A 288,358-nucleotide genomic window follows, 5' to 3' on the forward strand; every position below is an offset into this window, starting at 1 on the left:
CAATAAAATGTAATTCAAGTCTGAATCCATAAATGACAGGTGAGATAAGGCTAATGAAAGCTGTCCTTCATCAGCCTAAAAAATCAGATCTGAGCCAGGACCACAAATATGCAAATAATGGAAAAAGATGTCCCCAAAGTCTTTTGGCAGATAAGGATGACAGTTTGGCTTGACTGCTTCGTGCGTGATTACAATAAGCACTGTGGTGCTGTATTCACGAGCACGTCTGCAGAACTGAGAAGTTTTACAAGGCCAAGCACAAGTGACATCCATTTGAAAATTCATACCCAAATGTTCCCTATTTCCAGTTCCAGACTCATGATTAGTTAATAACCCGTTCTAAAGTTTGCTGCTCAGGCAGGGGAAGGAAGCCAGACCCTGTGACTACTGTGATCAATCATATCCTGGGAAACGAATGGTTTGACATAGACTGATCTTGTAACCCTAAACTAGAGCTGAATTTGTCCAGAGCCCTGATGCCCTGAGTCGGAGATGAAGAGTGTGACAGCCTCCCTCCCTTCACCCCAAATACTGACACTGTGCAGGCTGCAGGGAGTGGAAACGCCTCCTGAAATCAAATGGAAAGGCAGCTAGGGCAACAGATGATGGAGATTTGCTGTTAAACAAGATGTGGGCACCTGCTATGCTCTCTGGCTGATGACTGTGCTGAAGGAAAATGTATCCTGAGCTGCCGGAGGCTGAACTTACAACTCCCCAGGAACGCCTCAGACAGCAAGAAGGTTTGCAATATGGCTTGCAGTACAGAAGCAGATCTTAAAAGCAAAAAAACACTGCCCTACCTTTAATGAGAGGATTTGCAGTTGCAGGTTTGGCTGTATTATCATAGCATGCAGCTGCTTTGACCTAATTTTATATATATGTTTGTATATGTGTAAAATCTGTAACATATAATTTCTTGCAGATCTGGTTCAGCCTTTAAACAAAGAGGGGAAGTATAAAAGGAGCTTTCCTTTTCTTCCTGTCTCTCATGCAAGAGCTGCCCCAGGGCTGTGAACTGCTCACATCTACGCTGCTGGGAGCATCTGAAAAGGAGCAGGCAGCATGAACATCAGTGTGGGCATGGACCACGCTGGTCTCTGCACTGGTTTGCAGAGTTACCTCACCTTCAGGGTTGCTGCTGCAGGGACAGTTTGTACTGTGAGCAGGGGGTGACTACAGGACCTCAGATATTACTTCCTGAGAGAGGCGCAAAAATTGCGTGAAGACCAGAACTCTCTTTGCTCTACCAACAGTTTCGCTTCATCTGTGAAGATACTGAAAATAATTTCTTCTACACTACATAGTCTGGTAAATTTCCACTCTATAGAATTACAGTGGCCATCATGGATGTTCACAAATAGGTGCCCATTTAACTTTACAGAGGGGTTCCTTCTTTTCACTTTCTTTTCTCTTTTAATCCCCCCTCTTTCTTACTGCAGCCAAGACACCTGATGGTTAGTCAGGTTGCTTTGCCACTTTATGATGGAGGTCCCTCTGATGCAGTCATCACTTGAAACTTTGACTTGCACTGTAGAACTGTAACTTTTTTCCTTCCTTTTTTTTTTAAACAAAAAAGCTCAAACAAAAACAAGTAAACAAACAAAAACACTGGTACTTGTGACAGTGAAGCCAAGTTACAGGCAGACCTTCAGTCCCATGTTTGGTCTCAGGCCCCATCCCAGGCTCAGCAAAGCACCAGGGCAATACAAATAATGGGAAGTGAAACTCTTCAGAGGTCCAGAGAAGCAGGATTTGGTGCCAGTTAGGAGCCAAATATTCCTGCAAGACTGGTCAGAACATGGGAGAGAGACCTTTAGGCTGCTTTCTTCTTTAGAAACAGTGTTCACCATCACTTGAATCTTCAAGTGAAAAACAATATACATTCTTTTTTGTTTTGAGACATATTCTCACTTGTACAACAATGTTAATTGCAGTAAAAAAAAAAGGTGAAAACATACAAAACATCTGAAATACCAATGGAAAAGGTGTTCAGTGATGGAAACGGAAAATGTTCCAGTTGACCTAGGTCAAAATTGTTCTGAGTTCCAGGTTGTGGAAATTTGTGAGGTTTTAATTTTTGGATTGGGAAACTCTACTCGTCGCTAAAGGTTTAAGAGACTGGAGGAACTACTCCCTGTCCTGCTGTCCTAGCATCCCATTCATCTAAGAGCAGAGGTGGCTCTGGAACCAGGTGGTGTGACACGTCCAGAGCCTTCTCCTGTAGCGAACAGGATGGAGAAGCAGTGCATCTTACCTGCAAGCATTCCCCTTGTTTCTGTGGTGATCTGTTCCATAACGACGCCAGCCTGCAGCCAGGGAAGACAGTGTGTGTTGCCCTTACCTGTTTCCACTGCACCTCAGAGCAGAATCTAAGTCATATGAAGCCTCCTTGCATTTTGATACATATACAACTATATTTGGTAGGAAGGAGGCCCATAACTACCTTTTACAAGACAGAAGAGAACCTGATGAAAATTCAGATTTTTTCTTTCCTGTTTACCACAGGTGGCAAGATTTGTGCTCTGTGGGAACGATGCAAACCACAGCGGCTCCGAAGTATGGTAGATTAACTTCATGTGGGAAGTGTATTTTGACTGCACCCAGTTCGACTCTGGCAAAACAAGAGGCTGTTTGTTTAACAAGACTAAAACCATGTCTGTTTCCCTGCCCAAAAATGTCTCTCACAGCTTATCTTGTGACCGAGGTCAGCCTCAGATAACTGAGTCCTTGTCTGTGCCCCGCTACGGTGTGAGTGAGCAGGCGGGGAGGAAGGTTTGCATGTACTCCCTAGATTCTCACCAGGCTCTCTGTGGTCCGTGCAAAGCAAAAAGTGTGTTATGTGTCCCCCAAACCCCATGGCAAAATTCTGCACTGCTCTTATTTGCCTAAGGCCCCACTTCATTTCAAACATCACTTGCACTGACTTCAACAAAAAAAACACACATGGGGAGCTTCTAGCTCTCAGTTTTTAACAGTGCTGCAGTACCACAGGGGTATTATAAGCACAGTAACAAAAAAGGCACCAGCAAAATACATGGGCTGCTTTAGCTGACCACTTTCAAGAAGTTTCACCTTTGAATTTTTACATGGGCTTTTTTTCAGTTAGACTGAATAGCAAATAACTTCTGGATACAGTTAGCACAGAAGTAGAAACATGATTTCCTTTTGAATCCCAGACATCTAAGCAGAGTATGTATGTGGACAGAGCTCTCCTGATAAAATTCCTCCACTGAGCTATGGGAATAATGGCAATTGTGCAACTCTGCAGCCACTATAACCTGAATGGACATTATCTTTTTTTCTTGTTGCAATAGCAATAGCGGTGTAGAATAAATAGATGTATGGAACTTGTCTCCTGTTTAAAGAAATCACATCTTAGGTCACTGTAGCATACTTTGCCTAACCGCATAAAAGTTCACAAACTTAGAGCAGGATTGTAAGTAAGCTAGAGAAGTACTGTGTTTGGAAGCCTGCAGATAGCTTGAAAGACTACTGAAGTTTTGGATCTCCATACATTTCTTATCCTTAGTATCATACATAGTCATCTAGTTTAATGTCAGCCATGTGTTTCCTATACCTTTGAGACAGTCACCAAAGATGTTGTGTGGTATGCTTTAGTTGACTGTACATTTTTATTGAAATCTGGAGGTAACTGTGGGGAGAAGACATCTTGAAGCTGGATCAATACACAGGAGGAGTGTCTTCCAGTAATAGGAACTGAGACTTCTAAGCCAGCCGTGGCTTGGCATGTAGCACAAAGGGTGGTGGCAGGAGAAGACTTTGCTTCAATTATTATCCCTTTCTAGTCACAGCTGGATATAAAATAATTGCAACAGAGATGCTCTGGCATACCTTAAACTCCTCTCCTCATTCACTTCTGCATGTAGCTAAATGGCATCTGCATCTTGCTCACTACGAAGGAAATATGACTGCAACCTACCGCTGGCATAAATTGGCATGGCTCTCTTGGCTTTTGCAGAGGTACTGGGAGGATGCAGTCCTTGGGACACAGACAGGCTGATTTTCCAGTTGAATGTGATGGAACTGCAGCTTGAATTAGTGATTTCATGTTGTGTGAAACACAGGTACAGTGCTGTGCTGTGCTCAGTACTCGATATCAAAAGAGTGTATGACAGTTCCTATTAATAGTTTAAATGCTAAACTTCTGCTAACTAGCACAACATGTTCATGCAATATGTTTGCCATACCACATAAGTTAGTTTGGTCCAGCTTCTGATATCCTCATCTCTTTTATGATACAATGCTCACTTGGACAAGGGTGGAAATTATTCTGAGGAGATGGGGTTTATTGAAAAGGGGCCAAAGCTATTCCTGGGATTTAAAGGGAGATCTAGAGCTCAGGTCACTCCCTTTCATTTTGGAAAAGAAGCAAGTGTTGATTTTCATGCAACCATTTCTACTCGCTCTTTCAATCAACATTTATTTTGCGCAGCAACTGTTGAACAAGCCACTTTTAACTCTGCACAAGACGGAAATTGCTCTGAGATTGTTGGAAGACCTCTGCTCCAGAATTTGCTTCAAAAAAAGGCTACTGAAAATGACACGAAGGCCTCAAGGTTTGGCACCTCATTTCTCAATGCACTGGAAATGATCAGCAGTGAATATTTTGATGGATGAAATGGAGTGTTTCAAGCCCCCTTCATTACTATTCACAGCGAGTCTGGAAAGATAAGTACACAGTGGCTTGCTGTCCAGAAGGGCACATGCCCTTATTTCTCTTGTAAATTTACCCAGGGAGCATTTCACAGGACACCAGCCTAAATTATATTGCTTCTGACAGTGATGTCAGAATGAGCAAATGCTGAGGTCATCTACAAGAAATGCTGCCAGCATGGTACAGTAGTCTTTGGCTTGTAGACCTATGCTTTGCCTGTCTTAAAAAAAAACTAAAGAGAGCAGAATAACTGCCTTTCAGCTGCACGATCTGATTTCACGAGCCTTTGCCTCTGGCTACAAACAGGCAGGGCTCCCTGGACACCTGCCTGGGTCCGGGGCTGCCTCCTCCAGGTGCTGCCAAAGGAGCCAGCTGCCTGTGGGGACAAGTGGCAGGGACGAGGACAGCCCCCAGCCCCCGGCAAGGCTGTCTGCAGCCCTGCTGCCTGTGCTGCCTCTCCCTCCTGATCGCTGTTGATGTCTTATATCTGCAGGAATTGGACCCACGGTGACCTGCTTTGCTATTTTCTATATTTCTCATGCAATTTCCCCTGAATTTCAAAGAAACACCTTCTCTGTAAGCAGCCACCAATAAATGTGAAGTTTGCCATCCAGGCCAGACCTCGGTGACTTTAAAATCTCCTCTCCACAGCACCATACTCCATAAGATACAGCTGGTGGCAGGTGGCCTATGAGCACCGCATGTCCAGACATAGCTGGGAAACCTGGTAATGCAATATTCAAAGCCTAGTAAAGCAAAAGCTTGGTGGAGATGTATGGTCATGGAGACAGAGCTGGCTGCAAGCTGACTGGTTCCCATCAAGCGATGGCTGCGTTAAACGGCAGGGTGCCTCGGCAGAGAGGGGCGTGATTTCTCTGAAGCAAGACAGGAGAAGAGCCGGGGTGCAGCAGGAGCTGCAGCGGTGTACTCTCCCGTTCAGCTTCAGTGACTGCACAGCAATGGCAGCAAGGCACCGTGCGAGAACAGAGGGAGGGTTTTAATCCTGTCTTCCCCCCACCTCTGCCTGGTTTCATCCGCCACCAGTGTCACTTCTGACTTAAGCACAGCCACGCAGTACTCAATGTTGGGACGGAGACGCTGACATGACGACGAAACGTCAAATTGTTGCCCTGCTGCCTGCCCACCCGGCTATATTTCCTTGCTTCTTTCCCCCACCAGTCAGGGTGAGGGTGGGTGGAAGTGCAGCCCCCTTGGCTGGGGAGGACATTATGCAGGACAGCTGTACAGCAAGGGCATCTTTTCTGCACAGCTGGCCTACTTGGGAAGAATGGGTGTATATCCTGATTTTGGGTGGGGTTTTTTTCATTATCCCAGAAAGGAGAGAAATTTTCATCATAACTGCAAAGCTCAACTCTCTACTGATGAAGGGAGAGAGAAGGATCGGTCGTTCTTGTGGAATCTGGATGGTAAACACTGCTGGCAGCCGCTGACTGCAGTGAAAACTCTCAGCATCTCCTATTGACCTGCCGTGCATGTCTCAGATTGCATTCCCTGAAACCTGCAGCATGGAAATTTCAACTGCCAACTCCAGTGAACCCAGTTACGTGTTTCAAATATTTCCCTAGAGTTGTTTTTTATACTGGAGAGATCTTGCCCACTTCCTGTAGTTCTTTGCTTTCCAGCCTCTCCAGCATTTCCTTGCTGCTTCAATAGTACCAGAGCTAAATTAATCCTTATTTCACCTATTGCAAAGCTTGTCCCTGAGCACTTCTGTGCCTCTCCCTGTTTCTGCTGCACAGTCCTGGGTCGCAGCAGGGTGCTGCTATTTTGCTGTAGGGGTAAGTTAAAGGCTTTGCCCTCCCTGGTGAGCCTAGCACCGCCTGCTGCGAGATCGAGATCTACTTAGGGATGCTCTGAAGGCAGAACTCCTCACGTATGGCATTTACAAGTAATAAAAAAAGGGCCTTTAGGGAAAATAATTGCTAAAATTCATAGAAGAAACAAGAGAGGATATGTTTCTAAGTTTCTGCGTAGTGCTGTCAATCAGAGGTGTGAGAGCAACCTAGGTCTAGGGACCAAAGGCTGCTCTGGCTTGGTGAGATTAGGAATATACAGCAGCAAAAGAGGAGCAGCACTTGGCTCAGGACACACTGTCTGCAAGACTCTGCAGTTGAGAAAGGGTTTTGCTACCTGCTCGAAGTGATGTGACCACTCTGATAAAAAGACACAAACTAAGCCACTTGTGTATATCTACAAGGGAGTGCTCACTATGTAGTGCTGGGACTTGCTTTTCTGGAGCTGTAAAATGCTGTGCCACTGGTTGTCCCACTGGTGTCCACTGTCAGAAGCCACCCACTGCCTCCATCCTCAGTCAAACTAACCGGCACAGGTATGGTAATACTCTGCTTTATATGGGGATATTTTTTTCTGCCTCTGACAAGACAACGGCACTACAGTATTGGATATTCTCTCTAAATTTAGTACAAGGACCCGGAGTACTAGTGCATTACAGCTCTTTGAACTAAGACAAGTCATGTAATAGAGGATTCAAGCCAAACTGAAGCTGCTGTTGAAATAGAAGAATTGAGTGTAATAAATATCCCCATATACTGGAGAAGTCAAAGCAACTGTCTTCTGTTCTCCATATTAGAGATAAATGCAGAAAGCCCCAGAGAAATACATCTTGTCCATGCATATCTAATGTGCTGTTGAACAGTTTTGTACCCTGTTTTGAATTCATTAATGCATAAGTGTGAGACCAGAGAGTGATAAATGCTATTTTTTTTCCTATTGATAAGATACACCCCATGTCTCCTTGCTTCTCACAACATGGTGGGTCACATGTGACCTTCAGCTGAGGTCAGGCTATGTGTTTGGTACCTGCTGTTAAAACAGATAGCAAGTAACAGCATCTGTTCTGATAAATTTACAGTGTTAATAAACAAGGTCAGTAAAGGATTTGGAATGAGAGTGTAATTTTATGGCCCGCTATCTGAGGCGGAGAGGAATTAAGTTACTTGCCCAAGGTCACATCAGAAGCCAGCTGGAAGGTAAGGCAGCTTTCGGAGGTACACAGAGGTACACAGATCCTCTGGGCAGCACCCAAAGAGGGTAACCGGCCTGTTTTGCCACACCTGCAGTCCCTACTGCATTTTGTGACTGTATGTGTGGAGACTATCCATCAAACACATCATTTTATAAGTACTGTGAACAATATAGGGTTGGTTGGTTGTGTGTTGCCTTTTTTTTGCATTTGCATTCTGAACTGTAGTGTGTGCAAGCAAAACTCTTGGTTTTGCTTTTAAAGCCCAGAAACCAGTAGCAGTGTAAAGTCAGATTTTGTTTCTGTAGGTAACTGTGATGAGTTAGGGCATATTGCTGAAGCTCAAGATCTCCTTCCAGTCTTGATGTTCGCTTTTACCAGCCCACAGCCAGGGCCTTACAGGTTGGTAAAGGACTGCTCTGTAGGGTTGCTGGGTCTCCTGAACCTGCAGAGTGTGCGTGGCACCTCACAAGCCATCCATTCCTTGCTGACACATTTGCCACCTTCTGAGTGTGTAGCACTCTGTGTTCAGTTTCCTGGGCACAAATGACAGAGAGAAAAGACTAAGTATGCTGCTTTCTATCAAAAAGGGTCAAAATTTATGCTAGAAATCACAGAAACAGGTATGGAAACAGAGAGCTTCCTCAGGATTGCACTTACCAAGAAGGGCCTTCCCCACCACCCCGTCTACCTGTGACTCGCAGCCGAGGAAATCCAGGCTGCTGGCAAACCCAGGGGACAGGCAGGGGTGGCACGACGTCGCTTGTACTGCATTGCCTCCAGAATAGCTCCCTTCACTCACAAGAGAATTTCCCATTCCTGTTTTCCTTCCCTGGCTGTTTGGATGCTGGGACAGCCGTTTCTGCTTCATGTCTTTAGCTTTGCTAAGCATTGCTTATATTTCTTATTTCTTCATGGCCTCTTCTGTCTCTGATGATAGAGATCTCATTTGTACACTTGATAATTTCTTTTATAAACGCTGCAAGTTTAATTCTTATACAAGCTTCATATAAAGATGTAATGTGAAATAAATGATGGTGAGTTTGGGTAGCCCTGTGTGCATGGTGCTCATCTTACAGGGAGGCTTCTTCTGGGGCCCTGCCCCAGCACACTGGTTGTACATGGTAACAAACTTTTCACGGAAACATTTCTGTTCAGCGTGGAAGACCACCTCTGAAGCATCTCTAAAGCTGCAAACTAAAGCTGCAAAACTGCAAACTCTACCTGTGAGGCTAATATCCCTCTCCCTCCTCATCAAGCCTGCAGACCTGCTGCCACAAATGACTTTGTGTAGCAACAGTGCAGCAAAGCTTGGACCGATGACGGCACAGCTTGGTAATCTTTTCCAAAATGGCATAAACTCAAAGCCAACACTGCCATGTAGCCCCTAAGGGCCTTGGTCTTCTGGGGAGTGTAGTGGGTTGCTAGGACAATTGCTTTCCCTCTCGCTCTTCTTCATGACTTCTGCGCAAGATTAACTGCTTTATGCTGGATGTTCAATAGGTGATGCTGATAGCAATCTTTCTCGCTCATGTTATGCTACTGGTCAATGTAATTGCGTACAAAAGCAACAGAATCAATAACTTCTCTCCCCTCCACCATGTGTTGCTTAAAGAAAAGTGATAAATGATCAGACTCCATCTGGTGTGGACGTTGCTTCTGATTTTGGTTCAGGATCACCATGTCTGTAAGACCAATACAAATATTTTAGGTGATAAGTGCAAAAAAATGGACCACTTCAAAGCCCTTGTTGCCGTTCATCTTGGCTCTGTAGAGGATTATGTGACATGTGAGCAAGTTCTTTTGGATCCCTGATGAAGGTATCTTTTACAAAAGTGTCTACATCTCAGGTCCTATTTCAGTGTTGACATGTACTGATTTTCTTCACTCTCATTGCTTCATGTTTATTACTTTGTGATACCTGATTTTTTGCAGCAATGTATGTCAGGAAATATTTTACTTAGTGATATTAGTAATATTCATTTATAATTATATTCTAGAAACAGTAGGCATTTGAGACATCTAGCAGGGGACACCTCTGATCTAGAAAAGCTGCCAGGATAAGGCAAGAAAGTCACAGAATCACAGAATAATAGGGGTTGGAAGGGACCTCTGGAGATCATGACACCAGGCAAATGATGCCCTCACTTAGCAGATCATATACGTAGTGTTTGAGGTGGCACATTTCATGAACGCGTTCAGCCATATAGAAATACCTGTGTGTGCTGAAGGACATATACTTATTGGCACAGGCACTGCAGCTAACACTACAAAAATGTGCATTTTGAAGGGTCTTACAATTCACAATCAAGATCTTACTAAAAACTAATGCATTTCAGTCTGGATTTAGTAAATAAAGCACCAGTCTGGGAGAAGTTGAGTAATGCTCTACCCATAAAAATAGGTCTATTTTGGTGAATTATACATTAAACATCACAGTTTATGCGATAAATATTAAAATATCGATCCTCTTGGCCCCAAAAAGATCATGAAAGAAAGACATTGCTGTCTGGTCCTGTAGATCGGCGTGGACAAAGGTGCCACATCAGAGAAAATATATGTGTCAGAAACATATGTATTACATATATTAATAATAATTGATAGAGTTTTTATATTCAGTCTGTGTGATAGGTACTTACTTAATTAACTGTTTGTTTTGTTTCTGATATGCCTTATTTGAGAAATGTGTTTAGACGCGTAAAAGTACCTGTGTAAGCTGGATCACATGCACACATCTGTATAAACAAACACACAGAGCTGGATAGATTGATACAGTATGACAGAATGACCACAATGGTAAACTATTACAGAAATATTCAATGCACAATATGAAATGAAGTAAAAATGTAAATGAGACATTTCAGGAAAATAATGAATGCCTTCTATTTCGGCCTTTGCAAGCTGAATGTTGCCTTGCTCTGGGTCTGTTTTTCCCAAAGGTTAGCAAAGTGCTAATTACAAAGTGTGAGGAGCAATCAATTTCCTAACAGAATTTATTTTAGAACCATTTTTAGTCTGAGCCTCCTACCCACTGTCTCCACAATTTACCCTCTTCAGTATTGTTCCTTCATGCTATTTTGGAAACAGTTTTTTAAGAACGAGAAAAGCTTCAGCAAAAGGAACCTATTCAGAGAAAGGGTATTTCTGAAGTACTAAACCAGTGTAATATTTCTGTTCAAAGAAACACACAACCAAATCAATCAATGGTGGTTGAAAAGCATAGCAAAAATACCCTAAAAAATCAAAAAGTTTTAAAAGAAACTTTCAGGGATTGAGCCCGTCCTTATTCAGTTAGGCAGCAGATTTTGGCGACTGAAATAGGAGCATGAACAGGCCCAGTAAACCAAATAATGATGGTGAAGGAAGGAAATATTTATGTCTACTGATGGTAGGTGACATATTTTTAGCCTGTAATGACACGTTTTCTAGCCTGAAAAAGCTGTCCCACAAAATCTATAAGTTTAAAAAGTGATGACATTTCGCAAGAAAACTAATAAACCTTTTAAAAAGATTTTTGTAATAGGTCATAGAATATAAAGTGAGGTTAACGAATCAGGGGCCAGCCTGGTCTCATGAAGGATGTTACCTATGTCAGATGTCACCTGGGCATCAGGGCTGTGATGCTCTGCAGCACCCAGAGGGGCAGGTTGCATTCTCCAGGGACAGCCAGCACACACTCAGTAAGAGGAAGGAAGAAACTGCAGGTCTTGAATCCTAATCCTAATTAAAATACTGAACACTGTAACTCTGTTACCTATTATTGCTAACAATGATTACTAGAGGCAGTAGATGTGGCAATTCACATGTGATGTGGAAAACGATCAGTACGAGACAGAAAAACTGCCAGAGCACACATACAGTAACACAACAGGGAAAAGGGATGTATGTGCAAATCAGATCATGCTATCCCACGATTTATAAGAAAAAATGTGGAAATGACTGAAGATACGGAGCAAGACACTTTTAAGATACAAATGAATTAATTATTGAAGACACCTGCTTAAAGAAGACAGGATAATATCAAAAAGCTTTCAATTATTTACACTTTATTGCACTGAATCTATAAGCGATGTGTCATGCTTTGTCACATACCGGGGCTGCGTAGAGAGAGCAACCACTGGAATAACACTACCAGCAATTTGTCACCCATCAAATTTGCGGCCATATAGACCCACTTCCTCATTTACAAGTGAGATTTCACACAGGAATGACTTACTGAAAAGTCACCTGCTGGGAAAATAGCTTCATAATCACTGGTCTGAGTGTGCATAGGCATAGCAGGCAGCTAAAAGGGTGTTATTCAGAAATATCCGTTATTATTAAAAGAAAACAAGGTTTATGCAATCTTTGTCATTGTGAAACATGGTACTATTTGCCTGGATTTTTATTTTAAGTAGTATTCTGATAGTTTGTTAGGCATACTTCATTCTATTGAGCTGGGCTATGATTTCTTGGACTGTGACAAAATGTCTGATTTTTTTCCACAGATAGATAGCTCTCGCACGTGCTCTCTCTCTCTCCCCCCTCCCCATGCTTTGAGGTAAACCCTACATAACTGCAGCATGCCAGCGATGTTTGCACAGAGAAGGGCCCATGTAATTTGTGTTAAGGAGACTACACCCACTTTAATAATTCGTATTTTTACTGATATGCATATGTTTAGAGTAGACCAGAGAGAATATTAAATTCATTTTATAGAAATCAGAGCCCAGATGTGAAGCTTCAGTTCTTGCCTGGAGTCACGGTGTGTCCGCTGGCTATTTGCTTCTAGTGAGGTGATGCTTGCCTGGGGGAAATCCTGCCTGAAAGTCAGCATCTGCGGGTATTCCTGCTCCTGTCCTTCGCTCCTTACCAGGTCTCAGGCCCCAGCGCTTTCATCCACTGAAAGTATTTTGGGGATCGTATGGCTTCACTTCACCGCCCTCATGGAGGCAGGGCACCCTAAATGTGCCCCTTGCACCTTAGTATACCTTTCTTCAGGAGCCCCAGATGTGAGTGCTGGTTCTTCCCTCGATAAAACAAAAATTGAAGCTTCTACTCTAAAGTCTAGCAACAAAAGAGTACTAGTAAAATAAAATCTAAATCCCAACTCTATCTTAAATTTAAAATGTGTTTAGCAGTCTATTAATTAATACCTGACAATCCACGGGGCGGGGGGTGGATGCTATGGCTGTCTGAGACGCTACGTGCTGTTGCTCTTTTATGAGTCCATCAGCAAGCTGCTCCCCGGACCAACAAGGTTCCTGTTGTGGGAGCTAAAAGGCTGTGATTATCCATGTAGGTGGGTAAAGCCATGATTTCTGAGAGGTAACCAGCACGGTATAGAGCACAATCCTGACACATGAATGATGCTGATGACAGACTGAGCAACAACTTCCTTTGCACCAGCACGTTGCACCTTCTAACTTGAAAATATTGCGAATTCAGGATGAATACTTTACAAAAATATCGAGGGTCTATGTGGAGCTCTCTTTTAGAGCAAGTGGCCAGTGCTGCCATATCAGAATCACAAAATTTGACATCCACTTGCGTACTTCCCTTGAGTCATAAAAACCCCAGCTAAAACTATTTTCAAAAGCCCCAAGATATTTTATTCTGTACTAAATGTGCACTTCCTTCAAGCAAAGGATCCCTTTCTTCCATGTGGCAGAGAACAGGTATTCAGCCCGCTGGGCTCACCACCTTTTGCGAGCAGCTCTTGGTGTGCCTGCAGCGAGGCAAGCCCATGCTGCTGTCAGATGTTTCCCTATTTCCCCTAATAGGTGACAGTGGAAGCCCCTGAGCGCTGGCTGTGATGTGTGGGTATCCTTTCCTCATTGTTGTCCCAGTTTTCTTCTCTTTCATGTTTTTCACTGTCCTTTCCTCAGGAACAAGTGGATTTCTTTCATAAGCACTGATTTTAGGGAATCTGTTGTAGGTGTATAAGCCCCGACTTACAGAAGCATTGATAAGCCATCCCCAAAGATCGAGGGACGTTAGTCTTTTAGAAAGGAAGTTACTATCTAAATTTAGCTGAAGTCAACAGGAGAAATAATCTAAAGAACTTGCTTAAGTGGTGCAAAGTCATTTTCTGAACTGTGTGAAATCTTACTGACACGTCTGGGGGAAAAGAATCTACAGAGATGAGACTCTAAATGTGAAACGTTCATCCTGAATATTACATTTCGTTCAGAAAACTGCAAACACAGGAAGATGAGGGTTTCAAGTGAAAGCACCTTTCTTTCTGCCCTGAAAATATTTCTGTTGGACTCATAAGCTTGATGGGTGCATGTATCTAGTGAATGTTTGCATATGTGTGCGTGCACACCCCCCCCACAGATACACACACTCGCTCAAAGAATTACCCAGCAGCCTTTCATTTATGGCAGGTAATATCAGACTGGATACAGAGCAACTGTGACATGCTCACTTCTGGCATGTGGGCCCAGGCAGCTGACAAGCTGACGTCACATCCACATTCTGCTGAAATGAGGAATGAAGGAAGTGATTTTTTATGTCTTGATGAATTGCTTTTTGATGGGGAGGCTTTTCTCCAGCGAGGCTGTAACACCTACCATGAGTGCATGCCTGAAAAATACTATCAAATGTTTCATGTCTTGCTGCTGGTGCTCAGGTCTTCCATAAACGCAAACACTGTGATTATATCTCATTTGAATAGCACCTGCACATCAATCAGGGCTGCTGGTTTTGCCAGGCAACAACAAAGGTCAAGCAGCAACACACAGGAATTGCACAATTATCATAGGAATCTTCATGAGCTCTTGCTGAAGATAATGAAATACCGCGATCTTTTCCTATCACTTGTACCATATTATTTGGAGACATGCTGAGACTTTGAAAAGTTGTAAGCATGTCCAATGCCAATGCATGTGTGAGAAAGCCTAGCTCTGCCTTTAAGAACAGCAGCCTCCTGCACCTCTGGCATGTAAATGTTTCAAACAGTGCTTTCCAAGCTCCCTCTATTCTACTCCAAAGCCCCCAGCCTCTGAGATTGAAGTAATTCACCAGTTAGGGTTCATTCACTAGAGTAATATATAAATACCTTTTCTAAACCAAATCTTTAAAAACAATTGTAGGTGGCATTTTTTCTTCATCTGTGGATTGTAATTCCCCATGCCCTTGTAATTTTGACTCCCCTGAGCACTGCCCGGTTGAGAATTTTGTTTTTTAGCAGTCATATCAAATGCATGTTCAACAATGATTCAAAAATACAGCAGAAAGATAGATGCGAATGGTTTTATCTGTGATTCTTACAAGTCTTAGAGGACTGTGTACATTCCCACACTCCTCTTCACTTCTGTAAAGGCAGTTTGTTGTCGTTGTCTTGTCCGGTGAACTCTGGGAGGAAAGTCTATCCCTGGAAGTGTTCAAGGCCAGGCTGGATGGGGCTTTGAGCAACCTGGTCTAGTGGGAGGTGTCCCTGCTGTGGAATAAATACTAAATTGGCTAAAAATACAAAAGTACAGCATTGTTCACATATTAAGGAAAAGTATAAAATCAAGAGGCTTCTGAGGTAGAAAATAGCCGCAGCTGGCATGAAGGATACAACACCTGTGGTTCCCTGATAAGCTACATGAGGTATGGGACGGGATGCAATTATTCCACGGCTCTACCTTATGATGTATAGCAGATACGGGAATGGGATGATACCATGAAACAGATAAGCTGCCAGTTAGCTGCCCGCTCGATACTTGGAGCCAACGTTTTGTCAAATTTTGATGAAATGCTGTCTGTTGTGCGAACTTTGCTCATTATAATCTCATTATGATACCAAAACACACCTCCATCCCGAAGGCTACCCACCTCCAAGGTGCGACCACTCCTTCTTGAGTCTGCGCCCTGAATTTCTTGTAAACTATACCTTTAATTGTGAAGCGAGAGAATTTTACACAAATCATAATAAAAGTATGTATGACTGAAGTCACTCAAACTCCACCTTGAAGATAACAAATAGTATAAAAATAGCCCAAGAGAGGGGGGATACCCTGGGAAGACACCATAGCAAAGAATTCCATCACTGACTTCCAGGATCAGTCGACGGGCTGAGCCTTTCGTCCCCCCCATAGAGACGTCTTTGGGTAAGACTTCGATTATACCGAGTGCTTCCTCGGGAAACTTAGAAATTTCTCTAGAGGCTCTCTTTTCTACACTTATAGCCAGTTTATAACTGTGTTGCACGTTTTGTATAGTTTCATTTGCACGTGCTTTGCAGACAGTGTATTTATCACCAGCAATCCTAAGAACCTATATATCTGTTGTTTAAATAAACTGCACTGTTTAAGTAGCTAGTCGTTTCGGTTTCTCACTGAACACGACCAAAAGCTCGAAAGTGGCCGTGCTAGTTCATGAGCACGACTAGACTGAAGGTGCAGTCCACTATTAGCGTATCCAAATCGTAACAGTCTAATACATATTAAACGCGATTGGACTGATAGTGCTGAATTGGGCATCACTCAGAATTTAAACCCAGCCGCACCTAGCCTCCCACCTTGGTGAGGAGTGTTAGAACGCAAGGGGGTTTATCTTCTGCCAAAACCGCTTTGCCCTTTTCACGCAACACCTGCCCATGGCAGGGGGGTTGGAACTAGATGATCTGTAAGGTACCTTCCAACTCTAACCATTCTATGATTCTAAAGTAGTTAACAACAGCAGGGAACATCCTCATCAGCAAATACAGCTTGCATGAAAATAACTCTTAATCCTGCTAAATATCTTCCTTTCTGTCAGATTTTTCCTACTGTGCTTTCCAGTGGGCACTGAATGATGATAGCACACCACGTACTGGGTAGCATGGCCAGTACACCACAGGGAGTAATGACCTCCCTCTTCATGGCTGCGGGGGTATACTCTGCAGGGGGTTTATCCACCTGTTCAAGAGAGATGTGAGGAACTTGGTGAGGGTCCAGCAAAGACCCTCTGAGACTTCAGGTCCTAAGGCACACGGAGAGGCTGAGGGAGCTCTGCTCACTTGGTCTGCAAGAAGGAGTCTAAAGTACAGTCTAAATGTTGCCTGCAGTTGTGCAAGGGGTGGCTGCCAAAGTGGTGGGGCTGAGAGCATCTGGCTAGAAGCAGATGGTGAGAAGAGGCTGCAGCGTGGCAGGCTAAGAGCTCAGAGCAGGCACCCTACTTACCAAGATGTGGCGCAGCGCTGGCACAGGTGGCCCACAGAGGTGTCTCCATCCTTCAAGGCCTGGCTAGGCAAAGAGCCCCAGCAACCTGTCAAAGAGCTGGAGAAAGTCTTGCCTCAAGTGGGAGGTTAGAGGAAAGATTTCCAGGGTGCCAGCCCAGCCAGTTCTTCTGTGGTTCTCTGATATTTGAACCTATGAGCCATGCCACTGTGCTTCAGACCTTAAATGCAGAAAATATTTCTCTTCATTGTTTACAAGTTAAATTCACACATGTTTTCTGGTTTTGTTGATCTACAGTCCTCAGTGCAGGAGGCGTACAGCAAACTGATCTTTCTCCCCAGGACTTTGTGCGTTCAAATAGATGTCCCTAACAGAGAGGCTTCCTGGGGCAGATGTTTGCTGTTCACACAAGGCTCACCCTCTCTCTGATCTGCCAGCTCATAGTTGTGGAGCTGGATTTTAACACTCTGAATGCAGCTGAAGACAAATCACAGATACAGGGTAGGTGTGCAATTTTTGCTTCAGAGCAGTAACATATCTGCAGCAGCTAGATGTCTTAGCAGCAGAATTACAGGGTTTACTTCTGATTTTTCAATCTGAGAGTTCATGCTGCTGTGAGACAAGGGCAATGGGCTTGAGTTTCTCAAGGAAGATTGAATCTTTTGTGTGTATTAGGGAAGAAGGTTTCCCCAAGACAGCAAGGAAAGAGGATAACGTGAAATAGTGGAGAAGCATGTAGTAGGCTTTCTGTGTCTCTTTGACTTCACAAAAACACGTTTGCTCAAGTTTTCTGAGGTGCAGAAATTAATCGACAGTGAAAGTGATGAACCAAGATCACATCCACCCACAGATGGAAATAACTCAAATACAAGCACAGAAAGAGTATCTATTTATATCTGTCTATTTATCTATCAATCATCTAAAAATGATGCTTTCATAGCAACATCAGAACTGCCTCTGAAATCAGTCCATCTAACGCCTGCACCTTGACTGCTAAGAATCACTCTCACTTCAATCAATCAGCTTTTACAACTGCCACTGGCATGAACCACTTAATGAAGACAAGCCAGGTGGTTATCCGCATGTGAAGCTCTCCATCCAGGCGTTTGTTCATTTACTTTCGTAATTTTTACGTCTTTTTTTGTCATGGGAAAGTCCTCTGTGAAGACATGTTAGCTAAGTTTACAACGAGAGAAGAAAAGTGAAAGTAATCCCCAATGGGCCATATTTCAGGTCCCGCTGTCAAAAGGGATTCATTCAATTACATTGAATATATGGAATACAAGAAGAGGGGTCAGGGTCAGTGACAGGAACAAAGTGACAGGAGCTAGTCTCTTATTAGCATAGCAGTGGTGAGAGAGAGGAGAAAAACCTATGGCAAAGACATAGGAAGCAAAAAGCACCCCTTCAGACAAGTATTTGGGACTGACCTACCTTTAAGATTTTCACTGTGTAACCTTCTAAAGTCACTTAAGAGTCTCCCATCCTATTTAGTTTCTATTTTTGGTGCTGCTTTTCAGTTACTTCCTAAACCGACGTGGTTGTTTGCTGCCCTTCTTGTTTTCCACTGTTTCCAGTCTACCTCCTCTTTACATGTTGTTTTTTTTTTTCTTGATATTTGTTAATAAACATGAATGTTTCAAATTAGATCCAAGTAACCAAGGACTTTCATCCTCTAGTAGGAATAAATTAAAATCCAGTACTTTTTCTCTAGGACTTAACCTTAAAACCTACAAGTACCTCACAATGGAAAGCAATGATAATCCACCATGATTAAAATCTATGCCTATTTTCATGCATAACACATTATGTATTTAAGCACCTATCATCGCAAATTTTAGCCAATTCCTCAGGCAAATCCAGAAGAAAGAAAAAAATTCCTTTTCCCATACTTTATCCTTGATAATATAATCAGCCATTTCTCTTGCCTTTTTCATCCTTGTGATGAAAACATGTGTCCATCCAGCTCTGACATAAAATGTTAGAAAATTCTAGACTTTTGCTTAGAACTCACACCTTTCTCAGAAAAATTGTCCCATCACCTTTTGCAAGCTAACACATGTGGATTCACAACATCAGGCTTTTGCTACAAGACATACTAAAATATCCCGTTGCAAAGTAAGAAGTATCCCAGATGTGACGATAATGGCACCTCAGCTTTGACCTTGCTTTTACTCTAAGTTATTCTTTACCCATCAGACAATTTTCTCTCCAGCTTTTGATGACACTTCTTGCCCACAGCTACCTTCAGAGCAGGAGTTGGCACACTCTTTGCACGGATGTGATTGAAGTGAGTCACCTGCAATTTCTGCATACTGTGTGCTTTTAAGATGGAATTTAAATATGTGCAAAAAATACTGTCTCGGTTGAGGGGTATGGAAAAAACTCCCTGTCTTTTTAAGCAGATGGCTATTTTAGCTCTGACTGCTGTCACTAAAAGTGTCCAGCAAATGCGTCTCTAAAAATACAGAGATTATTTTTCAGCTATAAATAGATGCTTTGAGAAATTAATACAAACCTCAGAGAGATTTTAGTGGTTGCAGGCACATGTAATGGCTTGCCCTGTGGTAGATGTAAGCCACCTTGCACTTAGAGCAAGAGGTAAGAATGTGCATCTGGGGTGATGGATGACCACTGACGAGCCACATGTTCAGCCCTTTGCTCAGTATTGTTTGTCTGGGTATCTGGCCTGGGTCTTTTAAGTAAAATACAGCTATGAGCTTCTAGTCAAAGATGGCATGAAGGCAGGGTCAAACTGAGGCCTGTCATGTCAGCCCAGCTGGTGAGCTGGTGAAGGTTAACTCCACCAGGACAAGAGGGTTCAGGCCCGGAGTCCACCCACCCTTGCAAAAAGGACAGGAAAGTCTGCGGGATGCACAAGGGCAGGGCTCATCCCCTGCTCCGTGATGTCTCCTTTACAACAGAGGTCAAATAAGTCACAACCTGAACTGTATTTGTCATCTCTGCTGGGGTTTAGAAACATGCACAAATTTTCATAAGCATGCATCTGACAAGGTAATGAACAGTGTTATCTCTTGAGCATGACACAGTCCCCAGATACTGACAGCTTAGTATTTGTTCATTTCCTTTTTATTTCTCTAGCAACAACAACCACAGCAAAACTGCCAAGATGCTAATAATGTTCCTCATTACCTAAACTGAAATAAACAAAATTCAAAAAATGCCCAGTGGAAGTGGTCTGCTATTTTTACATAAAATGAAGACGTGCCAGAAACTCCTGAAAGTACATGAGGGACTTTGCTAAAACTTGTTGATTTATACGGCAACCACTGAAATTGGAGAGTCTTTTAAATACCTCCAATCGATACCGTGCTTGGCTTGCTGAAGCCCACAAAGGATGCTGGGTCTGGAAATCAGGAGCCGCTGACTCCCCTGTCTGTTGCTAAATTGCTGGCTCATGTCTTTCTATCAATGTCGGTAGTATTTTTAGAAATGCTCCGTGTTACTCTTTTCACTTACCCATTCAAATATATTTGTTTTTGCTTGACCTATTGGCTAAACTGTAGTTACTGTTTTCACCTTTTACAGCAAAAGCAACCCACTTCTGGAGATACTGCAGCATTCCTCTTGATGTCTCCTGACTGTAAACTAAGGGCAGGCTACCATAAAAACAACATTTGCTGTCCTTGCTTCTGTTTATCACTGTTTCTTAATCCTTAACTTTTACTAGGCCAATTAGCTTTCTGTGTCTTGTCTGGTGCATTTTGTTGAGAGAGGATGTTTTGTGTTTATAAAGATTTTAATTAAAGGTTGACTGGAGTATCAGGGTTTAATAGCCTCTGGAACTCAATTTACTATATGCTGATCTGTCTGACCTGGCTAATCATGCTGTGGGCTAATTAGCGCCATGATGGGCACGGTGCTGGCAGGGGCATGGTGGGAGAGACAGGAGCTGTGCCCCTGCACAGGGAACCCGTTTTGCCGGGCGATGCTGGGAGGAGCACAGCTCTCTCACACAGCCTTGCTCCGGGTAGAAACTAGCCTTGTGAAAGATCAGCTGACAGCGAGCCTCACAGTTTAACCTGATGCCTCTGGAAGATAAGAGTTTTCTTGCCCGATCCAGCTGGGAGGTTTTTTTCAGCAGAGCCTCCCTTTTTTCGTTAAATTCTGAGGGATTGTCGAAACTGAAACTTTTCATGGGGAAGGGGCAGTTTCCCTTAGTTTCTGGAGTGAAGACACTACCGCTATGTCCACTTGGAAATGAGATCGTGACGCTGTACTAGATCTGTGAAAGCATAAAAAAACAGGAGCAGTCCAGAGAGCAAATTGAATTACTAAGAAAGAGGATAGGAAGAATATACTTGTGATGCTGTGTAAATCCCTGGTGTGCCCACGTGCTGGATGGTCTGTGCAATTGTATTTCTGAGTCTCAAAGGGACTATGGCAGAAGTCAAAAAAGCCCAGCCATGGGCAGGGGATCACCAGAGGCAAGACACAGCCTCTGCCCAAGGAATGAGAGGTTTTTACCTTGGAGAGGAGCTGTCAGGGTGGATGTGAGAGGGCTCCGTAGACACCCGAGAATCCTGGGTGCATGGGGAGAGGAACCACAGCGCATGATGCCTTTTCCATCATGTGCTGTGCCACAGGAAGGAGCATGGATGTTCGCGCGACCTGTGGCTGAGCCAGCGAACTCCCGGGCAGGGTGTATGGTTAGGTGCTAAAACCCCACAGTGATGTGAAAGGCACTGAGCTTCTCAAAGCAAAAGCCACCGGGAGCTGCTAATTACAAACCCAGCTGCCATGGCTGAGGAAGTCCTGGGCTGCTGGCTGTTGCTGGGGCAGTGTTCAGGGGCAGCTTCACGACACACTTGCTCTGCCCTGCCCCGAGCACTGGCTTTTGGCAGCTGCCAGTGGTGGGACACAAGGTGAGGTGAAGATTTGGTCTAACCTGGTGCAGCAATAATTTTTTGAAATTCCTTACCGTCTTTGTTTTGATGCTTCCTCAGCAGAAACACAAGTTTTCCAGAGAGAAAGTTTTTGTTTCAAAGAACAAGGCAGTTTCAAAGGACAAAAATAAGTAATAGCTGATATCTGAATAAAATGTTTAGAAATTATTCTTTGCACGTTTTTGCTCAGTATCAAGGAGATTCTTTGTAAACCAGCTGAGCAGGGCTGCATGAGATTCTCAATCAGGCATGTTGGAGGTTTCTCAATTCCTAACGGCTTATGTTTTAAAAGTCTATAAAAAACTTTTTGAACACTTCTTAGTAAGAAAGATTTCTGCATAAAGGACTGTAGTTTGCTTCAATGGGAAATGGAAACAAACAATTCTCCCTTTAAAGAGTTCTGCTTCTTCAATGCACGTAGCTTTTTCTACAAACACAGTACCAGGTACTGCCACTAGCTGAACAGCCCCTCAGACATACAAATATAAAACATACCAAGCATTACACCAGCAATTGTGTAAACTGGAAAGTGCAAGGTTTATTTTCTTCTCAAAAATTTGAACTTACAGGATACCTGGTCAAGAATTTTGCACTGAAAGTGCAAGGTTTATTTTCTTCTCAAAAATTTGAACTTACAGGATACCTGGTCAAGAATTTTGCACTGATTGATTTCAAAAAGGGAAAAGATACAAATCTGCCAAAATGGGAAATCCTGTATTCCGTGTAGAATCAAAACTTTTTCTCAAACCCAGCGTGCACAGAGGAAGTAATTCTCAAACTGCTGTTACACTGGGGTGAACAGAGTTTACTATAAAGAATATTAATGAAGCTATCAAGGGTGCAGTCTCATAAACCCACGTTAGGCTGCCTTCGTGGTAATGCGCACAGCCCAGGATCTGACATGAAGTGCAGTTCGGGAAGCCTGTTGGAAGCAGCTGTGGATACCTACAGACTATAACTTGCTAGATACAGCTAAAGCATCTCTCAAACTGATAAGAGAGAAGACAAAGACAGGATCACATATCCTCATAGCCTCATCAACATGTTGCCTACTGGCTTTGAACAAGGAGGCTGCTACAGAGTTATTTTCCTTTAGGAAAAATCCTGAGGGAGAGTGAGCAGGGTAAACAGCACCTGCCTCACTAAGGGAACGGGCAAGGCAATCCCTGTGGAGTACAGCCTGCAATTAAAGGCCTCTGGGACTGGTGAAGGGGAACAGAAATTGCACTATAAGCTGCCTCCTGTCATCCCTCTATAGAGAGTGTCCTGCTTTCACAGATTACAAGAAACAGGGCCACCTGTCTCTTAATTGCTGAGGGATACTGCATGGCTTTTAACTGCAGGGATGCGAACAGTTGAGGCTGTCGTTTCTCGCTCACGTGGGGTAGGCTCTGGTGGGATTCCGTCCCACGCTGACTGTAGCACAGGGCACTTGAGCAGGCCCAGAGATGGACTTGGAGCCCAACTAACAAACCCCCCGGGATTTACTGCCATGAGGTTGTCTGTGGAAGGGTCTTCCGCAAACGCCACGCAGGTTTGAATGTGCAGATCAGTGACGAAAATCTTGGTGGTGGATGGCAGGATTCACCGCTACTGCGAGGGCTGGTGGCCAGCTGTCCAGAAAACCACAAAGCTATGGTTTGGTCATTGAGATTTATGGTTTTGCGTGATGCACTTCTGAACCAAAGACACACAGCTGCCAATTGCAAAAGGAAGGTGAAATGCCCTCCTTCCTAATGGAGGTGGAATTTTCTTCTGATAACATTTTGCAACAAATAATGTTGCATGAACAGAGGTTTTCTGGACAACTCTTTGGTGCATTTACCTGCTCTATCAGGAGCTGTGCAGAACATTTTGTTACTCCAGTTAATTACAGAGTCCCAATATTGTTTCACATTTACATGCAAGCAGTCTTTGCCCTGAAGAGCTGATGGGTTTATATATGGATATTGCAAACTTTCAGCTTACCTATTGAAGTAGGGCACTCAGCTGTTAATGTTTCCCAGGTATGTTGTGTGATATAAAACATACCAAGCACTAAACCAGCAATTGTTTAAAATGGAGAATACAAGGTTTATATTCTTCTCAAAAAGTTGAACTTTTACAGGATACCTGGTCAAGAATTTTACACTGATTTATTTCAAAATCAAAATCTGCCAATATGGTAAATCCTGCATTCCCTGTAGAATCATAACTTTTTCTCAAACCCAGCACGCACAGAGGAAGTAGTCCGTAATTTTGGTACCTGCTGTAGTCTCCTGGTTATCTACAACGCCCATTTTTGCTTTTATTCTAAGTCTGAGTTTCCCCCTTTTTTTGTTTGTTAAACCTTATCTTTTTCTCGCGTAGCTCTTGTTTTGAAACTCTTTCCTCTTTATCTTGTGCTTTTTTTTTTTTCTCAGCACTGGATAATTTATAGTTTCTTATCCCAGGCATTGACTATATTTTCTTTTTTATGTATTTTCGTGGCATGTGTTATGTTAGGTTTTTCAGAAGCTCTGTGTTAAGCTCTCACCTTCCCAGAAGTCCCTGTTGGGAAGACTCCTGTCAGAAACACTCCAGCTACTAGAAGGAACGTGGCTTTGTCCAACAGACGGCCTGGTGGACAGGCAACAGTGACAAGTTGTGCTTAAGGGTTTGCATACTGGAGCCTTCATCACTCTGCACATCACTAAGAGGTGTGGGGAAAAGGAGGAAAAACAGGACAATGAATAAGGACAGTGATAGGGAGCAGATGGAGGCCTGATGAAGCAGAGCTTGTAGGTGATAATGACTGGTATCACTAGACCATGAATGAGGAAAGATGTCAGAAATGAGGGAGCATCTGGAGATGGTCTGATATCTTTGTAACAGCAGCTGGGTGTCTGGAGTGATGCTAGTGCTGCCGGTGGGCAAACAGGACCCAAGGGGCCATGGCAGCAGCTGCTGACTGGTGGCCTCAGAGGAGGAGGAAAGTGGTTGAGCTTTGCAATGCCCTTGGCTTGAGGTCTCAGCAGGGAGGGTGCTCATTCCCAGACTTCTCACTGCCTTCGGATCCCTTTCCTAGGCTTGCTGGTTTGCTCTTTGTCTTGGTGGCATTTTTTTCACTTGTGTTCATTTGTCTGTGCTGGCTTCCAGTGGGCTGGTTGCCACACCTCTTCTTGTGGTACATCAGAGGTTATCAGCTTTCCCCAAGGACGTGCAGCTCTCTTCAGGCTGGTTCCTGGCACTGCCAACCGCAGGGACTGGGGACTGTGGAAGAACTGTGCTGTGTCTGGCCCCTCTCATAGCCCTCCCTGGGCACCTGCCCTGGCCTCTCTTGGAGAGACATAGGTCACTTGGACCTCTAAGTCAGACCTGCTGCAGCTGCTGTCATGGTTTTGTAACAAGGCCATAGGACTTAACTAAATTATTCGTACCTCAAGAGCTTAACTCTTGACATGTCTTTAGAGAAAGACAGGGACTTTTGATTTAAAACATTGAGGTGAGAGCATTGGCCTAGAAAATTGCTCTATTGGTTAATTACATTTGCTGATTTTCAAAAAGGAGCTCTTTTTTTACTATTAATTCAGCTGGCTTCTGCTTCTAGACATTTGATCTTGCTAAGTCTCTGCCTGCTGAACAGCTCTTTGCTAGTAGTAATCACCTCCACATGCCGCTACTCCTGGACAGGAAGCAAGTCACCTCTTAACCTTTCCTTGGCTAAATTGACTAGACTGTAAATAGCTTTTCCTGGACCGTTCTCCTTATTTTCCTCTGAGCCGTTTTCAGTGCTGCAATGTGTCCATCATGGAGGCTCCGGGCAGAGGGGTGGGATGCCATAGCGGCTGTACAAATCACAGAATCACAGAATCTTCATGGTTGGAAAGGACCCTTAAGATCGTCGAGTCCAACCAAACAACGCACAATCTCTGCCACTACAGCATGCCCTGAAGCGCCACATCTACACGTTTCTTAAATACCTCTAGGGATGGTGACTCAACCACCTCCCTGGGCAGGCTGTTCCAGGGCCTGACCACTCTTTCAGTAAAGTAATTCTTCCTAATATCTAATCTAAACCTCCCCTGCCGCAACTTCAGACCATTTCCTCTGGTCCTGTCATTATTCACTTGGGAGAAGAGGCCAACGCCCACCTCCCTACAGCCTCCTTTCAGGTAGTTGTAGAGGGCAAGGAGGTCTCCCCTCAGCCTCCTCTTCTCCAAGCTAAACATGCCCAGCTCCCTCAGCCTCTCCTCGTATGACCTGGTCTCCAGACCCCTCACCAGCCTGGTAGCTCTCCTCTGGACACACTCCAGCACTCTTGGCCACCTGGGCACACTGCTGGCTCATGTTAAGCTGGCCGTCCACCAGCACCCCCAGGTCCTTTTCTGCCAGGCAGCTTTCCAGCCACTCTGCCCCAAGCCTGTAGCACTGCTTGGGGTTGTTGTGACCGAAATGCAGGACCCGGCACTTGGTCTTATTAAACGTCATACAGCTGGCCTTGGCCCATCGATCCAGCCTGTCCGGGTCCCTCTGTAGAGCCTTCCCACCCTCAAGCAGATCAACACTCCCACCTAGTTTGGTGTCATCTGCAAACTTACTGAGGGTGCACTCACTCCCCTCATCCAGATCATCAATAAAGATATTGAACAAAACTGGCCCCAAAACTGAGCCCTGAGGGACACCACTGGTGACCGTCCGCCAAGAAGATTTCACCCCATTAATCACAACTCTCTGGGCATGGCCATCCAGCCAGTTTTTAACCCAGGGAAGAGTACGCTTGTCTATGCCATGATTCGCCAGCTTCTCCAGGAGAATGCTGTGGGGGACAGTGTCAAAGGCCTTACCAAAGTCCGGATAGACAACGTGCACAGCCTTCCCTGCATCCAGAAGGCGGGTCACATGGTCATAGAAAGAGATCAGGTTGGTTAAGCAGGACCTCCCCTTCCTAAACCCATGCCGAAATGCCACATACAGCTGCAGGGTAACACATCCCTACTTCTTCTGGTCGTGGTCCTGTGCTTATTACTTTTTTTTTTTTTGGCATGCTGACAGGGCAGGGTCAGTGGATTAACCTGGTTGACTCTGAACCTTTTTGAATCCTGGCTTTCCAAACTATGATTGCATTTGTGTGTCCTGTAGCCTTCATTCCTACATGCATGTATATATATAGACATAATGCAACATACTAATATGAAGTTGTCTTGCCATTGGGATACAGACCTGATAGTAGTCTTGACCCAATCTATTCACCATTCCACCAGTTCTGCCTCATCTTCCAACTTTTCCAGACGTATGTTTGTCATCACCTAGAGGAAAATATATCAAATAGCACTGGACTGTGAACAGACTCCTTTGGCCCACCAGAAGTGCCTCCATTTATCATCTGTCTGTGTAACTTTGAGATCTAGTAGCAGGCAGACATCTGAATATGGGTCTGCCAGGCTGATACACGAAGGTATCTTCTGGCCAAGTTTACACTGGTGGGTAGAATTTATCCAGTGTCTGACTCAAAACTGGACTGAAAATTCTGCTGAAGTAATGCTTGGTAGTGGTCCAGGATCTGTGTACTTCATAATTCATTCCATTCTTCAGACCATGGCCAGTCCCCTGTGGCTGATTAACAGTAATTTTCCAGGAGTTAAACTACATAGTATGTTATGAAGGCATGCCTAAATAAAAAAAAAAAAAAAGAAAAAAAAAGAAAAACCCAAACCAAAAATGGAGAAACAAAAACCCCCAAAGGAGGCCTTCCTGGATTTGGTAGCAGCAGAGTGAGAGCTGTGGTGGCTCTAAGGAAGAGAGGAACATAGAAATGCAAGCTTGCTAGGCTTGCGTTTCTGTGCAGGACAGAGACACAAATTAGGTCAGCTGTTGCCAGCTGTGTGGGGGTGACTGGGTTGATTGGTTTGCTTTTAAACCTACTGATCTGAGCTCCTTGCCCAGCTCCTGAGACCTCTGCCACCCAGGTAGCTGGGGCCGGGAGGGCCAGTTAGTTTTGTCCCCTGTGCCCTCCAGCATGCCCTCCATGTGGGCGTGAAGTGCCTGGCTTCAGGAATGCTTCTCCCTCTGGGAGAGGGTATAGAGGATGACCTGCAACTTTGGCTGAAAGTAAAAAACCTGCTTCGAGGCAAGAAGGGCAGCTGGCACACTGGAGAATTTCAAGGTAGAGAGGGGCTGGGAAAGATGAACAGGTAGCAATAGGGATGGGGAGGATGAGCCAGGGTGCTTGAGCCTGTGTGATGGAGCAGGAGGGCATGGGGCTGAGGGAGCAGACTGGGGTTGGTGAAAGAGGTTGTTTTGAGCCAGAGGCTGTGCTGAAGGAGTGGAAAACATCCACTCCCATATCATGAAATAATCCCACACCTCTGAATACGTAATGCTTTTATTTGTGCAAATGCCCCAAGAAACACCTGACAGAAAAAAGTCATTCACTGTGGGAAAAGAGGGAGTCCAGGCAGCACCCACTTCAGCCAAATGTCCTCCATCACTTCAGCGGGGAGAAACAAAGGAAAAACTAGACCTGGGTACTGAGAAGTGAGCATTTGGACAAAGGGGAAGTGTAATGGGTTTGTGCCATCAAATGACTTATACCTTCTCAGCTTTATTGCCGTGAAGATAATAAAATAGAAACAGGTCACTGTGGTTTAAAGGTGAATGATCGCTGGGAGGTTATATATACTGTGTTTTTCTTAATGTATTTACTGAGAATGTCACTGATTGTAGGTATTTTACACATATCAGTGCTTTTTTGTGAGGTCTTATTTTATGTGACAGCTCAATTATCTATACAGTCAATGCAAACAGCTAGGGCTTTTTTCTCTGTAGATATTTAGATTCAAACCTCTGCTCATCAAACTGGGACCTGCTGGACGTTAGTCCATGTGATCTCTTCACCTCTGCTTCTTCTCAATGAGCTGTGGATTCACTGCTTAAATACAGCGATTTTTGTCTACTCTTTTTTTTTTTTTTTATACCTATCCTGCAATCTGAGTTCTTCCACAGTGATAAGAACTCATGTTGCTGCAAAAATGAAGCTCAAACAATCTGATATTATTGTTCATTTATCACTTGTGGAACTGAATTTTCAAATAAAGCCTTCTTTGTTGTCCTCCATTCAATGGTGAAAAAGCAAACCTGAAGAAATAATAATAATTAAAAAAAAAAAAAACAACCCCAAAACCAACACACAAACCCACACAACAAAGCTCAGCTATTTACTGTGGAGTGTTTCCTAAAGACAGCAAAAAAATACAAATGTCTCATTAAAAAGGTATTCCGTATCTCAGAGGCAGCCTAAACAACTGTATGATGTGGCAGTTTCTATAGTGACTACTTGCTTTCCTTTGAAAGCTCGCTAGGCAGCCAGACAAAACCAGAGCGAATGACCGAGGTGGTGTGTATTTATTTCCCCCCGCCCCCCGTCCAAAAAATACACTGAATACACAGATTTTCTACCCTTGAATTGGAAAAGCCCCTCCCTGTGAAAGAGCCTTTGTGTCACGATAGAAAGGAGAGGGGGAGGCTTCAGAAAGAGCTCGGCAGTGGTGTGGAGAGCAGAAAATCAGTCATCAAGCTGAACCTGCTTCTGGCTTGTGGTCTGGCGTTTGGCTGGCTCCAGAGGGACCCTCGGTGGGACCACTGCCCACCTGGCCTCGAGGGCATCGCAGCCCTCTCAGCCTCTCTGTCGTTGGAGGCAAACCCCCAAGCAGAATAGCGTAAAGAACATTAAAAGAAGCACAGTGTTACACTTGGCCTCCTGAAAAGCTCTGGGCTGGGCTGGTGGGGTGACACGGAGCAGTTACAAATCTTGGGAGAGAGATAACATGCTGGTAGTTTCACGGAAAAAGAAAATAAAAGCTGCTTTTTCTTTTTTTTTTTTTTTGTCATTCAAGCCCTTTGTTCTCTTCTCTTCCAACAGCTTTGCCCTACTTTTTTTTTGGTAGGGATTTAACTGCAACACTTTTTTGCTTTGTGATATGAGCACTTTATGGCAGAGCACTGAGTGAAATCACCTGCTTGGTTCCTTGCCCTAAGTTTTCAGCTGATTTTTATGAATGCCTTGTTGAGCATTAATTCCTAGAGAAAGGATAATCAGAGATGGGCTCAGCAGAAGTTTAATTTTTTTTTTCCCTTACGGCTGCTCCTACTGTATTAGTCGTGCCCCCCTTGACGTTGTCAGTCAGCGCTTCAAGAGCTGCCAGACAATCCCCTGTGGCTGACTGACAAGAAGTGGGTATAAACACTTTAGTTACGGGGAAAAAAACCCAAACCACTCAGTGCCCAAAGAAATATGACTCACCTGACAGCACAGGCTGCAGTAACATTGAGTTTAACCTCACCTCTAAAGCAATACTGTTCCAAATATGTCCTGGCTAGTTCTGACTAAATAATTCAGTGGTGGATGATTGATTTGATTTGTTTCAGCTCTCCTTCTGCTTACAGAATGGTGTGAGAAAATCCTGATTTCCTACCCTTGAGTTTCTAAATAAAATTTCCCCCTTCTTCCTGAACCCTGGATTTATGGCAAACCTTCTGCTGTGAGAATTCAGCGCTTAAGATGGGAGGCACACTGACTAGAGCATCAATCACATGGCATTGCTCTGTTGTGTTTTGGATTTCATGCCTTTTCTGGATGGATATAGCTTGTGATCAAAAAGCTCGGGAGACACTTCTATTTGGAGAGAGGTGTTTTGGGTATCAAACCTGTGAATTTAAATTTGCACTCTGGAGGTACTATAGGACTAAAACGAAATTGCCCCAATAATCATGGGAAATGAGCACAAAAGGAGTGAGTGTATTTCAAGGAATAGCTAGAGAAAAACATGTGTATACCTTTGCTAGTGACACTTTAAAATATAAGTTGGCACACTGACTGTGAACTGTTCTTGTGGTAATTAGTTTTATTGTTGCTGAATGATGTTCTGGTGCTAAAACCAAGTACAATTATGCTGTGTCTTTGGAAGGACAATCCTGGTTTTGATGTATTAATATTCTAATATAGAGTAAGACAAAAGCTTTGAAAATGAAAAAGGGATACTGCAGGGTGGCTTTTTGTCAAGAGAAACATCATCAAAGTTGTCGCTGCTCTTAACATACAACACACTTGTTTTAATTTTTTTTTAAAAAGTGTGCTATTAAAGTAGATCTTAACTGCCTTTAAGTTGAGGAGATTGAGTTGTGGATGAGATTATGATCTCAGTAACTCATCTTCAGTCTGATGTGGTATTTTGCCTCTGCATCTGTGACAAATCGAGCTGTTATAGACACGCTTCATAAAGAAGCATCATAAATTAACATGGTGTCCACACACAAACACTGAAGAAAGGGTGACAAGCTGGTAAAAATGGTGCTTGCAGCAGTGCTCCAGAAATTAGAAAAACGGATTTTAGTGTTTGACTCTGCCACAGACTTTCTCTGAGACCTTGAACAGACCCTTAAAGCGGTCTGTGGTGCATGGTCTGAGCTGCAATACTCACTCATGCATAGGGCAGTGTCCAAAGTTAGGCTGGCATAAGGTGCTTTATACTGGAATGGTTTATTGCCTCCTCAGAGGAAATATATTTTATGGGTAGGAACAATAGTGCTCATGTCCGGGATTCTCAGCATTTCTCAGAGTTGACCTCATTTTCTTCTGTGGGATGAGAATCAAGGTAAAGTAAGCTGGTTTTAAAAACCTAGCCCTACAATGTCATTCCAACGTTACTGCTAGCAAACCGGTTTGTTTGCAACAGCAACAGAAAATGCCATCCACACCATTTCAGTGACTTCTATATCGTCATTGTAAAGGTGTTCAAAGAATATAAATAAACAATTTCATACCAAAGTTTGTTGGTTTACTACCTGCCAGGGTTTGTTTACAGATTGTAAATGGGTGCGCCAAAGAAGAAGTCAGCCATGTGATTTATTGAAACGTTTATCACCTCAGCTGATTTCACTTGAGCACAGATGCATTTGTGAGATTTACACGCGGGCTGGAGAGGAGCTTGGAGAGACCTCGCAATTTTTTTCAAGATGCACAGGGAGGGTTTTGTGTGAAACAGCACGTTCGTTTCAGAAATCACCTTCCTGATACGTATCCAGTCTTCTCAGGGGACAAGAGCAGCAGCAGACCTTGCTGCAGCGACTCGTTTGACTGCTCCGTAACCCCCTGCTCTCTGCTCCATGGGACTGAGCTGCCGCTTCAGCATTTTCTGGGCCTGCCAGCGGGTGGGTTTCCCGGCTTGTTTCCTTCCCTGGTCTCAGCCCAAGTCCCTTTCTCACAGCATAGTGCTCTGTCACCCACCAGTGCCCAGGCAAGTAGTGGCCTGGGCTAGTTTTTCTCTTGCTCCGGCCACGCTAATGACAAATGCATCTACACACTTCCAACATGTAGGGGAGGAGCACTGGCAACTTTAAACCTTCGTATCTCCCTAGGTCTAGTCTCCGCTTTATTCCACCCAAGGTATGGGATGGAATATGGGGGCGCAATGCCTTGCCCATTGCGTTTTCACATCTTTCATGCTCCTTTTTGCAAGTACTAGCACTCACTTTCAACGAAAGCTCACTTCTGTCTGTGTTGCAGAACTGAGCTTTGAACCCCTAGCTAGGTTTTGTCATCAGCTGAAATCAGAAGAGATGAAAATGATAACAGGATTTTTCAACTTACAAAATGCACCTTTGCAGGTTGCCCTCTGCAAATACGTCCCTTCGCATGGGGTAATAAGGTTGCAGTGACCTTACAGGCAGGTCAGATGGGATGCAAAACAGGCAGCGCTTTGCTTCAGGCAAGAGCAGGAGAAGGTTGTATACACGGTCTTGACTGATGTATATCTGGCGGGGGAGGAAGGAGGGCTCATTAAAAGAGCCCTTTCCTGTGCCACAGGTGAGCACTGGGGCCCCTCTGAGGTAATTGCTGTGCCATGGTGTATGTCACGAGGAGGAGCCTGGAGCCTGAGGGTCATCAAATGATAAACTTGATAAGAGACAGGAGGCACGCTCACTGCTATGAAAGCTCCTACCTCAGCAAAATCTTAGGTGTTGCAGAGAATAACCTGAATCATAATCTGAGACGTGCGTGGTGGTGGGTGCAGAGGAAAGATGGAACCAAAGGTGGCAGCTAGCCCATCAGTGGGAGTGTAGGAAGTAGCATACGGGACAAGCCTGCAGGTGCAGGTACGGATACCCAAAGATGTCATGTCCCAGAGCATCTTTCCTGAAGTATCTTAAGAAACTCTGATATAAATTGTATTAAAAAAATACCCAGTATTACAAGAAACTCTGCTTGCAATGACATTTGCATCATGTCAGTGGTTAAAACGTCCTGTCCAGAAAACCAGATAATTTTTAGCACCAGAAAACTCTTCTTTTCCAAACAAGAAAGCAGAAGTATTTGTCTTGGATTAGATGGGAAGATTCAGTAGCTGGAAATAGCCTGGTATCAAAAGAGGGAGTTCCCAAGTTGTTAATGAGACATCATTTGTGTCAGCTGATAATATTTCCAAAAATTGTTTACATGCTGAATTATCAAGGAAGTTTTATATCTAACTTTGGCTCTCTGTAGATACTTTTACTTTCTTAACAATGAAACAATATTGTTCTGTGCTGTAGGAGACACTAGAAACCCAATTGAACGTGCTCTGAGGTAACCTGCTGCCCCTGACCCTGCTGGGGCAGGGGGTGGGACTGGAGGATCGCCAGCCAGTACCCACGATTTTGTGATTCTTCTGTTTTCTAATGCTAAAACTGCCATTGATTCTACCCCCACCCCCCAGAAATAAACATATTTGATAGTTGCATCTGTCATCTGGTTTTAGTGAGGAATTACCAATTACATAGAAAATTTAAACATGGATAAATAGGATTTTAAACTTCAAAATATAGGGACTAGAAAGAAAACCAAGGCTGAAAATGGTAGGTTAAAGCAAAAAGACCTGAAGAGAGATTATTCATTCCTTGAAAAATACTTCAGAATATTCTAACAGTAAGTCAAGGGAAACTGAGGCAGCCAGGATGGGCGCAGGTGGTTAAAGATGAGGCCAGAGTCTTTTTAAAAAAAGGGAATGTTCCCATGTAAACAGAGGGCATCCCACTGAGCCCCAGTGCAGTGCTGCAAGCCATCTGCTTTGTTTGGCTCCATCCTGAGCTTTGAGATACTGATTCAGCTGTCTGGTTCATTATTTTCCATCGGCTTGTCAGACTGGCTGCTTCCAAGTATGGGGGAAAACCCTGATGGCAGGTCACGACTGGAGGTCCGGGCTAGGTTGACATACTGGTCACTGAAGTGTCAAAGCTGCTGTTGGATGCAGGGGTCCTTCCTCCAGTAAAGGCATTGGTGGGATGGCTGGGGGAAGGGAGAGCGAATCCCACCAGGCCATCATTTAGCGTAAGTTAATTGTGCTGCTGCTCTGCTGCTGCTAATGCTCAATTAGCACTTGTTGGGACTGTACTATGCCAGACCTTAGCCCAGGTGATAAAGGCAACCAAGAGTTAAATCAAGCATTGCTTTTAATTCAGTGTTCTCAGTTGTCGAAAGAAATGTACCATTCTTCACGGGTAGGTGCTGATTACAAGACTTGCAAAGGAATAAATGGAGTAAGATGTCTATCCAATTACCCAGATCATTAGAGAGGCAAATGCTCATGGAGCAACTTCTGAAGCCACTGGGACCAAAGGAACGAGAGTTAAATATGTAACTCTTCTTGCCAATGGCACCGGTAGAGTGTGAGATCTGTCATTTTCCTTGAGTTACAAATAAAAGACAAGTGACTTTGATAGTCTTGATTAAAATCCTACCCTGAAGAAAAAAGTAGGGTTCAGACACTTGAATTGGTGATTTCTCCCTGACCAATCTCTCTGTAAGGCCACCAGTTCTTTTATCATTTCTCAGTTATCCAGGATACTTCTGCTGCGGTGGCCATGTGAGAAATGTCTTTGCATGAATCCTCTGTACGATGAAGAGCTGCAAAACTGTAGTAGCTGTAGTAACTGTAGGGGAAATTCATCTCCACTTGTGAGAAATAGATCCATGCCCTGGAATATATGCTGCACAGGGTGAAATTTCCGTGACCAGCTGTCCATGGCAAAACAGCCAGCAACAAGTCTAATGCAGCAACGTGTCTTGCAATGAGATTTTGCTGTGACCAGATGTCCACAGTAATGATTTTATAATGAAAAATATGCAGGAAGAGGACAAAAATCAAAATGGCACTCCATTGTTTTTGATGTCTGAAGGATGTTTGCAAGAAAAAAACCCACACTTTGTGGGAATTAAATTAGGAAACACTGACATGCATCATTAAAATTGAACACTCAACCCTAATAAAAAAGGGAACGCCAAAGAAAATCGGGCAAGTGATTGATGCAGGCTTGGCACACCTCAGTTCTGTTAAGGCAGCGAGATGACTGGTAAGCCTGAAATGGTCTGTCAGTGCTATCTGAATTAACTTCCCAACTCTTCTCTTGCTCCTGCAGCTCTGCCGAGAGCAGTAGCCCACAGTGTGGATGCTGCTGCCATGGGAAGAACCAACGCTGCCGGGCGCTGTGGGGACCCAGCTTGAGACCATTCCTCCTGCATGGCAAGATGTCCTGCTTCCCTCTGAAGAGGACAGTGGGAAGTTGAGGGGGCGGAGGGGGAGGCAGTGAAAACCTTCTTCCATTCCAATAGCGAGATTTATTGATTCTTGAGAATATTGCATTTTACAGTGATCTGCCTTTTCCAGTTAATGCAACTTGAATCTGAACCTGGAAAATTTATGATGACTTTTTAGATCAATACAAGCCTGCTCAGAAGCACATCATTTATGCAGTGACCAATAAAGAGAGAGAAGACAAGGTTAGGCATTTCAGCTGCAGAGCAAGGAACAATAAATATGCTTTTGAGATGAAGCCTAATTATGCTACGAGGTGATCCAGCTGTTTGAGACTCCAAGAAGAGATCACAAAATATGCCACAGCCTACAAATAACCTTGTTTAACTGCAAACAAAAATTTTGAGCAAGGACAGCATTGAAATAACACCCTTTAAAAAAAAAATTTAAAAAGGCATCTCATCTCTTTCATGCACAGTTTTCTAAGGAAAGACAAGCTGAGTTCTGAGGATGAATTGTCCACATACACATGCAGTTTGCACATTTCAGAAATCTTGTCTGCTACTGAAATCTCAATTCTTCTTTGCCAACGGGCCAGTCTAGGTGACTTGTCTAGGTCTCTACCAGACTTGCCTTCATCCTTGAGGCTGCATCTCAGGATCTGAGAGGAAACAATACATGTCCCTTTAATGCAAGTTATATCATAATTATATCATAATTGTCTATTATGTTTTGGGGTGGGTTGTTTCTTCTTTTTTTTTTGAGGTAGAGAGGGTTAGTTCAGTCCATTGCCTGAGACAGCCTACTGAGGCAAATGAGAACTCACATGAAGAGCTAGAAGGGTCCTGAGGGCTCCATACATTTTTTAGTTCAATTATTTTTTTTCAACAGGGTGCCATATTACAGCCATAAAAATAAATGCACTGCAATGGGAAATACTGCAGTATAGGAATCGTGATTACATATGGTAACCCTCTGTGGTACCTCATACCAGATGGAGTTGCCTGAACAATGGTGTGTTATCAAGAAATGGTTGAGCAGTGTTCTCTTTTAATTTTCTTTTTTTTCCCCCCTCTTCCTTTCATAGCCATAAGGATGGGTATCCAAATTTCGAGTATCTCTTATTAAGGGTGTAGTATCAAGTGACACCCCCTCCCTACTCTTCCCTCCCACACCCCAGCTTAGCTTTGATGAACTGGTGTTTCTCTGAGCCTCCCAAAAACTCTGGTAAGCATGAATCGTATGTTTTACGCATGTTTTACTAGAATGCAAATTTAACTTTCATTTGCATGGACCACACATTAAATGACACCATTAACTTCTTCACTGTGGTTCTTGATTTTTTGATTATTTTTTTTTTTCTAGAAACGTGTTCCAAACATACTTTCACGGAATCTCAAAGCCCTCCAACTCCAAACCTTCACGTTTGGCAAAGATGTTGTTGTTGATTTGATCGGTGCCAAAGTCATCAGAACTTGCATGAGTTGTCAATACTTGGCACATAGCTAGAAGGAGAGCCTAAGCACTAGCTCAGTGGCCAGGTAAATAAAAGAAGGCATGTGCCGCTGAACCCATTGCCCATTTTTCGTGTTTCAGCCCTTTGCCACTCTGAAGATTGTGTTCATTTAGGGGAAGCCGCTATGAAGTTCACATTCTGCTGCCTGTGACGGTGGCAACTGCATATGGCCTTGCCACTACACACTTCCAGAGCATTACCAGTGGGGTTCAGGGGCAGCAGACAGAAAATTGGCTTAACCTGTGGTTGCCCTCCGTAAGGCATCCATTTCGTAAACTGAGTGCATCCTTTAGGTTGCTGGGAGAAAATGCAGATGTAAGATCCTGAGTGGCTGGGGTTTAATGAATTGCTGAAATAAAAGCAAAATGGCTTTTTGCCTCTGTTTTGTAACATGTGATATCCCAGTGCTGCAGTCAGGTCCTTGCTGCCAAACACTGCTGAGTTCTGGAACTCACCCAGTCCCCGTTCAGATTCTGAAACGCTTCGTGCAAGCACCTAGGATCCACTGAAGAGGACTCTGAGTCGTATGGGCAGTAAAGATTTGAAGAAAAGGACAGAAATGCTTTTAAAGGACTGAAAAGTCAATGAAGAAATGCATTAGGGAAGCTTCAAGATGTCCGTTCCCAACAGGCCTTTGTTTTTATTTCAGTGAGTGTTTGAAATATGCTTAGCCTTCCAAAGGAAAGTGAGGGTCCTCCAGAATAAACTTCTAATCTCAGGCAGTTTGTGGTTTTCCATCTCTGCTTTCCCGATACAGCTGCAGTGGATTGCAAAGCATTTCACAGATGCCAAGGCCCTATGATTCAACCCTTTCGCCTGACAGTCTGCAGACAAATGCGTTCATTTTCAATAAAGGTCATAAGTTAAAGGGAAGCAGGAGAGCTATAAAATGAAAACGTATGCTATCTGAAACACTGTGACAGAAACAATATAGAGCAGATATTGGTAATGCAATGTAAACATTGGATGCAAGCCCAGTAACAAAGCTAGAAAAGCAGCATTTCAGCTAGCAAGACCCTGAAAGAAGAACTGGAACTATGGGAAAGAGTTTTAAGCTTGTCAGCCTCTGTTTTGCCCCAATGGTTTGAAATTGGAACAACAGGGGTTCTTGTTTAGAAAGGACATCTTTCATCTCCATGCTGCTAGGGACAGAGAAAGGCATCGCACACTTCTTATGTTTTTCCATGGCCGCTTTGAACAGTGAGGCAAATCAGAAGGGAAGGTGTTGCAAGGACCTTTGTGAAAGTAAGGGTGAAATGACGTGGGATAATAGGCAGTGAGCTGGAAATTGGCTTGCAGGCCACTCTCTGCAGAGCCAGACCTGCTTTCATTTGTTGCTGCTTTGTGCTGGAGGGGAATTTCCCCAGGGAAACGTCGTGTGTGTGTGTGTGTGTGTGTGTGTGTGTGTGTGTGTGTGTCTGCCTGATTGGAGATCCTGGCTAGTGGTCCCAGTTTTGATTGGGGATGCTCACTTGCAAACTGTAGAGTTTATTTAATGTTTGATCTGGAGGTTATTTGCTGCTTATTAAAGGTTAGACATCATGATGCTAGTATTTGGACTCAGTTGCAAAAGTTTAGTGTAGAATTATTAATTGTCCTTGGTTTATAAAAAAATGTAGGTAAATTTTCAATTTTATCTCTCCAAATTAATGGTAATTGTGTCTGCTGTGTTTCAGTTGGGATTAGTAACACTTTGTGCTTTCATCCAAAATAAATCTGAAATAGCTTCACTCTCTCAGTGCATAAATGATTGCCCAATTTCAGTAGTATCACTTATTGCTCATATTTTGGAAGAAAACAGAGCCTCCCCCTCTTCTTATTTTTGCACATTCCTGCCTCTGAATTTGAGTTGGTGAGTGGTAAAAGTCAAAATGCCAGCAAGATTCAAATTGATATTTGAATTCATGTGTACATATGCTGAACCTTCCATTATTTCTGCTTTCAGAATTAGCATTTCTGTGTGTTTACAAAGGCCAACTAGGAAGTATCTAACAACGAATGTATGAATTTGAATGAATGAATATCCACTTGCATGCAAGAATACATGCTTGTATGTTTCACATACAGTTTTAGAGGCAGGACTTTAAAAGCTAGTACTGAAAATAGAACCTTAAAGTAGGCAGAAGTGGCAGGAGGCTGGAGACAACTTGATGTGATGACTATAAAGAACTGCAGAGCTGTCATGAAACAACATCTGTGTTACCAAAGCTGGCTTGCATAAGGGTGAGGGATAGTAAAATTACCATGAGTGGTTCAGTGGGTAACGAATGTCAAGTTTTTAATGCTGTGTCAGTTATGGAATATACTATTACATGCCTGAAGGGGGGTGGTATGAACAGTGATTAAATCCTACGACTCTTTAAGCAAATTCAGTATTAGAGACGCAACATGCCAAATCTGTCACTGAGTGTTATACTAATCTCACATTGACTTTTGTGGTAGTTCCCCCTTCGGGGTGATGGCAAATGGCCAAGGGCTCTGAGACAGATGGCAGTGTCCCAAAAAATATTAGAAATAGAGAAATAAGAAAATTTTGTTAACAAGCAACTTTAGGCATGTCAAGATTCAAATCCTGACGCTGTCTTTTAAGGGGTCTTTGGGAGGGATACTCTAGGAAGTGCTTCATCTTCAGTTTTAAGACTCCCCAGCAATGGAAAGTAGGCAAACCTGAAAGTCTCCAAAAATCCTGGCAGATGACACCAAATACATTGATGGAAAAAGACCCCAGAATATCGAAAGTTAAGTACAATGATTTTGAAATGAGAGGGGTAGAGCATCCAAGAAAACTTTAGAGGGGAGGCAATAGGACTCATCTTCTTGTCTCTGCATCCAGGCAATGTGCGAGAGCTGCTTGGACAGTGTCTTCTCTGGCGTCCTAGTGTACGAATGCCCTTACCTTGGAAAAGGCTGCAGCAACAGGCTGAAGGTCCTCCCTTTTCATTAATTTGTTTTTTCCAACTTGTTGGAAAAACATTTACCTGTTGATTTTGTTTCATGCGAGTAGGGCCTCCATTGCCCTGATTAGCTGATTTTGTAGAGCTCAGGTGCTCCTCTCACGCGGCGTGCCAGAGAGGAGGATATCGTTTCATTACAGATCCACCATGACTTGCAGTTTCCTGTTCTCTTGCATTGCTCCTGAGGGCTGTGTTGCTGATTATTTAAATGCCTTCTTATTAGCAAACGTCCTCATGTGTTGAGCCAGCAGACATCAGCTTTATTAAACAACATTTCCTCTACAAATTTTGGCAATTAGAAAGTCATTAGAAAGCACAGACTGCAAAAAGTAAGTTAAAAAGCTCATTTAGCAAAATGGGAATATTAAAATAACCATTAAAAAATGAGGATAAGAGATTTGAACAATTTTGAAAGTCCCTGATTTGTCACAGATGTTTTTGTGCTCACGTTCTCCCTACAGTAAGCACACACAGTAATAGATAGTGGTTGGAAATGACAGTGTAGACAGTATCTAAGGCTGTTAATGCATCTTGGAAGTGTCGCGTTAGGACAGAGAAAAGGGGGAAGAGAGGAAAGCAGCACTGAGAGGGTATGAAAGATGGATTGAACAAAGTAAAAATCAAACATAGCAAGAGAGAAGAAAGCAGCAGAGATGGGGAAGGTGGCATTTACAAAACCCACACCCGAGGCTTCTCTGCAGGCAGAGGCCATCGAGGAGGCTGCTGGAGGAGGACATCCCCACGGTCTGTCACAGAGGTCACCTATGTATTTATATGCAAGCAAAGGACTCTGCTGCTCTCCTGTTTTTAAGCGATGAGCAAGGGGACAACTCCAAACGCTCACCCAAAATCCACATGGGCCTGTGTAGGTATTACATACCCTGTAGTCTTTTGGATCTTTGTTGTTTTTTTTTTTCCCACCCTGGCTTTTAAAGGAGTGTTTCTGGGGCGTGGAGAAATACTTCAGGGAAAGAATAGTGTCAGTTACAGGACATCCTTTACTGCTCATAGCTGAGAAAAACCGGACGCAGTGTTTGTGACCTTGTGTTTTGTGGGACCGTTGTGAAGCCGAAAGGGTTCTGTGGAGTGTAGATCAACAGTCAAAAGTATAGATGGGGCCATTTCTGAAATGTAATAATAAACATACGGTGCCTGAATTATTCAACTCTCTGTTTTGCCTTCAAAACTCATAGCAAAGCATCATGTTTGCTTACAAAAACCCTCAAGCTACAAGAGAGCTGTGATATCATGTGCTCTTGAAGTCAATTCACTTTTCGCTGCTGATTAGTCCATGCAATGGGAAGCAAACCTGGGCTACCGAGTTTGGTATTGGCAGGGCTGGGAGACCCTAAGATGCCTATGACCCTTCCTGCTCATTTGTGTTTCTGAGCTTTGAGGACACTTCTCTGCTTGGAAGAGAATAGCCTTTATAAATCTCATCAGGGGTGATTAAGACGTGGGTGGGAGACATGGAGCTGGCTTCTCAGGGTAGGAAAAGCCCTTTCCTCTGGAAGCCAGCAGCCCAAGGAGACATAGATTCAGATCTTCTAGGATGAGATCTTTGAGCCCAGGTCTGCAGATTGCAAACAGGAGCTGTAGCCCTAAGAGTGAAAATGACATCATCTGTTACATTTTTAGCCTCTGTTTTATTTTAAGCACTTACTTCCAAATGTAATTTTAAGAGGGGTTAGTCAATATGTTTGTTTCCTTCTGATACAAAGATGAATAAGCAACTCATGCATGAAATATATCAAGACTTGTTAATTTTCCATTAATTCTGCAAAAAGGAAATTTTCCCTATAGACAAGATGTTTACTATAATAATAATTAATAAATAATGTGCTGAAACCTGAATTTGGATTTCTATTGCTGCCTTTCTCTCATGGATGTCCAGGTATATACTTGTAATATACTTTTAAAAGACTGTTCATCCTACACAACTCTAAAATGTAGATGCATGTATGTAGAGAAATGTGTTTGTGTTTATATTTGTGCATGCATGCAGAGATAGCACACGTATGTGTAGGTATATATATTAAACTCTCTGCATAGCATATACCTTATACATATTTTTAAAGAACCACGGTGCAAGTGTACAGTCTATATTTTTAAGGTTACTGAAATGCACCCATCATGATGGGGCGGAAGGAGGACCATTAACAAACCATTGGCCAGGAAACAGCCATTTCAGCCAAATGCATCAAGGCAAATTCTCACTCCCTTGTGAAATCCAGTGCTATCTTGAACATGCAGGTAATGAGGAGGCAGGTGGTGAGTGAAACTGTGTGCACAGCTAATCTACATGAACACACACTCAGGTTATCCCTCCGTTATCTCCTCCTCATGCATCTATTTGTTTCGAGCAATTGTTTAATTGTATTATTGGTGGAAAAACATTGGCCTTGAATACTGCATAGTTTATGCTTTTATAGGAAGAGCCAGGATTGAGCCAAAGGACATTTTCATCTGCTTGACGTAGTCACTGTTGTTTACTTTCAGATTTCTGCAGCACCCAGCACCAAACCGGTCATCCTGGATTTGGACTAGAGGGTAATATTGTAACACAAATGAATAATGATAATAATGATAAATATTCCTGAGTGTAGATGAAGCAAAACTGAATAATTCAACAACAACAACAAAAAAGAAAGATTTTCCAAGGAAAACACATACTTCTAGACTTCTAGCCAGGTGGAGTAAGTAAGGGATTGTGACCTCTGTGTGAGTGTGTCTTTGCTCCATATAGCACAATGTGCTTGTTTCTTACATTAGGCAACTGTATCTTCTTTATCCTGTCAGGCTTCCTTGAAGATTGAGGAATTAAGAGGTTTATGATTTTGGTGTGGCTATGAAAGCAGGGTGAATTTCACTGGTAACGCTTTGCAGTGTTTTGGGAGATGGATTCTCTACTATATCTGAGCTTTCCCAGAACGTTGGGTGGGCAGCATCCCCACACGCATACCCACTAGATTGGGATCCAGCCTCGTGTCCCCAAAAAATGCAGGAAAGCACTGCCTGGAGGTGTTACTTACACTTCCAAACTCCTGGTGGCACCCCAAGGTGTGCATCCAGGCAGCCCACAATACACCATGCATCAGGCATCACTTAATAGTCATGCCTGATACTCTGTTGTTGCCACTGGTGGAGCTTCAGGAGGGATTGTGTGGGGGAAGAAAGGCTGTTGTCCAGTCCAGCTGCACCTATGGGATGAACACAAGAGCCATGGGCAGGGGGCTGCGTGGCCACTGTGGTCTCCTGTGCTCCCAGGGATGTGCAGGGCTAGTGTGCGTGGGTCTGTGGTAACACGTATGGTAACATACCTTTCCCTCCTCCTCCTGTAGAACAAAGGGCACACCTGACTTCAGGCACATAGCTGCTCAGAGGGTGGGGAAAAAGGGATATCCTTGGAAGGCTGCAGAATAAAATCTGTCAGATACAGAAGATCAATGTGCAGTGGGAGAAAAAATTGTGTATAGGACTGCTATTTTTCTTATCTTCAGAACCACCCTGCAACTACTGTAAGTTAGCATACTACATACAAGACCCAGGCAAATAAGGTCCCTTCTGATATCTTTTTTTTTTTTTTGTAAATGAGATGGTTTCTGTGCTATAGAAGCCGCTTTGAAGTTAATCAATCTGTATATAAAAGGCTGCCACAAGTTTCATTTTAATATGTTATCCTATTCTATATTTACAGTAGCTTCACATACAGCAAGGCAGGATGCTGATCTCATTTCTACAAGTGCGAATTCAGAATAACTCCACTGGCTTTGATGTCAAGACATGGCAATGAGAATCTGACAGCGTAGTGTGCTCATTTATGTACCAGCTGTCACCTGTTAATTGTTGGTTGTGTGCTCCTAAAATATTGCTTAACCTTGAGAGCAGCATCCTAGTCAATCCTATGGCCTTGGGCCCGGGTTTTGCACATGTGTGGTGTCATGTATGTGCAGTGGTACCTCCGACAGGACCTCTGTGCCTCCACAGAGCCACCCTGTGAGCTTCTCAGCGAGAGATGGTTCTGGGTATCAGGTGAGGCTGAGCTGCTCTACCCACACCGGGCTCATTGGCCTGCCTGCTCTGTGCGATGCAGCTACCATCAGAGCAAAAGCTAGGCACTTGCTGTAGGGCAACCTTCAGACTGTTGGTTTTGGTGCTTGCTGGTTTTTTTTGGGGGGTATGTGTGGAGGTGAGATGGCACTGAGTAGAAAAGGCTCCTTACCATTTAACATAGCAGCCAGCTAAATGCACGTTATCGTGCCCGATGGTTCCAAAGACCTGTCTTGTCTCAAGTCCCTAAATTCTGAAGAACAGGGATCAGTCAGCTCTTCAGAAATCTCTTAAGTCACTTCAGAGCCTCAGGACCCCCTTTCTAAAAATCCTGGCAGATGGGTTTTCTCTGCCCCATATCCTAAACTTTGCTGAACCACTTCTGGCGGCTCAGTGTAGTCTCAGAATAGCATCACAAAGTGGAAACCCTGCACTGTTTCTTATTTCATGAATAAGAATTTGACAAGCAGTGTAAACATTAGGATCAAATCCAGCCCCATCATGATTCCTCCTGAATTTTCTGACCCGATTGTTAGTAAACTTTGTCTGTGTGTGCTATTAAATAATGCCTGCTCAAGGGATGGGATTAATAAATTGGTATAAATCAGTGCAATGCCTTTTGAAAGAAGTTCCCAGTTTCACACTGATGTGATTGGCTCTTGATAATAAGACAGTGGCAATGTTTTTTCTGACAGAAGAAAGATGGCTCTGTAATTCTTCTCCTGATGTTTCATTCTGGTGCTTCCAAATGCCCGCCAACCTCCTCCCGCATCCGCTGAAAAGCAAGTTTTTGTACATAAATTAATAAATAAAAGATCTGGCTAATATTGTGGAACCCAAACATTTCATTAAAGTATATGTGTCTGTGCTTTGAATGAACACACCACTTCTTTGCAGGTTTTTTTTTCTTTTGTCAGTTGTAGTATTAAAAAAAGTCTTAATTTTTTATCCCCATGCACAAATATGAAAAGTAAACACCATTTATCAGTAAAAGACAACATGATTTTCTATTTTTACAGCCCAAGGGTATCTCTTATGTATAGGAAGATCTCTGTATGCATCTAACTTTTTTTATTGTTGCATTCCCAACATTGCCAGCTGAGGCAGGAATGTGAACCCCAATGAAATGAAGATGTCAGGGTTTTGGCAAATCAAGTGGAAGACTGCTACATTGGTACTTACTGAGGAATCATCCTTTGAAGAGTCTGTGTTAATGGGCTACTTTTGAATGAAGGAAAGCAAAATCTGTAAGGTAATGATTAAAGAAATAAGGGAAAAGCAGAATAATAAGGTCTCATCGCGCTTCAAAGTTACCATTAAAAATGAACAAGTAGGGAGCCTTCACCACAGCTGTGAGCTATTTGTTGTATGAATTGGAAAGCAGCATATACACCAACTCCAGTACACATATGCAAGAGCGTGCTAAATGACATGCAGAAATGCAGGTAAAATGACAATGCAAAGACCATGATTCTATCTTAAAAGGTAGGGGAAAAAAAGGACCTCTAAATGCAGGAGTATGGAAGTGTTCCTTTCTACAACTTCGGATCATAAACTCATGACTGCAAGGTATAAAAATCAAAATTACGAGGAGTGACATGCCACAACCATAAGAAATCCCATCATCAGCCCCCTGGGATATCATTAAACTGATTGAGGAAAAGATCAAAATCATCTGGATAGTCATTTTCAGAGTTATACTGATGACATCCACCCAAGACCTCCAGCGTCATCTAGGTTGCAAATTAAAGGGGAGCTGTCAAAAGGCATCTTATGAAATCTTAGACCATTGTTTTGTGTTAAAAGCCTATACTTACACAAAGTAAACTTCATGTCACTTTATTTTTTTCTAATGTTGAATGCTGTTGTACACACATATCAAATGTGCATACAGCCTTAAACCATATTTTAGCTCAGCCGTCACCAGCTTATCCCATTATTTTTTGTTTCAGAGGAAGAGAAATATAATGGGTTTAAGTGAAGGCAAAATGATACCCGTGGCATATGCCTCTTGTTTGGTAAATGCAGTCTTGGCAAAAGAAGGAATGGAATATTTCTTCTATATTTATATTGCTACTGTAATATAAATTCTAAATTCTATTCTATAAATAAATTAGCAATGAAAGGAAGGCTAAAGAGAATCTCAATCTTCTGTTGGATGCACAGGGAAATGTAGTCACAAAGGATGAGGAAAAGGCTGAGGTACTTAATGCCTTTGTTGCCTCAGTCTTTAATAGTAAGACCAGTTGTTCTCAGGGTACCCAGCCCCTTGAGCTGGAAGACAGGTACAGGGAGCAGAATGAAGCCCCCATAATCCAAGGGGAAATGGTTAGCAACCTGCTATACCACTTAGACACACACAAGTCTGTGGGGCCTGATGGGATCCACCCAAGAGTACTGAGGGAGCTGGTGGAAGTGTTCACCAAGACACTTTCCATCATTTATCAGCAGTCCTGGCTAACTGGGGAGGTCCCAGTTGACTGGAGATTAGCAAATGTGATGCCCATCTACAAGAAGGGCTGGAAAGAGGATCCAGAGAACCACAGGCCTGTCAGTCTGACCTCTGCGCCAGGGAAGATTATGGAGTAGAACATCTTGAGTGCCAGCACATGCATGCACAGGATAATCAGGTGATCGGGCCCAGTTAGCATGGGTTTATGAAAGGCAGGTCCTGCTTGACTTGGAACCTCATCCCATTCTATGACAAGGTGACCCACATAGTGGACCAAGGAAAGGTTGTGTATGTTTTCTACCTGGATGTTAGGAAAGCCTTTGACACTGTTTCCCACAGCATTCTCCTGGAGAAATTGGCTGCTCATGGCTTGGGTGGCTGTACCCTTCACTAAAAAACTGGCTAGGTGTCCAGGCCCAAAGAGCGGTCCTGAATGGAGTAAAATCTGGTTGGCAGATGGTCCCAAATGGCATTCCCCAGGGCTTGGTACTGGGGCCATTTCTCTTTAGTATCTTTATCAATGATCTGGATGAGCGGATTGAGTGCACCCTCAGTAAGTTGGCAGAGGATGCAAAGCTGGGTGGGAGTGCTGATCTGCTTGAGGATAGGAAGGCTCTACAGAGGGATCTGGACAGGTTGGATCAATGGGCCAGCCTGTATGAGGTTCGGCATGTGCCAATGGTATGAGGTTCAACAAGGCCAAGTGACGGGTCCTGCACTTGGGTCACAACAACACCATGCAGTGCTACAGGCTTGGGGAAGAGTGGCTGGAAAGATGCCAGTGGAAAAGGACCTCGGGGTTTTGTTGACACCCAGCTGAATTTGATCCAGCAGTGTGCCCAGGTGGCCAAGAAGGCCAACAGCATCCTGGCTTGGATCAGAATAGCGTGGCCAGCAGTACTGGAGAAGTGATCGTCCTTTTATACTTGGCACTGGTGAGGTCCCACCTCGAATACTGTCTTCAGTTTTGGGCCCCTCACTACAAGAGACACTTTGAAGTTCTGGAGTGAGTACAGAGAAAGGCAACAAAGCTGGTGAGGGGTCTAGAGCACAAGTATTATGAGGAGCAGCTGAGGGAGTGGAGTTGTTTAGCCTGGAGAAAAGGAAGCTGAGGCGAGACCTTATCGCACTCTACAACTACCTGAAAGATGGTTGTAGCGAGATGAGTGTCAGTCTAGTCTCCCAAGTAACAAGTGATAAGAGGAAAAGGGTTGTCAGGCATTGGGACAGGCTGCCCAGGGAAATGGTTGAGTTGGGGTTGTTTAAAAGACATGTAGATGTGACACTTAGGACATGGTTTAGCGGTGGACTTGTCAGTGTAAGCTTTACACTTGGACTTGATGATCTTAAAGGTCTTTTCCAACCTAAACAACTCTATGATTCTATCTATTTTCCAGTTTCAGGTGCCAGCAGTGAGAGGCAGACTATTCTGGTATAGCTATTCTGGATATCATGTGTCCTGATTACCAAATACTGTGCTTGGGCAAGTGATTATAAAGGTATAATTGGGTATCATATTGGAAAATAGAAGTGAACAAACTTGCATTTAAAACAATATAGAAAGCATTCTGGTAATTTATCTCATAAAAACCATTTCAGTTAATGTCCCTTTGCAATGTCCCTGCCAAGCCATTTTCATCTGTAGCAAAATCATTCCATTGATCACCATGGCATTGGTTTTATTTTCACTAATGGGCATGGGGATAGCTCTGGTCCTCATCTATGGTTGTGCTTACCCAAGTCTGCAAGAACTGATTCTGAAACTTGAAGCTGAAGTTGATTCTTGGCCAAAAGTTGATTCATCAAAGTGGTTGCTGTGCTTTAATCAGGAAAAAATAAGACCCAGTAACTGAAACAAGCCAGGATGAGAGATCAGAGTTAAAGATATTGTTAATTCTTTTCTGGGGATGAAAGTGGCCATGACTATACCAAAAAAGAGGCTGTATGGCTCTTACTTTATGTCTGTTCTCGTTCTCTTGTTCATGTTGGCAGAATTTGGCCCTTGGTTATCCATTAAAATCAAGAGTCTGCAGGAGCACTACTAGAGGGAGACATTTGGCCCCAAACAGATAGGATATTTCCTATCCCTAAGTGAAGGGATTTGGGGTTTTATGTACTTATTTATTTTGGGGGTGCATTGATTTGAGACTTTTTTAGCCTACTGGAGGGTTGCATGTAAGCCACGACTTTGGCTGGAATATTCTTCATTGCTGTTTAGCAGCATATGAAGACATGCAATGTCAAAGCTGTGCGGTGCCTCCTTAGGTATGGAGTGAGGTTCACGTCCCATCTTGGGGCTGTTCCATGTGAGTTAGTCCAAGAGTGATGATATTGTTGTATTCATTGTACAGGCTGTGTGCTTCGTCAAGCAGATGTTACAATGATTCTTTCTGCGCTAGCTGCAATCGTCTAAATAAAGCCATTCAGACTAACAGCATGTGTGAGCTGTGAAGATGCATAATACCGGGTTTCAGGGAATAACATAACAGTGTTGGGCTGGAATTTCTAATGCAACTGGGGACTGTTGAAAATTAGAGAGTAAACTGTTTTCAGTGAAGTAGTGGAATAAATCATAAGAATTTTTCCAGCTATAGAGTAAACAAGGAACAAACTTTACTATCTGTGAATGTTCTTTGTCAAAATCCATATAGTTCAAATTAGCAGATGAGCCTCTTTTTGTGGTGACCCTGATGTCAGGATGGCCTTGATTTTTCTCATGTGTTGAAATAAACAGACAATATTCCTGTCTGCTAGTGACTATGAGGGAGCCATAAGCTCCTTGAATAAGCCTTCTCAAAAAGCCCTTTGGCTAAGTTCTGCTTTAGAAAACTACACTGGAGTAAAAAAATTTGCAAGAAAAAAAAAAGAATTTTAAAGTTTATTTTAATTTGGTAATCTTTAGTCTTTCCTCAAAATTTCAGCTATTTTGTTGGCTTTGACAATTTCTGCATTGCTCTGAATGTGCTATTTCTGTTCTCAATACACACTGGTGACCCTACCCTTAAAGTCACCCTTACCTCAATTTTGTCAGCTTGACACTCTGCTATGTTCAGGAGTAGCCTTAGGGCTACTTGTCTAATCTCAGATCCTTTCAACACTCTGGTGGAGGTGATAAAATTTACCACTGTTGTAGCACTTCTCAGAGTTTTTTACCAATGATGAATTAAACTAACAGCACTGAAAATGATGACATTTGAAAAATCCAAAAGGGCTGAAGAAAATGTCTCTTGCAGGAGAAAATCTGTATGTCACGTTAAAGTCTTTTTTCATGCAAAGTATAGGATATTAGGAATTTAATTATCATCTAGGATTCACCTAAATGCTTCACCTTAACAGCTCACTCCTCAGGGGTGGATATGCGATCTTTGCATGGAGATGGATTTTATGTTGGTCCCTGCATGATAAACATAGTGCAGGAAAAGGGGCTGGGAGACAATGCTAATCTGTAGTTCATCAACTATTTATATTTTTCAAGACTACCAAAGCAGTGATTCACTCTATTGTGCCTCAGAAAAAAGCTGAAGCTTGCCTTCTTGTTTCACCTTTCAGGCCATAAATGGATGCTGACGGTAATTAGCAGACGATGGGTGGCTTCTGAGAATGCCTAGTGGGGAGGCTTGTTTTTTCCAAAGCACAGTTTCTATCTTGAGAAGAGAAGGAGGGAGCTGAGTTGTGCTGCATCACTCTCCTTGCAATCTGTTCTGGCACAACTCCCCGTGCTGTGCGAGGGAGTGCAGCCATCCTCCAGCATTGCCTTCCGATACAAGTTATGTCTAATGAAGACTGAGGACTGAAAGAGCTACAGCAGAAATGGAGGAAAATATTGACAAGTTTTTAGGAAGCAAAGGATGAAAATATTGTCATAGATAGCCCCTTGTTTTGTACAAGACTGATGCTGGAATGCAATGCTAACCTGTTTTCATAGCAAGGTATGCGTGAGAAGTCTCAAGGTCTCCCATTTTGCTGGTCCAGACAAAAGGCAAGAAAAGCAAACAGCACAAAGGAAATCTTAAGGGCTGTTGTTTGTGACAAGCAACCTTCCATGCCTGCATCAAAGAGACTGCTCTCCGTCTAGCTTAGCTAATTGTAATCTTTGCTTTATCATCACTGCTGAGCCTCCTGTTGGATGGGGTCCTAGAGCTAAAAGCCTGAAACTTCCAGAGAAGGAGCATATTTGGCAGCAGTTGTTGATGGTATAGCACCTTTCAGGGCAACTTGCTTCTGAGCAAGCAAACTGGAAATTTCTTCAGAGCTGGTGGTACAAACTGGGCTTGCCTTCCACAGCCACTCTGGTTTTAAACCAGCTTGTGAGCCCATCACACCACCAAGGAGTGGCACAGTGGGAAAGTCTTCGCTTGTCTTCTTTTTTTTCCACTCCATTCCCCAATTATGCTTTATGGAAAACTTCATGGATGGCACTTTCACTTGGGCTGACAAAAGCAAATTAACACTTAAAGCAGCTCTCCAGTGTTACATACTGTGCTGAACATTTTGATAACAAAAAGGAGAAGCCACATTGAGCTGGAAGCAGGCTACGCTTCTAAGCTACCAGGGAAGCAAGAGGCAGCATAGCTATTCAGGGCAGGGCCAAAGCTGGGAAAAGGAGAGCTGTGATAGCTCCACTTATCTTGTGCAGCTCTGCTCTTGGAAACACAGTTCGCAAGCCTCTGGTGACGGTGTTACTATAGAGACGATGCCCTGTACCACTTGCCCTTTCACTGCAGTCAGCAACTTGCATGAGTAAAGTCTGCCAAAAGATTTCTGCTAAGGGTTTTCTCTAAGACGGAAGGTTTACATGACATGTAAATATATATTCAGACGCTCTCCTTACTAATTGGTACACAGAAAATTTGCAGGTTCCTGATTTCCCCAAGCAGAATGTCAGCTCTGCTTGAATTTTTTTTTTTCACAAGATTGATTTAAATGAGAAGTTAAGACTTTACTCCCCCAACCTCTGTATGGGCTAACAACTCTGCCTTCAGTACTTATCTATTTTTACTGCAGACTGATTACTGATCACAGCTATGTTTACATTTTTTTTGTAAAATGTAAAGCTGTGACACAGCTATGTCACTTTTTTTTTACCAGGTAATTATTTTACTAAGTGCTACATTGAGTACAATACAAGCAAACCAACAGACCATATGGTCACAGGTGAGAAATCAAACGGCATCTCTGTCCCCAGCTGGTCCCTCTGCTGTAATCCACCTGACTAAGGCATGTGCAAGAGCAAGCCACTGTTAGACAATCACCTAAAGTGGTCTGATGCTCAGCCAGACAACCGAAATTACCATTGCATGTTACAAATTTCTTTCTGTGTTACAGTGAATTGCAGAGACTTGTGGAAATTGAGCTATGTTTCCACCTGGGTTTTGAAGGGTGTGGGACTGGCACGATCACACTGTCTGTCTGTCAGCTTCCCTTCTTCCTCCTCCCTGTGGCTTCTGGACTTATGGACAGGTTTCCACGAAGTTTGAGAGAGTGGGTGATGTGGCAAATACAATTAAGTTCTGGCACATATTATGAGCATTAGTAGCAGGGAAGAGAGAGACAAATTAGCACCCCTGCTTCAGAGAAAGGCAGTAAAATGTGATTATTATACGCAGTACGGCAGTAATCTGTGGCTGGCCTGTGGCTCTATTCTGCTCAGCTGTATGTGTAATGCTTGGGTAGACCCAGTAGGCACACTCAGGTGGCAGAAAACATAGTGAGGCAAAGCTCATCTCATTGTGGCTGGAGTGAAATAAAACAGACAAAAGATGCCAACAGGGATGAAATCATCCTTCTTAGAATATTTAACATATTGTAGAGGAAAGTGCCTGCTCCTGCAGTCCTGTGAATGTGAGACTCTGCTTTAATTTAACAGTTTCTGTCTTACATGATTTTTTTTGTGAAAAGCTTAGAAGCAAGACCTATGAGTTTCAAAAGGCAAATTAAAGCAAACACGCAAACAAACCAAATGAACTTTAAAAGTTTATCTTTTAAAGTCTCATCATTTGTAAAAAAAACCCCTCTTGATCTGGGGAAGAGAACAGAATGTATTCCTAATGCAGTAAGTGCACTTGTTTCAACTTCATAAGACAAAATCTTTATCTAATGCGCTGTTGAATACAGTAACACATCTGCAATCGGACTGTTTGCCCATTTACTTCCTTGAGCTGAAACCTGCTATTATGTGTGTTGCTCTACAAGTAGAATAGTTGACATCCAAGGACCTGGTAGTATGAGAAGGAAAATTTAAAGCAAATAGTGAGGTTGTTTCTCAGACAATGTGTTTCTTCTCAAAAAAAAAAAAAAAATCAGTTATAATGAGTTGGTGGGAAAGCAAGCACAAAATCCGTGCATAATGCTTTTGGTTACCAAATGCTGTATATAGATGTAATAATGAACTAAAAGGTAAGCAATTTTGACTCTAAAGATAGCAACAATATTTTACTATATATAAGCTTCATTTAACTTCATGTTAGGAAAGTTTTTTTACCAGGTAATTATTTTACTAAGTGCTACGTTGAGTATAATACAAGCAAACCAACAGACCATATGGTCACAGGTGAGAAATCAAATGGCATCTCTGTCCCCAGCTGGTCCCTCTGCTGTAATCCACCTGACTAAGGCATGTGCAAGAGCAAGCCACTGTTAGACAATCACCTAAAGTGGTCTGATGCTCAGCCAGACAACCAAATGTGGCCTGCTTGTATGTGGCCTGCTTTTAAGTTCCAAATGCTAAAAACATTTCCAGCTTTCATAGCATGTCATCTGAAGATGAAGGTGCTGAAAAGTGTATGTCTCTTTTATAGATTTTATGTATGTTTAGAAATAAAAAGCCATAAAAGCAAAACGCATGAAAGTTTGGAAGCCGTGAAAAGAAGTTTACTTTTAACATTCTTATTTAAGTGTGAGTTCTTATTGATATCTTGAAGACATTTGAGTCAGGCTTCCAAAACACTGCAGGTGCACAGAGCCCATAGACACAACCTGTTCCCTTGTTGTTCACTCATGCTTCGTTCACAGCCATAGTCCTGCAGAGGTTTGTCAGTGACTGCCCATACTCAGGTTAGTGCCCTTGGGGCCTCACTGACCGTGCAGACAGTTAAGCACACAGATGATATGTTAGAAGACCAGGGCCTCAGCCAGCAATTAAGTACTTTCATATTTTATTATATTATGGGTTAAACATCAGGGAGGGTCTTTACCAAATGGAGCACAACTGCAAAGATGCTCTGATGCTTGCATTGAGTATGCAACCAAGAAAATGTTGGGACTCAGGAAGGTTCAAAAATGTCTCTGAACTTCAGTTGCATTGAATCGTGTAACAAGTGGGAAATTATGTTTCTCTACACTTTATTTGTGAATTTTCTTAGAACGATGGATTCATCTAGGTTGGAAAATACCTTCAAGATCATTGAGTCCAACTGTAAACCTATCACTGCCAAGTCCACCATTAAACCATGTCTCTCAGCACCACCTTTTCTTTTAAATACCTCCAGGGATGGTGACTCAACCACTTCCCTGGGCAGCCTGTTCCAATGCTTGACAGCCCTTTCAGTAAAGAAATTTTTCCTAAATTCCAATCTAAGCTTCCCCTGCCTGAATTTGAGGACACGTCATCTTATCCTGTCACTCATTAGTTAGGGGAAGAGACTGAATCGCACCTCGCTACAACCATCTTTCAGGTAGTTGTAGAGAGTGATAAGGTCTCCTCTCACCCTCCTTTTCTCCAGGCTAAACAACCCCACTTCCCTCAGCTGCTCCTCATAAGACTTGTGCTCTAGAGCCCTCACCAGCTTTGTTGCACTTCTCTGGACACACTCCAGCACCTCAATGTCTTTCTTGTAGTGAGGGGCCCAAAACTGAACACAACGTTCGAGGTGGGGCCTCACCAGTGCCAAGTACAGGGGGAAAATCACTTCCCTAGTCCTGCTGGCCACATTATTTCTGATCCAAGCCAGGATGCTGTTGGCCTTCTTGGCCACCTGGGCACACTGCTGGATCATATTCAGCCACCTGTCTGTCAACACCCCCAAGTGCTTTTCCACCGAGTAGCTCTCCAGACACTCTTCCCCAAGCCTGTAGTGCTGCATGGGGTTGTTGTGACCCAAGTACAGGACCTGGCACTTGGCCTTGTTGAACCTCGTGCCTTTGGCCTCGGCCCATCGATCTAGCCTGTCCAGATCCCTCTGTAGAGTATTCCTACCTTCTGCCTTTGGGCCCGGCCATCTAACCAGTTTTTTACCCAGTGAAGAGCATCCCGTCCAAGCCATGGGCAGTCAGTTTCTCCAGGAGAATGCTGTGGAAAACACATTCAAGAAAAAAAATCTTGATTTACTATACATTCCTCTGTGGATATGTGACATACCTATTATTGATCAGTTACTTAGTCTGTGTTCATTTAAAACTGAATAACAGATTTACAAGACTCCAAGGACAAAAAAGATCAGAGAGTATAATGCAGGGAGACAACTGTGTTGGCAGTGGGATATTTTAGATGCGTGGTATTTTCTGCTTTCAGTGTTGATAACTGAAATATATGTTGGCATATGTACAGACAGGATTTTTAATTTTTTTTATAGGTGTCTCCAGTAAGATTTCTTCACCTACAGGAAGCCAGTGGGGAAACTCCACTTAAAAATTAAATTGTGTTTTAAATACAGAAAGGAGTCTCTATCTTCAGGAACATATCTTTCAAAATCTCTGCTCTCATGCCCCTGGGGTTTGGCACAAGCCTGACTTGCATCAGTTTATAGCAATAGTTTCAGAAAACATGGTCATTTTTACACTGACTTGAAAGCACAGTAAATCCCCTTGGTGCACACATGTCTACGGTTGTCCACACACATACCCGCATTTGCAGACATTCACCATTTTCCTCATCCTGTACGCGAGGCTTGGAGCATGGGAGCAGGTGTCAAGCTGATGTTGCAGCCAAGTGCCACCTCCTCACAAAGCTGCTGGCTCCAGCCTCACTGAGGATTGTGTGCACAGACGCATGGGACAACAGGCTGATCAGCAAGGTTGGCCCCATCTGGAACTGGGGTCCCAGGGCTGGACCGAGCTGGGGACGCTGTGCCTGGAACACAAAACCTTACATAAAGCAGGCGAAATATTCCCAGGAAATACCACAACATTGCTTGGGTGTTTGTGACTGTGCCCGAATACAGCCCTATTAGCCTGAGACTGGGTATGAATTAAACTTTGTATGTACAGTCTGAAATTATTAAAGTTGTGTTGTGACCTTGCAATATGTAACTGTATGAGGACTAGCCAGCAGGATTATCAGGATAGGAACAATGAAGAAAAATCATGCAATGAGGATGAAAGACCTTCCCATAAACTCTTGGGAATTTGTTCAAAGATTACTTGGCGAACAGCTGATCCAAAGGGCTTGGCTTGAAATAGGTGGTGAACTACAGGGTAAGGAGCAGAAAACCACTAAGACAAAAGGTTGCTATGTAAAAAGTGACTAATTTGCAAGAGTTGTTTGGAAGCTTTTTCAGGAGTTAGACAACTTGTCTAGAGGCTTTCCTCTTCTTTTATTTCCTGCTCTGTTCCTATCATCAGGTTGATCAATACATTGTTTTAAGGAATCTAGCATATTCACTGTCAGCCACAGACTCACAAAGGGAATAACGTCAATACTGGACCCAGTCAGGCCTCCTGGGTAAGGATGAGCACTGCTCTCATTTAGCACTTAGCATAAAAATGGGAAAAGAACATGATGGGTTTTCTGAAGGGATAACACCGTAGAGAGCAGAAGCAGCTGAGTTTCAGCTATTTACCTAATCATGAACTCTGTTAATTTATAAAATATCTCCATTCCAATTTTAGTTAGAGATACTTTTAGATAAAATAAACCTAGTTTGTAACTGGTACATAGAATTTTGTGTTAATCCATTTACTGAATTTGCATTCTGAAGCGTAGAAAAAGTAGTACAAAATGATGTTCCAGGGGCAACGCTCAAGGCAAAACTGCTTATAGGCCCTTGACTCATTAAGAACAGCAAACCAATTTTCCTTCAAACACCTTATTGGAGAGTACTTGTAAGCATCCAAATAATGGCATTATTAATGATTTTGTACTGTGACTCACTGGTTCAGTGTATGGCTCTTGAGAGAGCTGAGAGCTTAGTAAAGTCCCATCAAACTTTTTCATTAAGAAAGTAAAAATCCATGGCACAATCTCTTTCTCTTCTGGAACTGGGCTAACTTTGCTTTTCATGCTCCAAGACAAGGATTTTTAGCAATCCAGCATAATTTGCGTACTGCTCACTACATATTCACTGTAGGCATCTATATCAGAGACCATAGCTAGAAGGCTTGTGTTTCTCACCTTCCAGTATAGTCAATGTGGTGGAGGGCAGGGCAGCTCTTGCAGACTTCAGTTCAACTCCCTGACCTCCCCAACTGCAAATGAGACTCAAGTAACCTTTTTTGCTATTCTGGTTGTCCCACGCACCGTACTGATGACAGAGTGGTAGTGCAGATCCCACCTTGAAAACATGAAGAACTAAACTGCAGTGCTGGTATATCTGAAGGAAAGAATTTTTATTGAAGAGATATAAATGCAGTAATGAATTATTCAGACACTGTTTGCGCATATGAGGTACCTTCCATTATTTCATTATATTTTAGTTTCGTTACCAGTTAAACTTATTTGATAGAAAACAAACCTTTTATAGAATGACCCGCTTTACAAAATGGCTGTGACCTGTGTGTGTTGCTAGCAAACCAGGTGATATTTGGTGAGAAGAAACCCAAATCAATATTATAGGATGGGGTTATGGGTCAGCATCTACCAATATGACACAGAGGCAGAGGAAAAAAGGCAAAGTAAATGAGCTTTCTTTCATCTAAAGCATACATCAATGCTTCTTCCCTCAGGGCATCCTGGCGGTCAATGAATATTTCAAAAAGCAAAATCAAGAGGTCTATCTCCAGTCATTTCATTAGCTACTTTTTTATTTGAACAGTTGAGTTTAGACAAAACTCAGCTATGAGACCACTGTTCAGGTAACGAAGTGTTCATTCACTTGAGCTGGATTTCCCCTACACACCAGCAGTGTATATTCAGTATTTTCTAAGAACCAATGAGTTGTCATCAGCTGAGCACCCAAAACTGCTTTAGCCTTCATTCAAAATTAGTAACTCAGTCACTTTCCATATAAAATACAAAATTTTAACATTACGATCTTAAGTTACCACAGCAACATTTTAGGCATGTAATCTAGTGTCCTGAATGAAAAGGTTCAGCATCTTCAGTCCCCGCTGCAACAAGCGGAGGGAAAGGGACGCTCCCGCAGACTGCTGCTCACAGCACCAGTTGGGCTCCTGCTCTGAACAGCACCTCGTCCTCTCCTGATGATACAGGGAGCAGTCAGAGATTTCCTTCCTGATCTAAAAGCCCAAGTTCAGTGTCTTTCTTAGAGAGCATGACTGTTCCAAATATTCACAGTGCAGTTTTCAAACTTAACTTGTAACGGCTGTTGTTGGGAAATCCTGATGTGATCGTTACCCAAGGCACATGTATGCAGCACAAGTACTAACGCGCAAGGACAGACTGTTATGTTATTAAGGCTGCAATGAAGACAAGAGATGTAGTTATTGCTGTCTGGGCTAAAGAAATGCTACAAATTTTAACCTGCTAGTATTCTGAAGCTGTAAAACAACCTGCCCTCAACTCTTGTCCCATTAAAACAACTGAGATTTTTGTGGTGACTTCATTATGCCCTAGATTAGACCCAGTGAGAGCTAAGGCCTGGTAAGGTGAACAAACAAATTTGAAAATCAAGGCAACTTCTGATTAAACTGGACATCAGAAGCTGAAGTGTCCATATTGAGGACATCCCATTTTCTGGAAATGTAGGCTTTTAGAACAGGTTAAGTCAATTGAATGCAAAAGTCTTACATCTTTCAAAAAAAGAAGACTAGAAGCTATTTGGGTCAATTTATACGTTGTTACAGCCTTTGTGAAATGTTAAGCACACAATTAAATCATGTGGCCCATGCAAACACTATTTCTCAGGCTTACCCTAAGCCTACCCAAGGATGCCGCCTTTTTCTGGCACTTCCTCCAAACCTGAAACACCTGCAGTCAGTCTCAAATTATAATAACACCCACAGCTCCATTTTGGGGCTCTGTCTGGGCACTAAGGGCCTATTGTTATGCCTTGGGCCATGTGTTTATCCCCATCAGCCATTAAACCAGCAGCAATATTGACCCCTGGTCATTATTACTTAAGTCAATATCAGTCTAGTTACTAAGCAGATGAGCTCTTCCCAGAGTGATTAGGATGTGATAACTGCATAGCTGCAAGGAAATCAGATCATTGCCTACCACTATCCATGATATCTGTAAAAATAATTCTTCCAGGTGGTTCAAAGCAGTTGGCCGTGTGCCTAACAACTCACCTAGGCATTCTGGGATTGCATAATAAAATACTACTTGTCATGTCTTATGGCTTAATTATTGTTATCAGCTTCCAGAATTTCAGTAAACTGGGTGTACTGCATAATAAGGTGATACTAAGCGAGAGGTATTGTATCACAAGTACAAAGTGAGCTATACTACTATATTGTACTGGATATACTATCACTCCAACACAGTAAACTTCTCAGTCTCTTATATTTTGCCTAGGGAAAAAAACCAAAACAGTTTACAGTAGACTTCGGTGTGCCTGGATCTTAAATTCTCTGAGATCTTAAAATCTCTGAGATAATACTAACAATTCCCTTTGTTAGGATTATCACAGCATGCCTAAAATGTATCTGGAGAGTAGATGAGGAGACCCCTCAGGCTAGGAGACAGCAAAAGGGAAAGCAAAAGGAGAATGATGCTCTCATGTTATGAAATCTCACCTTCACTCATTTGCATTGTGACAACATCTCCCTGCTTTTTGAATCAATGTTATCAAGAGCATAAATGCCTAAGGTAAAACAAACAAGCAAGCAAGCAAACGAACAACTGCGTATCATTAGCAGAAAATTCCTTAAAAGTAAAATATACATGTAGGAAATCGAGCAGAAGAAAACAAACGTAAACAAAAATCCGGAGAAAACCTCTGGCTTTGCTGTTCTCTAAGAACTTAACTACCTTTTCTTGTAGGTATTTCAAACACCTTTCCAAAACCACGCAAATGCGCGGTTTATAAATAAGAAAATGGGAGAATAATGAAGGTCAAATACATGATGTAATGTAAATACATCTATGTGACAAATGTTAAATACACTGTTGCCCTTGGCAGGTGGGCTTCTCATTCTTTCAGAATTACCTAAGCTTACTATTGTCACTAAAATAAGTTTTTATTAATTTTTACTGCCATTAGCAGTAGAGAACAAATTTGGCTCTTGGAAGATGAGCTGGATTTTATTCTGGTTTATTTATCATCAAAAGAACTGTTAATTAAATTCTCAGTGCAAAGTATCACTGTAGATGCATCAACCCAAAATAACCCAACTTGGCTTTCAGTGTTTATTAGATTCTGGTGTATGTTTTCCTGCTCATGCTCAGGAAAAAAATAGCAAAACAAAACAAAACCCTAAAAAAAGCTTTTTAATGGAAATTTGTCTAGAAGCCACTGGAAAACAATTCTCATGGAATGAAAATTTCAGTGGCTACCGCTGGTCAGACAGCAAGGCAACACCAAGTTGGAGATAGGTCAGATGCCCCTGTTTAGTCCTTGTGCACTGGCTGCTGGTGCAATAGCAGATGGAGAGGCCAAGCCACCAGTAGCACAATGCAGAGATAGGGGGAGGCTGGGGTCTGCAAGCAATCTTGAGAAATTTCTCCCCAAAGACACAGAGTTCAGGGACATCACAGTGCACACAGTCTGGAAAGCGCTTACTCATGAGAGCATCCCATTAGCTTTTGGACTTGGAGCCAGAGCATGTTGGCACCGGTTGAAAAGACGTTGAAGAGCAGCACGCTGTATAGCAATCCTGCGATGTGCTGCTGTGACCCTCCTTCAGACAAGCAATCCTGTTGATTACAGCAGGGGTTTCAGTGTGGACTGTGTGTGCATGGGAATCTGCAGGTGCCCTCTCAGGTGCCGTAGAAGGCAACTCAGAAAATCCAGTCTGTCGTCAATGGGTTTAAATTCTCACTGTGGTAATCTGCACCTCCACAGGACAACCCATACATTTAATAAAGGCTGAAATTGGATTAAAATCATAAGGAGTTGTTTGCACACTCCTGGAGGTGCTTGGTGAGTGCAGACAGTATCAGTCACATTTCCTAAGTGTCCAGGGGAGAAAATGAGAGCTGCTTCAGGGATCCTGAGAGTCAGGAGACACCAGAGGTGCTGACTGCATGGCTGGTGCTCTGGTCCATGGCGAAAGCAGACAACTGTTGCTGCAAGAAGCTGTTCTCCTTGTCTGAGGGGACGAAGTGACTCTTTTGGCCAATGTCCACCTTGACTTACCCTTTGTGCAATGCCTTGGATTTTGCAGGGTTGAGGCTGAAGAGGAATTTTTCCAGAATCAACCTTCTCCCCTTTTTTCTCCAAAGGATGAATGCCCATTCCACATCTGGGACACTGATTCTGCCAATCAGGTTTAATGTTTGTTTTGACTCCTGCTACGTCCATCCAAATCCCTTCCTACAGATGCCCGTCCTTTATTTATGTAATTATTTTCCAAATTCAATTGACAACACCATGGCCCTCTTGCTAGTCACCTCTTTGCTCTTACTCTACTTTCCCCCAGTGCCCACAGCGTGAGAGCAGGTACTAACAGGTATTATCACAGAAAGTTGCACAGTATCTGGGGCATCTTTCTCAGCTAAAATAGACATAAGTCTTTCGTGATTTCTTGTTGTTCTTCGTCAGAAACTTTTCTTCTTAAAAATATTGCACAGTCCTTGATGCTTACCCCTTTTCTATATCTCTTCCATCTAGCCCACACTAGCAGGGCATGGGCTTTGCCAGTCAGCAATGCCCTTCAGAACCAGACTGGCATGCTAGCCACCTAACTTGGCTTTCTGAAAAGGCAATGGCAAAAAAGTTTATCACCAACCCTGATCATGCTTGGAGCACAAACCCAAAACCTAGACTTCAGAGAATATTTCTGAGGGAGAAAATAACTCTTTTTCCATTTTATTATAACTTCACCAATGTCCTTTGCACTTTGTCTCACAGTCTTTTCTTCTATTCATGACTCTTCTCAATACTTTGCACCATAAGGTTGATTTAGCAGTTTTCTGCTAGATATAGTTTTACTGGTCCTTCTACCATGGTCTTAATTTAGTTTCCTATAAAAGTGGCCATGGACAGCTGATTTATACTGCCCACTGAGTTTGTTAATATCAAATGAGATTGAGACACTAATTGAACCCAAGGAAAATGCTGTGGTCAAACTGGAAGCCTGAACCTACAGCTTTCAGATGTTGGAAAATTAAAAGGTAGTCAGAGACTCCTCTGGAGAAAAGCAAAACTTTTCATTGAATGCATCATCAACAGTGATTTTAATGCTGTTAAAAACAGAATGCGTGAATGCAGGAATATAACAATGAAAAATGTTATGGCCTGTGGGTCATAAGGAATTGTTTGGGTCCTTTTTCTCAATGACAACAAAAGCTACTGTGACAGAACTTACCTGGTGCGAATCCTCCAAAGAAAAAATGTGGTGCTTCTGGTATGGATGTCCAGATAAATAATACTGTTCCCTCAATTTATTAGTTAACTTATTTCCTATTACAGAGTTGACACATTATGGTTTGCAGAACCGTGATTTTCTCAGCGAAACATGAAAAAACAGCTCTGACGATGTGTTGGTAAAATCCAGAGGCTTTGTATTACCCTGAAATGCAGATTACATTCTGTCTGTGCAATATAATTCCATGACTTTGCTTGGAAAGGATATATTTGTTCATGTCATTTCACAAAACCGAGTGCAACTGCAGCATACTGTGTGTTATCCCAGAAATAGCAGCATTTCAGTGCCGGAAAAAAAATTATTCCTGTATGGAAAAAGTTGTAGTTGCAGAAATACAGGGAGGAGAAAAGGCTTCACATGTATCATGTACATGATATATACAAATACATACTATTGTGCCACATAATGACAATGTAATAGTTGCTAGCTCAAAAGTTTGTATGCAAGGTGACTGTAGTAAAATACGTCAGATCTGGCTGATACAAATCTTGTCTTCCTTGAGTTTTGAAGACTAAACTATGACCTTTCAAATTTGGAATTCAAAAAGTTGTTGGAACCAGCATGAAGAGAAGTTGGAAAACAACCAAAGAAGTTCAAGCTATCTTGAGTGAAACTGAATGGAATATTTGGAAAAGAACATTAAAAATAATGCTTCTTTTCTGCATTTTGAAACTTACTGAGTTGTGGATCTATATTTTTGCACTGGAAATCATACTTGTCAGCAACAGCTCTAACATTGTTGCCCTACTGCTTTTGTACATAATGAAGAACAAAACTTCTCTGTATTTCAGAAACGTGATAACAGCACTCTAGCATTACCCAAAGAAGTTATCATGCAACATCTGGCAAACAGGATACCTGACAAAAATCAGGACAATTCTTAGAGAGAAATCGTCTGTCCCATGGCATGGTTCCAGCTGCACAAGGACTCTTGGGGCACTGCCATGGCAGGACCAGCAGAGACTCCCATGGGCGCAAGACTGGCAGTGACCCTCTGTATATCAGAATGCACAGTGGTGGTGGTCTCTGCCCACTCTCAAAACAGGGGCCCTTTAGCAAAATGCTCAGCTTGCTGCCCTCGCTGGGCAGCCCTGCTGCACACTCTCCACTCAGGCCATTCACTAAATCCTGCAGTGTGACGCTTAGTCAGCACATCCCGACCTACTGCAAAATACTGATGACTAGGAATGACTTATTAAATCAAAGAGCAGATAAAGTAGGAAGAAAAGATCAGAGGAAAAACATCCTTAAATCATCTTTACGTTGCATCAGCCTATTGGAGTACACAGAACAGACAGATAAATAGTAGACAGAAACAAAAGGGAAGATCAAAAAAAAAAAAAAAAGCCAAAATGATGCTGCAAAATTGTACCAATAGTAATGTTTCTACTAAGCCACAATAGAAAATGCAAGAAGCTGGAAAGGAAGCAGATGGTCAGTCTTGTAGGTGGTCTGAATGAACAACTCCGGAATTTGTTTTGAGAGACATGTAAAATGAAGTTAACCATTCCTGCTGTTTATTCTGGAAGAGTATCAAGTTCTATGCAAAAAGTATGAGTTTTTATTGTAGTTGAAATGGTTAAAGAACTGGATTGTTGTAGGTACTTCAGTAGAATGACTAAAACCTGTTTAGGCGATATCAGAATCACAAATTACTTTCTTAGGAAGAGGCCACATTTCATTGTAACTTACTACACATATCTAGGTGAAATCCAGAGTTGCTGAAAGGGAACTAGAATGAAAGGCCCCATCAAGACCCTTGCAGGAATGTAGTTTGCATGCAAAAAAATCCTGGGTAAGGGTGCAAAATGATGTACTACCTTGGTTGCAGCTATGAAATACGTGAAATTGCCATGGCCTTGAAGAGCTGGGATGTTCCCAGTGCAGGACCGTGGTCTGCTGGACCTCTGCAGTAGGCAGATCCAGCAGTTCCCCAGCTTCCACGTTCAGAAGCCTGTCAGTGCATTCTATGAAATGATGCTTGGCTGGATTTCTTGATTCCTATTCTCTGTGCAGTAGCAGTATGCCATTTATATTATAGTGTGCTCAAGTGAACATGAGAATGAACCCTTGTAAAACAATAATAATCAATTTTCTACAGAACTAGCAGAGCTAGGCAACCTCTGCAAAGGATTTTAAGGCATGTCTTAAAACTAGATGAGAATACCATGTAAAATATCTACTTGCTGTTGGGTTCCCAGAGGCAGCTTTAGATGATTCATCCTGGGTGGAAAACAAAAAAGAAACCCAACCATGTTTTTTACCACCCAAATAGCTGGGATGGAGCAGCGTGTGACCGACAGCCCATCAATATTTTTCTCTACTGTGCTTGCAGCGAGTAACAAGACTAACAAGTGGCATACCAGAGAGCTGTTGGTCTTCCAGCTGGGCCATGGACAGGTTGTGCTGCCAGGCCAGACAGGTTTCAGGCAACCTGTGCCCGGGTGGTAGGGCAGCCAACACCACCTTGCAGGAACTCTCAGCTTCCAGATGCCCCCCCCAAATTAAGCAGGTGATACTGTACACATAGTCATTCAAAACCCATGGCTTAATTCACACCCCTCTTAAGTAAAGAGGGAGCTCTAAAACTGTCTTGAAAAGGGAGCCTGCGTTGAGCCTCTGGACTGCAGGGCTCCTCAGGCTGGTGCGATAAGAGATAAACTGTATCTTGTCCCTAGAAGCCAAATGTAATTCTGCCACTTGCTGTCCTTCAACAAGAATTAAAAACCTGCAGAACCCACCTCCTGAAACCCAAACTATATCTATCCCATATCGACAGACCATTCCTCTCTCTCTTGTTCAGAAGGTTCAAAACTGCTCAACGGAAGCTCAAAACTGCTGCCTGATGCCGACTGACATTGTCTTACCATTATTTTTGCTGCTGGTGGTGATTTAATTATACATCCAATTTTGCGGTACAATGGGTACCATTGCTTTCCAAGTATTTATTATCATTTATTGCTAAATTTTAAGCATGATCCTAATTAGCAAACAGGATCTAATGACTTAAAACTGATGTATTTCCTGTCCAACAGTGGAGAAGAAATCATTTTTTTTCGTGCAGAACCATATGGGTTTTTGTTGCAACTTTCAGGATAAGTTTATTCAAAACTGTTAATTTCTATTTCGTCTTTTTTAATGCCTTTTTTTTCTAATTCATTCTCACTGAAGTTAAATAACATATTTTTCCTTTTTTTCACTTCTAACTTCTTTTTCCACTGAATAAAAAGAGGGAAATTACTCTAATATAAAAATATTTAATTTTTTCCATTGGGAACTAAAGCAAGATGTTACTTGGTGTTATTTTTCTCTCACTTCAAGAGAGAAAGTTGAAAGTGAGAGAAAATGTTATTTTTAAAAGCAATAGTGTTGCTTTCCTCACTTTTTTTATTTTAATATTTCACTCCCCCTTTTCTATGGGGAAAGTGGGAGGAGTGGGAAACAGATGAAATACCAACTGAAATGGACATTTCACCACAAGCAAATAAAAATTTTCTTTCTTTTGCAGTTTAAAAAGTAATAATTAAAATTGAAGTAATGTAATTTAAAATACTTGAAATGAATATCGGTCGAGTAATTTTTATTTCTCATGTAGTTAAACATAAAGCTTGCCATCTTAAAAAGTAAAGTAAGTATTTCCCCTCTTGAAGAGTCTCTCCTGAAGGCCAAGTCCCTGGTTGCTCACTCAGGTGCCCATGGCCTTTGCCTTATCGCTGCTGAAGGAGAAGCTCCTCCAGCTTGAGGATGTTGGGGATGAGGTTGCCACCCTACCTAAAAAAAAATGGGGGAAGGCAAGGGGAGTTGCCTTTATGAACCACACGGTCAGGTTCTTGCAGGGACGTGCAGGGCTCCTGACTCATTACATCATGGCCTGTGGCTGCAGGATGGCACTTCTGCTCTGCTGGGGTCAGGGCAATGTGCCGACTGTCCCTCTGTGCCTGCGCCGCTGTTGTGTGCTCTGCTGAATTGCCCTAAAGGAGCAACGCATGGAGGAGACTCTGGGAGGTCAAGGCTGGACCATGTAGGGGTGGTGGAGCTGCTGACTGCAAGAAATGGGGAGTGTGGGGTCACACATGTGGGAGTGGGCATATTGAGAGTGACGGTAAGTCACGGAATGCATCAGGCAAGGTACAAAATGTTATGGGTATTATTTCTTGTAATATTGGTCGCATGTTCTTGACTTCATCATACATCAGGAAACACTTTTTCAGTGTGAGGGTGATGGAGCACTGGCACAGGTTTCCCAGAGAGGTGGTGAGTCTCCCTCCATGGAGATATGCAAACCTGACTCAACACAACTCTGAGCAACCTACTGTAAGTGGTTCTGCCTGAGCAGGGGGATTAGGCAAGATGACGTCCAGAGGTCCTTTCCAACCTAAGCCATTCTGTGATTCTTTCACTGCTGGTGTAGGCTGGCAAAGCTTCATCACTAAAATATGTTAAGCCTTACTGCCTCTCCTTATGAAAACATACCTGCTTTAGGAACCCACTTCATGATGCATTGTGCACTCCTCAGATTGACTTTTCTCTAGTGAAGAGAGTCGTCTGAACCACTTCACTTTCAGGAAAGTTCTTAAATTGGTCTGAAGTAATGCACATGGACGTTTATTTCTTTTATGCTAGGGATGACATTTGTCCTAGGACAAACGGCCAGTGTAAGGGTTTGTGCACCATAGAATCATAGAATGGTTTGCGTTGGAAGGGACCTTACAGATCATCTAGTTCCAACCCCCCTGCCATGGGCAGGGACACCTCCCACTAGACCAGGCTGATCAAAGACCCACCCCACCTAGTCTCGGTGCATCATTGAAACCTCATTTAAAACTTGAAGACAGCACTTGAACGAAACCTCAATATTAGTGGGTAACAAATGGCACACATAACCAAGAAGTATGTTCTAGTTTTAGACTTCAAGTCCCTTATTTAAAACTGCCTGTTTACTTTTAAAAATACCAGATCCACAAGAAAAATACAGCTCTACATGTAATATCTGACTATGTTCTACTGGGGGACACCGGTTTGGTATTGAACATACAAAACCAAACCAAAGCAAAGTGAATAAAAGCCAGACAGCAGTGGGTATCAATCATCCTCTTTAAAACAGCAAGACATATTCCACAGTCCACATGAGTTTTGCTGTTTCTTCTGCTGAAGTGGTGTATCGATGTGATGTGGCTGCAGCTGGGAAGCTGGTATCACTTTCAAACAGTGAGGGTCACATGACACTGAGTCAGCTTTAGGCAGCACATCTCCACATTTCACCCAGCAGTGGATCTGTTGATATGCTCCATATTGCAGAATATAAATGGGTTTCCAGATAGGGAAGGATGATGACAAACAAAAGTACCCGAGTGAAGTACCGACAGGGCAAGTCACAGCGTGAACACTGGCCACGGAGCTGGGAACCTGCAGCTTCCTCAAATACACATCCAGGAGGTTAAAGCCTCTTTTCTTGTCTAACTGCCATGAAGCAGCATATGCTTGTGAAAAGATGAGGGCAGAGGTCTGCATCCCTTGAAGAGTTTAGTGCAAGACCATTCTCTTCCAAAGGCAGCCTCTTGTCCTTAGGGTTTTAGTGTGTGACACATCTCCCATCACAAGATAGTTTGACTGCAACAGTTCACCTTTTATCATACCATGTTCTTGCTGCGCATTATTTTACAGCGCAATATACAATAGAGGACTACCTCATCAGAGTACTTCAAACATATCTGTATTACATACCTCTATGTAAGCATTTTCTTCTTTGATACAATACATTCTTTTCACCTCTTACTTTTCAAATTAAGGGGCATTTTTCCAGTTACGCATGTCTTCATTTTTTCATAAAATAAGAAAGTGCTAAAAAGCACATATAATGCATTTTGTGTACTTGTGTGCATTTCTCAGAGTAATGCATTTAACTTGCTGTGCTTGTGAGGCAAGTAGTTGTTTACCTTTATGTCCGGGAACCACTACCAGTCTATTCTGCAACCAGTCAGCAAGTCCCCTTGGCAAGCCCCTTCCATGCTCCAGAGACCAGCTGCTCTTGTCATTGACTGAAATATAGGCTTATCCCAAAGCTACATATTTCAGTGAGAGAAGCCAGAAGCTGGCTGTCTCCAGTGGGCACCATGTGGGAAGTCTTGAGCGTACCTATAATACATTATTAGGGTGGGGGTCATATAGGACACGGCCACAGCAGAGTGGACATTATTTCTAGGTAGGCATCTATACTACCCTATAGAAACTGCCAGGATCAGTGAGGAAACACCAAAGTCACAGCTGGGCTCAGATAAACAGGGGTACCCAAAGAGCCACACTTTGTACCTATGAATACCCTGCAAGCTTTAGAAAAACTGCTGCTATTTTGTCTACATCTATGCCAATGCATTTGTTCTGTCAGCAGCGTCAGCTGTAGTGAAGAATGAGCACCGTTGCTCTTCACCACTGTGTCATCTCAGCTACCTGACATGGCTGTAAAAATGCTTGTCCGCATTCTACAACCTTCAGACTAACGGCAGCTCAGAAAAATAGTCTGCTTTGGATGCAACATCCAAATGCATCACGGCGTATTAGCCAAGGCTCTCAATGCAGAGGAACTATTCATATTAAAAACATTAGGTGCTATAGGCAGACATAACATTAGGGAGGAGCACCTACAACAATGGTGTTTCAACCCTTGTGGGTGCCTCTAGGCAAGTAAGACAAGTAACTGAGCAGTAACAACCTGAAATGCATGTTAATTAGAATGAGCCCAGTGTGCCCTGGAACAAAGTACATATTCTAAGAAAACAGGACTGATGTATCAGTTCATCCAGGCAACTCTGTGTTTCTGAGCAGCAGGCAGGGAATTTGAGCAGTCAGTACTGGAAGGACCTGCACACAGGGGAAGTATCTTCTCAGTTAGGGACCAGAGGTTATCTTAAAAACCAGGCTATAAACATTTATACCCTTACCTAGGTCACAGTGAGATTTCTCCCACATCACTTTAGCCATATAAACAAGAGGCTTAGCATAACCAGTGCCTTGCTTCTGTCAGTAAAGTGAGAGGAATATCTCAGAGGGGCTGATTTATCTGACTGCTCTATCCCATTTTAGGAGAGGGCAAAACACTTTTAGGAAGTGATTTGAGTTTATCTCTTGAGTGGGTCTCAGTATGGGTGAGCAGATGCCTAACTTTTATGCGGAGGGAACGAAGCCTTTGTTTTGGTAATTGGAGATGTTTTCCGATACCATTGCTCCCTAGAGTTGCTTGAGTCTGGTCAAAATTAGTTACCCAAAGCCCTTTGAACTTCTGGCGCCTTAAGAGTATGGGTTTCGGCATCTTGTCCAAAACTAGTGCTTTTAAGTCATATATCCACGGGCCTTGAATATGTGCGGAAAGGCTATGTTTGAACTATATTATTAAGCAAAATGTTTTAAAATTAAAAAAGGTAGCAAGACTATTTAGATAGCTGTTTTGTTGTGTGTGTGGTGGTGGTGGGAATTATGACTCAAATTTTGCTGCAGTGCTACAGTGCGATGCAGGAGACAGGACCCTCGGCCTCGGACAGTGGAACCACTTTGCCATCCCTCGACGTCCAGATGAGCTTCCTCAGGTCTCCCAGGGCCGCACCACTTGCGGCTCCCCACCCGCGTCCTTCACGGCTGGACCCCCGGGAAGCTCCCCGGGAGGCCCAGACCCCGGGAGCAAGGGATGCGGGATGGCGGCGGGGCGCGGGATGCGCGCCGCACGGGGGCTACCCCCGCCGGGGCCGGTAGCCGGTCCCGGGGCGCATCCCTCGGCCTCCCCTCGGGCCGTTGTTCGCCCCCCGCGTCCTTCCTGCTTCCGGGGGCCGCCGCGGGGAGGATTTGCCGCAGATGACATCAGCTGTGGATGCTGGAAACGCGGCGGCGGCGGCGCGGGGATGCGCCGGCTCCCCCCCTTCCTCCTCCTCCTCCTCCTCCTCCTCCTCCTCCTCCTCCTTCTCGCCAGGTCCCTGCCCTGCACCGTCTCCGTATAAAAGGGCCGCCGCCTCCCCGCCCGCCCTCACTCCCCTGCCGCCTGCGGAGCCGCCGCCGAGCCGCCCTTCTCCCCTCAGCGCCCCAGGGCCGCGGGGAGGCGGCGACGATGGCCACCGTGGTGGTGGAAGTGGACCCGGAACCCTCCTGCAGCATCCCCAACCCTACCTCTCCCAGCCTCTCCCACCGCTTCCTGGACAGCAAGTTTTACCTGCTGGTGGTCATCGGGGAGCTGGTGACCGACGAGCACCTGCGGCGGGCCATCGCCAACATCGAGCGAGGTGAGGCGGCGGGGAGCGGGGACGCCGCAGGCAGCGCCGCGGCGCGCCCCCCCCGCCGGCGGCTTCCGACTCCTCGGACGCGGACGGGGCTCACCCCACCCCACACACGCCCCCCAACCCCACGCAGGGCACGGCCACACGAGCCGCCAAGCCGCGGTCCCCGGTTCTTTATTCCACGACGGTCCCGCCGCACCCACTCCCCCCCGCACCCCCTCCCCACCCCTTTTTGTTTTTCATCCTCCCCCGGTGGGGTGCGGGCGGGCCGGGCCCCGAGAGCCAGCCCAGCAGCGACCCCCCCCCCCCCCCCCCCCCATCGGAGGGGACAGGGACGGGGACAGGGACGGGGACTGGACGGGAGCCCGGTGCCCGCGGCGCCGCCGCCGAGCCCCGTCTGCCCGGCGACACCGGCGGGTGGGCGTGGCGCGGTCCGCACTGCGGTCCCTATGGCAGCCCGCAGCGGACAAAGGGCGGCCGCGGCGCCGGCGGCAAAGGCGGCTGGGGATGGGGATGAGGATGGGCATGAGCACGGGCATGGGCATGGGGCTGCGGGGCGGCTGCTGCCCGCAAACCCCCGTCCTTGCCGCCGCCCAACCGAACCGGCGGCGTTCGGGGCGTTTTCCTCCTCGGCGGCAAAGGCTGCCCGAGCGGGAGTGCAGCCCTGCCTTTGTGTCTAACTTTGGGCGGTGAGACTTTTCTCTCGGCTGGAGAAATTTTCGGGACCCAAGCTTCCCATGTGCATATATATGTATATTTCAATGAAGAAAAACCTTATGGGTAACAAGGCTAATACCTGAGCGCTCAGCCTCATTTATCGTCCGGCTACAGGCTGCTTTGACTCGCTGTTTGTTTGTCCTTTTTCTTACGATGGCGATGGGAGAAGGTACCACAAGTGAAATGACAGTTTTGTAAGTTCTCATTGTGTCTTTTCATACAATAGATTGCAGCGTGCGCGCAGAGCAGGAGAAAAAAAGCCCCGTTGCAGTAATAGTGGTATGAAGCACAAAGAAAATTATTGCTGGACCCTATTTGAGTTTGTTAAACTCAATTGATACCTGATTTTGTAACATATATTTTTGTTCTGGGCCAGTGAAAGCAGAGATTTCAGCAACCTGCCATTGTTAGAGCAGAGGATGAGACCCTGGAATGGGGAATTGGTAGCAGCCTTGTCATGTAGGTGTGGTTCAGCAGTCCAGCTAGGACTTCATTTGTCTCTATTGTTGCTTTCTCAAGCATTGTTGCTTTAGTTGGCTATTTCTCTTGATTCTTTTTCACAACTGTTTGTGGTAAAGGGCTGCCTCATCACAGCTAACCAGCTTCACCATGACCTGTTCATCTTTATTGCTACCATTGTCTCCTAGGGAGAACTACTGAGGCAGATGCTTTGTCATTCAGAGCCTCTTCAGCATTGCGCTTCCCTAATTCTATCTAATTTTTGTCTGTGTCACAAGTGAATTGGCTGGATTTTAATTAAATTATTAAAAATTATAGAGCAAATAGATAAAACTTCTGCCCTCAAGACAGCTGATGTCATCCTTCCTTTGAAGAAATGCTCTTCAGTCTCTTCTTGAAGCTTCTATTGTACAGTTGCTGCTGCATAGCTCTGTTGCTGCTACCTCCTGCCACTAAGCATAACACCCACTTGCAGTTTTAGATGTTCAGAGGGAAAGCTTTGACCTTTTTATTCATCATTTTGGATTAGAAGTCACCTCACTGCTCCTGGCGTCAGGGTCAGACTGAGGTTTTGCCTGGTAGAAAAAAACCTTGATCAAATTTTGAGGTGCATTGTTCTGGATGGGTACACTGGGAATCTGAAGCTCTACCTGCGTGAGGCAAATATGGGCTCCACTGATCTTTTTCTCTGTGGAAAGTGTGCTGTAGTCTGGAGAAACCCACTTCTTTCAACATTTATTCTAAACAGAGCCTTAAATGCGTTTTGGGTTCTTGGTAACTCTGCCTCACTATCTTCTCTGGTACATCTCCTGAGTACCACCACTGAAAACTGTGGATTCATGCGCCAAACTGCAGAGCAACGTGTCAAAGAAAACATCTGCTGATAACACATCAGTGGCGTGATGCTACGCAACCTGGTGGAATGCAGAGTCATTTCTTAATATATCATGAAGAGGGAATGGCGTGATGAGATACGTTTTCAGTAATCACATTTGGGATGTGACTTTGCTAAAGGGGGCAATCCTCCAACCCACCGTCCACTAAAAAAGAAGGGGGGAGTGAAGGAAAAGCTTAAAGATCTTTTTCGTCTGGTAGATGCTACTGGGTGTGTCCTGCCTGCTGTCTGATTAGTCCTGTGTCTAGTGGCATTGCACTCCTAAGACTGCAGAAAGAAAGAAATAGCTCCAGTTCAGCCATGCTTCCCGCAGTTATGTCCATGCTGTTAATGATCTACATCATTGGATTGACCTTGGATTTTAGTTCCAGGTTTACCTCCGTTCTACACAAACCTGTTTTGGTTATATAACGTATATAATACATTATGCTACTTTATAATGTACATGCATAATTTTTGCATCCAGATTGCTGAATCATGCAGCTGTAGATTTGAGATATTGTATCCAAATCCTAGCTTCAGCCTCTAGAACTAACTAGAACTAATGTGTGCATGGGATGTCCAGGCTTTTTTTTTTTTTTGCTATTTATTTTGAGTCCTACATTTTGGGCATTGCCTGGCTCAGCAATCTTGACTACGCCTAATCAGAATCCTATCCCTACAGCAAATTTGGATTCATGGCAAAAGCAGCTAGGGATGGTGGACAGGCCTTATCATTAGCATTGCTGAATCATAGTCCATACCGCTTAACTGGCCTCCAGGAAGCTTTGTAGTCTCCCCACACAAGCTTGCTGTCAGAGGCCAGCGGGCTGTTTATCTTCTAGCTTCTTGAAGTCCTGCTCTCATTCATTCAATGTACTTCAGCTTTGTGATCGATGTTGGTTTACTAGTCATAGTTTTCATATGTGCTGTACATGCGTGGTATTATATCATCTTTATTTTCTTGCTCTTAAATATTCCAACACCTGGAAAACATTAAAGCCTGCTGAGCTGTATTTGTCTGCCAAAACTACGCCCCAAAAATGCACCATATGGCCAAGAGATTTTTGAGAAATGAAAATAAGGAGACTTGCAGAAGAGCCTCACTGCTTATGCCTCTGAACAATGATGCATCAGTCAGGAAGTGGAGGTGGCTGGTTACAGCTCAGTTATTTTTCTCTTGAGTGGTTATGAAACACACAGGCACTACTGTATTTCCAAATTTATTTGGAGTTTCAAATGGCAGCTACTTAATAGCTGGTAGCATAATAGTAGTAAGCATGCTCCTACCTAGACTGGGATGCTGACAAGGAAAAGCCCTGGATGAATTCTCCCTGAAGAGGCTTCAGGCTCTTGAAATGCAGATGTTCATATTTGCATGGAGAACGTACTCAGAGCTGCAATGGGAGACCAGCATTGCAGATCTGGTTTCTCTGCTCTTCCCCCTCTTTCTCCTCCTCATCCTTCAGCCCTACAACATGGCTTCTGCCAGCGCGAGTCCTGAAGCTTCTGCTGCCTTGAAAGAGAATACAGCATGGGAGCTAGCATTGACGGTAACGTTCACAGCCTGAAGCCCTGACAGAGTTACCAGCAGGAGTGTTGGTGCTAGTCTCACAGTGAGGGGTTGGCCACACACCTCTTCAAGCACCTTCGTGCCAAGCCCCAAAGTGATTTAACTCAACAATTTCATGCAAAGGCATGGTCAGGCATGTGGGGAGGAGCCACCAGACACTTCCTCACCTGCAGTCCCTTCTGTGTTTGCCAGCTAATTTGTGTAAGACTAATGATGTTCCTTTAGGAAAAAAAAAAAAAATCACTGTAATGTTAGTGTTCAAAATTGCAGCAGTGCCTGGACTTACCTGTAGTGCAACTGCCTGCTCAGTATTTTTTAAAACTAGAAGATTTTTCAGAACAATTCCAAAACAAGAAAACTGTAGAAAAATTATGAGCATGTTCTCCTGATTTTTTTCATTTAGTCATCGAAATCTTATGGAAGGAAACTATAAATTTGGCTGCAGTGATTTCCACCCACTCTCCCCCTCCCCTCCCAACCCAGTCAAATTTCAATCCTTAAAAATATTTTTTGGCATAATACATTATTTTTTTTAAATCGTATCTGTGCCATATTGTATCTCACTTTCTAAGTAGCTGGGGCGGGGGGAGGGAATGGTAGGGAATAGAGATGTCCTGTTTAGTTTTTGAAAGAAAAAAGATCAAGCATAACATTTTTAAATCTCAAAACTAGAATTTTGATACTTCATAAATAAAAGATCACTTAAATTTTAATTTTAAATATGAGATGCTTCAAAGCTTTTGAATGAAGAAGTCAGCAATTTAATACTTGGTATTTAAATATTAATTTGCAACATGCTAGGTGATGCTGTCTTTTTTTCTCAGAGGTACAAGTGCAATGGTCCTGCAATGTGATTAAAGTTTTCTCCAAGTGATTCACTTTCAGTTTTGTAAATCCGTGTATCGCTATTTTAAAGTCAATTCAGGGACATCAGTAGCTTCTCATAATGTGGCTACTAGGATGTGAGACCAGCAGTCCTAAAGCTGTGGCCTTGAAGAATGGTTACCATTTGGAAAGGCAGACTTCCTCTTGCTTGTGACTGATTCCTTTCCAGAATGCTTGTTCTGAGCGCTCCTCACTTTCCAAAAAATAGCTGTATGCCTTGAAAGGAAGAGAGGCTGGGTTTGGAATTTAGAAATGTGTAAATAGCATGAATACAAATGGAGAAATACTCAGTTAAAACTTCCAGTGCTCATGTACCAAGCTAGATGTGTTTTTTATTTTGAATTTTAGGAATCCGATCATGGGACACAAACTTGGTTGAATGCAACTTGGACCAAGAACTGAAACTTTTTGTGTCTCGCCATTCAGCTCGATTCTCTCCTGAAGTTCGAGGTGAGTTTGGAAATGTTTGACAAGGGGGTTATTTGTTTGGTTTTTTTTTTTTTTAAGAGCCCACTTTTATTAGTGATTCTTTACAATGAATAATTTTTTCCTTTATTTTAAAATATGACTTGAAAATTAAATGTTTTAACTTTCTCACAACTTAACTGTAAAATAATCAGCCTTTTAGGTACTGTGTATATCACCGTGATTACTTTGGTAGTAGATGTTCGTTTTAGTGTCACATTAAAGTTAAATAAAACTCACTTTTTGACTGAACATTTTGGTTATGTAGCACTAGTAGTCCCAAAGACTGAAGCTTATTGTAGTAGGTAGAGCACACACGAAAAAAATTACCTGGAAGTTTAGCTCTACAGTTTGATAGAGCCATAAATAGTGTCACAGTTGTTGCTCAAGCACGGCTCAAGTCCTGTGTTTCTTCTTGGTATGAAAAGCTGAGCGGTGGAGGGCCTACCTTGACTCACAGGAAATTTCTTTGGCTTGTATGAGGAAATTAGAAATTTACAGGACTCATAAGACTAAATCTCTTCTGCTGCCTTTTCTTCAAGCCTGTCCTTCCTTTAGAGGATTCATACAATAAAGCAGAACAGAACAAAAAAAATCCAATTTTGTCAAGTGTATAATTTGATGTTGTTCTTGTTGCATGGGAATCAAGGGTTTGGTAAGTTTTCTAACATCTCATTAACACAAATGCTGAGTGAGCATGGGTGAGATTAATCATGGTTTTCAGGTAAAAATATATAACCTCTAAGGAGCAGAGGTTGCTTTCATTATTGAAATTGTCATAGCCACGTACACATTGACTAGTACAACCTAGTACTGATGACTGTTATAAATTCCAGCTTCAGGAACATCTCTTTAGTATGGTGAAAAAGGGCTATGAAATGTTGTATCACGCTTTTACATCACATTCCTAGGGTCATTTGCTACACATTGTTGACAAAGAGATCTTGATATCTTGCAAGCATGACGGCATTGACCTGACTGTTTTGAGTAATGTACCAAAATGTCTTGTGCAACTAATTCTTCCTCTTACAGCAAAATCTGCTATAATCTGCTATAGCCTATGCGGCATTTCCCCATATCTATAGAGAGTAAAACATTGCTGGAGTTAAGAAAAAAACCCAAACCTCTATGATTCTTCCCCTGGTTTGAATACCAACAGAACCATACAACAATACTCATTGTGAAGATTTAGAGTCAAGGCATGTAGACTCAAGGCAAGTAAACTCAGGCCTAGAATACGTCTTTCATTTCAGTCTAAATGTCATGAAGCCTATTCAGCTTTTCAGTGATACTAGTTGCTTTGCTTTACAGAGAGGGTATTCTGATAAGTGAAATGAGCAGAGTTTATCTTTAAGAAATACAAGTTGCAATGCATCCCATTATTAACATGTGTGTGGTATGTGTTTTACTTTAAAATTTCAGGGAGCAAAAAGATTCTGTGCTGCTTCTTTAGCAAAAATATTCCAGAGAGTCTAATATCTTTTGCTGTCTTCTTTAGATGATATATCCTTATACCATTGCATGAATTAAAATACAGCAAATACTCTACTTTCATATGATTAATAAAATAAGATTGTGTACCCCTTTCTTCAACAGAAAGATCAGAATCCTCAAGGAATTTTTCTCTAGGAATTGTATTTTTTGGTTGATTTTTTTTTTTCTTGTTTGTCTAGACTTGCCTGTTTATTCTGTCATTGTGTTGAATTACAGCTTAATTGCATGTGACTGGAATTCATCAACCTCTCTATGACAAGCAGTAATGAATGTGTTTTTCACCACTGCTCAATCTTTAAACAATGAACTGCCAAAATCTATGTTGAAAGAGCATTAAGGAAGCCTGAAACTTGAATAAAGGGAACATCCAGGAATAAAGCTAGCCCTCTTGACCAATTTCTTGTCTAAAGTTTTGTGGGGTAGCCCACTGGCACCTGCCAAATCCCACTGCACAGATCAGAGGATCATTTATGTAGTTTCTCTCTGGAGTTCTCTGATGCTGAATCTGCATGAGACTCCTTTGTATCCTCTCTGCTGTTTGGTAGGGAGAAGGGATTTTTTTATTGTCATTTGTTAATAAAATTTCAGAATGTTTGATTTCTGTTAGAACACCCAAATGTTGAATTTTGAATGTTTAGCTGGTGAAATGGTCAATATTCATACTAAAGAGATGATTGTAAGTATGTATTCCCTTATATTCCCAAAATCAGGAATCCTGTGGAATTTGTGTAACTAGGTGACCTTTTGTCCAAGGAAAGTATTCATCCAAGGTGACGGGGTAGTCTGTGAGATGTAATTAAACAGCCTTTTTTTCAATCCTTTGAGACTGAACCCTTTGTGAGACTCGCACACAGAGACAGTTTACTCTCGAGGAAGGGTAGAGTCATCTACTGTGTCTGCACAGCTCCTAGCGTAGTCAGGTCTGATTGCGGACTGAAGCCTGTTTGATTACAATGTTTAATTATGGTAATTGCAGCTCTGGCTCAGTAAATGCCTGTGTGCTTCTCAAAGCAGCTCGAGGATGCACACAGCAGCAATATGAAGGGTAGGACTCTTTCTCCAAAAGGAAGCTTGGAGGAAAAGGGGCCAACCCTGTCCCCATGCCATATGCCTGCAATCTCGAAGGAGAGACATGCGAGAGAATACGTCTGTCAAAGCATTCCTGTGTTTTCACTTGAGGAATTTGAGGTCTAATCCTTCTCCCTGTGTAGTAAATAGCAATGTACATGTTGATACTGCAGGGAGCATGGCTGGATCCCAACGCTCTTTTTGTGCCTTTTTTTTTTTTTCCAAGGGGATGGGTTGTCACAGTGGTATCTGTGCATCCTGTATTGAGCTGCTGGGCAACTTATGGATGATTTATCATTCCTGAAAAATAGGAATCAGAATGGAAATGCCACAGATCTTTTCTGACACCTTCTAAACCAGCTGAGTTAGCAGACTCCTTAATAATACCAAATCTTGCAGAGATGTTGTTGTCAGGTGTTGGTGAAAAATGAGTAACAAAGCTTATTAACTGGTTGCCAAGACAACAGGCAACACGACTTAAAATGGGTACTCCAGTGCTTGCTTCTGTTTTCTCTGTCATGTACTAATAACTTCCATCTTATGTTAACATCACAAGGAGAAAAAATTAAAACAATGGATTGTAACACGTAAGTGCTGAAAAAGGAGCTGTGTATCTGGTAGTGAGGCAGAGCAAGAGGAGAGTCTTGGGAAGGGTTCTGTTGAAATTGCAGCTGTACCTACCAATCTTTTCTTAATTAAAAAAAAAAAAAACAAACAAACCAAACCCCCAAAACAACAAAAAAAATCCCCAAAAAACAACACTTCCATCTGCATAAAGAAGCTTCACAGGAGACCAAGTAAATGGGGTTTAGGGTGGGGGTGTTGGAGGGCAAAGCCATTGAGGGCCCTTCTGCAAGACTTCCACAGCTGCTGTTTTGTCCCTCAGCTTCCACCTGGGGACACTTGACTCTTCCATTGGTGCGTATTCAAGCCCTTGTCTAGACAAAATCTGTTTTATTTAAATGGCTGTTCAGCAGCTAGTCGCCGCTAACCTTCTAAGAAACACCGCTCTAGCAATGCACTGTGGCTACTTTGTACTTTGTCCTGTTATTATGAAGAATGTGTATCTGTGGAAGATGAGTTTCCTGTCTGAACAGTACTGGGACGTCTCCTGTTGCCTGTAAATCAGCAGCTGGTGGCTTAAGTGAGTCATTCCTTTCCTGTGCCCAAGACTTTCTTTTTCTCTAGCCTGCCTGCAGCTGGGGGAGGGGGACTTCGGCAAAGTGCAAGACATGTTTGGTGTCCCCTCAGCAGCCACCTGTTTCAGCAGCAGCAGCAGTGTGCTTGCCTCCTTCAGGCTTCCTAACAAAGGTCATTGGTCTCTGAAACTGTCATTACCCCAAAAAGCCTTAACAGCTTTCATTCTGAAAGTTACAGTTTCAAAAGTTACTGTTTAAGACTGTTAGTAGCCTGTGGAGAATTTTTTGGATCTGGAAATTTTGGTCATCAATGGCCACAGCTCCATACTTTGCCAAAGTGGTGTATAGTCCCATTGCCTTTGTCAAAGCAGATCTAAACCCAGTTAATATCACACCTAGTAGCTTGCAGTGTGAGCTCATGGAGTTGCTGACAAAATCCTAAAGGGCATGGGTTTAATACTGTCTTACCAAAAATTGTATTTCATCAAAATTTGACAAAGAAGAGGACATAGGTACTTGAGCAAAACTTATCCCTTAAAATGAAAGAAAGAGAAAAGAGCCGAGAACTTAAGACCAGATTTCTCAGCTTGTGTCAGAGTACCATCACAAAGTGCCTAGGAATTGATTTCGCTTAAAATCTCAAGTAGTCTGGTATGCATATTTAGGGACATCCTGTAAATATGATTCTGCGGCTATTAAAGACTGCTAGCTGGAATAGCTATGGAGTGGAGTCATTTTAGCTCACTATGTATTTGGAGAGGTTAATTTTAGCTGGCTGCGAGACTTGTTTTGTTTCTCAAAGCATTTTGTGTCTTGGAAGAAAGAAAATGGAGGCAGAATAGGATTTAGGGAATTGAGCTGACTCACGCTGCTGCGGCAGTGAATGGTGTCCCCGCAGGGCGTTGCTGTCAGTGGTCCAGGGCTGCAGCAGTGGGGCTGCCCGGCAGCGTGAGCATGGAGACCCCCGGTGCCCTCGGGGGGGCAATCGGCTTCAGGGCACGCATATATCTCTTCTCTACTCATGACCTTTTTTCTTTTGGGGGGGGATGCCAGGATTTTGGAGGCTCAGGAGAGGATCTCAGTGTAACAGCCTATATGTTCAGATACATGAATTGTCAAAGCCTTCCTTTCTTCCTACTAATCAAATTTCCAGAGATGGGTTAATAAGTGACTTTATATTTTCTTTTTTTTTTTTTTAGTGAATAAATTATTGCACTTATGTGACAATCATTCTGGCACTGACTTCCATTTCTGCTTTTTTAGGAATGATTTCAAAGAAAATTAGCATGAATTTACATTGCTGCCAACACACCATACTAAGCTGTTAGCATGAATCAGCAAAATGACTGGAGGTTATTTTTAAATGCCTTGTATCGCAAGTACATACAATATGTTCAGTGGTCTTACAGTAGCCCATATTTTATGGTAACGGTTTTTTGACCTGTGTGAGGCAGCTACCAGAGGCATGGGATTAAGTTAGTAGTGAATAATGACAGAATTTTAACGGTGTTATGAAATTTGAATCCCCGTTCCTCTTATTAAAATGATAATTCAGCATACCTAATGGTATATTCACGAGGGTTATTTTGTTAATGATTATTTAACAAAAACTTACGGAATTCTAATTCTTAATTTGTCCCTTACAAGACTGCTCAATCTTTCTTTCCTAACATTTTGTCTGTGGGATGTCTGAAACTGAATACTTAAACAATATTTTATTTTTGACCCTTGCCCAGCATCGTTTACAGATGACCTACCTCTCATCTCTCCTATCATAAATTTATAACAAATGTGTAACCAGAACATCATTGCCAGTAGGTAGGGAAAATACACATTTTAGTCAGCAACAGTCACAAACAGAAAGCTGGATAGTTCTGTAACAGAGGCCCATGCTTTTGCATGAACCCACCTGACTGTCCCACCAAAAACACATGATGGTTACTTTTGGCCTGTACTTATTAGTGGCAATCTATTCCTAGAGTCGAAAAGAAAAGCCAGTGCTCCTGGCAACCTGCGTTTGCATGCTGTCTGTGCATGCAGCATAGACTCATAAATGTTAAAGACATGACTGTTCTGGTTCTTGGCTTTTCTATTGGTTGGAATTAGTCTGTTTATGATCCAAAACTAGTTTTGATTCAAAACTAGTTGCTGATACAAGACAAAGTTAAGTTTAAAAAAATTGTATTAACGTAATAACTAATTCAGAAACAAACTTGTGTGGATTTCAGTATTATTTTAATGTTGCAACTTGAAGTATTTTGGTACGTGAAAGGTTATCTATAGTGATGAGACAAGTCACTGTCCTGTGTCCCTCTGTCTCCATCTCCTGCATAGCTGTATGTGGGAGATTCTGCCCATCAGAACTCTGGGAAGCTGAGGGTTTTATTTAAAACAAACACCAAAAAACCCACAAAACCAAAAACCAACCCAAACCAAAAAATTTCTTCCAATGAGATGAGCCATATTCTTGGCCTGTGTAATCTCTGAGTGAGATGAATGAGCTATGTAGACTTTCACCTGGATGTCAACTCCCCCCTGCCAAAGGCAGCCTTTGGAAGCTGTCCCAGTTTTATGGCAGTTACGTAGCTCTTCTGGAGAAAAGACTGATCCCAGATTTACCTCCCATATCCTGAATCTGAAATAAGCTTTTCTAGGTCTTGTAAGCTCTTTATGGTGGATTGAGTTCTTTCCCCCACCCCCAAGAGACTAGAAAGAACAAAAGCAAGAAAACCCATGGGTCAAGATAAAGATAAAGATGACTTGATAGGTGAAGGAAAGAGGAAAAAACTAACAAGTAAAGCAAAGGAAATCGCTCAGCCTCCTCTTTGGCAGACAGAGTGGGGCAAAAGAAAGCCTTGATGCTGTGCAAGCACTGCTCGGCAATAGCCAAAACATTGGTTCTAGACACAAATCCAAAATATAGCACCTTACTGGCAGCTGTGAGAACATTAAGTCTATCCTACTCAGAGCCAGTAAACTCTTCTAGAATTGGTTGTTGCTTAATATTCATATGTGTATCCATTAATAAGAGCATGACTCCAGTCTTGGATGAGTCCTTTCAAAAGACGACCAGGAAAGGACTGGTTTCCTGGATCACTGTATGTGATGGGACAGACAAGAGAGACTAGAAAAATATTAGAACAGGGAAGAGGGAAGCTTTGTTTTCATCGTTTTGTGTTCATGTTGTGTTTTTCTGCTGGCACTATTGTTGAACTTCTGGGAAATAAATACAGGATGAAGTCTGACGGACCCCTAAGACGAGAGCCCAACTAGAGGAGCTCTAGAGGGCTTGGAAACACCCAAGACACATCCTGGCATGGGTATTATAGCCATCCAGCATGCTTTCTTAATCTCAGGTTGCGTCCCAAAGTTTTCTTGGTCTTCCAGAACCTGCATAGAATTTAGACAAACTGAAAAAAATGAATAAAAAATTATTTCCTATGTGACCAGTACTTCAAATTGATGTAGAAGGCAATGCCTTCAAGAATATCTCCGGATAGGATTTAATGCTTGTCGCAAGCTAATAATTTAATGGCATTACTCATAATCGTTTGTCTAGTACTATTGAATTTTTCTAACTTACCATTACTAGCTGCAAAGCTCAGATTCTAAAAGTTCATTGGACTTGGAAGATTTAAATATTTTTCAATACTAATTAGGTTTTTGCACATTTAACACTTCCTAGCAACTTCATAAATTTTAATCTTGCTGTCCAGTTTTTCAGCAATTGTATTACAGAATGCTATTCTTTTTACATTTCAATGCACTATATATAAAAAAGCTTGAAATCGTCCTTTATTTTTAATTGTGTCCTACTATGTGAATTGCTATATCAAATGAAAAACATACCACCTTTCAACATAACACATGGAAGTCACCGAACCCAAATCCATATGGAAATGGTTTATTACTTAAGTGACTCCTTAAAAGTAGGGATGGGCTTCATTGATCATAGCACTGTCTCAACTGCATAAATACTTTGGCTACACCAATTGTATTCCTGTAGATTCCCTAGTGGGAATAGTTGCTGTACACCTAACAACCCTCTATACCTATTAAAGCCTGTAATTACAACAAGAAATACAATTTGTCTCCAGCTTTGGTGGGATAATGTCATTGTACATCAAGTAGGGGATTATCATGTGGAAGGAGAGCTTGCTGACATTCTGATTTTGTGTTGGAACAGGAGGATCTGATAGTATTAATCTATTAGGAGGAGATATTGCGGGGGAGGAAACACATTTACTGGGATATGCAAATGGGTGTGGGTCTTCCACAACTATTTATAGACAGTAATCGTAAGAAAGAGGTGATGCAAAGCATTCAGATTTCCTTAAGCAGTATAGAATCATTATTCAGTCCATTGAACAGTATAATACAATCATGCACTAGAGCCGTGCTTACCTAAAAAGGTATAGTTTTGACTTCTGGATTGTTTCATGGCCTGTGTGCTCCCATTGTAATTGAATTGGTTTAAACTGAAAGCAAATTCTGGGCCAAGGATTCAGTTTCTTGCAGAGAATCTTGAAGAAACTTAGAGATTTACTTTGTTTTACATGTATCTACGTTTTTGTTTTGTTGGGTTTTTTTTCAGTTTCGCACAGCATGTTATGCATTTGCTTCCCTAACTTTCAGTCCATTCCTAAGTTGAGTCTTTTTCCCTGCTGATGTTGGAGACAGCTGGGCATCTGTGAAGTTACCTGTGTCCTCCCGTGCTTTTCAGGCCTTCCTAGAGCGCTCTGAGAATCGAATGAGTTTTTGACACGGTGCCTGTTGCTTTCCATGGGGATAGTAGTTACTGTGGTATGTTCAGCCCAGGGCAATGTTCCGGTCCTGGCATGGTAACACTTCCTCTCTTCTTGTTTTTAACTTGTAGTCACAAGAAAAGCAGGGATGACTTTAAAAGAAGGGGCCACTCTAAAAGCTTTCTTCTGCTATTGGAAGTGAAAGCGTGGTGGTGCAAGGCAGCCCTGCATAGAGCTACCCTCACAGCTCCAGATGAGGTGGTACCTCTACCCAGGACAGTGCAGCCCCAGACTTCAGTCCCTGGGAGCAGGATAATCTCGTCAGTGGTGGGCCTTTCAGAAGACCATTAGCAGGGTCTCATCACATCGGTATTTAGCTTTGCCACAGCTCTACTACCATGTTTCAGAGACAGCTTTGGTGTCCCTGCAAGGGCAGTTTTTCCATGGACAAAGCACAGATCAAAGGCTTTATTCCATGACACTGATGTCCAAAACTACTTTTCCCATTTTCCTGATGTATTCTTTTATGTCTTTAGCTGATTTTAAACATTGTATCCTGTTCCCTTCTGCTTTCCTAAAATGAGTGAAATGCTGAGTTTTGATATTAGCAGATGTTTTCAAGACTACGGAGAAGCTTGTGTTCATCCTAGACAACACTTACTTTTCTTCCTTTCCCTGTGCTGTTCCTGCTGCAGTCTTCCCGTATGTCACAGTAAGTCACAGTAATTTAGTGGTAAAATGTGAATGGCATCTTGTCAGTACTGGCGCTTCCAGGCTTGCTGCCTTTCTTGGAGCCACACCACAGCTAACAACAAAGGAATGTTTACTGTTTTAAGAGATGAGTTTAGAAAAAGCTGTGGTCAGGGATGTCTCGCTCACAAATGATGTTTTTTCATTTTTCCTCCTTCTACTTCTGGCTTCTCTCTGATATTAAATATGTTGGAGGCTACTTCTGACACTTCCAACTTTTTTGCTGTTTTTTCTTTTGAGCAGATTGCTGCCTCTTTGTCAGTGATTGTTACCTTAATCTAGGCAATGATGGAATGAGATTTAGACCAAAGTCCTTGCTGAACCGCAGCAAACATTACTCCCTGTACTATTCCATGCCTGTGACTTGCAAAGATGGGACATTCTCAGAGAATATTACGTCAATGTTAGGCCAACTGGTTTTCATTAGATAGTCTAGGTAACCTAGTTGTTGGCTAGGTGTGGACTGAAAACAATAAAAAAATCTCATCAATAATCACTGGCAGGGGAGGAGGGGGAGAAGAGAAGATGTTTTCAAACCAGCAGAGTTCGTTCTCAAACCAGCAGAGATGTAGCTTACATGGCTCTGCCTCGCCATAGTGCTATGACAACAGTTACTGCTTTGTAAATGGAATTAACAGGACAGATATTCTCCACCAAGATGACTATTTGCGATCAAATCACAAATTGGCTGCATGAAGCTTGGAATCACGGTTGCTATAGCTGACAGCACAATAACAAACAGATTCACCACTGAGTTTGAAGCTTTTTCAGATTTTAGTGTCAAAAGTTTAGACTCTGAATATTCTCACCAAATATTTAAAGAACTCTTGAGAACCATTTTTGAGATCCTGTGAAATAAGAGGAAGCATAGGAAAGTACAAGCAATCTCAGACTTGCAGCTCTATTCATATTTTTTCATTATCTCTGGTGTCTTTTAAATTGTTACTGTTTTCAAACATTATCCTTTTCTGTTACAAATAAGTCATAACAGTATACTTCAGGTTCAAAACTCATTCCCACCAAAGTTTCTGTATAAAATTCAGCATCATGTCATGCAGTTACAACTACTTGCTTTTTAAAAACTGAAACGAGCAATTAAGAAAATCTAAAAAATCAAAGAAACTGACAGCCCACATCATGTTTTCTCACCCTTTCCCTTTTTTGGAAATCGCCTACCATGGAACCACGCTCCCTCATGCTTTTTTGCCAGTAGATGGCATTCTCAATGCCCATACTCACTGCAGTGCACATGCTGAAGTCAGTATGAATACTTCTGTACTGTTTTTAGGTCATAGTACTTAATGTGAGACATATGTTTCTATTTTGCTCTGAGTTTAAATTTATTTTGCTTGGAGTTTAAATTTCAGACAATTCAGCTCTGTTGACTGTGAAGGACGAATACCTCAATGTGAAATGAACTTGGCAAACTTCAGATCTCTTATAGACAACGGAGGAAAAGCAGAATGTAGCTCATGCAGGGCAAGAGCTCTCTCAGTTTGAAGACAAGAGATAGTCATCATTTATGAAAATGCTTAACATTACATTAACTCTGCAGAGCCAGTAGGGAGAAAAGCAATACCATTATACATACAGCTATATTTGTGTATAAATTAACAAGTGTTGCAGATATAGCTGAGGAAATCAGCCTTACAGATCATGTGTTCTCTGTGTTTTCAGGATGTCTCTAGCAGACCTGAGCTTTTACTGTTTTGAAGCTGCAATATAACCACACCAAGACATACAGTAGTGCCTCTTCTCCTATGCTGAATTTAGAGCACAGCATGAAATAAAGGACTTGAGATCTAAGCAAGTAGACTCTGACTCACTTGTCAAGTTTAGTATATCTCTGTTTTTTCCCCTGTCTCCATTTGTGCTATGACTGTTTGTTAGGAATACAGGAATACAGTAGCATGTAGTTTGACAAAGCGTTTCAGTATTGTCATCTAAAAATACTTGTTCATACAAGTTAAATCCCAGAGTGGCCTTTTGCCTTTCTTAGGGATGGAAAAAAAAATCATGGCTTTCTAAGTGACTGTGGAATAGACATGATAGACCCTAAATCAAGAGAACTGAAGCTTATTTCTTAACTTTGCCCCTCAAATGCATAAAGACTGACTGGCTGTCACACTCAGACACTGTGGACAATCCTTGGTCTGGATTATTCAGTTGCAGGGATGTAATGACATTTAATTCTTTTTGTCTTGCTTCAGCTTCTCGTCGAGGACTGCTCTGCCAAGTGTGCCAGTAGGGACTCTAACGTCAGTGATTTATGCAGTGTGGTCTTCATTAGAATTCAAAATGAGGCCACCAACTCTCTTCAAATAAGCCACCAGCCAGATGTTAGAAGGTAATCACTAGAGGGATCACTCAACTTGATTTGAAAATAACACTAAAGATGGAAAGCTGAGATTAGCCATTCGCCAATTTGTGTAACTCCTTCAGGTTTCTGAGTTGTTTTAAAAAAGACACGTGTGGGCCGTTTTATGAAACTGAATACCTGAATACATCTGCATGGGCAAAGCCTTTTGATATATGCAAATGCTAGTAAATGGGCATTCAAATACTTTGCAGTTATTTAATTGTGGACAAAGCATCAGGGCTCTGGATGCTCTCTGGGAGCGGCTGTCTTTTACTACTTATTAAAAAAACACAACCCAAACAACAACAACAAAAAGAACCAAAAAACAAAAAAGCCCAAAAATATACCCAGCATTTTATCTTAAATTGTGATTGCAAGATCACTTTGACAAATTCTGCTTTTAGCAAGTGTAAATTATGTGTAGTTTTAAACAGAAGGGTCCCTCCAGATCTACCCCATTATGCGTTAGGGCAGCCCCGGAATGCTGTTGGAGAATTGCGATTTGTAGGCCGCATCTATAGGCAGTTGGAGGGAAGGGGTTGTGGAGAGCTGGTCTATAGTTCATAACAGGGTTCCACATAAAATGAAACGCAGCACTGCTGGGTTGCCGTGGCACCACTTAAAACAAAGCCCAGCAATTCTCTCATATGGTTTCCTTGCAAGTCTGGGCAGTGCTGGAGTTGGCAATAAATCAGCTGACTTCCATTAGAAATAAACCTCTGTAGGAAGCAGAGTGTCTGTGCAAAGTGTAACCCAAGCTGGTAAAATATTGTCTGCCATCTCTAACAAAGCTCCATGTCAAGTGGGAGTGAAATGCTTTTAAGCGCTGCCGCGTGTCTGTGGAAATGTGCGCTTTATGATTACTAAAACATTCTCGCCAGTCCTAAATCCAGGAGTGCTTACAGGGTAAAAGCTAAAATGCCATGGGGAGATGAAGTAAATGACATTTTGATTACCCCCCCGAGTTTGGCTTAGTGACTGACACAACCTACAAATCATGGGGGAAGAGAAGTGGCAAGGAGTCTTCTTTTGCCTTTTGTCACCTCTGCTGTGCCATCCCCGCCTCTGCAGGGCTGCTTATCTCAAGGCTGAGGGTTAATTAGAAGACTTTGAGGCTGAAGTTGTGGAAGGGAATTTAAATGGCATCTGTATGGATTACAATCTGGATCTGGTGGAGTTCATTAGCATGCAGGCAGAGTTCGTGCGTCTCTCTGCCTCTTTTCCCAGAGCTCACGACTTCCAGGCATTTCCACACTCCCGCAGATCTGTTGTGCCTTGTGGGCTTGGCCCGCATTTTCATATTAGCACAGTTTAATTAGGCAAGGAGAGATTGCTGTGTCTCCAGAATGATCTACGGATACGACAGATCAATATTTATTACAAAGATTCTTTCAAATAAATGTCTGCTCTGTTAGACAGGTTTGCACATTCAGAGGCCCTGGAGCCATTTAAGAAACAATTAAATCCTCTCTGGTGTGAAGCAGAATATTAAAAAGGATTAGCACTGACAGACCGTGTATTCTCTCTGGTTTCAACTGCATTCCTATGCCTGGCTATGCTCATGAGATACGCAGGTTCAGGGACCACTGCCCATCCCTTGCAGCAGTGTAGAGTGCAAGAGAGGATGTAAAATGAGTCAAGGCATTGGCTAAAAATGATCAAGCCCAAACAAAAATATGTAGCTGTAGGGAAATATACAACTGGGAAGAATTTTCGGTAGCTTAATTCCATAAAATTTATCCTGGTTATCCAAAGTTGATGCAAAAGGCAAGTATTGAAGCGGTCCAGTCTCCTAAATACTCATGTGAGTAGGCAGGCTTACAGTGGCCATCCAGTAAATGCCACATGAGGAGAGCTTGCAAGATCAGGTCATCGTTGATCTTTTTTTTTGCTGACTTTTCTTTTCTTTTTTTTTTTTTTTTTAATCAGTTTTAGCATTCTGTGCAAGGGAAGCAGTTTTCCCTTTAGGGAGTGTGTTGGAACAACATGCCAAATCTGCTCATTTGTGAGGATTCACAAAGGGCCTGAAACAGAAGCCATAAATCAAAACTTAAAAAACCAAGGTGAAAGACTTTGTGATGTCAACTGATAAGATGAAATTAGTAATTTGTACAGAAAAAAAACCCATTTCCCTTTCTAAGTTTTGTGCAATTTGGTTTTGTTTACATGGTTGAGTTTGCTACTCATTTGAAGATGCATATTCCTCATATATGACTTTATTTAATATATGCTTATAAAACTATATAGTATAAATAATCCTATTTTAAAATTTGCGTTTTTCAGGTTAATGTCTTATGAACTATACAGTAATGCAACTTTGTAGAAGTGTAGCCATATCAAAAAATCGGTAAGGACCACAATTATCAAGTTAAAAACTATGCTCAAACTGGCAAATACAGCTGATTTGACTAGTTCAGCATAAACGAATCTCCCTTTTCTTTGCTGGGGTCTTCAAATATAAACTGAATTTGTAGCAAGAAAGATCTCGTATCTGAAATTGCTCCTTTTGGAAACCAGTCAGAATTTTGGTCTTGATCCCAGTGAAGGGAGGATCAACCCCAATATTATTTATTATTCCTGTTCTCCTTAGGTAAGTACTTTTTTTCTAAGAAAGAAAATTTGTGCATTTGCACCACTTGAAACTATCACCAGGTATAGGTTGGTTGATTAATATACAGTAAGAGTTCTTCTTCTTTTAGTGTAACTCCCTTAGAAAATTAATTGTGCCAGACGGAAATATATCACAGTTCATATGGAAGAACGAAAAATAATGCAGCTCTGCCTATCATGCAAGACAGTGGAAATTTCCAATGGAAATCTAATGGTTTTCTTTACATTTGTTTGTCAAGAGAAAATATTAAAACTCACAAGATTTCTCTTCCCAAAAAAATAGAAAATAAATTGAACACTAAGCTATTTTAATCTTTGGGGGAAAAAATGCAACTATATTTGTATCTTGTTCCTTAAGCATCCTCCTGCTTCTTTTTTTTTTCCAAATGATGATGATCCTCAAAGTGTACTTGAGTTGTATTCGTTTAATACTGGGTGGGTTAAATGTCTCACCAATGCCGACACTTTGTCATTCTAATGAAGTACAATTCATGAGTGTCTGTAATTACGCAGCCTGTGTGCAATCAGCAAGATTTCTAAAGGGAGTGTATCGCATCTAAAATAACGTTTTCCTCATTGCATAGTCTAATTTCACCTGACATTTTGCGAGACAGGGCACAAGCTTTCTGCAGGAAGCAGCAGAGTATCTCTGGTTTACTTTAAACAAAAGAAGGTGGAAAATTAAGTTATTATAAATCTGTTTCTAATTATGTTAATGAAATATTACATCATGTAGATCGACCTGCTGTAGATCTTAGATATTTCTTTTATTGTTTTAGTAATTTGCTGTATTTATTATGCATGAAAAATGCTTTTGATAACCCATGTTGATCATACTTGCTAATGAACCAATGCCTACAATTATTTCACTTAAGGATATATCTTCAGAACATCCAATGTTAGAGGGTTGATAGTGAGCACAACAGTAGCTGAAGACAACGATTTATCTAATCAGGGTTATTTTGCCTCCTATAGGAGGATGGATGCTGCCACTGGAAAATGCTGGAGCATTTAACCTGTGGCTATGTTTTTAGGGAAAAAAATCATTTCGGCCATCCTGTTTCAGACACACTGGTAATGCAAAATGTTTTCTCCGTTATAAAGGCAGTAGGTATTTACTACCTTGTTCATATCGATTTATTATGAAGCAGCATGCCACTTTGTACTGTGAATCTTAATAATGCCTGGAGGCATTCACATGAAAATTTCTCATTTAATTTTCAGTGGATTACTTTTCTCATTTAAACAACAATAATAACATAAAGTTAAGCACAGAGCTCCAATAGCTTGCAAGAGTCCTTTACCAATATTCTCACCCTAATATTCTAATATTCTCAATATTCTCACCCTAATTTTGAAAGATTAATCTTTTAAAATACAGCTTCAGATTTCAACAATCAATTTTTTTATTCTGGGGGGTGGGGGGAGGTTGGCCTTATATGGAAACCTGAATATTTGTTACTAGTTCTCTTAGTTCCAAAGCAGCGCCTGTGTCGCCAAAGAATACAGGCCATTTTTTAAGGCAAAACTTCTGTCAACCTAGTTGATTGAAAGAAAATGCGTAATAAACACAACTTGCACTAGGTCAGTGGTTTCCATTTTCAAAAAAGGGGCCCAGTACAACACTTACATCTATGTGGTTGGAAACCAGACACATAAAAGACGTACTTTGTCATTGAGATGGATATTGCTAATGGAACTGCCTGTGAGAGCGTTGTCTGCCAGGTGATGAATAGATCAGCACTAGCACAGCCTCTCAGAGGCTGCAGACACTGTCCTCTACGAGGAGGAGTGATGTGTTAGTGACAGCAGCTCTCGGGGGAGGAACGATAAGGGCTGAGGAATACATCAAGGGGAAGATCAGTTGTAAACAGACAGACTGGATGGCTTTTACTTACCTTCTAGGAAATCTCTGGATGTCCCCCATGGCTATAAAAAAATTAAATAGCAGAAATTTACTGTCTTTGTATCGTTCACTAATACATGGGATGAAAGAATGTCTTTCAATTCCTTTAGATTTACTTATGTGCAGTTTTACAATATTTTCATGTCAAAACACCACCAAGACTTCCTTTTTCTTTTTTTCACGGCTGCTGCTAGCAGAAGCCCTGAAGAGAGACAGAGGGATTTTTTACTTCCTTTTCTGCCCTTTAGCACGTTCTTTGCAGCAACCTCCCCCCGCAGTCACCTCCCTGTGGGTCTGTGGTCTGCTCAGACCTCTTGTGGTACCTGGTCATGTATCTTCTGACAGGCTCAAGCACCTAATGAGAATGGCCAAACACCTAAGATGGGGTTGGCCAGAGACCCCTCAGTTTTCACAACTGCGAGCTGCTTTCTTGCCCCCTCAGTGACAACAGATCACAGAAGCCAAAGTGGACACAGGCATTAAAATGAGACCCAAGTTTGCCCACTACTGATGTTCTGATTGAACATCGTTCAAGTAAGGCTGCAAGAAAAAAGGTCCAGAATCACTGTGGATGTTATAGAAAAGGCTGAGATTTGTTTCTTGTGCCAGTTTGGGTTTTTTTTTGAGTTAACTTTTGAAGAAAAGACCACACCAAAATGCTAGACTTAGTACATCCATCCATCCATCCTGCTAATGCTGACTGAGAAGAGGAGGAGAAGCAGGTGATGAGGGAGACTTGATGTAACTTTCTTTCCCTGGGTATTAGTCAGAGACTCAGTGAGCAGGCTTTATTCCTTACTAGGGAAAATGTTTTGTTGGTTATATTAAACTGCAATATAACTAGTATTGTCTTCATTTTACTGTTACTTGAAAAAGCTATTAAAAAAAATATGTAGAATCTAGACCTTTAAAAAGCCTGTTATTTCCCTTTTATCACCCCAAGGGAAATCTTGCTATTTCCAAAGTAATATAATTTTTTTCCCTGGAGGCAATATTTATTAATAGCCTATACTGAAATTCAGACATGGAAATTGCTTTTGTGTTCCCATGAAAAAAAAAATCAGTGCAGTACATACTCCATGTTACACGTGCTCTTCAAACATCATTTTCAGGTTAATCAGTACTAAAGGAGAATTCTTATAAAGATTAAACCTTTGAAATTTTGCTAGGTGAGAAGCTCTTCACTAGTCAGACAACCTGTTCAGACTAGTCATCAATGTAATGATAATAACTGAGGGCAAGGAGAATTTACTACTGTGTTTCGTTATAGTTGGGGTTTCTTTGTTATCCCACTCCTCTGCTAACAGCTTCCTTCTACTGTACTAACCTGATAATTGGGGATAAATTGCAGCAAATCTTAACACATTCACATGCTTCAGAACTTTAAATGGTCGGTTTAATTACGAAGAAATCTGCATTTGTTAACAAAGTAATACAATGCAGAAACAGGGAATAAGTCCCCTAGTGGGAGACGTACATGCTATTACAAATCTTGCACAGGAATGCTTACTCCGCATAAATTGTTAGCAGTTTATATGTGTATGTATAATTTTCATAAACAATGTTAAAGCCAAAGTTGACATAAGTTGCTTTGAAAAATTATTTTAATATTAATTTTTCTTTCCCTTCCTCTTTAATGAAACATAAGAGATGGGAAGCCAAACCTTCCCTTTGTGCCTCATTTAAACAGATTTCCATTCTAAATTTCTGTAGAAAGAAGGCTGAGAAAATTGTCATTAATATCAGAGGAACTCGGTATACTCCATGTATTATCAAATACGATTAGTCAGTGCTGCTAGAAACCATTATATCTACAGTTAAGTCTGCTGATGCCACATCAGTTATATGGCCCATATGGTTATATGGACCACAGTGTAATGAATGATAATGTTCCATATGGTAATGTGGACCACAGAAATGAAGGCATACAGCAGAGTTGATTCCTCCCACGGATCATCCAGGTGTGCCTTAGTTCGGGATGCAGGAGTTGGGCTCCCCGCGGGCCTATGGTGTGCGCTTCTCCTCTTGGAAACCCTTGGTACTCCCAGGCTGTCAGATCCTTCTCCTGGCAGCCGCCAGCCCAGCTCCTCTTCCATGGAGAAGGATCCCCACTCTGCAGTGCTCTCCGTCTGTGTTACCCTTTCTCAACACTTCCTTGGACTCTCGTATGTTTCTTATGTTACTCCACTTCCTTTGTGGGTTTCCCATCTGGTTAGACTCTAAGCCCGTCAGCATAGGAAATATATAATTTTCATAAAAGAAAAGACCACCAGATTATTATAAAGTCCAGAACTAGATGATTCACAGGAAAATTTTAAGCTGAGGGAGGTAATTTCAAATGAGAGTTTGTTTTTTTTCTGTATTTGTAGAAGAAACAAAAACAATTTGGGCACTAGAAATGTAACTAAAACACAATGTGAACTTTCACTACTCATTTAAAAAAAGTACAATAGACTTCAATCTTCTCATGCTTTTTTCTAAGGGAAGCAAATTGCAATAGCCAAATAATAAACCATACAAAACCAGTAGCTTGTGAAAAACAACCCTGACAATGTTTGGGGTTTTTTTTTGTATTTATACTCTCGGGCCATTCCTCTGATGAGGTTACAACCTAGCTTTGACAGGTATACTACAAAGGATCTTATACTGTCAGATGAATTCTGAGTAGAAATATACCCAGATCCTAGGAGTAAATGCAAGAAAACGTTTTTTTTTGGCAGGAAATTACATTATGGCTGTGTCTCATGCTGTCATCTTCCTTTACTAGACCACTTCACATATATTGTCATGGATCCAGACGTTGTCTTACACTTGTTCCAACTCCACACAGAAAGTAAAGATGGCCGCGCACGATAGGACTGTGTGCAAGTGTTACTAAAACTGTTTGATGTATTATTACACAGTGCAAGGAAATCAAGCCTTGTTTAAAGAGAACACTCAATGAATTGTTAAATCTTTCCTTGACTAGGAAAGTGCTGAAGTGTAAGCTTTAGTTTTAAGCCTTAAGCTGTAATGTTCAAAACCACAAAGGTATGCAAGATCTGTTTTCCACACATCAAGTCCCTAAGCTTTAAAGGGCAGAATTTTAATGTTTTTTTCCATTTCTGCCAAGTGACCAACCTGAAGTTAATGGCCATACTACTGTCAGTGCTAACTTTATTAATTTACTACTGTAGTATCACTGCGCTGAACTAGTGAAATTAGAGAGTAGTTAATTCTGTATCTTCAGCTGAAGAGATCAATGTGGATTTGGTGCTCTGCAAGTAGGGAGTGTGAGATGAGAATCCCTGAGAACCAAATGCCGGTGCTAGTTTGAATGGGTGATTAAAAACTCTCTTTTATAGGAACAGAAAGGGAAACTCGTACATCCCGCCTGGGTGGAGGCAACCCCTGGTGTCAATACAGGCTGGGTGTGAATGGATTGAGAGCAGCCCTGATGAGAAGCACTGGTGGATGAAAAGCTGGACATGAGCCAGTGAAATGGGCTCGTATTTCTGAAGCCCCTTGCAGTGTTGGTACTTTGGGCTTTGTAGCCCCGCTTTAGTACATCAGAGAACAGATACTGACCATAAATACAATGAGACCGAATGATGTATTTTCATTGTCCAAAAGCTCATGAAGAGTACAGAAACAGTGAGAAGTATTTTGAACTGTCTCCAGTTTTAGGAGTTGTGTGAGGTCTTTTCTTAAGTACCTTTTTTGGAAAGCTGATCAGCAGTGAACATAACTTTCTCACAGCAATGGTAGTAGCAAAAATACATAATGTAAGAAAATAGAAGAATGAAAACTGAGGTTTTGTTTCCTTAAAAATTACTAACATTCCCAGTGATTTCATCCCATTTGTTTTCTTCTCCCTGAGAAGAATACTTATGAGTATACATACTTACGTATATATTCAAAATACAAGACATGATTTCTATGAGAAATCTAAATCTTGGTTGTTTAACTTTAGAAATAATAAGTTTGTGTCAGTGTTTAATCTCATAAGCCAAATATATGCTAATGAGTGAAAGCATGTTCGCATTTCAACCAATTATTTGGAAAATGGTACCTTCAGGCTGTTCCCAGTCTAGAAATATAACAGCTATGGTATGATTCAAGGACTTGAATCATTGTATGCTCCGTTGCAAAGTGCAAGTATATAAACTAAAAGGAAAACTTAAACCATCAGGAAGATATTGGATCTCTTTTTGTTACCTCAACCCCTTGCAAAATATGTTAAATATTCCTGTTCCTCTAAATCACATTTCACCAATTAGTAACAGCCAGACAGAAGAGAGCCTCTTCTCACTTTGTTAAGGTCAGCTGGAAAAAGAAAACAAGAAATGGGAGAACACACAAAAATTTTAAATGGAAAGATGTCTTGAATTCTTTAACTCAAGCTTTTTCCTTCTGATGTTTCCCCCATGCCCTAGGGCAAAGGCAGGTGTTCTTTGCTGGTTATTAGGGCAAGAAAAAGCCACTTGAAAGTCAAATTTAGGAGCTCTTGACTCTGCAGTCAGTGTTCGTTGACCCTTTGATAGGGCAAATAAGGAAAAAAGACTGTTAATACCCATTTATGGTATTTTTCTTTTTTCACTGAATCAAACAACTTGTCCTCCTCTCCCAGACATCACTATCTCCATCTGGGCCTCATGTCTCTTACTTGAACTGATACTGTATATGAGATGCTTGAGGCTTCTGCCAAGCCATCTCTCTTCCCTCCCTGGAGCAACTGATTATCCTTATGTTTCTGGTATGCTGCCGCTACGGCAGCACATTAAAATATTACAAGCAATTTATTAAATATTAGAACTGAAGCAGTTGATTTTAAAATAGCTCCGTGTAGGAATTGTTGCCTTTTTTCCCTATTGACACTGAAGGCATCTGAGAACTAGACTAATTGCTAGTTGCTAGTAGCACTTGAGACGGCGCTGCAAAAAGTTGAGAGATGTCAGAAGACGACAGTATTTACCCTTAGGGATGAGGGTAGAAGTCTGACCAGGCAGTTTGTTTATATTTAGCCAACCCCTTTCTCTGCTCTTGTGGAATATTTATTATGCATTTATTTTTGTGTCAGTTGATAAGCTGTGCGCTGTACAACAGGAGATCACAAAAGACAGGCATGAATAAAATCAGACATGCTGGGAGGTAAGAGAGGGAAGTTAAATAACTTTTACTTTCATCTTTCACTTGTCCTTAAGTTGTCACTGGACAAGTATCTGATATGATAGGACTTGTCTTCAACAGCAGAGAACATAGACCGCAAGGGACTGTTTCTTTGTGGACCAAAGAAGGGTGGCAATCTGGGTGGTGATTCGCAGGTACACTTAGAGAAATAAGCACCTGTGAGAGTTAAAAGCTAATGATTTAAAATAGTTATCACCCTCCCAAATATATTTCTTAAAAATACATTTTAAACATTAGCGTAAGACACAATAAAAAGCTAATGCATGGGATGAATAGATATGAAAGCAAGATACTGTCTTCTGAAAATTTTAGAGCAACTTTATTATCACAACTGCTATACTACTGTATGGTTGGGTCTACTTCTGAACTTGTTACTCAGGTGACTGATTCAGTGGACTTACAGATTTGGCTGGATCCTGTCCTTCAAAGATTTAAACACTTGCTTATATATTAGCATAATCATTTTACAGAAGTTTAAAAAGTAGCACTTTGAAGTGTGGAGTTTTTTAAACTTTCCCTTTGTCTTCTGATTTGTCTCTTTGGTCTTATTTTGCTGAGAAAATCTTGAATGAGACAATAAAAAGGGACACACATATCTGCAGATGCTTGGACCTAAATTAGTTAAATTAGACCACTGTCTTTAGTTTAATTTGGGTTTAAGCATTGTGCTGAAATACTGATTTTTCTTTGTACGATTTACAACAGCTCTTAATCCATCTGGTAGATGAACCAAAGAGTTTATGCTGGGACCACTGCTGCACGTGTATGTTGCAAAACTCAGTACACAGGAGCTGTTTAGTTACTAAAGACGTTCTCAAGTAGAATTTCCTGGGCCTATTGCTGAGTGCATGTTAAACGCAGGATAATTGTGAATTCACTGTTGCTATACCAATTTACATTAGGCGGAATCTGAGCCGGAGGGTAATTTCCATGTAACTTGCAGATGGGATATAGCACTATATGAGAGGATGAATAATTTATGTCTGAGTTCACAATATTAGACCAAGAACCAACTCACAATTAACTTATTCTTGGAGCCATGGGAAAATCCACATTGTGGTGTGTGGTGAATGTATTAATTCATTGAAAATCTGTCAACATTAAGTTTCCTTGGGATTGCTAATTAGCAAGTTAGAATATTTTTTGGCAATGTGAAAAGTCCTTATTTTTATCTTGTAAAACATATTTTCTAGACTGTTGTTTTTAATTTATATCTCTAGTGAGTTTGTCCAATTCTCACTGAAATCAGTGGAAAAAATTTTGTTGTCTGAAGGCCAGTTGGATCAGCCCTTATTCTGTGTTACTCAGGATGTTTCTTCTGTTTCCAGCATCTGTGATAGATGGTGCATGAGAAACACTCACAATGGAGTTATCTCTGTACAGAAGAACAATATCCTATGTTCCATAGTACTTCTGTTATTTTTATTACAAATAATGCACAACAGCCACAAGTGGGACAAAGACCCTAGTGCACAGCAAGTTATAAAACACAAGTATTTCCAAAACGGTCATTAGACAACTTTACAAACACAAATGCAGACAGTAAGTGGGCATTGCCTTATTTGAAGTGCAGCCGTGGAGTAAAAGGCGTGGTGACTTTATTAACAGCACCCAGAAAATTGTCACAAAAACTAGCAAATATATTAGCCAGGGAAATACTAAGCAGGCGGAAAACAAACTACTTCTGGGTTGGAATTCAGCTGTGACACACAAACCATTCTGCAAGATGCCAAGAGGTGCTTTCTGGACAGGACCTTGGTTTTGTGTTGAGCTGAGTCACCACAACTGCAAGTGCATTCTGACACCTACAAAGAGATGAGATGAGTCCTTGCTGGATCTGGATCTCCTTTGAACATTTCCCATCACGGACTGGAAGGCAGAAGAGTAAATTTGATTCTGCCACTGTTTTGCAAAGATGATTTCTTTAGGCCTACCTCAACTCTGAAGAAGAAAAAAGAGGGCAAGAGAGTCACGGGGAGGACTAATGCCTAGCGATTCACACTGAGGATGCATTGAGGAACCCAGAGGCCCATTAAGAAACAAAGTACTGTTGCTATTAGTGTCCCAGCCATCAGTTTAAGAGGTCTGATGTCATAGCCGCAGGCTCAGTGCGGCTGTTTCAAATCCTAGTGCTCCCCCACTGCCCCGCTCCCCAAGGAGTAGGGGGTTTTGACAGAAATGTTCTTCAGTATCGGAGGCAATGATGTACGTTATTTGGAGGTATAGCAGGGGGCAGATGACTGCTGTTTGGAAGCAGGGGGGAACAAATGGGATTAAATGACACTCGAGGCTGTTACAAGGAGCAGGACTGAATGCTGTTCCTTACAGCAGGAGTGGCCCGAGTGGTTAGTTGTGGTAAAGATGGGAGAGTGCCCTTCATTCTGCTCCCCACAGAAGATCTGCCCTCTGCCAGGCAATCTAGCGCAGCAGGAAGACCTTGCAGATGGTGCCATGACACAATTAATCATATAAAATGGGGTTGTGTTTGACCATTGCTATAGACAACATCCATAGAGTTTGCACAGGGATGTTGCAACTTCTCCCTGACTTTGCTGCCTTTTATTATTTCCCCCTAGAATCTCAATTTATAACACTGCCTGCAGTTACTCTGTTATATCTGACAGTAGTCTCCAAAGTAAGTTTTCAAATTCTGGATCAGTGCAAGTGAGAAATGACCTAAAGGGCATGGGAATAGGGCTGAGATAGGTATCCATCTGTGAACTGCAAATCAAACTTCCAGCTAGGAAATGCAGACTTCTATAGCACGTGAAACATTTGGTAGAGCAGTATAAGATACTTGGGGAAGAAAAGAGGAAGAGTTATTAAGCCTGAATGTCTTCTCTATTGCACTGTTTTTGCAATCCTATTTTAATGCGTTTAAGCTGGGCAACAGAGGTGATTACCTATTGAAAACTAGGTTAACACCAGCTGTAGAAAAAGTTTCCTTTTTAAATTACGGGTTTTGACATATAAATGCTGTTGATCTCACCTGAAATGGTATTCAGCATTAGGGACTGTGCAATCTTACCAAGTTTTCCGTGTTTCAGTACTTCAGCAGCTGAGTCAGATTAATAAAAGGCATTTGTTTTCTACGCAGAACCTCAATTTATGTTGTAGTTCATTGCTTCCATTGATTCTGTTTGAAATGCAAATAATGGCAGAAACCGTAGGCCGACAGCTGCAGCTGTGAAACATGGCACTCACTCCAAATGTAAATGCGGCACACAGGGACTACCCCCCCTCCCCTGTGGCCTGCAGGGGTTTTGTCAGGAATAAAGCAGGCAAGCGCTCCCAGGAGCTAGGGAAGTGAGCTGGAAGGAGGGCTGAAAGGAAACCAAAAGTAGAAATTTGACCTCTGTCACTGAAAATAAAGATTGCAAAGCCGGTCAAAGTTTTAGCTAAGCATATTTTAATGAAAGCGCCCTTTCAATAAAGTTTACGTTGTGCTAAAATGTCTTTTTTTATTTTTCCTTAAATGAAGGATTTTTCAGACATAAGCAAAATGTGTCAAATCTGATCTTCCTCTTGCTGCCCCCAAAATTTCCAAATTGAACATGTTGTAAAAATTCAGTTCCTTTTAAAAAATATTACCAGAAAAGCATTGTTTTCCATACAATGTATGATTGGCGTTATCAGGGACAGGCGTACAAAGGCTTCCTTTCCCCCAGTCTATTCAAGGCGCAGTGTGAAGGAGGAAGGTCTGCACAGCTGAAGCATGGGCACTTATTCAGGTCATAAGTAGCCGTGACAGCTGTGACCTGGCGTCCTGATACTGCCAATGTCCACTCCCCTGGGGGGGTTCTGCAGCCACAAGATGTCCTGGACTTCTACATTGCCTCAACGCACTTAATAGACGCTGGGCTCCTGGGCAGCATGAGCTGCTCTTGTGTTACTTGTTTGTACTACATGTTTGTGTCAGTTCACATAGTTCTCATAAGAGTTTTTGCTCCTGAAAATTACAGTTGAGACAGAAAGGATACAATGGACAAGTGGAGAAAAGGACGAGTGAAGGAAGGGTGAAGGTTTTGTAATTAATTAGCACAAACGTATTCAACAGCTTGCGATGCTGGTGATGCAAAAGAAATGAAATTCCACGTTGTAAAATGTGGAATTTTATGTGAGACCACCTCAGCCTTGTTGGTAAGAGAGCCAAACCTTCACTGGGGATCTGTTTTTTTTATGGCTTTCCTATTTCCTTCCAAGTCACCGGAAGCTGCACTGGATTTGGCCAGTGAAGACAGATCCTTGCAGGCTGCCAGACTGCACCTGAATGGTGACAATTCCTCTGAACTTGGGTTTACAAACAGGAAAGAGGCAAACATTGGAATTAAGTTGTTCAGAGCCAGAATTAAGATCTTTCATGATTCAGAAAGGCCTATAATTTACTGCTGTACATACTGTGAAGACATACTACAATCCATAATTGAAATGAACCTATTGTTTAATATATTATCTGATGCTAAGATGGGCAATGGATATTTTTCTTGGAGATAAAAGTGATAGTAAGGAGGGTGCTACAGGAACAGTGAGCACATACGTGGATATAGGATGGCATATGTAGTAAGCCTGACAATGGTGGGGTGAAAAGGGCTCAGGTATTTGGGTTCGATAGGGAAAAAGTGGGCTGATAACCATCAGAGAAAAGAGAATGAAGCACCATCTCATAGGTATGTTAATATATAGGAATTTTAATATATAGAAGTCAAGGGGGCTTTAAAGAAATTCTGATACCGGATGGGCCAGACTGTGTCAGTGTAATTAAAACTTCAAGTCAGACCTACTAATTGATTTTATGCTCGTGAATATATCCTTCCCCCAAACATAGTTTGCATACACAATTCATGTAGCTTGGAAACTGACGGGTGCTCTGAAGACATAAATGAGCCCTTAATTTTTTTAAGAACTGTCTGGTCTGACTTAGTTGAATGTTATAAAGTGGTTTTGAGAGTTTCATGCATTAAATGACATATTACAATGCCAGCTGAATTCTCAGTACCCCTAAGCAGATCATGTAAGCAATTTATAGCATTCAAAGGAGAGTGGCATGGGACATTTTATAAATATATTGAAATAACAGCAAACATGCTGAGGCTTGATGATACATCTATAAAATATAAGTCCACATGCTTTGACCTGAGGGAACAGCAGAGATGTGTTTACAGTTGCATATCAAGATCTAATATTCACTAACAGCAAATAGATTAAATCTATATTCAATGAGAACTGTACGAAAGAACTTGTGTTTTTGTTTTACAGCAACCAAGCCAAGGACAGTTTGTAAATAAATGTGCCAATTTTCTTGGGATTCTTTGATTTATTATTTTTTTTCATTCTTTGGCATATGAAAGAAAATATTTCCCTCAATTATAACTCTTATTATGAGGGTTTTATCAACAAACATATGAAATATTAGTGTCAGGGTCTAATATTCATACCAGACAATATCTATTGGACTCTAGCCCATGATTCGTTGTCCTCTAAATTCAAAACAAAAGCGCATGTAGTGTCTCACAATATTTGGAGAAAACAGGACAAAGAAGACCTGTTGGAAATCCAGGAATCTTGCTGAGACCTTCAAGCTGGGAAGTAAGGGATGCTAAGGAGGGGGCCAGTGACATTGTTTTGAAATCTAAATCTGATTTATTCCTACCCTGTTAATGGTTACTCAAAGCACTGGAAAGCATGGCTCTGACCCACCAGGTTTTCTCTGGAAAAGGTGGAGAAGGAGATTTACGCACCTCAGCAAGTGTTTCTGATCTCAGCCGAGGCCAGTGCCCATCATTGCAGAGGATGAGTCCTAAAACTGGGATGCAATCTCCCCATGGATTCCCAGTGTGAACTGTCCTGAGGTACTGACAATACCCTCTGGTGTCTGAGTGATATCTGCACTCCTCAAGGGTTTGTTTCTAAAAGCCCCACACGTGCAGATCTGGGTCTTCTGGTTCTCTCCTTCAAGTGGGTGTATACAAGCAGCTTTAGGATAAGTGCTGAATGTTCTCAGCAGTGCAGCCCCTGGTGAGGGCGGGTGTGCTGCATATATAAACGTACACATTTCTTCTTTTTATCTTTCTTAGCTATGTGCAAACAATAAATAACCTCTGTATGTAAAGATACAATCGGTTAGCCCATGCCTACCAGCAGCCATATCCAGTTTTTTTCTTAAGCATTCATAAAAAATGAATGAAATTTTGCCCGATGACCTATTAAAAATTGAGTAGCAGTGGATGGGATTTAGCCCACACTGCTAGGCTTGCGTGGGGAAAGCCACTGTAACCAACAGCTCTTCTTATAATCACTGGGTATTTCTTTTTTCCAGGTACTTAAAAATCAGCTATTTCAGTGTCGTGCTGCGCTAGTACTGTTTCAAAGGAGGAAGGTACATGGTTCTCAGGATTGGGTGAGGTTTTCACCAGTCTAAGCAGGACTGTGTAGTAACGAGGAGTGTGGGATATGGAGCACATCCTGTGGCACTGTGTGGGCTTCACGTTGAATAAATGAGTCATTTTATGTATAAGCTGAAAATTGAAAAAAACCCAACTGTGCACTGACTGTTCTTTGTGGAGGAGGTGTCCAGAAATTACCTTTAAGTTAAGAAATGCAGGCAATGTATAATGCTTTTTTTCTTAGAACACAGTGAAATCTCACCCTTTGTGCAGAGGTGATGCTGCCTTGCGTCCTGCCACGTGTGCAGACCTGGTGTGTACTGCTCAGCATAAGACAGACATGGCTTGAGGCACATTCAGTCTGAATTTGTACAGCGCTTGACTGTCCTAATGCTACTTCTGGATTTTACTTTCTTCATTTACCCTGTAGACATGGGTTCTTACACAACACACAATATTACACCATCCTATCTGAATCTGGGAAGTGTTTTTCTCTTGATCTTTCCAGTGGTCTTCTTCAAGGTATATTGTAATGGGCCTCCTTTTGTGCATGCCTGTCTTAAAGCTTATGAATATCCTAAGGGGGTCTTGGGAAATGGTACAAAATTCCCACTTTTGCCATTCTAGATTATGCAGAATTTTTGGGGGGAAACCCTACAGGAATTTTTGAGACTAGCTAGATCAAAATGAAGATGTTGATTGTTGATAAATGATTTATACTTACGAAATTTCAACAAAACTGTCCTTGCTCTATCTACTGAATTTACCACACTCCCTCATTCTCATCTGTCTGAGACTTGAGATTTTTTTTCCCAATTATCTGGATCTTCTGCATACCACCTTCTTTTAAAAAACTTTCAAGACCTGTTTTTTTTTCTGCCTCTCATGTTCCCCAGTTGTTTTGTCTGGGGAAACTCAGCATGAAGACAATTTCAACAGTATGACCCTTGGGGCTGCAAGAAAGAGTCTCCAGACTTGAGGACTCCTGGAGCATGCTTCCAGGAACAATGAGTGCAAAGAGATAAAGGCAAAGCCTGGAGCCTGCTCAGGATAGGGGCCAGAGACCTGGCAGGACCATCTTTGTACATGAGAAAGTGGGCTGGCTCTCTTTAAAATTCTGAAATGTTCTAGATCCCCTGATTTAAAAGGAACCTTTACATCTCTAGGATACTCCCAGTATTGCTCAAGAGCTACCACTTTAGATAAATTACCAGTGTCAATTGTTAAGAAATCCCCAGATGAATTATGGATGCAACACATCTTTTAAAACATATGAAATAGAAGCACCATACATTTCTTTCTTCAGTATTTCCATTTTAATTGCGGCTCTCATTTATCTATGTCCATATCAATACATCAGCTCTATTAATAATCTGCCAGCGCACCTCTAGATTTCAGTTTTGACACATCTGTAAGTGCATATTCTCTAATTATCTTTAAAGTCTCATGTCGGCAATCCATCGCTGAAGGCTAGTTTGTGTCAATTGCCAAAAGTAATTAGAAAGATGAAATTTGTTTAAAAAGTTGGTGATCACTATTCTCCCTGCCTGTACCCTAAAGCATCACAACTGGGTGCAAGCCAGAGGAATAAATTTTAATATCAAGCCTAGTGTGAACAAGTTTCTTTCTTAAATTTGATTTTTCTAAATTTCTTGATTTCAGATACCAAAACAAGGGTTGGCAATGGTAATATTTTTTTCACAGCATGATGAGATCTGTAGGATGAAACCAGCTTCAATTATTCGGTTGGTGCCTGCAAACAATTGCTTGGTTATTTCTGGATTTTCTGTTCAAATCTGGTTAAGTTGGTATGACTCCAGTGATTTAATTGTATGCACTAAGTCAACCTAGTCAAAAATATCTATGTATATTTAAGAATAGCATGGATAGCTTTTATATAGACAAGACAATGCTGATTGATGAAAGGAGACATCTCATATGGTTTTCAGTGTACCAGTTTCTCTTTTACAGATGCCTTTATTTTCTCTGACTGCTGTCTTGAAGAGTAGTTAAAAACAGCCCTGCAGCACTTTTACTTTTGGAAAGCACTAGGTGAAGCTGATCATATGGTAACTCAAGAAGATGAGCCTGTGTGAAGTATGCACCAAAAAGCATCACAATGTATTCATTCCTAACTGAGTACCTTTGCATTTGAACCCATGATTCTTCAAAAAAAAGTTTTTTTAAGGATTTGCGTAGTTAAAAATTGATTAAAAATTCTCTATTTTTTAGTTACCAGTATTCAAGCTGAAAATAAAAACATATGTTGTTCTCAGTGGGGGAGAAAGTGTCAGGAGAATAGATTCATAGCAGCTTACAGATTAATCTCCTCAGCAGAGACTGGTCTGTGCATGTGTTGTGGAAGCAGCTTTCCAGTTACAGGGCACCAGGTGGTCACCTATGGTTGATTTAAGAAGCAAACACTGCCACAAATGCTATTAGTAGTGTGTAATGAGATTAACTCCCCATAGTACTTGCAATATCCTTGAGGTTTTTTCCTAAAGCAGCACAGGGCTGATCACCACCTCTTAAACAATGAGGAGTTTAATCTTTCATTGTTGCATGCACATAACCCTCATCGGCATTAATAGGAGTTAAGCATGCACACAAATGGAAGAATAGTCCTTAAAGTTTAAGTAATCATGGTATACTAAAGGTTTCCAACAATTTCACAAAGGACCAGGACAAAATTCTATGACTATTCCCACTGGGTGACATTAAGTATTTTCAGAGATTTGTATTTTTGAGGCATAGAGGGTGATTAGAGATTCCAAAATAACAATGAAGATTTAGGAAAAGGTAAGAAGGCTTAGCTGCAAGCGACAGAATCTGAAGCAGAGCTCATATTTAATTTAATCTTTTTCCTTTCTGTGACAGGGTGAGCTTTGGCTTTCTTTCGTTTTAGGGTAACTCTTTGTCATGTGTATTGAGCAATGTGGTGGACTTCCTGGGAGTTTGGTGGATGTTTATGTAGCTAGAGACGACACGGTTCTCCGCAGCAGTTCTTGCATATGCTGGAGGAAACTATCTCACTAGGTGCAAAGTCTGTGCCCTCCTGTGAAAGCTTGCCACGGCTGTGTAAGCAGAAAAGATCCTCCCATTATGTGTCAGCAAGAGTAGTCCTCTGCTCCTGCTCCTCAGCTCAGGGGCTGCCTGAACCATTTCTGGGGGCATCTGCTTCTTCCTAGGAAGAAGACTGGGAGTACAAAAGGGTATCAGAGATGGTAACTCAAATGCTTGAAGATTAAAATAGGTGTTTCCAGCACTAGGTCTGTTACTCACTTATTTTTCCATACAGAAGTTAGTGCAGGGAGAGTGTAGAGAGCAAGTAAAGACAAAAAATAATCCAAGCTAGACTCTTGACTGGCCTCTGGAGTCTGCCCACTCTGTCATTTAGAGGGCCAGCTTTTGCTGTCACACTTGCTGGTTCATTGATTCTGAATTCCAAGCCCTTTGACTTCTGTTGGTGGGTATTTTTTTCTTGTATCAGCAGATACGAGCTATCACTAACTGCTGTTCATACATTGCTTTTTGATACTACAGTTTCCACCATGGATTAGGGTAATTGCTTTGTTAAATTTTGAGTTTAGTTATTAAAAGACAATGACTTTTCAAGATAATATATGGGTTTGTATTTCCTGAAGATGCTTTACGTTTTTTCCTTCCCTCCCTGTTTTTGATGTTCTAATTACAGGATGGCATTGACTTTTTCAGTCTTGTAATGTAGTACAATTGGTTGTACTTAAGCACATCCCCAGAAAATTTAAGTCCAAAGACTGCAGGCACCACTTTATGGTTTGTTTTAATTCCAGAAATGAAAGCCAAAAAGAATGTTCCCTTTGTGCTGAAATATCTAGCTGGCAGGTGTGCCTTCTCATTTTCTTCTTTGTAAAACCTGGAATTAAGTAATAGCACTTGCCTGTATGGTACGCAGAGGCAATTGATTTCATATTACATTTGCAATTTGTATAAAACCATCATGGTGGAGAATTGAATACATCCGGTAAAGAATCGGAGGATTAAGGTGTCTTGAGGCTTTCAAGTGAGCCTCTCTCTTGGCAGAGCAAGATCTCTGCCTTCAGGTAGAACAGCTCTTTCGGACCAGGAGACTGGTTGCTGCTAGAATAGGACAGTGAATTCACGTCCAGAAATTGATTAACAACAATCGTGATGGCTTTTTTCACTGAGTAGATGTAAAGCTTTGGGCAAGTTGTCCCATGGAGCTGGGAAGCTGGATGGTTGCCAGGGGAAAAGATTAAACCTGGTTCTCATTAAGGGCTTACAAACAGAGCATCTCGTTAAGTTTTGCAGTGGTTGTGGAGGCTCAGGGATATTCCACAGCTGGTAAATTAGTTTATAGTAATAATACGTTTAGCAGAATGACAAGTTTCTAAAGCACACAAAAGTAAACCCAAGTATTAAAAAATGTAACTTTTCCACTGTAATACAGCTATTATTATTGTGTGATTTGTTCAGGAAACAGCAGTAAAGCTGTGATGTTACTTGCGAAAGAAGAACGTCACATTTCTTCCAAAAGCACCACTAAGTAAATTATGTTTAAGGAGGTATTTTGGGAAGAAACCTGGGATTTTTATTGTACATAATAAAAGTTACAGTGCAATTATCAAGGGTTGGTTGTAAACTGTGGGGTTTTTCCCCAGAAGAATTATTGATTGCCAGGCTGTAGAAAGATTCAACTGTAAATAATTTTATACTGCAAAGTTAAGCATCTGATCTGGAGTGCAAGGCTCCCTGCAACAGCCGTTAGTGCTTGCAAACAGATCTGTCATTCATTATTCATGGGCAATCAAATCATTCTCTGATTTGAACTAGGACAAAGGATAGAATTTAGATATAAACTGAGAAATTTTAATAAATACATGTCAAAGAGAATATACCTGAGGGAAAGAATGGATTCCCCATGTGTCCATACCCCTACAGGTTTTATTGACTTGTCTGACTTTTGACAGAGGTGGCAGATGAACTTAGAACTAAGTTGCATATGCAGTAATGACCCCAAGACCAGAAACATCCCCAGAGGATTTTAATTGGAGCTTTGGATTTGCCTTCAGCTGCCATAGTGCTGAAAACCCATTAGTAAGTAGGCTGGGGCAATTTGGAAACGTTAACAGAGGCCTTCTGAAATGATCAAAATTCAGGAACATCTCCCTGAAGGGAGGGAGTAAAACACTAAAAATGCGTTCAGGTGAAGTTGTCTGAGAAGAGAAAAGGCAGACTTCGGAAATTATTTTTTTCTGAAAGATTCATTTCAGTACTTATCCCTTTGCTGCACATTTTGCACGTACATCAGCTTTTCCCTGATGCTGCTGTGCTCCGTTTTCCATATGAAGGTGGGAGTTGCGGTGAATCTGCAGAGTGCTACAGAGAAAAGGAAAAAACCTCTGAGCTAATTTCCCTGCCCTGGCAGTCGCGATGTGAGGGCAGAATGGTACAGCCAGGCAGCGCAGCACAGGGAGGTGAAATGGAAGGATGTAAAAAGGAGGTTTTCGCAATGGCAACACTTGAAAGGAAATAAAGTACATTTAATTGAGGTTTTTTATAAAAAAAAAAAAAAAAAAAACAAAACCAAAAAAAACCAAAAAACCAAAAAAACCCCAAGCAACAACAGGAAGTATCTTGTCTACTTTCTTAAATTTCATTAAGGAGAAATATAGTGCTGATGCTCCTGATCTTGTTTTCAACAGCGGTTATTTACAATCAAGAACCTTTTCCATTCCTCATTGATCTCAGTGGCAATTTTCCTGTGGAGTGCACTTGGATTTGAGATAGACACAATGTTATTTAATGCAGATTGGCACAACCATATTTTGTTATAAGAAGTCATTAAAACAAATCTGATGTTTGTTTTCCATAAAAAGCAGCCCTTGGAAAAAGTCCCAAGCACTTTTCCTTTGATGCACAAATTTGCTCAGCATCTTTAACAGCCTGGTAAATGGTTTTGTTTGTAACGTGAATACACTGGGGACTTGGTATAACAAAAGAACTCTTAAGCTTCTAACCAGTCCTGTGAATTATGATACATGGTGCAGTGCAGTCTGAGGTAATGAGCCACAGAGGTATTGAGGGAAGTAGTATTTTTTTCCAAATAAGAATTTATTTGGCTATTTGACAGTTAACACCAAGTTGGGATGTGGAAGAGAGATTCCTCTCCTGAATAACTGAGCAAAGTTAAAATATCAAATTGTGGGGACTATTGCAAATAAATTATACTGGGAAATGGTCTGCTCTTCTCAGGATTATGTTAGTTTCTGGGTCCAAGATGTTTTCCAGTGGTAAAAGAAGAAATTTCCTTCTTTTTAGACAGAGAAAGTTGTTTCTGGAAGAGGTCTGATGTTGCGCAGCTCTCTTTCTCTTCCCTGATTAGTAATACTCCCAAATGCAGGCTCAGACGAGGACTTCACTGACCTTCAGGACTGATGAGTCAGCTCTGCATCACTGCAGTGTCCCATCGCCGTGTGTGTTGGCTGCCAGTTTCTCTGCAGTGCTGGGGCACTGTGCTGTGCAGCTGAAAACTAAAGATCCGGATCCACAGATCCATTCTGCAGTGTACCAAAGAGCTGCCCTTGCCATTTTCTGTGCGTTTAAGATTTAAGGGTAGGAGAGAGATTAATGTGAGACAATGTAAGGATTACAGCCTAAAAATATAGGGCTGACCATAGTATACATGCCATTAATTTACTAACTTGCTGTTAACAGCTTTTTAAAATCATTACTTGTAGTGGAGACGTGTAACTCAAGAGAATTGCTTACACAGAATCTCACATTTGTGTACCTGCCTGCCTCCAGTTCACAAAATACAAGTACTAAGAGTAAAAAGATTAAATTGCTTTGCTTTTCCCTAGATAGTTACGGACAAATTTCTCATTAATTTCAGTGGGTGCTGGTTTCTGTTTTCTGTTGCCATTTGTAGCTAGAGTTTCAAGATCTGCAATGATAACATTTGTTAAATCATATAGATATCTTAATGGGCAGGCAATTGCTTTGTGGAAGAATTTCAGCTCTGGGAAGTAGTTAAACGTGACTTGGGGGTCCATCTAAAAAAATAATCCATTATGCATAGCTTTTAAAGTATTCAGTATTTTCTGATGCACAACATAGCGACGTACCTTGCAGAACTAAAAGGATTGTGTAGCTGCAGCACTCTGGTTGGCTTCTAAAGATTCAGGTTTCTGTTTCTGTATGACCTTGGAAATTGTTTCCTTATCTCTATTTTATGGGGTTAAAATTCTTTCACACCTATCAAGTGTGTTCTAAAGATAAAATTCATTGTGAAAGGAGTTGCTCAGAGATCAGTGTCTCTAGAGCTTTAATCTACAAAACTAATTTGTGGTAATACTCCTAAACAAGATTAAAATACGCATTTCAGGAAGCCACTCTGAATTGTGAATATTTTGGAGGAAAATCTTAAGTTTTGTTCATACGGAGTATTAATAAGTGATACGTATTGCCTTGAAAATAATGGAAAAACCTATACAATTTATATAAAAAGGCTTGAAGTGCAAAACAATTGAGGGATAAGACATAAAGGTACATACGAAATTCCCATGTTGATGAATGCAGCAGTCTTCTAGATGTCTCTGAACCCTCTTGTTTCAAGGTTGGAAGGGTGATTCCTGAGGGAGGTGGTGACTTCAGGTAAATGAATTGTTGGTGAAAGGCCATGCCAGACACTTGTGACGGGATGGAGTTTTTGCTTCTCAAAGCCACACTGACCACAGCCATGATATTGAACAAGGCAGTTCTCATGACTAGGAACACCGCATGGCCCTCTCGTAAACAGCCATCACTCTTCCCTCCCTTTCTGCCCAGATATTAAACCGCTTTGCTCAATAAACACTCCCTTTTTTCCCCTTCCTATAATTACAGGAGATCATTTCTTGGAGCAAGGTCATAAAGCTGCACTCACCTGTCTGCAAAGCGCAATTCCAGCTGTGCCAGTTCAGATTTATGTCCTTTGCTTGCCATCCTCTGACTGCAATTACAGTGCTGCAAAATAGTGGTGGACAAGGCTTCTGGGATTTGAGCTTTATCCACCATGTGGTTTGTAAATGACATAGGTCTACGAAAGAATAGAAATGGCAGAGGTCAGAGATAGACACGCCTGACTACAGCAACAATTAGGCATCAAGTGAGAAAGCAAAGACTGCTGCCACGGACCCGCTATCTCTACAAAAACTACTTAGGATGTTGGGTAGTTCCCCCAGAAATACAAAATCCTAGGTATTGGGAATAATTGATTATTGTAGGATGGATAAGGAATGTTTGATTTCCTAATCAAAGAAGTATTCCAATAATTAAAGACAGTCACTCACTTCAAGAAGAGGTTTGTCTTTTTCCTGTCAGTAGTGAATTTTAATGCTCGATAGCAATAACTTGCAGCTGAACTCATTGAACAGATTGGTGCTGCTCACTGACTACTGGATATATTTTTTCTTAAGCAAAGTCAAGGGTGAACCCATTTATCAGAAGCATTGTATTCCACTACTGTTGCAAGCTTAGTATATAAACAGGAGGTGTATTCTTGTTCTATTTGACTGATTTTTTTGAGGTCTTCAGCAATCTTGGTTTTAAATTTGACTCCTGCCCAGAATCTCAGTGAAATCAATAATGAAATCCCTAAGGTACTTGGTTCAGGTTCAGGTTTTGTGGCACATCCCCTCTTTGGCAGATAAACCTGGTTTAGTAGGAATTAAAAGTATAATATATAAACTATTATTGTTATTGTGCTCTAGACCGATTTGCTTCAACTTTTTTTTCAGAGTATCTTTTGTAGTACTACTTTGTTCAGAAGAGATTTTTAATGCTTTAGCAGCCCTTTACAGCGCCCTGAAATTGTGAAACCTCAAGAATTATATGAAAAATACTGTTTCTGAAGGTGGGGAATGATACTTGAGGGTAATAATTTGCCCCTGGCAGTAACAGATGGGAGTGAAAGGCCAGCAGTTTGCTTCCACTTGATATATGGCTGTATTTTGACAGCAAATTAGATGTCATGCAAAGTTGGTAAATAGTGCAAGAAATCAATATTTAGTGTGAAAAGTCGATACAATTAGTCTGTTGATCAACAGGGTGTGTGAAAACACGATTTAATGCCCTGAATTTAGTTCAGGAGATTTCAGTGGGAATGGGTCGCAGAGCAGTGAAGTCCCCTGCCATCGCCTGTCGTTCTTGCAGCAGCTCCTACCACAGCTCAGTTCATCAGTCCGCAAGTATTAAAGATTAAAGTTTGAGGCAGAAGATATGAATCCTGTTATGAATATTAGTGCAAACAGGTCGGCTTGCTTTCCCTCTCTGCTGTTCAAGAGTCCTGAGCAAGGATTGGTGGACTGGGTTGGTGTACAGTAACTGGAGGCTGAATCTTGCAGTTACTGTTCAGGCTGCATCATCATCTTCTGTCTAGCCTTCCACTTTCAGGGCTCTATTGTTACCTGGATGTATAAACCCAAATGAGATCTGGCGGGTAAGAAGAACTAAAATGAAATTATGTGCAACTAGCCTTATTTCATTAAACGTGAGCTTAAAAATCCTAAAATACAACATGCTGCAGGACATTGCCTCTCAGGACTTGTAGTTAATAAATTGGTGCAAGTCAAATGTGAGTAGGAAAAATGTTTAACTATCACCAGGTTGCAGCTGAACCATATGAAAATTGAACATGAATTCCACTCATGCAAGGAAAGGGAGAAGATAAAACAGGGATTTATGCTTCCTGCAGAGTCACTACACAGTTCAGTATTCTAGCAGATCACATTCAAGAACGATTAACCTAACTTTATGGAGGCAACACATAATTCTCTGTAAAATGCACGTAACATTAGATATGAATCTGAACTAACCATTGTGTTCAGAGCAAGCAGGTTTAAATAACTGCAAGGAGAACAGCCACACTTTGCAGTCAGTGTCACTCTTCCGAATCTTTATCACCATCAGAGGGCTCAGCAGTATTAGTAGAGCTGACTTTTTGTTCACAGCTGTCACGCCAACTCAGCATCCTGGCAGGTATGGATTTTATTTTCATCTAGAAATGTGCAAAGTACTCTGATATTCGTACATATATAAGAGTTCTTGCTGGAAAAAATGACTATACCTTCCTTGCACCCAGCTTAAAGGTAAGAAATCGTTGGGCTGAATTGAGCCCTAGAGGCAGTGAATCTATCTTCTCTGACATAAATGGAGTTATGCCTGTATTATGCACTCCCCACCATGTCACCCAGTTACAAGGCTAACTGATTAACATCTGCAGTCCCTGGCATCACCTGCAGGGCTTTCAGACTGTGCCTGGAAGGAGCTTTCTGAAGTTCTGCTCTGGTAGTCCAGTGCCTGGGCATTATATTTCTCCATCAAGTTTGCAAAAAATTTTCTTCTTACTTGCAGATACAGAACTCCAGATTTTTACAACATCAGAATTTGCTTTGTCAACTCGATAAAACCCACTACTTTGCTCAAATGCTGTACACTCACCTACTTGTTCAGCTGGCAGTTCAGGTCAACAGGAAACTTAACGTGGTCTCGTGGCTCTGTCTCAATGGAAAAGGTGAAGCGGCTGGAGTGCTCCATATAATTTACAAGATTTCTTCAGATACTTGATAATCTGCTGTAAAAGGCGATCTTGATCCTTTCTCCTTTATCTGGAATCATTGTTGCAATGTAGGGCCTTCAGGTTGACAGTGGGGAGGTTTGGGGGCTGGCCACAATTACAGTATTATTTGACAATTTATGCCCATTGATCTTTGTGTTGAAAAGAAGGAGAAATAGATTTATTCAGTTAATAAAAGAAATAGCAACCATCAGATGACCAGTCATCCAGAACCCTGAATACACTGTTGATAACATAGAACAACCATGCTGAGCACAAGGTTAACACGTCTTTCTTGGAGGACAAATTCGAAGTCCCCACTAGAAAAAGGTGAAACAACGCGCAGTTTGAAGTGATTTAAAATGCATGGGTTATTGCATTACTGTTGGCTAGGTTAAAAGCTCCCTTTTTTCCAAAGGAATTTATTGCTTTAAATGCATCTTGTCCAAGGGGTATGATAACCTTTTGATAACCTTCATCAAACATGGTAAATCTCAAACACATGTAGTTGGGATGATTCTTGAACATCAGTTATTGCTTTCCAGCATAGTGACTGACAAACCCCAATACTGTCTTTCAGAGTCTTAGCAGCTCAAAGACCGTGCCCCACCTGACCTCTTGTTCAGTGGTAATTTGTTGTGCTCCTCATGCTATTTATTACTTCTGGTTTTGCTAAAGGCATATTTTCTTCTACCAAATCAATTAAATGTAAAAGAGTGTGATTTGCCCATGCCTTGACCTTTAGTGCTTGGATGCATAGAAACTGAGTGTAAAATCCCTCCTCTCTTCCCCCACCTCACCTCCGAGCCCCCTATATACTCACATGTGTGAAATCCTTAGCTGGTAATATTTCTCAGTCATCCAGCTCTTGCTTACCATGGATGTAAAGGCAGCGAGGACTAAAGCTTTTAAGATGTTACTATGTGTGGATATCAATAAACAGGGTATTGTCCTGAGTAGGAATTAAAATACACCAAGCCTCCCCTCCCATCTATACCCAGAAATGTTGACGCAAAAGGTTGCACATTGCTGCTTCTCCAACGCAGCATTGCCCTATCGGGAAGACGTCTTTTCACTGGTGATTGTATTTCTACATTAAAGACGTCTTCTCAGTGCTGAAGAAAGAACTCTGGGAATGGATGTTTTATTTTGGAGGATTTTTCTTCCCCCAATGTCCAGAAATTCCTCCACAAGGCAGAGGCAGCTGGGGGGTGGGGGGCAGCTGGGCATTGGACTTGCTTGCAAGTGCAGAGCACTGAACATTTCCAGCTGCAGAGAGTTCACCGCCTAGTCACGGCTTGTGGGAAGTTTCATTAGCCAGCCTTGCAAGCCGTGCCATCTGCTAATGCCACCCAGCATGGCGACTGGCCTAACACAGCAGTCATGTCTTCTGACAGAGAAACAATACTTTAAAGTTCTCTACAGTAAAAAAGATGTTTAAAGTTGCCAAAGGGCTGTGTTTGCCAAAGGGCCAGTTTTGGTGTCACGCTCATCCCCTTCAGGGAGAAGGTATTCCCCTTCACCCTTTCTGCCAAGAATCATCACAGGAAAGATTTACCTGCTTCCTCTGTGTTTACTTTGTGTGAGAATGGCATTAACATTTTGTGTTTGCACAAAACTAACATAATCCCCATTAAAAGTGAGACCCATGATCATGCTGCTTGATTGGCCTGAAAAGATCAACTGTGTAAGTTAGAAATCTGTTCAGTCACTTCCCTAGGAAATGACACCATCCCCACCATCTCAATAATCCTACTATAAATGTCATTGATATTTGGCTGAGTAGGGGAGAAATAGGATCCTATGGCCATAGAAACTGGGATGATGCGTGTGGAAATCACCCTTCAAGCAATGTCACATGCTATTTATTTCTCTCTGTTCTGGTTCTGAACCAAACAGCTGCCAAGAGTCTCTATTCATATCTGTTTATAAATTGAAGCTTTACCTAATAAAATCAAGCATGAGCAGATACTTGGATTTCTTCCAAACACAATTAATATTTATTTCTGAAAGTCTTTAGATAGGGCTTTGATTTGCTTTCCAGAAACTATAAACAGGTAAAATCTATCCACTCAACCACTTCTGTGCAACCTGGAAGGTCCTTCCTTTCTTCCCCTGACACGTCACAGAAACGTTCTGTCAAATGTGTAGAGAAGGGCTGCAGAAATCCAGGAGAGTTAATTTAAAGCAACCTCAGATCTTCTACATGAGTCTCAGATTCTCCCACTCCCTCTGTAGTTTTAGCAAGTCGCAGTCTCTTGCCAGTTTGTGAAATGCTGTTGCTGCTTTCTGCTCCCACACTGTGGTAGTTCGTTTCTGTTTGACAAAACTGTTCCTGTGGGAGACTTTCCTTCATTCCCACTGAGCATCTCAGGGTGTCAGCCTGGGGAGTAAGCCCATGTTGCTCTTACAAAATTGTAAATAGTTTTAAAAAAGACAAATTATTTTATTTCTCAAGGAATGACATGTGAACGTGTTAGTGATATTGGCAAGCAGCCACAAACTTCCCAAGTTTTACATGGGATGGGAGCCCTCGTAGTGACTCAGTGGTGGGTCCCCACCCCGTACGACAAGCAGTAGCACATGTTGATGCTGAGGAGTCGAAGAGGGAGGCAGTCACGCATGCAGCTCTGAACTTGCGTCTCTGCAGACCTCTACGCTTGCCTCTGGAAATCAGTCTCAAGCTGCATGAAACCATGCAACCACTGGAGCTGGGTGTCTGTCCCGCGGGAGCACAGGGTGTAAGTGACCGGCATTGGTGCTGGTCAGCAGGAGCTGTGACTCCCCAGCTCAAACCCCTCCCAGCTGCGCAGACACACGACTCCGAGCAGCTCTAGTGAAGTCCAAAGGGAGCGCTTTGAGTCAGGTGGACGCTGTGCTTCTTTGTCTAACTTTGCATGTGGCTAATTGCATTTCTTTTCTACCTGTGCTTAATGTGTTAATGTCCAACTTATATATGGGGCTTACTCTGGCCTGAAGCAGAGTTTGTGCTCTGTGTCTCCAACTATTAAGCGAGAAATTTCTGTGGCAGCTTAAGGGTGATGATTTCTTTTGTTTCCTTACAAACAGTAAAGACTATATTCAATAAAGTCTGCCTAATCTCTTTATTTGAGGGAAATCTGCAGTCTGAATAAAGTACCAGATCACAGAGCACATTCTGTGGTAACAGAGCGATCTGGATGAATATAGTAGCCTTGTATATGCATTCCTGTTAGGGAAGGAAGAGAGCTATAACAATGAATTGAATTACAAAGGGTAATGCCAGAACTGGATGCTGCAGAGGGAGACCTCCTCCCCTTTTGTAATACACAGTCAGTCTCCTTCTTTCAAGGAAGGGTAGCAAAAAGAATATACGTTAAGGAAACTAGGTTTCTTCAAACGAATTAGATTATTATCCACAAGTCTCTAGGCACTGTCACGCACAAGACAGTAAAAGGCAACTGCATCTCACAGTTTTACCTGAGAACATTTTATTTTTTTTCCTTCTCCTTCGCTTTCTATCACATGATTGTAAACTTATGCTTAGAAATGCAGAGCTTCTCCAGCACAGCAGCAGAAGGCACAGCACATTGCGAGCTTGGTGGGCGAGGAGGAGGAGGAGGAGGAGGAAGAAGAGGGTATCACTGGCTTGCTGGGGGGGGGAACCCAGCCTGCCCCGAGCTGGGGGTGTGGGAAAGGCTGGCTGCTCGCCCTCGCAGGCCGCCCCACGCCGCCGGGGGCTCTCAGGAATGCAGAGCTCCTTTCAGTGGGGCCATTCTCCGCCTCATTATTTTACGCCACTTTACAGGGGAGTTTTTTCTCAGTTGGCAAATAGGTGACTTGTTCTCTGTTGCTCGTACTTCCTTTTAAGCACAATTAATTATTTTAATTGGTTAATATTGCGCCGAGCCGTTTGCTCGGAAGAGACAGCTCTTCTGGGTTTTTTTGACTAATTACCAGTCTGGATTTCTGAATGACAATACAGCTGCTAATTAATCTCACTGCAGTTCTCACAGAAAGAGACCCTGATAAGAACTTGCCAATTAACATAAGAAAAAAAAATAATAGAAATGTCAAGAGTCCTGTTGTGTTTTTCTGGCATCCACTCCCAGTCAGATGAATATCACTATTAAATACAGAGACAGACTAACTACTAACTATGAAAGCCAGCAGGCTGCGAGGCTGCTCCAAACTTGCCCAGACGTTACTCATTCAGGAGCTAGCTGTTATTTGTACGCCCGTTCGCTCTTGTTGCCTAACATTGCTTGCTACGGTTTTTGTAAGCAGGAGGAAGATGAAGCAGGGCAGCGCGGCAAGTGTCCGACCATCCCCGTAGGGAATTTGTCCCAGTGTCCCAATGTTAATCAGTATTAGCAGAAAGGCTGGAAGGGGAGTTATGGTAGGGTGGGTCCCAGCTGTCACCTGGTTCATCTGGTACGGCCGGGGACCTGGGGTCTGCGTGCGGCACTGCCTGGCTCGAGGGTGCTCCCATGGTGGGTGACAGGGAGCACACCAGTCCCACGTGGGACAGTGCTGGTGGTGGCGGGCAGCAGGGACACCCCTGTGCTCCTTTGCTTGTCTCACAAATTGTGCTCGTTAGCCGTGGTGGGCAGTGGCAGCATACAGTCCAAGTATTCACTGCTTCTTGCTGGAGAAGTTCTCAGACCATGCTGACTTTTCTGCTGCTGTGGCTAAGCCACTAATAGTTCCTGGAAAAGCTCATTTAAAACCACCTGGGCATGTTACAGGCCTGTGACAGTCCTGTGGGGACTGTGTAATCTCAGCTGTGTCTGTGATGTAGATACGTTCACGAAAATACAGGGCCAGATTCTCAGCTCCAGTCCCTGTTGCGCCCCAACTCTGTGAGACCAGGGTGAGCTGCAGGGGCTCCTCCAGCCAGGGGGAAGGGACAGGACCTGGCGCTGTTGCCAGTTTGTTTTCATTACCTTGAATTTTCTGGAGCGGTGTTTCTTGCCCACAGGACCACATGTTTCTGAAGAGATGGGCAGCATGGCAGTTGCTGTGGCTGGTGTGTGCTGCTCTGGGTGACCAGAGAGCTGTTGCACAGTGGGACGCGCAACAAGCTCATGGAAAGTGGTGGTTTAAAGCATGCTGTTTGAATTTAATTTCTCCTCTGTTTTTTTTTTTTCTCTCTGTGCTTGCAGGTCAGAAGATTCTTCACCACAGAAGTGACATCTTAGAAACAGTAGTCCTGATCAATCCCTCAGATGAAGCAGTTAGTACTGAGGTAAGCCAAAAATACTTCACTGGAGGTGTCACAAAAGCTCCATTAAGTGGACAGGATGGGAGAAGTGAAGCAGCATAGTTGAGATGAATCTTGAATATCAGTTACTGCTTTCCAGCTTAGTGACTAACAAACCCCAATACTGTCTTTCAGCATCTTAGCACCCTAAGAGCAGATCCGAACTGTGGATGAAAGGACAGGTTAGGAGCAAATATCATGAAAAATATCAGCCATCCCTTGATTTTCTCCCTGGTTTCCCAGACTCCTGACAAAACATCAGAGGCATATGACAGAAACACATCTCTGATCTCAGCACTTCTTTTCTCATAATGCGCCAAATTCCCTTCTTGGTGAAGTGGAGGCAGCTGTGGTGAAACTGCATCTGCTTTTCTTCTGCTCCTCCATTGTTTGGTAGCTCTGGATGTCTATTTTATACATTTTTAAAAAAAGTGTCTGAAGGTGCCCTGAGACAAATTTAGGTCTTTGAGAAGAATTCCTTCAAAAAGCATGTGACATGATCAATGGGCTCTGGACAGTTGGCCAGAAGAGGACTACCAATTCCTCATGAACTCGCTAGAGTCAAAGAACTGAGCATGTAGCTCAAAGATAAAATTGACAAATTTAGCTACTGAGACTGAAGGTTGGAAAAATAGAGATAATTGCATTGCTAGCCTGTGCTGGGAAGCATTGAGAGTATCATTTCTGCTGGGAAATGAAGTGACTCTACTTTTGGTACCTAGTGAAAAATGTATTTTATTACCACCTTAAGTCATATTAAATGCACACAGGAGGAAGGACTCTGAAACAAATTAAATTTCTGAAGTTGTAAAAGTTTAAATAAGTAAGTCACCTTAGTTAATGGCAGGTCTTTCACTAAAAAACTATGGGTTAAAACAATGGGTAGCAGCTCTTAATAGACTCAGACATTCAGAGTAAAAAGTTATAATGTGTGTGTGTGGAGGGGAGGGAGAGCAAAAGGAACTGCTGAAAGTAGGGAAATGCCGTTTCTGTCACCGTTTCTCATCGTACCTGTGATAGATGACCACATGGAAGAACACGGTCTGAGGCCCATTAATGACTTCTGAACCCTGGCTTTACTCCTTTGGCTCTGGAAAATGTTTGGCTAGGTTACTGTTAATTCCCTCTCACTAGACTGAGGGAGGCAATCTTTTCTTCGCTTTCATCTTGCCAGACTGGTCACAGCCAGAAGTTAACAAGCTGAGGTTTACCTTGGCTGACCAAGCAAGACTCTGACTGGACGCAAGCCAGAAAAAGACGATAAAAAGAGGCAGCAGAATTAAATCAGAGGTTGGAATAGAGATGCTCTGTTCATTATGGCAAATAGAAAAATTAGTTTCATATATGAAGAGATTTCCAGATTCTGTCTGGGGGGACAGTGATATGGCATGGAGCTCTGACTTCACTAGAAGCGGAATTTGAATCTATCCATTCAGGAAAAACAAAGGAAAATGATATTAAAAGAAATATCTGCTAATCTGGCTGGTAGTAGTTGTACTGGTGGTAGTCTGAGCATGGCTCTTCCCCAAGCTCCTGTCGTGTTCTGTCAAATGCCAAAGTACCTCCCAGAAGAGAGAGACCCAAAGGGAGACAGTCTGTAGTTTCCCAAAGAAAACAAGTTTCTGAAACCCCCATCAATGATTACTTCCTTCTTAAGGAAGGAAGTTGCTCTGTTGCTCTGATGCTCTTCAACTGTACCAAAAGTCTGGGAAAATGCTGATCTGTCAATGCTCCTGTCCCTGTTCACACTCCGTCTTTACCACTGTTTTGACTGAGGCTACGTCTTGCTCTTCACTTCATTCAAACCATTCGGGACTTCAGCCAAGGGTAAAGCTGAACAGAATTATCACCTTGCAGTATTTCTTCTGAAATGGAGTGGTCTTGAAATCCGGAGACTGGCAGTCCTTCAGGAAGCCTTGATTATACACAGACACAGAATTTATGTGTCTCTCAAAGGTCTTTCACATGTATTCATACATTACGCTCTGTAATCTGCAAGTGTTTACCTTCCTCCTTGCCATAGTTTGATAGCTCTGCAGAACCTATTTCATAATCAATTAATAAAATAGGTTGAGGGGGAATTATATGACAGTCACATATCAGTGATTCACAAGTTGGGAAATAATTTTGCTGTTGGAAAACTGGGTGAGTTTACACATAAGTTGGCAGACTGCCCAGCACTGCTGCCAGCCACCAGAGAAAACACAGAAGAAGCAGCCAGTTCTTTTATGGTTCTAATACAGCTAAAACAGACAAGTTCTGAGCGACATACATCAGACAGCGGCTGCACTTATCTATATTTTTGTCTGAAATAGGAATAGGTGCACTCGATCCAGAAAAGATATTGCTGAATTTATAATTATTTAGTGCAATTAGTGACAGACCAGCATTAGCCCTGCATTTAGTTAAAGGAACTTTCTGCAGCTCAGCACCAGGGTCACTTATTTAATAAAATAATAATGAAAATATGGTAGAATTGGGACCTTTTTTCAGATACGTACTCATCAGTGCTTCTTTTCTACTTGCACTGAAAACACAAGTTGTTCAGCAGAGATTCAGGCCGAGCCTTCCTGGCTCAGCCTCCCTGGTGTGAGCAGGAGTTACTTAGAACAACTGATGGCTTAAAAATCAATATAAAAAATGGAAGGAATAGCTTGCTAGGAAAGCTGAGGTGATTATGTCATCTCCATGGAGATGGAGCTTGGATGCAATATCATGTGGAATTTTTCCAGATGGACTCCGCTCATTTAGTTTAATATGTGGATAGCCTTGTTCTGAAATCACTATTCTGGTTTAACTTAATTCCTCCTTAAACAGAGGAATTAGTGCATTTGAAATTCATACCTTACCTTAGGCTGAATTGATTTTTTTTTGGTGTTGGACAAGACTTCTGAAGTGTTAGTGAAAAATTTACAGAACCTTACAAAGATTTTATTTAGTTTTGTTCTTAAATTTCAGTTGAATCTAACCAACAGACGTATACTGAATATGTGGATTTCTTTTAGCATGCAAGCAAATCTCCCCCGCGGGGGAAACAGCAATTATTAGTAGCTGTAGTCAGGGTCAAGTAAAGTAGAATGAGCTTCTACTTTAAAGTAGTTAAGAGTTATTTCAAAATGCAGAAGAAGGTTATTTCTCAGTAGCAAGCTCATTTGTGCTATCAGGCATCCACTTAATTTACTACTATACATTGAAGAAAGTCTTGGGCTTGCACATGTTAAGAACTTACAGTGTCCATAGTTAGTGACATCATAAGATTTAAATGGTGAGTGTGACTCTGAGCACTTGAAGTTCAAGTTTATGATTAAGGTGAAGAAGAATCGTCTCCTAGCTTTCTAGATGATCCAGGTTATAATGGAAAGACAATCTAAATATGACACTTTTATGTGCGATTTGTGGCCATTACTTTTCAGTGACGTTTTCACAACTTAAGTGGGAAGTAATGCTGTGCAGCCTTCCAAAAACCGAGTCTGACACACGCAGTTGTCCCTCATTAGCACCTGGGACACAGTTTGCTAAGACTGTCTTGATACAGTGCTACTAAAATTCACCAAGAGTTATGCAATGAATAAACTTGTTCATTGAAAATATTATTTTTTCATTCAAATTTTACTCTGCTCTGCTCTTTGGTCTTTTTTCCATGTCATTAGTTTGGTTTGTTCATCAGACCTCCTCTCTAATTGCTTCTTTTCCCTCCTTTTTTCCCTTTTGCACCTTTCTTATTGTCTTTTGTAAACCACACTATAACTTGATAATGTTTCGACAGTCCTGGGAGACCCTGGTGCAAAATATGTTTTACGTTAGGAGAGATAAACTGCACGTTTTCAGCAGAATATTGAAACACATGGTAGGTCCCATTACTGATGTGTTCCTCTCCTTCACTCTAGGTCCGCTTGATGATCACAGACGCTGCAAGACACAAGCTCCTTGTACTAACTGGGCAGTGCTTTGAAAACACAGGAGAACTCATTCTTCAGTCAGGATCCTTTTCCTTCCAGAACTTCATTGAGATCTTCACGGATCAAGAGGTGTGTTCGGAAAAGTGTCTTCCATGCTTTGTTTATGGGCTGGCAGAGCTTTCTAGAAGACTAAAAATGGCCCTCTGTGTTGTTGGAGTTAGCATCAGCAGCCTGATGCTTATGCTCTTTACTCTTCATTATAGGCTTTCTTTCAAAACATTTATTTAATTTACTTTCGACTTGATGTAAATTGCTTAACAAAAGAATTAAATTTTAGTTTGGAGAATTAAATTGTAACTTCCAGGAACAGAAAATCAAGGAACCTTTTGACCATGTAAGAAGATACCGCTGTGTGTAAAACATACAGGTTGTTTATCTAAGGTGCACATAGAAAGCAGTCAAATTGATCTTGACACCAGGTTCTTGCCTGGTAGTAGCTAAATAATAGGTGACATTAAATAAGGCAGAAGCTGTCTGTTGGAATAGCTGTAGTTTTTTGCACTGCCTACTTGCTTGGCTTCTTTATAGTAATTTTTAAAATTTGGCCAGTGAAATCTATACATCTTGTGATTTCTATGTGCCAAAATGATAAGTATGAAATATACCAGTATTTAATGCCATTTGTTTCATGACTTGTTATTTTGCTGTCTTGCTTAATGTACTGTGTCTGAAAGCTCCCATAGGGCAGGAACCCATAGTAAACAGGCTGTCACACTTAATTTGGCTGCTGTGTAAAGTATATATTTAAGTAAACTATATGGCTGCATCCCTAGGAACTTAGTTTCCAAAATTAGTTAGGAGCATGTCAGTGGAGTGAGATTTGACAGTTCAGCGCTGAAAAAGCAAAGTTTGCATGAGCTCCAGCATGACCTTATTGTATTCATTTGATCTCATTCTCGAAGCCTCTTTGTTCAGTGTGTGGTTGTAGGGTTGGGCAGAGAGCTGTGTTCCTGCTCTCTGAAACATGCGTGATGCCTAAAACTCACCGACAGTTCGCAGAGTTACTTTTCTATGAAATTGCAAACCTGAGCTCCTTGCATCTTGGGCTAATTAGTGACACATAATTACTTTCTGACTACAGGCAAAACTAGGGGCAAATCCTACTGTTAGTGTTAGGAAGTGAAATTGTTGGCTGGAAAGCGGAGGGATGGTGGTTGGACATGAGTTACAGCCGCCAAGGGATTGCCGCAGTGGTGGGCCTGTAGAGCATACTCCCGTGGCCTATGAGTAGGGCTCACTTGGCTCATCCCCGCAGCTGGCAGCAAGCTCACCAGACAGCCAGCGTGACTCTTTGAAAGTGTTGGCTTCCAGCCTATTGTTTCTGAAGCCTTGGGCTTTCACTGCTTCTACAAGATTTCACAAAAGCAAAGAAAAATCACATTTGCCGTACTGCAGTCTGTGTATGCGATGTGTTTTAAGGGGTCCCGTTACCGGGAAATTTTTAGGTGGTCTACAAATTGTAAAAAAGGTTAGAAAAAAAAACTAGGAAAAAAGGTTAGAAAAAGTACCTAGAAAATAAGTGGTTAGCGGTTTTCTAAGTGTTGATCAGAAGAAAGAATTCCTGTGCTGTCCTGACCTTGTACCTTGGCAGTGTTAGGTTTAGGTTGAACTCAATGATCTCAAGAGTCTTTTCCAGCCTAAACGATTCTGTGATTCTATAACTATGTAAGGTTTGATGAGTACTGTGTAGAGTCGGTGTTTCTGCCCTCTGCCCATTTTTCTTCACTGCACCAAACCTGAACTGGTCATGGGGTGTGCTTACAAATAAGTAAATGCCCTTTGGGGGATACTCTTGGGAAGTCTAACTCAGAAATCCACCTGTAGCCTGCGGAACTCCCTGCAGGCAATGCCTAAAAGTGGTGTTTTCAACCTCTGCTGTGCCAGAAGACTGAAGATGTCCCATCCCACTGCCTCTGCAAGCACAGTTAGCAGAGGAAAACCTCTCTTTTTGCCTTTGTGGTCCAGGGTAGGAAACAATCTTGTGTTTTCTCTGAGCAGCCAACTTGCTGTTTGCCTCCACCAGCTGTGACATGTTTAAAACTTGAGGATTCCTCAACAGATATCTCTCAGTGCTTGAAAAGATGATCAGGTTCACAAATACGTTTGTTTGCTCCCAGAGTGACTTTGGATCCAGAGAAGAGAAGGAGCAGTTACATCTCTGTGTTATGAAATAGCGTAAGCAGTGGAACTGCTGATATCCTTGGGGTCACCATTTGAAATGCAAATCCATTGAGGCCTTTTCTGGGGCTTTCCTGAACTTGCTATTCCTAACAGATATAATCTATGTCTGGAATAATTTTTCTCCAGCTTTTCAATGGCCTGCGATACCAGTGGCTTAACGCTGCCTGCATTATGCATGCCAACTTTTAGTAGCATAGAAAGTCAGAATTTAGGAGTATGAAGCAGAAATCCAAATATGGTATAACATAAATTGGAGAGGACTAACCCCAAAACTTGGCCCAGTATATATTCTTTAGCCCAGTGTATTGCTGTCTGATTTTTTTATCTAGCCAGAAAATTGGCCCTACATGAGAAACAGTCTGTACTCATTATCTCCTTATGTGTGCTACAGGCTTGGATTTATTCATGCAGAGGAAGTGATCTTTTACTACTTTTGTCTCTCCCTAATAATATGTTTTCAACCCTGACCAGAGAGACAGCATAAGGAGTATCCTTGAGATCCTAAATCCATTTCGGAGCTGTAGTCTGTGTAGTCTTTCTTATTTCTGCAATATGCAACAGAAATGGTTCTCCTATTTGCTTTATCTTTTATCCTTTTCAGCCTTCCCTCCTTTTATTTTGTTTGGCTTTGTTTTTAATTTGCTCCTTTTCAGACAAAGCTATGTCTGACATATGGGTGAGATTTATTTATGCTCATGTCACGTGGTTTAGATACCAAGTAAGACTGACAAAGGAACATAGAAAATATTTATTTTCTGCTTTATTTAGGTATTGGTTAGATTATTTTTGTTTGGATAACAGCCACTGCATCTTTGTTGAGTTTTATTTTTGGTAAATGCTGAAAATAAATTATGTAACACAAAGGAAGTGAGACATACACACACAGAGGCCCAAAGAGATCTACTGCAGTCAAACATCATTAATTTTTTATATATTCATTTCTTCTGCTGATTCAGCTTGTGGTCCAGGACTTTCAAATTATTCAGCTGTAGCATAATCTATATCATCTTTATGAAAACTGTTCTTATAGCTCAAACTGACAATTGAATTGAATCTCTGCAAAGAAGACTGTTGTATTTTGCCTGTTGCTGTGTTGGCATATTTTGCACTGACATTTTATGTCTGAATTATTTCTTTAAAGAATAAGTTTACATAATTTGGTGGTCTCTTTGTTAAGAGCAAGTAGAACAGAAATGGGTTATGTTTAATCTAATTACCAGTAAAAACAAAAAAAAAAAGCTCAAATGAAAGTATCTGTGGAACTGGGGGCAGGTATAAAATATGTCATACTCTTTAATGTTTGTTTGTCTACTAATCTGGGACCATCAAATATTGTTTTTTTAGTTCAGGCTGGAACAGAACAAGTTTTTCATATTGTGGCACAGAACAACTTTTTTTCCGTGCCTTTATTTTAGCAGATGGTTTTGGTACTAGCATGTTATCAAATACTGTCAAAATTAATGGAGTTATTCTAAATTTCAACTTTTGTGGTTCATGAGTTTAAAATCAAAATAATGACAAGAGCATTTTTAACCCCAGCACTTCTTTTCTGGCTTTTTCTTTAGCCCTGTACCTCACAGTCTCAGAAATATGAAACTTGTATCTGTTTGCATTTCTGAAGCAATAACTCATTTCTTTGTGTTCTGAAAAACTCTCCTGCAGTCAGTCAGGCTAATCTGCAAGTGGTGCTGGCTTTTTGGGAGCCAGCCTGCAGAAAGAACTGCAGTAACGATGGTACGGTGGAAAATGACATGACAGAAGGGGTGAGGAAGGTGGCTGCCCTTGGGAAGATGCTGACCTCCTCTGGGTTGCAGTTACTCTCTGCCTGTGAAGAGGATGTGCTTTGTCCCTTAGATATTTGGCTGTCTCTTCTGGATGGACTGGGGCAGCAGGGACACTCATGAGCCAATGGTAGATACAGTGGTGGCTCTGGTGGCATTAGCCTCGTAGTTCTCATACCCTCTCAATAAAAAAGCTTGTACCATCCTCCTGTAAAAGGTGGAGGTGGGAAGGGGGAATCTTGCGGTACTGTCATCCTTTGGGCAATAGGGACCAGGAATAAGGTCAAAAAAGGAATCCTTCTTTGTATTTTAAAAAAATGCAGTAGTAAACTAATCGTGTTTCCAGGTTCCTTTAGCTTCTAGGATGGGTACTCACCAGTGCAGAAGTGAATGAAAAGGGTTTTATCTATCTTATCAGGAAATATCATGTTCTGACATTAATTGTCATTAAAAAATTAATTTACATTCATCTTCTTGTGTTTTTGTTTTACAACCCTAGATTGGTGAATTACTGAGCACCACACACCCTGCCAACAAAGCCAGTCTAACTCTTTTCTGCCCTGAGGAAGGAGACTGGAAAAATTCCAACCTTGACAGACACAACCTTCAAGACTTCATTAACATTAAACTCAATTCAGCTTCCATACTGCCTGAAATGGAAGGACTGTCTGAATTCACAGAGTATCTGTCAGAATCAGTAGAAGTGCCATCACCTTTTGACATTTTGGAACCTCCAGCTTCAGGAGGCTTCTTGAAACTCTCCAAACCCTGCTGTTACATTTTCCCAGGGGGAAGAGGGGACTCCGCATTGTTTGCAGTGAATGGATTCAACATGCTTATCAACGGAGGATCTGAAAGAAAATCTTGCTTTTGGAAACTTATCCGGCACTTGGACAGGGTAGATTCCATTCTGCTCACTCACATTGGAGATGACAACCTGCCAGGAATCAATAGCATGCTTCAGCGAAAAATAGCTGAACTAGAAGAGGAACAGTCCCAAGGGTCTACTACTAACAGTGACTGGATGAAAAATCTGATCTCACCTGATTTGGGAGTTGTATTCCTTAATGTACCCGAGAACCTGAAGAACCTGGATCCTAGCTTTAGGGTGAAAAGGAGTGTAGAAGAAGCTTGTTTTACTCTCCAGTATTTAAATAAACTGTCTATGAAACCAGAACCTCTTTTCAGAAATGTGGGAAATACCATTGACCCCATCATTTTATTTCAGAAAATGGGAGTTGGCAAGCTTGAGATGTATGTGCTTAATCCTGTCAAAAATAGCAAAGAGATGCAGTATTTTATGCAGCAGTGGAGTGGTACTAACAAAGATAAAGCTGAATTCCTGCTACCAAATGGCCAAGAACTAGACATTCCATTATCCTACTTCACCTCTGTCTCATCCCTGATTGTGTGGCATCCAGCTAATCCTGCAGAAAAAATAATCCGAGTTCTGTTTCCTGGAAACAGCACTCAATACAACATTCTAGAAGGACTAGAAAAACTCAAGCACTTAGACTTCCTTAAACAACCAGTGGTTACACAAAAAGACCTAACTGGCAATGTTGCTAGTCCGGCTGTGAAACAAGCAAAGTTGAAACAACGAACAGACAGCAAGGAGAGTCTCAAGCCTGCTGCAAAGACACCACCAAGCAAACCTGTCAGAAAAGAATCTAAAGAAGAAACACCAGAGCCCACAAAGCCTAGTCCAGCATTGGAAAAGCCTCAGAAGCTGGAAAGCAAAGAAAAAGTTCCAGTTAAAAAAGAGAAACCAGTAAAAGTAGAGACCAAACCTATAGTGGCAGAAAAAGACATAACAAGTAAAGAAGAGCAAATAGTAAAATGTGAAACTCCTGAAAAACAAGGTACAGATACAAAACTAAAGGCATCAAAGGAGAAGTCAGTGAAAAAGGAAGTCAAAGCAAAACCTGAAGAAAAGAAAGAGGAAAAAGAAAAACCAAAGAAAGAGGTTTCTAAAAAAGAGGAGAAAACACCCATCAAAAAAGAGGAAAAACCCAAAAAAGAAGAGATCAAGAAAGAAGTTAAAAAAGAGGTGAAAAAGGAAGAGAAGAAGGAAACAAAGAAGGAAGTGAAGAAAGAAGCTTCACCAAAGGAAGCTAAAAAAGAAGCTAAACAAGAAGAGAAGAAGGAAATTAAGAAGGAAGAAAAAGAAACCAAAAAGGACATAAAAAAGGTTCCTAAAGAAACAAAGAAGACAGCTACTCCTTCGTCTGATGCCAAAAAGCCAGCAGCAAAGCCTAAATCACAAAAGAAGGAGGAACCTGCTAAAAAAGAAGCAGTACCTGCTGGAAAGCCAAAGGAAAAAGGAAAAATTAAGACTGTGAAGAAGGAGATCAAAGTCAGTGAAGCCCAAGCTGCCCTTGCAGCAGTTGGAGTTGCTGCCACAACTGTTGCAGCAGTAGCAGCTGCGGAAATTACAGCCAGTGGAAAGGAACTTGAAGCGGAGAGATCCCTTATGTCTTCACCAGAGGATTTAACAAAGGATTTTGAGGAATTAAAAGCTGAAGAAGTTGAAACAATAAAAGAAACAAAACCTCAAGTTGCACTTATAGAAGATGAACTGAAATTCACTGGCACAGTACAAAAAGAGGCCTTTGAAGTACAAAAAGAAAAATTAGATAATGAAGGACCTGCCGAGTCCTCTGATGAAGGTATAACTACCACAGAGGCTGAGGGTGAGTGTGAACAGACACCTGAAGAATTGGAACCTGTGGAAAAGCACAGGGTTGATGACAATGAAAAGTTTGAAGATGAGGGAACTGGCTTGGAAGAATCATCTGAAGCAGGAGATTATGAAGAAAAGGCAGAGACAGAAGAAGCTGAAGAAAGAGGTGAAGATGAAGAAGCAAAGACACCCCTGGACACCACAAAAACATATATAGAGGAAGGAAGAAAAATTGAAGAGAGCTCAGAAGAAATAATGGCTGAAGCAGATACTAACATTAAAGATGAAAAATATATTGAAAAGGCAGATTATGAGGCATCAGATGAACGGGCTGAGGAAGACAGGGAAGAAGCAATAGAAAAGGCAGAAACTGAAGAGACTGAAGAGGAGGAAGACAAAGCAGAGGACATCAGAGATGAAGAGGAAACTGAAAAGATAGAAGCTGAAGAAGATTATGTGATGGCTGTGGTAGACAAAGCTGCAGAAGCTGGTGAAGTTGAAGACAAATATGGCCTACTCATAATTACACCAACAAAACGCTCAGCACCTCAGTCTCCAGCAGTTGAACCAGCCTCTTCTATCCATGATGAGACATTACCTGGTGGTTCAGAAAGTGAAGCCACTGTTTCTGATGAAGAAAACAGAGAAGACCAACCTGAGGAATTCACTGCTACTTCGGGTTACACACAGTCTACCATCGAAATATCCAGTGAACCAACCCCGATGGATGAAATGTCGACACCTCGGGATGTCATGAGTGATGAAACTAACAACGAGGAAAGTGAGTCACCCTCTCAGGAGTATGTGAACATTACCAAGTATGAGACATCACCGTACTCTCAAGAGTTTGGCAGACCTAAACTTTCTCCACTTCCAGATGCTTTTAATGGATTATCTGAAGGATCCAAAACAGAGGCCACAGAAGGTAAAGACTATAATGCCTCAGCTTCCACCATCTCACCACCTTCTTCATTAGAGGAAGACAAATTCTGCAAATCTGCATTCCAAGATGTATACCGGCAAAAAGAAAGTGAAATCCAAGGCACCACTAAATTAGAAATCAAAGAACCCCATCAAGAAGATGTTGGTGGAAAACGTAGCCCAGCCAAGAGTCCAGCTGACAGTTTGTCCCCTCCATCACCTGTTGCCAAAACACCACTGAGTGAACGTAGTGTGAACTTTTCACTCACTCCCAATGAGATCAAGGTCTCATCTGAGCCTGTCCCCATTGCTACATTGCCTGATGTGCGTCAAGAAGTTGCTGAAGAGCACTGTGCAAGCCCTGAAGATAAAACGTTAGAAGTAGCATCTCCCTCACAGTCTGCTGCTGGTAGTGCTGGCCATACACCTTATTATCAGTCTCCCACTGATGAAAAGTCCAGTCAGCTTCCCTCTGAAACTAGTGAGAAGTCAACAGAAGCTCCTGTTAGCTTTGAATTCAGTGAAGTCAAAGATGAATCTGCAAAACCCAGAATAAGCCCTATGGATGAGCCTGTGCCAGATTCAGAATCTCCTATTGAAAAGGTTCTCTCACCTTTACGGAGTCCACCACTGATAGGTTCAGAGGCCGCTTATGATGCGTTTTTGAGTGCTGATTTAAAGTCTCCCACCAGAGATTACAGGAGTCCTCCTGGGGGGAAACCTGAAAAAGAAAAATCACCTCTTCAGATGAGCCCAGCTTCTGAAGCTAGCTCTGTGGGCCTTTTCCAAGAAAAACAAGATGATAAAAGCATGGAGTTTATGGTAATTAAGGAAGGATTCAGCCTAGAAAGGAAAATGGAAGATACAGAACCCAGCAGCTCCCAGTCTTCACTGATCTTGGATGAGAGGAAGTTAGCAAGTGATCTCTCACCTACTCAAATAGATATCAGTCAATTTGGTTCTTTAAAAGAAGATACAAAAATGTCTATTTCTGAAGGCACTGTTTCTGACAAGTCTGCAACACCTGTTGATGAAGTTATAGCAGAAGACACCTATTCCCATATAGAAGGAGTAGCTTCTGTATCTACGGCATCTGTCGCTACTAGTTCATTTCCAGAACCAACTACTGATGATGTATCTCCTTCTTTGCATGCTGAGGTTGGATCTCCTCACTCTACCGAAGTTGATGATTCCCTTTCAGTGTCAGTAGTACAAACACCAACAACTTTTCAGGAAACCGAAATGTCTCCATCTAAGGAAGAGTGCCCAAGGCCCATGTCAATTTCTCCACCAGATTTCTCACCTAAAACTGCAAAATCAAGAATGTTGGTGCATGATCATAGATCTCCTGAGCAGTCAACTATGTCAGTAGAATTTGGTCAAGAGTCCCCTGAGCAGTCTTTAGCAATGGACTTTAGTAGGCAGTCTCCAGAATATCCTACTGTAGGCACTAGTATACACCATATATCTGAAAATGGACCAACAGAAGTAGATTATAGCCCTTCAGATATACAGGAGCCTACTTTTGCACGGAAGATTTCCCCTGTGGAGCAGTCGTCTTACTCTCAGGAGAAAGATACTTCAGAAATTATTTCAGTTTCTCAAATTGAAGCATCATCATCAACTTCATCAGCTCATACACCTTCCCAGGTAACTTCACCACTGCCAGAGGAAACTTTTTCAGGTGCTGTTCCACCCAGAGATATGTCACTACATTCTTCTTTTACCTCAGAAAAGGTGCAGAGCCTAGGAGAAAAGCTGTCACCGAAGTCTGACCTATCTCCATTAACTCCAAGGGAATCTTCTCCTTTGTACTCTCCTAGTTTTCCAGATTCACCTTCTGCAATCACAGAAGCAGTGCCAGCTAGTCACACTCCTTCATTGTCACTGCAAATGTCCTCTGTCAAAGCATTTGGTTACCAGGAACCCCTAACAAAGCACAGTCCAGAACCTTTACTCAGTCCAGAAAAAGAAGATTCAGAGAAAAGCAGCAGGTCACCAGAAGAACTTAGTTATTCTTATGAGGCCACAGAGAAAACAACTAGGTCACCAGAGGATATTAGCTACTCCTATGAGGCAGTTGGAAAATCTACTAGATCACCTCAGACTACGGATTATTCCTATGAGACAACTGGGAAAACTACTAGGTCACCTGAGGCCACAGAGTATTCCTATGAGATAATTGCGAAAAGTATGAGGTCATCTGAGGCCACAGATTATTCTTATGAGATGACAGGCAAAACCACCAGGTCACCAGAGGCCATGGATTATTCCTATGAGACAACTGGGAAAGCCACCAGGTCCCCTGGGACCACAGATTATTCCTATGAGACAACAGGGAAAACCACCAAATCACCTGAGGCCACAGATTATTCCTATGAGATAATTGGGAAAACCACCAAATCACCTGAGGCCTCGGATTATTCCTATGACAGAATTGCGAAAGCTACAAGATCACCTGATACTACGGATTACTCCTATGAGACAACTGGGAGAACCACCAGGTCACCAGAGGCCATGGTTTACTCCTGTGAGGCAACTGGGAAAGCTTCCAGTTCACCTGAAGCCACAGACTACTCCTTTGAGACAACTGGGAGAGCCTCCAGATCACCTGAAGCCACTAGCTATTCCTATGAAGCAAGTGCATATTTTACTCCAGGGAAATCGTTAGCAGAATCCCGTCAAGATGTTGACTTATGCCTTGTGTCCTCTTGTGAATATAAACATCCCAAAACTGAACTTTCACCCTCATTTATCAACCCAAACCCCCTTGAGTGGTTTGCAAGTGAAGAACAGTCTCAAGATCAAGAGAAGCTATTAACTCAATCTGGGGGAGCCCAGCCACCCTCTGGGGGAAAGCAGCAAGGGCGGCAGTGCGATGAAACCCCTCCTACGTCCGTAAGCGAGTCTGCCCCATCTCAGACTGATTCAGATGTTCCCCCCGAGACGGAGGAATGTCCTTCCATCACTGCAGATGCTAACATTGACTCGGAAGATGAATCAGAAACCATTCCGACGGACAAGACAATTACATACAAACACATTGACCCACTGCCTGTCCCACTGCAGGATCAGAGCCCTTCCCCTAGGCACCCTGATGTTTCCATGGTTGATCCAGAGGCTCTTCCTGTTGATCAGAATTTGGGTAAACCTTTGAAGAAAGACCTCAAAGAAAAGACAAAGACAAAAAAGCAGGGTACTAAGACCAAGTCGTCTTCTCCTGTTAAAAAAAGTGATGGTAAATCAAAACAAGTGGCTTCACCAAAGCCAGCAACAAAAGAATCTTTAGACAAAATTTCCAAAACAGCTTCTCTAAAAAAGAAGGAGTCTGTGGAGAAGTTAATGAAAAATATATCTTCTCCACAATCAAAATCTCGAGTGGAAGAGAAAGATAAGGACACCAAGAATGCAGCAAATACAACATCCAAGTCAGCAAAGAATGCAACCACAGGTAAAGACAAGTAGCACTTCCCTAGTGTTAAGATTTTCCTAGTTCTTGTAGTGAAGTTAGTTTGCCTTTGTATCAGCTGAGGATGTGGTTTGTAGCAAATCCCCAAAGAAAGTCCAGGTTTTAAGTATAAATCCAGTGTGTAAAAGACCACATTTAAATGCATGAAATTCACTAAATTAACTTTTGTAATCTGAGAAACTTGATGTGTCAATTTGCTCAGAGAGTACATAAAATATAAAGAACTTAATACTAGCTGTCTAAGCTGTTAAGCAGCTAATAGAATTAAAAGTACCACTTTTGTAGGTGAATGAAATCAGCAGCAAAGTGAACCACTTTATTCATTCTAAGAAACAAGTAAGCACAATTCTCTTAACATAAATTACTGCAATTTAATATTGTGGGAGACAAAGGTACTATCAGCCATTGGATGCTCTTATTACTTTGCTGGATTCATTTTAAAAGGGGTATTTTAAAAAATTATTACAGTAGTCAGAGCTCTTTCAGTGAACTGAGCAGGTACATCACATAATCCGGTTAAAGTCTTATGCCGTCAGTGATGACTAAGCATACAGAAAGTTAATGTCATTTTGAATGACTGTTGTGTATTCTAAGTAGTAATAAAATATGAATTAGATTACTGAAGGAGGCATTTTGCTAATCTGTTGTTTCCGGCAAATCGTGTTAGAGAGCGTATGGGGGATACTTTGATTTTGCTGTTGTCAGGACTGATATTCTGTTGAAAGCTTTTTTACAAGAAGCAGGTCTGGGATTCAGTACAAACAAACTAGCATTCAACCATCTTTAGCTTCCCCATTTTAGGTGGTCCGCTGTTCCTTATTTACACCATCGTTTGCATGTCTCTGTTAGTAGGCTTTACATTTCTCCAGCACTTTAGCTCTATATGAGATTCTTTTTCCTTAAAGCATACTTCTCAGGTATACACTAGAGCAGAAGACAAGGCTCTATTTGATAATGGTATCTAAGCGTAAAATGTAACATCTAATATTTTATCCAGTGTTGGTATCCACAGTTCAGAAAGGTATATCACAGATTTTTTATGATAAAAGATTTCATAACATAACCAGTATTAAAAACTCTCTAATTCAGTAAATCTTATCATATCATGATGCTTATTTGGCATATTGCCTTATGATGAACATGCTAGACAACTGTAATGGACTTTGCTGGCCTTACAGTTGCGACCCTGGATAGAGTGTATTGCTCAGATAATCATTCACGAAACTTCATCCTCTGTACCAACATGGGCAGGCTAGTAGAACATAAATGGTGATCATCTGGATAAAATTGTTAATTGAATCCTGATTTTCAGTTCACACCATAATCCAGTGCGTAGCAAAGGCTGCTATTTTTGGATAGTATTTTTAAACTTTGAACTTCCTTTTCGCTGAAGCTCTTCTTAGAAAAAGTACTATACTACTTACAGCAGCAAAAACATGCCCCCTGCTACTTTTTGTGAGAAGTAGCTAATTTGCGCGTACAAATAACGATCCAGCAGGCAAACAAACACTTGTTCTCCATTCCCTGAAGTAATTGCTTTACAGGTTTCTCTTTCCTCCCAAGTTCCTCTTTGACCCTCTTTCTGCTCACGTGTAGTATCTTCCTGATGCACCTGTAAGGCAGCCTGAGCATACCAACAGCTACCATGTCTTGCTGTGTGCAGATACCCCAAATCTCAGGAGTGCCTCAAATCTGCATGGCACCTTACGTGAGCCTAGGTTTTATAGTTGTGCACATCTGAGACTTTCAAAAAGTTGTACTTCTCAACCTGAAAAATAACACCACCGTCTGTTGAGTGGTAATTCAGTAATCACAGCCCTGCATACTAATTGTTGCATAACAGTAGTATATTACTGGGAAGGGTTCAGTGAACTTTTGGTTATGTGGTAGTGAGGTTTTATTGTATTATGTAGTTACAGTTATTCAAGTTTTTCCTCCCATTACAATCATAATTGGGATACAACAAAACTGGAACGTAACAGTAGACGTAGGAGGGTAATGCCATAATTGGACGCATCTCACCTCAGCTGTTATAACAGTAATTAATAAATGCATGTTTTTAACCCACCTGTGATATATTCTTTTGTTGTTTGATTTCCAAAGGACCTGGGAATACTAAGGCCGTAAAAGCTACTGCAGTGCCTCCCGGACCTCCGGTGTATTTGGATCTGGTGTACATTCCCAACCACAGCAACAGCAAGAACGTTGATGTTGAGTTTTTCAAGAGGGTGCGATCATCCTACTATGTCGTGAGCGGGAACGATTCTGCGGCTGATGAGCCAAGCAGGGCTGTTCTGGACTCCCTGCTTGAGGGCAAGGCACAGTGGGAGAGTAACATGCAGGTAGGGTCCTCACTAGTATCTCTACCTGGAAGTTTAGTCTTCTCTGGGAAGCAACTATGGGAAGCCGGAGTGCCTCTGGAGTGGATGGCGGCTGCTGGGGAATGGGGTCCCCAGTCTGTGCACTTCGCTTCACTGATGATGTGAGAGGACACCCGAGTGAGGCACAGAGCTGCATCGCACGCAGCCGCTCCCCCATTTCTGGCCCTTCTGACCTGTTTCTGGTGAATAAAACAGTTGAGAGCTGGTTTACAGGGCCGTTTCGCTGTTCTGTCTTGTTGCTATAACATATATGGTCTGAGTTTAGAAACATTGTGGTTTGTAAGTAGGAAAGAAAGGTGAATGTTTCATGGTTTATATGTAATCACGTACACTTGGAAACTTCATGTACCTTCCATCACGATCAATAAGTAAACAAAAATTTTGGCCAAAATCTGAAGAGCTATCAGTGCAGCCTACAGACTGCTACTTCTCTGGAAAGCTGCATCTCAACACCTTACAAAACCAAGGTTTTATTTTGATAAACTACTTCTTTGCAGTAATTTTACTTTACCTACATATTTACTTATTTCCTTTTATCCACCCATTTATTTATTCAAGTATTTATTGCATAAAACCCCACTCCTTCCAAAAGGGAAACATACTGATTGGATGGGGCTTCTTACAGAGATGTTTTTCTTATCACCTGTTTCTATTGTCCGTTCCTCAGGACTTCTCCTGTTTTGTGTTGCAGGTGACTTTAATCCCAACTCATGACTCAGAAGTGATGAGAGAATGGTACCAAGAGACCCATGAGAAACAGCAGGACCTCAACATCATGGTTTTGGCAAGCAGCAGCACTGTTGTTATGCAAGATGAATCTTTTCCTGCATGCAAGATTGAACTGTAAGAATGAGACCGTGCACCACAAGATTAAACTTTGTTTCCAGAAATTCTTCAGTTCGAAAACACCTTTTCTAAAAATTCAACCCATCTATTTCAACTGCTGAACTACATACCTGCCAAATGCTATACTGTGTCATGGTGATGCAAGTCACTAATATTTTTCAGTCTTTGCTGATTGCTAAGGGAAATAATAGTATTCCCATAGTAGGGTTCAAATTACTGTGAAAATACAGATACAGTTTCATCTCCACTGAACGTTTGGAAACCATGTACTAGCAACCCCAACTGACTTCTGCATTTGCCCTCTAAAGAAACAAAAAGAGAGAGAAAGAGAGAGAGGAGTAGGAGGAGAAAGAAATAAGTAATTTGATCTGCATTAGTCTCATGGCAACTGATGTATTACTTACTGAATTCTGCTTATGCTCTCACTTGAAAATAAAGCTTTAAATTTGTATCAATCTGAGCCTATTGCAAGGGGGATCCTTTTTTTCTTTTACAAAATTAAGTTGTCTGGAAAATAAAAAGAAACAGAATGTGGCTAGGAAGGGATGTACAACCTAAATGCTCATCAGCAGTTTTCCACTTTAATTTGTACTCTGCATACTGACATACCATAACAATCATAGGCCAAATATGCACATATTCTGCACCCCATCCAGAAGTCTGAGACCTTTCTTTCAACATGCAGAATTGTGGGTCTAAGGCATGCTCCCAGTGAAAGTCCACTCACTCCAGCCAGAAATGGCCAGTCGACATGCTTAAACACCCATGTCCACTGTCGATTAACTGAAGCAAAATACCAAAGCGGTCGGGAGTATATACAGTAGACAATTTGCCTTAGGAAGTGACTTGAATGTACAAAGAAACTTGATGCACTTATTTTTTAATGTTGAGACAGCAAATTTATAAAACATCTGTGTAGGATCATAATTACACCAGTAAAGAAGTGTGAGCGTGCACGTGTGGTACTAGAAACCTATCTGACTGGTCAAACGGCTTGGTGCTATGAATTATGTATGTTAGTTATGTGAACGCTTCACTGATGCACCTGGACAGCTCAACAAGACAAGGTGAGCATTTTTTGGAAAGCTTCTTTTGTACTGTGGAAGCAAGATTGAAGTGATGTCCAGTATCAGAGTTACAAAACTTGGTGAAACATTCAGAATGATGAAAAAGGTTACCTGTGAGCCTGTACAGTATTCAACCTTCCTTTGTCTTACCTTATTTTATTTGTTTAATTTAAGGGTGAATATGGGAACAAATGTACAGAAACCTTTTTTTTAGTGCTGCGTGAACTTTTAATAGATGAACTTTTAACAAACATTTCCGTTTACAGGAAAATGCAAAGAAGACTTTTTCTGGTGAAGGCAATTTTTTTAGTAGTTTTGTAAGATAGATGAATAATGTTGCTTGAGGTTCTGGTGAGAATGAATATTGAAGTAAAATTTATTGAAAATAATCAACTGCCAGTACCTTTTGGGGGGTGGGGGAGTGGAAGGGCACCCTGGTGGTAAAATTAGTCTATTGATGATAATAGAAAATGGAATTTGAAAAGGAGATTGCGTAATACTTACAAGGGTGTAACCTACATTCTCAACCCCCACAAGATCTTGAAAAAATAATAAGCAATAAGCTAAAATAAGTCTCCTCTCCTCCCCTCTTCTCCTCCCCTCTCCTCTCATTTCCTTGTCTTTTACTCTTCCTCTTGCTTCTTCCTTTCCTCTCACTTTTCTTGCCTCTTCTTTTGCTTTTCCTTTCCTTTCCTAATTCCTTTCCTCCTTCCTCTCCCCCTTCCTTTCCTTTTCTAGACTGCTTGCAGAGGAGCTGCAGCACTGTTCTGTGATTTAAGACAGTTCGGATATTTTAGTCTCAGAAGTTTTACCCAGATTTAAAAAAATCTTGTTACATTGTAGAGGTTTGCAAATCTGAATTTAAAGAAGGTGTAAAGGCCTCCAGAATGGCCTCCAGAAAGGCCTCCAGATGCTGATCTGTGTGATTCACCATTATGGCTGGTATTAAGTTCCACAATGTAGTGAACTGTGATCTCATTTTATTTTCTTTACTTCAAAATTTATTCCAATTTTACATTGTTAGGATATTTTTCTTTAATAGGAATATGTTTGCACACCTAATTTTTATGAGGGTTTTTTTATACTGCTTTAGGGTCCTTTAAATGTGGGCCTCCTGAGGCCCATTTAATGCTGTGAATTACTGTTTGACAGTTATGGGGATTTCGATTTATTTTTAATGTCTTCTCTTTTTTTTTAGGTATGTCTAGCAATGCTGTTTTATTTATTGCTATACCTTTTAAGTCGTTAAGAATAACTCAGAATGACTGTGGCTTAAAAGGCAGATGGAAATGAATTGTGAAAACAAGCATGTTTGCTGGGCTCATAATCATTCACTTAAAATTGTTTTTGTAATACATAGTCTACAAAGTTATAGGCAAAATGTTTGGCAGAGTAGTTGTAATATTTCTACAATCCTTTCTGCTTTGTCTACTTTCTTATATAGGTCAGGTTTCAAACTTTTTTATTGGGTGGGAACAGATTTTCTGATCTTCTGACAATATCTGAAATGGTTTGTGTCTCTGCTTTGGTAGAAAATCTGTTTTAAGTACAGCAGTGGTCCTGAGACTAATCTCACTTATGCCACTTACTCCTGTGAATCAGGAGCAATTTAACTACATCAGGGAAGTTACAATCATTTGGTCCTACTGTAAATGAAATTGGAATCAAGCCTTAAGTCTCCCCAAGCAAGTTTATGATGGCTCAAGCACTTGTTTTACTTTTAAAATAATAATAATTAGACAGTTACAGCTGATGTTAAAGCATATTTGCTTTTTTGCTGCTACAAAAATACTAAAACCCTGGTCTGGCTATTCTGAGGCATTGTAATGCCCGTTCCACACATTCCCTTTCAAATGGCAATGGCGCCTGGGTGCAACATGGCGATGAACTCCTCCATTAAATCCTCTTGCTCTTAATGTCTTTCCTGCCTGTGGAACTAATCTAACTGTGCTAGTCCTAGTGCTACACAATTAGTTTAGTGTAACAGTCATCAAAATGTACCGTGTACATTAACGATGAGTGCTGTTGACCAGCATAGATTTCTAGGAGCATGGTTTGTTATTGATTACTCTAATTATAAAGATTCAATATCTGAGTGTAAAGGACACTCCATTTAAGTGATGGTATTACCCATAACAGCATCCTCAGTCATGATCTTTATGCTATTACTGTACTACTTCATATAAATCAATGAAGAACTAACTATGGGGATCCCACCTCACTCTTGAACTTGGACAGGGCCTCTCTTGCATGCCTTTTCCAAAGTCCTGTGGTGGGCCTGACTTCATTGACCTCTATTTTCAACCCATTTTTCACAGAAATTACTTTTGATTTTTCTTTTACTTACTTTACATACTGTGGTGAATGGAGATAACTATGTATATGAATGTGGGGATTTTTTAATGTCTATGATAGCTTATGCATTTTAGGAGAGTTACAGTACTCATTTACTAAGATTTAATCAATTTGTTAATTGAATTTTCAATCCCTCCCACCACAAGCAAGTTAGCTCCAAAGAGCGCTTACTGTGCATTTGGGACATTTCTGTCATACTCTTCTCTTTGCTCATATGTCGCCAGAGGTTCTTCCTCAGTAATGATGTTTTGAGAGAAATAGTAATTTTTTTGGTCTGGGTTTAGTAGAAAGGGAAAAATATAACATTTACACTTGAAAGAAACTGTAAGCTTTCATCTTTTCACTTAATAATTGAACAAAACACTAAAAGCAACTAGGGGTAAGCATTTCTTAGAATGCAATTATATTATTCACCTGGTTTAAAAATGTTTGCTATTTAAAAGAAATAAAAAGTCTGTTTGTTGTGACTTTACAAAAAATCTTAAAAAAAAAATAAGTAACTCAATAAAACAATGGCATAAAAATATAGAAAGAAAAAGAAAAAAAAAAAAAGAATTAAAAAAACAGCTTCTCCGCACTAGACTGGCTGGGAGCTCCAGATGGCAGGAGCTACCTCTTCAAGACTGGGCTGTAATCACAATGGTAAAAGAGGAAATCTGAAACATGCTTTCACGCATTTGCATGCAGCCATTATCTTTCAAATTATGGAAAGAAGCAGTCTTGTTGCTGGCTGAGAAGCACCTCACACACCTCCTCTCTCTTGTTTTGAATGGTGTTTGTGTCAGTCTGCAGCTGTGTATGGTATTATGTCTTATAATCCTGCATCACTTCTATTCTATCCAGTCATATCTAATGTAGAAAATTAGTTTCCAGTGAAAGTAATATGTAGTGCTTTTATGATATTTGTGTGCAATATCCCCTCTTCCATTGAGGATATTTGATGTAAAGGAAACAAACTCAGTTCCACAATAAAATACAAAAGTGGCAAAGTGGTGTTGACATGTTTCTTGTCTCTGTGTATGTACGTATTTTTAAGTTTTCCCTTTCCTTCAATCATGATTACCTACTATATGGGTTTTTTTCTCAAAAGATCAATGGCTATTTAAATGCTAGATAAGAACCAGTCTCTATTTAGAAGAATAAATGTGGAAGATCACTTCTATCTCTTGTGGCGTAAAACATTACCATGATGTACCATGACGTACCATGACATGGCTTCTTTTTGTTCTTGTTTCTGTATCCTTCAGCAGCATGAGAAAACACCTCATTTTCAGCAGGTACACACTGAAGGGCCCGTGTCAGAGATGATACCAAATAAAGTTACATCAAATGAGCCCACCCTGGTTTGGAAAAGAGGTCTATTCCAAAGTTGTTGCAGTTTAACAAGAGTGCACAGCTTGTCTCTGGTGGACACCTGACCACCGCTGCCCAGTAATGCCGGTGAGCGGGGACAGAGCGTCTGGGGAAGATGAGCCCTCAGTTTAGTTTTTTGACTTTGTGAACATCAGACTTTTCCTCTACTGCTGTTAAAGGGACACTGTAAGATCAGGCTTTCTGCCTTTGTATCTTCACTTGCCGCTGCATTGCCTGCTGTGGCGGGGTGCAGCAGTCAACCCTTACATCTTTTAGCTGGGAGAGATGCTCGTGACGTGAAAGCAGGAAAGGCTGGGGCAGCAGGGAGCAGGGGGTGCTCGCTCCCAGGAGAAGCAGTGGCCCTGTGGGATTTCCTTCGCCCTCAGACAGCAGTTTTTTGGGGGGCCCTTATCCATCTCCAACGTATAAGGTTTCATTTGTAACTTCTAATGACATTAACAAGAAACACTGTGCTTGGCTTGAATTGAGCTGAGCGTGACGAAGTAGAGAAAAATGAAGAACTGCCTAGGGAAGCCACTTGCTGCAAATCATATCTCAAGTAGAATCCCGCCTATGTTTGCATCAAGGTTTTTTGAGCTGTTGTGGTAGAGCAGCCCCTGATGCAACTTGGAATATATTAAAAAGATTGTGCAAAGCAGAACAGGTCAGCCTTCAACTCAAATTATTCACCTGCAGTTGCAGGGTGAAGTTCTGGATTTGCACAGGTGAGACCACCCGTGGTACCTGTGGATATGGGCCTGGTCTGTAGCATTTTGCTTGCTGCTTCCTTTCTTCAACACAGCTGCTGAGGAGAAATTTTATTTCCACTAGTGTTGTTAATGAACAAATTCAAACAGCTTATGCAGTATTTCAGATGGCATGGGAAAATAATAGTCCCTCAGACGTTTTTGGTCTATCTAAAATGAGGGATCTGTCTTGTGGCACCCTAGATTTGGAGGCTGTTTAATACTGGTTTCTAGCATTCTAGCATTGGGGAGAAAATTGTAGCTTTTCATGGTTCCTAGGATGGGATGAAAAGAGGTTTCCGGGGTCTCTTGAGTAATAGCCATGGTGACACCTCATAGATCCAGTTCATTCCCAGCATAGCAGCAAAGCTCCTGGGCTTCCTAGAGGGTGTCTCTGGGCACACAGTACTTCTGCTACGTGAGCATTGCCCATGTCCTTTACTCAGTAAACAGTTTTTGACTACTGCCTACTGCTGTGGTCCCTACTTCCATGTCCCACAGACACAACCAGTCCACAGTAGCATGAAGCCCCCCGGGCATTGTCCTCTGTTGTGCTGCATGTGCTTTCTTCAGATTCAGCCCACCAGAGGCTGAGCGATGTTGCGTGCCCTCACGTTGCCAGGGGATTTGCTGGTTTTTGACTGCGCGCTCAGCATCATTTCCAGCAGAAATGAAATACTGAGGAGAACCAAAGAACTAAATCAGCAGGCACCATAGTCTGCATGAGCTCCGTTTGCTGGTTCTCACATATCCTTACCACTTGATGCAGCTGCTTCTCTGCACCTCAGCAGCTCCAGCATTGCCAGCCCTGGTGTGAATAGCTGGTAAGGCAGGGGTGGAAGCTGACTGTGTGTCTGCTGCCAGCTTCACTGCCGAAACAATTGCATATGCCATGATTTACACATCATACTGCAGCTCAGCCCATCACAGAGAAGATAAGTGAAATAGATGGAACTTACGTCCTAATACAAACAAAGCTAAATATACATAACAATGTCTATATACACAGAGGTTACACCCTGTGTACTTGTTAAGGCACAGAAATTAATTTTGATGGAGCTTTTACAAACCTTATGTTATCTCAGCCCAGCTGTGTTACCTTCTTAGCTTAAAGAGTCGAAGGTAAACTGAACCACTGAGATACTTAAATACTTAATATGAACTCCCTGGAGTGCAAGTCAGTATTTCCAGGAAGAGTTTACAGTGTCCAAAGTTGTAATTATAGCAGCAGTTACCATGTGTAAGGACCAGAACCGGCTTGGAAGTTTCTTTCACAATTCATTTAAGGGAGGAATTGTCAGGATTTGCAATAAACAAGATATTTTGAAAGCTGAATTTTGTCCTCATAATCTAATGTGCTTGTCAATGGGGCTCTAATGCTATTTCTGTGCCTGGGGCATCTGCAATTTAGAATGGGTTGAGTGGACTTAAGTTTATCAGATGGGTTTAAGAGCAGCAACAGAGTTAGTACTATGCAATTGCTAGCTGAGTTCAGTAACAACTTTGTGATTATTGAAAGACATATATTATTTCCAGGGGGAGACTGACCCAGAGTAGGCAGCACAGTTTTCTATCACATGTTTAGTATCTTAAGATACTCTAATTCAAGAGTATGTTTTGTCACTAATTCTTTACCTATACTTCATTCTCCAGTCTTGTTTTGAAAGAGCCAATGTCCCAAGTTCAGGTTATTTGTCACTTAAGTCAGATGTAGTTTTTCTTCTGCAATCAGACAGAACCTTGTCCTCATCTCAATGTTTCCTATCATTAAATTTCTGGGAAGGTAAATTTAACTTTACTTTCCACAAATGTGCTCAAATACTCACTAGAAATACATTTTGAAAGGTTCAACTGTAGCTTCTACACAAACAGCCCCAGCAAAACCAGCAGCAGTACTTGGAGAATCAGATGCTGTTCAGTGGACCACATCTTGCATCCCTCAGAGTCAAGGGTGCAATTCCCGTTCGTAACTATGACTCCAGCTTCCCGAGGAGGCGGGGAAAGAGAGGACACTTGCTAACCTGTGCCCTGGGCTGCTTTCTGCCTGTCTCAGCAGCACAGTGATGGCTGGTCAGGCCAGAAACCCGCTTGCACCAGCCAACCTTCATCTGCAGCTGGGGTAGGTCATCGTCCTGGTCCCACAGTTTTAGGGTGACCAGAGAGCCCTGGGATGGGCTGGAGAGCAGCTGGGACAGGCCACTGGGGGAGTGAGCCAGTGCTTGAAGCTGTGGGAAGGGGACTGATACCAGCTCTGTGTGTAAGACAGCGTCTGACAGGGGCTGAGAGCACGTAGTAGTAACCTTATCTTGGCAAGGCTGGGTGTCACCATAAATAGGGCCCATCTGTGCAAGGCTTCAGGCAACCTTCATTTGAGCTGCAAGGGAATAAATATGTAATTTGCCTCTTGTGAATAATGGATAATGACCTTCAGTGGTTTGCTGGAAGTGTTCTGCCAGTGACGCTTGTGGGAGGAAGAGTTACACATTCGGTTGCCTAATCAGCAGCGTATGTGGTGGCTGCCATGGATTTGAATTGGGAAGCTGCTTTTCGAATTAAAAGGAAGAGCTTTAACCTTTAAAGTGCTGGGGTTTTTCACCTAACAGCAGCCGTCATACCAAACAGGCTTTTCATTTGTACTGGTTTCTGTTTCTTTTGGCTATTGTTGAGGGAAGGGTCTCTCCCACACCTGGGGCAACACTGCCCAGCACCTGCAAGTCTGGCAATGCTGTACGAGAAGGGTTAGTGCAGGCAGGTGTTATTTAGGCTGCTGGCCACCTTGTTTGCATGCACAGGTCAGTGACTGTGCATGCAAATGTATTGCTTCCAGCACTGTCAGATTTTCCTCCACCTTTGGCTATACACACACTATCCATGACTAGGGAAGTTATTCAAAAACTTTCATAAGGAAAGATACACTCCTGTGATTTAGAAATATACTGACAAGGGAGAAACTGCAATAGCTTTAAGCCGAATCACAGCTGTAGTCACAAATGAAAACAGGATGTGAAGGAACCTTTCTAGGAGAGGTTATCCAGAAAAAGGAGATTGTCTTACTACCAAGAAAGATTTTGGTCTGCCCCCTCCAGGAAATATTTTGCCAGTCCCATTCATGTACAGAAAGGTCTAGGCAGCTGACAGAAACAGTGCAGCAAGAAGCAGCAACATTTCAAAAAGCTTGAGAGTATCCTAGTGAGGAACTGCTCATTGGGTGGCGAGTACAAAAGTATTTTCCTTTTTTTTTAAATATATATATACACACATACACTTTCTTCCCTTAGCATCAGAGCTCCTGTTCAAGCAGCAGCCCATCAAAGGTGCTGTATGACTCCTCCACTCCCCTTATAAATGTGGCTGGCTGCATCACAGCTGGTGATGGCTATCACAAGAGCACGCATAAAGCTGGGGGCATCTGGACAGAAGGGCTTTTGACCACCTGGGCCCCAGTTTCACTCCCAGGTGTTGCTACAAATGATCTTCAAACTGTTTTTTAAGAGTAATCCAGCAAGCAGCTGAAAAACACGTTGTGTGTGCAACATGATTTATGCAAGGGGGCAAACAGCCAAGTCTGTCTTCCCGCAGTAGGAAGGAGAAAAGCAGGTAAGTCGAGCTGAGTTGGTTGATATTCCGTTGATTTTTCATGCTGCTGCATTTCTGGTGTATGGCTACTGCCTGTGTCTCCCTAGAAGGCAAGCACGTGCCTGAATTGCACTGGTCTGTGACTCACCCCCGTCCCACAACTTGCCCGTCTCACTGTTGGCCTTGCTCAAAGTTAGCAGGTAGGAGAGACCACCAAAGAGGAGAGTACCTTCCTCACCTCCCTCAGGCTTCAGCTGCTAATTCACGTTTCCAACCACTTGAAGACCGAGCTGTGCCCAGGAGTCTCAAACCTAAGGGTGCCCAAGCACTTGGTACCCTGGGCTGCTTTCCGTCTGCAGAGCCGGGGGCTCACTGCTGTCTGAGACCGGGGTGCAGGGCAAAGAGACACGGCCAGCCTCCTTGGAGAAGGGGACGAAATAGATGTGAGATGATATCCAGGAGGAACTTGAACAGGATCAAGAGTGATGTCAAAGGGGAAGCAGCGATGAGGATTGCTGGAGAATTCAGGAAGGTGCAGGTAGGCTTGCGGGAAACATGAGGATTGGCTAGGTGAGAAAATACTGGTTTGGCAGAAGCTGGTTTCTGCTGAGTGAGATAGCGGTGAGAGCTGGGGTGAGGAGGAGCAAGATGAAGGCTACTGGACCATGAAGAAATACTTGGCTGGGGCATGAGGGGGAGGGAAGAGACCCTGGTGTGCAGCCTGTGCAAGTGTCAGAAGCGATTTCTCGGTCAGAGTGATACCAAGGGGACAGATAAATGAGGGGGCTTAGCAAAACTTTTGGCACCTTAAGCTGCAAATGGTCTGGACCCTCTGCTGCAGGTCTTGGGTTTGGAGTCCTTCATCTGGCCCCAGGAATCTCCTTTGCTGCCTTCAAAGCATTTGGCAGGGAAACCCCCCTCTCTGAAGGGCAGAGGAGGATATGGGAGGAGATTCGGGCCAAGGCAGAGAAGGTTGTGTCTACACTGTTCAAGCTTAAGCTTTGGACTGGGCTCAGAGCAACTCAAACCCACAATGCCTGGAGTAAAACAAGGAGGGAACCTGCAATATTCATTAACAGGCTATTCAGAGCTTAGAGGCGAAGTTTTCTCTCTTGTTGTTAAGTTTAAATAAATGGAGAGAGGGGTTAGTTGGGGGGGAAGTGAAGCGTGCTCTGCAAGGCAACGGGCGGCAGCTGGCAGCCTGCTGGAGCTCAGTCAGCATTAGCAGCCTGGCCTATCTACTGAGCAGGGGGAGGGAGGGAGGGGGGAGGTGGGGCCAGAAACAGGCTCCCTGTGCTGCCAAGAAACAGATGCTAGCAAGAAAAAAGGAGAAATGTGGCGGTGCCCATTGTGGCCTAGCCAGACAGCGTCTCGTAAGCAACAGGATCAGCAGCTGCAATGGCTAGAGGCCATGTGTCAGCAAGGAGGGTCTTAAAACTGTACTGGTACAGAGGAGATCCCAGGAGGGAGAGGTGGTGTCTATAAAGAGAAGCTGAGAAAGGACTTGGGATGCAGGAGTGATTGTGAGCCTTTGGAAGTGCAACCCATGTTCTGATACTGAAGAACTGAAATATGCGGTCAGGGAAAGGACATGTTGTTCTCCCGTGGCTGGACTAGGAGTCATGACTTCTTTAAAGCCACCAGCTTTAAAGAAATTGTCCTTAAGAGTGTGCTTGGCCTCCTGCTCACCCTTAAGGCTCTGTAACTTCTCCTAGTAATCAGAAACAATTTCGACCAAGACAGAGGAAAAAAACTTCAAGAGACTTGAGAAAGGCTGCCCAGAGAAGTCCAATGCTGGTTTAGTTAGACGAAGCCACAAAGTCATCCACTTACCTGGAGACAGCACTCTTACTGCACTATGGGCGAAACTACGGGACCTGCTGACAAGACAGGGTGAGGGACCTTAGTGTGTTTGCTGGGAATACGAGAGGTATTTGGCGTATATGAATAGGATGCTCTCCTACACTTAAAACAATTTCACTTCACAGATCTGTTTTTACAGATCTGGACTTACAGTGAGTTTGTGATGTGAGTTTTATCACTGTAGGACTAGAGAGATGCATGACAAAACTGGAAATGTATATGAGGCCCTGTGGTAAAGCACAGTGAGACACCACTTGTTGCCATAACAAGCTGCAACACAGCAGGGCTGTTGCCAGGGTTTCCCTGTTTTCAAGCAAGTTGCCCTGCCATGATGTTGTGGTTTAGTCTGGGCTGGCCACCAAAAGAACATCCATCAAACAGCACTCTCCAACCAGGACACATGAACTGCATACAGTCGCTGGCTGCAGCTGATAAGATTCAGCAGTGACAGGGAATGCAGGCAGGGATGAATCCTGATGCATCCCACAACTAACGCACAATGATCCTTTCCTCCCTTGCCATTTCCTTGTGCTCTGTGTGAATAGCTACATTGTTTTACCAATCTGAAGAATGGGGCATGGGAACGTATACACAGCTGAGACAAGAAGGGAATTAGGTCAAAACCCCCATGAAACAACGCCCAGAATATAAAAGGAAACTGCAATGCAGTATGAGGCTCCTCAGTGTGTGCCGAGGTGATTGTGCGTGTTTCTCTACTGACCTTAAAAATGGAGTAGAACAGCACTAGGCAAGTTGGAAATTTTTAACTTCCTTCAGGGAAGGCCCATCTGAGTGCCTGCGCAAGCGTTAACTCACTAGGCTGAAACTCTTTAAAAAAGTGGTTTTAAAAACAGTTTAAAATTCAGCTTCCAACTCCATGTATAGTAGCCTGAATTTTCCAAATGGGTTGGGGGGAAAAAAAAAAAGCAATCAGTATACGTTAATCCTCTTAGTGTCTGAAGTTCAGAGTACCAAAGGCATTCTTTCCTGTGAGAAACCCCTACTGAAACAACTTGTGTTTGAAATTCTTCCCTCTTCTTTTGTTCCTTCCACCCTCTACACCTTTTATGACAGGCAAGCTACTTCTTATGCCTTTGTTTCTTTGTGTTGTCTCCATCCCACCGCCTGCCTAGCTGATGGTAGGATGAAAATGTATCATATACAATATGAAGATTTCTAAATCACATGAGCTTTACTTCAGGAAACAGGCAAAATGGTAAAAGTTTAATTTGCACATAGCAGTCACATACAGTCACACTTGCAGCAGGATTGAAGTGAAATATTAATAATGGCGAGCACTTCGGTTCACTGACAGAGGAATGCATACCACTGTGGCAGTCTTTGAGTTCCAGTACTAAGCAGATGCTTCTGCTAGCTTCCTAGCTTCCATTTCCTGCTTGGCCTTTTCTCTCATCTCTCTCTCTCTCTCAATGAGAAGCGCTTGTTCTTGCTCCCACTCCTTTAGCTTCTGCTCATGTTTTGCAATGTCTTCCACTTCACATGCTGGCAGCTTTTCCTTGACAAGTTGGGTGGTCAGGGTTAACAAGCTTTCAGATTCAACCTTGCCAAGTGAATGCAGCTTAGAGTACAGCTCCTGTCATAAAAAGGGATTTGGTGGGGAGTGAGAAGGAGAGAGCTAGTCAGTCACAAAATAATCAGCCACAAAATACTTCCCTGTAACAACCAATACATTGCTGTTTGAATCTAACTGTTACCTGGGCTATACAGGCCAGGTGACTATTTTATCCCAGCAAAGTGTTTTGACTGTGGTAGCTGGTACCATTTCTTGAAATGCTAACCTCTAGAATAATTTTTTTGAGCAATGAAACTAAACCAATGAAGTTTAATTTTCATTAACCATTGAAATTCTCTTTATTTTTCCAAGTTCAGTTATCTTGTATTAACAAAGATCAGCTGACCAATCAACTACAATAAATACAATCTAAACACCTTGGGTTTTGTGTCTTACCTCAAAACCAATTGAACGATTTATTTCACACTGCCTGCACTAGCTTCCCTCTCAACAGATGCACATCACTTTAAATGCTCTCTTGCTAACAGTATACTAAGTAATGCTCATGATTCTTCTTCCCAACAGTTACTGTGATCTGAGGCTTGACTATGCTTACACAGACTGTACAACAGCTCTAAAGCAAGGGATATTTTTTCAGGGATATTCTACACTGAAACTAAGAGCAGAGCTTCAATAAGAAACTGTGCAGCATTTCTTTCTTGAGCTTTACTTATCTAGATTTCATGCAGTATAAAAATGTTAATTCACTTCAGATGATGAATCATCCAGTGATGCTATTTCTGGCTTTCTGGAATCTTTAGCCTGATGGCTCACTAACAATCTGATTAATTACCTTAAAAGTGCAGATACACAACCAAGGAGGAGTTTCCTGGGGGAAAAAGATGAGGTGGCGCTGGTGATTCTTTACCCCTTGCTCACTCATTCCATAGCAACACATTTACCGGATCGTTCTTTTAAATAAAACGTTTTATTGAGCCCAGCACTTGCAGAAATGTTTAAAGTAATACATGTCCCAAAGAAAGGTGCATCCATGCTTTTTTCCTGGGCCCTTTGAAGAAAACCTATTGTTTTGCATTGCAGGACGATGGAAAGATGTGGGGATCATTCATCTCCAAACAAAATGGCAATCCTGGAGCCATGCAAATATCCATACTTCCACTTCCAGTTATCACTGGAAGCTTATGTGCAGTGCTGCTGGCCCACTGTGTTCCCCTCACCCCAGCCCATGCTGTCAATAATCTGCAAAGGCACGGCCCCACAGCTCCTGTCTCGAGGCTCTGCCTTGTTCTTATAGAGGAAACTATGATGTCCCTTCTGAGGTCTCTCCACTTCTCTCTGCCTTAGCCAATACAACTGCAGGCTTTGTTGTGTTTTGCCAGACCCTTGAAGGTTTGAACTGGACAGACAGCAGACTAAAGACTCTTTAAAATGCTAAGCATGCAGGTCTGAAGGGCTTGGGTATTTGGCTCTGTCTGGTTTTTGATTGTACGATAAAGAATGGAAACAAAACCAATGGCTTTGAAGCTAATGGACTAAAACCAAACTCTAATATTTAGGTGTATTTATCTCTATTTTGTTTGAGATGTCAGTAAGCATATAATGCATCAGTGCGAAACATGAAGAGACCATACAGCTTGGGTCTGGGTAAGAAATCTGACAACTATACTCGTATTTACAGATTAGATGCTCAGTTAAACATAACTGGGTTAGATCCTTCAGACTAACCACTACCAAGGATGTGCTGAAAACGGGGTTTTATGCACTGATTCTAAGCAGTATGAAATGGAAATAGAGAAAGGCAACAAACTGGAAACTAGCAGGATTTCTCTCCTAAGCCATTACTGGTACCACTGAACTCCTGCAATCTTCCTTGCTCTGCTGTGCCATATTAACAAAACCAATGTAGGAATGCAGCGCGCTCTATGTCACGCAGGTACCAAAAGGGCACATTACTAAGTGGCTAAATCATTGATTTTTATAAGCAGTTTCCAGGGCTCTGCATGCAGACAGTTAGAGAAGGAGCACTGATTTTAAAGAGGGTGTTCCCAGCATTTATGTGATGAAATGCTTGCCCACTGATCATTGACACAGATGGATGGAATTGCCTGAGGAACACTGTATGGGGTAGTGAGCCTCAGCATACGTGATCTGAAAACAGGTAATTACAACACAAATGACAGTGTCAGACACAGAGTCTAAATTACAGCTCTAAAGGCTTTATCTGGAAAGAGCCAAATGCCCTCAGGTCCTGTTTGTTTTAGTGGAAGTGAAGGACACGCTGCCTCTCGCACATCATATCTGTTAGGTTGCCATGGCTTTTTCAGGTACTTCCAGAAATGACTGTTCTGAAGGTTGGTATGAGACATGGAGTCCCAAGAATGTGTATAAAAGCCATGCAGAACAAGCTACAGTTCTAGACAGGAACTGTATGTCTGGAGAAAATCCACATGCTTTTTCCTCACATACTCGGGTGTATGCCTTGTGAAAGAGAACCTGGCAAGCAGGAGACAGAAGCAATTGGTTTTGAGCTCAAGGAGAAAGACTGGGACATGCTGGCTAATGCAGGTCTAGACGAAGTGCAACTGAAGTGTTTCCAGCAGCAGAAGTGCAAATCCTGTGTTGGGATTACATCACACAAGGGGCAGACGAACTGTGCTTGGACAGCAGCTGTGATGCCAACATCACCAGGTTGCTTCAGAGCTCTCACCTTCCCTCAGACTTGTATGGATTTCTAGTGAACTTCTCTGCCCTATGAACCATGTCCATAGGTGTCCAGAGCTGGACACTGGGAAGACTGGCTGGTGCTGGCCTAAAGAATTTGAGAGAAGAGTCTGAGAGCTCTTTCAGGCTTAGCTGAAAAGGCATTCTGACTTGAGAGCTCCTTATCTCATCCAGACAACAAGAAGTTATGGTTTATTTACATATAAATTACTGTTGGAGGGCTATGTCTTTCTTATATTCAGACTTTTCTGGTGACAGCTTAGAGCTAAGCATTGGGGCTGCAGTTTGTTGGCTCAAAGTCAGGGCACTCACTGCCACACAAGGGAATACCTGAACTGGCATTAATTATGGAACTTGTGGAAAGGTTGAGGTGAGAAGAAAACTACCCTCTTGGCACTACTCTGTCCCCAAACTGACATTTAGGCCTTCTTTTGAGCACTCTGCATTATTTTCTTCAAGGACAGACAATGGATAGACAATGAGAGACTCATAAAAATGTCTCACTCCCTCCTTCAAAGGGCACTTGTGTTTACCTGATTCACTGGAATTAATCCAGGCATTAATTATCACATGCTGAGCACCAACTTATTTCCAAACACTTTAAAAGTCCTAAGTGCCTACAAAGCAAGTTAAATATCTAAAGATTAGTGGCAAACAATTTATGTAAATAAAAATTAAAGAAAGGAAAAGTGTGTGTATGTGAGGTGAAACCATATGATACTAGTCTTTTAACTTTTGAAATTTCTTTGGAAGAACAACAATTTGTATCCACAACAACTCTCCAAGGTTGTGACAGTAACAATGGAAACTGATGGGCTATGAAAAGAGTACTGCTCCTGGAACTATAAGCCAGATTAGTTTCAACCTGGGGTATTTGATTTTTACCACAGCACAAATCAGAGATGATAAAATAAAACAAGCTCATTATATAGCTATGAGATGATCAAATAAACCGCACTCATTGTATAGCTGTTCGCTAATGAACAACTGTTTGCGTTTCATATTGTTATCATAAGCGTAACAACCTAAAGATAAAAGAGAGGCGATACAGCCTTACTTAATTCCCCAGACTGGAAGTATAGGATGCAACATTCCTACTTAATTATAACATACACAAATGGGCAATAAATTCAGGATGGTCTCATGTCTATTACGATTTATTTTAAGGAGCAAGAGCCCACACAAGGTCAGATAATGGAACTCTAATGACATACCACTTTTGTGAGCAGGATTGGATTTATCATTTTGATGGATGAAAAGTGAAGATAAAATCCCAGCAGACAGACAAAAGACAAGTGGCCTTGAGCGTTTATGTCTTTGTAGGCTGCTGCTTCCTATTTGAAGAACTGAAAATGTAAGGTGATGTCTGTTTCAAAAATGCCAGGTAGGACTCATAATGCACTGAACGGGTGTTAGCCTATTAGCCATAATAAGCCATTATAATATTTTCTAGTATATATTATGGAGATGTATTACATTTTAGAATATTTAGATAAATGAAACTCTCTTACCTTGAATCGGCTGTAGTACTTGGGTGCTTCAGACTGCTCTGTTTCTTCTGATTCTGCACCCTGTGACTTCTGCTCTAATTCCTTGACTTCTTCAGCCGATTCTGGACCAGGTTTTGCTTCAAGGACAGACCGCAAAATGGTCTCCAGAGCATCAATCTGAACAACCACATTTGTTATTGTTAGCATAAACAGTTTGGAAATACAATCTCAGTAACACCACTCTTATGTGTACAAACAACTCCATGAGTTACAATGTGTTTTGAGATGACTTCTGTGTATGATGAAAAGAAAACCAAATTCTAAAAGGAAATGGGACTTATTCTTGTAATAATTTTGTACTGTACTTGGGACCTTTGAGGTTGGACGTTAAATCCCTGCAAGAGAACAACTCCAGCACTCTCTGTCAACAGTAAAATGCCCCGTGACTCAGATGCTGACTGGTATTTGCAGATCTGTCAGGTGTTAGGCAAATGTCTCCTCTTGGCCTGATAGCCGGCCATAAATACTAATGCTAAGTGGTAGCCAGTATCACTAGCATCACACACAATCACAGATACATCTAAATAAATTACTACTACGGAATGTTTGAACAATATAATCTTTAATAGATCATCTCAATACCTCTTTGGTGAAAAGCAGCAGGGAAATCAACTGTTCAGCCACAAGAACATTCATTCCTATCATTATTCTGATAATCTAACAGGAAAAATGGAAATGTAGGCATGTAATATATTGCTATAGGTGTATTTTTAATCTGTGACACCTCTGTTATCTTCATGCTTTTGTCTTTTGAGGTGGTAAGAGAAGCACCCTCTCCTAACTGCAGTTGTAGCAAAAGACTGCATTAGCTTCACTAAGGGATTTGGTAAATTATTTCTGTATGTATTATTGATACAAAAGACGGAACTAATATATGGGTGCTGCTGCTGTATTGGGAATAACATGATCACCATAAGTGGAATTATTGGATGCAGGCTGCCTGCATTTTAAAGTTCTTTTTACAAATGCAAAGAGATGTTGTCCTTCCACGAATCCTAATTCTAAATGTTTAACTGTAGGATAAAATAACTCTGTGTAACCTTTGAATCTGTGATGCTTTCTCAAAGCAAATGGGATCTTAATACTTACAGTTTCATTTTTCTAGCATAAGTATATAATGCTAAAGGAATAAAAATTAGGCTTATTTGAATAACATTCTTGACACTGAAATGTTATCTTTAAACTAGCAATACTGAAACAGGATGAAATAAGCAATGAAATAATAACCATGAGCTTGGAAATACATATAGTCATTTACAGACTTTCTCAGACAACTGAAAAAACCTGAAACTGTTTTGGTTGTTCACAGTTAAATGCACAGCACAACACTAAAACATTATTTCTGTTATGTTGTTAAGATAGTAATGGCAGACAGAAAAGAGACACTATCAGTCAGAAATGAATGGAAGTTTAAAAGCTGAAAGAAAAGTGAGTGACTGATAATGACTGGGCAAATCACTTGAAAATGTTTACACCAAAACTGCAGTTAAAAAGTTCATTTGAAAACTTCCCTTTTAGATAATTAAATTTATTCAGCCAGAAAATAATACGACATTTTGGAAAAGAACCAAGTTCGCAAAAAACAGGGTTCTGTCTTTCTCAAGTAACTCCATGTCTGTGCAGGCATGCAAGGACAATGATTTATAACACAGCCCATCCTTCTCAGTGCTATGATATGGATTTACGAGAACTGCATAATGGTCAACCTAGTTCTGACCAAGAGAGGCTCAGGATACTACAGGAAAAAAGGCTTACGGCACTTCAGGTTGTTTCCATCATCTCTGCTGCTGAATTCAGTGAAGCTGACTGACCCCAGTATTGATCTGGTCAGTGCGTTTAGTCCTTCACCCTTAGGAATACTGCATTTTAGTTGGAAATAATAATTAAAAATACCTTGTAATGATTTTAATAGTAAAATCTTAATGAGCAGTTAGGTAGAAAAGGCCAGATGATGCAAATCAATACACTGTAATTACTTTATGCCAGATGAGGATATGGACCAACATATTTTACTTTCAGCACTGGGGTCACAAAAATGCATTAGACAAAAAATTATTTTGATAATAACAAACCATCTAGGCCTGCTCTTGGTGCTCAGTTTGGTGAAACTTATGTGACTTGCACTATTGTTTATATACTGCTACCTAAAATCCAAGTGAGGCCATGTATCTCTTCAGGGAAGTCTCTGAGAGGCTCTCATGGTCACTGCTTCTTGGGCTCTACTACTGGCTTTGTACAGACACTTGTAGCATTACTGAGCAATCAGTGACAACCTTGTAAGTTCTTAGGTGTTCACTGAACAAAGTAAAACATGTCTCTGCGAAGAAAGCACTGCTAGATATTGCTAGCATTTACCATTTTTACAGTATTGGTACACAGAAGGATGGGATCTCCTACAGACCTGTTGTACTAAAGACAGATGCAATTTCAACAATAGGATGTTCATCTACAACCCAGAGCAAGGTGAGGAGTTCCATAATTTGTCTAGGGTTTGTAAGCAGAAAAAGTCACAAACATTATTAGGCTTTCTTCAGACTTGGAGTAGGGAAAAAATACCCACAACCATACACCCAAAGAGGTAATGCAAAATGGTGGAAGCTGCAGCTGTGACACTTCCTTCCTTGCACTGTCCGGTATTACACAGAGCTGCTTCTGAGCATGGAGCAATAGATAGGAGAACCTGCTGAGCAGTGTCCTGGCCTGTTCTAGCGAAAGGGAGACTGCCATCATCAGACACACCTTCAGGAAAGAATTCCAAGAAAAGGAGGTGAGTTCTCAGTGCTGTTGCTATGCTCCAGCCCATGTGGTGGTGGTGGTTTCCTAAATTACTCCTCATAAGCTGTCTGATTCCAGGATCAGCCTGATGCCCCACAGCACTCCTAAGCCCCAAATCCCTTAGTCAGTGCTGACTTCTCAAATGGACTAAATCTATCCATCCTCCACAACTGAAGGCACTACAACCCTTCTAGAAATCACTCTGTACCCTTTTTGGACCAGTATCACTCAGCATAGTATCATCTCAGAGAGCACAGAATACATGGAAATAACCATGAGAGGAATGAAATGTGATATTCCATCCTCAATGCTAAGACGCATGTCTCTGAGTGAGTTCAAAAGCTTGGGAAACAAAGATGTCTTCCCAGCCCCACAGACATGTGCTTTGCGTGATGCAGACTCAGGTGTCTCTATAGGGAGGGGAAGGTTTAGGAAACATACTTAAATGGTTTGTGGCAATAACAGACATTCATTCCCAAGGACATGCCAGTAGATATCATCACTGGCTCATCAACTGAAGCAGTGGTTCTGTTGTAAACATTACTTCTTCTCCTCCTGTCTTTCAAAGACCTCTGAAATATTGCTGGGCCTCTTCTCATTAGCAAGGCACAGAATTCACAGGTTTTAGTGGAGTTTGGCTTATATGAATTTCCCTCTGTTGAGCAGCTTACAGCCTTCATACTTACAGCTTCTTTGCAGATTTTGCTGTCCCCTGACAATGAAGCCACATTCTCCATCACTTGCAAGGCTCTATTCAAGTATCCAGGTGTCCACATGAGTGGCATTAGATTGTATACAGCTCTTAGCCCTTTATTCAACTCCACTTTTCCTGTGATAAAAAAATACTTTAGCATTAGTACTTCAACACTTGAGTCTTAACAGAATCTATATGGGTTGGCTGTTTTTCAGAAGTGACAGCAAGTGTCTTGGCTTCTGTGGTAAAAAACCACACTCTTCTACAAAGCTGCTCTGACAGAACTGCTATTACCTTATTTTATAAGAGTGACTTCTTTTTGCCAAACTTCATGACTATTATACGTTTGTTTCTGGCTCCTCCCCATTCTCCCTCCTGCCTCACCTAGAAATTTTGTCCAAATGGAAAAGGTGAAAAGTGGTCAGGTTTCCTGGTTTTCTTGCAGTTTTAACAGCAGCTCTGAGCAGGATGTCTGAAGATCTCAGACAATGTATCCTTAGCCTGCAAGCACTTACTGTGCAGCACGTGTGTACTGAATCCCAGGCTCTGGACTCACTTTTGTGGCCTTTAGGGTGTACTCACACATGTGTCATGGCCAGACTGTACGGTATTTACAGTACATGCTCTGGCTAACTATACAGCTTAGTACCCCTGTATCTGCTGGAGCTTCCTGAGAGGAAATATGGGAGACCTGCCAAAATGAAATTTTGGTTCTTGATTTAGGACATTCTGTGCAACAAGGTCTTCACTGACTTCAGCACGACTTGTGATGCGTAGCACCATTGACTATGTGGCTTTTCTTCTGATGGTAATTATTAGGGAACACAAAACTCCTACGTAATAGAGAAAACATACATCATGTTGTAGTTCTTGAGTACTAATTTACAATGATTGTCACTCTAATGTTTTGATTTTGTCATTGTCAATGTAACAAATAATACTGCTTCAGTGTAGCTAACGAGAGTTGTATCCAAGCCCTCAATCTCATTTGCACTCTGGCTATAATGACACAAAACTATGAAACACACCTTAGTCTCCTTTACATGGAAGAGAACAGTTTAGGAAAAGCAAGGTAATAAGTGCACAGACAAAGCTTATAGACTATGGCTAAATTTAAATAGCTGAGGTGCTTGAGGCCACTCTGTGCCTGTAGACATCTTTCACTCTCTCAGAGGTCGGTTCCATTAGTGTTGGCAAGACTGTGGAATACGTGACATAACAGTAAATAGCTTTTGATCTACTGAATGTCAATGTCATGGAACAAGTACTACTGCTCACAGACAACAGTAAAGTGCATTTTTGAAATACAGCCACTACTGAACCAATCTATATGACATAAAAAACACCCTAAACTGAATGCCAACTGGACAGCAAAGTCCCTATTCGCATCAGTATCTCCACTGGATAACAAACTACAGCTCTATGGAAAATCCTGCTTTCAAATTAATTTTCACATTTATCCCCTTTTTGACTGAAATGAATTTTTGGCTTACAGTAATGATAAATCCAAATCAGTATCCTAACGCTGCCACTAGACATCATATCTGAAGAGGCCACATTTCAAGAACCAGTTCACTTTTTATTACCCTCAACAAATTCTACAATAAAATATAATGCAGTAATGGAACAACTTCACAATAATACATTTTTAATTAATAATTACTTTCAAGTAAATAATCATTTTCTAGAGAAGGACAAAACCTATCTGCGTTATATTCCTCTAAAGGTTAGAGGAAATTGAAGAATTACTTACCCCATTCCCCTTCCCTCCAGTTCTGGATATACTCTGATCTAACTGCTGTTTAATAATATAGCATACCTTTAGCCGTGAAGACACCTTAACAGATACAGGATAAAGGCACTGCTATCTGCTGTCCACAACAGAAACATTAACTTTACAGTGAGTAGTAAATGTTCTAAACATAGTGTTTTTCAGGCTGTGATCTCTGAACTTCTTGAGGTTTAAGGATTATTTTAAGAAGCTCACTAACTAGAAAAAGAGTCTATTGTCTATAACTTTAAATTCATGTGATGGAACTCTGTACTTTTGTGAGTTTTTTTAAATTTGTTGGTCCACAAACAAACCAAGCCTACTGTTCTTTAAGAACATCTTTTTTTCAGCTGCCAATCCAAACCTGCAGGGAGCCCTAAAGGAGATTCTGAAGCTGTCTGATAAAGGGCATACCATTCAAATCAGACTTACAAAACAGATTCAGCATTAAATTCAGTCTGAAATTGTTCCTTCCACTACTTCTGCCTTTTTTTTTTTCCTTAGCCTCCTCCTTTATTACATTTTAATAAAGCAAAGATACCAACTTAATTCAGCCACTGAGGACAAGAGGAAAAAGACGACTGTGAGGGAGGTTAAAACTTACCAAGGAATGCATAGCCATACAGCTGGGAGCTAAACCCCACAGTGTTTGTTTGCTTTAGACCTGTAAGCACGAGTGATGCTCCAAGATTTCTCTCCTCTTCCCACTGCAAATAATGTAAACTAAGTAAGTGCTCCTTGACAAACACAAACATAAAATGGCAGCAGCCAAAACCAGAAAACATGGCTTTCATCAGATGTCTTAGCAAAGAATCATTAAACATGTCTAAAGTTCAGAGTTACAGTATGTATATCAGGCGAAATAGTACACAACCTACGGAGGAACACCTCTCTTTCCAGAAGACAGTAAAAGATGAGTGTTTGAGATTTTGCATGGAAGTCAATCAGTGCGTTTCCTTCAGGACAGAGCGTTACACTGATTTACGCTGGCTCAGCTCTGTCCCTGTCCTTCATGACCTACCACTTGCTTCAGGCTAACACTGCTGAAGAAAAAAATTACATGGCTTCTTTATTACAGCAGCCTTTTCTTTTAAGTATGTGGTAAGATACATGCTTCACCGTCCCTCACTAGAATTGGAAAATGCTGGGAGAAGACTATGCTGCTAATGACTGCTCTGAATCCAAAATCTGCGCTGTGGAAAGAGCATATGCAACTCACCAAGACCACTGTATGCTTCAGGATTAGAAGTACAGCTGTCTCTCCAGCTAGAGAGAAGTACCAGCTGTCTGAGCAAGACCACCAGTGATGGCTAAAGAAGGGTGCCCAATCAGTATGGACACTAAAACCACAAGAGCAGTGTGAATTTTGTTTTGCTGTGGGATAGTACAGTACATTTTTCAAGACCAGAGAAGCACAAACATCAAGGGTAAATGTCTCTTCACTGCAAATGAAAAGAGCTGAACAACTCCCATTGCTAAGAAAATGAGGAAAAGGAAGCTATAAAAGGCAACATACTGGAGGAAGTCTGACTCTCTAATACATGTTTTTTGTGCCAGGGTACTTCAACGTCTTATTACCTTATGACCGGAAACAAATATCCCTGGTGAAAGGAAGAAGCCTTCTGAAAAATTCCCTGAGGTACACTGACTCTTAAAAAGCAAAAGGGTTCGACCTTCTGGTTTAATGCATTATTCAAAGATGTCTTTTCAAGGTATGGCATTTTTTCCTGTCTCCATTTGGGCGCTACAAGAATTTGCATGTTGTCATCTGACACAAAATACCATCACTGGACAGTCAGGCAAGGTATTTGACTGACCTGGAAAAGGGATACAAGGACATAGGGCTGTTTTGTGCTGAATTCAGCACTCCAGCTGAATGTTACAGGAAAATCAGGTGCAACTGGAAAAACAGGGCTTTTAGCAGTTAGGTTCTTTCCAGAGCTTGCCTGTTTGGCTCACAAGAGCTGGAGGAACTGCAAGAACTTAACACTTTTGCAGTGGAAGGCAGCAATCATATGGAATGTTTGCAGCAGTCAAGGAGGAAACTCTCTCCAGGGAGAGACAAGACCTGTCAGGCTTTCAGTGGTGTTTACAACGGCAGAAACATGGAAAGATCTCTATCATCACTGCTATACACACTAAGGACTAACATAGTCAGATTGCCCAAGATTCGGCTTTCAAAGTTAAAATTCATTTCATCAGGCTGCTGGACCCTAAGCTACAGCCAAAGGCCTGTTTGCAACAGGACACTGGCTGACCTGTCTCACACTTTGGGAAAAGGAAAGCAGCTTAGCAGATCTCATAACTCTGTCTACCCCCACTTCTGAAATCAAACACAGCAAATTGGTACTGAGCATTATGAGGTGTTGAATAGCACTCTGTATAGAACTCTGTAGGGTGTATACATATAAAAATATGGCTTACTGCTGGTCTTTGGATAGGTTTATTTCAGAATGCATATTAAATAAGTCACGGTTATATAAATATGCTTGCCTTAAATGTATCATAAGTCCACACCACCCTTGCTTGCATATTCTTCTTTCACGAAAAGCTACACATATTGACATGTGCTTGTCTTTGCATCGAGGATACACAAACATGGACAAACACAATGTGAAAATGAGATTTTTGGTCCCTCTGCTTCTCATATCCAAGTCATCAAGTGTACTTGACTTCTGGGGAATGAAGAATACAGAACAGGGCAAAGGCACATCTGTTTTCTATAGTGAAAGCTGAAATTACAACCCAATTGAGTAAAACCTTAAGGCATCTGTAATACGCATTTTAGAAGATGCTTCATGTAAGACAAATGGAGGCTTCAAGCATTTTCCTTACGGATGACAACATACTATTGAAGGCCTGTGCCAAACCAGATGATGGAGTCAGCCCTTTGGTGACACCTAACTGAGCCCCTTTTGCAAAGGTAGAATAATGCCACTTCCAACAGCCTTAACTGGTGTGTTGGCCATAGGCAAGCAAGATGTGACTAAGAAACGTTGAAGAAAGGAGAAATGTAACAAATTTAGTTTTAAAACAAATACATACTAGAAACAATACACACAAAACAAATGGGATAGTAAAAATCCCAGTTAAAATGCACTATAATTCTGCAAAATCGCTGCTACCAACTCACCTTAACAGGGTCCTATACAATAGGTGACACAGATTTTTTGTGTTAACTGATAGAACCCTATTTGAACTGAACTGAAATGTCATTTCATAACCTTCCAATGGGCATATATTACATCTGAAAATTGCAACACACCTTCCCTTTCAGATACAGGAGCAAAAGGGGTGACAAGTTATTTAACAGCTTTCATATTTTGTTGTTTCTTTTTTTTTCTTTCTTCTGCAGTTGTAAAAATCATGAAACAAAAATGGAGTATTTATTTTTTCCAGGTAAACTTAGGGAAAATAAAATATATTCAAGATTGAATGCCCAACTGATTGCATGATGACACGCAGAAATGAAGGCTTTGTGTATCATTTTGAGTGTGGTCAGCTTACCGTACGTTCAGATTTGGTTGCCAGATACTGGTACAAAACATAAAGAGAAAGAAGCTGTGTTGAAAATTCATCAAAACTTTCTTGCAGCATGATCTCTGTTACTACTGACATAGCATCTACGGAGGAAAACAATACCTAATCAGCAAGTACAAACATACACAGCTCCCTTTCGCACCCACTCATGTTCACTGATACTTTATTGCTGTAGTATGTTTTGAAGTAGTTAGGGAGAAAATTAAAGATTTTTTATGGTTAGTAGTATAGAATTAGTCTTACGTACTTGGGTTATTCAAAAACACTATGAGAAGGAAGAATGCGTTGAATAGCATGAGACCACAGCAAAGGAGCTTTCCAAAGTTACCTTAGCTCTACACTCTTCAATTGGCTCTTCTTTGCTCAGCTCTTCATTCACTAATGTTTTTTAAAAAATCTCTAAAGATGCTAAAAATGACTTCTTTGTTCTTGTGCTTAGATTACAAGCAAAAGAAGACTGGCTTAAATTCATTGCCCTTAAGGTGACAGGAGAGTACAATGGAGCAGAAATATTGTCACAGATCACCCACAGCACTCACTGTATTCAGCAAATAGTGCTCTGGAGAAGCTCCACAGGGAGTCCCAGTGACACTCCCTGTCAGGAAGGACAGTTTGTTAAACAAAAGACCTTGAGCCTGTCACAATAAAGAAATATGGATGGAATAAGGGTGAATTCACAGACAGGGGGCTCTCAAAATAAAATAAATATATGTATTAATTTTCCATTTAGCAAAACCTGCATGATAAAAGCTAGACAACTCCTGCAATTCTATTATCCCTTTCAGTTATTTGTTTTACAAGATGCTTATACAAAGAAAAGCTTGCTGCAACCTACAGTACCAGAAAAGCTGCAGTGAAATGAAAATCTTAAATATTTGTCATCAAATATGAGAGGATTATTCATCTCAACACTTAAACAGTCAATAGTGAAAGACAGGCACCTCAACATGGTAATTCAGCACAACTGGCTCTCTCCAGCGACAAAGTCTAGACAGTTTAGATACGTAGCTTTTTGAATAGCTAAATACAGGTAAGATGAACTCTACCAACATGCATTTTGATTCTTAATTGTCACTAATAACTCCTATGATGTTGTTAGCACATAAATCAGACTTGTAAAAACTGGAGGTTGGTTTACATTTGGAAGGGGATTAATCACAGTAGAAACCGTGAATTGTACGTGTTTCAAAATTATATAATTAATAAAAACCTAACAGAAGTTAGACATAAACATGCAGAAAAGTAGTCTAAAGGAAGGAGAAGGTGTGCTTTTTAAGGTGACTTCAGAGAAAAAATGGCTAAAAGTTTTTAATTCAAAGAAAGGCTCTGAAGATCTAACAGCATACAACTCAGGATGCAGAATTAGTACATATTTTCTTACCTTCATATTTCTTCTGCTTTATAAAACAATCCAACAAAATATTGAATGTAAAATTATCTGGGAAAATTCCATACTGAACCTGAACAGAAGAAGGTAAATAAAAAAAAAGTGTGAAATTCTGCTGTTCAAATCTTCCCAAGCACAGTGCTGCAGGTATCAGAAAGATCACAACCATGGCACTGCACACAGCTGCAATGAGACGGTCAAGCAACCCAAGATTAGCACAGGTCCTGGGATGCAGGACTTCTAACTTTTGATGTTCTGGATTTGTTTTATCTGAGCCTTTGGGACCAGGAGGGGCATTGCCTATCAGGTTTTTATGCCTCTTCTGGGTCTAGCAAGTTTTGGACACCAACACTGTTTAAAAAAAAAGAAAAGCTTCCTGGGAAAGAAGCAGAAATAAAAGCTGTAAAGATCTTTAGTTAAAATTCAAGTGCAACATTAATTTTTGCTTTGACAAAGGAACATCTGAACTTAAAATCACAGTCTACAGGACATGTTTGCAACAGAAATTCCAGGTAAGCCCCACTTGTCTCAAAAAGCTGATCAAATACATTCATGGCTTTTTCTTGTAAAAACTCACCTTGTTTTTCAATGTGTATAAAGCTTTGTCTTGTGCACCATGTTTTAAGCACTGTCTGATCCAGCTGTGGATGGTCCAGTCTCTCAAGTACCAGCAATTTGGACTATGCCGAAACCTAAAGGATGATAAGCAGCCCAAGTGACAATATGACTCTTTGTTATCACAGAAACAAATTCTGTAATGAACAAACTACGAGTTTCAGAATCCTGCCTTTCATGATCTCAAGTATAAATCTGTCTGTGTTTAACTTTGTACACAATCTAAGAGCTCCAGCTAGCCTGTTCAACTAAGAGAAACAAAACTTTGATACACTTCAACAGTGTATACAGAGGGGGAATGTGACCTTTTCACAAATGCATAATATTTTAAACTTCTCAATTTCCAGAAAGCCTCCTGCTTTTCCCCTGAAAAGATGAACACCATAAAATAACAGCTTGATATACAAATGAACGACAACTGAGATTGCTCTAAACACTGTAGTACTTTTTAACCTTGTCCTTCTGATGATATAACACTGTATTGTTGATGGTCTCGTCAAAGAGCAATACTGCTCCATGACTGATGACATCAGCAAGTATCAGAATTACATCAAAATACAGCTGGGTCTGAAAGTTTGTAATCTGGTGTCTTCCACCCTAACTCATGCCTCACTTCAACCACTTAAGAATTCATTGTGCCACAGCACAGGCCATCCCTGGGCTGTTGCATGCTTCATTTGCGTTTAGAAATACTTCATCAATGAGGCATGCCTCATGCACGGGGAAACTCTGCCAGAGAGCCCTCCTCTGCCCCCCTGCACTGGCTGCCTTGTTCCCCATGGATGTTTCTTTAAATTGTTCTGAGACACCTCATGCTATGGCTTCAGCAGTCTGCCCAGGCAACATACTCCAATGCAATTCAATTTGTAAAATTGAATACTTTAAAGTTCAGCCTCTTTTATTTCATCCTTATTCAGACATATACACTTTGCTCTCTATTTGGAGAAGTGGTGACAAAAAGCATATGGAGCTTTACCTTTGGCAAAGACTCAAAAACCAATTAAGAGTCCAATGGTAGGAGCTGCTGCCTCGGTCCTGGGCTGAATTTCACACCCAGTGTGAAAAGATGCACGTAACTTTTCTCGATTCAAATTGTATGCATGAAAAATGGGCTCAGTCCCCAACACAGAAGCGACTGCCACTTCCTGTCGAAAACGCTGACGACTGAGCTGGGCTCATGGACAGATGCTTGCAGCCTCAAGCCAAGCTGCAGCACCATTTAGAGGCAGGGTTGGCTCTTCCATCTGAGTGAGCATGCTTTCCAGAACATTTATCAGATTAATGTGCCCACCAACTCTCTTTCCCCCTCAGTGAATCTCTGTGTATAGCATCGCATGGCTGAGGGCTACACAGATGACCAAGCCTGCAAAAGTCCTGCAGCCTAGAGAACCTTCAGAATGCAGAAGACATCCATGACAACAGCAGAGCTAAACAACTACACAAAGTCTAAATACACAGTTTTGTAAGTGGCACATAGAATCTCCCCATTAAGTTAGAATTTAACAGAAAAAGAAAAGCATTCTTTGAATATTAAATTATAAACATCCATTTTGTTGCTCTAATTGCTTTCCATTTTCTTCCCTCTAGAGTTCAAATATTGGTAACAGAAAGAACATACATTTGCTTTCATTAAAGTCCTGTTTCAATAATGCTTACAGGAAGCATCAATTACAGGCATTTGGATTTAATCATATTTTGATGAAACAATTATCTAATTCCTACAGACTGTTTCACCAGCCATTTAAGATGGGTCAGAGTGCAACATCAGCACCCAGCAATAAAGCTGCCAGCGTCTTTTGAAGTTTCTCCATGAAATGGTTAAAATTGTTTCACAAGTGGAAAACAACAGACTTTTCTTAAAAAACGTGACACTGATGCTCTCAAAGACTTAGACCTTTCTTTTGATACAATGTTTGGCATCCTTCCTAATAATCAGTTACACAGAAGGGAAGCAAACTTTTTTTTTTTTTTTTTTTAAAAAAGAACAAAGGTTTTAATGGGTTTGAATATTCACCTTTTTTGCAGAGTTGTATTTATTCTCTTAAGTACATACACCACAGTGAGAGAGAGCACTGCGATACTTCACCTTGGGAATGCTATGGACTACTGTAATGGTGAAATGCTTCTAGGTTTCAAAGTCAAATAGCACTTGGACAGTAAAAGGCCTAACAGGGATGTGATGTGGTCTAGAAACAGGATGAAACTGATCCTCAATCAACACAAGTTTCTGGAATCGATACGAACAAAATTCACAGGCATGTTATAAAAACTCCTTTAAAAAAATCTTGGCATGAGCTTTGTACAGCTGGGACTGATTTGAGTAACTGAGTATGGACAATGACAGGATCTATCAGATAAAATGACTGTATGTTACTATTAAGATCTTTACACTAGGACCAGGTCTCCACTATGCTAGGTACTATGCAAATAAAAAGCAAATAGTTTCTCAGCCAAGGAATTTTCTAGTTAATTCTAATAATTAATTACAAAACAGTTGCCTGGGAATGGGACTGGTGCCAAAATTGTTCTGTCTCCATGTCAACAAGCATGCAATCCATATGCATGTACACAATCCCCCAACTCTATGCACTTATATTAATCCATGGTGTGGAGGAAGGAGAACTGGAAGGGAAAGGGAAATAGGTACACTACGCTGCAATCTTTAATTGTTTCTGATCTATACATACTACGATGACCTCTGTCTCTATTCTACTAGATGAGAAGAGAAGCCAACAGAGTACCTGTTTTTACAACTAACCTAGACAAACTAACCAAATGTTGTGGCAGACATTTTTATTTGAAGGGGAACCGGGGAAAAGAGGAGATTGCTGGTCATTTTGACAAGCATTAATATCTTCCTCCTTCTCTTTCTCTAAGAAACACAAAACAGGATATAATTAAGCAAGGCAATATGTTCAGGGACAGATGAAAAGACAGAAGGAAGTTAAAACTACAGAAAACAGAGGATTCAGAGTGAATTAAATTAAGGAAGCCTCTAGCAATTGCTGTGTGTTTAATGGAAAGACCAGGACGTTATCTTGCAGATGTCTGCTCCTGAAACTCATTTTTCTGAGAACTAATAAAAACCTGAGAAGCACAGGATTCTTATAATGCGTTCAGAAAACACAGGGTGAAGCATCCATAACAGTATTAGGGGAGCTCCCTGTTGGTACACTTTAATGTTAATGGTTAAAGAATCAATATGGTCATCCTTCCAGCCACTGAACTGGGAACATCTGTCCCTACAGGGAACAACAGGAGGAATATCTGTAAGACAAGGACTTCCTGAAATATCAAGGTCATGGTGAATCTAACAGCACAGAGTGCAATGGTACTAGAATTCCCCTTATTTTGAAAAATTGTTCAAATGATGCAGTCCAGAAACTTGATTTTCATTAAACAATTGCTTTGTACTTGCAAAATGATTGTAACTTGGAAGAGATACAGTGAGTATACAGCCTCAGAACAAGGCAATCAGAGCATTTTTAGCCCAGCAAGTGCACACTCTCTCTTGCTCACAAACTGGCCAGCACATTGCGCTAAGAATACATTTTCAATTTACTAATTTCCTACACAACGCCTGTTGCTCATTATTTACAACAGTACTGAAGTACTTATGCTGTGTTAAAGAAAATGAACAATGAAAAAGTTTATCAAATGCTCAGAGTGCTTTATGGAGTGCTTTACTAATACAGCAAGCATGACTTACTTCTGTTGGTGCCCTCCCACACTGCGGAAAAGCTGTGTTGCTTCGTTTCTGTATTAATTTATTTTAAATGGTCTTTCAAATTTGTTTGGTGCCATCAAGTGGTGATGCACTCCAGTGTGGCTTTCACATACCTTGTATTCCTAAGGGAAGTAATACAGCAACCCCGAGAGCAAAGAGAAGCACCAAGATGCTGGACTGTATTCTTTTCCCTAGAGGAGTTCATTGCTTTGGAGACACTCACAAAAGAGGAAGATGGTGATGGAAAATTTTCTGGATTATTGAAGAGCAAGTGCTCCAGAAGTAACACACTACCAGGAACAGCTCTGCTGTATAGAGGGAAAGCCATCTCAGCAAATCGGTTCTAATTCTTTGCTAAACTGATCAGAAGCTCCCATTTTACACTCTGTGGCTTTCTTCAGGGTCTATCCAATTCCAGGTACTGCCAGAGGCTATGCTTGTGCAATACACTAATTTTTCTTTTTTTCCCCATCTGTGAAACAGGAAGAAAAGTCCCCTTCTTTTCCCCAACTTTGTCTGACCTAATGGGGAAGTATTTTGTAATGATCTACACACCCAGTACACAGAACTGTATGATCTCTTCGGCCTCCAGATTTCTTCAAAACTTTCTAAATTTCACCACCATTTTGCTTTGCTAATTTTGCCTTATCATGTATAAAACCAACTCCTTAAATAAAACCTCTTGTACTATAATGTCCTTCTCTGTTCTTATGCTTCAGAGATTCCTGTATCATCTTCTACCACATTGCAAGGAATTGGAGAAATTAACAACAGAAGGACACTGAGCAATCTCCATTTTTTTGTTACTTCTAATAGCACATTTAGATGTGTTATTGTGCTTTCCTCAGAGTTAACACCAAAAAGGTTTCATGTGTTGCTAGTCCCCTTGCAAAATCTAGTCCAGGAAAGTAAGGAGCCTACCTAGTGGTAGTGACTATAACTAATTTCTTCCATCTGTACTTCAGATCTCTCTTACTTCTTTTAGAACTAGAGAGAAATATGGGTTTGCATGTTCATTTGCTTAAATCAGGAGGGGAGAGTGCCAGATTTCTTTTCATCCACTTAAAATTCTAAAAAGTCCTGAAGTAAAATGTATGGAGACTTACAATGAATATATATCACAAGAAATGGCTGTGTGAGCCAGGAAGAAGCTCTCTCAATGGAATGAATCCAAAGCTACTCCACATTTTACACAAGTCATAGAGGGCTGTGAAGCTCCTTGGCAATGCCATGGTTTTTTTCTTCCCAGGCACATTTTTTAAGCTACGCTGCATAATGATCAAATGGATTCCAGGCAGGCTTAGCTTGGAAACTGGAAGGCTAAGGAAACGTCACCCAAAACTCTCCCTTTGTTTGTCATTTTAAGCCACAGGCCTTGGGAAAAATGGTCTGCATTTTAAATGGACCCAGAGGCATTGCTCATGTGTCAGTGTCAAAGGCAACAGCCCTGAAAAAAATCTTTGTTGACTGAAATTTCCTTTTAATGAACAAAACTATTTTTCCATCTCTTCTTTTCCTGCATTTTAGCCTACACCTTTTTTTGTATGCATCCTTTTAAAAATTTCACCTATAAACATACCGGTCCTATAGGAAATGCATTAACTCATGCATTAACTGCCTACGCTCAAGCAAAAACAGGGAACACTTTACTTTTATGTTGAAATAAAATCTCAACTAGCTTACGTAGTATAAGAAATCAGTTGTCAAAACCAGTAACTGGGACAGGTTTAAAAAATTAGATGAGTCTACTATAACAGAGGATAGTCTAACACCGAGGCAGAATTGTGCTCTTACAGAAGAAGAGAAACAATTTGCAGACTCTCTGAAGAAAGCCCATATTCAGCCCTTATTCTGTTTTAATTTTTATTGACTTTCCCTGATCTTTGATTTTAAGCTAATTTAGCTCTTGATTGCTTTGACTATAAAATTAATTCTTATAAATTAGGTTTGCTCCACCTTCACATGAATGCATGTTTCTTGCACAGCATCTTTTGTTCAGGAGTTGCACACAGCTCTAACACCACTGATGAATGTGGCCTCAAAACAGGCTTAAATGGTCAGGTTTTAGATATGGAGAAACTGCAGTACAGAAATACAGTCAAACATCAAGGCTGAACAGAAGATTTGAAAAATACTTTTAGTATTGGGTCTTGCTTTCCAGTTGTATGGGGATTACTTCTGTCCACCCCAATGTTACACGTTTACTTGTTTCTTAACCCTTATGCTTGGTAAAAGAACCAGATCTAGGAGAGGAGATTTTTCGGGCAGAAGTACAAACTATGTGGTCATTTAGGAAATCTCAGGATATCACCCTGGTAACCACCTCTCCTAACATCTGAAGGGACAGAATTCAGCATACAATAGTCTCAGAGTAGCTACTGCATTGTTCAAAACCATGCTCCTGCACAGAAAGCTCAGTTTTGCAAAGTCTCTTTCTAAGCATGACTACCACATAGAGCAATCAAGCATATAGCAACTAGGATCTAGTTTATCCTTTACTGACCTACCTACTTTGACAGCCAGGTATTAGAATTGATTAACAAATGGCAAGCTGAACTTCTGACGCAATATGCATTTCTGCCCATTGTTACCAATCTCTGTATCACTAAATGTCTTCTTCCTTTTGATGGAGTTAAAGCACCTTTGTGAGTAAAACACAAGCAACAGCCTTATTATGTTAAGAAGGAAAAATAGTATCACCAAATAGTTGCAAAATCCTACACAAGTGTTATAAATTTCAAAGCAATGTATGAATGGAGAAGCAGTTTACAGCAGCACAAAATAAAACTTTGTTTATACATAAATAGACATAAGAACGACCACAAAAGAAAAAGTAACAACAACAGATCCAGAGCCTACAGCAAAGTTGGAAGGAATTTATTGGGATTCCTTGCTTGGAAAAGTACCTGAATTATTTCCCTGTCCTTCCATCCACAGGCAGTGAACAGAGCAGAACCAGAGTGGAGCAGCTCTTCCAAACTTCTGCCATCAGGTTACACCAGGCAGCCTTGAACCCCTCTAGAATCATTTGCAAATCACAGAGAGGAGGAATCCTTCAGACAACTTGATCAACTTAAGTATCCCACAGCTCACCTGGAATGCCTCAAACCTTTATACTAATTAGTTCATAACCAGACTGAAAAGCAAAGCCCAGGCTCAAACAACATACTGCTGCTCAGTATACTCTGTCCCTGGGAAAACTCTTCCAGGCTGTTAACTGTGTTGCCTAAAAAGCTCCTCTAGCCACGCAGATTCAACATACTCCAGAACTATGCACTCCCCAGCAGGACACCAATGGAAGTTCACTTCTCAAAAGAATACAAGTCAGGATTTCTTCAGTATTAGCTTGGTTGAAGGTGCTCTGTATGCCTCAACCTGACATAATAGGACATCAGTCACAGGCTTTGGCTAGCGAGAAACTAAAGGTCTTAACATTTAAAAATCCAGTATCAACATGGTTCCTTATTCTAAGTGTAATATTAAAACAAGACAGGTTAAAGGAAAGGTCACCAGCTAGTTCACTAAAGCTAAAACTGACTATTTGGGGATCCCCAGTGGGACTGGTAAAGAAAAGAACACCATGAAGGTACAAATATTGCTTCCGAGAAAAGGTGGTGATGTCTGGTTTAGTTTCATGCAGAAAATAAAATCAGGTAATTTTATCGACATTCAGAAGTTTTATTTCAAAGACAAACCATGAAACAAGCAATCCCCCCCTTTTTTGCTTTACTCCTTTATGGCCCAGACAGAATGATGAGGTGAACAGCATGGGAGATTTACCTCACTTCTTGTTGTTTAGAGATACATCCCCAATGAAAGAAATCAAATAAGCAGATACTTTAATACAGTATTTCTATTTTTCTCCTTCTCCTAGGATAATACAGAGAATACAGAGTCTTGTTACTCAACACACTCCACTTCTCCCACTCCTTTTGGAAAAGACAGGCAAACATATGAAGAATCCATACTACTTCTACCATAAAGCTGAAATTCACTCAAAGAGCAACAGTTAACATGAAAAAAGAAAAGTCGTGTCATAACAACAACAACAATAAAAAGCTCAACTTTTACCCAAACTATTGACTGTAACCAACATACCTCCTAGAATTTCTGTTAAAAATACAGTTTACAGCTGAAATGACTAGTTTTGAATATAAATGCCATTAATAATCTAGTGATTGAATAGAGAGGATCATAGGCTGAGGAAAAAACGGGAAATGATGGGGTGAGCTGTTGCTATAGTTATTCTAATAAGACACTCTCTAGTGCCTTTCCTTGTCCCCAGTGCAACCACAATAAAGTCTAATTTTAAAACAACACTTCCATTAATTATATCTTTTCCTGGTATCTTAGCATACAAAAAAAATAGACAAATTAAGAACCATACAACACACTACATTTCTTGCTTTGGGGAGATTTTTGAATGTCAGCAATTTCTAAGCGTGTCAGGCTAAAACTTGTTGTATTAAAGCTCAGCAGAGGATCAGTTCTGTTGGAATCTGCACCCATGTCTCCAAAAACTGAGTAACACAAAAGCTGCAAAAAATGGGATATGTAAGTAAAGTACTGATTTGATTGTTACTATTTTACTAGCCCACCTATGCCTATCATTACTTCAATTAATTCTCCACCTGTCTGAAAGCTGGCACACAAATTATCAACTAAATTAATTTTTCAGAATGAAAAAGAAATGTTTGTGAAAGCCCGCATGTAATTTGTAATTGCAGAAATCACCTTTGTACCTGGTTCACACAGAGAGAGATCCCCTGCTAGAGACTGCCAGAAAATCAGTTTCCAACAGAAAGCTAGTTCCCATTAGCTACGTATTGGAATTAAGTTTAAAACCTTCTGGGTACCAAATAGTACTTACGTCATGGGCTTTCTTCAACCAAAGCTATTTCTAAGATCCTGTGATTTTAAGGAATAAATTGCTTCAAAGCTAGTTAGACGTTTAATTTTTAAAAATAAATAAACGACTTCAGATGCTTTAGAAAACCTCCCATCTCCCATCAACTACTGCAGGGATGCCACAGCGAAGCCTGCATTCCAGTAACCATTAACCAAGCTGGACAGAGACGGAGCACCAAAGCCTTTTCTAGCCAACAAGACAGCGAGTTTTATAACAGTTCATTCAGCGTCAGAGGGAACTGAAACAGAGTTAGGACCAATGTTCAGGAGTTTCTGCCTTCTAGCGCTAAGCTTAAAGTATGACAGTACACCCCTTTCACATTATATTAAAAAGGAACACTTCATGGGTATGTATAAAAACCGCTGTCAACAAAAGCCAATAATGACTTCTCATTTTACGAGTAGAAAAAAAAACTAGCCTGTAACTTAGACATTGCTATTACAGTATTTGCAAACAGCAAGTTTTTAACCATGCCTAATACACAGTCAAAATTTAACCTGAGACAAAATTAACATAATTTTGTCTAGAGACCTAATTCACTGAGAGCGAGAGTCCACATTATGACAATGTTGTGTTTCCATTTTTTCTACTCAAATTCTTTATGTTTCACATAATATCTCCCAGAAATATATCCCACACTAGCTTCAAAATACTGTCTTTACACCCACTGACACAAGCCTTGACACTTTTCAGTTTGATCACAGTTGAACTTGCACAGATTACAAGTGGTGTATTCCTCCATCTTGAGTATCAAAGGCTGCAATAGAGAAGCATGTATAAGCCAAACCATTTATTCTGCAACGTTGTTCAGTTTCACACCACAGGCACCCTAAGCAAAAAGATGCTGGCAAAGGAGTGCTGCAGGAATACAAATACAGAGTGTATTTTAGAAGCGGACTTAAGCAAGGGAAGAGCCAAACCTTACTTTTGCTGCCAAACACTTCAAAAACTGGATTTGAACAGTTCAGGTTTCACCTTTTCAGATTTGCTGCCATAGTCCCGAAGTTGAAGTTAACCTAATTTTGACCTATTAACTCTGCCCTTTTCATTTTTCACTGCTAGTCTGATTTCCTTGTGCACTGCTGTCCTTCTGCACCCCATGAGCAAAGGGGAGGCCAGAGCTATATGATAAGCTACCAAGGTAAACAAATAAGGTTTTCATATTAAGCGTAACATCTGCAAGAGAGGGGACAAAGCACCTGATGCTCATCTATAGTTTCAACAACAGCTGCTGTCAAAAAGGCAACCATTTCCAAAAAGTAAACTATAGGCGCATAGCCAGGTCTTGGCTACCAGGCCGACCACCATGAATCCGTCTACATTTCTTGTCATGTCTCAATAAGCAACAGCTTATTGATATTTTATTGATATTCTTCCAACTATGCATTTTCCTGAGAAAAACATTTTTAGCAGTGAAAAGCAAAAATGCTCCAGTCCTTCACAATACATTTTTAACTGTTCCCTAACTCAATCACAGCATTTCAGAGGCTAACATCTAGTTGGTATATCTCTTAGTGTATCTAACTTCTTGCAAGCCCAGTGGGACAGAAATTTCCTTTATTCCACTGTGTATGATGTCAAGCACATGGACTAGTGTGCTGCTTTTGGCTGGGGTAGAGTTAATTTTCTTCATAGTAACTGGGATGAGGCTATGTTTTGGATTTGTGCTGAAAACAGCGTTGATAATACGGGGATGCTTTAGCTATTGCTGAGCAGTGCTTACACAGAGTCAAGGCCTTTTCTGCTCCTCACACCGCCCTACCACTGGGAAGGCTGGGGGTGCACAAGAAGCTGGGAGGGGACAGAGCCGGGAAGGGCTATTCCATACCATATGATGTCATGCTCAGTATGTAAAGCTGGGGGAAAAAAAGGAAGGGGGGGACGACGTTCAGAGTTACAGTGTTTGTCTTCCCAAGTCATCATTGTGCATGATGGAGCCCTGCTTTCCTGGAGATGGCTGAGCACCTGCCTGTGGATGGGAACCAGTGAATGAATTCCTTGTTTTGCTCTGCTTGCATGCGCGGCTTTTGCTTTACTCACTAAACTGTCTTTATCTCAACCCACAAGTTTTCTCACTTTTCGGATTCTCTCCCTCACCTCAGCTGGGGGGAGTGAGCAAGCAGTTGCATGGTGCTTGGTTGCCTGCTGGGGTTAAACCATGACAACCAGTAAGCAAATCAAGGACAAATATGGCAAAACTGACTCAAGCATTCTGTCAGGCAGTTTGAAATTTGTAGGCTCTTGCCAGCTTTGTGATTGCTTTACTCTTTCAGAAAAATACTGTACCACTGTATCTGTTACTTAAAGACAGACAGAGTAGGTACCTCACTTTAAGTACTGCATGTACTGTAGGATAAATGTTCTCTTGCGTAGGTAGGTACAACTTGCACAATAAAGCGACGTTGTGCTACTCAAAACAGGTAGAGGATTTCAAAATGCAAAGGGATATTTTGTAGTTCCTTCTCTTTTGAGATAGAAATAGAGACAAGAGTGTTAGTAATAAATATAACCCACTACTGTCACTACTGTCTGCTTCTGCTGGTGAGCATCAGTGCATGATGCAAGGCCAGGATGCCCTGACACTTTGCCTTGTTGCAGTGGCCTACTCAGATCTTGTATTCAGGCTCCAAACTGACATTTACAAGCATTCAGTTCTCCAGGCTTATACATGTCATGTTATCCACTGCACAGGAGAACAGAGAAGACAGAAGACGGGAGAAAACACAACTATGTGCAATTATGTACCAGATGTGTACCAGTCTGGCTTTTTTTATTTTATTCCTCCAAAGAATCATGACTTTCAAAACAACACAATAGTATCTTAAGTAAGATGGACTTGCCGCTTTATGATTTAACCTGGACAAGGGAAACTCTGTGAAAAGGGGCGACTGCTGCACGACTGTAGCTTCAATGGAAGACAAAAAAAGAAGCCCCTTTGCAGAGAAAGCAGAGTGTACCACTCCTGCTGCAAATGCTCCTCCATCACGCTCTCACAGTAGCTGCTATACCTTGTCCACCCCCAGTTACAAGCACCAGCAGCCAGCCTGGTCTGCCAGAGCTTTGGTACAGATGGTGTATGCAAGGGAGGGGGGTGGACTGTCCATTTTACTCCCAGCTGTCAGCTGCCAGAGGCCACCTATTTTGCTTGTGGCTGGATTTAGCCCTGCTATGCTCACTCCCTAATGGAACTAAGTACAAAGTGGCTGGTTAGACTGAAGAAAGGAGTGTTTTTCCCCTTTGTTAAATGAATACAGTAGAGAAAGAGGACAGAACAGAATTAAATAAATGACAATTTAAAGAGGATGATCATAAAGTTGACTTTAGAGATTAAAGCCAGCTTTATATCCACACCGATTCTTGTAAAAAGATATTACTCATAAAGCTGAAAATCTGCTTGCAAAGCCAGTTGCCAAAATCTGTGCGCTTTCAGCTTCACAACCCCTACAGTGAAGGGGGAAAAAAAATTAAAAAAATCAAAATCCCTGTTCATTTTTCAGCAAGAGAAAGACGGAATGTTTATTGTGTCTGCAGTTACAGCTGAGAAAACAGTAGTTTCTACCAGCTGCTCTCTAGTATACTCATTTCCAATTTTAACAACAAACCAAAGAAAGAATTCTTTGTTGGCTGTTTAAATGCTCCCTGAACTAGATCCTGGGTCAAATCCTCGCTTGGTCCGAAGAGACAACACACAGCTCCCCCAGCTATCAGGGACCTGCTTCAATCCACTGAGGATCTGGCACACCAAACATGCGCACAGATCATTAATTAGACTAAAGCTGAGAGGCAAGGACAACTCCAGCACCTTTCAAGGATGTACAGCCCAGCATCCCACAAAATCTGTCAGGGTGGTGAAGATGGAAACCAAACACTGAGAGCTGCTGCAGCATTACTGCTGAAACGATCAAGTCCACGTTTAACAGCCCCTCAGGTTTCCAAATTGATGTAGTAAAGGGGAGACACAGAGGCAGCTGAAAAGCCCAGGGACATTCACCTTCAGGGGTGGGGGACACACCAGATTTTATGAAATAGATAAGGCTATATCATCAGCTGATAGGGGGGGCTTGGGCTTCTATAGAAGCTTCCCCCCACCCCAATCATGTCGAACCTCTCCCCCACAGCAAAACAAAAAAAAAGAGCAAGGAAGGGGTTATTCTGCCTAGGAACCAAAGATTTACCAAATAAAGGACAGAAATAGAGAAAGAGGTAACAAAGACTCTGCCAAAAGGAACAGTCGCAAGTAGCTGAGCAGAGTGACTGGAGGGCTTGGTACAGAGATGCACTGAGAATGCAACTGGCCTCATTCCAGCAGACAGTATAGATATGTTATCTGGAGCACACAGCTTTAAAAACAGCTCACTGTTAAAGCCGCATTAAAACAACAACAACAAAAAAACCCAAACCAAGAAAGCAGGCACCCTGAATAATCATGTTTTTCATTTTGCTACTGGGCATCTTACATTCAGAAATTTGCACCTTAATTTCCCATTTCTGGCAAGCAAAGAGACAGAGTAATAACCTCAGAAATCACCCCAGGAAAATATTAAACTATGACCTTGTCTCATCAGTCCCTCTATTCAATTACAGCAAAGCATTGTTTTGTGGGTGTGTTTGCAATGCAAGCTTCTTCTCCCCTTAGGGAGTAGAACACTTTTTCACAGGCACAAATATATATGCAGAAATAAGCAACTATACCAGTTGAACAAATGTACCTGCTGATTTTAATTCTTGTTCTGCACTCTAATGTTTTTGGACATTTCTGAAGAAGATGGAAATATTTAGAAAAAATGAACCATTGGAATCAAGCAATATAAGCTGGCTTTTCAGCTGGGGCCAAAAAGAAATCTACAGCCTGATGGATATAACCAGGTAATTGTCTAAATGTCTCAATAACTAACTGTCAACCAATTTCAGTCTTACAAAAGCATAAACATCCATTTCTGTAAACAGCCAGCTATTTGAAAATGAACACTTCCAATCATTTATAAGTTAAAGACAGGTATATGCTAAAGTAGGTCTCCCTTCTCCTTGTCATAGTAATTTTGATTTTGTTAAAACCGTTTTGCCTACAATGTTGTGTAATACAACAAAAGAAGATAAGATCTATCCCTCTGTTGTATTATTTCATCCCTTACCATAGTCATCGTAATGTTTTTTTTCCATTTCCAAAGGCTTTCAACTTCTGGAACCTGCATCACATCTGCTACATTACTACACACTATACAGCAACATGCATCAAAACCAGATATTCTCAAAGCACAACACAACAGATACTCTACTGGATCATGTTACTAAGCTAAATGTCTTCACTGTTACCAACAAAGCACAGAACACTTTTCTTGACTAGCATGAAGTCCAGTAAGACAGTGTAGGCATTTCTTATGTGTTTGATCAGACTGCATTCACCTTGCATGCCCTGTGGAACACAGCAAGTTTATATGCAACAAGGACTTGTTTAAAATAAAGATCATACAAAATTTTCCCTTTATACAGTAAAACGAAGGGAAGTTCTCACTGAAATGCACTTTCTAATAAGCATTGCTTTTAGTTACAAATAAGAGAAAACAATCAAAACAGAAAATCCTAAGTAAACCAGGTAAGTGAATCAGCTTTACAACATGTACATTCAACACAAGATGTATTTTTAACGTAATAGGTGTGGCAGGCTATGCAACTCCTCTAACCCAACATCAGGACACTAGAAAGCCAACACTACTTTCTGCGTATGTTTCCCCTCCGGCTCCTAACATATCTTTCCAGAATAAAACTGACAAAGTCAAAACCATGTCCAAGCTCTAAATGCTCATCCTGTTCTAAAAATCCATTTTCAATAAAATACCTGACTCTTCATCTTATCAGAAGCTCATCTACAGTTGCTTGCACAGTCTGGCTAAGACCTGAACACCGTGATTCACCCCATAGAAAACCATCACTAGTGTCAACAAATCAACACTATAAATTGCCTTTACTCTCTCTTTTTACTACTGACTACAGTAAAATAATCACAACCAGTGACATTCCTAAGAATTTTTCTGCCTGATCTGGGAACCTTTTGACTTTCTACTTAGTCCTCTGTCTTGTGACATTTAAACTGTTTGCATTTTGAGTACACGGTGGTTGCAGTAGCACAAAAATCTTTATTTATAGGATAAATGCTCTCCTGTTTTTAGCTTATTTTGTTATTTTATACATGATGTGTGAAGATAAATGAAGTTAAAATGGCCTAATGTTTTCATCTGAATGGCTACCCCCACTTTTGCTCACACCACAATCCAGTGCTACTCAGCAGTAAGTTAAAGCTAACAAAAAATCAACAGAATTTCTATTTGAAATAAACTACTCACAAAAAAAAAGAAAACAAAAAAAAACTGAATTCAACAATTCGCATTAAATATCTTTTTTTTCCACAAGAAACATATATTTTACAGCTAATTTTACCAGCAGGATACCACAGACTAGAGAAAGTTACCAGCTAAGCAACTGAAACCAGAATTCTTAATGACTGTCGCCCCTTCTACAGCTGCAATCATAATATATTCCTTATTCTCCTATGTTATGTTTAGTTTAGCTCAATAATGAGTAACTTGTGACTGAAAACAGCAGGAATGCACGCTTTTCTCTTCCAAATAAAAGAGGAATAAAAACTGGCACCTACAAATACTAAAATCCTGACATCTTGCAAATCTGTTAATTTCACCAAATAAAACCAAGATTTCCTGTAGTTGATAAGTTTTAAATGCAAAACATGTTCTGATAAATGCTTTCAATATTGTATCTAATATAACTAAAGTTTACACCCTCATTAAAAATTGTGAATCTGCAGAAAAGTAATACGTTCATTCAAGCTTCTTTCTCAAGAGAGTTGTCCACATCAAAAAAAGGTAGCACTCTAGTAAACACTTCTCTTTTTTTAAAGATAATCAAAGATATAAATTAAACCTGTAAATAAATATGTAAGTATTTAGGTATGTAGGTACTTAACCTTGTAAGTACCTGCACAAGATTGTATCCTTGCTCAGTTAAAAAATGGTTCCAAATTTAGTACTATCATTCCAAAGAAAAACAAAATGGTTTAAACAGTTGCCAGAAAACAACAAGGCTTTCTTTAGAAAGCAAAATGAAATTATAAACATGAAACATGATTAAAGTCTATGATTTGAATTAATGTTTCTTGCTTGCTGATTTAAACCAAGATCAAATTCAACAATTCAAATAATTCTAATTCTAATCAATCTATCTGTAGTAAGACAGCTCTGATCTACTGCATGTCAAGATTAATCCTTAACAATCCAGCTAATCATTATTTTTTCTGCTGTATTTATTTTGATTCAAAAAGGAATAAATACTTACACAATAAAGGAATGCTTTAGGTTGAGGGGTACAATAAACACAAAATTAGCAGTTCCCAACTATGGGATCATAGCAGCTCTGGGTATGGTTGTAGGCCTAATAAAAGTTCAGGGTTTTATCCTAGTAATTACCATCTTCAACATTACTTAGAGTGAAAAGATTTCGGTACTGTTTAACACTATTTAGGAAAGCTGTAAGAGAGGGAACGCAAGAGAAACAATAAATTTATATGCCTCTTTCTTCTGTTTACATGAGTTTGGAGCTGCTGCCTGGCTCTGTCTCCCATTACTGCCCAGGAGCTGTAATGGAACCTGAAGTTCCCTTCTGGGTAAACCGGTTGGGGTTAATTTTCAAGTGTCTCTTTACAATTACTAGTCATCAAAGCTAGCAAAGGAATAAATCTCTCCATGTGTTTGTGTTTTAAATTCTGAATCTTACAAAAGGCTTTATTCTGTCCTGGTCATTTGTATCCATGTGAACAGCTCACTCTCTACATTTTTGGCTGCAATTTTACCTCTGTCTAGACTTTCAGTATTTCTAAATTATAATGCAAGATCTGCCTCCAGACAGGCTTTTTGCTGGTGCAGGAATTTACAAAACAACCTTTAGAACATCACTGGATATAGTGAAATTGATCTTTAAGGTGAGTATGAGTCAAATTCTGAGACAAAATTGCCTCTTCTCCTTCAACTTATAAGGAGTAGAACATTGGAGATTTGGTCCTAAATACGTACTGCTCACATTGTACTTCAGTCTATTTCCAATACTATCTACTAGCTTGAAAGCTTTGAGCTGTTGGCAAGAAAGGTGCTGGTTTAAAGATACGAAAATTTTGCTAATATTCTTTTTTTGCAAGAATAGTAATGAAAGCCTTTCTCCCAATACTAAATGAAAAATGTATCTACAGGAGGAGTGGACTGAGTCAGTTCTTTCCATTTCTGAATCTGACTGGCTTTATCTTTCTGTCTGCTCCAGAAATACTGGGGGGTGGAAGGATTGCCACCTAAGGTTGATACATGCATTCTGTTTGTTGAAGAATCTTTCTTTTTCCCTTATTTTAAATAGAAAGGTTTTTAAAATCCAAACATTTATCCCTTTAGCGTTGGCAACATGCAAAAAAGAAAAGATTAGAAGGAAAGTCTTCCAACTTTTTCTGCTTTTATATGTAGTGCCTAGAAAATTCTTGTCCAGTTTCTGCCAAGCTTAAAGGAAAGCGTATACAAAAGAACAGATGAACTATGAAAGCAGATAACTGAAAAGGTCTGTGTTAAAGGAAGGGGTCTTTCTGAATGCTTTTCAGTCTTATATCTTTATTGGTGGTTCTCCCCATCTTTTACAGCACAGTTGCACTGACTGAGCACATCTACTTCAATAAGACGTGGTTACAAGATTGGGCTTGCTGAAATTCGGCTCTGGGTTCTTAAATGCAGTTGCTAGTTATTTTGCTAGTTATTTTCTCCAAAGATTCCTATAGGTCAGACTCTGACAAACCAAGGACAGACAGTGACAACAGAGAAACAACGAAAGATAAAGAGAGTAAGCACATGTGCCCCTCTGTGCAGAAATGAGTGAATGCTGGAGCCAGAAGAGCGGTGGAGTCTCTAAGACCGCTTACATCTGACAGCAGTGGCCTGGATAGTGACCAACAGTTCTTCCCATGGAGCAGCATCACACTCTGTCCAAGATAATGCAACAGCATTAAAGACAGGTATTTCCGTCATTCACATGCAAATTACTGGAATATTCTAACAAGGTAAATCTCTCCAGTGCTTCCCTTCTTGTGTCTCCCAACCTGCCAAAGAACCACCCAGATCTTTTGCAAATGAAGTTATTTTGGATCACACAGCTGAGGCAAGTATCCAACTAGTAAAACACACCATTCTGGCTACAAAGTGTATTTTTCTTTCAGATGCTTCCACCACATTTCAATATAATTTCAAAACATAACTGCTGCATAACTTGAATAGCAGACAGATATTTCTGACTCATTTATTTTTATCCCTCTCTCCTCCTTGCATCCCCTACCCCCCACCCCCACATATGATATTTTTTCTGGCGGCGAAAGCCAAGACCTGAAGTCTATGTCAGCTACTGCCTTAGGACAACGAAAACATCTCAAAGGAAGAATTAACTATGTTGTAGGATTGTGACTATGGCTCTTCTCATTTTTCTATTTGTGCTGGAACAGGTTAATGGCATTCATTACATCCTGTAGATGTATATGCAGAAACAAAATATCATATTAGTTGGAATGAATGCTATGCAAACTATATTTCAGGAGTAAATTTTTTTTGTGTCTATTGTGATCATTTATTACAAGCAATACTAAATGTTTTCAGATGCTAAACTGCCTGATTGGCATGAAAGTATCAAAAACTGCAATTTCTGCACCCACAGACCCAATATGCAGAGAGTGCTGGTGAAAGGTATTTTGCATGTGATGTTGGACTAACTACTGACACACTGGCATAAGGAATAAGCACAATTTCATACATATGGAGACTATTATAGTCCCCAAACGATTTAATGGCTGAAATCAGGCCTCAAAACTGTAACTTGCTTCCATGAATAACAGCATATTTAAGAATAACTTATAATAGTTTGCTATTGTCCCATTTTGTGATTATAACCAAGTACTGACTCCAGGTAATAAATCCTGAAATCTGCAGAAATAACTCCGTTGCCAAAAAAATGATTATCAATGAAGGAAAGGCAACTGAAAAATCTACAGAGATTGTGCAAGACTTTGCAGAGCACATGCACACACAAACATTTACATTTTACAGACAGTGTGTATACTCTTTTCTACACTGTGGGTCATGCGTTTAATGCAATTAAAAATCCTCCTGAGGAATCTCAACATAAAACTTCCACAATTGCTTTCAAATACATGGAAAATCCTTGTTGGCATAAAATCTACATACAGAATCAGCAGTTACCTCACCACAAAACCTCTCGCCATTATGCTAATGCTTCTATGATACGAAAAACACCCTGACGTGAGAAATAGTGACATCTCAGTGAGACAGGACAAAGTAAAGCGAACTGCGGGTCTTTGATCTGGCTGAAAGTGCTCTGCATTCTGATTAGAATTTCTGCTGGGATCCTAGGAGATGAAAGGATTTTTTTAGGTCTGACAGTTAACGGAGCAGGGGAAGTATTCAGTAGAGAACAAAAAGAGGAGCACTGAAAGTAGGTGACGTCATGCCTCAAAATGGCCTTTACCATCATACTGACATGTTCCACAATGTAGCGTAGCAGTTTCCACACAGCTATTCTTGAGAGCTCAAGATCCTCTGTGGAGACAGCATGGCTGGAGATCCACTGCTTTAAAAGGATGGAAAGTTGAAACAGGTCTAAATATAATACGTATATTCTATTTTGGGACCCTGAAAGCATTATGGTAATGCTCCCCAGAACACTACTTTTTGAAACTATGTTCTGCCTGACACACTACAAGCTCCAGTCTACAAAGCTTACAAGTTCTGGCACTCCTATCTTCAGAAAAACCCCACACAGCGAGCATGGAAATGTCATTTACTTCCTTCTGATTCTTCCCACAGGCACAGTTTGCTCTTTTGTACCAGGAACATCTTCCAGCTTTGTAGGGGCCTTGGAACTGACTACCCTTCACCTCAGATTGCCAGAGGCACCCAATACTGGGGAGTGACACCAAAATCTCCCCCTTATACTCTACAAGCAGTTAAGGGGAAAAACATAGCACTCTGGAGCATTCTGCTAATTTATGTTCAGGCAAACGCACATACAGCCAACTTACCAGGCTGTGTACAGCTATTTGCTCAGGATGGACTTGTACACCCTAGAAGATATAAAAAAGCTTTTTGCTGATACTGCCTTTCCCTTTTTTAGAAGCTTACCCTCCATACATATAGTACAAAAGTTGTGCTTTGAACTGTTTCTCATTAAGCCAGAAAAAGAGGTCTCTTGTCAAAGATTCTCTGTTTCTTAACTAGCCCTCTCTACCACCTCCATTATGTCTCATGGTGTTGCCACTTTTGCAGGACTTTTTCTGTGTCAAACATCCTCCTAGCTGCAAGGAGGTATCTTTATAAACATGTCCTTCATTTGGACTCAAGCCTGAGTGCAAAATGTAAAGAACAATAAAAGGGGCCTTGCAGATACCAACCACATCTCCTATTTCCTGAAGCTAGCACACTTATTTTCATTTGAAAGGGAAGCTGATGTTATAATTGGGATTTTTACATTTTCCAATGAATTACAGACCTCTCTACACTGTTTCACTACCTGCATATAAATGCATTTGAGAATAGTTTCACGGATCATGCTGGAATGAAGTCTCCTGGAAAACTGATGCTAACCACACGGAAAGAGTAAGCATTCTGCAACACAGAAACAAAGCAGCTTTACAGGGACACACACATGAAAAATTCCAGCCAAAGCACGTCTGACAAGCCATATGACACACCAGTACCTCTCTATTCTCTCCACACAGACTACTAAAATCTGTTATCAATTACAAATGATCATACTCGATGTGTGCATAACTATAATCTCACCAGCTACAGGAAAATTATTTCTAAGAGAAACAGTAAATAATTGTAATTTGTTTTGAACTGCAAATCTCTCCTTTAGAATGTGCTTTTAAGGATAAAACCCCTATATTTTAAACTGATGTACTAATCAGAAACAGATGAAGAGCGGGGAGGATATTTACATGTTAGAGATTTGCATTCTGTTCTCTCCTTCTTATTACGGAATGTTTTCTATGTTTCAAATTTTTTGTCACTCTCTCTGAACCTCGTTTTCAAGAATGAACCTGTAGAACATATTACATATGAACATCTTGCTCTGTCTATCTGGATTTTATCTGTACCATTTTGAGACTCAGCGATTAAACTACCACACTTTCCTCTTGGTGTCAGGGCATGCAATGGTCTCTTGGCATCCTTTACCCTACAGGTCCTGACTCCATTGGAGAGAGCTTAAGTCTGTGTGGCACAATGTATGCTACAGTCTTCAAGAATGCTAGTAAAAGGTAATAACAGCACATCTGTAAAACAAAAACAAGGGCTTGCCTTAAGCTGCCTTTACATCCTTCTGTTTTCATCTCACCTGTTCCAGGATGAAAAACTGATTTCTGACCACATTTTGACAGGACTAATAAAATCTTGATCAGAAGGAATAAAAGCTCCACTAATCTCCTCTCTGTGAGAGATTCTTTGTCCTCTTTTTATTTTTCCATTATAGGATACTGCTAGTATTAGTGCACTGGGTTTATCTTGTTTCCATCTTGAAGCTCTGAGGTTCAGCTACCAGAGAATCACAGAGATCCGAAGTATAACGCAGTCAAGCACTTACAACTATGCATATACTTAAAAGCGCCATCCAGTAAACTTCTCCATTAAAATAACAATCATAATTATTTACAAATAGCAACCTGATGTAAAGATGCTTTCTCATGCACTTTGACAAAATTACAGAATCACAGAATGATAGGGGTTGGAAGGGACCTTTGGAGATCATCTAGTCCAACCTCCCTGCCAAAGCAGGTTCACCTCCAGGAGGTTGCACAGGAACATGCCCAGGTGGGTTTTGAATGTCTCCAGAGAAGGAGACTCCACCACCTCTCTGGGCAGCCTGTTCCAGTGCTCTATCAACCTCAAAGTAAAGTTCTTCCTCATGTTGAGGGGGAATTTCCTATGTTCTAGCTTGTGCCCATTGCCCCTTGTCCTGTCACTGGGCACCACTGAAAAGAGTCTGGACCCATCCTCTTGACCCCTTTAGATATTTATAAGCATTGGTAAGATCCCCTCTCAGTCTTCTCTTCTCCAGGCTAAACAGACCCAGGTCTCTCAGTCTTTCCTTCTACGAGAGGTGCTCCAGTTCCTTGATCATCTCTGTAGCCCTCCACTGGACTCTCCCCAGTACTTCCCTGTCCTTGAACTGGGGGACGCAGAACTGGACACAGTACTCCAGATGTGGCATCACTAGGGCAGAGTAGAGGGTGAGGATGACCTCCCTCAACCTGCTGGCCAAGCTCTTTTTAATGCACCCCAGGAGACCATTGGCCTTCTTGTCCACAAGGCACATTGCTGCCTCATGGTCAAATGACAGGATGAGTTACTTTCTTGATCAGGAAACCTAGCCCTCAAAATGTGTGTGCAACCAAAGAATAATTTTTTTTAGTGATCAGCAAGAATTACTGCCCTCTTAAAGTCAGTATTGACCTAAAAGAGCCAAGCAAGCATTCAACCTTATACTAGTAGAAAAGGTACCACGTACACTTCACTCAACACAAAAATAGTTGCAGAAAACCCTAACAACCCATGCATAAGGTGAACTACACAACTTATCTGGGGAACATAAAATACTAAGGGGATAAAAACCAAAACTATACTTCATTTAGTTTTGCTGACTTGATCATTACTACAGCATGCCCATTCTCATTTCCATTCATTCTAAGGAAACAAGCCTCCTTGGGTCCTACACTTAACACATGCAAATATGCATAAAGCCAATGTAGTGAAATTATGACTTAGAGAACAAAAAAGCATCATAAGGAAAAACTGTAAACAAACATAATTCCTTATAATTTCAGCATCTCTAATGTAAATCATGGCTGGAGGTTGTATTAGCTGTTCAGCGGCTCAGACTAACATGCTTGACAGGAGTCAATGCCAGAGGTCCAGAAGGAGGGTAGCCATAACAAAGGAGAAGTTACAAAGAAGGCCCTTAGCTGTGAGTTGCAAGACAAGTAGATGCACATTTCTTGCAAAGGAGAAATCAAAGCCAGTAAGTGGGAAAGGGTCAGAGTCTTAAAAGGGCAAGACTTCATGGTATTTACTTGTACGTCTCAAAGTTCATGCCGGGGTGAAATGATGCTTACTTGTAAAGGTAATATTCAGCTTGATCCACTTCCTCTCGTGAAGAAATGTTGTCAACAAACTGATTAAAAAATAAGAAATAAAAGCGTCAGAGGGTGCACAAAGCATATTAGAAGAAAATGCCACTTCAATAAACAAAATACATTTGTTTGGCATGTTTAGGTGTCTGGCAGTACTGGAAGTCTTCAAGCCTTTGCTTGCTCCTACTTAGGTTTCTTCAAGACTGCTAAAAGCAAAATCTTTTTAAACTTAGACAACTCCACTGCTCAGCTCTGAGGAACGTTATGTACCTTGAAAACACAGAGAATTATGTCCATATAGCTCAGTACTCTGTATTTTTGCTGCTCCTCTCTGAATTTTTTGGTCTTTAATTACATCCTTTAATTTGAGAATACATGCAGTTCCTCATTTTTTCCCCCAATTTTGAGTGAGTCTCAACATGCCTTATTTCTCTTTCTAAGAAGTATTCTTTTCCCTTACATTTGCCTGTTGTGCCTATAAATTCTGAAGGATAGGGGCAACAGCATGTTGTATTTCAGCACACATATAAATAATGGTAAGAAAAAAAACCCACCCTTGTGCTGTAAAGCACAATTTTCCTCTCATTTAAACCTTGTCTACTCCAGGCAATCCTCCAAACTCCCAGTGCTATCAACTATTTAAATAAAAGCCCCATTTTCAGACAGACTTTGTCCTATGGTTAACAGTGAATCCTGTTTTCCTGTAGGTTTTACTAACCTAAGCATAAGATGCTGGAACACTCCAGAGTCTTCCCAATATAATACCTTTAGCTCAGAATATATAAACAATGTGTTCTCAAGGTCTTTACTTCTCTTCATCGGGCATTACTTCTCTTCATCCTAAGCATAAGCTAAAAATAATAGTTTCAGCTGACTGGTACTTGCTCTCCAGTTTCTTAACCCTCCTTGCATGCTGTACACATGTAGCTCTCACCTTTTGATTGTGGCAATAGCACACCCGTGCGCTTTATTTACATTTTAGAAAATAAAATCTGATGTGAGCTTCAGGTATCAGAAACTGGGGCAGCATGACAATCTGGAAATGCCACTTATCCTGGGAAGAGGTCAGACCAAAGCACGAACATGAAGAAAGGAATAAAGCCAATTAAGTAATAAAAGGGAAAGAAAACCCCTTTTTTCCCAGGGACGCTGTCTCAGAAGCAACGATCAAGAATGCTTGATCTGTATAAATGCTTGATCTTGGAACTGTACAAAATCTACTGTAACTCCTCAGTTAGTGGTGCCAATCATGCTAATTAGTGGTGTTACTGAGGTACCAGGGTGGTGACTCAGCCTTTTTGGATAATTTTGAAGATAGAAATTGGGGGGATTTATTTTATTTTTTTTAAAGTGACTTATTTATTCTCCTTTTTCTGTACAAAGACTCATTTACACAGGGAACTTAAAAGCATATCTCACATCTTTGCCTTCTCCACCCCCTCCACAAACCCATCCAGAGGATGGAAACAGTTCCTGTAAATTAAGAAAAAATAATAGCTTCACTTATTCCACACCAGCATTTGTCCTGCCACAGCCTGCTGAAGCAAGGGAAAAAAACTATAGAGGCAAAATGTATCCACCTCTGCCTCACTCTGAAGGTGCCTGGAAGTGGAAGAAGATGCAGGGAAGCAGGCAGCGTGCTAATTCACTGCACTCCCTTAGCAGCCTGGTTCTTGTAAAGTGCCTGAGGGGGCGTTAAAGCTCTCACTAAGACAGAAACCACAGGAAGGCAGGGAACATATATTATGGATATACATAGCCAAGTAACAGTGAGGCACAATTTTACTGAAAAAAACCCAAACTATTTCTGTTTTGAAGACCCTACAGTTGAGATACTAACTAATGAGCACAAAGTAACAAAAAGTAGCTTTACATGGCAATTTAACAGTATAACAAGACATTTACGATCCCAGAATTCCCAGCAGAGGTGGTATCATTTCTCCCCTTCTGAGCTTACTTCATTCCATAAGCATTCCGCTCTCATTTCAGTCACTTTATGATTGAGATTTATTTCCTTACCCGGGCTATTGTCAAAGAGCTGACAGGCAGCTTTCTTTCATAGGTTCTGTCCATTAAGTGGGCTAAGTCAGCTGAGGGAAACAGAAAAAGAGTATGTTTAATCAACTGGCATTGCAGGAAAATCTGAAGAGCGATCATATAACCTGAAACAGAACCTCTGTCCATGCAATCAAATTCTCGTTCAATGTTAATATCTCATTTTGAAGTTGTTTGAAAACAATACTTTAACAGAAAATAATACATGGGAAGGTTCTCAACACAATGATTTCAACCTAGTAGAAAGAAGGGAGAAAAAGCAAACTACCACATAATAGGTATAAAAGCTGCTATAATGGATGAAATTAGTATAACTAATACAACTCATAAAAAAAACTGAACAGATGTCCTTAAAATTCACACTTGCTTTCAAACTTAGCATACGCGGGACCATGTTTTTGGTATGGGTTTGTCCTTTAGTTTATGGTAACACAATGAGACACAGAAACAAGCAGTACTGTACTGAAAAATCCTACAGTCACAAACAGCAATCCAAAGAAATCCTGTTAATCAAACTGGGCACTGTGCCAGTACCTTATTAACTTTATATCATTCTGCTCCAGCAGTTGCATAACAATATTAATTTGACCATACAGGAACTTCACGTTTCAGACTGTTGAACAGGTAGCCAACCATTGCACTTAATGAATTTGATTGGAAGTTAAATTAATTGAATTTGGAGTTTTAGTTTTGTACTGTTCCTGGAAAATGATGACGACTCAGGAAGAGTAAGCTGTTTATTGTATGCTTAGTGTCAGCTGTTTGATTCTTAGCTGAGACTAAGGTGATGTTATCTAATCTATAACATTTAGAGACTTCAATTATACTTTCTTTCTATTCTCCTGCATGTTCCAGGATCAGGAATCCAACATATTCTTTCTGCATCATTAGCACCTTGCTTCATTCATCCTTTGCACCCCAAGACTACAGTTGTTACTAAGCCAGCCCTTCGTTTGACACCTCTCCACTAGTCCCATTGGCCATCCTTCAAGAGCTGATGGGTTGGCTGGTTTTACATTTCATTTTCCAAACAGGTGACCCAACCTCCACAACTGTCAATGAAATGCGAGGTGAGCACAACTTGCAGCACCATTCAGAATTAACTAAGCCTTCTATTCTGGCAAAGTTGTCAGGGGCAGGAAGCATCATTGTAACAGTAACATGCTGTGTCTCCAAGGGATGCAGTGCACGTATGTTCTGTCCACAAAACAAGGGGTATCACTAGTCATAATTTTAAAAACACATCTGTACTGCCAGTGAATACTGCACGGTATTTCTAACAGTAAAAATGGCATTCAATGCTACTCTGACCTTATAGGTATACTCTCTCAAATTACAACACGTGCAAAGATTTTTGCTGCAGTAAAATGATAGAGCCTTGATTTGAAATAAAACGCTTGACTCTTACTCTGGATAATGCTGCTGTCTGACGCATAGCAGTATCTCGTGTCTGCGCAACACCTTCCCTCCTGAGGCACTTTAAGGTGTTATTCAAAACACAAGAAGAACATTTATCTCTGGCTGAAGGAAGGCAAGCATTTCATGACCATGAAAGCAAAGGGAAATCTGGAGCAAAAGTACTGAGGCAAGTACCAGCTCCTACAAAATAAAACCCAGGATGCTTAGCTGATGTGGGCCACCAAGGCCATGCTATACCAGACAACCAACGGATCAACTTTTTTAATGGTAAAGAAATTTCTGTGGGAATACCTTTACAAGAAGTGTCTGTATTTGTATTACCTGTCTCTCCAGCACTCACAAAGGCCATGATGAAGCACATAGGTAAAGAATTTGGGGACATTCCCAGTAGTGCTAGAAGGTGGAGAGAACGGATGCTGCAGCCAAGTCAACTTGTCAGGAACTAAGAACTGGCTAGATCCTTGCGTAAACATACTAAGCCAACTGTCATCCAATATTCTTCATCTGCATTTTGAGACAGCTGGAAAAAAGTCTTAATTCTGAAATCTGCTGTGTTTGATGACATAGCAACATGGACCTGAGACAGACAACTGCACAGGTTGGGAGTTCATTTATCTATTCCAGAACTATTTTTATTATGCATCACCCTCTGAAAACTGGAAGGTGATACCTGAGAATATTTTGGGCCATACTGAAGCCCTGAGCTTGGCATTTCTTTTGTCTAGGTGCTCATGAAGATGAAGAGCTCATTTCAGGAACACAAAGTACTTAAGCAGAATATAAACTAAATAATACAATGCGACGTGTGCAAGATCCCAAGACTATTACCCATTTTTACACATGCCTCCTCTGGGAGAGTTCACGCTCAGAATTTTAACGATTGACCTTTTAGGGTGTCTATAAAGCTGAAACTATCCATCGGAACTTTAGCATGGCAAGCAACATGAAGCACTTGCCTATCAGCTCCAGTATGAGACTCACAATAAAATGAAAACTTATTAAACTTTAAAGAATAGAAGACAAATCAAGTTAATGGGAAATGTAACTTTGTTTCCAGACAAATTGTCATTTCTGCTGTAGTTTCTAGATATGAATAATTTGCAGTAAGTAATTATTTCTTCGTTTGTCTTCTCTGAAGAGCACCTAAACCCAGACTTTTTTTCTCATATTCATGATTTGAAATAATTCAGACACCTTTTGTGAACAAATTTTGCTCTGTAAATTGCTCTTTAATAATCAAGATTAAAGCTTCTATTTAAAAACACCCTACCAGAAGTACTAGAATGCAAGAATGTGAATGCCCAAGTCTCCTAGCAATGTTGGTAGTAAAATTTAAGTGCTAAGATCGGTGTATATTCTATATGCATTTTAACAGATATGTGTTGCAAGTGCTTTTATCTGAGTCTTGACCAAAGAGGACACTAGTATATATAATCTCTCATACACATTGCCTAAAAATACATTTCTACAAGATGAACTTTTATAAAACTTCGATTTCTCTAAAAACATATTTCTGCATATTGCAGCATCTCATGGATTTAAACAAACTAACAAAATAAACCATAAGTTTGAGCTGAGGTCATTTAACTTCTGGACACAGCTTCACAGTTATCTCTAGAACATTGGTATCTAAGATTTCATGTTCACTTTGATTTTCATTTGTTCATAGAAACTCAGTGTCTTGCTACCTGCAACAGGGTGATTCAGGACAATGACCAGGAAAACACTGACCCTCGCTTTCCAAGTCAGTGGTTATGACATCTAATATCAGTTTGGAGGCCTAGGAAATCAACACAGTTTCAGTTTGATTCGCAGTGTGTACCTATCTACAGCGTGCAGCCACATCAACAGGTGGTACATTTGGCCACCATGTAAGGTTACTATCCTCTTATTCTTAGAAGTGGTCCATCCAGGACAGGTCTGAAATACAGTGATGGGGCAGCAACCAGAAAGTGTATACAACTGTGATGCAAAGTTTACCTGTCCTGGAAATGATGGGCAGATCTAATACCTTAACTCACAGACTAACACTTCCTCTTCTATATAAAGAAAGCCTTTATTTATTTTAAAGACCCAGGTGAAATATAAATGAAAGTTGAGGCAAGTACTTTACCTTACAAATATGTATGTTTCACATTTCTCAGTATTTCCACATCCACAGCAGCTTCTGGAAAGAACTACAGCTTTGTATGGAAAAAGCCTTTGAATGGAAATTATTCAAATAGGTAAAGGCAGCACTGCCACCTGGTGTTGCAGATGAGCTATTCTGGGAACCATGAGTTTTTCTAACAAAAAAAGACACTTCTTCCTATCTCGCTTGCATTCTGCTGTGTCTGGGATTCTGGTAATTGCTATTCTTCTCATCAAGATGCTTACTGTCACTTACTTTTACCCTTGTTAGTGATGAACCAACTGAAACATTGGAGAATCTAAGTCCAGCCATGCCTCCCGTTTCCTTGATATCTCATTTTTAATAAGTGGAGTCCAAATACTTCTAGACAGGTATCCTCCTACCAGCAAGCAGTTTGTAAATTCCAAATCAACACATTTTCAATTCCTACCCTTTGAACAAACATGCTTCTGTACACAAAAATACAGTCTTATTCTTTCCTGTGTTTTTTTCAGTACTGAAGCTTGCTAAACTCATTTCATGCTTAGAATGCTAAACTGACTATGGAGAAGAGAATAAAGCATATCTTATATGGACACAGTTAAAAGAGTTTGAGTCTGGGATGGCACCATATCACTGCCACAGAGAAACGTAATTGACTTTAAAGCAAAAATACTTCTTTTTCCTTTAAATGTATTCTTACAACATAATTCTCCAGAAGCACAGTTCTGAAACAAGGTTTGAAATACACAAATAAAAGAGCATCTATTCAACACAAGGAATTCACTCTAGCTACAATCACCACTTACTGCACGCAAGATTATATGTGCTACCATGCAGCTGACAGCTACAGAGCAGACGTCTGCAGGGCTGTCTCCTCTTTGAAAATGCTAATACAGCTGACACTGTGTTAACTTGTTTTCTCTTTTCTGTGAACACAAAATGAAAATGCAAAGCAGTTCTTTGAAAAGCATGGAACAGACATCTGCTTTGGATCAAGATCATCGGCAGAGCAGCAGCAAGAACTGTGCTTGCCAAACAGCCACAAAAGATCTTGCCAGGCCTGGGGAGACCCAGGCCAAACATGGACTGTACCAGCACTTGCACAACAATGTTTTCTTCTATAGTGGATTACTACTGCCTATGACGATTGTCAAAATAAGAACTCATCTTCATACAGAGGTGACCAGTTCAAATGCGTTCCAGGGCACTATTCTGTGGCTCCTGCCCAAAAAACACTGCATGAGCAGCCCTACAGACAGTAGACGGTTACAAGGTATTAACAGTTTCTGCAGGATCCAAGCTACAGTCATGAGCACCCACTGGCTGTTTCTGGCCCATGTACAGTAAAACATGTTGACAATACCAACCTAGTTGTTTACAGGCAAATAACAGAAGCAAATTAGAGCATAAAAAAACATGACTCTGATCATTTTGTCCGATTTCCTGCCTGAGAAAAGCCCTTGAATTTCACCTGCTGATTCTTCTTTCAGCCTCATAACCTGTGTTACAATTAACAAACGCAGTTCAGGGGCCCAGGAATGAAAAACGGAAGACAAAGATTATGCATTAAGGGGTCTCCAAAACACTCATGGTGCAAAATAATGCATGTGTATCTTTAGCACAGAAAAATGTTCTGCATTATGCTATTTCACATAGTCACCACAAAGATGGCGAAATGTCATTTCAAATGTAATCTAGCCAAAGAATTTAGCTATGAGATCTCAGTACCATATGCAGATACAGTTTAATGTACAACTTCTCAAAATTAAAATGTTTAGTTTTATTTCATAAGTGACCAGCTCAGTGGATGAGGAAAGGCTGTGAATGTTGCCTACCCAGACTTTTAGGAAAACATTTGACGCATTTCCCACAGCATTCTCCTGGAGAAACTGGCTGCTTATGGCTTGGATGGCTCTACTCCTTGCTGGGTAAAAAACTGGCTGGAAGACCAGGCCCAAAGAGCTGTGGTAATTAAATCTGGTTGGCAGCCAGACACAAGTGGTGTTCCCCGGGGCTCAGTATTGGGGCCAGTTCTGTTTAGTATCTTTATCAATGATCTCGACAGAGGGATCGAGTGCACCCTCAGTAAATTTGCAGATGACACCAAGTTGGGTGGGACTGTTGATCTGCTTGAGGGTAGGAAGGCTCTACAGAGGGATCTGGACAGGCTGGATCGATGGGCCAAGGCCAATGGTACGAGGTTCAACAAGGCCAAGTGCCAGGTCCTGCACTTGGGTCACAACAACCCCATGCAGCACTACAGGCTTGGGGAAGAGTGGCTGGAAAGCTGCTCAGTGGAAAAGGACCTGGGAATGTTGGTCAACTGCCAGCTGAATAAGAGCCAGCAGTGTGCCCAGGTGGCCAAGGCGGCCAACAGCATCCTGCCTGTATCAGAAATAGCATGGCGAACAGGACTAGGAAAGTGACTGTCCCCCTGTACTCAGCACTGGTGATGCTACACCTCAAATACTGCGTCCAGTTTTGGGCCCCTCACTACAAAAAACACTATGAGGTGCTGGAGCATGCCCAAGGAAGATCAACGAAGCTGGCGAGGGGTCTAGAGCACAAGTCTTATGAGGAGCAGCTGAGGGAGCTGGGGTTGTTCAGCCTGGAGAAAAGGAGGCTGAGGGGAGACCTTATCGCTCTCTACAACTACCTGAAAGGACGTTGTAGCGAGGTGGGTGTCAGTCTCTTCTTCCAAGTAACAAGTGATAGGACAAGACGAAATGGCCTAAAGTTGTGGCAAGGGAGGCTTAGATTGAGTATAAGGAAACATTTCTTCACCAAAAAGGTTGTCAAGCATTGGAAGAGGCTGCCCAGGGAAGTGGTCACGATCCCTGGAAGTATTTAAAAGACATGTAGATGTGGCACTTAGGACATGGTTTAGTGGTGGACTTGGCAGTGCTATGTTTACAGTTGGACTCGATGATCTTAAAGGTCTTTTCTAACATAAACAATTCTATGATTCTATGACACTATTTTTCCCCAAAAGAAAAATCTAAAATTTCAGTAAAAAATGTAACTTCCCTTCCTGCAAAACTCAGAGAAACACGTTGTTCAAAAGTTTTAAAACAGGAATGCCCTGTAATACTTTTAGGTCTTCTTTCATACTGCATTATAATTAAAAAAAAAGTCAATGAAGAGGACACTCAGAAACAGTTTTAACTGTCAGACAAAAAAGTATGACATTCATAAAAGCTTTGGATTTTGTGAAAGAAAAAAAAATGAGCTTGTAGAAACCAAACATTAATTGAATGGGCAAATTCTAACTTGTTTCTGCATTATAGGTTTGAATATATATGACAAAACTTTTAACGTGTTGAGCAGATTTTGACATAGAACCTCAGAAGCATTTCGGTCCATGCATTCCTTTATTTTGAAGTATTTATAGATGATGAGCTAGTCTAAAATGAGTTCAGGTTGTAATTAATTAGTCAAAGTGCAGAAAAAGAAACAAACTTTTCTCACCCAGGCTATGCTTCTCTTTTTGTCTCTTTTCCCATTTTGTGCTGTCCACATAGGCCACAGAAAGAAGAGATCTTCTACCTAATGAAGAAAGAAATCACTACATAAGCCAGGTTGCTTAGAGATCTCTACACAAACACTTTATTAGATATCACCTTTTTCTGCCACGTTTACTGAGTTGGATGCATTAAACTGTTTTTACAACACAGCCATCAGTAAGAACTACCATAATAGTTCTGATTCCTTGTATATGGATGAGCCATTACCTTGTCATTTTTAAAACAGAAAAGCTTTCCCCTAGAAGTCTTTTTTTCAGCGTGAAACATATCTTCCCAAACATGAACTCTGTATTTAAGAAAATTATTTGTTTGTAAAGGTAGAAAAAACCCCAAACAACAATAAGGGATAGCTTCTTTGTACACGCAGACCTTTCCCATCAAACGCTAACAATTAGCTAAATGTAGGCATAAAAGCATACTCAAAAAGATGAGTACATACAAAAAGGCTTTTCTGTTGTTGTTGGATGGTTATATTTTCCACCTCTAAAGATTTGTCTCACTGGAAATAAAAGGCAGATGCTCATCTGGAAATACTCCATTTTTGGTCGTCTCCTCTTTTTGGCATCTCCTGTGAACTGCAAAGTCCACTCAAATGTTTTTGGAAGTTTTTTCCAAATACTTTTTGTACCACTTTTGAAGTCTCCTCAAGACACTGTTCCAGCTTTCGAAACAAAATGGAAAATGCTTCAGTTGGAAGAACCAACCATGTTTGTGCATCACTCACAGATGATGAGGCCTTGAAGATGCATGAGAGACATCTGGATAAAATTTGTTGAAGGAAGACATAAAAATACATGCAGAAGGTTGCAGAAATTAACCTTAAGAAACATGAAATATTTTAAAAACAGACATCACAGAATTTTTAGCAACTAACTTAAGACCTTTATCTGAAAACCTATCTGCTACCATTAAGAGTTTGCAATTCTTGGGTGTGAAACAATTTTTCTCTTTATCCTTTTTCTGACATGCAATTATACAGACACGTCCAGCTCTGAACATCTTTGCAAACTTCTGTCAAAAAGACCTGGTACAGAGAATTCCACTCTTCTGTGAGAATACGCACAATGCTTTACCAGTTAGAACACATGAAAAAGAGGTCTATTCGTTTGGTTGATGGGGTTTCTTTTAAAGCTATTTTTCATTATGTTGATAAAAGAGCCACATGAAAGACTTCAGGGCTTGGGGTTTTTTTTAGGATAAACTTCTGTATGCTCACTTACAGCTAAGGATGCCACTAGCAAGCCTGAGGGTTAAAAACTATTTTCTATGGCACAAGCAACTGTCAGTGTGACAGTACTTTGCTCAGGTAAGCCAGTGGCCAGGTTTGAGCTCTTAACATTGGTTCACTGCTGAGCAGCTCCAGTGCCAGATGGAAAGGCGGCATTTTTGAGATATGGGCATCGGCTACCAGGAAGCAGCACTGAGAAATTTCTGCTTGGGGAAGCTGAAAAGGCACAATAAAATTACGCGTCATCACCACACTTTAAGTAAACATTACAGAGTTCAGTTCTTCCCAAAGATCAGGATTTTTGGAAAGGTGGCTTTTCAAAAAGATCGGTCTTGGTCGCGCTTCTGTCACCTGAGTTATGAGGTTTTGCTGAACACTTTACTGCCATGGATTTGGCAGCCTCCATACAACTCTGCGTAGCTTCTCGTGACCCAAAAAAGGTAGGTCCTAAGATCACAGAATGATTTAGCTTGGAAGGGACCTTACAGATCACCTAGTTCCAAGCTCCTGCTATGGGCAGGGACACCTCCCACTAGACCAGGCTGCTCAAAGCCCCATCCATCCTGGCCTTGAACACTTCCAGGGATGGAGCATCCACAGCTTCCCTGGGCAACCTGTGCCACTGCCTCACCACCCTCATACGAAAAATTTCTTCCTGACATCTAGTCCAAATCTACTCTCTACCAGTTTGAAGCCATTCATCCTGCCACTACATGCCATTGTAAGTGGTCCCTCTCCTGCTTTCTTGTAGGCGCCCTTCAGACACTGGAAGGCTGCTACAAGGTCTCCCGGGAGCCTTCTCTTCAAGCTATGAAGTCGACAAGGCGGAACATCGATTAAAAAAAAAAAAAAAACCAAATTAAGAATGCTCTCCCGCACCGCATGCTAGCGATACGCCGTTCCCAGACCTGTCTCTAATTATATATATATATGTATAAAGGCGAGAGGGAAGTTCCACGCAGCACCCCGTCCCTGCTCACGCTCCCCACGACGGCGGCGGCGGCCACCGCAGCCGGCGGCAACCACGGCGACCCGAGGGCCCGTCCCGCCAGGGCCTGTCCCCCACCGCCCGCCCAGCCCGCACTGTCCCTCAGCGCACTCCCTCCGCCGCGCGGCCGTAGCCACCCCCGGTGCTGCCTCGCCAAGGGACCACCGACCTGCCGCGGCGCCGAAGGCCCTCCCGCTCCAGAGCACGCCTCGCCTGAGCATGGGGGCGGCCATGGCGCCGAGGGAGGAGGAAGCGAGGGGCGGCACCGGGCCGGCCTGCAGGCGTCCCGCCCCGCTCCCGGCTGCCTTAGTCGGCAGGCCCGGGCGTAAGATGGCTGCGGTGCTCGCCGGTGGCTCCCAGCGGGTGGTGCGGGAGGCGGTGCGGCGCTCGGCCGTTCGCCCGCCCGCCTCGGGCTGCTGGGGCTGCGCGCCTGGAGGTACGGCGGGCTGCGCGGCGGTGGGCGGGCGGCGGGGTGCCCGGCCGGGGTCCCGGGGATGTCCGCCAGCTGGGGGGTCCGACCGGAGTACTACAACTCCCGACAGGCCCGGCGAGCGCCGGCGGCCTTGTGCCTGACGGGAGTTGTAGTTCCTGTGGGGGGTGCCCCTCTCAGCGCCGGTAATGGAGAGGGGGGCGCCGAGGAGCTCCTGGTGGGCTTCACAGCAGGCCCGTTGATGCGGCCGTGGGCAGAGTTGGCAGCAGCGTTACTCAGTTTATCCCATGCTTGCCGCTGGCTGGATACCAGCCGCTAAAAAAAAATATAAAAATAAACATGCAGCTTCCCAAACACGCATTTATTCTGGGAGGACTACAACGGTATCCAGACCCTGGGCTGCACCTTCTGGTTGTCACCACCACCACCACCATGCTTGGCCTTCAGAGGCCTTTCAAAGGTGCTCCCTTGCCCAGAGAACTAAATGGCGGCCCGTGGAAAGGAGGCATATGGCAGAGCGCTCCTTGACATAGGACCCGACTGGGCTCTCAGCCTGCTGTGCCAATGTCGGTGGAGGTGTTGCTCTGTTCGACCCCTCAGAGACGTGGTGATCCCCACTGCGGGGTGGTCTGCCCACTGCTCCTCACGGACCTTCCTTTCAGAGGGTTGTGGCACATCTGAGGTAGAGCAGGTTGGTTGGTTAAGTTCTCCAGGATGGCCTGCACCACCTGCATGCACCAGCCAATATATTGATCTCCCTTCTTTATCTTCAGAGGCCCTCTTACTTGGTTTTGCACTGAAGGGTGCAAGAAGGGTGAAATCCTGCTGCCCCAGTCACTGCCTGTGACTGCTGAGTGTCCATGCGGCATGGTGCGCCTGTGCCACCCCAGGCACCGGCATGATTCCTGCATCAGCTCCGAAGAGGCCCAGGGCAGGGACAGTCTTTCCGTGTTAGACCAGCTGAGAAGGTCTCTGTGAAGTAAATGGCATGAGAAGGTCTGTGGGAAGTAAATAGCAGGGTGATCCAGGACAGTTTCATGCTGGATAAAGTGTATTTGTTTATCCATTGGAACTGTTTCCATTAAGTTCAATAGCTAAAGGTGCCGTTTAGTGGATTTTTTTTTTCTTCAGATTTTATGAAATGTATCATTAGCATGCTTTGCTTGCATAGAAAACAAGTGTTTTCTATTTGCATGGCCTGTTACATTTTTCTAGGGACATGCATTAGGAGAATAAATAACCTAATTCAGGTCAATGCTTGCACTTGACCCTCCACAATTAGAATCACTCTTTAAGAAGCCAAAACCTTAAAAGATTAGATTGTGACAAAATAAACTATGACAGTGACTATCTGGTACAAAGTCATTGGTTACAAATAAAAATCTCCTACAGAGCTGGTTTTGTGACAGCAAAACCTTCACAAATAGCATTTGCATGACACTTTTTTTAAAGGAGCTTACAACACAGTACAGTTGTATTTTGAGATTCTAGACTGTCTTGTCTTTAATGTCTGTACTGCACCAGAACTTCACTAGGTGTCCTGGGTGTTAATACAATTCAAATAATAAGCTTTGTGATTTTTTTTCCTTTTGTCTTCCTACTGCATTTGGAGCTTCCAGAATGATGCATTCTACAATAGAAGGGTCAGCACATGTGAGGAAAGGAAGCTGTGCCACTAGTGAATTGTGGTGAACAAAGAGATGACAAGACAAATCATTATAAAAGCATGAAAGGGGAGAAAGACCTTATTGTGCAGAATCCTCTTGTACCTTGGCTAGGTGGAGAGGAATGGTGTCTCTAGTTTTAATTTTGCGTGTCCAACAAATATATATTTCTTCATTCTTGTAGACGTTAACTCTGGAAAGCCCTGACATAGTGCTCGTGTTCTTTTGGCAGTGACGTGAGCAACTGCAATTTTTGCATTTTTTTTTTTTTTAATGTCCTGCAGCCAGTGGTCTGGCATCACACAATAACTAACAGCAGTAATTCATAAAAGCAAAGTTCAGTAGTATTAAAACAGACAGTGTGACGTAAAACTCAACCTTCTCTTTTTTTCTTGTGTTAGGGAAGCGGTATCTGCTAACGGAAGATGATATTAAGTTACAAGAATTTCAGCAGATGAAAGTGGCAATTAGAAATGAAGTTCATGGCAATAAAGGTATTAGTATGTATCTCACAATCATCATTCTTAATTTTAGCATGAGTCCTAGGAAACAAGACAGTCAAAGTCATAATATGACACCAGCTGACACCATTTAAAGCAACAACTTACGTGTTCCTCAAGTTTTCGAGTTGCAAGATGTCTGCATAAGACCTGCAATGTTGTGTTCTTGCTTTTCTGACTTTGTCAGATAGTCTAATAGAAAATACTGTTTCAGTCTACAAATCTTGCTTCAAATACATCATCAGCAGAGAAAGTGGTACAAAGCCTAATAGTTACTAAACTATCCAGAGGTCTATGACAGTAATTCTCTTTTAATCTGCTCTGTGAATTTAGTTAGCCTATTCTTTTAGATTTTTTTTCCTTTTACCTGAAGTAAGTTTTCAGTTGCACACCCAATTCCAGATGATGTCTGCATACTCAGAATATGAAAAAAAAATCAGGTTTTCCAAACTAACAAAGGAGTGAGATCATTGGATTTTTTCTGGTGGGGATTTTGTCATGCTGTTTAAAGTGTATATGAATTCATTTCTTTAAGAAATATAAACATAAATCTGCCCATAATATTTAAGGAAAGGTAGGTAAAACTCCATTTCCTGCACCTGTTTAATCATGTGCAGGTGTTCTAGTGATACAAATTGATCCATCCAAAGGATGTAGTTAATTTTATATTTGAGACAGAGAGGGAGATCAAGTCAGTGTGTCAGTTTTTCTGTATTAAGTAGAAGTAGAATTTAAATCTAGCAGTGGCAAGTCATAACGTTATTATATTTTGCTGTGATGATGACTTACTCGTATTGGGGATTATTCATCCTATACTTGAGATACATTGAATTTATTGCTACGGGTCAATCACTCTTGCTAAAGCAGGTTTGTAGAAGCCAAATATTTGGCTTTACAGGTTACAGTTGACCCTTTTGTTTTGTACAAATAGTAGCCTCTGAGAACTGATGAAAACAACGTGCTAAGCACTTATTTATGTGTATGTGTACCCGGTTTCTGTACTCGGTGCTTAGTCCTATACTAGAAAGATGAAAAGAAGTAATTAGGGCTAATAATAAACTTGGTTTAGAAATGGAAAAAACAGCAATAACTATTCTATTATTTATTATAACTATCAACTATAATAGTTATACTATTACTACAACAGTTAAACAATTACCTACAGTAGTTATAGAACTCTTCTGTGTTCTTTACAAATGCAGTTCGGATCCCAGGTGTTTTTTAAATCTGTGCACACCTTTGAACGCATCACAACCATTATATATGCATACTTATATATATATACATTCTTCTGATTTCACAGGATTCAGCCCTGCATCTCAGTCTTGAGTAGGGACTTGTGTTTGCATTTAGCAAGAGATAAGCACCCAAGTAGCTGAATACATTCTTTTCTGGGGTGATCCCCTTGCACCTCTTGTGTAGGTCACTAGCTTGGAAACAACAGTGACCCAGCAAATGCTACAAAAAGTTCACTTCCCTGCCCAAGACGGGGGGCAGCACCATTAGAGGAATGGGACTGCCAGGTGCTACATGTGATTTTAACCTTGTGTATGTCTGAATCAGAGCCTTGAGATTACCAAATGGAGGATTTGTCTTTGTGCTGGCTTTGTCATAGGAAAATATGCTGAAAAGAGAAACCTCTTTTTTGGTGGGAGAAGGGAAGCAACACTAAGTTTATGGATATGTATAGAAATACATAGATTATATATGAGACTCTTTGTGTTTGCATCAATTCTGAAGGAATTTAAATTTTCTGTACAAACAGTGTTGAGTAGAAGTTCTTATGCTTATTTGAATGCTGAATAGGATTGTTCTTGTTGTTTGCGTGCTTTTTGAAAAAAGAAGATAAGGCAGAAAATGTCACTTACAAAACTTCCTCTTTAACGTTTTTGTATTAGCTGAGATATTCCATAAGACAATGAAATTAAGTTCACAATAAGCATCTTCTTGGTTTTCCAAGTCTAACACGACTTCTTGGGGATGCGTAGGGATGCTTGTCTGTGAAAAGCTTTATGCATTTTTCTTGGTGAAAAACAAAAGCTTTCTGCTTCATTAAATCTACATGTTTCAGGTACCAAGTATGCAACACAGGTAACAGAATTGTCTGTAGACTGCTGCTATAATGTGTTTTACTTTCAGATCCATATTTTAAAAGTATTAAAGAAAAACTAAAGAAAAATGGAATGATTCTCAAAAATGAATTAAAAAATTTACTGCATTTATGTCAGACTTCATCGGATGTGGAACTAGCCAGAAAAGCTATTTACAGGTATTTTTAAAAATCCAGGTAACGCTCTTCTCTGTCTGTATTTTTTTGCTTTTATTAGATCATCTCAGGTTATGTCTGCAGCTGAGTGCTTGCTCTAATTCAGTGGCTATATGCATATTTAATCCCTTGTATTTTTAACCCTGCATTTTTATTTGCTTTGGATCTTCCAACCCTTCAGAGACTCTTAGATCAAAGCAGAGCCAAGCTACAGGAGCAAAGTGGTTTGCTACTGTATGCAGAATGAATGGTGACCCAGATAGAGACGTCATCTCTCAGCTAAGAGATAGTGGTGCGTTCAGTGGCATTTTCCAGCCAAGACATGGCTGGTTATAAACTAGTCTGGACCCAGCAGTGGCAGGTCAGAAAGTTTTGTGAATGAAAGCCTTCACAGCAATTACAATGTAGGAGCTATAAAGAAAAAAGTGAAACACTTCGTTTTTATATTTTTATTGACATTTTTAGTGTTGGAGAGAAAAAGATGAGGTATTTTAGCAGGTACTGCAGCTAAAATAGACTGCTGCAACTTCCTGTGCTATTGCTCTGTGAATGGAAGGTAAAGTAGCTGAGAATTTTCGTGGCAGAGACTCATTCTATTACTAATCCAGTGCAGGTTACTTTACTAGAAATAGAAGAGGTTACATATTACTACTTAATGTATTAGTTTGATCAAAACAGTATTTTTCCCGTAAAATTAGTCTCCTGTTATCTAAATGTCATTGGCTGGTGCAGGTGGAGAAGTGTGCCTCTGTCATTGGACATTCAGATCTTACTGTCTGTTTAAAACTGTTTTCCCTTGACAAATTCCATGCCCTGTGTGATTAACTTTTTTTTAACCTGTCCAATAGGTACCATGAACAGAATGGAATCACAGCCTTACATAATTTTAAATTTGGGCCCCTCTTTATGAGGCTATGTTATGAGCTGGATCTTGAAAGACCTGCAGTAGAACTTATCAAAGATCAGGTAATTCCCCTCTATATTTTGAAATATTATTATTAGTCCAATATGTGTAATTAGTATGCTGCACATGAGCCTTGCGTGGGCTCATAGACTTGAAGTATATGTGTTGCAGTAGCAAGGATGTCTATGACATTAATGTAAGGATGCAGGTTACATGGTTTTTATTTTTAAAATAGCAAAACAATAATTAAAAGAAAATTAAATGCTAGTTTGACTGAACTTTATTATTGTAGTTCTGTATAATTGCATCATTGGGATAAAAAGTATTAATTAAAAAATAATTCCTCAAATGAACACAGCTGATGCGTGTTTTGCTGCATCCTGTGTTGCATTAGATCATTCTTGGAAATGAACACTTCCTTGGGTTATTTGCACCAATAGATTTATCATGTTACTCTGTACTTCAGACTCCCTCTGAACCACGTAGAGGTGGTATGATGTTCATCATGTCAGGAACTTGGCTATTTTAGTGCTGAAAAAAATTAACGGCTTGGTTTTGGACTTCTGTACAATGCTATGACAAGTTGTTAATCGTGCCTAGTGTATAATAAATTAAGAATATTCTGTGCAATAATGTTGTGTCTTCAAAAATCTCTGGCGACCAGTGGAAATGTTAATTCATTGTTAGTCATTGTTAATCATTATGTTAATTCATTAAGGCATGAGATATGCCTAGCCAGAAATGGGAGAGATCATGCTTGGGCCACTATTCTTAAATTGGGCATGTCTAACAGCATATGTGTGTGTTGTTTTGATTTGATCAAGGTCTGTGTTATTAAGACAGGTTCTGCAGTACTTGCAGGACTTAGGAACTGATGGATAGTAAGGTACAGTACCACTTCTTCAGAATTTGCTGCAGAAATTAGACTTAATACCTCTGACATTTTATTTGGCTATTACCCACACAGTGTGTGATAGAAATGAAATGTAAAATATACTTGCTCTTTCTTCTGCTACTCTGCTTGTCATTGCTCAAGCCCTTGTGCTGATCTGTTCATTTGATATTGTGATTAGCAAAAAATTCTTTCAGTTTCATGTTCTTAGTACTTTAATGCAAAGATATGGTTAATCATCTGTAAGCTGTATTTCTGCTGAGATTTTAAGAGTTGTCATTAGTCAGTGACTTCTGCTTGCATTAACTTAGAGGTCACAATCTGTCATTAAAAAAAAAAAAGATAGAATCTCTGGGCAATTTCTTTTTAATTATAGTGAGGTTTTGACCATACTGAGTCACTGGTATTTTAGCGGTTACTTGACAGGACAATCAAGGAACCCAGAGAGTTAAATGCTGAACTTGTGAAGATGTGGCTTATTCCAGTAGGAAGACCTGCTAAATGCTGTGCACAGTAATGATGCTCATTGTCCTAACTTTCTTTACACTTGCTCTATTTATATGTTTCTTCTCCAGAATTTGCGTGGTTTTTTCTCAGAGAGTACATCATTCCATATTTTGATGACTATGCTGTTTAAAAAGGGCCATTTTGAAAGTAAGTACTGTGTTTGCTAAGGCAAATGCATTTTGAGGAGAACGCTTCTCAGTGTGAGTGTGTGTGTGTGTTCATATAAATATATTTTTTTTTAATTAATATTGTTGATTGGTTTATGGTTTTAGAAGGCCAAACATCATGTAAATCAGCGTAGACATGAATGGGTTGCACTGTAGTGTGTAATAAAAATGGAAGGCTGTATTTGTTTTGTACTTCCAATGATATTCTTACCATTCTTATTTGCACAGAATTGTGATTATCCAGGGGGGCTTGTTTCCTAAACCCTCTTCTCTGAGTGGTTAACTTCTCTCTGGTTTGTAATTTCCCATAGCTTTTTATTTTCTCTATTCAAAGTTTGGTTTATGTGTTTTTTGGAACAGTAAGTTCTTCAACAATTTTTTGTCAGTTCTGCATTTGTGTCAGAAGAGGGAACAGTACCCTTTCTCCTTTGATAACAAAACCAGACCGTAGTCTTTCTCAGTTTGTCTTACTAGTGCACCCACAGAGATTGGCTACTGCAATATTGAAGTCAAATGCTTCAAATCAGTTTGGCCCTTTGTGAGGATAAGGGGAATCATCTGACCTGGCTGAAAAGACTTTCCATAGAAAATCTTAAATTGAGTATGGAGTAAGTTTTTCAAGCAAATCCCTTTATTTGAAATTTGTTGTACACACAGCTCTTGGTCTCGATGTTAGGCAAATCTAAGTCCAGCAGTTGTCTTAAAAGTTGAGACTGCACCACTGTAAAAATAAATAGATCAGAGTCTGAATGCAGTGTTGTGGTGTCATGAAGCATGTGTGTTATTGAGGAGCTGTTAGATAGTTTGCCTGAAATGGTGGATCATGTGTTTAAAAGGCATTCTTCCTGTTTGCCCAGAAAGCAAGCAAGTGGCTTTGTCAAGTATCTAGAATTTAGTTTTATATTTGTGTGAAAATAATAGAACAGTAAGGCGATTGAAAAATTCCTTGCTGGGAAGAAATATTTACATGCAACTGACCCTAAATTAATCTTTTTCATATGGATTAACGTAAAAGAAACAAAAAAGATTTCAGTCGACAGTCTTATTTTGAAATAGACTTACTAAGCTCATACCATGTTGATTGTTGTTTCCCCCAGTGACTAAAAGTACAGCCTTAAATTTGTGAAGTGAATAACACTAATGTATTTTTTATAGGTGCTTTTGAAGTTCTTGTAGAGATGAAAAAACAAGGTATACCTTTCAACAAAGAAACCTATCTGCTTGCATTTGCAATATGCTACAAACTGGTAAGTATTTTCAATTTACACGATGAAAAAGTATTTGAAATGCCTTCTCTACGTCTTTCTTTTTTTTGGATTTAAAAATTTCCATATGTTCCCAGTCATGATTTCTGTCTAGACCAAATGTTTTAGGTATATTTAAGTCCTAAATTGCTTCATTGTGCATGATATGGTGCACGTATATATCTTCCCATACAAACTAATGTCACAAAGCAAATCCCTAAAAAATTACATGGACATAAGCGCTAAGGAACAAATTTCATACAGCCTTTGAGTAGCTGATAGTATTCTTTCTCTGAGATCTCTGGATCTCTTCAGACTCTGTGCTTGAGCCTCAATATTGGTTTTATAGTCTGGCTTCCTTAAGAAACAAGGCATATAGATGATATATTCTGTTTATCAGACATCTCCCATCCATTTCTCCCCTCCCCTCCACGTAACCTTGAACCATTTCTGTAATTGCACTCAAATTTGAGAAGGATTAGAGTTCTCAAAGGTAATATTTTCCTACATGCCTGATGAAAATGGGCAGCTGAGTGCAGGAAAGAAGCCTAAACGACTGCCTTCAGTGAGAGACAGTCTGCCCCTTGAGCTTAACTGTATTTTTAGCTCAGGGAAAAAGAGCATGAACACAGTAAGAAACTAGGCTACATAGGTTCTACGAGTGCTTCCTTAGAACTGTTTCCTTTTTGTAGCAAAGTGAGATCCCCAAACTTTTTGATTTGATCTTCCTCTACAGATTTGAATCAGTTCTGCATTTGAAATAGTAACATAGGCCCTTCCCAAACTAAGTAGGAAACTCTTGTTCAATTTCCCCGTGTTTTTAGGAAGAAAGACACTAGCTGAGGGAAAAATATACCAATAGGTTAAACTTCCACAAATTTCTCAGTTAACCATACAATGAAACTGAGTGCATATATGATAAAAAGGAGTTGGCCTAAAATGGTAGCTCAGCAGTAAGTGATGTGGTGTTTCTGAAATTCTCAGTTCTAATGAATCAGGGCCGCCTTCAGGTCAGGGGAACTAGGAATAGCCATATGGCTTTGGTGTTTGGAGAGTGGAGGGCAGTAGACAGAGCTGAGAAAGAGCTGTGGAAGTTGTCTGCTGTTAAAAATGGCTAGAGATTGGGATGTTATCGGTTCTACGTAGAAGGCACCTTTTTTTTTGAAAGTTAGGAATGTACAATGATTCTAACATTATGCTACAACCCAAGTTTATAAGCTGGTGTTTGCTACTAGCATCCATTAAGGCAATATTCACCACTGAGGTTGCTTCTTGGTCTGTACTCTGCCTGTTTAGGTAAAGGCTTTCACAGAAACCCACATTGTTTCTCTGAGGTATCCTTTACACCCTCTGTTGTAGCTTCTTCATAAAATCTTTACATGGTTCTTTCCGTGGCCTGCCGTCAGAAGGCTTGCATCTATGGCATGTGCAACTGGAAGACGTTCCTGAGACTTCTGTTTTCTACTACTTCTGGCCCTACCTGTGTTTTCAGTAGAGAATCTGGCCCATCATTACTTGTTTAACGAATTGATGAAAATACAGGGGAAATTATTCTAAACTGTCACCTGGTTGTTTTAACAGCCACAATAAATTTGTGGGTTTTTTTTTTTTTCATTAAGATAAAATACTATGAATAAGGGAATAAGCTGTATTAACCCTTTATGCACTAAAGAGGATTAGGTGGAACTCTTTCAAGAGTAATCTGTTGATTCAGATGTTAGTTGTAGGAAGAGAAACTGTGAAGCTCAAAAGTGTTTCTGCTTGTGACGCAACATAAGAAACTTCAGAAAAAATCTTGAAGGGAAATATCTTCAAGATGCACTACTTGAGTAGTGGAAGTAACGGTGCTGATATCATTAAGAGCCATACTGGATTTTTACCAGGTTAATTCTAGGTTTCTTTTGAACGATCATGCCAGAGACCAGTACAGAAAAATGTACAAGGCTTAAAGTTCAGATTATTGCAAAGGAATTAATGTTTAATCTTTGTACAGAAGTGTTTTAGAGGTCAACTGTAAACAACTATAAACATCCTCTGGGATATTTTAAATCGTTGTAAGGCACTGGTATCCTCTAAGGTAACAGATGGTCCTTTGTGCAGGAAAGGGCTATAAGCCTTTTGATGACAACAAAACATTTATGTAATAATAATCAATCTTCTGGTGGTCAGAATGTTTCTAAATTTTCAAATAACAAGTTTTAAACACCAGGTTTCTCATGTGGTTTAAAAGGTATTTTCACAAGCTGTGCAGACCATACAGCAGTGGCATGGAAAAGCATCCCTTAAACGCCCAAAGCATGACCCTATCCCTTAAATCACGGCTAGTATTTTGCAGGAATGCCACTTTGAACAGTAGGAACAAAAATCAACACCAAATACTAGGAAGGAATATGAAGGCTCTTATCCATATTGCTGGTACCAGCTGTTACAAAACCTTCCTGCTGCCAGCTTTTAAGTTTGGGGGGTATTATTTTGTTTGGGGTATTATTTTGTTTGTCAGCTCTACTCATAATTTCTAGTGTGAGGAACGTTGTTGTTGAGAGTTGGTGGTTTGTGTGGTAACACACAGGTAAACTCATTGTCTTTAACTATAGACTCCTATTGAAAATAGTCTCAGCAATAATGGAAGCTTTCTGTGTTGGATAACAGGCAAATGTCTAATCTGTCATATTAATCCATAAGAGAGGCTAAAAATTGCTGAGTGCTCAAATTTGCACATACACAGATTTCTTTAGTGTAATGGTGCTGAGCAGTTCAATGCTTACAAAACATTGATTTTCATTAACTATCTAATGTAGCTTTGAGAACAAAGTAAGGACAAAAAGTCAGCTTTCTTCCTGATTTCAGAATGATTGGAAAGTGGAAAGTGTCTGTTGGTTTTCGCATACTGCCGGGGTTGTTTTGTCTCTTATGGAAGCCAAAACAGGGCAAGGTGTAGTTGTTAAAATAACGGAAATTATTTTTACCTTTTTCTGAACTCTGTAGCTTTGAATATCATATTTTAATGTTGTGTTTCTCAAGAAGTGCTGCACAGAATCTGCTTGATTGGGTTCAGATATGGATTGCCTTGGTGATGTTACAGTATGTTGACTTCTGAATGCCTTCTGAATGTGATTGCCTACAGTCCTTTCAGATCACAAGAATAACAAGTGCAACTTAGGTTTGAAATTTCTATGCAGGACAACCTAGAGTCTTGCAAAATCTCTGCGAAACTGCTTGAAGAAGCACAGCTAAAAGGCGACACATTACCTTTGCGAGCACTCTGCTTTGCTGTGGCAACTGCTCTGAAGCAGGTACAGTACCTTTTGTTTTAATTTGTGCCTGAATCTTTATAGTTTTATTGTAGTAAGATAGTCAGTGAAAGGAAGCTAATGTAGAGGAAGGATGACTGATCTATGTACTGATGACTGATCTACTTCAAGTACTAGAACCTTGAGGCCCCTGAAAGAGTAGGATTATAGGCAGCTCCCACAGAAAGTGAATGTGGAAATCCTGATATCTAAACATGTGTCTTGAGTCTAATGCACAGGCATTTTGTGCTAGTGACAATGCCATATAAAATGTTTTTAGAAAATGAAAGAGAGTTGGGCCAGCAGGTTAGATGTAACCGTGGACCCAGTCCTGCAGATACTGCAATTTAGTGATGATTTCCTTTAAGTAGAATTAAAATGATAATTTAAAATATTTGCATAATTATCTCTTTAAAATGTTTATCCTGGGAGGCAAACTCAAAGGCTATGAAGTGTATTGCCATTCTGCCTGTGAGATGGCCTGTCTTTCTCCGCCACATGTTTCTTCAGGGGGAGGTTTTCACTGATACAAAGAGGCTCTAAGGCAGTAGTATTTCCTCTGCCATTAAGTTGTGTATACAGGTTGAGGAAATTCTGAACCTCATCTGTTTCATGTCTAAACAGAAGTCAGAGGCACTGTAAGCGCTACCAATTCGATGTTGTTCATGGATTTGAATGAATGAAGTAGAATTGTTAAAATTTTCTTATGCACTCTGTGGCCTTTTTTTGTGCTGTGTCTGTGAACAGAGACACTGAAGAATAGCATCATTGAAATTAATTTATTCATGTGCATGATGGCATGACAGGGCTTCTCATTGGCATTGAAGTTAAAAAAAAAAAAACTCTGAACAAGAGGAAATATCCTTGATGCTGTTGCTTTATGTAATAGTTAAAATTCTTATTTTGCAAACAGAATAATGCGCCACATTAACTATTCCTTTAGCTGCATGATCATTGACAGTACGTCTTGCTGTGAGTAAAATGTTTCTTGATCCCAAGTAACAGTGGTTGTTCTAGTAAATGTCGGTGTAACATTTACTGTCTATACAAATCAGTTGATGGCATAGATACAGTACTGTAAATGTGTATGTCCAAAAGGTTAAAATTTCCGGGCAGGATAATAATATATGTTGCACTTCATTTAAGTACTCTGACGTCTGCCAAACTGAGCGTGTGTTTAGATCTTTTATCTTTTAGGTGCTGTCATGCTCAGTGTTGGTTACACGCATCCTTTCCTTGGTGATTTGAGGCAGGGAGTACTGCCTGATGCGCTAAAGAGCCAGATGACGTGGAAACTCCAGCGTAGGGTGGTCCTCTCACAGGCTGGACACTGTTTAGAGTCTATGAGTCTTGGTGAAGGGGTTCTATGCTGATACTGGTTTGTGATTCATTGAAAAGTTGTGAAAGACTGTGATTTTTCTTTAACTTTTATTGTGAAAGCATGTCACACATGTTTAACCATATTTTTTTATAATTCCTTCCTAGAATGATGTAGTGCAAGCCAAATTTTATTGTTCCCAGATAGTGAAAACAGAGAACAAACTATACAGTAATCTTAAAGTAAGTATGCTTGCTTTGTGTTAGAGTCTTGCAGAAAAGTATGCTATACTGGACAAAAAAACTCCCATGTGCAAAGTAACCGAAGGCCAGAAACTTGGTCACACAGGCATGTATCACTACTGTCGCTGAGCTTATTTTTGAGCCAACAGACAATTTCTGTCAGTTGTATGAGTTACATTCTGAACTGTTAACACCCTCCCGCCATTTTTAAAATCACTTCATACCATAGATGGTAATGGAAAGTAGACCAGTCCTACATCTGTGAGTATAGATCTGGGAACAATTTGTACTTAATGACATTATGTGTTTTTGCTTTCTTGCTACAAGAGATTTTAAAAACCACAGCTCCAAGTAAGCGCCTTCCTTAGCTGTGCTCTGCCCACTTCAGACCTCCTTCAGCCTTATGAACCTTAACCATATATGTACATACAACAATTTTTTTCTCTAATTGCACGGTCTACAACCTGAGAGAAAGTCTACTGCATGTACTCTGTAAGTGACCTCTATAAGCTATGGAAAAAAACACTTTATTCAAGAACAACTAATGAAGCTCCATCAGAGGAGCTCTGCCTTCAAGCTCACCCTTCCTTTCCAGGTCCCAGCTGTGGAAAAAAACCAATCATTTGTGGAAATTGATCATTCTTTCTGCTTTCTTCATGATTAATGCATTTTTATCAGCACAGCATATAGAAATATATTTTGTCTTGCTTTGCTTCATGTCTTCCTCAAACACTTTTATTAAGATTTGCATTTTGTTGATAAGTACTATTCATTTGGTGTGGTTTTCTTTTATTTTTAAGGTTCTTGTCCAGCTCAGATCTGGTTTGTTAGAAGAAGTAATAAAGATCTTAGAGGCAGCAGTGGAAGACGATGCTTCTCCCGTTGTGAAAAAAATCGAGTTTTGTGAGCAGGTGGTAAGTATAAAGTAATGAGAGGAGGTCCATGGTGCTTGACTGAGACATGATGATGGTGGTTCAGCTACAGAACTTCAGGTGCCTGAGTTCACCCTACTAAAGTTGTTTGTGTTCTGGTGCATTCAGATGCCGAAGCAGCTGGTTGGCTTTCTGTGCTGTTGGACGCAGCACTTAGATGTCCAATTCTCTGTTTTATTGTGGATCTTGCTCTCAGAAGCTCAAATTTCATCTGAAAGTAGATGAAGCGTTCCCTACTGGCATTAAATAATTTAATCCCTTGCCTTCTATGCTATTTTCATTTGACGTAAAAATGAGAATAAAGTTCCGATCACAGTGATACTGTTAGGTTGGTAATATTTGCAAAGACCTGCTAATACAGAGAAGTGTGATATGGGAAATAATAGCTTTTGCTATTTTACTATAAAAAATAGCTTTTACAGTGTTGATCACCAAGAAGGCTTCCTTCAGAGCACATATGTACCCCTGTCAGTTTGGCAGCATTGCTTCTGCTTTTCCTGAAACCTATTAGTGTATTAATTTTGAACATGTCTATGGAACAAGATATTTTAAGACTGTGTTAATAATTACTTAGCCTTTCACTTCTGCCTATTAAACAAAATGAAAAACTGATAGGTAAAATAACAAATACCAGGTAGAAGGGGGGTGTGTTGAAAAGAAGTTTTTTTAAGCAGCATTTCATTTTGTAAATTCATTGCAATAAATGTTGCATGTGTCAATGTTGTATTTTGATTTTGTCTGGCAAACTTGTAAGTCCCTAAGAAGACTAAGCATTAGTTCTAATGCATTCCTTCCACAAAAGGTTATTGATCAATAACCATTTTTAAGATATTTGCTTATACTTGAGCTCATACTCTGTGTATGGCATACAGAATTTCTCAGTGTTCTATAGTCTGACTTTTATTGATTTGTACTGTACTGTATGTTTAATTTGATACATAATAATAGTTAGAATTGTGGTGATCTGGAAAGTAGATTCCAGGAAGCAATTACATTTCCTGGTTTTAAATAGAAAATAATTGTGTTAGTCTGTACTAGGACTGTACAGCTTTGAGGAAGTTTTAAATCTAATAAACTCTTTCTAATAGGTATCCAGTGCACGTATAATGTGTGCTGCGTGAAATCCTCTTCTTATGAGTCACTGCATTAGACACATATCTTACATTGTGTACCTTTTTTTTTGTTTTTTTTTGGCTTTGAGTGATTGCTTCTCTTCATTGTGGTGGTTGAATGAGATCTTCACTTGCTGAACTGTAACAGTCTGTCATTTTCTCCTCCTTAGCTGGCTACTGTCAGGGAAAAGATGGAAGAAAACCCCAACCTTTCTGCCAAATTAGGAGATATTTATACAAAACTACAAACTTCGGGACAGATAACCATGTGCACACTGGAAGACATGCTTTTTCAGATTCCTAGTTCAAAGAAGACCCCTGCGAAGCTCTTAAATCAGAAGCGATTGGGCTATCAGGCTGCTAAACCGCTTCAGTCAAATCTATTGTTGGAATAGTTCAATATTTGATGGCAAACTGAATTGCTGTTTGCATCTCTTAGAAGCCATTGAAATAAAATGTCTTCTCCCCTCCTCCACAATGAGCAATTGTTTAAGTTGTTTGTGTGAAACTGCGTTTTAAATACAGATCATGTAGCTTCCATGTTTCAATTCTGCTAAAAACAAGCCATGACAGTGGGTATTTGTGTGTTGTTCAGAAATGGAGTGATAGAATGGCTTGAAGTTTTTCCTCAGGCACTTAAATCAGGATTTCCTATGCCAAACGTCGTGATGGAAATGAACAAAATATTATGCATATCTGACCTGACTTCTGTGGTTCCTGAGAAGAAAATTCAGTCTTCATCAGATGTAATGTTCTGACTGAAAGGATAGATGCAGTCCAGAGTCTAGATAAGAGTCTGGAAGTGCTTTACCTGTTTATTCAAATACTGTGCATCTCAAGAGAATCAGAGGAAAGCAAGCATCTTTTGTTGCTTTAATATCTGTCTTCAGAAGCAATATATTAGAATGTTTTTTTCCTATCAAATGGTATCACTGAAATGCTATGGGAAGTAGCATGGTAACCAACTGGTTGTTGTCTCACTTGAAGGGGTTCTTTGGCTTCTGTTCTTTTTATTTTTATTTTGTCTCTCTTCCCCTCAAGCAAGTGCCAGAACTGAAAGGATTATTTCTGTGAATGAATCGGTGCATGCTATGTGAAACTGTTGAAGCCGGTGAGTGAGTCACTGTGAAGAAACAAGACCCCATCCATGGAGAAACACATCTTCAGCCATCAAAGGAAAAGTGGCTACAGCAGGTCAGAGTTTTCCTTCTGACGCTCTAACAGTGTAACTCATTTCTGTCACCAATGTGTTGCTAACACTAAAATGCACAAAGCTGTTAGGCAGTGGATGGAATCTCATGCAAGTGTAAGTGAAGAAGAATTTGAAGTTTGTATCACATTTTTGTGAAATGTGTGCACGCTTTTTATGAGTGGTTGTGTAGCTTAAAGTGCTGCATACATTAATCTAAGAACGCAGCTAATTACTTGTTCTGTAATATTTTGTAGCACATAATTTAACGTGTAATTCAGTATTTTAATTGTAACCATTTTCTTTCCCTCAGCTGGGAATTTTTTCAACACTTCCAATAAAATATGGGCCCTTAAGTAGCTCCCAGTCTTTTCTCCACAAATAAATCTGATTCAGGATTTGTAAAGCCTGCTTGCAGTGTGGCAAGGATTAGTTTCAAAAAAATTAAAGGAGTGAACTACTCTTCAGTTTACTCAGTATTATCAGGACAACTGTTTGATGTAAAACTACATTTTTATAAACAATAGAAGATAGTTTGACCCATATAGCCTGTTACATAGCAAATATATAAGGTCAATTCTGTTTAATTTCCTTATTTGGCACTTTCAAAGCTGTATTAATTGCAAGAAGTTAGTTCATCCTAGGAATGAGATGCACATGTTTGTTTTAATCTGAATTGTTAGGTTATGTTCCTGACTGAGGGTGTATCCTATCTGCAGCTGAAGTAATGATAACTTCTGTTATAATTGTCAATATAGCTGATGTTTTGCATTCTTTTGACTACTTGTTTTCTTGAGGCTGATTTACTCAAGCTAACCATTAAGTCAGTCATTTGCCTTAAAGAAACACTGTTTCTTTATCTTGAGAGAGAAGGGGGATGCCCTTAAATAACTAACAATATTTCAGTAGAAAAAGAAAGCAGGGAGCCAAGAAGTGTTAAAGGGTAGACTGAAAGAAACACACACAAAATTCAGTCAATTAAACATTTTAATATTGAGCATTGCTCCGGAAGTGGTGCAGAAGACTGGTAACATCCTCCCTTAGGAAAAAAGATAGGAGAAAAGAGCAACTTCTAATATATACGCAGCTGATTTCAAACAGTCTAATTTGTTTCCTACGAGTTGCAGTTGTTAATCAGGAAAGCTTGGAATTCAACGTGTATTTATAAATTTATGTTTTGGTGCATCAACGTCCTGAGCGCACTGGCTTTTGTGCAGAAGAGTCTTCAGCCGTGTGCTTGGTTTAGTGTACTTAGATGTGGTTGGCTTCTGGTTTCTCAGCACCCAGGATCAGGAAGCCAAACTTGTCTGAAGTTACCCAAATACTTAGGGGTTTTGCCAGGCCAAAGTGGCTGGAATGTCAAGGGCTGGGTTCTTAGCATTTCTTAGAGACAGCCTCAGAGAACAGGATGTGCACTATGTTATTGCAGCGAGTGAATTAATTTTACTTTGCTTATATGGACCTTTAATCAAGGATGAACTTTGTGCTCAACAACAGACAACACTGTGAAATTCAATTAATAGATTATTTTTTTTTTTTGGTGATCAATCTGTTAAAAAAAAAATAAAGGTGTTTGCATTTCAAAGTGAATCTGAATTTTTTTCTAGCTTTCACTGCAAGAGACTTCTGTAGGAAATACTGCTTAAAACTTTATGTAGTAAGTAGCTCAGATGAGGATCTGAGGGCTCTTTTGGGTACTGCTATGTAGGAAGGGATTGCTGTTTATCATATTCAGATATTCTTCCTGCAATAAAACAAAACATGAGGTTTGTGCGTGTCCTTGCACTCCAGCAGCTTTTTGGAACAGTGATCCAAGAGACAGCAGGTGGCGTTTCTTGATCATACTTTTCTACTGATGTCATTTCCAGGGATAACTTCTACCTGCAGTGTCAGTTATGTAAAGGCAGGGCAGAATGAACGGTTTGCCCTGTTTAACGCATGCCATTTTAAAATGGAAAATGCAGGCATTAGTCAGCATTCTCGAATGCTTGGTGATGGGCATATACCACAAATGTATCAATTTACAGCACTTAATTTGAAACTTACTGCATTTGTTGAAACAACTCGTCTTTGTCGATGATCACAATGCAGTTTTTACAGTATTCGGTGGAAATACTAATCAATGACCTTCGCTATACCTTTAAGAGAAAGTTGAGCATCTTTTCCTACTTGAATCATAAAAGTATTCATTTTTACATTCACATGGGATCTGGATAGCGTGCAATCTTCAAAGGACTGATACTCCTTTGCTATAGATACTTCTGCTTTTCTCTGTGGGTTAATACCTCTTTCATATTCCTTTCCACGAGCATTTTGAGTCTTGGTAAGGAAGGATCGCTTCCTCTGTGCTTTTCCCAAGTTAATTTTCTGCTTCAAAAGAACAAAAATGAAGGTGAAAGACTTAGTCATTGCAGGGGAGCTCAGGAATTCTAGACTTCAAGAAGAGTTTTCACATATTTAATGAACCTTCTGCACAAGTTTAACTTTTAAGACAAAGACTTGTTAGAACTTTGCAGCAATATAGAAAGTAGGGAGACATGCAGTGTTAGGTCTAGAGCTATTCAGCTTTGGATTTGCTTTTTTTCTTGTTTTCCTTAGGGTTGTTTCAGATTGCATCCTTCTAAAAAATTTTTATTGCGAAACGAGCAGAGACTTGTTTGTTTGCTTTAAAGCTACATCTGTTGTGGCTGCTAAAATGCCCTGTGCTGACACATATTCCTTAGCAAGTTTATTAAAAGTAGACACTACCCATACAGCCCCTTCTTCCTCTGTTTCTTTTCTTCTGCTACTTGCGAACAGTGTTTTTTTGAACTCAGCAAATGTCTGATTGTCTGCTCCCCTTCCATGATAATTTTTAAGTCACCTTATTTCCATCTGATTAATAAATTTAGGTAGTGAGAGGGACAAGGAAGGCCTAAAACTACTACTGGTACTGGCCCCATGTTTTGTGATGTGAAATACAGTGCTATTTCCATATCTATCTTTGTTTGTGCTGTTGAAGGTAGTTGACTGAAGACCTTCAGGCTCCCCTCCCCAAGCATAGATGCTGGTTTTTGCAAATACTGGTGCTCTTACTGCAAACACTTTTGTATACTGTCAGGTAAGGTCGGCTCCCAAGTCCCTGTGGCAAGCAGCAACTGAACATGAATGCAGGAGCGCTGGTATCAGACGCAAGCTGAGCTGGGGATCATCTGCGCAAATCAGACATGGGATCAGAGGCAGCTGAGCCTCAACCTAGTGTCTGCATGAAGGGTAAAAGCGGTGTGATAGTTACAGCAAACTCCCTCATATGAAGATGAAGGCAGCAATCTGGCAACCAGTCTGGAAGTTCTGGAGGTGCTGCATAGGCTTCTTCATCCTTTGGACTATTACTCCTTGCTGATCTTCCGTGTGAGCACCAGTGATGCTGCTGGAAGTAATGTGTAGCGCATTAAGGGTGGCGACAGAGCACTGGGGATGAGGGCGAAGGGCAAGGGGGGCAGGTGGTGTCTCCTCAGTCCTGTCAGTGAGAGAGGGAAATGCCTAAGAAGAAGTGGAATCATTCAGGGTGTCACAGCTTGGCTGCTTGGCTGGTATCGCAGGCAGGGCTTTGGCTTCTGTCACCACAGTCACAGTGAGGGCTACTGAGCTGGGATGTGGTATGCTTGACAAAGTGTGGCAAGGGTGTCTTTGCAAACAGATGTCCCAACCTAAAGAGGGAGGGCTTGACATGAGGTATGCCGGGGAGGGTTACCATAACCTGGAGCAAAGTGAGGGCACAAGAGGCAGAGCAGATGTGTCTGGGAGGCAGCATAACAGGGCAGGCTCTCGCACTTCCCCTGTAAAGGCAGCACAGCTTGGGACCCATCTCAATTGCTTGCACACAAATCCATGTAGCAGGAGGAACAAGCAGAAGGACAGTCTATGCACAGCTGCAGAGCCAAGACCCCATTAGGATCATGATGATGTGGTGGGATAGCTTTCATGACTGGAGTGCTGCAATGGAAGGATGCAGGAAAGACAGGGGTGATCAGGAATGGCAGAGAGTTTGAGCTCTGTATAAACAAATCAGACAAATGGAGCTTTGCCTTGGGACAGGTGATGAGCCAGCGGTGAGCTGGTAGGTAGGGATCAGAGGACAGACCAGCACAGGTGATGCTGCAATGGGTATCTGCTACATCCCATCTGATAAACAAGACGGGGCAGGTGAAGCATTCTTTAGGCAACTGGAGAAAGTCTCAGTCACATAGTATCATCAGTGACTTTAATCGCCCTGCTGGAAGGGCAATGTGTCTGAGCACAAGTGATCTAGGAGATTTCTGTAACGTGAAAGGGATAAGATCAACATTTTGTTGCTACGTGGACTCTTCTAGACAGAAATGGTGTCCTCAGCCTCTGATTCAAATATTCAATCACTAGATTCTCCGTTTAGACCCATAATTATTGCTACTTGTCTTGTTTGTTTGAATATGACATACCTCCCTGTCTTGTGGCTTAAGATGCTGGTACAAAGTTTTCATAGACAGCTCACGTGTATAGTTTTTTAATTCCACAGCCTTTATTTGTCTTCTGAAACTGCATATTTGCCAGGGTAAAAGAAAACACACATCTCAAACAAGCTTTGCTTTAGCATATCAGTAGGAACAGGCCATTACAGCAATGGCCTTAATGTTTCTTGCTATCTTTAGAGTAATACAAGGGGTTGTCTCCTTTTCACATAAAATATCAAAAGCAGATAATGATGTAGACTAACACCATATTACCAGCGATCTGCTGTAATTTTCTTACTAAGTAGCCACAGCTCTATGTGCAAGTCATACCCACTGCCTGCTTCAGGAACGAGGCAGAAGAAAAGAAAAGTGCACCCACTTCTGTCAAACACAAAGCTATGACTTAACTGTTTGGGCTGATGGTGTCCTTGGACAGGCGACGTGGCTGTTGTTTGTCTGAAATAGCTGAGCCTCTTTGTTCATGGATTCCCAAGGGGATGGGCGCCTGCAGTGCCCTGGCCCCTGCATGCGCTCTGGCACCTACTCCAAAAAATAAATTGTCCTCTTACATTAAAGGTGTTTTTTCTCAAGGCTTTGTATGCAAGGTAGATTGTAAGATGTGCTTTTCATGTCCAATTTCCTAAGTCCTGAGCTAGTCCTTGCTTTCAGTTTCTGTGCAGTTAAGTGAAGTTTGTGGGGGTCTGGGCTCCAATGACCTTTGTGAGATGCTTGAAGAGAGATTAGGACCTTGGTCATATCCAGCAGAAACTGCAACATCCAAATAAAATACAAAATTACCCACCTTCAGTCTTGCCTATGCTAGGTAATTCAGGCTAACTACCATGCAAGAAATTACCCCATTTACTTTAGAAACAGGAAATGTGTTGTCACAGGAGACTTGGCAGCACCAATCTTGAGGGAAAATTTTAGAAAAGAATAATGGAAAAGGTAACTTAACATTTGAAACAGCTGAGAGTGCAGCGTGAATTCCCAGGTAACAACTCCCTGGTAATTACTCCATCTATAACTACTTCAAAGTGCTGTTGCACTTCTTTCAACTGTGCGGCAGTAGGTGGACCTTGCTCTGGATGGCAGGATTTTAATGCTGATTTTTTTTTTTGTTGCTGGCTTAACGGTTAGAAAGAGTGGTCCTGCACTTCTTTCAGCACCATGTGCTGCAGAGCTGGAGCTAGAGAGTGCAGCATAACTTGTTAGAACAGGAAAGGGAATCAGTTCACAAATTCACTTTACCTAATTAAGAAAGTCCTAAGTGTATGGTTGTCTACGGTTAAACATTTGCAAAAGAGTTTGAGAAACTTCTCATCCTCTTTCTCTATAATACCATCACTTGGGGAGGGGTAAAGGGAAGGGAGGAAAAAAAAGGAGAAATAAAAGGCAGAGACATTGTTGAGAACTTCTTCTTTATGTTTGAAGCTTTATCAGTTCTCACATCAGAATGACAGAAAAAGAGAACTGTGATGGAGAAAGGATGATACATCTACAAAATTGCCCTAGTGGTTTAGTACTTTCAGGGGAAATTCAGACCACAGAATCTGCTCTGCTGCACTTTTACTACCTTTTGGAAGAGTTTAAGATTTGTAAGCGTTGGCAATGAAAGCTTTGAAAATTGCCTCACAAAATGCTGAAAAAAGAAAGAAGTGTCTGCTTGATTTTAGAAAAGAACCTGTGCTGGCTGTTGCCCTAACACAGCTCTCTATGGGCAGCCACACACATGAAAACACCAGCATGACAAATTTCAGGCCTGAAATTTTACAAAGTGTGCACCTTTGCATGGGCAGAACTGGTCAGGCTGCAAGGCATTTGTCCCTCAAGTTGCCGTGTATCTTTCTCTGCTATGGGTATCCAGACAACATAGTTTGCTATCTTGAAGAATGTGATGGAAAAAGTGTGGTGCCTTGTCATATTTGCGTTACCAAAGCCAGTTGTACATTTTTAATTTGTTTGACATGTATTTGTAACCACGTTGGTGACATCTATGTCTTGAGTTGATTTTTTTTTTTCTTGCAAACTAATGACAGAACTGCAGAGTAACTTACATGGGAAGAGATTTCGGAAGGTCATCTTCTTCCACCCCCCATTAGATATCAGCAGAGAACAGCACTGAAACATTGAATCAGAGAAAGGAAATTCAAATCCTTGCCTGTTCAATTGTAGCCGTATGGGTGTAGCTCCCTTTTCTTCCAGTGAAATCAAGCTTGTTCTTTCACTTTTTATTCATTTTAAGAACCATACATTTTCAGTTAATTGTCTTGCTTCATACCTGGTTATAGTAGCCCTTGTTCCTGCCAACTCCTAAAATGACTGTGCTCCCAACTCAGTAGCATGCTTTCAGTATGGGCTGAGAACCTCTCTGAATCAGGGCCTGTGCTAGCAAATAGCTTTTATTGTTTTCTTCCTAATCCTCTGACCTCCAGAGAGAGGAGCAAAGAAGTGTTCTTCCATTGACAGACGATTTTAAATATCTTGCTGCTGTAGCAGCACTTTATTGTGCCCGCAGTCTGTTTCTTGCTTACTGGCTAAATAGAATCAGTTATGCTCTAGTACAGGTGAATCTTTCCCACCAACTAGTATGCAAGTCCCATTTATTCCATTAGCGTTCTTCATATTTACACTGTTCTTTTAAATGTCTTTTTCTTAGGGTGAGAGTGGATGTACAACTTCCTGAACCAAGTCAGGACTTGCCATATCAGTTACTTAATAGAGTGCCTGTTTAATTAGCCACTTTTATGTCCTATAAATTCTAGGGATGGGATGGTAATGACCTTTTTTCCCCAAGGATATTTGTCTAAAGACCTCTTTCCAAATCCTGATGGCATACTAGAAATATCTGGATCATGGAAAGACATTGCATCCTGCCAAAATAGTCGCAATAAGAAGCAATATCCCATTATGTCTCTGATTATTCCTGTGTGAGATGTATGTTGTTTATAAGGCTTATAAGCAACATAGGACTTGCTGTGCTGTCTCTTCTCTGTCTCTCAGATTTTGATGTCCAAAGAACAAACTTTTCTTCCCAAAGCGAGCTTCAGCAGTCAGACATTCTCTGCGGTCCCAAGATGACACGTATGTTTCTTCTCCCTTGTGCTGACATATAAAGCCAGGTGTGATTTCCCCACACACACACCCTTGCGTTCTGCTTGGTCCTGTTCCTTCCCTATCATTTAGCAAGAGGCGTAATACTGCTCAATTTGCCAGCAAGAATATCATGCATGTTATTATAACATTTTGCTTGCATAAATGCTTATTCTTCCTGTTAGCTGCAGGAAATAATTTACACATGTGGTTTTTGTCTTATAAATATTCAAGGTCAGTCTTATAAATAGTGAGTCAGGCCATTAGTGTGTGTTTTCAGCAAGACTGCTCATTTAATGAGTCTGGACTTTCAAGCGGACAGCCTGGAAGCTGCAAGTTAGAGTCGTACTGTGCTGGTCTTCTGTTTGGTTTCTTAATATTTCTTTCCTTAAACTTGCACATTCAGAAAGGAGACCCATGAAAACAGAATGGTGGGTAAGAGGAAGTGAGAACTGCTTCTCCATGTCAGAAGAAAACTACATCAGTGGGTGTTTATTTCATCAGAGCCATTTTCCTATCCTTGATACAGTCACAATTCCTGATGTGAATTAGGGCAAATCAGAGAAATGAGGAAGGGCAGTAACAAATCAGCTGGTTCATAGGTATGCCAAGAATGTTTCCCAGCTGTTTCAACACCTGTGATATGCTATTAAATAGCGCAATATGTTTCCATCTAATCACAGAATCATAGAATCATCTAGATTGGAAGGGACCTTTAAGATCATCGAGTCCAACCATCACCCTAACACTGACAAAACCACCACTAAACCATGTCCCTCAACACCACATCTACACATCTTTTAAATACCTCTGGGGATGGTGACTCAACCACTTCCCTGGGCAGCCTCTTCCAATGCTTGATAACCTTTTTCATGAAGAAATTTTTCCTAATATCCAATCTAAACCTCCCCTGGAGCAACCAGAGGCTGTTTCCTCTTGTCCTATCACTTGTTACTTGGGAAAAGAGCCTGACCTCCACCTCTACAACCTCCTTTAAGGTAGCTGTAGACAGCAACAAAGTCTCCCCTCAGCCTCCTCTTCTCCAGGCTAAACAACCCCAGCTCCCTCAGCCGCTCCTCATACGACTTGTGCTCTAGACCCCTCACCAGCTTTGTTGCCCTTCTCTGAACATGCTCCAGCACCTCAATGTCTTTCTTGTAGTATATTCTTTAAAAAGAAAACACATAGAAAATTACTGTAATGCCAAATAATTGAATCAGTTCCACTATGCAATGCAATAACTTAGACAATTTCCTGTGAACGGCACGAGGGAATGCCATCTCTCTCTTTTTGAGCACAACTAGAGACATATCCTCTGTGTGCTGCAGTGATGAGAATCAGTAAGTCAGGTGAAAACTGAAATTGCTCCTTACAACCACCTGACATAATTTAGCCAACCTGATTCCTGAGTTGCTAGTCGGAAAGACTGAGGGGCTAAGACGTAACATTTATGCAATGGAATTATTCAATGTATTTTGTAGACAAATATGTTCTTAGAGACAAACTTTTGATATTTGCCTCAGTTTTGGAGAAACTATCTCTGGAAATTTGGGGACTGATTTTCAGATGCGGTTTCACATGGATTTTCTGTGCTGTCTTGTAGCTTAGAAAATCAGAGACAAGGAAGGGTGTCCCAGAAATGAGGCACCCCAGACTGCTCGCCTTTCGTAAAAGTGTTGTTGACAGTTTTGGCTGGTAGCTGTACAGTATCTAGGTGACTTCCAGCTGTGAAATAAATTGATAGCTCCTGGCAGTCAAGTCACATGCCCACAGTAAGTGTTCTTAACCAAGCTGTTTTACTTCCAAAGCTCTTCCTTGTGCCAGAAATAGAGGTGCCAGAGGATGATGGGAAGCGGTGTGATCTTGTAATTTTCCTACACCCTTTGCAAATCCTAAGATCCTGAAATCTTGACAGGTTTTAAATTCCAGCATCATTAGCCTGAAAATTTCATAAAACCCAAGGTGTTTGAATGTTTCTGTAAAACATAGCTTACCTTGGAACTGAACTACTTTTGTATTACAGCATCCCAATAGGCTTCATTCAGATATGTGAAGTTCCTGGGCCTCTGTAGAAGCTCAAGAAAATATAGAAGCCAGACCTCCACTGGTATAAATTGTTGTGTGTCACTTTACTTCAGCACCCAGTCTGTAGACTGTGTAAATGTGGTTAAAAGGGCAGCTCAGAGAATGCTGTTGTTTAAACAATAAGCAGAACATAATGAGTGAGAATGCTTCCTGTTTCCTTAAATGACCTGAAGGGAAAAAATGAAGGTATAAAACTGACACTATCAGACATTCTTAAAATGTGCCTTTTTGAGTAATAGAGACAAACTCAGTCCAAAAGTATAGAAAAACCCACAGTATGTTTGCAATTTATTTCACAAAGTTAAATTAATCATATTTCTTCTTCTTGTAAGTGAATAAACCCCACATTTTTCGTAAGATTTATGCCTCATCGTCAGTAAGGTTATTTCAGTATGCCCTGGCCTGCAAGGAAGCCATTCTCCTTGTATTGATTTTTATCTATGTGCATGATTTTGTTTTTCTCTGGTGCGGCACTGTTACCACAGAGCACGCACCTCATGCTCTGCCAGGTAAGACAGGAGGCAGGGACCTTTACCTTTGTTATAGACAGATCTTTCTTTCTGCATCTCACAACTGTTGCTGTTGCCTGTAACTGCAGCCTTTCTCAAGTGTTTCTGGTTCCTTTACATTTATAGAATAAACTGAGACTCCAAATCCACCATTTCTACAGCACAATGGTGGTGAAGATGTCTTGCTACCTCTGGACCGATCGAAGTTGTGTTCCTGAAGGTAGAGCGAGACTGCAATGATTTTTACTGATGGACTCAAATGTTTGAAAGCTAGTAAGGCCAAAGGGCTTTCTGAGAAAAGAAAATGTTCTGCTTGCATACTCCATTGAAAGCCAGCTGGTGCTTTGTGCACTTCCTCTCGCTAATGGTGAATGTGATACCGCTCTTCTGGCACAGAACAACTTTTTGTGTGCGTAAACTATATATTGTACTTGCAGGCTATAAATTTCAGCAGCATGGACAGAAACTGGGCAAATAGACAGAACAGTATTTTGCTGTTTCATGGGACCAGATAGTTGCACGTGCACTTTGAAGCATGTTAGATGAAATAATGTGAGATCAGCTCACAGAGCATTTACGGCTGGAATCAAAGCTGGTAATACAGATATCATCATGCTGAATCAGCAGCAGCAGAAGGCAAATGAAGGCAAGATAAAGCAAGAGCTGTTCAAGCATTGCAAAAAGAGCTCTATCTCAAAATCCTGTATGTCAAAAATAGAGCGACAAGCTCAAGAAAATTCTGTTTACATAGGAGAAATCTTCTGCAGCTGAGGATCCAGATAGCAACTATTAATTATGCTGGCTATTCTACAAAACAAAATCTGTTCATATACTACAGAGAAAAATAATTTATTACTAGGAGATAATGTGTCACCTAGGCAATAGGTACTTAAAATTTACTGAGTCCATTGTGTGTGACACATAAATAAAATAAATCCTTTACATACTGTGGATGTAATAAGTACATAATTAATATTTCTGATGTATTAGGAGGACAACTGCAAGTTTGTCATTGACCCCATAAGCACTGTTTACCAAAGTCCAACTACTTACAATATCTTAGGTATTTTCAACATAGTTCTGTTCTGCGTTCAACATCTGTAAGACAAAATTTCTCTTAGCGATTTTTTGCAAGTAGATATGACTTTTGATTCATATTACACACCTGCTGAATTCTGTACTCCATTTGCTGGTATTACATAGAACAGACATCTACTGTCTGTACTGCATGTACTTAAAAGATGTTCTGCTTCAACTCCACCACTGTTTTTGCAACTTCTTTTGACTATGACCTTAGTTTTAGCTATCAGAAGAGATAACATAGAGGAAACACCTTGTTGTGCAAAAGGTTTTGTTCACAGAATTAAAATTTGTCTTACTGTGACACAGATAAAATAAAAATATGCCCTCTATCATTTTCAGCATGAGAAGCTAAGTCTCAAGAACTTCACAAACTGTAATTCTGTCAAAGTGATTGCATCTTCGGAATGGTTTCAAAAAGTAATGGAAATACAGAATAATGCTAAAGTTATTTGTGTATGGTTTTAAAGAAGCCCTGGAGGTCACAATGACCTTCATCCATCCACCTCTAACATAAAAGAACAATTAAAAGATATTTTCTACTCTTGACTCACAGTAGAGACATTACCAAATTGCTAAATAAGAAACAAATACCCCATCATAATTACTAAACATGATGAACGTTTCGATTCTGAATATGCGTTATGCTGTTTTGCATTGCTACCCCAAGTTTGGTATCCATGGCTCTCAGTAGCGAGAAGTCTAGTATACCTGAACAACACTATATTTATATTAGGGGAATGGAACACCTCTCTTATGAAGAAAGGCTGAAGGATTTGGGTCTTTTTAGTCTGGAAAAAAGACGACTGAGAGGGGATCTTATGAACGCTTATAAATACTTAAAGGGTGGGTGTCAGGAGGATGGGGCCAGGCTTTTTTCAGTGGTGCCCAGCGACAGGAAAAGAGATAATGGGCACAAACTTGACCATAGGAAGTTCCATCTAAACATGAGGAGGAACTTCTTCACTTTGAGGGTGGCAGAGCACTGGAACAGGCTTCCCAGAGAGGTGGTGGAGTCTCCTTCTCTGGAGATATTCAAAACCCGCCTGGACGCGTTCCTGTGCAACCTGCTCTAGGTGACCCTGCTCTGGCAGGGGGGTCGGACTTAGATGATCTCCAGACGTCCCTTCCAACCCCTATCATTCTGTGATATTTAGAAAAACTCCTGAAATGTCTGAAGAAATGCCCACATGCTGCACCAACACATTGCAGTGAACACAACTGAAACTTAACTTTGTTAAAAGCGAAATCAGAAAGTCAGAGTTCCCTGTGCTTGCCCCTTGTCTCTGCAGGAGGACTGAAAATAGACCTTCATATGTCACTGTAGTTGTGAAAGTTTCATCACTGAAGGAATGGTGCTCCCTATGCTCTCTCTGAGATCTTACCTCATGGTATGAAAACATTATTTTTGCTAAATATTTAAGATAATCAGCTATGAAGAGTGGTGTTGTGTGGAACCTGCAGCTCTTCTAGACAGATACTGGAGTCCTCCCAGCTAGCAAAACCATGTTTTCTAACACCCCTAATGTACAACATGAACCTCCCAAACCACAATTTCTGGTCACCATCTCTATTACATCATCTAGCACTACCAAGAATTGGTCTGTCGTCTTTGTAACTATTCTCCAAGTCGTGATAGGTAGCTGTTAGATCACCCCTTAACCTTCTTTTACCTAGGTTAAGTAAATCCTTCAGCCTTTCTTCACAGCACATATGCTGTAGGTCCCGGGTCCTGTTGGTAACCCTCCACTGGACCCTTTCTATTTTGTCCACATCCTTCCAGAAGGGAGATGAGTAAAACTGGAGGCAATATTCCAGTCAGCCTCACCAGCACAGAATAGTGTGTGATAAAAAATTTCCTTGACCTGCTGGCTATAGTCCTCCTGCAGTAGACCAGCACATCAGCCAGGTTTGCCTGATGTGCAGGAAAAGTGCTCTTAGCCAGTCCTTTCCCAGACATACCAGTGTATGGGCTTCTTCCACTTTTCCTTCTTGAAACTTTTGAGCTACCTGTTGGCCCAGTGCCTTAAATTTTGTTAGTGCTGGAGAAAGTAAACAAGAGTATTCCCATTGGATGAAATAGAAATTTGATGTAGACTACATGCAAAGAAGAATAGATAACTGTAATTTATGGAAAAATGCCTTTGATAATGGGGGTTGGATTTTTTCTATAGCAAACTTGGGCACTTGCTAATGCATTTATTATTAACGTGATTTTCCAATATACATTAATGTAGTTTCCTTTACAAGTTGCACACTCTGGATCTTCTTACTTTTCCTATATGGGAGAACAATAGCAGGAAGGAGAAATATGTGTGTATTATTTAAACTGAGGAAGGGGCAAGTGCAAAATTAAGTGACTTCTAATTCAATAGCACAAAATGTTTACACTAATTTAAATGGGAACCACTTGGATATGTGCTAAGAAGATATTTGCAAGAACTGATGTCATGCAAGTATAATGATACATGAGCTACTATTCTATTACTTTTACCGCAAGCTACAAGGAAGTAACTACAATATCCTGAGAAAGAATGCAATGGACATTTGTTAGAGCACGTCAGGGATTTACAGGGTCACATGTATGCTGGAGACAGGGAAAACAGTTCTGAGGTCTGATGAATCAGAGATATGGGGCAATTATTTTACTTGGTCCCCCTAATATCACACAACTATAGTTAACATTAGTAAATCTGTGTGGCCCTCCACCATTTTAGGAATCTTGTAAGGAAAAAAATGCACTATCCACACTGTTCTATGTGTTTTGTAATACTAATAATTTACATTGGATATTCAAACATATACTTGAAATGTTCTTGTGAATAATTTCAACAAAAATTTTAACAGTGTCTTGCAGGCAGGCATTTTATTATTAGGTGACTTGGGGCAGTTTACAAAGTGTACGTAAGTGTCATTAGTTCTATCTTTACTGTTAAGTGACAGAACTTAATTTTCAGTTAGGTTCCAGTGACTCACCACACCTAGCCTTAGCTGACAGATTGGAAATATTTCCTAGCTAAACTGCTCTTTGGCAGAAAACTAAATTTTTGATTAAATATTCTCCCAAGGATTTTCTGTCTTCTGTGAAGAAGAATGAACTTTTTTTGTGGCCAAATCATGGAATTCCTTGAAATCAGTAGAGGTTTTCTTTGTGGTTGAAGTATATTATATTTCAGCTGAAATCAAAGACTTATTTTCTGAATGGTGTCTTTGCAAAGTGTTGTCTATCAGCAAGGAACAAATTACATCTTCTATGATATGTCTTGGCTCTGCAAGCACAATACATAATTTTCTTTCTTTTCAGAGGAGGAGAGCACATAATGCCTTCCCTTCTGGCTTCGTCCTGCTAGGGATCCCAGACAGTAGTGAAAAATAGCATTCTGATTGAAAAATCTCTTTCAAATGTGACTGTATTGTACCACTTAGGAGGAGCCATAAGACAGTGCAGGTGTGTTCTCATAGGTTCCTGCTCCTCCCTCCTCTCATTCGACATGATCTTTCAACATGACTTTCTATACAGTAGCAGGTCAACTGCACAACAGAAATCAGAAGATTTAACCAAGTATAAATAGCAAGGTCAAAACTACTGGCCGAAAAGAAACAGACAAAAATCAATAAATCAATATGAATCTTCAGCAGCTCAAAGGTCACTGCCATGAAACCTGTGATGAGATGACTGCACCACACTTTGCAAGGCTTTTGACAGGATCTCACGTAGTATCCTAGTACTCAAATTGGTGAGCTAGGGATTTGATACTCAGATGGTCAAGTAGGTGGGAAATCAGTAGGATTGCTGGGTTCAAGGGGTTGTGGGACCATGAATACAGTACTAAGTCCAGCTGTTGGCTGGTTACTCACTGTGTCCCTCAGGGACAGATACTGAGACCCATGCTGTTTAACATCTCTGCTAATGACCCGGATGATAGAAAGTTCATCCTCAGCAAGCCTACCAATGATACCAAGCCATGAAATGGTAGATATGTTGGAGGGCACTCTGAGAGGAACCTGATATTCTCAACAGGCTGTAGAAATGGGGTGGCAGGAGCTTCAGAAAGTTTAACAAGGGCAAGTCCAAAGTCCTGGTAGAGAATAACCTCCTGCAACTCTACAAAGAGTGGGATAAGTGGCTGGGAATTAACTTTGCAGAGAATATTTATGTGCTATCTGCAACTGCCTCGTGGTAAGATATAGAGAAGATAGAGCCAGACTCTTCCTGGAAGTGCACAGTGACAGGACTGGAGACAAAAGGCACAAATCAGAACATGGGAATAAGGAACAATTTGCATTGGAAAATTTCCATTGCACTGGAACAGGTTTCCCTAAGAGTCTGTGGAGTCTCGATGTTTGGGAGATACTCAAAACTCAACTGGTCAATGTCCTGAACCATCTGATCTAGCTGGACCTATTTTGAACAAGAAGTTGGACTTGATGACCTCCAGAAGTCCCTTCCAACCTTGGCTGTCCTGTGATTTTCCAGTTCTATAAAACTTCTGTAGTCTTCTGCTGCTGAAGTTATTAATACAAGTAGTCTATTTTCCTTTGTCAGTCAGACAAGTTGTAACTTCCGTGGTGACAAGGGGAATTCCTCTCTCAGTTTTTCCTAATTGTTAGATTACCAGATTTTAAGAAGACCTAACTGAAAATGGAGGAAATCCTAATTATTACAGGATTATCTCTTTTTTCACCATGCTGTACTATTCAGTTATGCTATCAGATGGGGATTTTGGAAGACAACGTTCAGAAAGTTGTCTGCATAGTGGCTGTTGGTGCCAGTAAAAAGTGTGGAGAGTCATTTTGTCTTCTGCATGTTGCTTATTGCACAAAGTAGCTAGAGAAATGGAAACTAGTCTCATCTCCTTTACCAGAGCCTGACTGGCAACTTCCCATGTGAGAACAACTGGACTTCAAATGACTTATTCCTGGTTTACACTGTAAGGTAATCAAGTTCACCATAAGAAGATAAACAAGTTATATTCACGGCTTTAAAACCACTAATAAAATCCAACAAATAGTTAAACGTTTAACACGTCTTGCTGTGGAGAGGAGCAATTAGGGTTTAGATATCTACTGAAATATCTTATTCCATTGCACTGACTTTGTGTTGCTTTTTAACTGATTTAGAAAGATACTCAGTTTCAGCAGTGTCTGCTGTGCTGTAAAATGAAGACCTTACTAACTGCTATTTACCTTAACAGTTTTCAGATTGCATCCCACACAGCTACAAAAAGGGAAACATCAGCTATATTTACAATGTCAAGAAAGACAACATTTTTTTTCCTTAAGCTTTCATCTTGTTTGCTCCCTTAAAAACACTAAAAATGAATAGAAAAGAATTTCCTGGGGAAAACTCTGAAACACTTAGATAAAATAGAAGGAAATGACAGTGAAAGAGAATGACAGGCCTGTGTGTCATGGATGGGGGTGGGAGACTTCAAATTATGAAGCAGAGGGTAAGAAGCAAAGTGTTTCTTCATAGTCAGTGGCTAAAAAGTCATGACACTATTAATCATTTGTATAGGACAAGACATGTGCATGGCTCTGTACTGTGAAAGATAAACAAATAGATGGATCTGTCATGGGTTTACATTTCGAAGGAAGGGGAAAAGTCAAAGGAACACAGTACTGCACATGTAACCATCACAGCTTTCAAGTTTTAGAGAACAGTTGAAGTTTTTATAAGCTCAGGAGTGGCTACAGTTCAGAAACACTTTCTGAGTAACTTCTGTCAGAAAAAAAAAGTTGTTTCAGAGCAACCTATTTCTCTCCTGCAAAGCTGTATTGAAAAATTCTGAAGTCAGAAAGGGATTTACTTCAGAAAAGATTCAGATTGCATTTTGGAATCTATTCTGGAAAAAAAAAAAAGTTATTTGATGTTGTCAGGTGATATTACCTAAAGAATGTTAAGTTGTGCTTGTAAAGGTTTCTGAGCACCTGCTAGCTTATGGTTCGTGCCATCCCTAGCTCATCACCACTCTGGTGTTACATGTGACTTAGATTTGATTTATACTGAAACATTGTGGGGAGAAGAAGTTGATATATATGCTACTTACCTTTCTCCAGGTAAGTTGGCTCCTCACTAGCAAACCAGTCTCCTTGCATAGCCAGCAGAGAAAGAGATATAAGTGTCTTTGTTTTCTGTGTTGGTGATTCACAAGAACAGGGAAAGCAGATTTGGAGGCTGAGACAATTACTGCCCTCCATTTGCTAAAAGGGCATCCTACAACAGCTTGAGCTTGGAAAGCATTTTTCTAAGGCAATGTGTAAAATTAGTTTTCAGTGGCACAAACAATAAAACAACTATCAAACTGCCACTCTCATTAAAGTGGATTTCAGCCAGCTTTAGGATCATCCAAACAGCTTTCTCATGCCCCTTTCCCACTGAAGAATTAAATCAAATCTCCTCTTTGATTCCTAAACTGGACTAGCTAGGGATATGTCACAATCTCAAGCAGAAAGCTTTTACTAAATCAATGTTCGTGAGTCACATCTAACAACCGCTGCTGCTAAGAGCAAATTTGGCAGAGGGATCGCATTGTTATACCCTTCTGTTTTGTATATCATCAGCTGGAGTTATTTTTCAGAACAATGCTGAATGCCTATTACATACTGCTTCAAGCATGTCAGTATATATTAATACTATGCTGACCAGCCATATTTCATTTTCATGCGTGTCATGAAAGGACTCAGGAAAGTAATATTTATGTTTTAGACATGCAAGGTGACCCTCAGGGATGTGAAACCAAATTAATTTTAAAGTAGATTAGGTAAGCTTCATTTAATTCCTTCTTGTATACTGTTTTTAAGAATTAAATTTTTATGTAACTTAATTAAAATTCAAAGGGAATTTAATCAAACCAAATTCGTGCTACCTTAGCACTTAAATCTAAAGCTGTAAGAATGCTCCACTTTAAATTCACACCTTTACATAATTCAGATTCATCTACCCAATTATGATGATGTTGTCAACCTGACAGATGAATTCCTGCTTATTCTAACTTGTTTGTTTTGGTTTTTTTAATAAATACAATACTTCTAGGCTGGAAGATGCTGGTAGCTGTCAGGGTTCATAATTTTGACATATTGGTGACCTCAAACCTCAGTGTAGCTGGCTAGTAGACTCCCATATAACTTCACTGAGAAAATAAATACCCTACTGCTTGGCAACAAATGAAACAGTAGAAACTGGTACCCAAATCAAAGACCAGTAAGGTGCTAAGGAAAGCCTGGACTGTACTAGTGAAAAAGCTTTCTCGGGACATTTCACAAACACAGACAATGGGTTCAGACAAGATCATAAAGCTGCAAATGTGTGAGTGTGAAGTGAGCCTCACAAAAATGCAGTCAAAAAAGAGTCAGGGCCAGCCAAGGAAGTACCAGCAGCATGGCCCTGGAAGAAATCCAAAGAGGGAGAGAAAGATCTAATTTTGGACAGAATGCTGGCTTAAAACAGATTTGATTTTCTGAACAAAGAAACCGCCTCCTGTTGTTTGTCCCCACTGTATTCAAAGAGACAGAATTCTGTATACTTTCTTTGTAAATAGAGAGCAACACACACCCCAAATATCAAACTCTCCAGATTTAACTTGTTTTACATCAAAAGACTCGGCTGAAAGCAGAATTATATGCCTGGGGTACTTGATATTTGGTTCATAGCTACTGTTTTTCTGAAATATGCTGCCTTTGCTAACTCAATTCCCCAGCTTCTTCTGCACAGCTACAAGTGGGTATTGATCTTTGGCAGAAAAAAATGGTCAAGTCATGAATCTAAACACTACTTGTTTTTTCTCCTTGCATATTGTGCATTGATGTAAACAACAGAAGAAGTCACTATTATCTTTCCCTGCACTACTCCCTGGCAATGTGGAGCACCCCTCTAGAAAGCCATAGAATCACAGAATCATTGTGGTTGGAAAAGACCTTTAAGATCAACGAGTTCATCTGTAAACCTGGCACTGCCAAGTCCATCACTAAACCATGTCCTTAAGCACCACATCTACATGTCTTTTAAATACCTCTGGGGATGGTGATACCACCACTACCCTGGGCAGCATTCCCTTCCAATGCTTGACAACACTTTCAATGAAGAAATTTTTCCTGACATCCATCCTAAACCTTCCCTGGTGCAACTTGAGACCATTTCCTATGACCCTATCACTTGTTACTTGGGAGAAGAGACTGAAACCCACTTCGCTACAACCTCCTTTCAGGTAGTTGTAGAGAGCGATAAGGTCTTCCCTCAGCCTCCCTTTCTCCAGGTTGAACAAACCCAGTTCCCTCAGTTGCTCCTCATACAACTTGTGCTCTAGACCCTTCACCAGCTTTGATGTCCTTCTCTGGACCCATCTCAGGACCTCAATGCCTTTTTTGTGGTGAGGGGTCCAAAACTGGACACAGTATTCCAGGTGAGGCCTCACCAGTGCCGAGTACAGGGGGACAATCACTTCTCTAGTCCTACTCACCACACTGTTCCTGATATAAGCCAGGAAGCTGTTGGCCTTCTTGGACACCTGGGCACACTGCTGGATCATATTCAGCTGCCTGTCAACAAATACCCCCACATCCTTCTCCGCCAGGCAGCTTTCCAGCCACTCTTCCCCAAGCCTGTAGCACTGCATGGGGTTGTTGTGACCCAAGTGCAGGACCAGATACTCAGTCTTGTTGAACCTCACACTGTTGGCCTCGGCCCATCAATCCAACCTGTCCAGATCCCTCTGTAGAGCCTTCCTACCCTCAAGCAGATCAACACTCCCACCCTGGGTGCTGGCCTGCACTGTTTTCAGTAAATGTGAACCTACATCCTCCTTTGTGATACAGCAGCTTTGTGTGAACACCCCTTGATTGAGCTCACGTCTCATTCTTCTGGGAAGCTAGTGCAAATGACCAGTAAGAGGTGAAAGATGCTCATGGGGACCTGACTCAAAAACACCACGGTCACAATGATGAAGCAGCTTGGAGGGGACATTATTGTGCCTGAAGCATGATATTCTACCATGAATACTCTTTATTCCTGCTGTGGATTTTTTGTCTCTCTGGCTTAGAAAACTACATTGTACATCACAGAGCCTACAGCTGGGTATTAATGAACTTGAAGTGATTTTAATTTCCCTAAACACTTTCTTTTCACTGACTTTGATTTCCAGTTACTCAACTGAACAGTCTGGCAGATCTCCAACATCTACCAGGTTGCTGTCAAGGTTGGAGCATAAACCAGTCCCACAGCTACAGCCATGATACAACAGTGTAACAAACGGTGAAAACGAGTGAAAATTATGAGAGTGTGAGGGTATGAGCAGTAACAGAAGATCTTTGTTTCAGTTGGAAACTAAAATATAGGCTCCCCATTTCTTTCCTCTAGCTATTCCAAGTGTCTTCTTCCCCTTCAGATAAGGAGCTAAGGAGAGCCTTATACAAACACATGGCTTGTATTGGTGCCCTGGTGTTCTTGGATGGGACAGATAGTTCTTCTAACTTGCTGTTCCCCAGGAAGAATATTGTGCATCAGCTCAAATGACCAGACTAACAAAACCCATTGCAGGCTAAGGTAGACTTTTTTTTTTTTTTAATAGGATTAAGAGTTTCCATGAAAACGGAAAGGGGGGGGAAGAAAGTGATCTCATATCACCAGTTTAACCCACAGATGGTGAAGTCCTTTCTAATACGTTAGCATTCTTGACAGCAAGATGAATGTAATCAAACTCCACAGTAGCACCTTGAATTCCAAATTAGATTAGCACGTCCAATGGCCCATTTTATTTACCAAGGATTTCCAAATCACATATTTGCATCTTAATATGGGGTAAGTGCTGCTGTAGGAGCTGTAACAGCAGTTCTTTATTGCAAGAACTCCTTTCTGCCTTTCCAGGATCTGCCATGGGTGATGTTTTTTGCTGCTGGCTGGCACAATGAAGCTGAAGTACAGCCTAGGGTCAAGACCCATTTCTTTACAGGGTCAAATTGTTCTTTATCTATCTCAGCATCTTTGACTGCCTGCACTGCTGCTCAGGCAGAAGAAGAAGGAAGTTTGCATGTCAGGAAGATTGCTTCCTATTGCAGCATGAATAACCCAACTGGTAGCAGGTTGGCTGTGTGCCATTCAAAATTGAACAGCCAAGTCAAACTGGGTCAGGTTCGCACTTTAGCAGGGTAATGCTGTCTAGTCAGACACCGGCACAGGGGCATTTTCAGATCAGAGTCTGCTCAGCCATGGGAGGGGGAAGAGAGAGCAAAGGAAGTTTGGCTGTCAGAAACATTGTTTTATCTTCTACTGTAAATAGCCAACTGGCAGCTGGTCAGACATTCAAAAAGTTGAAAGGTCTAGTGGCACCTGTTTTAGGTACATCCCTTCCTCAGTTAATGGCTGAAACAGTAAGCATCAGGCAGCAGATTCAACTGACAGCTAAAGTTGTTTTCCAATTAAGCTATGTGGTGGACTACGTTGATCTGCAAGTTCTGCATGTATGCCCTGCCTATGGGCACACAGTTCAGGTTGATATTGCCATCACCAGTGGATAAGGCAACCGCTGTTCTGGCTGTCAGGCCCAATCTGCTGCTTGTTAAAGACGGGACAGACCTGGGATGCAGTTCATACATGCTGAACTGGCTCCATGAAGACCTCTGTACTCTCATTTCTATTACAATTGGTTTGTGCTAAAGTGAAAGTCAGCTCTGAAAGTCAATTCAGCTTTCCTGTGGGTCATGGTTTTAAATTTACACTTTTAAAAACAACACCCCCGAGATGGCTAAAGACGAGAGAATTAAAACTTTTGTTTAGTGGTAGAGAGTGCAAACGCATCTGCCATAAATATGAAGCTACTCTCACTTTCTTACACAGTGAACCTTAATGTGTGCTTCTGCTGCACAGTTAGGGCAGCATACAGTTTTGCTCTGTATTTGCATTTGGTCTTATAGTCTGACTAATATAACCACCTACTGCCTCCCACCTGAAGAGAGGATGTGCTAGTTGCATCTGCCTAGAGGACAGAATGAAAAACAAGGAAATAAGGAGTAGAGGGGACAAAAAGATTGCTAGAAAAGACACGGAGCACAGTCTGATGGCATTTAAGGCCAGTGATGCTATTCCTCCTCTCACAAAGGAGAGCTCCATAATTACAAAATGTATACCCTAACAGAACATTATTCAGATGTAAAGTCAAACACCCAAAAGTTAGCAGAAGACAAGGTAGAGATGGTGTGGGAGGAGGGTTCTGGCCAGAAGAGGAATGGGTTCAAGCACCTCCATCAGTGTGGAAACCAAGTGAGCTCACCCACTCAGTGATGGAGATTCATCAGTGGAAGCAGTGAGGTGGGCAGAGGCCATCAGGGAGTCTGGAGGGAAGAAGGCCTGTTTCTCCAGTGCTTGGAGGAAAAACTGAGGTTTTGATATGTAAATTTGCTTTAAAAGTGTTGAAAACCTGCAACAAAGAAAAAAATGAGAAGAGGAGCGTAAGGATTGGCGATCCTTGTTTTCTGGAGTGCTATGAAAAGGGCTTGTACCCTGCAGTGGTGAACAACCTCAGAAAATGGAGGTAAGACCAAGTGTAGGGAGAAGCTAGAAGAAGTGAAATACCCAACTGCGTCTTAGTTGTGACTGGATGGTTCTCCCCCGATGGGCTCTGGGGCTGGTTTTCAACAAAGCTGGCTGCTCCCAAGAGCATTCATATTCTTCTCAAAGGCACGTTTCTTGAAATAATTTCTGCCAATGCACAGAGCAGGTTAAAACAAGACCCTGTCTCTCACATCCACTCTGATTGAGGTTTATGGGAGGAAGTATAAGTGGTTACTGATGGTAGTGGTGATGCACGGACATAGCGTAGTCCGTATTTGTACACCTTTTGCATCCCTGTGTCCCACCAGTGGGAGGCTGACCCCAGTGCCCCAACCTCTCTGTGGGACTCTGGGTAACCCTGTGAGCTGTGGTGTGGCAGCTTTGGTCCTCGGAGCTGTTGGGTCTGTTTGGAGCTTGTCAGCCTCTAACATGGTGGGGAAAAGCCTTGCATCTCTCCTGTAAAAGCGATTGCAATGGTTTACATCCCACAAGACCAAGCTGGAAAGATTTTGCTCAGTAACTCGTTTGTAAAATGCAGTGATCAGGAGGTACCAGACAAGGAGACACCTTGGCTGGAGAGGACAGGGCTGCAGGGTGAGGCAGATGTGGTTGCTCTGATAACCTTTCCTCCAAGCATGCTCCTGCATAACTGATGCAGAAAATGGCAGGTGGGTCAGTAATATGAAAGTACAATATAGCAAAAGAACTGCAGAGTAAGGCTTGAAAAGTTACATAATTAAATGTTTTTGGAGGGTTTTCTGGTTTGAACGGTGTACAACAGCTTTCTACTTGCTGGGTAACTAGGCCTCGTCTTCATGCTAACATCATAGAGAAGCTCTAAAAACAAAGAAATTTTAAGGATGTTTAATATACAGGTTGGAAGGTGTTTAATATTGATAAGATTACCTGTATTTTATATCAACCTGTATATACAAAATGATTATGCTGTCTTTCCCTGCCCCCCTAACCTTTTTTTCTATGGCTCACAGCAACTCAGGTTGAGATTTTAAGGTTGAAAGTTGAAGACAGTTGAAAACGAAAAATTGAAGTGAGGAAAATCTTCTGGTATACAAGCAAATGCTCATCTCATTTTGACAACACTGTAATTGAGGTGCTTGAGCTGCAGAAAAGAGAAGGTGGTGGGTTATTTTTGAGAAAGGAATATTTAACCTTGCACTTACAAACGCACATTTGTTCAACAAGAGCAAGTCTAGGTTTGCTTTATGAAGCTGTTGTTTTGGCATGATATGAAAGGGATGAGACCACCCGTCATAACCTGATTGACAGGATTTTATAGTAGCTGTCAATCCAAAGGGATTCTTTTTCATGTGTATTTGAAAGAACTCACATATGGAAATGGGTGCATTATAAATATACTCTGGCTGACTAGACTGTTCATTTATGGGATATAAAGATAAATGGGAGATTAAGGATCTTTGTCCACTATAAGTGATTCTGTAGGTTCCCACTGCCTGCTATTACTCACATATGCAGTCTGTAATCTGAAAAGAGCAAAGTCTGAAACACTGAAATAGTTTTTTTAAATTAATCTAAAAATGTTTAAATCTGCATCTTGCTTAGAAGTGAGGACTAACGTGCCATACTCACGGTGCTGGCTTTTGGAAATGATACTAAGTGCACCTGGGTCTGTCATTCTATCTGCTTGTCCATCACACTGGGGTATTCTTCTTTCTTTTCGGTATTTCACAAGAAGAGGATGGAAATATCTCTGCAGCAGTGGTCTCAGAGTAGGTCACCCTGAACGCTTAGGGTCCCCTGTTGGAAGCTGATTAGTGGTCTATGCACTAGGGTCCTGAAGAGTTAATCAGAAGAAGTAAAATGGAAAAAGAAGAAACATTTTTTAAATATACAAAATAAAAAAGCAGAAGCGTAAGAAATTATAATTTGCTAGTTTGCCACCATCTGTCAAAAACACATGCAAGAAATCATTTGCACTTATTCTCCTCAGCATGCATGATAGGATCTACACGCAAATTTGTTCTACATGGAAGCCTAAAAATGCAGAACTAAAGCCCTGGGAAAATAAACCTGGAAACATGTGATTGTAAGAAACTGCGGAAGCAGGTCAAACCATCCGCAGGGTCATTGGTCTCCCGCAATGAGACTGCTGGGGCAGTGGAAATGAAAAAAGCTCTACATTATCCAAGAGGGTATGAGTAGTTGGGTGGTTTCATGCTGCACAGGGGTTGGATCTGCTAATACAATTAATGCAGAAGGCCCACCAATGTCACTGCTGAAATCAGGCATGTTAGTGGATGTCCTCATCAGTTGTTCATTAGTGAAATGGATGCAGCTATTTAAAATGTATTTGTCCCACAGCTGCGTGTTACAGAAGAGTGGGTGGAACAGGCTGCGAGAGCATGCCTCATCCCCTTCAGAGTGAAATGAGGCAGGTTTGCTACACCTGGGGATGACATGATTAAAATGGACTAACTGCACCGGAGTGGGTGACATCTGCACAATCCTCTCTCTCGATCCCTTCTGCTGGTTGGTGGTGGGGTCGTTGCCTCCTGCAGAGTAATGGTAAGAAGCATGTGTAAGCTACTGCTATCGTAAGCAACCTCAGACATTTCTGTCAGAAATATTTCATAGTGGCAGAGGTTTGGCTGGTGTCTAGTCTCAACTGATAGCTCATGTGAAGTCTGCCTCATACAATCCTTTTAGAACTTGCATTCCAGTTAATCCCAGCTTAATAAAAACTCTCATTAGGGGAGAGCTTTTAACTTTTTTGCCTTGAGTAAGATCACGTTTCTTTCTAAGTTCCCAGGCAGTGTTTGTGTGTGCATTTATCAGACTTCTACCATCTTGGACCTGTCTGGTCTTGGTGGTGCTCTCATAAACCTCTGAGATACATTGCACTAGGCACAATTCTGTTACAATTTTAGTGTAACTTTCTTCAAGCAAGACTTCACCATTGTTGTCAGTTTTCATTATATTTATGTGGCTGGCTAGAGAGTTGATTCTCTCTCTTGTACAAATGCTTTATATACTGATTTTTAAAAAACATCTTGGCCTATGAAACAAAATAGAACAAGAGTTAGTGTTTCTGGAAAAGTCCTATAGCTTGTAGTAGAAAATGGCAAGGTCTATAAATAATTAAGCAACTAGAAAATTCCCTGGCAAGATATCACTCTGTATTGATAGATATTCTTCTGGGTTTATATCTGGCACTTACCTTGCTAAACTGTATTTCTTTTAGAGATATTTCTGTGACACTTTGTCTGTCATCTTTATACTGTTCCCATCTCCATTAATTTTATAATAGCTTTTCATAGGGTAGAAATGCATTTCTTATTTTCACACAACTCCATCATTCTCATTTTACTGCACCCCATATTTTAGTTAGTTATTTAGTGTCTCAACCATAATTTATTCTTTAAGGATTTTCCATTCAGAACTGTAAGGGTACTTAAGTACTGAAAACAGTACAGTACAAACAGACAATCCCAGTTCCAAAAACACAAGCCAATATTCTCCACTGATGTAAATTGACAGAGGCCTGTTGAATAAAAATGCTCACACAAGAGATTTTTCAATCCAGGAAGTAATTCACTGAATGAGAATGGTGTCTGGCTCCATCCAAATTAAATCATTTATACGATTGGACTGGTTATACAGTGTTTTTTCAGACAGGGTAAACAGAATGATAGAACACCAGAAGGCTTACTCACGAAGTGGCAGCTGTTGCCTGTTCAACTGTACTTTCATTGCAGGCGGACCACTAGGGAAATTTATATTGTGTGATTCAACACAACATCATATCATACCTGGGAACAGCATTAGCAGTGACCCCTATTTAGTGTTTCATCATTTACAAGTGCTGAAATGACTGACATCTTGCATGCATTTTTAGGTCAGATTTGTCCATCATGAACCAGTCAGCAAACACATTTATGTATCAAACTACAGAAGTGTATTAATGGGACAAATTTGGCAAGAGGTCACATATGCAGCCGTGTTACTTAAACTAAGAATTTTTAATGTGTTGAAGGTCTAACACACTTTAACTTGACGGCAGCTTGATCTTCTCAGAGATAGTCCAAATCATTTCTATCTAACTAGGGTTGGTTTTCCTTCTATTGATTCACCACTTCTTGTTGTATCATTGATATTAAATTGGCTGTCTCCATGAAAATACTTTAGATATACTGGGCAATTTCACTACAGGCACAGAAAAGCCCCCTGGGAACATCTGAGAGGCTCTCTTTCTCTTCTACTTCATTTCTGCTTGTTTGAAGACATAAGTGAGCATAGCTCAGTTTTCAACAAAAATAACCCTCTACTCCACTCTCCTGACACCCCACCTGGAGTACTGCATCTGGCTGTGGAGTCCTCAGTACAGGAGGGACATGGACCTGTTGGAGCAAGTCCAGAGGAGGGCCTCGAAGATGATCAGAGGGCTGGAGCACTTCTCCTATGAGGACAGTCTGAGAGAGCTGGGGTTGTTCAGCCTGGAGAAGAGAAGGCTCTGGGGAGACCTTATAGCAGCCTTCCAGTACCTAAAGGGGGCCTACAGGAAAGATGGGGAGGGACTTTTTATCAGGTAGAGTAGTGATAGGATAAGGGGTAATGGTTTTAAACTGAAGCAGGGTAGATTTAGATTAGATATTAGAAAGAAATTTTTCACTGTGAGGGTGGAGATGCACTGGAACAGGTCGCCCAGAGAAGTTGTGTATGCCCCATCCCTGGAAGTGTTCAAGGACAAGCTGGATGGGGCTTTGAGCAACCAGATCTAGTGGTTGGTGTCCCTGCCCATGGCAGGGGAGTTGGAACTAGATGGTCTTTAAGATCCCTTCCAACCCAAACCGTTCTATGATTCTATGAAAAGGAAATTTGTGAAAAGGACTAAACATGTTTTTCTGTATTATATTTTTGCAACTGGCAAAGGGGAAACTTTGAGATTCACTGATACTGAGTCACATGGGAATGAACTAGGTCAGTCCCCAGCATATCATCCTCCTCCTCATGTAGAGGTAGCTTATAATTGTCATAGCGGTTGTTACCTGCAACCAAAAACAGAACGGAAAAAAGAAAATAAGAGAACAGGACAGCAAAAAAGACTTAGTTCTGTTTCATTTAGACTCTTACATATATTTCTAGTCTTTGAATAATTCTTCTTCCACTTTTTAAGGTTTATACCTCTGAGAATTAGAAACTGAATCTGTGTTTTTCTTTATTACTTGAGTTATTTAATAGCCAACATTCCAGTTGCTTTCTCTCTGTGCTCAAAATCAGCTTAAAATGTTCTCTGTGAAGTCTGATGATGCCAATTCCATCAGGATCTCATTAAAACAAACAAATCCAAGAGTTTACTCATCACTTAAATTGATGCTTTCCATTAGAAAAAGAAACTCTGAGCCTCTGAGTTCAGAGTCTTCTGCTTATTCCTTAAGTTATAAAGGTATTCCTACTTTCTTCAATCTCATAACACGTCTGGTTGGTTTTTCCTGTCTTTTTACATGATGCAGACCTTTGAAACATCTTTAAGATAAGGATTACCTCTTCCTTTTTTAGCTTGTCTGAGGCCAAGTTAACAAATACCATAATCATTCCAGAGAATTCTTTATGTCGTCCCTGCAGTCTGTAATAATAAAGTGACCTCTATGCCTCAGAGGACCTGGTAGCTCTTCTGCCCTTGTCTTCTAACTAGTCCTCCACCACTGATTTAACCTTCCCTTTACAAGGACCGCTCTTCAGTGGTGCTGAGTGAAGCATGACCTTGTCAGACCAGCCATTTACATTACTATATAAAATAGCTAGAGTGCCAAGAACTCTAGATCCATTTCAATACAAAGTACAGCAGCTTCTCCGGTACATATTTATTTGCTTAATTTAATACAATACATAATACATGCTTTTATGATTGAGATAGAAAGCCAGAAAGTAAATATTCACAGATAGTTGGTCCATTTCTTGAGTTGGGACTTTAAATAGGAACCTGGTGTTGTATATGAAATAAATATACACCACATTATTTGCAAAATCTGTTAGGAGTACAAAATGTTAGCTCTGTTACATCTTGTTCAGCTAAGCAGACACGACCTATTTTCAAAACTGTTAATAATTATTAAAAACTTCTTGGAATAATAAATATAGTACTTATATTAATTCTTAACTGTACACTCATAACAGCAGAGTCCAGCAGCACCATATGAAGAGAGAAATAAGAAAATAGCTAGTAGATCAACACAGAGTTGTAAAGAGGTGGGTAGAGTAGCATTACTTGGTCTTTCCAGTATCTGGTTTTATAGGACGTGGCACAGGATAAATTATACTATAATATCATCATAAACAGTTTTATCCTTTGAGCTGGTGAACACAGAGCACCTGTCCTTGCCTTCACAGACTGGAGGCTGCCCAGCAGCCAGGAGAACTCCGGTTCACAAGGCGATGGCTGAGTTCTTGTGGCCAGCCTCAGAACAGCTTGTTCCAGGGTTACCTACGACTTCACTTTTTCAGTAAATATGTTGTAGTTCTTTACCCTCAAATTTTACTAACCCAACTTTTCATCCACCTACTCTGTTCTGTACAGTGTCTTGCAGAATTCTCCCTGCTGCCCTTAACAGCAGAAAAAAACCCTCTGATTTAACAAACCACGTGCCTTCACTTGCCCAGACTCATGATGGTGTGGCCAATTTACCTTTCCTCAGCATGGCTTCTTGAAACATCTCAGACTGTATGAGTTTGGAAAACATCTCAGTTGTATACCACAGTTTGCGGCCATCCTTATATGCTCGGATGCTCTCCAAGAGGATGAAGCTAGGCTTCAAATAATATGCAGGGAAAGGTATGGATGTGATTTAATATAGAGGTTGTGGAGACTGGGCTTTAATTTCATGTGCTACCAGGAGCTGAAAACCCAAATAGCAGAGAAGTGACAGATAAAGTTTTTTTCCACAACATAGCAAGAAGAAGATAGATAGATTAGGAAGGAGTAAAAAAAAAAATATATCCCCAAGGTCCACGACACAGGAATATGTCTACAGGACTTCTGAGCCTCTATTCAAAGCAAAACAAGGAAGCTAATTCCTCAAAAATTAAAAATGGGAAATAACTTTATTATGAGAGCAACTTTCTATAAAGCATTTTCAAAGCTATTAAAAAGCAAAGACTGTTACTGTCTGTTCCCAAAACGGTGCCAATGTAAATAGCGTGAAAATAACTTATGTTTGAAAAGCAAGGTGCTTCACAATGAAGGCTGTTATTTCACTTTTGATTTGTCCCTCGGGGACTGTTTGTAACAAGTTTCTTAGACCCAGCTGCATTATGTTCTACAGTAGAGAGGACTATCATCTCCTAATCTCTTTGCTTGGGTCACTTGGCACTGTCTCCTTATCTCAGTAATAGTTTTGTTTGCAATTCCTCTGACTGGTGACTTACAGTTTTAGGTGGGTTCTTTGCTATTCTGACACGAATTAGCCTTGAGCGTTTGTGGATTATCTTAGTATGACTATGTGACCGGGCACAGTCTCAAAGCCTCATTGTAATGGAATATTCTCCGCTTTCTAGGAAGAATGCAAGAAAAGGGATTCACATTACAAATTATTCCCAAATAGCATTGCACACTTATTCCACCTGTCTGTATGTGGTTGGCAGTTGCTTTTGCTCCAATGAGAAGTGGGATTGTAGAAGTGGATAAATTGGCTGCAGTGACAGTGTGGTTGAAAGTGTTTGGGTTAACCATTCAGACAACCCAGAACTGTTTGCAGTGATTTTCTTTCCTAAGGACACGTCTGGCAATTTTCCCTTACGAGGTCTGTAAGGGAACTCTGGACTGCATACTTGCAGTAGACATCATTTTTGTTGTTATGAGTTATCTACTGGGAGCTGTTAATATGTAATCACATTTCTTGATAGGGATTGTCTACCTGTCCCATAACACTCTCCAATACATAGACAACGGGGCTTTGCAATGGAAGGGCTGCATGCCCTTCTGCTTTACCCACCAGCAAAGTGAAGGGGCTTGCTAAGTTCCACCCATCTGCATGGTCACCATTCTAAAAATTGCAACAAGGTTCCTGGTTCCTTGTTTACTCCTCTTAACATAGGAACTAATAAAGCTGCAAAGGTGGAGGACTGATCTTGAATCATGCGCAGCTGGAAACTCCACCACCTTGAGAGGGACATTTCTAAGAGTCAGTGGCTCCCGGCTCTTCACTCTGTACGTTCCCACACAGGAGCTTTCGTCTGACAGAGACAAGATATTGCCAAGAAGGTAACTGAAGGACTTGTTCCCATTTCTAAGAGACAATATCCCAGAACATGCTGAATTTCTACCTGATCATTTCCCCTCTCGTCTAAGAAAGAATGCGGTTACACACATTACTCTAAACATTTTCTGATTCTTCTGCTTGACCACAATGTATACCTTGAAAGATAGATAGCTCCTTTTTCAAGAGGAGTTATCTTGCAGTGGAAGCAAGGAAGTTGCATGTATATGATAAAATAGTTCATCACTGAAAAAACATGGCTAGGTACCTCTGAAATACACCTCATTCTGAAACACAACAGTAATTCCAGGCCTAAAGTGACCTACATTCCACTTCAATTTGGTATACCCTTTTTGTTTTAAAAAAGTCCGTACACCAGCTGTAGAGTTAATTACACATAGAAGACTAATCTGTTTGTTACGGCTTCTTCTATCAACAGCTTTTTCTGCTCTTCATTCAGAATCTTTATCATGCCATGTTTGAGCCCTGAAAAATGAAACCACCTTCTGCAACCCCAGACTACAGAAACCCAGTTTTATATGATTAATATGGGATGTTGCCCTGTGAGCGCTGATTAACTGGTAGGTGTGAGAATCATTAGTTCTGTAAGGTGAATCATTTCTTATAATGGCAGAGAGCTGCAGCTACATGATTCTAGCCTTAGCAAGCCATAAGTATATGACTATATTGAATTATAACTTGCTATATATAGAGCATGATAGCAAGGTATTTAAAATCAAGAACTTTACAGGTAAGTTAAGAAGGTAGTAATATTTGAAAAAGGTGCACCACATATGTGGATTTTAACCTTTTGAGATGGGATGTCAGAATGACATAGGACTAATTAAAAGACTTATTAAATCTGTAGTTCCTTATAAGCAATAGGATGGTATGGGTCGGTTTGCCATTTATCTTGAAGATGCAGGAGTCAAGGTGCTGGTCAAACTATTCATGCAATTGGTGGAATGTGCTTAATGGAATGTGCTTTTAGCACCTTTGTTATGAACATATAATTGTATGGGAATCAGAGGATGAAAAATTGGGAATGACTCAGAAAAACAGCGCAAGTGGAATTCTTCTGAAAGGCCTGGAGCTTACTGGTCAAGCCACGTTGTTAAGGGAAAATTTCTGACTCTGATAAGAAATCCAAATCCAGTTTTCCTCTATGAGGTACTGCTTGCTCCATAAGGGCTCTTTTCTGGCATACCTTCTAAAATAAAAGCTGATTAGACCTTTGTATTTCAAAATCATCCTTGCTAGCCAAAATAAACTGAAGAGATAAACAGCAAAATTTCTCAATAACTCAATAACTTTCTCAATGAAATTACTCTTACTGCTTTAGGTGTAATTACAGCAAGACTTGCAAATGCTACATGCTGCTGATGCTCATTAGGTGTATTGGCCTGAGCAGACAGTATAACAAAATGTCAACACAGTCCATACTATTTCGCTTGAAGAATAGCTGAATACTCCCATACTGACTGAAACATAGCGAAACACAAACATGCCTTGTGCCAGAGGAAAAGCTTCTGTGGCCATAATAAATTACAGTCCTTTCAAAGCCTTACAGAGCTGCCTTTCACTATCTCACAAGACATTAGCATTTCATCCTAATTTGTTTCCCATTTCTCATTGTAAGTAGTTAGCTACCAGTCACTTCAGTAAATGAAAGTATTTGGACTGTGTTAGTTGTAAGACTGACAGAATTTTCATGCACGCCATGTTTAATAGTACTCTTGCTTATACTGTGAAATAGTTAGTATTTTCAGATTTTTTTTGAGATGTATGGTTAGAAGTGTTCATATATATTTAGTCAGATAATAAAACAAACGCTAAAGTATGCTGGTTTTGATAACTAGAAAATTGCATATAAGTTAATATCCCCAGTTAAAGGAAAATAAACTTCTGTACCCACTCCATTGTCTGCTTATACATCAAATGGATAAGTATAAAAATGTTATTGTTCAATATCTATTGCATTCCTTGGTGACCTTGGACTGCTTTGTTCTTTGGATGTATGTGTTTTACCTTAAATTATTTTTATTAATTTCGCTTGTTTATTTCTAAAGACTGCTACAAACTTCCAGGCTTTGGTAAATTACAGTTCATGTTAAAAGCTATCTGGCTCCCATTTTCCATCTGTTTTAAAATGTCCTTTTTAAATGCCTATAAGCATTGTTTGTTTTTCCATTTTTCTTTCCAGCAATTCTTTCAAACTCTTGTTCCTGTGCTTGAAATACAAGTAATCAGAGAGAGAGTGGCCAAGTCTGGCTTTTTCAAAGGATCTAAAGCTGACGTGTTCTTTGTTCGTCACAAGGTCTCTCTCTTCTTGGTTCTCCTGTTTGTCTGAATTTCCTTTTCTCCTCTCCAGTCCTCCCTCACTTAACACTTCTTCCTTCTCATTGCAGTAGGACTCTCGGAAGTCCTTCATCATGCACTCGGATTTGCCAGGCAGATCTTGAGCTGCGTACAGCTTGTTGTCGTCGTGGTGGTACATGGCAGGGCTGTACTGCTCTGCCTCATAGCAGTTGTCTTCCTCTTCTTCCTGGCATGAACTTCCCTTGGCACTCTCGCCATCCGAATGAAAAGAGATTCCCTTCCCTTGGCTTTTCTGAGAAAGATCAAAGGGCTCTTCCTGTTCCAAACTTCTCAAGACATTTGTCTGGGACAGAGCAATTCTTCCTCTTCCAAAACCTTGTAGTGGTTTGAGGGGAGGAGAAAACGAACAATTTATGTGTAGGAAATTTTACTATGTGATACATGGTTAAAAAACAAAACGTGGGGCAGCTTTCTATTTCATATTTTACCTTTTTTCTTCCACCCAGCTATCTCCGAGTACTTTATTGTTTACATCTCATGGCATCTCCTTTGAGATGCTGCTAAAAGAAGTACTACTGTATACAATTCACAGCCAGGTCAGGACACACAAAACATTGTGCTGTACATGTCAGACACTTAATGAGAGAGCTAGGAATAAAAGTGAAGTGGCCTGGCCTCTTGTAAACTATTTTTGCCAGTGAACCTACCCACTTCCTCTTTCCTATTTTTTTTTTAAATGAAAACTTTGATCTAAAGCATCACAGGCCATAATCAAAGTGCCAGGTTTTGTACATTATCTTTCCAAAGGAGTGGAAGAGATTTAAAACATGTTGATGTGTTTATTCTATGGACACTCTGGTTCAAAGTTACTACTTTAAAAATGAAAAGACAATCAAGTCTCAGCAGTCTACGACCTCCACTCTCCTTAATTTTTTCCTCTTTCATCCCCTGAGAAGCCACTCATACCACTGAAAAGCTCTATGCCCTAGCTAGTGCTTCAGTTTGAGGAAATCATTATAAAGAAATAATGATTTTGAGCCATGCTGTGTAAATCTGAGTGTAATCCTGGGTCTGGTTTGTCTTAATATTCATCAGAGTGTCTCCTCTTTTGCTAAAGAGCCAGACATTACCTAGGAGGCATCTGTGGATTCAAATGTACTCTGAGCATTGGGATGCACTGAAGAAGATTCAGGCACTGCAGGCACAGTCCATCTTCACTAAAAGAGCGGTGACAGTACTGGGGTGAGGATTTCACCCAATAGCAAATACCTACGAAACCCACTATTTTACTTGGGTTTTTTTGTTTTGTTTTGCTTTGCTTTGGTTTGTTTTTTTTCCCTCAGTAATTGAATCCACCCTCTGCAGGATCTATGCAGCCTCATTAGATACAGCTGCTATATTGCAATAGGTTGTATTGTTAAAATGTTTTTTGAGCAGGTGGCAGCCCTTACAAATTGTCTTGTGTCCTATAGTCCTCAAGGGCTGAAGAATCTCTGTACACTGCAAAGCTCTTAGGCTGTCTTCAATTACAAGTAATTGTGTAAATAGCGTGATGCCATAGATTTACGGGGGGGGGGAAGGGGGAAAGGGCCATTTATTTCATTACCTGTTAGGATCTTTGTAAATTTTATGCCAAATGTCATTAGATTGTGTGTTTACATACATGCTAGGCTGGCCTAAAGCCTGAATTTGAGGAACACCAAGAAATCTTACCCATGAAAGAACTGTTTATCCAGAAAGTCTTAACAAACAAAATATCTTGGATACTCAGTCTCTCAAAACAATCGTCCCTAATTCCCCAATGTCTTTAGACAGCATTGGCATGCGTGCACGCATGAGGCTGGCTTTAGGACATGTATCTGGTAGGTGAGAGATAGGGAATACTTTGCAGGATACCCTGGGTAGTCAAAAATCCATATAACTTGAGATGGGGGAGGAATGTCTCCTCCTGTCCACATGCTTCTTTTTAAACTGGGTCTTGAGCCTAAGGCCTTTGCCTAACATCATCTATGTCAATATGGTACAGAATAACCATATCTTGAGCAGAAAGGCTCCTGAACATAGAGCCATACAGGCTTCCATTCCCATTCCAGACTGGAATCCAACAAGCAGTGAGCAAGACACATGAAATCTTTTAGATTTTTTGCTTCTGTCAGCTTTGAATGAATTTATGATTTATGATGTACCTCAAACATGAGAGAAAAACAATAAACTCCTAACCAAATGTGTCTGGGGCAAAATATCTACTTGTCTGTGGCTGACAGGCTGTGGTCTGCCAGCCCCTGGGAATCAAGCCCCTTGAAACTAATATTTATTCAAAAATAATGGAACTACACCTTCAGTCAGGAAGATTATGTCATCCAATCGTTCCCCTGGCCAACTACATGTGCCACAGCCTGACTACAGCTGAGTCTCTACCGGCTCGCTCCCATTTGTGTCTCAGGGTACCCACATGCTGGGGGAAGCTCTGCAGTGCTGTGGATATTGCACCTTCTCACAGTGATGGATGGGGAGCCCTCGACCTAAATTCAAGAACGTTTTGTACAGCTTGATAAATCCTCTGCTCTCACACTACTGACTGTATTCTCCCTAACACCTGACAACAGCAATTTAGTGCACTAAAATTGTTTCCTTTGTGCTCATAAATACTGTCTCATTCTGTCTCCATCTACAAATCCACCTCAATAAGTACATGTGTGTTATCAGATATCTAGTCTAGATATCTGGGATATCTAGATATCTTGGGGATCTCTGATCTGTTGCACTGGAGTAATACAGATAGTTAATAACAACCTCTCAGGCTTACCAGATTCAATCTCTTCCAATAGCATTGGGTCTATGGTACAAGAATGTGGATCTGTAGTACAAAGCCCATTTGGGTTCCCAGAGAATAACCTTGCTGAGAAACATTACCTTGAGAATGAAATCCTCTTTCCATGACCCCATGTTTGACTTTCATGTGCCTGGTTAGGTTCCCCTTCAAGGTGAATTTGCTGGGACAGTACAGGCACTTGAAAGGCTTGCTGTCTGAGTGCAAGTGCATGTGTCCCATTAAATTATGCATTCTGTTAAATTCTTTTCCACACAGCTGTAAAAAAAAGTAAAAATGAAAATGATTAGTTCAAAGGGGTACTGCCAATGAGAACATTTCAAAAGGAAACAGGACCTAATCTTCTCAACTTGAACCCTGGCAGCTTCTGGCTGCAATTTGCCCTACAGACAAGAATGTGTGGTTTAGTCTGATCTATCCGGGACCTTCCTCACAGCTGTCGTTTTTTAATTTGGTGACTAGGACACACAGTCAAGGATTCTGCAAAAGCAGGGAACATTGTTATAAGGAGGGGAGAGGCTTAAGTGCGTAACCTGGAAGGCTCTTAACTTGAATGAAATTCAAAGTATAACTTTCTGCCCTGGTGAACCATTTCATTTGTGGTTTATAAATCCAGCCTATAATCAAGAACAATGCCAGGCAGAGATGGAGATACAAAATAAAACCAATGAAGGGTTTCTGTGAAACAGTCAAGCAGAATATTACTTCTCCTTAACTGGAAATGAAATGGCTGCACATTTTGCTTAAAGCTAGAAAGCACAATTCCTTTTTTTCGTTGTTTCTTGCTCACGCATTTTTCTCTGATCCTCTTATCTTCTGTTTACCAACTCCTGTGTTTCAGTGTCTCTGGTGAGTAAGCTGGAATTTAAACAGTCATGGGGCTGTAAGAATGACTCAGCTTTCCCTGAAGCATGTTCCTGCCAGCTCAAGCCATTGATCGTGCAAGTTTCCCTTTGATGAAACAATAAGGGGTTTGTTTTTCATTGTTGTTGTTTATCTTGATGGGTCCTTTTATCGTCTGGTCCCTTATAAATCAAACGTATTTTCAAGACATGAGAGTTTGACATCACTATTACAAGCTTCTAGTCTTACATGTCTTGTGGTCTTTCCTTATCAGGATTTATAATTTTTTCACATTCAAGTGGCTATTTCCATCCTCTGCAAACTTCTGTGTTTGCTTTCAGCTTCAGCTCTTTCTTTTGGAATGGTTTTAGACAAATACTTTTACCTTTAGATTTTTTGTTTTTATGATCTTTATTACTATATGAGCCAGAATCACCATTACTGAGTAACTGAAACTTACATCAAGCAGCTTACTCATCTGGATAAAATTACTGAAAAGCAATTACTGAGATTCCACCAAATTTTTGCTCTAATTTGACTTCTAATTTAATTTATTTTGGTAGTACAGAAGGTCTGCTGCAGTATTTTTTTTATTCAAATTCACAAAGACCTGGAATATCTGGATGAAATGTAGATAGTGGAATGATCCTCGGTGAAATAGTACTGCATCCTATGCATTTTAAACCATCTCTTCAGGGGGAATGGAAGCAAATCATTAATATAAAAATTTGCAGGTGTACTGTTTTTAAATAAAAAATAGACCTGAGTCAATGCTGCAAAAAGAGTCTGGAAATATTCACTTGCTTTTAAAAAAACATTTCTTTCAGCTGCATAAGTTCTCTTCCATGATTTGCTCTCTGTGACTTTGCTAAAATTAACATTACAGCAAATACATTTATCAGCAAAGTGTTCACTGAGACCGTAGAGGGGGGGAAAAAAAGAGTCACTGAAAATGAGATATTCATTTGTAAAAGCAAGATATCTGATTCCAAGTGTCATCCATCCACTTAGGAAAAAGGACTGCCTCTTCTTTGCATTCAAAGAAAGCTAATACGCTGAATGACTTATATCCAGGGTAATGAATGCACCAAAAAAAATGCTCTGAAAGTGCTGGGAGGAAACAAAGAGGAGAAGCACTGATGATCACAGAAAATTAGCGAGGAAGAACAGCAGCTGACTGTATCTAGACAGTTGCTCAAATGACCTATGACATGTCCATATTTCTCTGGCTACAAGAATGCCAATGATAATACCCCTCTAGTATCTCTCAGCAGGAGGCTTCTGGTTATCTGCTCATAGTGTGGCTGACCTGTGCTCTCACCAGCTTTTGGTTTCTGATAGCTAGGCCTTTACCTCTCTATCTAAACTGGTAATCAAGGAAAATCATGTTGGACAGGTAAATGGCTAGAGTACTTCCTGCAAATCTGTATCTTTATAAGGTATTGAGTATTAAAACGGGTCTAGTAGGAGCATTTATATTTTTTTCTGTCAAGACAACATTTATTCCTCTTTCTTCATAATGACAGGGGATTTCATAAAAGACAGTTCCTTAGACCACAGAAAATTTGAGTGTCTGAATAAAGGGGGTAGGTTTTCCATTTCCCAAAGTCATGCACAGTCTTAGGGATGTGTATTGTGTTCCTGTCCTGAGATCTCCTCTGGGTACATGAGGAAATGGTACTAAAGTGGAGAGGTGTGGCAGGAAAATGAAAGAAATGCAGATATGAAAATTGTTTTTCAGAACGATGGCTCTGTGTAGCATGGTTTCTGGGTAATCTATCCCTTTCAAAAAACACAAGACAACTTTCAGATGAATTTGCATGATCCAGAGGGTGAAGGGAGCAGGTTTTGGGCTCACGTGCTGGAATATAGCAACTCAGAGCCAGCTGGCGTTCACAGCTAGTGCTTAAAGAAGAGCTTGAGTCTTCAGAACAAACTAGGAAGGTGTACGAGATTTTCTTTCTCTGTCAAAGGGCAGGGATGTGAGCGCTGATCAGCAGAGTGTGAAAGATGATCTTGAGCCAGTTGCATGGGAGGGAGCTCCAGCAGAAGTCACCACAAAGCACCTTAGCACTCAGAGAGATGCAAAGTTCATGCAAGAGATCTTGGGGTTGCAGGAACAGCATGGTTCACTTGTGGACCTTTTGTTAGGCTGTCTACTTTAGGCAAAATAGAACTAAAACCCTGAAGAGAAAGACCTCAGCTGCAAGTCTGCTGAACACACTTTGTTCCACTTGCTGGTAAAATGGATTTCAGTACAACTTGCTAGAAAAGCTGAATTAGTTAAACACTACATTTTGTCTTCCTACACCACCACATGAAGTATCACCCTTCTAGATTTGTCAGTCTGTTGGTTTTTTTCTTCCCAAAGTACTTATCTCTTACACTTTATTTGGTTTTGACTCCTGATCTAAATCCACGATTTTAGATGAGGAAAAAAGTGGAGTTCAAAACATTCGCTGCAAAGTGTATTTGGCTGGGCTGGAGAAAACTTCATTGCATTCTTTGTTGGAGGTCTGGAACGTTGCTGACTTCAGCACTAAAAGCAACTGTAAATTTCATAGAAGCTTCCTCTACAAATCAGGATTAGCACTATTGCACCAGTTGGTCCAATTCCTTCAGACCACTTCGGTGGGGTTTTTTTAAACAGAAATAAACAAGGCAGCATGGGCTCGGGCCTTTAAAGGCTACAGAGAAGTTCACTCTTCAGAGAAAAATCAAACACAGATCCAGGCTGCAGCTGGCTGAGGAAACAGAAGGGACAACTATTTGCTACTCCCTCACTTCAGATAGTCCGTGCTTAGCTGTGATTAGACACATAGGAAAGCCTCCTGTTTTCTTTTGCTGTGAGAAAAAGGTAAAGAAAACCATTGCATGTGGTGAAGTAGAAAGGCTACTGCTGTGCTCTCTTTCCCTTGCATTCTTCTTCTTCTTTTTTTTTTTTCTTCATAAGAAGGGTGTTCCTTTCCTCAAAGAGAGAGGGAGAGGGAGAAAGACTGTAAACTGTCCAAAAGGACCGTGAGAAAACAGGAAGCTTTGAAAAGTACAAGAGAAAGCAAGATGAAATCTATTTGCAGGCGGTTCCCCGGGGACATGTGAGCCATTGTTAAGCAGGCTGTTCATACAGCTATATCCTTCCTTCTGCTGAGGAGGAGCTTGGTGCCAAAAGGCTGCTATCTGGTCATTGCCTTAACCCTCTGAATACCAGCCAGAAACAGTTGCTCAAGTCTTTCAAGGGCTCTTCCAGAGAGGCAAGGGATGCTCCTAACACCAAAGAGCAATTCCTGATTCTCCCTTTGCTTATTGTCACAACCTCCACTCCGTTCAGGGCACTGATGTTGATTCGTACCACTTCAGCCACAGGAGAAACTGGTTCACTTACTTGTTTCTTACTTGTTTCTTTCCTCCTAGGAACATTGGGTGGGGACAGAGAAGTACAAAAAATAGCAAAAACAGGTGTTCCTGTAAAGCTTTTGTTACTGGCTGGAAAACATAGTCGTGGTACTCCAGTTCCCAGTTCAAACTATTGCCATCTCCAAGTTTTAATAGTCTGTCATCATCAAACCCTAACCTGAACACAAACTTTTAGCTAATATGCACATGCACATGCACATGCACATGTGTGGGTCCAGATACTGCATCCAGCACAGTTAATCAAACAATTGAGTCTCTTTTTTGAAATTTGAGGGGTCAGAGGAGGACTTTGACCAAATGGGAAGCAAAAGACAGTTTCACAGGTGTTCTCAAAGACTGAAAGTCTCCAGCAGACTTGATATGGAACTACCCAAGCATTTCAGTAACAGAAATTATTTTATCAATATAGAATAGCATAAGTCCTACTATAAAAAAGACCATTTTAATAGGACATAAATTAAAATTAAACAGAAAGTAGAAAGACTTTGCTGTTATTATTTCAAAGCGATATGCCTCAAAGTTATCAAAGCAAAATGAGAAAGTAAAAAAGATTAATTTTTACATTTTCCTATTAAAATTATCACTGAATGCCATATTTTCCTATGACATTTTGAAGTTCTACATTTTTCAAGAGAAAATAATTCCATTTAAAATTTTTCATTCAGCTCTGCTTCTCTATGAAACATTCCTTTTAAGAATGTATTTAATTCCATAAAGATGTTGCATGAAAGAGTTCTAGAAATTTCTTCCAGCTCAATCTTCAGTTATTTAGGCATAAACTGGGTAGTATGTTCCACTCTATATTTATAGCCCTCTTAGAGCAGATCAAAGTGGGGGTAAAACCTACAACCTTTGGCTTCACAAGGTGTTACTACAGTAATGATTCAGGTAGGCAGCAAAAGGAACAGATGTAATGTCTAATACTGAGTAAGAATATAAACATGAATAATTCATAAGGAAGATATTAGAGACAAGCACGGTCAAGAAAGCCAAAGCCTCAAAGGTTTATGGGGATGGAGAATAAGAGGGGATGGAAAGGGAATGTTGGCAAGGGAGGCAGCAAACTGGAATTTGCACAGAATCCTAAAAAGACCAAATGGTCTCAGAGGCTATTTTGTTCAGCTGCTGATGTCCTGCCCTGAATTTCAGTCTGGTAATTACACTTGGCCCGTTCAAATCCCTTCTGCAGTTGTATTTTGCAGTGGCTTTCTTTGAGTCCTTCCCGGAACTGTCACATCACATCGCTGTGTGAAGTAGTGGCTACGGCTTTTCCATGGTCATCTGTGGGGTGCACGACTTGATCTATGTTTTTAGTCAGTGATTCAAGCTATTAAGCACTTAGACTTCTGTTTGGACGGCTGTACTTGGCAAATGTCAGGTATGTTTATTGTCCTCAAACTGCCATAGCATTTAAATGCTCATGAAGCAGAAAAAAATATTTGAGGATGAAAGTTACTGGTATTGAAGGCGAAGGGAGTAAACCACAGATATTTACCTCCATTATTTCATGCTATGTAAGAAAGAAAACCAGGCTGGTTTATGTTAATTTAAATGCTACTGCTGTATGTGTTCACAGGTCTTGTTTTTCTAATTCTGCTATATCGCAAGATGATAGTATCACAGAAATATGCAGTGGGTTAATGCCTCTGCAATCGAATGCACTTACCTTGCACTTGAAGGGTTTGACATCAGAGTGAACAATCATGTGGGCCTTGAGAGTCTGCTTTTGCACAAAGCTCTTGAAGCACAAATGGCATTGATAGGCTCTGATATTGGTGTGGATCAGGACATGTCGCTTCATGTTGGCCAGCAGAGTAAATTCCCGGCCACAAATCCCACATTTGTGCTCTTTCACACCCTGTGAGAAAAGAAAAAAATCAGAAAATTCTGTAGATGGAAAATTTTCTAGATCATTTCATCTTCAGTACAGCAATTGTGAATTATTCACTCTGCATTAGCGAAGCAGGTAATAAATTATTTCACTTTTAACAAGATTTGCTCAAGTAATAGGTATTTATGTATTTTTTTCCTGGCAAATTCTTACAAGAATATGAGAAGCAGAGAAGGAAAACAAAACACAAGCTTAATGAAATAATGAGTTTTGTTTCCATCAGTAAGTTTACAAACCAATGAGACATTGTCAGTAGGAGAGCTTCTCTGTCCTATGCTGCTGCTTATGTGAAGGATCGGTCAAACGTGTATGCTTTTGTGTTCATGTTTGACCGAGAATTAAAGCTAAGCAGTTAAGAGACTAAAGTAGTGCTTGCCTTTGATAATTGAACGTCATTGACTTCTGAAAAAGGCATAGCCCTCCTTTGAAGAAAGCTATGGAAAGTAATCTTTTGAAGAAAGCTATAGAAAGTAATCTGAAGTGACCAAGCAGGAGTCTAACAATGTCACTAAATAAGGATAAACGTGTTACATTCAATGATGAGAAAAAACTGTTCACTTTTAGTGGGACATGCACTAACCCTAATGGAGTGATCTCATTTTTTCTGATGTTTACAGACCATTTCTAGTGCCTTTTATGCCACCCAGTCAATTTACTGACGCATAATTCAATATTCTTGCTCACACCTATGTGGTCTAACTGCCAGCTCCTCAAAAAGTCATTTAGGTGCTATGAAGGCCAATGAATTTACCACTACACACTTTGAGAGTTTGAGTATAACCTGCTGAAGGTAATGAGGATTTACTAGTGAAATGCAGAGAGCAATTACTCTTCCTGAAGGCTCCCATTACAAAGAAGACTTGAAACAATCTCTACTTTTGTGCCAGTCAGTGGTTTTCACAGTTAATTGCAAAGCTAAACTGTGAACACCAACAGCGGCTCTAAGTATCTGCCTGTCTGATGTGAGGCTGCATTTGGGCAGCTAAGTACTGCTAATTATATTCACAGCTGAATCCACCTGCAGCTGTGGACAAAGAAGCAGAAGCTCTCTAAAGGCTCAGGGGCATTGCATTTCCTGTGACAACAACAAAAAAAAAATACCAAGTCTTAAATTAGTAGAATTTTGCATGGTAAATCCAAAGACCAGGGAATCTCCAGAAGGAGCAGAAACTATAATCATGAAGTAAGGAAGAAAAAGCAAATGTGGAAGTAGAGGTTGTTGGTTTTTAAAAGAAAATGTGTCTATAGAACTGAAATGCTGTAGCTTTCAGTATTTTTAATGTTTTTCAAATAAAAGCCAAAATCCAAGTGTTAAATGGAAAATATGGCAAGCAGGAAGCAAATTTTTATAAAATGTGCAGGGTTTTGACTTGTCTTAACATTTTTGTAATGGTGGATGTGCCAATTTCAGATATTCTTGAATGGAACAGTTATATTTTTCCTATTTTTGAAAGTGATTTTTCTGGATGTCTTCCAAAGCCTACTCCTAACCTCAACTGACTCTGCTGTCATTGCTGTCAGCAGTGGCAAGACTGCCACTTAATAGGAATTGGCTAGGATTACGGACCTGCTTGTCCACTTTTATTAACAGGCATTCTGGATAATTTATGCACAAAGGGGGGTTTTTCTTAGGGTTTGGTTTTGGTTTTTTTTATTTCCCTAAATGTCTCATTACAATGATTATTCAAAATCTGATGAGTAATGATATACTTTCTTTTGCTGCATACACACAGTCTATTGCAAATCCACACACTTCCCAATTAAAGAAAGCGATAGAGCTGGTTTTCAGTAGAGAATTTCTGTTAAGATTTCGGGGGGGGGTTTACAGCTCTACAAAATTATGCTATGTTACAGAAGGTCATTCTGAAGATAAAACCTAGAAACGGAGAGGTGCAAATACAGTTTTGGGAAGTCATACAGGTGGTTTAATTGGATTCCTGTTTATCACAAAGTGGGTTTTGCGTGTACTTTCTGAAGACTGACAGAGAAGTCCACCTTCTACTATTGCCAGCACCGCTGGGGCTTTTGCTTTTGCTCCGCATAAAACTCTCCAGCTGGCAAAGGGCCAGCACGAGGCTCTACAGACCAATTACCTTCTTTTCGAGGAGGTACAAGCGTGTATCCTCAGTAGCCTGTAATCCTTGTGCTACCTTCCCATGCAAGGTGAGAGCGCAACCCGTGCTGGCTTACCTTGTGAGTCAGGGAGTGCTGTTTGAGGTGATGGGGCTGCACGAACTCCATGCCACATTCAGTGCAGATGTAGGGGCGGATGTCTTTGTGCTTCATCATGTGGTTTTGCAGCTGGCTCGGGTACTGGAAGGTCTTATCACATTCAGTGCAATTGTACTGTATAGGGCCACGGTGGGTTGTTAAGTGTCTCTTCAGCTGGGCCAGGGTTGGGAAGTCCAGACCACACTCCACACAAATGTTCTCTCGGCCACTCTCGTGCTTAGACTCATGTGCTTTCAGCTCACTGGGGTAGGCAAAGCCTCTGCCACAGATCCTGCAGTTGTAAGGCTTGATGTCACTGTGTTGCATCATGTGTCTCTTAAGGTGACTGGTTTGAGTGAAAGCCTTGTGGCACACCTGGCATTTATGTGGCCGAGTGCCCTGGTGTGTCAACATATGTGTGTGCAAGTGGCTCAGCTGCTTGAAAAGCTTGCCACAACGGGTGCAAGCGTGTGGCTTAATGCCACTGTGCCCCAAGATATGGGTCACCAAATTGTACTTGGATGTGTAGGACTTCTCACACATGGGACATTGCCAGCGTTTCTGTTCACCCCCAACATCAACATAGTAACTGTCATCTATCTGAAGGTTGACATCTACTCTTTCCACTTTCTGTTTATTTTCACCACTTTCTTTTACTTCAGCCCTCCTGAATGGTGGCTCTGGAGGTCTTTTCATTTGAAAGGGGTTCCTGAAATGAAAGTTTGGTGGCACAATAAAAGGAAACATTAAGCCAGGGTGGACTTTAGGGTAATAAGGGTAAGGAGCCTGCATGAATGCTGGGCTACTGGGCCATGCGATGTTAGGCTTCACTGGTTCTTGCTTAATTGGCTTGGCTCCAAAGTGCTCCAGGGTTCTGTAGAACTGAAAACCAAAGTTGCAAAGGTCGATCATCTGGGAACTGTATTTGGGCTGTGCTGGCTGCTGGAAAACCAAGGGGAGACTGGAAGCGCCTATGTCATTGTGATCTTCAGGTCTGCCTGGTGGTGACGAGGAACCCTCAAGAGCGATGGAAGGAGGCATTTTTGTTGGCATGCTCTTCCGTTTCCGAGACCCTCCTTCCAAGGAACCCTGGAATGTTTCCATGTCTCCAAGAGGAGGAGGACCATAGCGGAAATGTGAGAGGTGCGGTCTGAATTCTTCACCAAATGGAGTTGTTCTGTGTGGCTTTGTAACTGGGCTTAGAGGCTGCAGGCAGCGGGAGAAGGGAGAGGCTTGGGTACTGTCCACATTAAAACTCGTTTCTTCATTCTTCATCATATTTGATTTTTTATGTGTTGTCCAAATTCCTTAAAACAAACAGAAAACCAGTTCTCTTTATTTCTTCCTGTTCTCCTGGCTTTAACGTTTTATTGTCTGTTTTATTGTTTTGGAGGTTGTTGGATTTTTTTAACTGAATGCAACTAAGGACGTCTTAGGCCCTAATAAGACAAAGGCCTTTTAAAACATAATTAAATTGGTTAGTGGAGAACAAAGAAGCTTTGGTCTTCCTGTGGTAGAACTGGTGGTTTAAATCAAGTTTGGCCCATACAACATCTTTGCAACATAAACATGCTGTACCATGACACGCTACTTCACAGCTGAATCTGTATGGCGATGTTTCTGCTTAATTTAATTCAGCCAGGCTATTTGTGGGCAAAATCTTGTCCTTGGCTGTGCATGCGCTGGCGCTAGAAATTGGCGGTGCATCTAAAGGACATGGCAATACAAACAATAATGTGCACATTTATTATGGTTGTGACATGAAAAGCCAAAGCCAAAAAACGTTAAACTTCTTTGTATCATTAACATGTGCTGCTGTGAGAGAAAACAATGGTCAAGTGATCTGAGGACACCGTGTACCATCAGGTTTTGCGCCGTTTCCTGGCTTCTCTCACTTTGTATTGTAATAAGAAGGTGGAGATTAATTTATTTTCTTTGTTTTAATCCCAGCGATATTTACCTGGCAGATTTGGGGGAGGAAAGACCTTTGACAACTCTCCAAATTACATTCAGTTTTATAGACTTAATCTAGGGTTTTTTTGTTTCTAAACAGGTGGGCAAAATCTCCACTATAAAACTAATTATAGAACTAATGTCAACAACCCCCTAGGTCTCCAGAGTAATTGACACCCAAGAGTGCTCCAAGCCTTTCTAATGGTACAGTGTGACAAGGCAGATTAATAATTGCCTTCTGGCAAAATTTTATGTTCCGCTGATCATACAGGGAGTTTCTCCTGAATTTGGGGTTCGTCTAAAATATTGGTTATGAATTTTGGTTCGTCTTAATTAAGGCTGCTACGTTTTGCCTTACCTCTTGAGGGATGCACTTTTCTGCGTGTGTGTGTGTGTCTGTGTTTGTGTACATGCATCTACCCAAAGAGGCAGAGGCTACATTGGAAAACTAGACACATTTTCCCTCTGTCATCTGTGACGTGTCGATGCTATTTATGTCACCATTCTTGGAAATGATGGGTGGATAGCATGAAGGTGGTTGGATTACTAAAGACTCTACTGTTTCTTTTTCAGGAAGCTCCGTGCTAGATAATCCTGCTTCTAAAGACAGATAAAAGCACATCGCTGTGAACTAGTTAGGCTGTGGACAAGAGAAGGCATCTTAAAAACCTGCTTGCAAACAGATCACTTCCTCCTACCAGGGTAGACTGTGGAATTATCTTTGAGATACTGTGTGAAGCCAAAGGCTCAGTCACAAAACTTTAAGATGGAAAATTTAGACAATCAATCAATGCACAAAGAAGGAGTAGTAATTGAAGCAAAAATTGTAGGAACTCTAAAATGATGATTCAAAAAACACCTGTGATAGCGGAAATGGCTAAAAACCCCTGCTTACTACTGGGACAAGTACCTAATAATTATACTTTCAGTCCCTAGCTCCAATCTAGTGCCTAGATTGGTGATGGTATACATATATATACACACTATATATATACAAACTGTATTTTGTGTGTGTGTGCGTATGTGTATGTATGTAATCTATATAAGTGTGTACTTTCCATCAGAGAGGATTGTTAGGGAGTATGCATTCTGCTACCTTTCCTTGTCACTCTAACTCCCTGGGCAAAACAAGGAACAGTTGGATCTTGAAGACTCTTTGGGCTTGACTTATCAAAAAGGGAGAAGGGGAAGTGAATCCTCTGAATAACGAAAAAGACTCCACTTCGTTCCAAAAGGGAAAAAGGTGTGCTTTCTTTTCCAAAATTCATTTTAAGCACAGGCAAACTCACACAACTTGAACATAAAATATGCCTGTTGGCATTTTTCCCTTCAAAATAAGGCCCTGTCCTTCAAATGTCTTTCATCTTGTGTATCTGATTCTTTCCCAGCAACATGGGTATAAAATGCTTCAGAAAGACCATAGCAATTGGGAACCCAGCTATGTTATTTACTGCTTTTGTTAAATTATTGAAATGCTGCCAAAAATACATAGAAGTGACAGTGAGTTATGTCTATTTGCTCTCTTGTCTCTTGGCTGCCGGTTACTCCCTTCTTCCACACAAAATTTCAATCTTTCTGGAACATGGAGTTAAGGCAGAGGCAGTAGAACTGCTTGAAATTACCAGAAAGAATAATTTCCTTGCACTACTAACCTTTGGCTTCTTTCACTGATCATATGGGTTTATTCCACTGTCCACGGCTACACACATCACGGGACCAAGCCTACGAAGAAAAATGTTTAAAGTCAGTGACGAGCATAATCACAGAGGTGCTATATAATCCAACAGAAGAGCACCTAAAAGGGGAGGGAAAGTACAAACTTGCAGTCTAAATATGGATCACCTTGCTGCTTTTTTTTTTCCCTTCAATCTGCCAAACCCATGATGTAGAAATTAATTGACTAAAGATTAAATGTAGCATCTCTTCTCATCTCCTTTCATGTTGGTAGCAAACCCATGCTGATTTAAATGGAGGCATGATCTTTACCTTGAGCAGAATTTAATTCCATAAAATGTGAGTCCTGAGGATATCTAGAAGAGCCTGCAGATTTGACCACCATGCAAGAAATAGTTAAGGAGCAGTCCTTTCTTCTTTAAATAACTTCAGTAGTGAACTCTAAAGCTTTAATAGCACAGTTCCACAATATTTTTGTTTTGTCTGACTCTGGAGTAGCTGATCTCATTTTAATACTCAACAATAATTAAGGGGGGATGAATTGAAGAATTTTTGTTTTAAATATCTCCTAGGGACCTTTTGGGTTTCCCATATAAGCACTTTAAAAATTCTTTCTTTCTTCAGCACTTAGTATTTAAAATGTTATGCTACATAGCACAGCGGTGTGTGATTCTAAACATTGAGGTTAGTTTAAACCTGGATAGACATTAACAATTCTAGCTTTTATCAGTAGTATTTCAGCTCCTCGGTTTTGAAAACTTAATCTGGAAATCTCACTGAGACAGAGATTTCCATGCTGTATTGGCACTTAAACATAAAAAAACCCTAAACCTATCACTCCCAAGCTTATTAAAAAGTTAATTTCTTTAGAAAAGACAAGCATCCTCACGGTTCCTTTCTTTATGTAAATAAGTATACTTGGAAACACACTGTTTTGAAAAACAGAACAACAAATAAACTCTTTCTTTGACTTTTAAAAAAAAAAAAAAAAAAAAAAAAAGAAAGGCTACAGTGAGTTAGTGAGTTCAGATAGCTGTTGAGGTATTTCCAAAATAGAATATCTATGCAGCAGCTACTAATGTTGTTGAGTTAACTTCCATGAAGGAGGAAGAGAGTTTAATACAGAATATGAATCACAATTTACTTTCTCATTTCCACTCCACTCATCGTATTTCTACAAAGGATTTTAAAAAGCATGTAAATCATGCTATTCACTCTACATGCATATGCACTGTTACAGTCTCCAGTTAATATTCTGTACTGAAGTCAACAGCAAATTTTCTTTAGACTTCAGTAGAACCAAGATTCTGCTTCCTGTCTGAAAGTGCCTTCTGTCTGTAGACTAATAATAAGCCCAACCATAAAAATGTGAGGTTATGAAGATTCTCAAACTTCAGCACTGACTACTACTGTTCTGATTTTGTCTTTGGGCAACACAATGATAAAACCAGATGAGACAAAGATAAAACCAATGATGAGACCAAGATGAGTGAAACTGATATGTACCCTTTGACAAAGGAAAATGGGCTACTTCACTAGGAAGTTTGCACTTGCGTTTGCTATTTCAGAAGAAGATGAAACAGAGGAAAATGTAGGAAGCCTAAAGGTGGCTGAATAGGCTGAACAGCTTTTCTCTGATGGAAGAAAAATTGCACGTTCAATTGAGCATGTATGACTGTAGAAACCATGCCCTGTAAGAGCGCATTTCTGCCCTCCTCTTGGCTCCTGAAATATTGGCATCTCTAAGGAAAGATTAAATCTAACATCTGTTTTTGAGTTGGATCTGGTGAGGATTAGTGACAAATGAGACAGTATTACATTCTTTGAGCTAAAGTTGAGAGTTGGAGAGCTTCAGCCTCATTGAACAACCGGCTGGGTCTTTTTCAAACACTGAGTTTTGTAAACTGCTATTATAATTTATGGTTATCTTAATAGGTTTCATAGGATCTCCTTCATTCAGTGCACACTTCCAAATAGGTTTTGGGTTTAAATGTATTAAGTCATACAGCTGTTAAACTAAGAACCAAATCCTTTACTTGGTTTTCAGTCATTTGCTTTTCGTCTAAAACTTGCATCAGTCTCAGGATGTGACCAAAGGGGCTTTACCATGATAATCTCATTTCAGCAGCAAAGCAGCCTTCCCTACCAAATCTACACTGCTTTGAGCTATTTGTCAGACTTCGAAAATGCCAGGAATACCTGTACAAAAAAGAATGTATCCATTACTGGTAACCAAGTATTTTCAGTTAGTTCTGATCCCTCCTTACCATTCTCCCTGCTAGTTTAACTCAATGGCAGCAAGAACCCTTCATAAGCCCCTTTTTTCTTTCTCTTCCACTTCCTTTCTGCTGCCTCCAGTGTGTGAGTGAAGTCATGCTGTTACCCATTTCCTTTTCTATTGGGAATTTCATAATTTTGGAGTGCTGGAAAACAATCATGTAGATGTTTTTAACCTGTAATTTTCAAGTGAACCTTGTCCATTTTGTTGGTTTTACGGCCTCCCTTGAGTAAAAAGTTGGACTAGATGATAACAATGTCCCATTTCTGTAAAATCTGTGCACCTGCTTATCATTTGTACAGTCAGATTTTTGTTTGTAGGTGCTGCCTTGGTGAATGATGCAGAAATTCTAAATATGCTCAAAAGGTTTAGAATTATTTCAATACTAGGCTCACTATATATTGGTTCAAATTGCCATTGTTATTCAATAATGGATTATTGTATTTTTTTTTCAAATTAAGGCACTTTATTTAGTCCAGGCTTGAGTGACTACAGTCATTAGAGGAGGGTAAAAGGCAAAAGAACACGTTGAAATCCATACCAGTGTGTCTTTAAAATCAGTGTCAACCCTACTCTCTTTTCCTTTAGAGAAGTCCAGGCAAAGTGTGTTTTCCACCCATGTTCTCCAAGTATAAATATCCACACTTCAAGCACAAGAATTTGAAAAATGGACTCCATTAACATATAGTGAGTGTATGTTATGTTTTATGGACATAAACTGAGTACATGTTAGATATAAACGGAGTATATGTTAATAGACCCAAATCAGCCTTGAAGTCCTTATGCTACATTATTTGAAGATAACCTAAAGGATGATTTACATTTTAAATGAAGGCACCACTTTTTCTGCCACAGTGTGGAGCCTAGAGAAGACAGACATTTGGACTACTTTGCAAAAATAAACATGGATTTATGGAAAGTATCCAAAATCAATGAGTGCAGATACTGATTCGGAAGACTCAAATGTTGGGGAAGCCTTAAAAAAAAGCAGGCCTGAGCTGGGAATAATAGGCTTGTGGAGTTTAGTCAAGTCTTTTCCAATACCACTTCTAAAAACACTTCTTCTCTCTCTCACATGCATGTAGACCTGGTGTCAAACTAAATCTATGATTTAACTATCAGCTTAATTGTCTTCTGAGATAAGGCTTTTGTCTCGTGCCATTTATTAGACAGATGTGACTGCCTAAATGGAAAACACTATCAAGATAAAGATATTGCCATAAATATTTCTCTTCCCTTTTTGGATTACCATCTTTAACAGAATTGGAATTGGAAACAAGTAAACAACTGTTCATGAAAATGATCTGGAATGACTGAAAACAAGAAGTGGACGAGATCAGGTTTTTTCTTCCTACATTAGTATGATAGTAGTGAGGAGCTTGGTGTCTTTTCACTTCTCCCTGGGAAATTACCTTCATCTGCTGGTGTCAGGCTTCAGGATAAAACTTCTTCTTTCCATCAACAAATGCGTTTTTTTTCTCAACAAATGCTTGATAAGGAAAACTGGTAACCTTGGTAACTCTTCCCAGGGCATAATCAGAGCTCACTAAGGCTTATGGAAAGATTTCTAATAAACTCTGAGACTAATCCTTCACAATTTTCCTTATTATTTGTTATGGCTTCTGTTGCCCAATGAGATATGAACCCGTCTATGCCATGACCAAAATTTGATACTTTTGACAACTGTATTGCACACATATGGAAAAAAATAACTTATGTCCTAAGACAATATGTTAGCAGATGGTAACTTTTGCAGACAAACTTAATGGAAATCATACAATAACACACCTAAGAAACTTAATTGACTAAAAATCTGACACATTTAAACAACTTAACAGGACACAGTAAACAGATGCAACAAGCAATGAACTTTCAAAGATTTTTCAAAATTTTTTTTCCTTCACTGGCCGTTACGGCATGTCTTCTTTGCTTCATGTTTGAAGTTTGATCATTTTAGATATTCCTTCTGCTTTGGGGGTTTCCCTATGTAGTGTAGCTGCATTAATATTGTCTGCGAGATGACACCAATGTAAAGAAATGGGTCTTCTCTCAGAAAACTCTGCAATAGAAATACCCTCCCTGTGTTGTCTTCGTTATTCCCAAATTTTAACATTTTAACTTACATCATTTTTGTTTTATATTAGCTGGGAAAGAAAAAAGTGTAGGAAACATACCCATTTGCTTGCACTGCCACTAGAGTGGCTTTTGGAATTATCTTCAATATATGTGTAACTTGGTTTTGTGCTCAGTTTTCAGGGAACAAGACACTATGCGAACTTTTACAGGAGTCTAGTTACTTTGGTATTTCTTGTAAGAGAGAAAATGCTTAAAATAGTATCAGAGTGAATGCACATTCACTTTTCCATAACTTACAGTCCATTTTTGTTTTAATAATTTTTGAAAGAGTTAAACTAGATTCTGAGATTTCCTCTGCTGAAAGATCGGAGCAGTCCCACCACACACGCTGCCAAAGCTGGGACACTGTTTGTGGCATCAGATGTGCTTATAGAGTGGTTTATAGCATAATTTGCTTTTCAATGGTGGCAATGATTAGATTAAAAAAAAAAAATGCCTGGTGTTCTCGGTTTAGCAAAATGGTTTACAATCCCTCACATTGCTTTTGTGTGGGCTTTGACCTTAGTTTAGCAAAGCCTTTGCAATCATTTTCACTACTATTCTGTTGCCTAACAAGACAGTTGGGTGGAGGTCACAGAGCAGCATGCCTGTGTTAACCAATCAATGTCTGCAATAGGGCCTTATCGGTAATGGCCCTAGCAGTACTTTAGCCTCATGGAACATCCATCATCATCTCAATGTACATATGAAATCCCCTTTGAGTACAGTTTAGGCTTGCTGCTGGTTTGGCTCTTTATTTCTCCTTTTCTTGTCCTCTTTTCTCCTTTTTTCCTTTTTTCTTCCTCTTTGTGAGTTTTCTTAGTTCTTCTCTTATGTTTTCTTTCCACTTCACTTCTCTATTCCATCTGTGGTTCATTCCCTCTCTGCTTCTCTATTCTATCTACTAAAATGGTCAGCAACACATAGGTAACCTGGATAACAAAGTGGATGTTAAGTTCATGTGCTCTGAAGTGTTACCTGTTTACACAACACCCCCCCCAGACCACAGCTACACATGGTGGGAGCCTGCAAGGCACAGCAGATTATTCCTCCAGCTGCCTGATTCTCTAGTACCAGCAGGGAATTCAAGGCTGCTTTGGGGTGGGGAGGAAGGGGAGAGGGAACAGGCGTTGGCTGGCAGATCTCTGCCTCTGTGTCTACAGCACAGCTCTGCCCCATCTGCCCACAACACGGTGGGCTCTGGCCCTGCCTCTCGCCTTTCCCTCCACAGAAACATGCTAATTATAGCCTGAAACAGAGCTGCTGGTGAGGTACTGGAGGATGTAAAACCAGACATATCAGCTCAGGGTAGTAGTGCAGCTAACCCAAGATACTGGTCTTCTGAAGAATACAAGAAATAGGAAAGAGTATCATGACAACTTTCCCGCATGGTCTTCAGGCCTCCAGCTTTCTGTGACTCAGATTTCCTCATCCAAAGATGTTGCATTCTGATTTTTCCCTATTCCATGGATGACGAATGTGGATAAAAGTTATTTAATACAAAAATCCAAAGATAACTGTTCCTTGGGGTCTGAGGGGCATATGGAGATAGGTACTGCGTCCTGGGGAAGTGGGATATCTCTGGGTGTTTTGATGGAGCATCTTGCACACCTAGAGATTCAGAGAGGAGCCAGGGCAGTGAGAGCTGCACTGTGCAGGAGGACAGATGCCCATCTACGCTCTTCTCAATCTACATCTCCCTGAAACACTTCTATTTCTTCTCCTTAAAGTCCCCTGAAATTCATGTGTACTGTAGGTTATTCCATTCGTGACCCACTTTCCATCTCCCCACCAAATCTCTAGGCAGCTGCCTCTGTCCTGACCCAAGAGCATTTGGGCACAGGTATACTGAATTTCCAGACCCTGCCCAGAGTTCAGGGCTGACAAGGCCAGATTGGACATGATGGTGACATCGGCAACACATACAGTAGTAGAGCTTCAAATGTGCAGTTTAACTGGTGCCAGCAAACTGTGTGGAAATGCAATTTGATCCTGCCCTCACCGGTTATAGGAATTAACGATGGGTTGGCCAGCTCAGTTGATTACTCAGTGAAACAATGGCAGTAGTTCATCCTAAGTAACTGTCCTAATTCTCTCCCTGGCATCATCCATGTTGTACTGAAACCATTATGGAAAATCTGAGGTGTCACTGAGAACAAGATTTGGGATTTGCCTGTTATGAGGTGATGTCAATAAGAAAAATTTCTTCCTTTTCTTAAGTGGACAAGGAGCTCTCATGTCAGCAGCTGGAACCATGGATGTGCCCCTGCCTTTATAAAGTATGTGGAGTCATTTTAATCACTGTTTATAGAAGTCCTATCGCTCCATCCTTGTTTCCTGTCTACTTCCCTATCTGCCCCTGCAAATTGAAATAGTACATTTTTGGCACCATAGGAATCCTATGGATTAAATAGTTTTTCCTCTGGAAAATTATCTAACAACACTAATACAGTTTTAGGATTTTTTTTTGCTTACCATACAGACATTATGAGACAAGGTGAACAGAAGAACAGAAAAATAATATAAGTACAAGGAAGAATCTGGTAGTAAAATAGTAACATTGAATAGAGTGTGTAGTCCCCGAAAGAACACTTAAGACATAATCTTTCCATCTACAAAGCACAACCATCTAACACTATAGAGTGAAGCAGAGACAGAGGGGTTTTGAGGTGTACAGTAGTATTGTTTTAAAACAAATAGCAGAGCTATGCAGAACACCCAAAATTAGAATGATCAAAAAAGCATGCCCTTCCATAACCCTCATGCTGTCCTGCTCAAGCTGTTGTTTTGAAAGTAAACCTTTCACTGGCATTCATGACCTTTAAAAAGGAAATAGATTGAGCTTTCCTTCCTACTGTAATCCCAGTGTTGTTATCACCTCTATGGAGGCCAGAGAGATGGTCTGATCTTCTGCCATCACTTTGTTATCTTAAAGGGTAGCTAAGGGCCACCTTCAGCCTTGGTTCTTCAAGTCCACTGGCACCCTCCTACACCATTAGCAGTTAATTGCACCTTCTGGGCATTGCCCGTGAAAAGCAACAGGTATCTCAAAAAAGAAAGTACCAGGCAAAATGAGCACGTGTGCTCAAAGAGGGGCTTATATGGGAGAGTTTTCATATAAAGGCTCCAAAACAGATTAGTTTTTAAATGAAAATCTACTTTTATTAAACATGGGGCAGTATTATTAGTTTTCAGCAGGACCACTGCTTTTTGTATGTATTTTGCATTCAGTTCTTTGTTTCACATAATTCAAAACTCATAGTGAAACTGAAGGTGACTGAAGTGGTAGGTATCGTGTGTTCCAGTAAGACATGCTATATCCTATAGGAACTGAAAGAAGAGGATTTCATCCAGAAACTGACAGAATTAGGAAAAGTATATCTGTTACTGGACACTTCTCTTGGTGTTCAGTTCATTAAAAGCAATTAACAGATGATGTTTTCCTAATCATTTAGGAAAGATGAATAAATTTGATTTCAGCTGAAATTTGACCAGAATTCTTGCTGGAAAAGCTGCTTGGCTGAAAAGACTGATTAATCCCTATTAACCTCTATTACTCACTTGCAATTAAGCTGGTTCAGTAGTGACTTAGGCATTTCCCTCTGAACAGAAGTTCAATAGGAAACATAGCAAAGGAATTAGAGATGTAAGTGCCATTCCTAGGACACCACTGTGTTTATTCAGTTAATACCCAAATAGAAAAAAAATTAGGAAACATGAGCAATGAGACAGAGTTAAAAATGGCTGTTTACTGGGGCATTGGAGGAAACTACTTTTGATATGTCTGCACTGGGATTAGGGAGCACTGCTTTCCAGACTGCCAGAGCATAAAATCTGTGTCAAAGCATTGAAACCATGCTGCATGTGTCTTTATCGTTCAGAAAAATTATCACCTTCACTTACGTCTCACAATTGCATTCAAATGAGGTTTCATTTTTTAAAATCAGTTTATTTTGTTTAAAACAAAATGTGCTTAGGTCTTCAGTTCCAGCATAAAATGGCACTTTTGACTGATCATCTGAAGTGTCTGCAAAGATAACTTGCCCTCTGACTTTACCCTCCACCTGTGATGCCAAACTTGAACCTTGTCCTTGATTGAACAGCAAAAATCAAATGCATTCCTTCTCTGATCCCAAAATGCATCCTGCATATTATTTTGTTAACTTCTAGAAAGTTTTAAAAATAATAATTAGTTTGTTGCCACAACTGAAGAAGGTCTTAAATTTAATATAAATTTGATATTGCTTCTGTGATTTTGATCAACTGGGAAACAAGTCTCTATGTAAATTAACTAACAGGGAGAAATTCTTGAGGTTAATTATTTAAAACTGAAACAGCTTTAAAATGCCAGTTTTACTGAATTCAATAAACTAGCATATGGAGTGGGAATGGCAGCTCAGACTTAGCCAAATGTCATCAGCAGATACTGGAACAGACACTAGAGTTACAAACAAATAAGAATTTAGAAATTATTTTTTTTGCCAAAAAAAAAAAAAAAGAAAGTGAGAAGAAACTCAAGATAATTTGAAATCTGAAATTCGAACATTTCCCAAACCACTCTAGTACTACATCTTCTGTTAGTGATGCCAAAGGCTAGTTCTGGATAACAACTCAGTTCAGATTTTCATCACAAGAAAAAAGAAACAATAAAAAAAAATCATCAAACCACTGTGACTCTACCCCATGACTAAGAGTAGCCAACCAGCAATACAAAAAGAAGTTTTGTAAAAAAAAACCTTATATATTAAAAGAACTCTTTCTCTCAATCCTTCCTAATCGTTCTATTCGGGGCTTTTTCCCTGGAAAAATGCCAAGTGCCACGTACAAAAACCTGGAAGATTTGGTAGAAATTACTGCTGTGTTTTGGGAGGAATAGCAGACAAGTCTGTGGTATGGGCAGAGGGACATTACCCAGAGAAAAAAGAAAGAGTTGTGTGAATCCTGTTCTGATTTACTGTCCTAACCACGTTGGGTGCCTTCCACTGAGTGCCTGTTCACGCATTTTTCTGTGTCCAGTAGTGAATGAGCTGGTGAAAATCTTCACTGCAGTCAATAGAGCGAATTCTGAGCCTTGATCATTTGCCTACAGAATCTAGTAATATCTGTTCAATTGCATTTCTTTACCTGTGGTTTAGGATTAGGGAGGGGTCCCTTTTTGTGGGACATGAAAAAAAGAAATTAATGTATTTGGGATCATAAGGCTTAATTTTTATTAATTTTGATTTTTTCTGGCAGAGGGAAGAGGAGATATGGAAGAGGAGTCAGTCGGCACAATTTCTCTGATGCATGTGACTGCTTCCATAGCATCCTCGTAAGTAGGTAAAATGCTACCTACAGACATATAAAATTATTCTGGAAACCTTGATGACTTCATATTGTGAGTGCAGCATTATGCAGAAAAACTATTTGATATAACACTCGTGCCGGTGTGATTCCTTGCCATGGCGCTACGGGAAAAATATTTTCCTGCACCTTTATAAACAGATGGGTTTAGTTGCTGGTAAACTTCCAAGCACATTGTTGCCTACTTGGTCTTCCAGGAGGTCTTCTACAGTTTTTTGGAATTCCTATCACAGGACAGTAGTTTTGGACAAATAGAGGACACTCTCTGTAGCTTCATCAACCTGCATTCGGGAACCAACCCAGCGTGAGCTGGTGCCTACCAGATGGTTCAAACAAGTTCCGCTGTTCCTTTGGAGCTGAGAGATGCTCTAAAAACAGGTCATCCCTTTTCACCTCCTGATATTGTTTTCATTACACATGTATTCTAAATACTTTTTAAGAAAAAGTAGACAGGTAGACAAATATCATGCTACCTGGAAGTACTGTATGAGAGACACCTTCTTTTCAAATAATACTTTAAGTAAGTTTTACCTGCAGCCAAAACATCAGGCTGAAATGCTACTTACTTTAGAAAGAACCTCAGAGAGAGGACTAAACCTGAAATCATAACTGTATTCCGATGTGTTCTTCCTGGATATCTTTAGACTAGGTATATTCAAGTTTGGTTTAAATCTAGTGTATCAGGTGTTGGTAAGAGCACATACTGTTCTCCAGTTTACAAAGTCTTTAGTAGCAGATCCAGCATAGAGCCTTACACAAAACAAAAGGTCTTTCATCACTGCAAAAAGAGTCTAACAGTTACACTGCAATCCTAACGAGAGAAGACCGAAGCGTAAGTGGCTCTTGCACAGTCAGGAACAGCTGGTTTGTTAAACCAGTGAAGAGGAAGACTGCAAGTCATCTTGTCCCTCCCAGCCAACACATTTGCGGGTTATCAGAGGGCCTGGTGTCAGGGTAAGCTGCTCGCCGAGAAGGGGCAAAGCCGCATGTTCCCATCCCAGAGCCACCACACCTGCTCCTCCACCCTGGGAACACCTCCCTGTGAAATTCTTTCCACACAGAGAAATGAGGGGGTTTCTATTCTTCATCAGGCCTCCAGACACAGGAGCAATGCCTGCTTGCTGTGCATTAGTATTCCTTGTAGTACAGCATCATCTAAGAATAACAGCTAAAAATCTATAACGCTTCTCATAGCCTCGCTTGCAATTTCAAATCAGTTGCACCTATCTCCAATTCTTTAGCAAAACATGATGTTATCAATGTATGAGACTCAGTTTACCTTGTAGCTTTTGCAATTAAATGAACCTTCAGATTCAATGGACATTTGTATTTTTCCAGTGTTCTCTGAATTCCAGTGCTGCTAATGAGCATAAGCAGCCAGAAAGTTGGATGTTTCCAGCTTTACTTTTTATGAATATTGGCAAAGGGAAAATAGGTTTTCAGGAAACACACTTTTTGTCCTAAGTTTTTTCTTTTAAATGACATGAATTCATGCACACCCACAAAGTAGAAGGAAAACGTGTCAGTGCTTTAGCTTTCACAGTAGAAGAGAGAGGGAAGAGAAAGTAATATTTTTTTTTCTTCCTTCATTCAAATAATTAATAACGTGTTTTTCCAACATACAAGGCAGGAAATAAGGAGTGAAGGTAAAAAAAAACCACAGCTATTCACATAATTTCTTCCCGTAACCTTCAGAGCACGAAAACATTTTCTTTTAATATATGATTACTTAGCTTAATTACTTCCAGTGACATCAGAATTCTTTACAGTACATTAAGCATTGTTGATATAGAAGGAAAATACTGCGATTTGCTAATCAAGATCAGGGTAAAACTAGTATGAAACCATTTGTTTTACAAAAGCAAGTCACACACATATTAAGTTTGGAAGGGACTTAAACAAAGATTAAATAATATTTTTCATTGGATCATTAGTATTTTAGAAGGCAGGCAAGAAGGACTAGTCCCCGCCAGACGGACATAAAGAAAAATCAGACATCCAGCATGCAGTTCAATACATGTTTCAAATAACCAATAAGTATTAACTTAGGCTTCTTCACTGCATGAAAATGTGAATATCATCCATAAAATTCTACTGCATTTTAACAGCAATAGAGAATTGTAGTCTCAGTTTTGGAATATCAGCCTTTCAGCAGAAAGAAGATAACCCCAGGGAAATTTTTTTTCCAGACTTGTTTCTTTCTTTTTAGAGGCTTCACATTATTTGTCTCTCTATAATTCTTTCTTTTCCAAGTTGACTTTCCTTCCCTTTCAGTGGTCTTCTGGGATGGTAAATTAGAATGGGGAAAACTACTGCATTTAAGAAGAAAATGCTCATTTGCTTTTAACAGGTGACCTATTTTTAAAAATCGGTTGGGGTATAAAATTAGTCCCTCAAACAAATGGACATTTTTATAACTGTATGTAGTAGTCTAAGGTCTGTTTGAAGAAGCAGTTTGTTTCATTGGATTAATTACTTCTGGGAAACATGCATTAGTGCTCAAAAGCTATGGATCATTTCTTATGAATGAATAAGAAGCTACTTTTCCTTACACCCCTTTGCCTGAGTTGTATCCTTAAACCATGGCTACAGAAAAAAATTATTACCTTATGCAGCCTTTACAGCTTTTGTTTCTGGGGGTGGTGTTCTGCAGGGACAACTGGCTGAGTGGAGTGGTCCATTCAGACAGATGCCTTTCTGCATCATTGAGGCTTTGTAATATCAAAGACTGGAAGCAATATAAGTGCTATCTGGGGTAATCCATGCTCTCCTGCCTCTGTATACGAGGCTTATCTTGGGTTGCTACACTGATTCACCCCCCTGTGCTTCTCCCATTCTAAATCCTGAATATCTATCTGGCGCTACTAGAAATGGCACCTAAAAACATGCCAATATATTAATCTGTGAGATGCACATTTTGCCTCTCAGTCCACCAGTATCTGCTCTACACCCAGATAGTCCTAATGCAAGGCTCTTATTGATGTGCTTGTTTGAAAGAATGTGAAAACAATTCAGAACTCCTTAAAATTCAAAGATTCAAATTATCTGCTGGTCAAAAATCTATATTAGAGATGCCAAAATGTTACTAGGAATGTAACTCAGTGTTACTCTTCTGTATCGCAAACTCACGTTCTCAACAGTTTTCACCATTAAAGAAGCTGGTCCTAAATATAAAACGTCAGTTGACATTTGCAGAAAGACTCCTATCAGTTTCTAGGCTTTTTGAATCAGACCTGTTAACTTGGAATGTCTGCGGGCTACAACTTGATTCTGTAACATCTTTGCTGTCATTGGTGTAGTTTAGTTTTTATTTTTCAGAACAAAAGCAAAATCTGTCTGTGTTTTGTTCCATTATAATTGAGAACATATCAAATGGAAATAATAACTTTAAAGAATTCTCTGGGAGAATATAAACTCTGACTGACCTTTTACTTATGTATGCTATATACATACATATGGCTTTTAGCAATAGAAGCAATAAGACTTTAAGCAAAATAAACAGACCCTCTCTCTTTTTGTTCTTGGCTTATTACTTCAAATTTTATTATTTTTTTACAATGGTGGGGTGAAAAACTGAAAATTCATTTCACAAACATTTAATTTGTGCCATAAGCTGGTAGTAGATCTGTACTCAATCCAGCCTCGGACTTTACCCTTCTCTGCTTGTAAATATCTCATCAGTGTAGGATAAGGATAACACATCAGCTGAAAATCTCCTATTCCTGACACTTCGAGAAAGATATTAGTAGTGTTACAAATTACCACTATACTAAATCATGTTACACTTATTCCAGCAATAAATTACACCATGTGAAGAGAAGACAATTCCAAATGATTGCAAAGATGCATTATTTGAAGGAAAAGTAAACCTGATAGGTGAAATCTAAGAATGAATTTCAAAATTCAAGGTCTGTTTTTTACCGTCAAGTTATTAAGCATTCCTTTAAAACTGCTTTTTCTGTGTAGTTGTTATGGGGGAATGGGTTTACAAGTAGCACGTACTGCTTTTGGCCCCCTACTATGAATATATACTATGGAGACACATATTCTTCTTTATGTATTTCAGACAATCTGTCAGAGAAAGAATCTATCTTATAAATGGCCCAAATCAAGAATACATTAATATTTAGTATCTTCAGAAGCAAAATCTGTAACTAAAGGCTGCAACTGGCTCTTACCTACATCGTAAACTGAACTTCTGAACCAACCAGATCAAAACTCACAGGTGATTGCAATCCAGACTAACACTCCACAATTAGAGCAAAATACCACTACAAATACAGAGCTTAGGTATTTTTTTAATGTTTAGGAGACTCCTCTACTTTTCACTTGAATTAAAAAGTGGTTTTCCAGATGTTTGGCATGTAACTGTCAGAATAGCTGTCCAAATCACCTCTGTAATATGAATCAGTATTTAGTCACGTAAAACATAAACCCAGGTATCCTGAGCGAAAGATGTGGCAAGCAGCTTTCATGGCAACATCTGGCATTTACTTTCTATTAGCAGAGGATTCTTTGTGAGTTAAGTATAACGAAATAAACCTAATAATTGGTACCAAACTAGACCGAGGTGCAACGTTAAGCTACAGAGTTCGAAAAACAAGGTATTTCCACCTACTTGGGCAGAACCCATCTGCTGCTCCCAAAGCGAAGGGAATCTACAACTTACCCAGAAATCGGGCTGAATTTGGGGTAGATCACTCCTTCCTATGGAAAAATTTGCAGAGAGACAGCAGATAGAGGTGGAAGAAAATTCTTTCCACTAGTTGGTGGGAGCAGAGGGCTGTCCGGGGAGGAAGCGCAGCCCAGGTGCCCCGGTGGGAGCAGGAGCGGGAGCGGGAGTGGGAATGGGAATGGGAGTGGGAGTGAGAGCAGGACAGCTCGAGCTGCCTGCCAGCCTTCGGTGATGCTGGCCCGCCATTTGGAGCTGCTCCGGGCATCCTACAGAGGACCCTGCACTTCAGAGAGCGACAGGTTAAGGAAATACTGGATCAGAAGACGACCAACTCTCCTCCTGCGGACAAATGGACACCTGTCCTAATTCTTCCCCTCACCTCTGCATTCTGCTTTTATAAAAGCATGGGGGAGGATTTGTCTCTTCCAATATTTGAAACATACTCTTTCATTCAATCCCTCATTTTACTCACCACTTCTGATACATTTATGCCCAACATGAAAAATATTATTGGTATCTACAACAGTGGAAACAACAAATAAACATTTGAGTACATCCTATTACTGATGCTGGTGATCAGCCGTTGTGTTGTTATATACTACACAACATGAACTTTTTCTATTTTTTTCAAGTGACAACCTGTAACTATCATGTCTTAAATGTCACTGTTCCTAGACTGATCATATACACAGATGAGTAGAGATAAACATGTGTAATCATAAACACAATAAGGTTTGAAGGGAAAAAAAGCCTAGTAATTCTTCTCCCGTTATAGCACAGGTTGGTGGGTTGGAGCAGACTTCAGTAGTGGCAGATGATATAAGAAATACATCAATTTGCATATGACACAGCTTCTCTCTTTATTTCAGCAATGGCCCAGTGAATCTTGCTGAAATATTCAGGAAAAAATTAGTGAAGCCTGTAACAAGATTCTGGTAGCAGAAGCCACACATGCAAAATCACAGCAGGTTATGTTATGAATATTATCAGCCTCACTGGAAAACGCTTTCTTGTCTGCATTGGTTAAACTGTATGCTATTATCACGAGTATCTAAAAACCAGAGTATAGGCATCTATAGCGTAAATATACTGCTTCTCAATGCATACGGTTATTATCTTTTTACCAGTTAAGTGTGTATCTTATTAATGCCTTGTCTTAATACAAAAGCATATACATTGCAGTTCTAAAGAGTTAGCCATAAAAGCATTTTTACTTAACTTACCAGTTGTTGAAGCTGGAAGGAGTCTTGCCCTAAACTCTCTACCTGCACTCATGTTGGTAATCTCTGTCTCTCTCTCCCTCTCTCTCCCTCCCCCCGTGCAGAGATTGCAGTAAACTTAGAAAACTAGCAGGGACAGTGTTTCAAATGACTTAAGAAAGAGAACAGGAACAATCATTTCGTTCTCTTTTTTTCAGATGAGTACAGTACCTTCAGAAAGAAGGAAGGAAGGGAGGGGAGAGGAAGTCAACAACCCTTTGCTTTCCTGCAAAAAAATAAGGAAACAGCAGATAGCAATCTCATTTTCTCTCAAACAAAATGTTTGGAAAAATAAATATATCCAAACCAGAAGGAATTCCTCAAGTATTATATCTGTGTTATTGGGTTCATAAAACCTACTTTACAGCTTGCTATGTGCAACTACATTAAAACAAATGAATTTCCGAAGTAGTGAGTAGGAATAAGACACCCATATCTTATGCAGAACAATTAGCCATAAGTTTGCACAGATAATGCAGGCTTTTACTCTAGAGAAGGAGCAATCATAGATGTATACAAGTATCTTGTTTCCATGGTGATATACGTACAAAAATTCCTAAAACCCCTCTTTACTCTGATCACAAGCAAATAGCACATAAGATATTTATAGAATGCTGTGAAATATAAAGGGGGATGAAATAGGGCACAAAAATGGTGAGAATCATAGCTTGATATTGGAGTCGAAGTAACTTATCTCAAAGAATTGCACTATAGAAGGCATCTTGATTTATCCAAACAAAAACAATGTGCTGTGTTCTAGGACAGATTTTATATTTTATTTTGTTTCTTTCTTTCCCCATTAAACGTATTTTGACAACCAGATACTGGCCAGCTGCCTGTAGTTATACTTGGGATAAGTTTAGTCCATTGTGCTCTGCTGTGGTTTTGTTTGCTTGTACATTTTCCCCTAACTTTATCTATCATCTGAAGTCCACTTACAGTGATTAGATGCTCCCTTTTTCTTTTCCCACTAATTTTTTTTCATTCTAATATTCTTGCCAGTAAACACCTTCACACTGTCGCTGGGGCTGCGTTTTCAGTTACTCTTGTAATTTGGTACTGAAGATGAGGCTGCTCATCAACAAGCAATTCAGGGTTGAGTTCTCTGAAAGGTATAAAACAAAAAGCCATTTCAAATGGCCCTTTCCTATAAACTGCGCATCCAGACTTTGCTCTGGGAGCAATAGCTAGCTGAATGCTGTTGAAGTAAATTGATTTATTGCTGTAAATCCAGCGTTAATAGGAGGACAAGTTGGTACACTAACCCATAAAGATTATTATTTCTTTTATTGTACAATAATGAGAATTGATAAGCTGCAAACCACAATGGGAAGTAGATCTTTGGCACCTGTTCTCCTTCATGCAGTTCCTAGTGCTATTTCCAAAGACGTCTGGCAATGATTTGGCTGAAGACGCTTTTATTTTAACATTCAGAAACTGAAAGCTTTGATAATGGACTTCAGCAGTTGACAGAGCAGTGCAGGTGCTATAAATGATCTCTAGCCCTACAACATCACCAGTGTTTTCTGAAATAGGCAAAAGTTTAACAGGAGGGTGAATTTTAAAAACAAAAGAATGCAATGCACTTAGGGTATATACTACAAATGAAGTCCTTGATACTCCCTTGGGAATGGAGGCCCTAACTGAGCAGATCTCCAGTGTACACCAAGCACAGGAAAGTAAAGAGGAATAAGAAGCCAACAAATTAATGTCTAATAGCTCAAAAAAATTGACTTTGTTTTGAAATCGTTTTTTCGAGGTCTTAAAGTTGGTAGCAACTTCTAGGCTTTTTAAGTTTGTTTTCTTTAGTTATTTTCCAGGCATGCCAGCTTAATGAGACCCTGAAAGACTGCCGTTACGCATGATTTTCCTTCTCTCCGTTGGGAACACATTGCAGAAATCTAGCTGAAACCCTACAATGACCAAGTTAGAATCATTCTTATATAAGTTGCTGAGGGTATGTGATAGTCTGTGTAGTCCTCTATGGAAGACTAAATTGTCACAGGTGTCCCGGACTTCTTCGAATAGCAGGTTTCCACCCTCTCTTGAGGATTGAAAAGATAAGATGCTGGACACAAACATCCATGTGGCAGGACTTCAACAGGTTGTAAGACTTTCTGTTCTGATTGAAGGGGTCTGTGAGACTCCCCTATTTCAGCAAGGAGAGCAGAAGATGTAAGGTCTTTGCTAATCCTACCTCAGGTCCTGTCATCAACCGCATTTGCACCACCCAAGCACTCAGGACTCAGTTGCCCCATCCAAGGTCAGGTAGAGTAATCTTGTTTCCCAACATGCAGCCACAGTATATTTGATTTGCTCTTACTTCTGCCAGTTTCTCCCTAGAAAATCAAAACCCGAGGAGGAAGAGGCACTGAAACTGTAATTTTCATGCTAGAAAAATACCTTGGAAGGTCATTGCCTGTGCAATTACTGACTGTGGAGAAATAAAAACACGGTCAAAATCATTGTCACGCAATGAATAGTCACGCAAACCTAGTCACAACAGATGACACTATTTATGACATTTACCCAGGTTTTAAGGGACAAGTTCATCTGGTTTTCAAAACATATTTCTAGAAGAAACATTAGCGTTCCTTTTTTTTTTTTTTTCACCTTTTCTCACTGTGCTGTTACCAAAACAAAGCCACTGATACGAAGTCGGAAAGGCACAGTGCCAGCCTCAATGCAGGTAAGTGAACAACCTCAAGCGTAAGTGCTTCCTGGGTCCAGTACATGGTGTCTTGCAAGGAGTTCCCAGGAAAAAAACATTCCTGTGGTCATGGTCAGGGTAAGCACTGAGGACCAGGAAGATATCCTCTAGTACCGGTCTGTATGATCAGACCAGTTCTTCAACCAGACTGACATCTATGGTCTTCTTTTTCCTTTCCTTTCCTTTCCTTTCCTCTCCTTTCCTTTCCTCTCCTTTCCTTTCCTTTCCTTTCCTTTCCTTTCCTTTCCTTTCCTTTCCTTTCCTTTCCTTTCCTTTCCTTTCCTTTCCTTTCCTTTCCTTTCCTTTCCTTTCCTTTCCTTTCCTTTCCTTTCCTTTCCTTTCCTTTCCTTTCCTTTCCTTTCCTTTCCTTTCCTTTCCTTTCCTTTCCTTTCCTTTCCTTTCCTTTCCTTCGCTTCTCTTAGCTTCTCTTCTTTTTCGCTTCTCTTCTCTTCTTTTATCTACTCTTCTTCTCTTTACTTTCCTCTCCTCTCCTCTCCTCTCCTCTCCTCTCCTCTCCTCTCCTCTCCTCTCCTCTCCTCTCCTCTCCTCTCCTCTCCTCTCCTCTCCTCTCCTCTCCTCTCCTCTCCTCTCCTCTCCTCTCCTCTCCTCTCCTCTCCTCTCCTCTCCTCTCCTCTCCTTTTTAAACTCTAGTAGGGAATAAACTGTTTCACAGGCTCTTTACAATGACAGCAGGGATGCTTTCCTATATGTTCAAAATAAGAATGAAATAAACAAGTTGAGCATGCTAAAAATAATTTGAATCTCTAACCAGCATAGATAGGAGAGAACTGCAGAGGTAACTGCAGCAGCATTAGTATTCCACTTCATGCTGAGAAAATGAGACCAGAGGCAAAAAACAGAGACATTTACCACTTTGCTTGATTGCCATAGGACAATAACCATATACATCTGAACTGTCTGGGAAAAGATAAGATTAATATCTTCCTTCCAGTCTACAGTATACCTGTGGCATTTTAACTGAGTAAAAATAATACACTTCTCACTTAGAGATAAAAAAACTGAAGGACACCTAATTGTTTTCCATAAGTCACTCTCTGCTGTGCTTTCCTGGTTTCTTTTCTGTATTGTATGTTTGCTGTAGACTGTTCAGGAATGAGTTGGCAGAATGCTAACGGGACCCAAGACAAGCAGAGCTGAGTCTAAAGGACTCCCCTTCTGTGCTGCATCATGTGGAAGATGGCTCTAGTTACCAATATTCAGTTATGCATTGCGATTTGTCGTATTGTTATGCATTAAGCCTGCATACACTGTTAAACAATAATGTATCTCCAGGTTTGGGGTAGTGTTTTTTTTTTAATTATTGCAGTCATACTATATGTATTTCCTTTAGTTTCTCATGTTAGAAAATATTAGAATATTAGAAAATATTCCAAAGGTTTTACACTACTAGCTGTCTTTCGTGATCATAGTATGATCAGAGTATTCTCATGCCTATGCGCTTGTACAGGTAGATTTACTACTCTGTCATCTGCATACTTCTTACTTTTGAGTCAGGTAATATCTAATTACCACTTTAATGAACTATTAGCATTTGCAGACTATAACCTTTGGACCAATCACATTTTTCAATCGTTTTGGGGAAAGAAGAGTGGGAATTTATATTAAAGAGAGGAGCTTTCCTGGCAATAAATACCTTATTATAATTTAAAGTGGCCTTTATAACTCATCCTGGGCCAAACTCACTTCTGGTAAATGACATTGGCTGCAGTCATTTAAAGACAGGCTTTTCCTGTACCCTGTATGTAATCATCACAACTACCTTCATTAGAACAATACCATCAAAAGCTATTTTAAAATAAGATGGTATGATTAAGAGGATGTGTTTTCATCTTTTAACATACATAAAGTTATGTGAGCAGGATTGTGAGCCCTATTCAGGTCAGAGGTGGACGAGAACTTGGCTTTGGTCAGTATGTTTGAATTTGGTGTCATGTTTGAAGATCTGTAACGTGGAAATTTGCCAAAGTATCCACCAAGTTTTTTGGTGGTTTCTCAAAGCTGGCCATTTGACAGCTGTAAAGGCTGCAGTTTCACCTCTATTTAGACTGGGAAAATAATCCAGCATTTGTTATGGTCTTTCTTGGTGATCTTACTTGATTAAGAGTCTTTGTTTACTCTAGTGTCCCCTAAGTGTACTGTAACACCTGAAATTACTTAACATGTTTACAGGCTTTGGCTGGGCATCTAATGTTGTAAAATGTGTCACTCTTCAGAAAATATCAGCAAAAGGTATGCTCTTCCTTGTGCAGTGATGTTTCTTACCTTGTTAGCTCTGGTAATATGACAGTAGTTCTTCTGGAAGCCTGACAGGATATTTCAAGATTAATTTGAAATTAATATGAATTTATCTAATTTTTTTAATCAGTCTGCAACTGCAGTAATTTTCATTTTAGTTATTTTAGTCACATAACCTAGCTAATGCACTCTCTGCCTTATATGAAGTAAATAGTAGTAATGATTTTTGAGATAGATGATAAACTTTTGTCCTTTAGTTTGTGATCTTTTTCCAAAGAATTCAGTGATTGTGCTACAGTTGAAGTGCTGTGGATACTTAGAAAAGGCCCTTTCGGAGAACAAAATAAAGATAGTGAAAACCCACAACCACTGCTACCAAGTGGTACGCCTCTGATTTATATCTACTAGGCTCCAGAGCCAATAAAACTCTTGGGAAATCAGTACTCCACACCTGTGCAAATGATGATAAATTCTCTCTAAGGCTTTTTTTAAACTCCCTGTGCTTTAGAGAAAGAAAAGAAAGAAAGAAAGAAAGAAAGAAAGAAAGAAAGAAAGAAAGAAAGAAAGAAAGAAAGAAAGAAAGAAAGAAAGAAAGAAAGAAAGAAAGAAAGAAAGAAAGAAAGAAAGAAAGAAAGAAAGAAAGAAAGAAAGAAAGAAAGAAAGAAAGAAAGAAAGAAAGAAAGAAAGAAAGAAAGAAGAAAGAAAGAAAGAAAGAAAGAAAGAAAGAAAGAAAGTCCTTCTACTTGGGTTTAGGTTGGGGACTAGTGGTATTTGTTTCTTTATTTCATGTTTGGGCTTGGATTTTCCTGCATTTTGGTGTTTGTTTTGTGACATGACACTTGGGAAATACTAGGCAGAGCAAACCCTGTATTAGTGCAGTCCTCGTTCATTCGATGCTGCTATTCACTGCTGTAAGACTCCCCCATGGCTGGAGATAATTGTGTTAGGTCCCACATGCATTAAAGGCTACAGCCAGTAGTCAGACCATGTAAACTAATTGACTGCATGTGACAAAGCATATGGATTGATACATGAGCTCGCAGGAGTTCAAAGCAGTTATTAATAAATAAAAAGTGAGTGTTAAGACATCTAGCCAAGAATAATTTGGGGAAAAGAAAAGCAGAGCTTTTAGGTCTGTTAGATTTCCTCTGTTCTTCAAAAAGTTTAAACGGGTTTTGTTTTCAGTCCTTGTTGGTTGTTTTTTTTTTTAACAAAACACTTTTGCTGAGACTGCTATTGTTTTGTAGAAAAGCATTTGGTTATAACTTAAAGCACAGGAAAAACCCCCATTTACAGGAAAAACCTCAGACTACACTAGAAGTCTTGCCACTGGGATTTCTTCAGCTGTACATTTCCCTTTTGCTCATCAGGGCTGCTCACTTTGATTCATACACCAAAAGCGCACCCTGATACAACACTGGTGGTGGTCATTCTATACACGCATAATGCCAGAATACCCCTTCTAAGAAGTTATTACTAAAGTTATCATTAAACAGTGTGGCATGGTTCCTGAATGTTTCTGGAGAAGCTGTCTCTATGTGTGTGTGTGTGTGTAGCGACTGACAACAGGGCTATTTTGTGAAGCATTTTTAATAATTTTTTAAGTTCTTTGAGATTTTTGACTGGCAACACTCGGTCCTAGGTAACAGTCACTAACAGGAGGATGGTAGGACAACACGGGGCAGAACTGAAGACTGCAGTTACAAAACAGGTATTATCTCTGGGCTGTTAGGCATGCATGTTTGTGTGTTGCATTTTCTGCGTTTTTTTTGTCTCCTGTCAACCACAGATTTGAAATGCTGGACATTTACTGTTGCTGCTTGAGGTACAGCAGTGGAAATGGACTGTGGCCAGAAGTACTGTTCACAGGGACTGTCTGCATACTGTTTGCTTCCTTCTGCTGTCTCCTTCCAAGAAGAAATCCTTCATAAATATTGCTGTTAGGTCCAATTACTTTACACTGTTCCAAGTATCCTAACTTCCTTGGACTGGTTATTCCTTTCTTACTAATGCATATCACAACTGATACCTTTTCACAGGGATAGATTAGCCCACTAAAGCATCATTAGTGGTGCTGTATGGTTTCCTCCTCACTGGACTGTCCCTTTGAGAGACTTTCTCGGTCTAAAACACTATCAGACCTAGACAACAACATCTGATCCTAATTCCCTTTCTCGTGGTTGGTGGTTTTTTTGGGTAAGATTGAAGTCTCAGATCAAGGGAAAACCAAATTCTTTGGCTGCAGAAGTTCTCCTGCCCCCACCACCCTCTGCACAGGCTGCTCCCCAGGCGCTGGCACACTCTGCCTCTGCTACTTTTCTGTGTAGGAGTGAGATCCAACAACACAGAGGTGGTGAACCCAGGCACGTGCCCTGAACAGAAACTGCAGCAAGCTCCAGTAGGTACCAGCCTGGGGAAAGCTACCTGGAAGCTGAAGAGTCAGTCTACGTACAGCATTGTCCTTTTTGGTTTGTCATAAGGCATCTGACAATGAGTAGGTTAATAAGCTGGGGAAAGAGAAAAGAAGCCCAAATGGGCTCCTGAGTCATCCCTCAGCGTGGGGATGCCATCAGACGAGCCTGTTGTTCCCTTCTCAGACATGCTGTTTGCTTTTCTTCTATTTGTCTGAAACCACCTACGTTGCAAAGGTTGTTAGCTTGCATAATGCAGCAACCTACATTCACCAGGCAGTGAGCGTGAAAAGGGCAGAAGCGGAGATTGTGTGTTCTCTGCTTGGCAGCCGTCCCATCCACAGGGGTTATATCTGCACGGTACGTGCCCAAGTGGCTCCAAATCAGATGGTTAACAAATAGCAATAACAGAAGGAGCAGGTTTCTTCTCTGTTCTTTTTTCTTGATAACTTTAGCACCACAGTTCAGGCTGTGGGAGTGAATCAGCACTCTCAAGACAATACCGTAAATAGCTGTGAACGGGGTGCAACTGGTAGTGGCATAATTCTTGTGCTAAACTGCAATATAGCTTTTGTTATTTTTCCACATGTAAAGTTACAATGCAGGTTAAGATTTTTATAATCGTGGCAAGATTGGTTCCAGCCTGCCCTATATAACTGTGAAGATGGTCTTAATCTCTTACATCAGCATCAATCCTGTGAAGTCCAACGAAGTATTTAGGATTTACTGAGTATTTCTGGATTTACTGTGCTGCTAAAGCATTGCAAAAACCATCACCAGTTGTTTTTCTTGTAATCATTGTTTTTCTCTGCATTTCAATGAATTAAAATTACAGATATTAGAAACCAATTTTATACTGCAGAAAAAATATAACAATAAATGTAGGGTTTTTTTGGTTCCTGAATTAATTGCTTTCTAATGGAAAATTGTTTAAATCACTTACAAAATTTTTCCTGTTTATTATTTTCATTTTTAAGTCTAAGATGAACAAAAGTTTAAACTGTTAAAACACAAATTGCTAAAATTTCAGAGTTGTTATGCAGGCTTCATCTCCTCTATCCTGTATATTCCCAACCAACAGCCAGCGTTCTGATTTTGTGTGGGACAGGAATGTATACGTAGGCTTGGTCTGGGTGTCTACTTTTCATGGCGACTGAGCTCACTGAAAAGCTCTGTGCTATTCTGAGTGTCTTCCAGTTCGTGTGTGCGCTAGGAACTACTCAGAGCAATACACCTGTTTTTTCTAACTGCTAGCCTAGGCAGAGAGTATGTTGAAGAAGCTGGCTGGATTACTGAAATGGCTGATTTTCTTGCAAAGTTTGCTTTCAGGACAAAACCAAATCAGAAACTGAATGCCTGATTCTGGTTATGTCTTGATTTTCTTCACTCTAAGTAAACAGAGCAATTCTGGAGTCACGCTGGAAACAACCTGGAGCCTTAAATGTCCCATAAGTGGGAGAGGGAAGGTCCCAGGGGGGGAGTGAGAGGTTGCTGCTAAGAACAGAAATAAAAGGCAAGATTGTTTGGGGTGGCTCCAGTTCTGGTTCAGAACCTAGGAAACAGATTCTCCATGGGTGAAAATTGTCACGTAGCAACTTAGAACAGCAGGTAATATACCCTAAATCTGAGTGAAGGAGAACAAGATCAAAATTCAGTTTCCACAGTGCCATCTCTATATATCTGCAGGATCAATGAAGCTAAAGAAAAATATCAGAATTTAATCTTTAAATAAGGTACAAACCAAGTCATTCTGCAAGGGCAGGGAGGAGCTAAGATCAGGCAAGTTTTTGCAGCGCAAAGAGGGACTGTCCATGTAAGAACACGGGATCTGTATCTTTTTCCACAGGATGGCATTTTTCAGGAATGTATGCTGAATATGCTTCAGCACAGGACTAAGAGAAAACACTCAAAGAAGTAGATTTTTTTCTTTTCCAGTGGCTACAATCACTGACAAGCTCCGTGCCAAGCTGGGCCGGGCAGACGGGGGACGAAG

The 288,358-nt window shown here is 40.9% G+C and overlaps 4 protein-coding genes across 5 annotated transcripts; 2 read left to right on the top strand and 2 right to left on the bottom strand.

Annotated features, from left to right (window-relative positions):
* The first annotated feature begins 69,852 nt into the window (after positions 1 to 69,852).
* On the top strand, positions 69,853 to 141,182 carry MAP1B (microtubule associated protein 1B). Its single transcript, XM_063319778.1, has 7 exons — positions 69,853 to 70,121; positions 74,972 to 75,073; positions 118,453 to 118,535; positions 122,438 to 122,578; positions 126,971 to 133,526; positions 135,648 to 135,886; positions 136,617 to 141,182. The coding sequence occupies exons 1-7, from the start codon at positions 69,950 to 69,952 to the stop codon at positions 136,770 to 136,772; spliced, it is 7,449 nt and encodes a 2,482-aa protein (XP_063175848.1). The 5' UTR covers positions 69,853 to 69,949; the 3' UTR covers positions 136,773 to 141,182.
* Positions 141,183 to 148,934: 7,752 nt separating this feature from the next.
* On the bottom strand, positions 148,935 to 198,834 carry MRPS27 (mitochondrial ribosomal protein S27). Its single transcript, XM_063319698.1, has 11 exons — positions 198,684 to 198,834; positions 196,243 to 196,320; positions 189,207 to 189,277; positions 187,170 to 187,228; positions 164,281 to 164,395; positions 163,698 to 163,776; positions 162,284 to 162,399; positions 159,381 to 159,483; positions 156,998 to 157,140; positions 153,498 to 153,653; positions 148,935 to 149,325 (listed from the first exon to the last, which is right to left on the bottom strand). The coding sequence occupies exons 1-11, from the start codon at positions 198,745 to 198,747 to the stop codon at positions 149,086 to 149,088; spliced, it is 1,224 nt and encodes a 407-aa protein (XP_063175768.1). The 5' UTR covers positions 198,748 to 198,834; the 3' UTR covers positions 148,935 to 149,085.
* On the top strand, positions 198,755 to 216,739 carry PTCD2 (pentatricopeptide repeat domain 2). Of its 2 annotated transcripts, none has more exons than XM_063319700.1 (10): positions 198,755 to 198,950; positions 201,010 to 201,102; positions 203,248 to 203,377; positions 204,223 to 204,340; positions 205,746 to 205,824; positions 207,000 to 207,091; positions 210,268 to 210,381; positions 211,864 to 211,938; positions 212,739 to 212,852; positions 215,024 to 216,739. In XM_063319700.1, the coding sequence occupies exons 1-10, from the start codon at positions 198,845 to 198,847 to the stop codon at positions 215,054 to 215,056; spliced, it is 954 nt and encodes a 317-aa protein (XP_063175770.1). In that variant the 5' UTR covers positions 198,755 to 198,844; the 3' UTR covers positions 215,057 to 216,739. The 2 variants fall into 2 exon arrangements, with proteins under 2 accessions (XP_063175770.1, XP_063175769.1); XM_063319699.1 differs by having other exon boundaries at positions 198,757 to 198,950; positions 214,153 to 216,739.
* Positions 216,740 to 243,777: 27,038 nt separating this feature from the next.
* On the bottom strand, positions 243,778 to 279,092 carry ZNF366 (zinc finger protein 366). The gene is made up of 6 exons (XM_063320487.1): positions 278,953 to 279,092; positions 263,297 to 263,366; positions 259,671 to 260,998; positions 257,256 to 257,447; positions 251,416 to 251,590; positions 243,778 to 248,877 (listed from the first exon to the last, which is right to left on the bottom strand). Exons 3-6 carry the CDS (start codon positions 260,967 to 260,969, stop codon positions 248,342 to 248,344), a joined length of 2,202 nt encoding a protein of 733 aa, XP_063176557.1. The 5' UTR covers positions 260,970 to 260,998; positions 263,297 to 263,366; positions 278,953 to 279,092; the 3' UTR covers positions 243,778 to 248,341.
* Positions 279,093 to 288,358: the final 9,266 nt, after the last annotated feature.

The sequence above is a fragment of the Chroicocephalus ridibundus genome, chromosome Z (genome assembly GCF_963924245.1).
Source record: "Chroicocephalus ridibundus chromosome Z, bChrRid1.1, whole genome shotgun sequence".
Lineage (NCBI taxonomy): Eukaryota > Metazoa > Chordata > Aves > Charadriiformes > Laridae > Chroicocephalus > Chroicocephalus ridibundus.

Bases quoted from the DNA above. Each gene is read 5' to 3' on its own strand.
- PTCD2 (XM_063319699.1), top strand. From the start codon at position 198,845: ATGGCTGCGGTGCTCGCCGGTGGCTCCCAGCGGGTGGTGCGGGAGGCG. The intron at 201,103-203,247 runs GTATTAGTATGT...TTTTACTTTCAG, and splicing joins TGAAGTTCATGGCAATAAAG to ATCCATATTTTAAAAGTATT. The intron at 212,853-214,152 runs GTAAGTATAAAG...TCTCCTCCTTAG, and splicing joins TCGAGTTTTGTGAGCAGGTG to CTGGCTACTGTCAGGGAAAA.
- ZNF366 (XM_063320487.1), bottom strand. From the start codon at position 260,969: ATGATGAAGAATGAAGAAACGAGTTTTAATGTGGACAGTACCCAAGCC. The intron at 257,448-259,670 runs GTAAGCCAGCAC...CTTTTCTCACAG, and splicing joins AGCACTCCCTGACTCACAAG to GGTGTGAAAGAGCACAAATG. The intron at 251,591-257,255 runs GTAAGTGCATTC...TTTTTTTTACAG, and splicing joins TCAAACCCTTCAAGTGCAAG to CTGTGTGGAAAAGAATTTAA.
- MAP1B (XM_063319778.1), top strand. From the start codon at position 69,950: ATGGCCACCGTGGTGGTGGAAGTGGACCCGGAACCCTCCTGCAGCATC. The intron at 118,536-122,437 runs GTAAGCCAAAAA...CCTTCACTCTAG, and splicing joins ATGAAGCAGTTAGTACTGAG to GTCCGCTTGATGATCACAGA. The intron at 133,527-135,647 runs GTAAAGACAAGT...TGATTTCCAAAG, and splicing joins AGCAAAGAATGCAACCACAG to GACCTGGGAATACTAAGGCC.
- MRPS27 (XM_063319698.1), bottom strand. From the start codon at position 198,747: ATGGCCGCCCCCATGCTCAGGCGAGGCGTGCTCTGGAGCGGGAGGGCC. The intron at 196,321-198,683 runs GTCGGTGGTCCC...TTTCTTCATTAG, and splicing joins GGCCTTCGGCGCCGCGGCAG to GTAGAAGATCTCTTCTTTCT. The intron at 162,400-163,697 runs GTAAGAAAATAT...TTTCCTCCGTAG, and splicing joins AAAGCAGAAGAAATATGAAG to ATGCTATGTCAGTAGTAACA.